Raw genomic sequence first — 272,079 nt, 5'->3', positions numbered from 1 at the left:
CTGGCTTGAGATCTGGCTTGAGATGGACATGATCGACAGCAATACTCAGGTAGGATGAGGTGTTTAAAAGATGCTCTGTTTGTACCAAGAATCCCAAAGTTTGCTAAGGAAATACCGCCTACACTGGCCTAAACCACTGACACACGATGGAGCCATGCCTTCACGCCAAAATTTCACCATACCATAACAATGTTGCAGCAGAAATTGAGATTCATCAGACCAGTAGTAGCCTGCACAAAATGCACCCTCAATTTCCTGTTCTTAGCTGCATGCCTTGGTTGTCATGAGTGTTTTGGTTTTCTTGAGTTACTGTTGCCTTCCTATCAGCTCAAAGACACCTGGACATTGTCATCTGACCTCTGACATTAGCAGGGTGTTTTCTCCCAGAAAAATGCCACTCAGTGAATATTTTCTGTAAACCCTAGAAATGCTTGTGTGAAAAAAATCAGAGTAGCCAAGCGCTTTCTGAAGTGCTCAGATCAGCCCATGTGGCACAAACAACCATGCCACGTTTAAAGTCTGACCTTCAACAGGTCATCTGCATGGAGTTGCTGCCATGTAATCCGCTGATATTTGTGATAATGAGGAGTTGAACGACTGTACCTGATAAAGTGTAAATTAGTTCAAAAGAAATAAAAGAAATAAAATCATAATTCTGACTATAATGGTCTTGACTGAATATTGGACTGATTCTCCCAAAATGTTTTCTTTGGAAACCTGATTACTTCCACTGGAATTGTATGAAATGTGTTGTCTTTTAAAAGTGTTTAGCATAGAGTACCCTATTTTGTTAAAACTGACCATCAACAGGACTGCTGATTACTACCACGGATATAAAAATGTGCTCTGTTTATCAGCCCTTTCTGTGATGTGCCTTAGATAGTATTCCAGCCATCCTAGACTCCTCTGTCATTGCCTTTTCGCTTCAGCTCAGAAACCTCGCACTGACAGAGAAGCCCTAACTTCCTTTCTGAGCAAACCATTAATGTTTAAAGAAAGCAGTAAATGTGGGGCATGCTGAATAAAAACAATATTCTGGGGAAATTCCAGAGAGGCGCTTGGGTTGACTGCAGAAACTACACAGCAAAATAACCTTTCATCTAAAGGTAATGGCTTCAGCTCTTTTTCTGTCTTGTTCCTTCTTTGTTAACCCGTTGATATTTTCATACAAGCACTGCAATGTGGAAAAAACAACAAATGCACAGATGCATATTATTGTATGTGCTTTAAATTGAGGGAACACCAGTGTTCAGTCATGGGGTTAAAGTAAAGTATTAAATGGTGCAATTATAATTAGATGTAATGTGCCAAATGCATCCAGAGAAAAACATATCAAGAAAAAACAAAAACTAGTCAACAGTAGTTGTTGTAATTAATTTCAAAAGAAAAAAAGTAGCACCACAACTTACATGTAAGCTAACACGACCTCTGTCTGTGATTACACTTATCTTTTCTTTACTTACTGCCAAAACACACCCCAGCTTTCTTCTTGCCGTCACCCTTCTACTAAAGTAGTCCAGCCAAGCATGAGATGGTTGTAAAAATGTTATCTCACACACGGGGTAACCTTTTAGGGGCATCATGCCAGGAAAACACTCCTACTGAAAGCCCTGAATGGAACAGTGGTGACCCATGCATGCCCCACCCGAACTGGTCGTCACACTTGGATGAGTGCACAGAAAGAGCTTCTCATTCCAGGCTTTTAATGGGCGCCGCGGGGCAGCCTGAAACAGGAAGTCACATAGATTCAAAAAGGAAAACGCAGCGTTCATTCTAATCATTCGTGACTTAGTGAATATACCTCCTGTCACTGCACATCTGAAATCAATCCTGAGAAGGACAATAACAATGTAGGAGGTTGCAAGTCCCTTGTGACACAATATTGAGTGTTGTCAAGATGTCAAGTCTAATAATTTGATAGAAAAACGTGAATTAAATTACCAGTTCCACAGACTTCTAAAGATAACACATTATAGTTTCTCATCGTCAACAAATTGTTGAAATTAGCTGAAAAAAAATTTGCTTTTTGTGTGCCTAGTACAGCTTATGTCCACTGTGACACACAAGGCAAATACAATTCCAGTCCCGGGTCGGTTGATTTGTCTCTTAAAGAAAGCAGTGGTAAGTCAGTTGCACAGGCGGTCAGGTCTCTTTGTTACCATGAACACTGTAGTTTGTTTTGAATCCAACATACACCCTCTTGGTGTCTAAAACCCACCAAAAGCACATAATTTCCACATAGAAATATTACACAACAGTTGCACTACTGACTTGTGGCTTGTTCAGAATTACTGTGACATTTCCCCGCAGACATGACTGAAAAAGTGACATCATTTCCCCAGTCACAACTGGTTGTGGTGAAAACTGTACCGGAGACAGGCAGATGATGTTTTTAGCTTCATTTTGTTCCAACTGTTAAAAAGGATGATAGAAAATAGAGACATTTCAAGAGGAATGTCCAAGTATTGGACGTTCAAGAAAGACATTCAGCCGAGACTAGATGCTGAGGGAAGACATTCAGCTGGCAGTTATGCTTCAATTCAGTGTTGAAATATTCTGTGTTTCATGTGTTTGTCGTGAGGTGTGGAGTGAAGACCCAAACTTATGACTTGAAGGCAGGAAAAAATAAAAATAAAATAACCTAGGTGGGGAGCAGAAGTCCAACAGTGCAAAAGAAAACCTCAAAGAGAAAAAAAAGCCAAAACTGCCAGGACCACACAAGGAGGGTAAAGAGGGAGCAAAACAGACACTAATACAGGGGACAGAGGATTTATACACACAGGCAGCTAGACACCGTCCTAGACATTAATGACAATCAGACAGTAAGGAGGAAGTAAAACTAAACCTGACACCAGAGACACGTAATTAGCAATAACAATAACTGAAAACAGGAAACACGGAAACATGAATGAACTTAACAGAGGGGGATCACACACAGGAAGCACCCAGGGGACTAATCAAAGTCTATAAATACAAGCAATAAGCAGTCAAGACTAAAGGCTCAGGAAACTGAGGGAACCTACGCAATAAATAAAACTAATAATAAAAAAACAATAATCATAAAGTAACCAAGCACAGCAACTCAAAACTCCAGCCAAATAAAAACCCAGGGATCATGACAGGATTGGCTCAGCACAGCTGCTCACAGTAAATTAAATTACCAGTCTTTATTGTATTAAACGTTATAAAAGTGATATATTAGATATATTAATGTGTTTTAGTTGCATACCTACTTCAAAAAATAGCAGTTTATTGTTTATTAGCATCAACAAATTGTCAGACTCCCCAACGCCCCTATCGGTATGGTTTTTCAAACATTTCCAGATATTGTGCTACATATCAGCATTTTGTGTGGATTTTTGCTTCCCTAGTGACATATTTTGCAAAAGAATTTAGCAGGTGAATTTAGCTAAATAATTTGGAAACTGTAAAAAATTAAAAACGCTCCTCATGCAATGTAAAGTACCTATTCGTGATCAGTTTTTGATGAATCATCATCAGAGCCGAGTGCTCCAGGTTTACTCAGAAGTCTACTAAGACTCCTGCTGCTACGTCTTTGGTCTCGATATGTAAATTTATGTCATTTAAACCTTTGAATATAAACAAAAATGATCAAATACTGTCAGCTCTATCATTTAATTTATTACTGCTCTTGTGGAAAAGCCATAATGTTTAAAACATTAGACATCTCAGCATGGAAAACTAACTTGTCAGGCTAACCATTGTTCAGTACAATTCTGTGTTATAATACAATGGATTATTCATAGTCACTCAGGTATTCAGACTACTTTCTCTTAACGTGCACACACTGTCAAACGATGAGCTGCCCTACATATTCATCCTTCACATTCAAACAACCCAGTAGCCATGTTCATGCAGACATATTAATGAAGATAGTATTATCTTTGCTCATAATTTCTTTATCTTTGCTCATAAATGCTTCTCCTGCTGCTTTCTTGGCTCCTAACATATTACTGCTCAGTCTGCTTTGCCAGCCTAGCCTCCTCCTGTCCTAGTTATTTGTTGTCATACCTCTCTGGATTGTCTTCTGTACATTTCATGCATTCCACTTTAGTGTCAGGAATCTGCTGAGTATTGTTTAGAGGGGTTGTTAGAGAGTCACTGTGCTCCCAGCTGAATCGTCTTTCTGCTGCACTTCACTGCAAAGCTTGACAAAAAAAAATTATAGCCTGAAACAATGCAAGTGTCTAATTTTTGCATGTGTTTTGGAAAAACTCGATCTAATGAAAGACTCTTGCTCTACCTCTCATAAATGACATTTATATCTGGATTTTTTTCCCCTCAAGATGCGTTATTGTGGGATAATTGGAAGGAGAAACTGAGACGTCAGGTGAGCGAGGTGCCTATTAGCTCGTACCTTCTTTTCAAAATGACAAATATTATCCTCCAGCACTTTTATCAGGAGTGAAGTATCCCAGTATGTACTGAAAAAAGTGAACACGAACATTTCCACAAGAATTCAAGGTCACCAGAGTATGAATGTGGCTGGCAGCCATGATCCTCTTGATTTCTTACGAAACGCTACCAGCAGGCCAAATTTCTTGACATATGCTGGTGGAATTGGTGCAGAAATCCATGGCTGGCAGAGAGTGTACTCTGAAGTTGATGTTTTTTATAGTTATTGGATAGGTTTTTGTGAAAACTCAAAATATAGCCCCAACATATCAAATATTCTTGTTAAGTGAAACTTGTGTGATGCTACTTAGCAGACATTAGCATGCTAAACCAAACCGTATTCAACGTCATAAAACCGTGAAACCAACTTCCCCAACACTATAGCTGTACACTTGTTTACACATACAATAACCATGCTTTTTGCAGGCATATATAAATAATGTGTTAGAGAAAATACAGAAAAACTGCCACAGAAAGTTTATGCTAATTAGAATGCAGCAAAGTAGACACTTAGCCGATGTAAATTGTGCCTTCACATGAGCTGAAAGGCATCTTGAGATCTCAACATGCAGTAAGGGTGACTAATGATAGCAGAAGAAGTAGCATGAAATTTGGGAAGAAGCAATATGTCAGTTAATAGTGTTTTTTAATGTCTTTTAAATTTCACCTCCATTTAGCTTGTTCTTCATTGCTCATTACAGACACCATGAACATTTGTTTTTGCACATGGTTAGTTTAGTCTAAAATGGATGAAACAAAATGATATTTTTTGCACAGTAATCTTACAAAGTTGCAGATTTCTCTAGTGATGAACAAAGTTTAAGCTGTCCTAGTATCGCCTTCTGGTATAAATAGATATAATGGAGCTAAAATCTGATTTTACTTCATTCCTGCTCCTGGGCACCACAGCTAAATATACGACTGCCATCCAAACGTGTCCTATTACTGTCTTCCAATCTCTAATTCTGCTGTGCTAAATCAGTCCTTCTGTCTCTTATAGTCGCAGGGAGTCTTACTAATTACCATTTCAAACCTCCACTTTGGCTTCCATGTTCCCTCATTATATCTGATGGGGAGTCTGGCCTGTTTGGGAAAAAGGAAACAAGCCTTCAAAGCCTAAACAGAGCTCAAGTGAAATTACACAGTGCTGCTCAGAACCACACACTGATAAAGCAACAATAGTGGGTTTGGTGGTTAAAGGAAAAAAAACAGACAGGCAGACATGCGCCATCTTGTTGTGTATATACTTCATAATGTTGCATATATGTAGTCAATGCAAAACAAGTCGGCTCACAGCAAAATAATTACGACCACGCTCTCTAGTAAACCACAGAGGGAATGAATTATGTATAACTAACACTGACTACCAATCACGCCGCACATGTCTGCTGCCTACCTGTTGTGCTTTTCAGTGTAACAAGATGAACTCGTGCTGTGAAATTATTCAGGAGGCCAAGGCAATTTCATTTAGTCCTCTGCATCTTAATAGCATTTCACTAGTTTGGTTTGTCAAACAAATCGTGCTTGCCGAAAACTTCTTGATGGCTTAGACAGGCTCTTTTCACTGAGGCTTGCAGCACGTTAGTCTACATAGGTTACCTGTATTATACTATAGCTAAACCTGTAAGAGGATGTGCATAATAGAGAAAAAACAAGGTGTTTACCTTGTGTACAAAAGGGAAGCAGATCAGGAGAGTGAAATGTGTCCTAGAGGAAGCGACATCTTTAGTGGTTAATTTGCATTTAGCAAGTCTACAGTGAGCTAGCATTTGAAAATGATTATATTGCATAAAATGAGGATCTTCTTAGAACTGTGTGGGTTGTGGGAGTCCTGCTCTTCTTGTGAACTACTTACAAAGACATATGGTGTCTCTGACCTGCAGGTGTTGAGCTGCAAACATGCTGGAGTGAAATCACGCTGTCACTGCAGATAATTACAGTTGGCTCAGCTGCAGTCTCCTTTGATGATGCTGTTGTTGTATTTTTTCTTAAGTGAATTGTTATTAGCTCTCCCTTAACAACCTGAGTGGAAAACCAGTGATAGGAACAATATGGGTTTCATGCACTGTGCAGCTAAAGAGGGAGGATATAGGGAAAATAAGTGAGAAATCTCATCCTACTCACCCAGTAATCCTTTAAAGAGGGCTTTACTGCCTCTCACTGCCAAACACTTTGATACATCCCTTTTGAAAATAACTGGAAAAGAGGCCGGAACAGAGTCATTTTAAAGGGATTTTGGAATAGAGATTTGTGGTTATTTCACATCCATTTTCAGCATAAAAAAAACTCAAAATGATCTATATTAGAGGTAATGAAACTTGTTTGGGAAAATGAGATTGCTCAGCAACATCTAATGGCACTTCTTGAAAGTTTCTTTATGCCGTGTTACTGTTTCTTCACTGTGCTCGAACACTTATAATCTGGACATTATCATCAATCTCTTGCACTAATCTAAGTGCTCAGATTTGACTGTATTCAGATTTTTTTAGTTTTAATACTTTATCAATGCTGCATTACGAGTAGAAATGTTGCAAACGTAGTGGAAGCATATATCTTTTAAATAAGACTATTAATAATTAAATGTCTACTCACTAATGCAGAAATATGATGCAGGCTATACCATTATGGGTGATATTATTAAATTATTTTTGGCATTTTTATTAAAGTGGCCCTATTATGTTTTACATAAGTGCAGGCCTTACAGGCATTATTTCAAAAATTGATCTAAGTACCCTAGAAACTATAAGGAAGCCTACAGGCTGAGAATGATGTGCTCCGTTGGGGTGGTTGGGTTATCCTGTTGGAAGACAAACCTTTGCCACAGTCCATGATCTCAAGTGCTCTGGAGCTGTGACTTTGTACATTGCTGTATTCATCTTTCCCTCAATCTTGAGTAGTCTCCTAGTTCCTGTTACCGAAAACATCCCCATGGCACAATGCTGCCACCACCATGGTTCACTGTAGAGATGACATTGGCCAAATGATGAGCAGTGCCTGGTTTCCTCCAGACACGATGTTTCACATTTAAGTTCAATCTTTGCTTCATCAGAGCAGAGTATTTTGGTTCTCATGGTCCTTCAGGTGCCTTTTGGCAAACTCCAGTTGGGCCATCGTGTGCCTTTTCCTGAGGACTGTCTTCTGTTTGACCACTCTACCCCACAGGTCTGATTGGTGGAGTGGTGTAGATGTTGCTGGCCATCTGGAAGGTTCCCTCTCCATAGAGCAACGTTGGAGCTCTGTCAGAGTGACCATCGGGTTCTTTGTCACATAGCTAATTAAAATATGAGCCTTCAACCCTGATTGCCCAGATTGGCCAGGCGACCGGCTCAAAAAGGAGTTTTGGTGGTTTCAAATTTCTTCCATTGACCGATGATAGAGGCTGCTGTGCTCATGGTCGTAGAAACATCTGACAGGTGATCCGGGGAAGCAGGATGCACCTGAGCCCAATTCTGAGTGTCATAGAAAAGGCTGTGGATGCAAATATAAGTGATATTTTTGTTTTTTATTTTTAATAAATTTTCAAGAATTTCAAGCAAACCTTTTCACTTTGTTATTATGGGGTACAAGTGGAATGTGGACTGTGAAGTGCTGTGAATTGTTAGTCCTGTCCTTCTTCATGAATAATGGGTTTCCTCCAAGTGGTTCTGATTTGACTTGTGTCATTTGTCAATTTCACTTTGCTCACCTGTTTTTTGTTTTTTTTGCATGTGGTTTTTTTGTTGTTTTTTTTTTTTACTTCAACAAGAAAAGTCATTAAGGTCGGCCTCTCTACATTTAGGTCCTCTCAACACCCCTCCACTCCTAAATGCTTGGTTTCCAGTGTTTTACCCACTCCTTGGTCTTATTGATGTCAACTGGAGTGGAATTCCTTGAACGGTTAACTCCGGCACAACCACAGCTGAGCACAGCACGCCCACTGCCCTGATCCCTCTGATGGGAACGTTTTTTCCACAGCTGTGCTCAAGTGTACTCTTCAGGTTTTTGGAGGGTCAATAAGAAATGTTCACGTGGTTGTGAAGGAAAGTTCAATTCTAAAGTGCAAGACAACAATACAAGTTTAACCTAGTTCTATAAACATTGTGCTATTACATAAAGAGCAATTGTAAAGAGTCATAACCAAAACCTGGGAGTGATATAATATCACTTAAATGGAATGAATTGCTTATAATTACAGTTTTAGTGTAGGCAATGAGCAACTTTAGTATTTTTTGCTTGACGCTTTCCACTTCAGTCCATTGTTTAGCACATTTCTCTCACATCCACATGTTCCCAGAATCAACATGCTGGAAAAAAAGATCAGACCAGTTTTCTGAGCAATAGTTACAGAATTAACTGATAATTTCAAAGTTGTTTCTAACATCTTTACAGCTACAGATTGTATCTAAAATAATTTAATAGTTTCTTAAAGCATGCCTTCCTCCTTTCCCCCACCTCTATGGTTTCATAGTGTTTAGTTGTAGTTATGTTTATGTCTCTTTCTATTCTGCTTTTTTTTTTTTTTTTTTTACTTGGTCTCATCAAATGTTTTAGTTAGTTAGTTTATCTTTTAACTGTGAAAACAATTTCCCATTCCTGATTATTCTGTTTGTCACCCTCATTTGGTCTTGAAATCTTTTCTTTGGTGCAGTTTGTGCTTATAACACATTTTCATGTTATTCTAACATTTCTGTATTTTGATCTAAAAGCATGGCGATGTGGAAGTTGTAGATCTGGAGAACTGTGCCTTTGACCTCCTCTGGACAGCAATGTAACTTTCACTAGTGCACAATAAAGGCTTTTTATAGTTGGTTTTGGTTAATAATCAGCACCTGGAAACGAAATATCCATCAATAATTCACCAGCCATATATGAGTGTTTACAAAAGGTGTTTATTTGCTGACTGTACTGTGAGTGAAAGAGAATGAAATGTTTTTTCTCTTTAACAATCAGTTAGACCTTCAAAGAGGTGGTGCTTTGTTCGGTTTGTTCCCTGAGTTTACTTTGTCAGATTTGTACAGAAAATGTTTTACAAGCACATGTTTGTCATGGCCTCACAGACTACGTTGGAATCTCCAAGAACGACTTTTTTCTAGGAAGTCTCACTGTTGTCTGGAAGGATCACAAATGAACATCATAAACACACAATACAAGTCTAAAGTCTGGACAAACTTACCCACTGTGTGTCAGAACTATAAACTGTGTATTTAGTCACTTGTCACTTTAAAAGGTACACATTGTCAGTTTTTCTGGGTTGGACCCTTTTTGTTTTCAGAAATATTATAATTCATCATAACAGAGATTCAATATTGGGGTTCCTGCTTACACGAAAATCTGATCCTACCATCTGGATGTTGCAGCAGTAGCTGAAGGTCATCAGACCAAGCAATATTTTTCCACTCTTCTGTTGTCCGGTTTGGACGCTTGTGTGAACTGTAGCCTCAGTTCCCAAGTGTGGTCTTCCACTGCTGTAGCCCATCTGTTTCAAGGTTCAGTATGCTGTGCATCCAGAGATACTCTTTTACAGTATTCTAAAAGACTGGATATTTTGTTTGTGCTTATTTAAATCATCATTTTCCCCCAGAGAACTGCAATTCACTGAGTATTTCCTCGTTCAACCCTAGAGACAGATGTGTCAAAAAGTCTCAATAACAATCATTGGGAAATCCCAGCAGTTCATGAGTTTTCATAAATACTCAACCTACCACATTCAAGTCACTTAAATCAGCTTCCTTCCTCATTCTGATGCTTTGTTCGAGTTTCAGCAGGATGTCATGACATGAGCGCAATCCAGTAGCTGCTTTTAAGCTTTTCCTCATATCACACACAGACGCTTTGATTTATGAATGGAATTACAAGTATTAAAAATCTGCACTGCAGTACAGTACCTGAGTACATGTATTTTTTTCTAGCTACATTCAGCCACTCCGCACAGCTAGTAACTTTAGGTCTACTTAGTTATGTCACCACATATTAAAAGCATTTAAGGTCATGCAAAAGCATAATGTAGGAGGAGAGATAACAGGTTGCAGAGTTTGAATCTGAAAGCTTTGTTTTGTTCATTTTCTGTTTTCTGTGTGATCAAGCAACACTGAGTCGGTACAGAAACCAAATTTCACATGTTGGGCACTCAAATTCTTTTGTGTCTGTATGTACTGTACCGTGGGTGGGAAGGACTGGCAGTAAGAAAATATGATGTGGGCGTTTGTTCCTAAAAGTAGACTTGCTGAGTGCGGGGTGTGAAGGCAACCGTTTGATTCCTACAGCTGGCTGACAGTGAATGCATCACTGTACACAAACACACACAGATATATAACCAAATACACCAAATCCTTATATGCAGATTTTGTGTTATGCACCGAATACATTAACAAGTAGACATGCCAAAACCTTAGCATGCAGCTTGGAAGACAGCAGAGGGTGGAAGCTCACACAGCAGACCGGCCATCATACACAGACCTGTCCATCACATACTTGGTCGTCATGGAAACAACCTAGTTCCAAAGTAGCGCAAGGCGGGTGCTGCAACATAATGGAAGACCATACAGAGCAGTGCCTGCCAGAGGATGTGTCGCTTTAAAAGCGACCACCCTCATCCTTGTCTTTTCCAGTTAGACAGAATGAAACTGGGGAGGGAGAGAGAGAGAGTGTGACACAGTATCTGCCTGTGTACCCAAAATATACACAACTAGAAAACAAGCTGATGGATGCTCAGCTGCGAAAACACTGTAGCTCTGTATGTGGCTGTTTTGTTTTTTTCTTTTTTAATTACTGAAATTCATACTTAGGCCAAAGGCACCTGACCGTTTCTCTGGAGAAGGTTTAGGAAGGATTACACAATCATTTCATAAAGCTCAAGACAACTTATCGTATCAACAATATCTTAATAACAGCAGCAACAACAACAACATGTGATAAATGACCCTTACATCCAGCTTATGCGAGTCAAATAACAGATTGCAAGTGGAGCCAGAAGAACCAGATGTAGGACAGGAGAAAAAGTAAGGAAGTCAGAGATAGAAATAGCGGCTGTTAAAAATGAAACATTTGATGAGGAAGAAGACGACCGGTTTAGGATGTCATGGGATGATGGCGGAGTTTGTGAGGAATTGCAGGGATGCGACATCAAACTAAAATCTCATCAGCAAAGAGATGAGTGTGAGCTCTTCCCTGTAAGACGTGCAAAAAGACGACTAATTGCTATTTCCAAATGTGTGAAGCCTGTGCAAGAAATACTGTGAGGGGGAAATAAATAGCAGAACACGGTCCTGAAGTCCCGGAAACACAAAGAGTATTAAAAGTGACAAAAGGTGAAGTGAAGCAGTCTGCTATTGCCTTATGCTTAGGCTGTGGGAGCAGGGCTGACATCTCCAAGGAAGTGACAGGTACAGTGTGAAGAGATCTCAGAGAAGCCTCATGGGGTCCAACAGTACTGTGAAAACAGCAGTGCAAATGAATATAGCAGCAAGTGAGAGGAAGTGGGAAGGTCCAAATACTCTGTGGATCCACTGCAATAAAAACAGATCTAAAAATATGCCAAGGTTTACAGGCAGAGTTGTTGCCATCACACTGCCATGTTTAAATCTTTGTGGAAAAGTCAAGCAACTTTGAAAATGACATGTAAATGATGGGTGTCCATATTTTCAGGCACCACCTGTAAGGATCTATACCAGTATGGAAACATGTCAACAACAGAAAACATCTGCTTAACTGAAGCGATCAATTAGAAAACATAAATTTAGCTAATTGCTTAATGTTTCATGGCACACGGGGGAAAAACATTACTGGCACTAGATTCTTTCTTCTGCTTGTCTCTTTTGTACTATTTCAGCTCAGCAGCACAGCTATAAAGACTGGAAATGAATTCTCGACGTGAGCAGTCTCTGGTAGCTGCTCCTAAGCTTTTCATCATGGTCCCTTTCAGCTGATGGAGTTTGGCCTGCTCACATGCAATTACAGATCCTTACACTGCTATTTTCAGACCACTTTAAGAACATCTTGCCCATGCGTGTTTAACAGCTGTCTGCCAGAGTCAACAGGCGTGTCAGGTTGTTCCCTCCTGCTTTGTACTGATAACCTGTGCTGTATGAGGAAAGTTTGTAATAATGCCTGCGTTGTGGGAAGTGCTGTCCTTTCACGCAAACATCCTTTTTCTCTTAAAGCTTCTTTTTTTTCTTGGAGTCAAAATACAGAACTTTACCACGAAGTGCCAAAAAAGTGCTTTGTTTTTTAAAATGTAGACCTGTTTGCGTGAATGTCCTCTGAGGTGATTTTCACCCCTCGTGCTTTCTGTTACGACCCGGCTCAAAAGCCGCAACATAAAAAAGGAGACGAATACCAGAGTGTAGGTGAGAAGAGGTTTTTAATCTTAAAATGGAATAGTTTGGCTAAAATGGCTGGTGCCACCAAGGCAAAGACAAGTGAGCTCTCTGGGAAGCTTGCCTCAGGTATGCTTTTATCCACACCTGCCTAGGTGTGGCCAATTAGCACCAGCTGAACACATTGAGATGATTAGGGGCTGCAGAGGGACGTAACACTTTCTAAGATTTTTTGCACATCTTTTACAATCCTTTTGTTACACTTACATGTTTTAGATACAAACCCCGCCCCCAATAAAATTATGAATTATCTTGCATAAATAGGCTGTTGATTTTCTTTACTCATTTCATGTATTACCAGCAAAATAGTTTCATGTTTGATCATCTGGGAATTTACCCAGATTTATTTATTTATTAAGACAGAGATCTCGACCCCCTCCCCCAATGTTCAGCACAAAGTTACACCGATGGACAGAAGATAACCAGAGTAAATAAAAAATGCTGTTTTTAAATTATGATGTTATTTATGAACCCTTTAACCCTTATAATGTCAAGGAAGGAAAAAAGCTATGAAAACCTATGTGTGGAAAATTAATTGCTCCCTAAATTGCAGTTCTTGCATTTGTGATAAGTGGCAATGACTGTTTCACATCACTGTGGAGGAATCTTGGACCCCTCGTCTTCACAGAATTGTTTTGATTCCAACCACAGAAGTGTTTCTCAAACATGAATGGCCTCTTTAAGGTTCACCTTCAACCTTCATTTAGTTCTTTGTTTGTTTTGGTTTTTGGACTCTGGTGTTTTCCTGTTGTAGAACCCAAGTGAAACTGAGCTTCACAAACTGATGGCTGGATATTCTCATTCAGGATTTTCTGGTAGAGAGCAGAATATGTGATTCCATCAATTACAGCAAATCATCATGAAGCAGCAAAGCATCAAGATGTTTTTTGGGAAATGTGCGATGAGCATTTGCAGGGTGTTTTTCTCCTTGAACTCTCCCATGGATGCCATTTTCCCCCAGTCTGTTCCTATTGTTGAATCATGCACTCTGACCTTAACTGAATCAAGTGAGGCCTCCATGTCTTTAAATGTTGTTCTGGGTTTTTTGTGACCTCCTGATGAGTCATTGATTCGCTGTTGGAGTAATTTTGGTAGGCCGCCCAATCCTGGGAAGGTTCATCACTGACTAGATTGATTCACAAACATGTGATCAGCCATTTAGGAAGCTGTTCGCACTTTGTCCTCTCAGCCGTGGGGTGCTGAAAATGTGAGTGTGAAGTGTGTTACTGGGGCAAATGTGATGAAGAGAGCAGACTTCAATTGATGTGTCATACAGTACAAAACCAACTGCCAAGATGAGTTTAAAGGCGCCTGGATATAAAGTATAATTATAAAAGCCTGTTGCGACTTATCATTACTTTGCAGCACTTTCTCAGGTGTGCGGTAAGACAGTGGCTTGAGGATATCATCATACTCCAGTCCAGCATTTTGGAAATGTTCCTTAGTTTCAACTTGAAAACTCAGAGTTTGTTTTAGTGTGGCCGGGCAGAGACTGAGCCTATTACTCATATGCTTCCTGACTGGGCTGAGTCAGTCACTATCCAGCCTTCCCAGCATCTTACATGACCCTTTTTCCAGAAAAGCCCCACACTGCAGCAACTCCCAGTCTATTTTCTGAAACTACAAACACCTCATATGAACACCTCATCTCATATTTTACGATTAAAGTCCCAACTTGTGTTTGTCAGAGCAAATACATTACGTCTTCTATTTTTTGCCAGTGCTGTTTTGGTTTTTTTTGCAGCATTTGCATTCCCAGTGTACATGACTGGTCACAAGATATGCTCCAATCACCACCTTAAATGCCTCTCCTGACCCAGAGGGATTAAGATAATGGTTTGCTGGAGTCCCAAAGCCCTAGAAATGGCTTTGTAAGCCTTTCCAGGCTGATACATGTTAGTGACTCTTTCTCATCTGTTCTTGTTTCTTTGGATCATGGCATGAGGTGCTGCTTTTTGAGATCTTCTCACTTTGTCAGAAAGGTTCTGTTTAAGTGATATCTTGATTAAGCAGGTCTAGCAGTAATCAGGCCTGAGTGTGGCAAGTGAAATTGAGCTAAGCTTTTGAAAAAAATGTGATTAATTGCATCTAATTCATGATTTAACGAGTGACAGGGAGGTAAGCACTTTTTTACATAACACCAAGTAGCTTTGGATAGATATTTTTCCATCTAAAACACGGTTATACTTTAAGCATTGCGTCCCAGCACCTCTCTGATTTGTTAAAATGTGTTAGATTAGTGTTATTTCTGCTCATGCTTTCACAAAATAACCTCTTTTTAAAGAGAAGTAAAAGTGTGAAAATAGCCATTACCACAGCTTCTATTGTGATGTAGTCACATAACTGAGAGGAACTACATTGTAACAACAAGCCACAAACCAATTTACACACAATAAAAAGACAAGAAGTAAATAGTATTAACTATTCAAATACAGTGTAAATATAAATGTGAAGGTTATCTGAGTGACTTGCAGTTTTTCATCTACTGATGATGAAAAAAATGTTTTGCACTATTTCAGTATTATAGTGCGGGTGTAGAGGACTATGTATACTGAAGGTTACATTGGATGTCTGTCTTACTGCACAGATGGAGGTCACGAAGACATCAACGGTTTCTGTTACGATGAGGGCCTGTTTCTACATTTCCCCGTCTTGGGTTGTTGAGTTCGTGCTGTAGCTGTTAGGCACTGGAGAAAATGTGGAAAAAACAGGTGGAACTGGTATTACAACACATCCATCATCTGCTAGTCTTCCTAATGCACATGTAATATTTAGGTGGAACAAAGTAGATGGGGGAATGAAGCAAGCTAAAGGAAGAAAAGAGGGGCGGAAAGCTACTTGCAAACCTCACCTCTGGTTTGAACTAATCCCAAAAAAATAGTTTGTCTTAGTTTGCTCCTGCACGTTTGTTAGTGGCAAGAGCTTTAGCACATAACTATACTCCTACAGTGATATGTTAAGTTAATCTTCTGTGAAAATTTTCTGAAAATAGAAAATAAAAGGAGAATGCAATCATAAACTGCAGCAAATGATTGATTTTTTTTGTTGTTTTTTCGACTTTTGGGGGGTAATTCAGTGCAGTGTCTTTCAGCCATGCTTGGCTCCTCATGGATTTTTCAGCCCTAGACTTTGCTTACTTCATTTTCTGAGACTGCTGAATGTCTTTGTGGAGTTTGGGGCACTTTAAGTGGTTCCTGTGGACTCGTTTGACCGTTATCTCCCTCTGTTTTGTGATTCTTTGATTCACCATCTACGGTGCTCCTGCAGCTCAGCTTTCTTTTCTGTTTGTCTTGAGCTGTAGTTTTGGAAAGAGATCAAAAAAAGGAGCTACTGTAAAATATCACTTGTGTTATTTTACACTTAACCTAGAAAGGCCTGCCCTTGTTCACAAAGATCTTTGCAAGCTTTGTGTTCTCCCAGTTACTTCACAGTGAAAGCAGTTAAATAACAGCAGCACTACCTTAGGGGAACCTCTAGTTTACTTAAGCTAAATATGAGAAATTCTAACAAAGACAATGTAGTAGTCTGTAATTATGACTTTTACACCAAGATAATGTTGTTTTACAAATTCAGAATAAAATAAATAAAAATAAATTAAAGCATTTACTACTTTACGGTTGTTTTTAAAGTAGTAAAGTTTCCCTCTTTCTCAAATACTCCAGGACTTGTACCAGTCAAGTGTTTGGTGGTATTGGTGGTCTTCTGTAAAATGGATAGCCTTACTGGAGTTGGGCAGAAATAAAATGAAAAAAATAAAAATAAATAAATAAAAATGCGTGTGGGGGGTGATCAAAGGGGGATAAAAAATTATCTCCCAAATTTTGTTTCTAGTTTTCTAAGCTAATTACACAAGAAAACAGCTAAAAAAAAAAAGAAGTCTACATTGATTCTCTGTGCAAACGCTGAACTATCAGCAAACTCGTCCCACTAACTAAATGTGTTTTATGACTAGACTAATTACACAGAGTTCACTATTCCCTGAACGGTGGAAGCAAATGAGAGAATTAATAATAAAAAACCCATCACATTACTTGTTGTCACTACTGTCTGACAGTTTATTATTCAAAAGTTCTAAGAAGAAGTCTTTTGCTAAATAAATAATTCCATACTTGTGTTATGTAACACTGATAACTCCCCACTCCCAGTTTAACTTTTACAGCCTCATATGCTAGATAAACATTTGCTATTCTGGCTGTGTGTCCACCTATAACTACACGACCTGTTAAATGCACGTTTCTTTCTATCCTTCTTGTCGCCATCAGATTAGAAATGGGAGTTATAAATTAGTTCCAGATTCCAGATTACCTCCAACTGATTTTAAAATTGCCCCCTCCACCAGAACCATGCAGTATTGTGCAAAAGTCCTGAGTCACCCCTCATGTATTTATATCATTTTAGCAATATTTGAAATAGAATCAGGGATTTTTTAATTCATAATAATTTATGAATTCCAGTCTGGTACTGTGATAGGATGCTACCTGTGCAACAAGTCCAGTAATAAAATTTTATCATGCCTAAATATTCCACTGTTAGTGGTATTATAACAAAGTGGGAAAAGGGAGCTTCATACAATGCATTTCCAATGGCGAGCAGCTATATCCAAGTCTTGCATCAGCAAGCGTGATGCAAAATGTTGGATGCTGCAGTGTAACTGTAGGATTATTTTGTGGGGTTGTTTGTCAGGAGTTGGGCTTAGCCCCTTAGTTACAGTGAAAGGGATTCTTACTAAGACATTATAACAAATTTCATGCTCCCAACTATAGGAACAGCAAGAGCACTATAGGAACAGTTTGGAGATGGCCCATTCCTGTTCATCTGCAAGTTCCATAAAGACATGGATGAGAAAAGTTAGTGTGGAAGAGTTCGACTGGCCTGCACAAAGTCATGACCTCAACCAGACAGACCACCTTTGGGATGAATTAGACTGAGGACTGTGAGCCAGGCCTTTTTGTTCAACATCAGTGTCTGAGCTCACAGATGTGCTTCTGGAAGAATGGTCAAAAAATGTCCATAAACTCCAAACCTGTGGAGCGTGCCGCATTAGTTGCAGTAACGCAGTAGCTATTCTTTATGGGGTCACAGGAAGTAAGGATTAAGAAAAGGATGTCACTCCAGTGCATATGTGTGTGAAGGCAGACGAGCAAATACGTTTGGCAATATAGTGCACATGGAAATACAGAATATTAAGCAAAACAGGGTTTGCACAATTCTAATAACCATTAAAGTCAATATTTGGTACGACCTCCTTTATTCTTCAACACATCCTGAACTCTCTTAAGTAAGCCGTATTGTAATTTATTTAAGGAGTGTTCAGGAATAGTTCTCCAGGGATCTTCAAGGACATTCAAAGCTCTTCTTTGGATGTTGGCTGCTTTTTGTTCTGTTTCTGTCAAGATGATCCCACACTGCTTCAATAATTGCAATGCCAGTTTTAATGTTGAAGTCCAATCACTATCAGTCTATTGTGTTTTTTTCTATCCATGTATGCTTTTACTGCATTGGCTGTGTGCTTGGGTTCATTGTCATGTTGAAAATTAATGCCAATCAGAAATTTACCAGATGATACTGTATGGTGGGTCAAAATCTGACATGCACGTTACATATTTAAAATACAAAATATGTATTCAGAATACAGTTACTTTGTTGAAATAAATGGATTAGACGGTGTTTTCTTCCCGTTTCATATGTTACGCTATGCCCTCTCTATTTTTGGTAGTTCCACGCCGGTGGAAACCCAAACAAAACACGCATTGAGAGGCTCTAATGCCTGTCTCTCAATCTCGCGGCCCATGTCACCTCTACTTGCAGCCGGCTCACATAATGACGTGAGGAAATATTTTTTTTAATTATTATTTAAAATATTATTTAATATGAAGGCAATAGGCAGAGTGTTTCAGCCCTAAAGATTGTAGCCTCATGGGCAGTGTAGTCCGTGCTGCAGGGAGAATGGACTGCCATACTCGTGATGTGTCTGTGAGCGCAAGGGAAGGAGAAAAAGGAGAGTGGAAAAGTATGTGTTGTCACCGATCAGAAACGGGTGATGGAAGCATGTAAATATAATAATAACCACTGCAGCCAAAAAGAGTGCCTGATGAGCCCAGTTGTAAGTACGCTATTAAGACTCGACTGTACACTGTGTTCGTGTTTTCCTCTGAAACAAGAAGTTCCAGCCTTTCAACGCCTCTTTCTGTCTGTCGCTAGCAAAGTTGACCCAGATAACAAAGTAAAGCTAGTTTTTGGCTACGAGCCCGACACGGAACCCGACGTATTAGCCACAGGTCTCTTTACGGTTTTATGTCTTTACGGTTCGGAGCCGCGGACCTGTTTTATATACGCGCTGAATAGTTTTCTATACGAGATCGCTGCAAAAAGTGCAGCCTTACCTAATGTCCACGCTACTGTTACTCATTTTATATTAAGATTTAAAAATCTAGTTGGTATTGGTATGGCGAGTAGCCTTCAGTAACAGTAATAAATCACACAGCAATAGTACATTCATGTAGTTGTAAAAAGCATGATGATATATTAAGTAATCCAAATTATTCAGAATACGTTACTCTCACTGAGTAACGTAACGGAATACTTTACAAAATACATTTTGGGGCATGTATTCTGTAATCTGCAGTGGAATACATTTTAAAAGTAACCTTCCCAACACTGAAATCTGATGTTCATAATTCCATCGATTTTGACAAAATTCCAAACTTCACTGAAATGCAGAACCTTTGCCATGTTTTACAGATGGCTGTAGGCAGTCACTGTTGTAATTCTCTCCTGCATGACCTGTTTCCTATATATTGATGAGAATCCAAAAATCTCACATTTGGATTCATCACTCCATAAGACCTGTTGCCATTGATTTTCAGTCCAGGTTTGGTGTAATTTGGCATGTCAGCCATTTCTCCCAGTTTCCTTAGGAATGGCTTCTTGACAGCTATGCACATACTGAGACCATTTCTGATGAGGCTTCAGTGAACAGCAGATGGATCAACTAAGGCACAGATGCACCTCTTAGGTCTTGTGTCAGGTGTTTGCTTGACTCATTCCATGTTTCTTAAAAACATGACTTTCAGATACCGTCAATGTGCCGTACACAGGTTTTTAGGCCTGATACTTCTTTATTTGTCACAATGCTGAGAAATGCCAAATTTTCAGCTAAAAGGCATTGTGGGAATCACCTTGTTGGTTCAAAAATGCTATTTTCTGCATGTCAGATACTGTTATCTTTGGTATTTTTCATAGATTCAACAAAACAAATGAGAACAAAGTGGCCATAGAAACCATTTAAAATTGGTTCTTTGATAAGTTGTTTCAAATGTGTAGACACAACACTTGTTTATCTCTTATGTTAGCCGCCTTTTTATGTATGAGTAATTCATAGGCCAGTGTTAGGTTGCTTCACAAACAAACAAAAAGAGCATTCCTCTGAAAATGCTTAGGTACAAGGCCTATAGTGAAAACTGAACAAAAAACCACAAATGTCCAAAGCAAAACTTTGATAGACCTCGAGAAAGCCTGGAACACTATTGCTCAAGTCTGCCTCTTTGGAAACGACATAAAAACGTGAAACTTTTCCACGGTATGCCTTCAGCTGATCAATTCATTTCATTCTGAAATGTTTTTTCTAAAATTTCTGCAATACAGTGACATCAGACTCAATGGAGCTCTTGAACACCGGAGTAACAAACACAACTTTTCTTCTGCTGAGTCTACATAGTGCTCAGACCACAGACTGCATATAAAATATGGATGTACCCATCTTGAGTTCACCCACCAGCTTGTGGACTCCTGCTTCAAAGCTTCAAGTCTGGCAATTTTCCCCACTTCGCTATATTTGTAACACTGAGTAGCATGAGGACCTATCAGGTAAGCATAGCCCTGGCAAGCTATTTTATTTGGAAAGGTGAAATTGTATTTCACAATGTTAAACGGGATACTGACTTTGGCTAGATAAAATACAGAACGTGCTTACTGTTCGAGGAACTGCAGCTTTGGCATTTTGTTCTTATGAACAAAGATGATCAGAAATCAACAAGGGAATCAATACAGCCTTTTTCTACTGACTGTTAAGCAGCAAGATATCGACACGTTTTCCACTACTGCTGCTGTTTAGTGATCACTTTGTTGTGTGTGAGGCTTGAATATGAACCTGAGTGTAAAGCTTCCATATGTCTCATCTTCATTCTGTCAACCTCTCATCAAACACCAACAGGCAGCAGTTCGTCGATGCAAGCGAGCCCATAAACTCAGCGAGGCTTTCATGATTTTGTGACGCACATAATTTCCAAATCAGTTGAGATATTTCGATCAGGAGAAACAGATGGCGTGAAATGACCAGGATATGGCAGGCTTGAAACACCCTAGCACATCAGTGTATCACCATGGAAACCGTCACGCTCTTGCAGGTTCCTAATGTCCACAATTAGTTGAAAGGGACAACAAAGTGGGTTAGATTAGAGAGATGGGCAGATGTTCAGATATGAATTTAGCAGCGGCAGGAAGCTTTGACTGCACTCTGATTCATCTTAATCACAGTTATGAGTCCCGGCGATGATTACGCAGGTAGCGAAGATAAGCCTGGTGCTGGTGGCAAATGCATGCACAGAGACGGAAGCTGAAGGGACGGCAGTGCTCACTCTACAAGACTTCATGCATTTATTTTAGTGTTTTAACCTAAAACATTAGATTGAAGAGATAATACCATGTCTTTGTTAGTCTGTTGATTGTCCTTTTAAACACAATCAACAGTGTAATGAATTAAAGGACTGTTTATCTAGTATTAGAATAAGCTTCGACTAACTAGATTGCAACTTACAATACTAACCTTTAAGAATCTTAGTAGCTCTTTTCCTTAATTTAGGGGTTTAGTGGTTATGTCAAAAGATCATCAGTTGCAACACATATGCTGCAAAGGTGATTATAACCAGCATTAATCGACTGCAAACATATTCAGTGCATCACATTATCTTTAGATAAGCATCTTGGAAAGTAGCTTTTTAAGTTTCATGAAGACTTTTCCTGTTGTAAAACCAAAGGGTGGAAAGTCCCAGATATTTAAACCTTAGTGGGGGGTTTGGTAAATACCTGGGAGTCTCCACCATTTGGTTTCAGAACTGAAGAAGCCTCTTGGATGAGAGGGGAAAAGTCTTCCCAAACCTAAACGTGTACAGTTGCTTTCTTTCCAAGCTCCTTCGACTATAATGACCGGGATGACCAGGAACCTATACAGACATTACATTTAAACTACTGCCCCACTACTAACGATCTGTTCGACTGGATCAGAATTTTATATTTAGTCAAAGTTTGCTAATTAGCACTAGTATTGCTTTGACAGTCCAGAAGTACATGCAGTCTGTGGGCTACTTCTGCAAACGCACATTGTAAGGGAAGGTATTCTTCAAAAGACGCTCATTCACATCATTAAGCAGACTTTGTCAACTGCTCATTAATGCAAACCACATGACAGCAACTTAAAGTATTAAAGCATGTGTATATACTAAAGGAACAATTTAGTATAAATTTAACATAGCACCAGAATGCAGCAGAAGACCACACTGGGTGCCACAAACAGGAAATGGGGATACATTTTAAACAGGATCACCAAAATGAGACAATAGAAGATTGGGAAACTGTCACCTGGTCTGATGAGTCTCAACTATTACTGCAACATTCAGATGGTAGGGTGAGAAGTAAAAAGCATGAAAGCATTGATTCATCCTGGCTTGTATCGATGATTCAGGGTGTTGATCGTGGTGTAATGCTGTGGGGGATATTTTGAGCATTTTTAAATGATTGTTGCTGACCCTGTCCATCCCTTTATGCTTACCATCTTCTGATGGTTGCTTCCAGGAGGATAATGCATCATTTCACAAATCTCAAATAATCTCAAACTGGTTTCTTGAACAGTGCACTCAAATGGTCTTCACTGTGACCAGATCTCAGTTTAGTAGAGCACCTTTCCAATGCAGTGGAATGGGAAATTTGCATCATGAATGTACAGCCAGTATTTTGCATCAGCTGTCAGATGTTATCATGTCAATATGGACTAAAGTCTATGAAGAGTGTTTCTAGCACCTTGGTGAAGACAAGTGTTATGAACTTGGGAAGTTGCTGGTGATTGTATAATAAAGCATTGCAGGTGTGAACCTCTAGCAGGAATTTCAGTTTTCACCCCTGAGAAAATTAGCTATAGAGGCCACAACCATGTTTTGTAGTAGACTGCATAGAGGAATATTTCTGATGTCATGTTAGCAGTTTTAACATGAGGGAATTTTGTTTTCAGCACTCCTGGGTTGGCTTTATTTATTTATCTATTTTTAGCCCCTAAAGCTGATGATTGGCTGTTAAGCATCTAAACTAGGTTCTCCTTTAAACTTATAATCTTTTTTCACACTGGGGCAGACTGGGTACTTTTTCTAGTCCCAGTGATTTACACAAATTCTACAAAACTTTTCAACTAGTGGTGATGCTGACTTTGCAGCTGTGCAGAAAATAAACTAAATAAACAGTCATGCTTCTTTGGTCATGACGCAAATACCATCCCAGCTGGTTACTTGCATCCCTCACTCCTTCCTCTCCGGTTCACCACTACAAAGACTGTGGTGTGATGAACTGTTGCTGACTGACACACACCTGGAGGAACATGATAAGCACCTGAGTCAGGTTTCCAACAAAGAGCTGCTTACTGGCTGTGGGACTGTTGAGATGACTGTAGGAGCCATTTCAGCGCAGGGGTCTTAACATATTGCTCCGGGCCATAAACACACTTCCCACAACCCCCTCACATTCTCCATGTTTTGCAGACTGAGTACACCAGTAAGTTCATGTGAGTCATCTGCCTCCAAATAGCCTGTTATTGAGCTTCACTTTGAACAGAACCGCATGTGTGCAATGCAGCCTTTACCTTTGGCTGAAAATTGTAAAGACATTTAACATATCTGTGTTCACTCCCTGATGCATACATAGCCATGTGTTTCTGATTCTTCGTGTACGTGTGTTTGTGGCTGTTTGCGGGGAACATTTAACACCTTTTACACCACTTTATGTGTCCCTCCTCTATTTTACAAGAAGCCATCACAGCACCCTTTCATTGTTAAGGGGATAGAGGAGCATAAACACCATCTACTACTGTGTTTACTTTCCAGTTAGTGTTACGGTTCACCGGCAGCTAGTTAGATTTCTTTGTGCTGTGATTTATTATTCATTGGCACATTTGGCCATGCAGCAGTAATTGCAGCATGCAGCCGGAGCGCCTGCATCTGATGGGACACAAATGAATAAATAAATCTAGATGGTAGAGCCATTTGAACGTTTGACATTTACTGATGAGGCAATTAACAGAGCAGCACACAAAAGCACAACCTGCATTACACTAGCTCATCCCAGTGCTGCACAATGGTGCCAAATACAAACTGTCTCTCTTTTTCTCACACACACACACACAACAGAAAATCATTCACACTTTGGCGAATATCTGTTAGACAGTTTCTCTGCTGAAGCCGAAGACCAATGAAGTGTTTAATCAAACAGTAAAGAGTGGCAGCTCGTCAACAAAAGGCTACTCAAATGAGCTGCACTGTATCTAGCATATTTTGCCCTACCTTGTTTTACCGCTCAGTTGCACACACAAAGCTACGATTCACAAATAAATTAAAGCCTCATCCATCCATTCACTTCCGCTTATCCTTTTCAGGGTTGCTGGAGCCTATCCCAGCCATCTTAGGGCGAGAGGCAGGATCCACCCTGGACAGGTCACCAGTCTGTCGCAGGGCTAACACATAGACACAGACAACCATTCGCACTGGTGGGCAATTTAGTTTCCAATTGACCTATCCACACCAACCTGTTTATATAGATCTTTAGATGGATTAATGCTAGTCCCCTTGATTTCAGTTCAGTTCAGTTCACAACAACAAATCACAACAACAGTCACCGCAAGGTGCTTTTTTATTAACCTCTGTCTCTCTTCCACAGCATGTCTTTCATCCTGTTTTCCTTCTCTCACCCCAACCGGTCGCAGCAGATGGCCCCGCCCCTCCCTGAGCCTGGTTCTGCTGGAGGTTTCTTCCTGTTAAAAGGGAGTTTTCCCTTCCCACTGTCACCAAAGTGCTTGCTCATAGGGGGTCATATGATTGTTGGGTTTTTCTCTGTATCTATGAAATGCCTTGAGGCAACTTTTGTTGTGATTTGGCGCTATATAAATAAAATTGAATTGAATTGAATTGAATTGAATTATAAAGACCCTAAAGTAATACAATATTGTAGGGTCAATACAATACCATAAGTTAACAATATTAACACAGTTGCACAAAGCTTTGCTAAACAAATGTTTCAGAGCTACTGAATTCATGTGCTCATTTGTAAATCATATTAGGGCATTTTTAAGTATAATGCATATCAGGAAATTGACCCTATGCACACACATTATTCTATATGTCTAGCTAATAAATGTTCTGGCGGCTAAATAGTGGCTCAGCAGCGTAGTGGCTTACATGTTTGCCAAACAAGTGAAATATTCACATATTTTGGTCCCAGGACAAGAGACAAACCCCTTTTGAGGTTGCCTGAGGAACAATATGTAGTGTGAACGATCTGTAATCAAACACGTAGAGAACTGTACATGATGAGGTGACCCTTTCTGAATAAGGGAGCAGGGGAAATTAGCATTTTCTGCCAGCTAAACGATGAGATCATGTGGTTTAAAACAGAGGTCCCCAACCTTTTTTGCCTCACGGACCGGTTTATGCCCGACAATATTTTCACGGACCGGCCTTTAAGGTGTCGCAGATAAATACAACAAAATAAAACTAAAAAAGAAGATTTATTCATAACACACGTGAAAAGACCCAGGAAAACCGAGTTAACGATAAAAAAGATAACAAAATAACGCTGAAAACCGATAAAAACCATGAAAACCATACATTTCACACCTGAGCCTCAACTCTCGCGGTCCGGTACCAAACGACTCACGAACCGGTACCGGTCCGAGGCCCGGGGGTTGGGGACCGCTGGTTTAAAACAACATTTAACCACAGCACAGGCACCATATTACCTTGCTGTTCTCTCAGTTAGAGAGCCCATTATCGAAGAAATTTGAAGTTTTTCTGCTTTCATATGATGCTGCAAGAGTCCTGAGATCCTCTGAAAATGGATCACTGTGTGGTGATGCATGGTTTGGTTTTGAACTAGCTGCTGTGGAACTGTTATGCAATGCCCTCCATCTGTTTATTGTTCAGTGAAGTCATTTCACTGATGTCAGAAACAACACTAAAAACACATCTAGCACCAGATTTGTATTAATTTGGTTTAATTGCATGCATGTTGGGAGTGTGACAGTGGGTGTTTTGTGAGTAATGTTTCAGACTCTATTTTTGTTCATCAGTAGAGTCTGGGGAAGTAGTCATTGTTTAAAGCAATAGCTCTTTCCAAAGAAGAAATAAAAGATTCCCTCAAAAGGGTTAATGACTTTATTGTAAAACAACACAGACTTTATATGTATATTTATATATGTATAAACAAACATACAGGAAGAAATGTAATGATTTTGTCTTTAATTCCTCCTCGGATGCACCTACACAGAGTGAAATGGGAGAATCACTGTTTGAATGCATTCAGTTCAAATCAGTTTTATCTATACAGCGCAACAGTCAACTCAAGGTGATTTATGTCATAACGTAGACCCTATGATAATACATACAGAGAAAAAAACCAACAATCACATGAGGAAGCACTTTGATGACAGTGGAAAGAAAAACTCCATTTCAACAGGAAGAAACTTCAAGAACCAGCTGGGGTGAGAGGAGGAAGTTGGGGCTTGCTGTGTAAGAGAGCCAGAGATTAATAACAAGTGTGATTCAGCACAGAGGTCTATTAACACATAGTGAGTGAGAAAGGTGACTGAAGAAGAAATAGTCAATGCATCATGGGAATCCCCCAGCAGCCCACACCTACTGCAGGGAGGATTCGGGGTCACATGATCCAGTCCTAACTTAAATAATCTTAAAAGTAGAGACAGTGTCTGATCAAATTTGATGTTCATATGGCCATAAATTCAATTATCGCTTTATTAGGCACATCTGTTCAACTGCTCTTTAACAAAAATTAGTCAATCATATGGAAGCCACATCCTACCTGAAGACAAAAATACACACTTCTTGGCCACATCAATAGGTATACCTGTTCATTTGCAGGTTACTGCAAATCACTGGGATCAAATCAATGCATTTAGGCATGTAGATGTGGATCTTCTGAAATTCAAGGTTCAAGCATCAGAATGGGGGAAGAAAAAGGTAATTTAGGTGAATTTGAATGTGGCATGGTTGTTGTGACAGATGGGCTGCTCTGAGTACTTCAGAAACTGCTGATCTGCTGGGATTTTCCCACACAACCAGCTTTTGGCTTTGCAGAGAATGGTGTGAAAAAGAGAAAATGGCCAGTGAGGAGTGCCAGAGGTCAGAGGAGAATGGCCAGGCTGCTTCAAGGTGACAGGAAGACAAGCGTAATTCAAATAACACTGTGTTACAGCCAAGGTATACAGAAGAGCATCTCTGAGCACAAAGCCTGTTGATCCTTCAAAGAAAAATCACACCTGGTGCCACTCCCATCAGCTGAAAACAGGAAACCGAGGCTACCATTCACAGAGGATCGCCAAAATCTTAACAACAATTCAGACTGGTGGGGGTGTAATGATGTGGGAGACATTTTCTTTGCAGATGTTGGGCCTCATAGTACTGTCTGTAGGATAGTTCCATCTGAGCATTGTTTAAATGCCACCGCCTACATGAAGAAAAAAACATACGCACTTGCCGGCCACATCATTTGGCATAAGAAGGCCTGCTGAAGTTCAAACTGAGCATCAGACTGAAGCTGCAAACTAATGTGTCTGTCACTCCTGTGGGTTAAGAAACTAAGACTACAAGTTGTACTGGCTCACAAAAGTTTGATAACAGAAGACCGGAAAAATATTGCCTTGTCTCAAAAGTCTGCATTTCTGCTGTGACATTCTGATGATAGGGTCAGAATTTGGCATCATATGACCTCAAAGCATGGGTCCATCCTGCCTTTTATCAGTGGTTTAGGCTGCTGGTGGTGGTGGTAGGGGACAAATACTGGGGACATTTTCTTGTCACACTTTGAGCGCCAACTGACACCCAAGCCACATTATTGCTATTAACCATGCTTATCCTGTTGTGAGCACAGTCTACACATCTAATGATGTCAAACTGGTTTCTTGAACACGACAATGAGTTCTTTGTATTCAACTGGCTGACACAATCACCGGATCTCAATCCAGGATTGAGAAAGTCGAGATGTGGTGGAATATGAGATTGGCATCATGGATGTGCAGTCTGTACTTTGCATCAACTCTGTGATGCTATCATGTCAATATGGATCAAAATCTCTGAGTAATGTTTCCAGCACCTTGTTAAATCTATGCCACAAAGAGTTAAACCTTCATCGGGCAATGAACTTGCAACATAACAATGAAAACAACTTCATATTTTCCAGTAACAGTCTGTTGTTGAAATTTTGAATTTCCAAGCCTCAGTATGAAGGGTTAACCTGACTGCATAGGTTTGGAATCACTGTATCAATATTATCCTAATTGCCTTATTGACATTTTGCACACCATAACCCTTCTTCCAACTCACAGTCAAAATCAAACTTAATTTTAATATCCGTTTCCTTCCTTTATCCCTTCTTTCCTTCCTTCGGGCCAGCAAGTCTTGACCGTGGCGCACTAACAAAGGGAAAAAAAACCCCAACTCCATGGCCCCGCCCCCTTTAAAGACGCAAAAAAAAAAAAAAAAAGGCCAGCAACAATGTGATAGACAACACAGCCGCTCTGCTCTCTCAGCGTAGTAGTGGATATCTTCACAGTGACCAGAGAGCAGAGGCGAGCCAAAGCGAGCCGCATGCTCGCTGTGCAACAAGGGGGACGGGAGCAAAATGAACCACCGGATAGCAGCAGCAGCATCCACTGAGGACCCGTAACAGTATTTAGGTAAGGCTTTGTTCGCTCTCCCTAGGATTTCGATACAGTTCTGCATTTTCTGATTTAGAGCGCTAGATTTTGTGCACGAACGCGGAGCGGAACAAGGGGAGGATGTGTTCGCACGATGTTTGCTTAAAGCGCTGCAATACCGAGAATTTGAAATGGGAAAAAACCCGTAAAAATAAAATAGAAAAAACACGCGGATGAGAATGTAGCCGACAGCGCTTTGTCTTCGCTACTTCTCCGGAGCAGCATAACCATCACAGGAAGCTCATTTTAACAGCGGCTCATTTTTATTAGTGTCTGCGCTTCTGTGTGTGGTTAGATTGTTCAGTAAAAACAGAGGCATTGTTGACACAGGCAGCAGAGTTCACGGTTTCTGACGCGCTCCTGTTACCCAGCGCTGTTTAGTGTTTTTCGTTTTTTTTTTTTTTGCTTCGCCCCACAATGGATTGATTTCATTCACAGCTCACTGTGAAGCCAGGCCCCCACTCCGCTCTACAACTTGGGAAGAACATGCAGAGGTTTCTCGGTGTCTTAGCGCTCCGTTATTGATGCACACATAGCACTTATTTGACGCAAACAGAAATTAGTGCCTCTTTAGTTAAGGTGGAAATAACCTGATTTGTTACATTTAGCAGTTATGATTTAGTGCTCACATGCTCCTTATTGAAATGTCTTTTTCCTTCATAGACACTGCTGCTGCCCTTCACGACTCAACTCAGTTCACTTCAGTTCAATTCAGTTTTATTTATGTAGCGCCAAATCACAACAGTTGCCTCAAGGCTCTTTATTGTAAGGTAAAGAGCTTACAATAAAACAGAGAATTCCCATTAATCAGACCACCACCTATGAGGAAGCGCTTGGGGAAAGTGGGGAGGAAGAACTCCCTTGTAACAGGAAGAAACCGCAGAACAACCAGGCTCAGGGAGGGGGAGACATCTGCCACGACGACTGGGGGTGATGGGAGGAAAAGAGGACAGAACACACTGAGAGCCAGAGATTAATAATAACTAATGATTAAATGCAAGTGGTGTTTAAACACATTGTGACACAGTTGTAGGTTTGTTTTTTGTTTTGTTTTTTTTTAAATTAGAAGCTAACCTATTCTACTTTACATAGCCATTCACTCACAGACTAACACCAGGTGACTGAAAGCAGTGAAAAACAACAACAACAGGACCAACAACACACAGACACACACACTGGTGTCAAGAGCAATTAGGCCTTTACTTTTTTGTGCGGTCGGGGGTTTTTTAGAATGCGACGCCTTTTGAAGTACTGCGAGTTGTCTTGATGTCAGCAACAGGAAGTTTTATCACTGAGCTGTTGCCACTTTTAGCTGAATGTCACCGTAACACATTAAACCTGCCAAAGAAACGCACACAGCCTTCAAGAACCGCGGCGGAGTTTGGGAGTCGACTGAAACTCATTACAGTGAGAACACACGCACAACCTCGCTCTTCCCCGTAGTCCGCCGGAATCAAAGGCACCGGTCTGTTCTTTTGTATTTTCCTTCTCTGTGCAGCATAAACAGCTCAGGGAAGGAAATTCAAAGCTCCTCTCCAGGTTATAGTGACATTGCATCAGAAAAGTGTTATTATGTGTGCGCGTGTGTAGAGCTGCTGAATAATTATGTGCGCTATGGTTTTCAAAGCTTCACGGAGTTTACAAGGACAAGGACAAAAGTTGAATGTAATGGTCACTGTCTTAATTGCAAAGGTAGAGTTATTTTTGTTAAATTATTCATTTATACGTGATAAAATAAACCAGAGCGAAAACGCAGGATCGTTTTCTGTTCTACTTCTCAAACCATAGATGTTCTTACCCCCTCTCACAGTGCATTATAAATGTGCAAATGAATGCCTGATACACACAGATTTACACCCGCGCTGTGTGAAAGCGTTGTGACTGTCACACAACTTCTGCATTACTGCTATTACACACAACCAGCTAATCGCATCCACGCGTTGGCTGGCACCTCTTTGTGTCTGCAGCTGGATGTTTATTGTCTCAAATGGGGCTCCCTCCCTCTGCGTGTGCAGAAAAGGCAAAGGTGTTAAGGAGAGCTCCTTTCTTTGCACACACTTTAACACTAATGCACCACATTTACTCCACCACAGCAAATACGTCAAGCCGTTTTTACACACGGACTCTTTATTTCTTTACCGAACTGATAGATCTTGACCAGCATGTAGTTCTTTGACAAGCTGAGTGCAGTTTTTCTTCAGTCGTCATCGGAAAAATGTGTGTAAATATAAATCAGCAAGTCGCTGAAACTGCAGCATAGTAAGCATGTGGGTCAGTATCGTGTGTTCACTATTCTCGGTTCATCTCTTTCCATTTCAACTTTTCTGGTCATGTGACCCAAAGCTGCATTCTGCCATGAAAGTGGTAAACATGTTAAATGATAAGGGTGTAGCAGTTCTGTAAAACTAGTGAGAATTTACATTCATACTGCAAACAAACACGTTAGGTTGAAAGGAACACACACACACACACGTATATATATTTATATATTAATTCGCAAAAGGGAGTGACTGGTGTGTGTGTGTGTGTGTGTGTGTGTGCGCGCGCGCGCATATTCATGAATATGACTCTAAAAATACTAGCAGGTGAAAAAAATACTAACAGATGAAATGCATAATTGAAGTCGGCTATGACCCAGTAACAGTGTTGGAGTCAAAGACTGACTGTTCTTATTAGCATCAGATGAGAGGATGTCTGAGAGGGGAAGTGATTCATACTGGAGAGAGAAGTTTTCATTCAAATGCTGACAAGTTATTTTAATGGACGTCCTGTGTTCATGTTTATTACTTAAACTGATATTAAACAAAACCACAGGTCATTGCGGTAACGTTCAGGTGGTAAAGTGAAGGCGGAGGTGGATAGATGGCAGAAGGGATTCATCGTCATAGATGCCCTCCTTTAGTCTGGATTAGGCTGTAAAGAGAGCACCAGATAGATGTGCAGCAGTCGATCTGCTCACAAGCAGCGCTGTGAAGTGGATATTGCTCCGCTGCAGCCTCGAAGGTGCTCGGAACAGTTGCATTGATTAAAGTATAAGATGGTACTGCTGATATTATGAGTGAGGACAGGTTTTCAGATTTTTTTTTTTTTCAAAACTAGTTTATATTGATTTAATTTTTTAATTGCATTAAACCTGCAGTAGCATGTTTTTCATCACCTGAGGGCTATACTATGAACAAAGTTCAACAGAGCTTTCTTTGCGTTAGCTGGCTCGACAAAACCCAAAGCCCCAGTTGGAGGTAATGGGCAATCATGACAGTGTTCATCAGCTTTTTCTGTCAAGATGGACTTTCTGCTTCAAGCTCTCCAAACTCACATAAAAATGGGCATTTTTGTAGGTAATGTGACTCTTCTTTCGCCAAAAAATGATCCCTGTGAGTGCCACCTAGTCTAGCCAGAGACGTTATCAGATGGTGATAATAAATAGTGACTAAAAATCTCCAAAGAACAGAAAAAGTATCAGAGTAAAATGCAACACAGTTGCAAATAAGATAAAATTAATGCGGCAGAAAATTAATAATCTGGTGATTTAACACGCAGAGCGGTAAAATAAATATTTTAATTCAAGTTAATTATTTTATGCTGAGTGCACTTTCTGCGCTCTGGTTTTTTTCTAAGGTAACGGCTGCAGATTAGAAGCCCTGAAACTTTAAACTGGGTTCATTGAACACTAAAGGTTTATTGTCCCAATAAATGAGATCGCTGAAAGTGTTTTAGTTTGTTGGCAGATCAACTCAAATTAATGTTACTGAGTAAACAGGTGTTTTCTGTGTTCTAGTAGCTGCCAGCATCAAAGACATTTCTTCGGTTTAGTACAAATTAATTCCAGTGAAGCACGGCCTCTGATTTTTGCTGTGGCTTTGGTAAGGTCTGGTCTGACCTGCTTCACATATAAAACATTTTCCCAGCAGAGATTTTAAAAGATTAGCACTTTAAACTTGCTGTAAATGATAGATTTAAATCAGATTTTAGATTTTAAACCAAAACTCTCAAACTGTCCTCAGGTTATATGCTCAACATATAACCCGTTACCATGGGGATTTAGGGAACTTGAAGCTCAAAGCTCACTAAACCATTAATCTCGCTGAGCAGCACACACCCCAAGTGAAAACAAGTAACCCAAACTTTTTAACTTAACATGCCAACCTTTGTATGTATCCTTAATTTGCACTCGCGCTTCTATCTAGCAGATAGATTTATCACAGTTTTTCAACAATAAAAGGAAGAAGACTGTGCAACTAGTTGCACAACTTGTAACTGTCAGAAAAGTTTATTTCAAAACGTGTTTGCTTTCACAGAATCTTTTAATGTAGACTCAAAAATTGCAGCACGTAAGAAATGTTAGGCTAATTTGTTTGTTTCATGTGTATGATAGAAAAAATATATATGTCAGTGGAGTTTTAAAAAACCAAATATCAGTACCCGCCCTAAAAACAAAATCCGGCATTGTTCGAGCTCTACTAGTGAATGTCTTGATGCATGCTTAATCATCCAGGTAAGTAAATGCTGAAAATTCTACATCCAGATGAACAGAATCAACCTGGTGAATTTTTCAATGCTTTCATCTGTATGTGTACTAGACTGTAAAAACAACCTTTGTAAGTCTCATGTCACACAACGTGAGACAGGTCTTGGCATCAGTCTGTGGCATTTTGTACTATCAGATTGTGTGATTAAAGCTCAGCATAAAGCTGCTGAATATGAGGGCAGAGACAAATCATCTGCTTGCGTCATCTGGTTTGTGCTGCTCTTATCTGTGGAAATTACAGTATCACAAAAAAGTACGCAAAACGTTTTGAAATATATGTTTTTTCTTTTCTGTTGCTTGTGCATGTGTTGGTCCACATATGGAGTCACCTCGAAGGGGAATCTGCATCATTTTATTTTATTTTTTTGGATGTTGGTGGGAGCGTGAGTCACACAGTCAGAACCTGGTTATAAATTAGTGATGGTGTGAATTTTGCCACAGGGCAGCTGTCTTTGATTGGTGCATATGAGCGACGGCCACAGATTTTTGCCATCTTTTCTAAAGGTGTCCAAATCAAACAGTGTAAAGAGACCTTTAGTCTCTGATTGTGTCCGTCTGCTGTGTGGTGTTCAATAGGTTTTCGAAGGTGACTTTTGAAAGCTTTTTTTTTTTCTTTTTTTTGTGAGTAAAAGCAACCACAACAGTAACGTCACAGGCTGAAAAGCCCTGCAAAGCTGAGGGGAGCTGCAGAGTCAGGTAATAATTCTCCAGGTTTTGCTTTGAGTCGATACCCGAGCTCCTTTGTAATTGTTCCTAACATGCTTGCAATTTTACTGTTGACCATGGCTAGAGGTAGGGTTTCAATTTTATCCACACCAGACTGTAAATGTTGAGATACAGTGCAAAGGAGTGGAGGGAGGCCACTCTGGGAAGGTGGAGGTGTAATTTCAGATGCCCACTAACTGACCAGACCAGCAGTTATCTGAGCTCAGGCTTCAAAAGCAGGAGCGCTGGAGTGCGCAAGGATTCGGAGGATGACCGCTCTGAACACAGCGGCATCTTTGGTAATTAGCTGTCTTCACAGGATTGTAAAATTCCAGAGGAGGCGTTATTCAAACCTAGCTCGTGTGCATCTCGATGTGCTTATGGTGTGTCTTCTTAAAAAGGGACACGGGATATTCAAGCAGCTTATTATGGCGTCCCAGTCTTAGTTTTACTCTTAAGTCTCTAATCTCAGTTCGTGAGGGAAGGCAAGTGTCCGGAGTTCAGACAGATTATAAAAAGGTTAAGCTCTCTGAAAATGGTTCTTGAGCTGTAGATTAGTGGGTTTGGTGTCTGCACAGTTAAGTAAATAATATATATTTATATAGAACACTTTAAGAAAAGAATCTATTACAAAGTGCTTTACAGGGAATTTAAAAATATATCACACAAAAACAACATAATACACAAGAACATCATTCAAATGCCTGTCTAAATAGGTTAGTTTTCAACTGTTTTTTAAAAGAAGCCAAAGAGTCAATGGTGGGTAGAGGGGGAGGTAAACTGTTCCAGTTTTGGCGCCAAGTTTGGCCCCTTTGTTTTCAAAAGGGCCCATCGAATATCCAGAAGACCACTATCGGTGGATCTAAGGATCCGATTTGGAGAGGAAGGGTGAAGAAGCTTGATGATATAAGTTGGGGCCTCTTCTCGTAAGGTTGTAAAAGTAAGAGTGAGGATTTTAAGCTGATATCTGTACCTAGTGCAAAGACTTTAACAATGGGGTGATATGTGAGAATTTAGGAGTGTGAGTTAAAAGCCTTGCTGCGGCATTTTGGACAACTTGAAGGTGATTTAAAGAAGCCTTTGACAGACATTACAGAGCATTACAATAATCTAGTTAGGAGGATGTGAAGGCGTGAACAAGCATCTCCAATTCACAAAAGCAAGACCGAGTCACAGACTTAATATGAGCATCAAAAGACAAAGATTGTTAAAAAATGAACCCAAGATTCTGAGCAGTAGCTTTTACCGTGGATGAGAAAGAACCCAGATGTTGTCTAATTTGGGGCTTAATGCTCTCTGGACCAACATTTAAACACTTACGACAGTGCATTAGAACAAATAGTTTACCCAATTCACAAGGTTTAAAAGAGAGATACAATTGGATATTGTCTGCATACAGATGATATGACATGATTTTAAAACTACTAATAATAAGGCCTAATGGCAGGATATATAATAAGAATAACAAGGGGCTTAAAACTGATCCTTGCGGGACACCGCGTGAAAATTCAGCTACTTCTGACCGAAGGTTTCCCACTGAGACCAAAAGTTTTCTATTTTCCATAAATGAAGTGAACCATTCCAAGACAGATCCGTCCCTTTTTTGTTTGTCGAACAGAAATGTCGATACTGGCAGCCGTTTTCTGAGCCTGTTTGTCTCGTTTCCTAATCACTGTCATTAGTAAGTGCGCAAGGTGATACGGTCTGGTACTACAAACATCGCCATGTACTTTCAGCCTCCACAAGAAGGGCAACAGACAGTGAAAGAGGCTTTAAGTGGACTATCTCTACTTTTTTTTTTCTCTCCATGTCAAACGCCTGCCCGCTGTGGGCGTCAGCACTCCCAGCTGTATTTATGGGCCATAATGTGAGGTGTGGAACTGCATTTCCTTCATAGGACCTTGCCACTGGCAGACTGTATTCAAGCGAGCGCTATGCACCGTGAAAGCCTGTCATCCAGAAGCACTGCTCTGTGTGATTTATCAGAAGAGGATGTGGTTGGAAGGTCACAATGAGTCAACCCTTTCCAGCCATATAATTTCATCAGATTTGCCATTTTCTTGCAGTGAAGAGAACTTTGTAAACTAAGCACTAGTTTCATTTCTCTTCCCCCCCCACTTTTTTGGAACCATGAATTGCCAAGTCCTCTAAGTATAGTGTAATTTTTAAACTTTTTAAGTCTTCCACCTATTTAGACTCTAAACAGCCAGTGGGTGGCTGATGAATGATGATTTTTCTCTTGTCCGATGTCTGCTTTGAATAAGTCACAGGCTTGTTTTTTCTCATTGGCTGTGTCAGTAGCGCTAGTCTCAAATAAAACACGTCCTCTTCTCTGGTAATTACAAGGTGCACAAACAGCTCTCCCAGAGTTCTGATAGAAAGGGGCTAATTGCTAGTGCAGTGACCTTGTCCACATACGTGTGTGTCCAGGTGTTGTCTCAGTATTATGGTTTCTTCTCTCCTTTCTGCAGAGTGCGGACTCTGTTGTTTCCTCTGTGCTAAAAATCAGGTGTGGGTTTTCTGTAACAGATGGACTGTGACAGGTGTGCTTGTGTCTGTGTGTGTGTTTTGTGTGTGAGAGACTTCCGCTTCCCTGCACCTCTTAGCCATTATTAGGTGTAGCTGCTTCTTCGAAGCAAGATTAATGAGTTTCTGAGCATGCCTTTGCAAAAATAGACATTTTTGCTCAAGTGATGTAATCAGCGCTGTAGTTGAAGGAGGATAGAAGGGGACAGGACAGACCTAATCTCCCTCAGTGGGATCGGTCTTTAATGGAGTTGGTACTTTCTGCTCTGACCTTGCTGGACCTGATATTACAGCAGCATGAAGCCATCTCTCATGAGTCTGATCCTGTTACCACCAAATGGGAATCTGGATGAAAGACGTCTCTTTCTCAGTTTTTGCTATAATTGATGAGCCTGTCAGTAACTTATTTGTTTTGTGGGCTGTGTCGTTGTATCAACACAAAAAACCGGACGTGTTTTTACATGTAACTCATGATTACATTTTCTTTTCACGGGAAAGTGGTGGTGCCAGGCAACATAAGAAAACAAAGCAAACCACACTCTTGTTCTGGTTAAACCTGTCAGCATTCTTTTGAGACTGGCATGACACTTCAGATTATTAGAAATTTACAATAGTTCTGTTAACCAGTCACATGTTACTGACAGTGGTCAAAACAGTTGCCCATAATCTAGAGTTTGTCAGTGCTGACGGATATTTGTTTGCGCTGAGACAGATATTTACTTCAGGAAGTGAATGAAAATGTTGAATATTGTGTGAACTAATAATGTGAAAGTCTGGTGGGACATTATCGTGAGAGGCCCTTTTATGATCCAATAGTTTTTGGAACTTGCCTCAACTGACCAATTATTTGAAGATATGTATGTTTCTAGCAAATTATGTCTGAAATATTTAGAAACTGCTTTTTTGGGGTTTTTTTAAAATGTGTTGTGCACCACAAAGCCCTGCTAAGTACTCATTGCAGTTTTGGATCATGGTTTTTGAAAAGTTATGAGTTTTTTTAATTGTTTTTAATTGTGTGCATTTAAAAGATAAAGACTACTAGGCAACATTCGGGGCTGTCTGGATTGTTTCACTTGTTCTTGCATAAACTAGCCCTCTATATACATAAAGGCCTGAGCAATGCAAGTCAAGTAGTGCACCATAACTAGTAAGTGTTAATGAATCTGGTGTTTACTTTCTTAATGAATGGCTGCCAGCAAACTGACATTAAAGCAGTGACTCGCAATTGGTGTCTTTTTTAATTTTTGTCAGTTCAAAACCCAAAGCTGTTCACTTTTTAATTACTAGGAAGAAAAAGAAGACCAAAAACAAATCAAGATTTGAGAATCTGAATTTCATTTGCCGTTTTATTATCGGTTAATGTGCTGACTAAAAAATACCAGGAAGAAATGGATACTCGAGGTGAAAATAAAGTGAAACAAAGAGGACTTAGACTCTAGTGTCCAAACAATACTCGTGCTGATTACAGCCGAGTACCTGCATGTTGTAGTTAGCCTTTTGTGTATCTGATTCCTTATTTAGCTTCTGAGATTTAAATCATTTCATTGTTTGGTTAGCTGCTTGAAATGTGTTTTTAACAGTACTTAGCTGTACAACTGTATGTGAGCAGTCATGTGATTACACGGGGTATGTGACTGGCAGGCAGTTGATTGGCTGGTACTAGCTGTATTGTCCATGCGATAGGTGTCATTTGTGCGGAGCCGGTTTCTCTAATGCCAGTACAAATTCACATTTGCACAAAAAGACTGGCAGTCAAAACAAGATTACAATAACTACATGCAAGCAACTAGGAATATTTCGTCATTTCTCTGTATGTGTACAGTGCAATATTAAAATGACCGACTTCAGAGCAAAGCCACGCAGATGTGATCACAGCCAGCGAAGCGGTGTCTCCGCTTACATCTGCATGCACAGCACCACAACTGAATGTAGGTCACAGATGAAGGCATTGGTAGTGGTGGTGGGGGTGGGCATTGGAAGTGGAAATGAAGGGAAGAGGAAGCCCTTCATTATGTCATTGTGTTGGAGTTTCAGTGACAGGACTAGAGTAGGATGTACGGGGAGGTTTTAAGAATTAAAGTAATAATTCTTCCACCTGTCCCCCAAAACAAAGATGCAATATGTCAACAGGCCCGTCTTGTTCCTCTCTGACAGGGTCAGAAAACAACTACCTGCATTGGATAAATGACTTCTGCTCACTTCTTTTGCTGTTTCTTTGGAGGTTTTTTCCCAGCACAAGAAAACGTTTCAGCTTTGACATTATCCTGTCTACACGTTCTCATTTATGCAGGCTTCAGTCTGTTTGCTATTCTTATCAGCTGCTCTTTGGAGTTTCAAGATGTGATGAAGTGTAGCAGGCCCTTTGGAGAGCTCAGATACTGCCAGTGTAATTACATAGGATGAAGTGTGCTGTACCACGTGGTAATAACTCCATCGCCTCCTGAGGCTAAAAGTACGGTGGACTTTGTAGCAGGGCATTTATGGAGCGAGGAAGGAGAGACACTCTTCATTTAATCTTTGCATGCGCTTCATCTTTATGTTCAATTTCTCACTTCAGCTCACATATTCAAGTGACCTCTGACGTCTTGCTTCTCATTTTCGGTGCCTCATTTGTTCCTTGTCAGATCCAGAGCCACCAAAGTTTCCCCAGATTAAATGAGGAAGTGCAGCATGTACAGTACGGTGAAATGTTATACACTGGATGGGCTAAGTTTGAACAATATCCATTAACTTGTCTGTCTTAATGACACTTACAGCTTGAATCGTGTCTGCAGACAAATGTTGGATGCATTGGTTTTGATTTCCAGAGTCTGTATTTGGTATGTTGCTAACATGGCTAATTTCCATCTCTGTCTCATATAGAGCAGTTTAATTGGTGAGATCAAACGCTGTGTAGCTGTTTCATCACTTTTACACTTTATTCTTTTGCCTCTTGGAGTAATTTATTCAATCCCGTCTTTTGGAAAAGTTCTGCTCATGTGAAGGGGAGTGAAGCGTGAAATCTGAAATGCAGATTAGTTTGTGGAATTGCACCAAAACAACATTCTCCTTGACTTTGAACTAGGTGATGTGAATAAGCAATGAATAGGAAAGGGCTCCGTTCCAACAAGCTCTGACTTTAGCCATAAACATCTCAGAGTTGATTAACTTAGAGATGTTCAACTCTGAGCTTTTAGTTCCATGAAGGCTGGTCAGAAAAAGTTCAGTCTGCTCTGAGTGCATTCACCCCGAGTTAACTGTGTGCATGAGTAAAGGGAAAAAAAGCGATCATCAGCAGAGCTGCGGGATGCACCATGGCAACGGGTAAATAAAGAGCAAAGCTTCCATTTGAATCCAGTCGGCCGAGGAATATGAATGTGTGTCACTGGACCGTGAGGTTGATCTCAAAGAACAGAACAGAGTCAGTTTAGTTAGCTTGAACCACGCTACCGGTATAATAAACAGCGTTACATTTTTAAATAAAGGATTTTTTTTGTAGTGTCTTTTTTCGCGTTTTCCCAGTTTGAATTTTCAACATCACAGGTAGAATCCACATCCTTTGTCATGTGACTGATTCAGGCGGTTAAGGCTCAAAACATGAATTTTCAGACATTTTACCTACAGCTGAGCAATATGGGGGGAGAAAAGTCAATCGATATAGATGTATATTGCTGTCAAGCTTAAAGGTTCATCTTTATTCCAAAGTGAAGAGATAAGGCTAACTTCGGTTGAAATATTTCTTTTCTGTCAGAAGCTTATAAAAATGTATTTTAAATAAATAACAAAGGTGTAGAAAATCCTAGTTCTAATCAGTCAAAAGCTACTAGTCTTAGAGAATAACACCATCAAAATGAAAAAGTTAATTCATTAGTCAGTTCCAAATAAGTAATGTACACAATAATACAAAACACAGTCTCAGATTATATTATATCACTTCTTCTGTATAGACCTAGTGTTAAAAAAACAAAACAAAAAAACCTGTATATGAAATTCAAGAAAAGAGGAACAAGCAAAAAACAAAAACAAAACCAAAACCACTCACTTCTTCTTGTCTGCAAAAAAAAAAAAAAAAATATCAAAAATTCATCTGACATTTTCACCTGTGCCCATTAATGTTGTGCTGCTTGTTTGTTGGACTTAACCAAAATAACTTCACACTATCCACACAATCCTTCATATATTACATCTATTTAATTTGTCTTTAAATAACAAAGGAACATGGGCATAAAACTGCTTTTCAGTCAACTGGCAAAGTTAATTTTAAATTTTTAAAAAATGCGAGACTGTGTATAAAAATGGCAGTAATTTTTCATGCAAAGTTCATGCACAGCTTTTGTAAAATCTCTTGAATAAAAGCAGAAAGTCTGCACTTCAATCAAACGTAGCTTGTTTGATTTGCGATCCACTATGGTGGTGTGCAAAGCAAAACTACAAGAATTGTGTCTTCACCCCAAACATTGCAGCACAATCTGCATCTTCTTTTCATCAGAAGGCTTGTTAACATTTTCCATTGTCATTTTGTCTTTTTGTCTCACTCACACTCCTAAAACTTCTATGTACACCTGCAGTAGCCCAAACATTAGCACTAGAGGTGGGCAGGTATAGGCAAATATTGAGAGTATCATTACCAACGCTGGTATTTGTATTGGATTGATACTAGCACAGTAGCAGTACTGTTTCTATCTGTCACAGCTGTGTTCAGGCTGGCAGGAAAAGGACCTAATATGCTGACTCACATAGGCGGAACTTAAATTTAAAAAAACCACAGCTTCTTTGCTGGCAAAAGAGGAAACAAAACCCAAACTGGGACTAGGGCTGCCACAAACGATTATTTTGATAGTCGACTAGTCACCGATTATTTTTGCGATCAGTCGACTAATCAGATCAAGCATCCATTGGACGTAAAACGTACAGCTTATTGCACCAGCATGCATCTGCTCTTATATAACTATCATTAGCTTACAGCTTGAAGTGTTTAAGGTATGTGCTAACTAAAAATAAAGACAAAATGATAGTTTATTAAACTTTTAATGAAATTTGCAGATTGTCTCGGTGGGGTTTAATCACTTCAGCCATCTGCTCTTTGCTCCCTCAAATATAACAGGACACTGGAGTAAATTCGTGACCATCTCACACTTCTGTTTAATCAGTTTTCTGTTTGACTTTTATTCAGCTGTGTAAAAACTATAACTTTAATCTCAGCCAAACCGATTTACTCAGAAACAAATAAAATGCTGACAAAAAAGCCAAACAATAACATTTTTAAGTTGTCCAAGTGACTTATATATCATGTTTAACCTGAGTAGCGAAAGACCGCGCAGGGGTTTGAAAACGATGTGCCGGGAGTTCGCCGTTCTTGCCGGTTCTGGTGAGCCTTGACCACCCGGTCACCTATCGTGCTCTGTCGTCTCCGAAAACGTTGGAGCACTTTTGCAAATATGTGAAGTCTTGATAAACCTAGCAGATATTTGAAGTTTACACAGCTACATTCTCGCCTGAAAATATTTTAAAAGTTTATTATGTGACCCAGAAAGAGTAATATTAAAACTAAGTAGCTGCCGCTATTGTTGGAAACTGGAATTGGCTGAGCCACGCTGTAATTTCTGGGATAGGTTGGGAAATCTATGATACCGGGGACTAATTCTTCTTCTTCGGCGTTTAACGATAGCTGGCATCCTTGTGGATGAAATGCTGCCATCTTCTGTTTCAGTCTGTTATTACACTCTTAAATCCTACTTATTACTGCGTCTTTCAGGATCCTCAAGCGACGCATCGACTATTAAATTAGTTGTTGACGATTTTGATAGTCAACGTAATCGTGACTAGTTGACTAATCATGGCAGCCCCAACTGGGACAGCTAGAAACAGTGCATGAAAACAGAACACAGGTCAGAATGAGGGACGACGCGACAACGAACTGGAACACACACAGACACTAAATACAGGTGGGGAACAGGGCAGAGAGCAAACACATGGGAAACACGGCTGACACTAATGACAAAGACGAGATTAGGAGGAAGCAAAACAGAATACGTTGACCTTCAAAGTAAAACAGGAAGCAGACTGGGCACACAACAAAACCTCAAAACTAGAATACAAAAACAGGACTCATAGAATAACAACAATAATAATAATAATGATAATAATAATAATAATAATAATAATAATAATACACAAAACACTGGGTTACCTACTCTATCGACACTGCTTCTGTGTGTAACCCACTGAATTGTGTTAAATAAATTTTATTTTAAAATTTTATTAATTTTTTTTCCTGTAACATGCACTGTGACAAATGTCTGAATGTTTTTGTGTTTGACTGTCATGTTTTATTTATAGGCTATAGCACATTTAAACAACAGAAGTTGACCCAAAGAGCTTTAGAGACGGGCAATTTACACTCCAGGTCTCCAAAAAACCCAGTTTCAAAATGGAAAAGCTGAAATGTGTGTTTGATGGTGTTTATTGGTCATTAAAATGTTTTCAAAATTTGCATATTGATGATGATTTATCTCATAAATCATGATGCTCTCCTGTATATAAGCTTTATATGGTAAAAGTATCGGTATATTGTATCGGCAGTACAGGCCCTGTATTTATTTTGTATCCGTTCTATACCGAAATCTATGAGCTGCTGCTCCTATGCTGTGTGCGTTTACCTAATCTGACGTGACTGTAACTCACCATGATACTGGTTCGACGCTGTGCTTTCTTGTCGTCTGCCTGTTAATTTTATTGACTTTACGTGACCATGTCTCATATATCTGCCTTTGTATTTTTATTGCCAAACCCCAACTGTAAATATAGTTAGGCGTCATTTAATTGTATATGTGTCAACATATTTGAAAAGGTCATACTGTCTCCAGCCAGCTTTTAAAAACGTAGTTTAAACATTAAGTCATCTCAGGCTAATCATCATTGGTATTACTTGCTTCATCTTCAGCCTCTCAACTGTCACAGCCATTTTTCCCTCAGTGTGACTGACTGCAACGTGACAAATGATTGATCGTTGATGTGCTGTGTGTCTAAAGCTTTATGCAGATCAATTATATGTAAACAGCGATTGCAGTCATGTTACCAAAAAAAAAATTAACTAATGTCTAACTGTGATTTCAGTATTGGGGTGGCTGTAGCTCAGGTGGTAGAGCAGGTCAGCTACTAACTGGAAGTGTAACGCAAAGTTATTTAAGGGCTAGTTTTATTGCAATGGATGAGTTTACTGACTGACGCGCAGAAGAAATAGTTCTTTATGGAGCCTAGATGGTGTGAATGACGAGACCAAAGACTGCAATATCTTGCACGAAAAATATATTGAATAAATGGGGGAAAGGGGAAATGGAGCAAAATAATTAATACAACACACAACATAAATAAATGCCCACAATTAAAGAATAAATCAATTGCTGTGATTTTCTGTGCAAGAGTCCTTTTGTTAAGAGTCCTTTTTGGTCCTTTTCTTTTTAAAGTTCACTTTTAAGGTATTCCTCCTTAGGGTCCAGCTTCATACAATGGGGAAATATGTCCGTAATCCAAAGACGGCAAAGTGGGGGGAAAGAGGGGGGAAAAAAAAAAAAAAAAAAAAAAAAAAAAAAAAGGTCCTACCGGCTCGCCACTTCAATATGAGGAAGATCAATTCAAAGGGGGGGAAAAAAAACCTGACCTGTAGGTCAGAAAAATGTCCATTAGCACATCAAGTTCGATTCAGTTTACCGGTAAACAAATACATTTTTCTGCAAGTCTATGCAACAATGCGAATCATGAATCATCATCATCATCATCATCATCATCAACAAATGTACAACAGTTAAATTAATAATCATCTTGGCATTCCAGTAGCGTTCGCTACAAACAAATGCAAAAACAACAATAAAGAAAAACAACTGTCTAACAGACAGCATAGCCGAATTCAAGGCAACACATAACAATAATCATTCAATTGCACTTTGTTTCAAAGTAAGCCCATTAAAGTGCTTAAGTAAATAAAAGTGTTCAAACACAGCGGTTTTTGAACCGGAGTTCTGCTCGCGGTGGGAACGCCGCCGAACAAAATCGTTTTTTTAATCGCGGAAATGATCGACTCATTACTGACAACTAACAGGTTGTTTTTTGTAGATGTTAAGGACACTTACCGCTGAGGTGAAATGAGTTTATAGATGAACTGAGGGGAGAAAACGCTTTGTTTTCCAACGCCGTTCTAAACGCCATAAGCTTACAGCCACAGCAGGAGTCGAACCCGGAAGTGTCCCTCCACAGCCGGTTTTCATAGTTGCCGCGACGTGGAAGGAGCAAATCAGGAGAGGGACCTCAAATCAGCTGACGTGGGTCATGTGACAGGGTGTAGTTGATATGGGTTACAGAAGGTTCGTGGTTCGATCCCAGGCTCCTCTAGTCTGCATGCCAAATATCCTTGGGCAAGATACTAACCCCATGTTGCTCTCCGATGCATCCATCGGAGTGTGAATGTGAATGAATGATAGATAGTAAGCACTTAACAACTTAGAAAACGTGCTTGTGTGAATGGGTGTGATTGGATGAATGAATTAGTTGTATAAAGCGCTTTGAGTGCTCAGAGTAGAAAAGCGCTATATAAGAACCATTTACCATTTATTTGTAAAAACATAAACTCCTGGAACCTGATTTGCTCCACTGTGTATGATTGAAGAAGTGAAAGTGAGTGAAAGAAAGCTGATTCAGATGCTGTGGGAAGTAACGAGTTGGAGAGTTTGCTGCACTAATTTAAACCTGACTTCCCAAACGGGGTCTGGGGCAGCAGCAGTGTCTTCACCGCTTTCTGTTTTGCCTCAAGCTGCTGCACATTACGGAGCTATTAAGGCTTCATTGTGGTTGAGCTTCATATCAGCTGGATGTGTCTAAAGATGTTTGTACCCGTTAGAATGGTCTAAGCTGGAGGCAGATTAAAATGCCCTCCATTCTTGCACACCACTTCGTGCAGCTCTCATCTGCCTCCAGAAAGACATTTGGTTACATCCCAATGGACACAAATTACTGGGATAAGACACGCTGCCATTTATTATGAATAAACGCTATTTATTTATAATAAATGGCAGTTCCAAATGCACAGTTTTTGAACTCTGGAAAATGTGTATATGGGGCAGACTTGGAAGCTCCCAGGCACGCTGACAGGCACTTCAGTGTTAGGGGCCAGTGCGTAGTTTCTCTGAACTAGCTCTTCACATATGCTGTCCAACCAAGTCAGACATCAAATGCGTTCATAGCCATCCCCATTGGCCACACTCGGATTGGAATGCCTCCCATCATCTTACACAGGCTTGTGTATGTGAAAAGGTCCACAGGAGAGGAGTACAATACCTCTCTGCTCACTCACCTGCGTAGGGCCGGCCATTCACATGGTCAAGTGGGTGTGAATGTCAGATCTATTTTAAAAGTCACAGATTATGGTTGGTGTTGGCATCAGATGTGGGGTGAGCAGCCTTGGGACCAGCTAAAAAAAAATTTGGATGGAGCATAAATCCAAAGCATGCTTGAGATCAAAATACAATTTGGGTGTGAAAACCTCTCCAAAAAACCCAAAATACACTCTTTAAGTTCAAGTTCATAAATAACTCTGGGTCCCAGCAGTGAGGGTGCATACACCCATCCAGCAGCCCCTCCTGCTTCAGCCTATTTCTAACAGTCTCCCTCATGTAATACATCACTGGAAAATCTATTTCCCACACTATGTGGAGCACATACTGCATTTGCATTTATACTACAGTATGCTCTCTTCCCATAATCCTGGGAGACTTGGACTGGAAAATTCTAACCTGTTCATAAATGAATTCGAGTATCTACAATGGCTGACCACACGGTTCAGTCTTCGATTTGTTGGTCCACAAATTCTTAGTGAACCTCATCTTGTTGCCTTTTCCTTTTTGTTTTTTGCTTTTTACCTCACGGTGATGTATTAGTTTACAGCTACTAGAGGCAGTTTGAACTATTGCAAGGCGAATATTAAAGGAATTCAGCGTTATTTATTTTTTTTAAACTCTTTCACATGGAGAAGAACTCCGCTTTTGAGTGCTCAATATTTTATGAGGAACAAGTCCTTTGGTTCGTGTAGTAGTTCAGAAAATGTGCAGCCGTCTATTGTAATGCAGTGCGGAAAATGGAGACCGAAAGGAAGCCCTGCTTCAGAGCAAGCCTGCAATAATTACTGTGTGTTTCGGTTCAACCGGCTCTTTTATAGGACTCTTTTATTGCTTCTCTTTTGTTTTCTGATGATGTGTTAAACATCGCTTATTAATCTTTGTCTGCCCACTCACTGAATAACTCTTCTAAAATACAACGAGCCACGCAAACATGTTCCTATGATCCATCTTCAGCATTTCCATTTTTATTTTCGGTAAATGCTATGTGGCTCTTGCTTTTTAAGCCAAAGCCAGAACCTCTTCAGAGACTTATATTAACTTGCATGAGAAATTTTTCAAGGCGTCCATGATAAAAGTATTCGTATCGTGGCTGCCCCTCACCAGTTCCTCAGCAGGGTGCAGTAAAGTGGATTCTCTGAGATGGTGTGCAGCTGGATCCCCCCGAGGGCTCTACTTACCTGGCAGCCAGATACTGGCTGGAGTTCAGCGTGGTGAGAATATTACAGCAGGGAGCTGCAAGGCATGCTCAAGGAATGTGGTTATGTAAAAGAAATGGAAAAGAAATGTAACTATAAATATATTCTCTATATTGTACTCTTTCTTTCCTCTCTTGTGGAGTCACATTGCAGTTTTATGGCTCGACTGTGGTTCAGTGTTGGTGCTATGCAGAGCTTTGCAAAGCTGTCATTAGCCACCCGGGTGACAGTTTTAATAATATGTATAACAACTGGACATGTCTGCTACTGTTGTTCATGCTTTGCCCCTGCCTTGGAAAAAATATGGTGCATGCGTGAGCAATGTGCTGCTGGCTTGCTGGAGGTATACATGCAACCATAGCCTCCAGTTGGCAGAATTTCCATAATCTTATCCACTTTGGCGAAGAGCTACTCAAATCAACACCATCATCAGACCATATACAGGTATTTCAACTGCTGTAGAGTCCCAGAGCAAGTACGTCATATTGATGTCAGCAGGTTTAAATGCAATTCATGCAGAAAGAGGAAATAACGTCGGCCCCGCTGTTTGAAACGTCATCTGACTTTGTTTTTTAACTAAGTGAAGATAAAAGATGGGTATATGGAAAACAGCCCAGTGCCTCTATCAGTGTTTCCACCTACATGCATGAGACCACAAACCAGGAACTCTTTGTCAAGGGAGACGTCAGGTGGCTAAACAGTGCTGCATTATGCTGATAACGCAGTTGTAGCATAGTCATCGTTTGCTTTTTTTAAAGCAATCAGTGTGAATTAAAAAAAAACACCTCACTTCTTCAATAATTGTAAAACTTAACCATGGGTGCGTGCAGCTTTAATAACACTATAAGCAATTTTCAGTCTCTTCAGGAACAATTACACCTATAACACTTTGTCTGAACCACTGTGAGTTTACAACTTTAGTCATATAAGTACCTTCTTGAACACTAATTTTCTCACAGTTCAACAATTCAGCTACTTTTGGGGGGGACTTCTTAAAGGTAGAATACTGCCACTGTTTTGTGCACTTTGCTGCTTTTCAGTGTCATAGAGTATGTCATAAACTTTATATAATAACGTGTAGTATAAAGAAAACGTTAACCTTTTACATAATATACCGACGACTGCTGATATTAACGTTAAATGCCCAACGGTGTCATGGTCCTGGGTCATGCGACCCAGTGTTTTGAGTTTTAGTTTATTTGGATGTTTATTGTTTGTTTGGGTTCATTAAGTTATTCCAGCTCATTTGTAATTATATTACCCTTGTGTTTAGTCTCTCTTGCCCTTCATGTGTGTTATGTCTGTGTGTCTTATGTTGTCAAGTTCTTGTAGTTATTTCTGCCATCTTCCCCTGTACTCAGTCTCCCTGGTTCTGCGTCTACGTGTCATGTTTCATGTCTATGCAGTTATGTTAAGTTCATGCCATGTTTCATTTCCATGTCTATGTCTGCGTGTTTCCTGTTTTATTTTGGAAGAGTCTGGTGTTCTTTGTTCATTGTAGTTAGTGTTACTCTCCCCTGTATTGTCATTATGTTTCATTCTAGTCAGCTGTGTTCTCATGTGTCTCCACTTCCCCTGATCCCCTCATGTGTGTATTTAGCCCTCGGTCTTGCTGTGTTCAGTGTCGCGTCGTCTGTGTTCCCACCCTCCATGTTCTCGCAGCCAGTCTGTACAATCATCGCCATGGTTTTCTGAGTCTCCTTAGTTTATCAGTATCTGTTTCCCAGTTTAGTTTAGGTTCAGTTTAGTCACGCTGTTTCTGCTTTGTTGTGAGACCTGTCATCAGCCACAATAAAGGCTCGCTTTCAGTTTAAGTTTGCTCCGGTCTGCTCACTTGTGTTCGCACCTGGGTCCACCACACACACCACCACACGGTCTGTCCCCTCAGATCGTGACAAACCTAACCTAACACTGTCACAACATAAGTGAATACTAAAAAAACAACCTTCTTGTGCTGATGTCATTATTTTATGGTAATTTGCATCAAAAAGCAAAACATGGAATCATAGCATAAGCAAAAAGATCAGATTGAGTTTTTCCAGAGAGTAGAGGTACCAAAGGTAACTATCTGGACCCCCTGCTAAATGTCAGTCACTATCTTCTTTTCCTTATCATAGATCATATAAAATTCAGTTTGCAGTTTTTATATTGTTTGTTGAATCACTGAGTGCAGAGTAGTAAAACTTTTTTTTTTTTAATCATTTATATAGCACTTTTTTTTTTAAAGCGCTATATAAATACAGGCCATTTACCATTTACCATTTAATAAAAATGCTATATATTTTTTTGATATTCTCTGTCAAGAAGACTTGAAAGATTGACGTGGATGCTGGGTGCCAAAGCGGGTATAGCATTCAGGAAAGCAGGTTCAGAAAAAGTGACCTTTTTGGAAAGTAAAGCCTCACCTGCCATGCAAAATAAACAAGACTCTCGTGGAATACAGAATATTCAGAAAGTGCCACATAAAATGTCAGAATAAAATCCAGGTCCTGGTGCTCATGTGTCCCCCATACCAGGATGCTCAGATGTACAAGAATGTGAGTTTGGATAGCAACGAAAACGACACTTAAAAGAACGATACTAAGATTATAGAGCCGAGGTGGGTACAGACAGTGACTTACTTTCATCATATTATTTTGATTTTAAAATGTTAAACAGAATATTAAGAACATAAGAGAAAAATATTACACTGGTAATAAACTGAATTCAGTGGTGATTTTTGTGAATAGTTGGAGGTTATGAGTAAGAGAAGATGGAGTGTTTACTCTTGGTTGCTGTGGAAGTGTTGGGACTTGATACCAAATGTTGACATATGCATTTAATATCCCGTTGTTAGATGTCTCAAATGTGAATGTTTCACATGAATATGGCACTTACTTGTGCTGGTTCGGGCATTGTTTCTCACTCAAACTCTCCTACACAGTTAAATAACATTTCATTATAATATTTTATTAACTATCAAGTCAACAGGCCAGTTTGACTGCAGTTATGTGATGGGAGTTACTTGTCAAACCATTATTTATGCCATAGTGTACTGCATTTACACACCCTGTTGCACGTCTTGATCTGATAAGTAGCTGAAGTTCAAGCTAATGGAAGATATATATATAAACAGTTTTGTAAACTAAGAAGAAAACAACACAAGGGCTTTCTCTGACTGCTTGAGGACAATCAATCACTCCTTCCAGAAAATTTAAACAAGAACGCCTGGCAGAGGACCGGCAGACAAGCTGCAAAAATACTTTTTTACTCCCTTACCTGCAAAAGCTGAACGCATCAGCTTTTGAGCTCATCTTTCATCCAGCGGTGCTTCAGAAAATCTCAGGGGGGTACATGGGTAGAACAAAATAAAGTAAAAAAATAAAACTAAGAAGTGGTTGATTCATTTTTATCTTATTGCATTTAGAACTGTTTATAACTACGGGCGATATCTTTAACTGAGAAGCTGTGTATAACACTGAAACCGAAAATAGGATGTGATGATTTGCAGATGTCGTAAACTCATATTGTATTCACAGTAGAGCAAAGCACACATATAAAATATTTAAAGCAAGAAAACATAACATTTTAAGATGGGGGGGAAAAAAGGTCATTTTGAGAGTGATGGCAGCAACACATTTTAAAAAAGTCGGGGCAGGGTCATGCTTACCTCTGTGTGGCATCCCCTCTTCTTTAAATAAGAGTCTGTAAATATCTGGGAAATAAGGAGACCGGTTTTTGGTGTCCCATTCCTGATATGAGATTCTGGCTGCTCAACAGTCCTACGTCTTTTTGTGCTTTTCATTTCATGATGCTCCAGATGTTTTCAAGGAGGCTTCAGCCACCAGACTCGTCTTCTGTGACGCCATGCTCCTTTGATAGATGCAGTATGCCGTTTATCATTGTCTGGATAGGTGCATGTGTTGCTCTAAAGCCCATGTATATCTTTCACCAATGGTGGTGCTTTTCCAGCTGTGCAAGATGCCAATCCCATAGGTGCTAATGCACCCCGATACCATCACCGATAACGAGTTAGATGGTCCCTCTCCTGTTTTTTTAAAAATGTTATTCTAAAGCTTTACTCAATACAAGACAGTCATATCTCACTCTGTTTACATTGCAGTTGATCCATGGCATCTGTCTCACGGGTGCGTGATGACAGCTACCTATAGGGTGGTGTGGACACGCAAGTTTTGAGAATGAGGCAAAGTAGGAGTTTAAAGTTGATACAGCAGGTGTGTCCACTAAATATCTTGGCACACGTTCAAAACTCAGTGACCTTGACTTCGAGTTTAAGGTCAGAATAAGTTAGAACAAAGCAATGTAGGATTTTTAAACTGATACTATGTGGTTCTGAGGGCAAATGTCCAGTAAAAACACATTGAGGAAAAGGCCGTGGCTAAACACAGAAACATCGCACATATCTGCAATAATATATAAACCACAGAATGTTAAAGAACTAAAAACATATTTTAGCTCATTTAATGGCTGTTTGACAGCAATCTGACTCAGTTAACTTAAGTCAAACTGTAGCAACAGTGACAAGCCCTTTTCAGCGTCCCCTAGGAGACCTCTTATCTGCTGTTGTCTGTGTTGCTTGGACGTTTGTTGTTTTCGTATTTGACTGTGTTGCATCTCTTACGGACATGCAGGTGTTTTCCAGTTTCTGAACATGTTTGCTTTGTTATTTGCATGCCAGACCATTAAAGCAGTTAACCGCTCTCCTCTTTCCTGCTGCACAAGCTTCAGTTGCTTCACTTTCATACACCCACTTTCGATTTTGGTCTTATTCTTTACAAGATCCGCGCTTTATATTCTGTTTGCCTCCTTTGTCCATCACAGCCTCCTGCCAAGTCATTTCGTCTTCCTTTGCTGTCTGGCAACGTCTCTCTTACATGTTTCCCGTTTTGTTGTTTCTTTGTGTATCCCTCAGAAGATAGCTCTCTACTCCGCCCCCGCCTCTCCATCTGTGCCACACACTTGTGTTGTTTCACAGTTACTGAAGCACACATCCTGCTACCAGGTGAGGCAAACTACAAATGCACACACATGCTTGCATGACATGCGCTGGAGCACACACATACAGTCTGCAGTGGTTTCAGTGGTGCATTTAGATGACATTTGCTTGGCGATAACATTGCCACTGGCTAGGTTTGTGTTTTGCACTTTGTTTGTCTTTGCTTTTTGTGTGTCGGGCATGCTGCAGCTGTTGTTTTCAGGTGTTAAATGGCGCATTTTCCATTTATGAACATTTGACCTCCAGTGTGGTAGACATGTCAAAACTCCTACACTGAACATCCCAGCTGACTGTGACTTTAAGTGTTCTCAGAGGAATCAGATGTGTGTTTCCACAGTGTATTTTCTTTCTCCCATACTGTCCCTGCTCCCTCCAGCCTAGTTTCTCCCCGCTGCTTTCCTCCTGCTTGACTGGGGTCAGCAGATGAGCTTTGACCGCCTGTGTGGCCCCCGAGCGAACGGCTTGGAAGCTGCGTGAACGCAAAGGGGCAGAAGGCCACAGGGGCACCCGAGATCAGTTGTGCCGTACTCTGCAGGACCCAGCAGCTGCAGAGACAGGAAGCTGTAATTAGGACTAGAAGAGGCTTAATACTCTGAGCATTTTTTTTCCTTCCTGCCAGTCTTCCACTCTTGCTCTCTTTCTCTCTCTAGAGAGAGAAATGCTTCCACATTAGGAGACCAAAACTCGTAATTACATGTGATTGTGGTTCTCTGATGTGAGGCAATTTAATGCTTCATTTATTCACCTTCATTGCTGTATATTTCATGCCTTAATCCATCAGTGAGCCCAACGTTTTGTACACCAGAGTATTATCAAAGCTGTAGTAAAAATAATTCAGGCTTATAATCACGATGTTATTTATTGTGGGGGGTTTTTTTTGTCTCTTTGTTTTGTTGTTGTTGTTGGGGGGTACAGAAAAGTGAAGTAAACAAAGGTGCTCTGTTGTCAGATTTGTACAGTAATGTAACAACGAATGCTTTTGAGTGGTGTGCTAGAACAGTGGGTGTTCCACTGGCTAGCCAAGTACTGATGACTCATTTAAGGGGTGTGTGTGTGTGTATATACATGTTAGGACATCATTGTGAGGACGGACAATTTGCAATGCTTGTGGGGACCAACAGTCACCTATGGGGACAAATTGCCCGACCCCATGAGTTTGAAGGCATTTTTGAGGCTCAAAATGTGATTGTAGTCTCAGGGTTATGATGAGGTCATGGTTACGTTTAGGCTGAGGGTTAGGTATTCATTTGTGATTGTTAGGGTAAGTGGCTAGGGAAAGCATTATGTTAATTAGATGTCCTCACTAAGATCTGAAAGTATGTGTGTGTGTCATAAATAACAAGACCATAACCCAATTCTTCTTTTTTTTGAAAAAGAAAAAAATTAATCAAAATTAAAATATCATTTTGAATAAATAGCAGGATACTGGTGAATTAATGATTATGGTAACCATTGTTTCATCAGTGTTCAGGTACAAGAACTGGACTTAATAAGGAATGAAAAAATAGCCAATGCACAAAGACAAATTTGAAAGAACTTCAAAAAGCCTGCTCAAGACCAGTTTAGAACAAAATGCAAAAGTGTAGCTCCTTTGAAGCGAAAATATAAAGAATTGAGGGTCACTCAAGACTTGTGCACATGAAAGTATTAATCTATTCCACTTCTAAAAAATGCCTCAGTAAGTTGCTACACATTTTTTTATGAATGAACATAAAGAGTAAAAGCCATCATAATATGAAACAGATGCAAACTTCTTTAGAGGCAGAGTCATAAACTTTTAAAATGTCCTCATGCCTCCTTATGGGTTATATCATCTCATGAATCTGTCTGTGAAGGTTCTCAGTCATCCAGGTCATCGTAGTCAAAGGAGTTTGCAAAGAAAAGCGTCTGGACTTCTTTGAGTTGCTTGAAGACGTTTCACCTCTCATCCGAGAAGCTTCTTCAGTTCTAAGGTCAAATGGCCGAGTCCCAGATTTAAACCCAGTGGGAGTATCCCCCAGAAGGAGGACAAAAGGACCCCTGGTGATCCTCTAATCACATGCGCCAAGGTGTGGCGGGTGTGGGACCTAATCAGCCAGGGTTTGGGTGAGCCCATTGTGAAACCTGGCCCCACCCTATCATGTGATTTCCTGAGGTCAGATGGCCCAGGATGTGAGTGGGCGTTAAGGCGTCTGGGAGGAACTCAAAACTGGATTATAGATGGCAGACAGTTGGTGTCGTAAACCACCGCCTCTGTTCAAAGATGGTCGCTCACAGTGGACATAGATGGCCTCTTTCACTCCTCTTTCAAACCATCTGTCTCTCTGTCCAATATGTGAACATTGGCATCCTCGAAAGAGTGACCTTTATCCTTAAGATGCAGATGGACTGCTGAGTCTTGTCCCGTGGAGGTGGCTCTTCTATGTTGTGCCATGCGCTTGTGAGTGGCTGCTTGGTCTCTCAATGTAGAGGTCCGGGCATTCCTCACTGCACTGTACAGCATACACCACATTGTTCAGTCTGTGTTTTGGAGTTTTGTCTTTCGTGGTTTTGTCTTTTGTGGTTCACCCGAAGACAAAACCCAAAACACAGACTGAACAATGGTGGTGTATGCTGTACAGTGCAGTGAGGAATGCCCGGACCTCACATTGAGAGACCAAGCAGCCACTTCACAAGCGCATGGCACAACATAGAAGAGCCACCTCCACGGACAAGACTCAGCAGTCCACCTGCATCTTAAGGATAAAGGTCACTTTTTCGAGGATGCCAATGTTCACATATTGGACAGAGAGGACAGATGGTTTGAAAGAGGAGTGAAAGAGGCCATCTATGTCCACTGTGAGCGACCATCTTTGAACAGAGGCGGTGGTTTACTTACACCAACTGTCTGCCATCTATAATCCAGTTTTGAGTTCCCTCCCCAGACGCCTTAACGCCCACTCACATCCTGGGCCATCTGACCTCAGGAAATCACATGATAGGGTGGGGCCAGGTTTCACAATGGGCTCACCCAAACCCTGGCTGGCTGATTAGGTCCCACACCCGCCACACCTTGGCGCATGTGATTAGAGGATCACCAGGGGTCCTTTGTCCTCCTTGGGGATACTCCCACTGGGTTTAAATCTGGGACTCTCGCCATTTGACCTTAGAACTGAAGAAGCTTCTCGGATGAGAGGTGAAACGTCTTCAAGCAACTCAAAGAAGTCCAGACGCTTTTCTTTGCAAACTCCTTTGACCATCTCATGAATCAATTAAATGTTCATTTAGCAGTAGCAGCAGGTAGCAGTGACGTAAAGCATTACTAATTGATTAGCCATTTGTTTCATCACTGTGTACGTCTTGGGGAAAGTACTTTAAAGACAAAATCAGCGTATTCAACTGCCGATCTGTGACACAGCAACAGAAAACCCCCCACAACATTGTGGTTGTCGTTAAAGTCATTTTGAAAACTACTATTTAAACAAAGCTTCCACCTGAAAGGCCTCACTTGAAGCTTTCATTAAATTTCCTTCAAACCTCACATTAACAAGCTTCCGTGGGAAAACTTGGGTTGTTTTTGTTTATTAAATTGAGGAATTCATCCAATGATCCAAATTGTATTTCATCTTTGTCTGATGTTGCATTTAAACACAGCAGCTTTAGTTTTAAAGTTGCGTCTGGAGCGTTCAATCTTACATGAGGGAAGTTTGATTACCGCTAATAAACGGGGCCAGTCTTTAAAAATTCTCTTTAGTTACAAATGGAAAGCGGCCAAGTTCTTATGTGCAGACAGTGGTTTCCTGTGTGAGCAGCGTGGTTACACGCTCACATCATCTCATGCATTCATGTACACGCTGCCTCAACTAATTAGTACCTCTTTTTTTCGCAGGGTCCTGTTATATCCTGGCAGACACATGGACAGGAAGAAATAAAAGCGTCAGTTCAGGTAAGCATTTCAAACCTCCCGTTGCAAAGTACAAAATTTTTTGGGCTTCCTATCGGAGTTTAACTGTACTTCTTTTACAGGCCCTCCACCTGACCTGTAGGGTAAGTCCTAGCTGTGGGACTTGTTGTTGGTGGGCCCACAGAGCTGGCGTACATGTGAGAAAGAGGTAATGAAGTCCAGTATGAGGCACTGGGGGAGGCTGATGCTGGTGGGAATGCTGGCCTGGGCTTTTGTCTTTCTCGCCCTCCTGTCATATTTCCTGGATGCTCGCGTGGATGAGCCCCTGACCTCTGCTGGCGCTTTACTCTCCCAGCACCCGGACACACGCCGTCTGGCCTCCATACAGGCCTCCCATCAACAGCATGCCATGGTAAAGCTGTCTTTACCGTTAACTACAACGTATCCCAGAGATAAGCCAGAGCTGGAGCCTCCCGCCAAGTCCGGGACCCCAGAGACCAGCCTGGAGATGAGCCAGGAAGCAAGTCGCCAGGACTATCTTGACCCACAGAGCCTGGCAGCCTGGTCCTCCTTTGGTACAGAGAATGTGGGTTCTCACTCAGACCCTGTAGTCCAGAGTCGTGAGCGACAGTCACAGACTGCAGACTATCAGAACGACTTCAGCACCATTCGATACCAAGGTGGCAAGGAGGAAGATGATGAGAAAGAAAATGAAGATGAAAATCTGGGAAACAGAAGGAAGAACAGAGCACAGAGTATGGCCGGTGGTGACTTCTCTGATCTGGAGGAATTCTATTTCTCCAAGTCCGTCTCTCTAGTGCAGCGGCTCTGGAAGGGTCGAGTGTCCGCGGGCATGCTGAGTCTTCGACTGCAGCGTGCCATGAAGGAATACGTCAACTCCAACAAACACCATGTTTCCTACAAGGGGAATCGTAAGCACGCTCAGAGTGCCAAGGAGCTGCTTTGTGAATTGAAGAATCAGGCCCGGCTGAGGACAGTAGACGGGTTGGAGCAACCCTTCTCTTCACTTGGCTGGGCTCGTCTGGTGCCATCCCTTTCTCTGGAGCAGCTGTACAAAAAGGAGAACAAGAGAAGCTTCAAGACCTGTGCTGTGGTCACCTCTGCTGGGGCCATCCTTCGCTCACGATTAGGCAAAGAGATTGGTAAGCACCAAATAAGTCACTTTCTGGCATTTTCCAGAAAAAGTCTACTGCAAACATGTATTCTATTGAAACTTGTGCAATTACAGATACTTTTTCCTGAATGTCTTAAATGCAGCAGTATAATAATTATATAATCTAAACAATTACCATGAAATTCTTTATAATAAATTATGAGACAAAGTGGAGCCGGTGCTGTAGTTAGAAGACTTTGTGTGTCTCTGACAGTAAAGGCTAAAGTGGAATTCAATCCTATTCAACAGTGGGAAATTTCACAGAAATTAGTCTGTGAAGAAGTCTTAGTGACTTCTTAGTCTTAGTCTCAGTTGACTGCAGGTGAGTGCAGCTGACTGAAACTAGCATCAAGTCACAGGATGTAGAATTTCACTGAAGTGTTTTATGGAGAAACAGCAATACTCGGAATTAAGTAGGAACAATAACAGGTTGGACATGTTACTGCTGACAAAAAAAGGTGTTCCCCGTACCTATTAATAAATTACCATGAAATGATTTATTAGATTGTTTGATTGCTGCATAAAAGACTTGCTTATTCTCTAAGTGTCCCACTCAGGAGTTGTAGTCTGAAGGTCAGCACATTTCCACTTTGTGCTTGCAGAGATTAGCATTTGCTCAGGTTTTTGTGTGGCTTTTGCTGATTAACTTGTCAAGCTGATTGTGCGCAGCGTTGAGTGCGTGCCTAGTAGGCTAGATATCTTTGCATTTGAATGTGTGCGTTCTTGGTTTAGAGACTTTTGGCAGCTCTCTGGTAAGTGGGGAGAGTGTGAATTCAGTGACAGATGGCTCCGCAGAAAAAACAGAACCCCCTCTGGTAACCAATCAGGCCTCTTCACATCACATATAGCTTCCGTGCATTTCTCTCTGAATTCAGCTGTTCAGGGCAAGCGCTAGAATTAATGACAAGGTCTTCAGCTTTGTGGCTTAATCTGCCACAGAACCCACTTTACAAAAAAGACAAGAAAGTGCACCACACAGATAAATGCGTACATGCGGGCAATGGAAACAGACTTCTGCAGGTTACCGTTTGGTTATCAGTGAAAACATCAATGCCACAAGTTATCAGTCTTTAGTGCGCTACTCTGTTTTGCACTACTTGGAAATCAGCAGTGACATCATTTCCTACAATTCGAAAAAATATACAAGGCGCCTCCCATTGTTAGTGCATGAACACCCTTACACCTGACTTTTGGTATGCGAGAAACATTTGACTGACATGGGAATGAGTTTTCAGTTTCAGGCACTAAATCTAAATCTTTCTGTATCATCTTCTCCCATGATTGATTTTGATGTCTGGCCAGTGGTGTGTCCCATATGCATGTGGTTGTATAAAAAAGATAATAATAATAAATTCTACCACTGTTACACAGTACTTTAGTCATGAATGCTTTGCATTAAAAAAAGAGCTGTTCTAAACGGGCTCCTGAGTTGGCATGATTACACACAAACCTTCTTATAGAAAGTGCTGTTGTTGATGATTTCTCTGAGGTCACCCAGTGTAAAAACAGCTGCAGGATACCGGGTCAGTGTGTAATCATCTAAGTATTCAGTTAATGGATGTTTAACTGATGTGATGTAGTGTCTTGATAAATGGGACCGTTGTGATGAAGCTGATTATTTATTGAACAGCGTCACGGTGCTTTAAAAGAAACAGCATGAATTTGCTACATTAATTCTCAGGCTTAGCTTCAGCAGGAAATCAGATGGCATTGATCTCACTCTGTCTACTCATTCTCACCCTGTTGTACCTCCTGAAAGGCTTCTCTGTGCCAGAACCTGTATTTTGCAGGTATGAACAGTGACTCATTCATTCGTTCGGTTAACCTGTCTGGACTTGAATATGACTACCACATCGCTCTGATTTTTGTGAATAGAAGTGGCAGGTTGACTGACTTTTGGATTGTAATGTTCCTAAGTCTCTATACACCACTGAGGCCATGCTGTGAGAGTTTGTTGGTCAGAACTCGGTTCAAAGTAAGTGTGGTGATGTGTGCCTGCCATCATGTGGTGAACACGGCAAACTGCATCCTCATTCCAAACACAGTATGGAGAAGATTAGTCTTTGGCAGGGTTATTCAGTTTGATGCAAACATGCTGCAGTAAAACACTCAATTCAAAGGCTTGTTTTATTTATCAGTGTTTAGACACAACTCTAATGTCATTTGAATTTCAAATTTACCATGCCAGATAAGTAAATATGCTTGAATATCAATGCTCTCTAGAAACTGTCTCATTTTTCTTGGAACTTTAAGCATGGGCTGTCTTGATGCATGCTCTATCATCCAGGTGAGTTATGAGAGAGAAATGAGAGTCATGAGAACTTGCATATTAAGAATCAAGGAACTGACCTCCCAGCCCATTGTTCTTTCAGTGGGGCTAGTTTCAGTCAATATGCAAATGGACTTTTTAAAAGATTGGGGAAACCTGCAGTCAGCTGCGAAAGAAGTCACTCCCACTGAAAATGCTATGTCGAGATGAACAGAATCAACTTCTAGGGAAGTCTTTTTTTCTTAGAATTCTGAGTGAGTCAGGAGTGAGCAATGAATTCTTTTCAAGGAACCCTATGAGAAACTGGGCCACACCATTTAGCTAGACTCAGTTCTGCTCTCATTAATTTTATTATTATGTGCTACGCCTTTACTAAGCAATCCTTTTTTGATCCTTTTTTTTCTTCTGAAGGTGTTAAATAGACGTTTGGTCTCCATCAAGATAGAGGCTGATCTCTGCTTGAAGGACTCTTCTTTAAAGCCATCATTCTACTTGAGCTCTATAGAGAACGGACATGTTTACTGTGTTTTATTAGAGCCTTGTTTGCTGTTGTGAAGCTGCTCTGAGTTGTAAACCTGCTGGTGGCAGTGATGAAGGGGTATCAGATCACAAGCTGAGGGATCATCCATTTTGGTGTTAGTTCAATGCAGGAGGAGGATGCCTGAAACTGACAGATCGATCAGCAGACAGGCAGGAATTAATTTGTAATTGTTACAGCCGCCATCCATCAAGGTGAGGATTTCATGTTGTTGAGGACCGTGAAGGACATGTGAACAAAAAAACCAGTAAACTCCTTATGTGAGCCATGGCTCTTTGTTTACCTGAGCCAACCACCGGTTACATCCTCGAGCCTGTCAGATATTGTTGTCAACAATTAGTGCAAGTGTGATTTTCATCCCTGTAGTCAGTGTGTCGTCACTGACTTTGGTGCTTGGTTATTGAGAGGTTTGTGTGTATTTTCTCCTCTAAATAGATTAGGACTAAGTAGAAATTCTGAAAGATGACGGTAATTGCTTTAAGACCTTGACAATTTCTGAGTTTGCAGAGAAAACATGAGCTGTTAACAATTGGAAGAGATATTTGATATTTGTTTGTAAATCTTCAAAGCCTGGCTTCACCTTTTAAGTTTTTTTTAAATGTTGCTATGTCTAATTTATATACACTTTCTGAAGAAGACTTTTTATGGAGGGAGATTTTCTGTATATTTCCATGATAACAGATGCAACTCAAGGCCAGTTTGTTACCTTGCTTTGAGAGACTCCATGGTTTCCCTTTCAGACGCTCATGATGCAGTTTTACGTTTCAATGCTGCACCTACAGAGGGCTATGAGAGAGACGTGGGAAACAAAACCACTATCCGCATCATCAACTCGCAGGTGAGTTAGGGTGAGGCCTTGAATGTAAATGACGGTGAATCCTTAAAAGAAACAGATGTAAAAAATACAGTCATTTATATTTTCAACTCACTATTTATGTAGCAAAGTAATGCCTTTAGAAGTGTATAAAGTGTATAAATGGTCAAGTGTTTCATCCAAATGACGATGAGTTCATTGTACTCAAATAATCTGAACTGAATGGTATGAACTGTTATTAGCAGATAGGCTAGTTCTTTGGAGGGAAAAAAACACCAACAGCTTCTTTAGTCTTTGTTTTGTGAAGTCTGTCTGGAGATGTTTAAACGTTTGCTTTGCCTGGCCAAAAATGACAGCTACTGGTTTTCACAGGCAGCAACTGGCTAGTTTGGTGTAATCATATTTACTAGACAGGTTTTATGTTGGTATCCGCCTCCTAGTCTAATTTACAGTAGGCACATGAAGAGGTTCTCTCTCTGTGTTTTTATTTGTATTTTGGCAAAATAGTGACCATGCATCTGAATGATTGTGCTTTACATTTGAAAGTCAGACTTACATTTCATGTGCTGTGTTACAGATTTTGGCAAATCCTAGGCATCGGTTCAATACAAGCTCTATCTACAAGAATATAACTCTGGTGGCCTGGGACCCCGCACCTTATGCTGTCAACTTACACAAGGTATATGTGTTTTCACTTTAGCAGTTTCAGTAGATCATTGTCACACTAAGGTCACAGTGAACCGACAGAAAAGGAGTATAGGATTATTAAAGTGGGTCGTCTTAGGAAGGTAAACACAGTTATTGTTGTGTATGTAGTCACAAACACATATAGGAAAAGAAGCTTGTTAAACATCCCTCCACTAGTTGCCATGATGTCATCTCATCTATCTCTGACTTCCACCTGCCCTTTAAAAGCTCTGATTCATGCTAGCAAATGTGTCCAAAACAAGATTTTATTCCGAGGCTCCTTTGCCCTTATCCTCTTCTCCATGCTTCCCGGTAATTGTTATTCAGTGAATGGCCTGATTGTTTGCAGTTTAAATATATTTGCATGCTGCGGGCAGCCTCTGCTTTCAGTGATTTCATTTATCTGGTGAATTACATGAAATTTCTTTTTTTCATCATTATTATTATTATTTTTTGTTTGTTTTTTAACGTTTTAATTAATTTTCTGAAGGACATCACCAAAACAAACAAGATCAATTCTATTCAGGCATTAACCTTTAGTCCTTTTAATCAGTGCTGTGCTGCTAGATTAGGTCTTTACGTCAGAATATATCAGATTAAGTAAAGATTAGAAAAAATGTCTGATTTGTTAGTTTATTACTGTCCATGCAAATAGAGCCAGAGTTCAAGCATGCGTGCAGTGCATTGTTATATAGCTGCAGTATTTGCCATACTGCTCACGCAACTGCTCACATAACCAGTAGACAGCACGGTAAAGAACAGGATTCCTGGATGTGGACTGATGGGATTTTAATAAAGAACACGATGCTACACTGACACTTGACCTTTGTCTCTACATCCGTGTTTTCAATTCTGTCCTCACTTGATGTCAGTAGTTAACCTTTGGAAATACTAACTGGAAGGTGTTGTTGCTGCTGTGTAGTCTCCTGTAGCTTTTAGCACCTCACAGTGTGTCTGTCATGTAGCTTTCCTTCTCGTAAGTTTGTTCAGTTTATTTTTACTTTGTATTCCATGACACTTGCCAAATGATTAAATGTGTTATGATTCTTAACTTTATTTAACTTGGATATAAGTAAAGATAAGATAAGATAAGATAAGATAACCTTTATTAGTCCCACACGTGGGAAATTTGTTTTGTCACAGCAGGAAGTGGACAGTGCAAAAATTAGAATAAAATAAAATAAGAATAAATACAGTACACAACTGTACAGAATAGAATAAAATAAAATACTATATACAGTAGAATAAAATATACAATAAGATAAAAATAGAATACAAATGCTTTATACAAGTGAGTAAAAATACAACGATGCCAGAAAAGATTATTGCACATTAGTGTTATTGCACATTTGTGGATGTGTGTGTTTGATCATTTGAAGTCTTTGTTGTGGAGTCTGACAGCAGTGGGGAGGAAAGACCTGCGAAATCTCTCCGTCCCACACCGTGGGTGCCGCAGTCTCCCACTGAAGGAGCTGCTCAGTGCTGTCACAGTCTCATGCATGGGGTGGGAGATGTTGTCCAACAGGGATGACAGCTTAGCCGCCATTCTCCTGTCACTCACCACCAGTGTTGGGACTAACGCGTTATTAAGTAACGCGTTACAGTAACTACGTTATTATTGTGGTAACGAGCACGGTAACTAGTTATTATGCCAAAACCAGGAACGCGTTACTCGTTACTGGGATTTAGATAGGCTCGTTACTCGTTACTTCGTGTGGTGGATATCGCGGAGCTTCCGCAGATTCAATAACATTAGCAAGTGGTGGAAGCCAGCAGGTGGATGAAGGAAAAGGGAGGCAAGAGGAGAGACCCGAAGCGGCCGCCGGTCCGCGTGTCAGGTGAACTGAACTTCAGGTAAGAAGTTATGACCTGCAGTCTATCGGAGTCAGATATAAACCAAGTTTAGGTGGAGTTTATTTTCGGTATGCTGACATTTTCGTACTGCGTGCTAGCTAGCATGACGGAGTTTCTATACAGCTGTGTGGGTGCTATGTTACTGATGTTGAACTTTATTTTGTTCATAGGTTAATTATTAGAGTTTCCAACCGTCCCCTAAAAAACAGAATCGTCTTGTATTCAGAGAAAATATTACGCGTTTCGTACTGAGGTGAAAAGGAACACAGTTGGTCCCGGACTTCAGCTACAATGAAAAAGACACAAAGCTGAAGCTGCACAGCTGCCTCTTCTTCTCTCATTCTCTCCCGTTTCTACTTCAATCACGAAACTGATCAATGATCAGCTGATCGGCTTTTCTCTCTTGTTTATTTATCGCCCACTTTGCGCCAGAAAGAGGAAACCAGCGGATGTCGCGTTAAACAACAGCAGCACGTTTAAGCTTGATCAGCTGTTGTTAGAATTTATTTAATATTAATTTCTAGTATCAGCTGATGTTTGCTGGAGCCACGGCTGTAAAGCTGCTGGTCATGATATCAGTTTGGTTATCTGGTGAGAGGGAAACATGCAGATGAGACCAGGAGATGTCCTTACTGAATCATCAGAGCGTGATGGAGAAACAGGTTTACCTTTTAGGTGACATGGATGAGTTGAAGGGAAGTTATAAACTGTTTCTGAGAGACAAATAACACCAGGATCCTTTTCTAAGTAGCTGACAGCTGGTAACTGTGCAGGGGCGGATCTAGCAAAGTGTTGCCAGGGGGCCAGGTAGGGCATTAACAGGAAAGGGGGACAAGGAAATACTTTTCTTTATTATTCTCATTTAAAATGTCTCGCTTTTAAAAAAAATAATTATCTGAGTCTTACAACAAACAATTGATAGATTGATATATACCATCAGAACAGTGTACATCACTGTCACAACAGTGTTTATTTTCATTCAAAGGCTTTATGATTTTTCCTATAATGGCGGGCGGGTCTCTAGTCAAAATGCCCGTGACGATTGTTTTGTCCCAGTCCAGCTCTGTATGCAGCTCATCTGCAGTCTGGTGTTACCTACATCTTCCTATTCAGAAGGCAGAATTTCCAAGTTCTGAGTACAATCAAAAGCACCACGACTGCAGTTTTTGTGTTGGATGTAAAAAGCAGGCTAGAATCATGGCGGCGGTCAACGACGGTCCAGGCGTGGGATTTCTCTCGTGGAAATATGCACATTATTTTTTCCTTTCTATTGGTAGGTGGCACAGTGCACTTGTGGCAAGTAAGCAAGATAGAACACTGACAATCTTGCTGGGTATCCAGTTACGGAAGCAACACATTAACAAGAGAACTCTGAGTAAAACCAAAGTTACTTTCCCTAGTAACTAGTTACTTTGAAAGTAACGAGTAACTTGAAGTAACTGAGTTACTTTTTTAGAGAAGTAACTAGTAATGTAACTAAGTTACTAATTTAAAGTAACTTACCCAACACTGCTCACCACCTCCACTGGGTCCAGAGGGCATCCTAGAACAGAGCTGGCCCTGTGGATCAGCCTGTTCAGTCTCTTCCTGTCCCCAGCAGAGATGTTGCCACCCCAGCAGACCACACCATAAAAGATGGCTGAGGCCACCACAGAGTCATAGAAGGTCTTCAGGAGTGGGCCCTCCACTCCAAAAGACCTGAGTCTCCGCAGCAGGTACAGTCTGCTCTGCCCTTTCCTGTAGAGGGTTAGAGTTATGAGTCCAGTCCAGTTTGCTGTTCAGATGAACACCAAGGTACCTGTAGCTGTCCACAGCCTCAATGTCCATACCTTGGATGTTCAGTGGTTCCAGTGGAGGATGCTTGTGCCTGCGGAAGTCTACCACCAGCTCCTTGGTTTTACTGGCATTGATCTGGAGGTAGTTCAGCTGGCACCAGTCCACAAAGTCCTGAGTCAGTCCTCTGTACTCCTTGTCGTCCCCATCAGTGATGAGGCCGACTATTGCAGAGTCATTAGAGAACTTCTGCAGGAAGCACTGGGTGGAGTTGTGGGAGAAGTCTGCAGTGTAGATGGTGAAGAGGAACAGAGCCAGAACCGTTCCCTGTGGGGCCCCCGTACTGCAGACGACCCTGTCCGACACACAGCCCTGAGTCCTCACATACTGTGGTCGGTCGGTGAGGTAGTCCAAAATCCAGGTAGTGAGGTGATGGTCCACTCCCGAGTTCTCCAGCTTGTCCTTCAGAACCGAGGGAAGAATAGTGTTGAAGGCACTGGAGAAATCAAAGAACATGATTCTCACAGTGCTCCCAGCGGTCTCCAGGTGAGCAAGGGAACGATGTAGGAGGTGAATGACGGCATCATCCGCTCCAATGCCAGGCTGGTAGGCAAACTGAAGTGGGTCCAGTGATGAGCTCACAAGGTGCCGAAGCTGAGCCAGGACCAACCGCTCCAGGGTCTTCATCAGGTGGGATGTCAGAGCCACCGGCCTGTAGCTGTTGAGGTCCTTGGGGCGTGAAGTCTTTGGCACTGGTACAACACAGGAGGTTTTCCAGAGCTGTGGGACTCGTCCCAGCCTCAGGCTGAGGTTGAAGAGGTGCTCCATCACCCCACACAGTTGGTCCGCGCAGGACCTGACGACCCTCGAGCTGATGCCATCTGGGCCCGCTGCCTTCTTGCCATTAATCCTCCTCAGTTCCCTCCTAACCTGGGTGATTGAGAGAGACAAGCTGGAGCCTTGTGTTGAGTGTGTATTGGATGCTGTTGTTGGGGGTGGGGAGGGGTGAGCAGGGTGAATAGAGGAGGTGTGAAACTGCTTGTTAATGCAAATATCTAATCAGCAGGTCAGCGCATTTATGCATGTAGATACGACCTACTTGAAGTTCAAACTTAGTGTCAAAATGAGGAAGAAAGCTGGGGTTTTGAATATGTGGCGTAGTTGTTGGTGGCAGATGGTCTGGTCTGACTATTTCAGAAATTGCTGAGCTACTGGGATTTCCCACACAACCATCTCTAGGGTTTGCAGAGAATGGTCAGGAAAAGAGCAAATATCCAGTTTGGCAGTTCTCTGGGTGAAAATGCCTTCAAATAGAGACTGTTTATAATCAAGGTATGCAGAAGAACACACAACATGTCAAGCCTTGCCCAGATGGGCTACATCTGGTTTTGTGAATGTGACAGTGAGTATATTAGGGGTGGTAGTGGTGATATATATTTTCAGTGATATAGCAGGAAATTAACTAGGCATGTAATTGTTTTCTTTCTCTTTTCCCCCCTTATTTTTCAACTAACCTATAGTTCACAAGAGCATAATAAACCTGGACATTCTGTTTTTGGTGTGCCACCCCAATATTTTTAGTGGCCACCATATGGCCACCCCTATGAAAAAAATCTGGAGGCGCCCCTGATAGTATACCAAAAAACAGCATTATATTTACATATATGATAAGCTGAACTGCTTACTTAACATAACATGCCAGTGCAGTTACTGCAATCCATTCATTGGATAATAATTAGTAACTTGCATTGTGTGTTATATAGTTTCTTAAAATATACATTCCCAGTAGTTGGGTCTTTATTTTAAAGCCTTTACAAACATTTACATTAAAAGCCATTAATTCATAATATTCAGCTTTCATGAATTAGTGGAACAACTGTTATTTAATTTGGCTTTTAATGATAAACTGCAAATTACGAACAATGATTTCAGGCTCTCCTTTATTTCTGCTGTCAAACTGGAGATGGTACAACTGATGAAAATGGACATGCACACTTTTCCTCGAATCCATTATGAGTGACTTGGCACACCGATTACATCTGTTTTCTTATGATTTCATTTGTCCAACTGTGATGTATCCCTACAGTGCACTTGCTGTCTTCAATCACAGTATTGTTCTGTATACAGCTGTGCTGCACCGTGCGTCCAAGACACTTAACATTTTCTGGGATGTTTTGACAGCTTTAAATTTCAGTCAAACCACCTGATTGACTCCAGAGCCCTTCAATTTCCTGACAGGAAATAGTTTCAATGACTCTAAAGTTTTAAGCATAACAGTCATGCTACTATAAGACAGCAGCTCACTGACTTTTCTGTTGAGAGGCTGACTTGTTGGTGGGAAATTATCAGTATGCACTAGGCTTACATCTGCAAAAGGTCCTCACCTAAACCAGGATTTATTCTGCACATGCACACACTTCCTGTCCGAGCATTTAGTGCAGCTACATCGATTTGTTCTGGCGCTATGATGTTATTTCAGGAAATTACATTTAATATGCTTTAGTTCTATTTTGTTAAATGCATACCCTGTAAGCCATACATTATTTATGTCCCTGGGTAACAACACAAAGCTCACATGAATAAAACATAATCATCTAAACTGTGAAAGAAAGCATAAATACAATTCAAATGTATTCCAGAGCCACTCAACATGACACAGCATAAAACAGCAGTGACGGACGTTTTATCTTTACGGGCATTTTATGTTTTTTGCAATGTTCGCAGTCTGAAGATACATTTGACTAAACTTCAGCATCCAGCAGATGTTTGCAAAGGACTGCACTCTATCTTTAAACATCTTTTCCTTCTTATCTTTTGCTTGGGGGGGTTTAGCCTTTGAGGTAGTGGAAAGAAGACAGGAAACACACAGTCATGAGTCGATTCAAACCCGGGCATCTGCAATAGCTTTATGGCATTTGGGCCACCTGCTCAACCCAGTGAGCGATACTACTGTTGCTATTTTTGTATTGACCGCAGTCTTTGTTGCTTTGAATAGTAGAAAAAATCCTCTAAATATCAGAAATTGTTTTAATTACTGGAAAAAAAACATGTTGTCTTATTCTTATTGGACTCGTGATTTGAGATTAAATCTGTCTGCTGTGTTATATCTCGTCAGTGGTACGCTAGTCCAGACTACAACCTGTTTGGTCCGTACATGGAGCACCGCAAGCTGCATCCTGACCAGCCCTTCTATATCCTTCACCCTAGCTATGTGTGGCAACTCTGGGACGTGATTCAGGGCAACACCGAGGAGGACATCCAACCCAATCCCCCATCGTCTGGTTTCATAGGTGAGTGCACACTCTGTCTTGCATGCATGCAGTGGGTGCACATGTGATGCACGTCTGTCCCTTCAGCTGCTTCTTTGTTCTTATCTTTGCAGATTGTTGTCTGCTCCTATAGCAGATATATATGCACACACACACACACGCGCACACACACACACACACGGTTGCTGATAGTGTGCAGGGTTATGTTAAACACCAACACACTCGAAACCAGTATATTTAAACAGCTAGGAATGTAGATATGCACTTCACCTTCCTGTCCTGTTGCACTGTGCAAAAGTCTTGACTCACTCCTCATTCCTATACATGTTGCTAGGAAAATGGGAAATTGGTGCTGAATATTTAGTGAAATGCAGAACGACCACCTTCACACATCCTGAACTCGCTTGCAAAAGCTTTGAAACCACTGTAGCAGGACACTTATATTATCAAACATTAGCCAAAAGAAAGCTTGGATGGACATTTTTTATTGTTTAAAATACATATTACATCACATATATATTTATTACACATTAAATTAAATATTATATGTTACCCTGTAGCTAACCACAGTCAGGTTCCTCTTTTAGTCTGACCAGTTTTGCCTCCTATTTAGTATGGATATTTAGTATGTCATGCCTCAGTAGTTAATAATGTGCCTATCAGAACATAAATCCTTGTTTTAAATAAAGCATCAGTTATAAAATATCTTAACAGAATAAACAGCATATTAAAAAAATAAGTCAATTCAAATACAGCTTTTTCAGCTTATTCTAGCAGCTCTGCTGCATCACAACCCAGGAATCCGCGCTTTGGTTTGCCGTGCATCGGGCGACCCACGCTACAGCTGGTTTTCATTGTGATTGCACTTGGTGATAATCTGTAAATCAGTAGCTGATTACACAGCTTAAATGCAAGGCAAAAGAGCTTTACACTGGGGAAACGAAACCCTGCTGAAATGTTAGGCTTGACTGCCTGTATTTAAAATGTCACAATGTTCCTTGGAGGACTCCGTTGTTTATACTCGTCATGTTACTTTAAATTAGACTGTTTTCCACTCAGCTGAGATTTGACCTTCAGGGGGAAATAAAAAGCCGTCACCCATCTGTTGCTGTTACAGGATGTGTTTCCATGATTTGACTCCTTTTTGGTTTTAGACATTGGCGTTTTGTCAAAAGTGATTAAGAAAAACTTATTCTTTTCTGTTTTGTCCTCATTTGCAGGGCTATTAAGAAAACGTTCCTTTTGCTTTTTATAATATTCACAATGTCACACCATCCTCCAGCCTAAATTACAATGCATGATGCACTTTCTTTTTCAGCAGCAGACATATTTATTAAATCAATTGAATCCAGCAATAAAATACAATGAAACTGGTGACGATAATGTTATTTGTAATAACCAGCATTTCTGAACAGACTACTATTAAAATGAATTTCATCTGAGCCACAATTACAAACACAATTTGACTAAACTAGTAACACAGTGCTTTTCTTGCTTTTATTGAACACACTGAGCAGTCAGCTGCATTGCAAGCTGGAAAAAGTAAGCAAAGCTTCAGAATTTTGTTGCTTGCAGCCTCTTTAAGAAGCACCAACCTCAATCACACATTTTCTGAAAGTGCTGAATGACAGTTGCACAAAAGCGAGGAGATATCTTAAGACCATTTATCCAAGAAAATGACTTCACTTCATCAATATTTTCTGCAACTCTATGTCAGTGGGTTGAGGTCTGAGCACTCTGACCTCACTTATAACTTCCTTAATCTTGAGCAGGTCCTGGTCCGTTATAGTTTTAGATCTACAAAAGCAGTAAAATACCGATATCTGCTTTATGTCTTGCTGTTGTCATTTAAGTAAGGCCGGCTAAATGTAATCAGTTTCAATAAATTTGTGCATTGTGTTTCCCAGATATGCCCTTAATTTCCATCAGTCATCAGATCGGAATCATTTTTCTGTTGCTGGTCATACTGGAATATCATTTTGAAACATTGGCCCTTTTATTGTGGAAAGAAGGGGAGATCGTACCTACAAAAACACCTGAGAAGAAACAACTAAATCATAACCAAAGAAGGCAGAGCACAAACACAAAAACGAACACAATTCAATTAAACGCCTTCATGCAGAAAAAAACTGAAGTACACACACGATAAAAGTTGTAATAAGGATAAGGTTCTGGGGCCTTAACCTTTTGTATTCTTTAATATTTACAGCCAAAGCAGCAGGAGGAAACTAGGAAAAGCAGAGTTAAATGATGATTACGTCAGTCTGCTTGCTGATCAAATGACAAGTCTGCGCAGTAACCCCCCATTTACAGTGACACAGCGACTGAAAAGCACCAAGGAACGGGAGCGTTTTTTGTTTTTTTAACTCTTTGTCTAAAATATAAATTTAAAAAAGATCCTGTAGTTCAAAAAAGCAATTCGGCCTTTTTAAATTGCAAGATGAAAACTAAGAATATGTATATATTACACACATTTCAGTATATATAATATATACTGAAATTAATGCAATGCATAATCATCAGTTCAGAAACAGACTAAAACCTTGAACCCACCACAGTGACTATGTGCCCTTTATTAAAAAATATATATATTTTTAATAGACACAAAAACTTGGAAATAAATTTGAATGAAGTTCTTACCTTTTTTGCATGTACTGAACAGGAGAAGGTGCGTGGTGGATGATAAAACTGACTGATACCAACATGTCTGGTTGCATCACACATGGGTGTACATGTATGTGTGCCTTTGCATACTTTACATGCATTTCTGTGGTCGTTTAGCACTTTTGTGTTATGTATAGTAAAAAAAAAGTTTTAAAAGGGCACATTTATGGTCTACAAATACAAGTTTACACATAACACGAAAAAGCACATCTACTTTCTGAAAGCTCTTGTCCACAGTCCACTGGAGTTCACATTCTGGGTTATTCGTGCTTCATTGTGATCGCGGTGATTCCTGTCTGATTAATGCTGATCAGGGGGTGACCTCTGGAGGGTTTGTGTGCTTGGTGTCTGCGGTGCTGTAGCACTGGTTGAGAGCTTCGGTGGAGATCTGGGCGGTGCAGGCCACGGTGTTGCTGTAGACACGGCGGTTAAGGTGGATTACCGTAGTCTTGGAGGGCATCGATGTGTCGCCTTTTTCCTTTGACCAGCGATCGCAGTGAAACAGAATCAGGAAACACCTGTAAAACTTAGAGGGAGAGGAAAGTAGTGGAATCACTGCACACCCACAAGCAGGTGAAGGTGTTTTACAAACAGTAAACTGAACTGAAGCATTTCTAACATGTAGTAAAGAAAAAAATATTTGCATAGGGAAATGGTACTGTCTGGCTAAGTATGCAGGGGAGTATACACATAAGTTCACTTGTTGGCTGTAAATTTATTGGCCACAGTATTCTGACAGGGGTGAAATCGAACATCAGACTTTTTTCTGCTTTGCACTCTAAGTCGGTGGCAGGTTAAAGAGCATTCAGCGTTTGCTCTCAGGCTGTTAGATATCCGTGTTCTCCATTGTTTTAAGGTCTTGAACAGTTTAGGACTGAAGTGTATATGTAAATGAAAATAGCCTAATGGTGTGTTCAGACTGACCGAAATAGTTGGTTTGCTTTTTGGAAACCACAAATATTTTTTAGCCAAAAGCAGAAGCAAAACTGCGAGTAGACGAAGGCACTTTTGGCTGCTCTCATATTTCCCAGAGGATCTCCATGGCGACTGGATCTGCATATTTTGATTTGGCAGAGATTTTATACCCTTTCATACTCTTCCTGACAACAACCGCCTTATTTATCCAGGCAGGGGACAGGCAGCAGGAGTACACTAGTTGTGACCCCCTTTGGACTTTGTCTAAAACACTATACCACAGAGCCGCTAGAAGGAGAACTTCACTATGGTTGAAAACTCATTTATGATTTTGCCAAATTTTCTCCATTCATGCTTTTTTTTTTGCTGCACACATATGCCTTTACATAAACTCTATGTGTAATCTGGCTGTAAATAATTCCTTTAATGTTCCCAAATTGAGCAGGAAGTGATGGTTGGAAAAAGAAAAGGATCTGTTGTCATGGTAAAGCAGATTACCTCCGGCATGTGGCGCTTGATTTCTTTGGAGGTCTATAGCACAGAACTTGGTAAGGTCTTATGACATCCTTAGGATCTTGTGGAAGTGACTCATCCATCCAAATTACAACTCTGTCATCAGTAACTTAGCCCTCAATCATGATGGCAGCTCATCTGTCGGTACCTTACTGTTGGAGGTCTTGCTGCAGCTCTCCCCACTTCAGGTTTTGCACAATGGGGGAGTGGAGAGGTCTCAGAACATATCGTCAGCCATACCACCAAATATAATTACGGCAGAAGGAATAATTATTCTCTCTGACTGAGGAGTCCTTGCTAAAATATACGTGTGAGGTCACTGTTCTTTGTTTTAGTTGCATTTCACAGCGTAAGAAAAATCCAGAACTTGCTGAAGCAGGCAAAGTCGGAGTCTTCATATATTATTCACAGTGTTATAGTTTTCTCCTCCCCTCTTTCAGCACAGTTGAGCTTCACATTCACCTTGCCCATAGTCTCTGCTTGTCCTTTGCACATTTTCAGATCTAATAGAAATTTGTCAAGTTTGTGCTAAATTCTTTTTCCGAAGACGTATCGGATGCCCAAAAGGCTCGCACACCTTTGATAATCAGATTTTTCCCACCAGGCCGTGTATTTATTATCAGCCCACGCTGATAACGACCTTTACGAAAACTGAAAGTATTTACCTTATCTCCTGGCTTTAAGAGTTTCTGTTTTGTGAATGTCACGACGGGTTTGTAACGTCTCTCCTTCGATCCCCGGAGCAGATGAAATAAAACGGATGTCATTAACGTCTCTGTGGCCATAAGATTAGATTTTGGTTTTACCAGATTGCTTCCAGGTGTCAATGTGTGTTTTGACAGTGGTCCTGGGGGACTATTGCCTTAAACAAACTGAGAATAAAAGACAGGAACAGAAGCTTTTAGCATTGTATTTTTCTTTTTTATAATTATATATGTTATTTTTATGTTCTAATAATTTAGTAATGTTTGGACCTCAAATGTTTGGCTAAAAAGTTGAACTCTAATTTAGTTGGCACGTGTTGTGTGAAAATATTTATTTTCTCCTGTATGCTGACATTGCAGGTATCCTCCTGATGATGACGCTGTGCGAGCAGGTGCACGTGTACGAGTACATTCCCTCCATGAGGCAGACGGACCTGTGCCACTACCACGAGACCTACTATGACGCTGCGTGCACACTGGGTGCCTACCATCCTCTCCTCTATGAGAAAAGCCTGATCCAGCGGATCAACATGGGCCCCGTGAGTGACCTCGAGAGGAAAGGACGCGTCACTCTTCCAGGCTTCAGCACCGTGAACTGTGACATCTGATATATGAAGCCTGGCCTCATGAGCCCGGACGTCACACATGCACACACGCAAACACTTCTGGCCTTTTCAGGCTGACCATGGGAGAGGTGCAATAATGCCCCTATAGACAAGGAGGTTGAAGCTTGCAAGTTTCAAATAAGACCCGTGAAGAGCATAAGCCATAGCCCTCCAGGGACGGATAAACATAGAGGTTTCTGAAAGACCTTGTCTTTATCACGATGGTTTACTTGACCAGAGGCTGGAAATTAGAGTCTCCAAGGTGGAGCTGAAAAAAACAAAACTAAAAAATAATATCAAATTTCTCTCTGCTTTAGCTGAGCCACGTTAGCTGTGGAGCTGACTAGGGTAGCAACTGATCTTGTTTTAGGTAGGCAAGTGAGTTTTTAATAACTGGGTGTGTTTCCAGTGGTGTAAAATCTGTGTTTCTCAGTACTATGGATGGTTTTCCACTTTAAGGAACTGTCACTCTTTATAACGGCGAATTGTATAATGATTTTTTTTAATATATACTGGTCCCAAAGGGTTGTGAATAAACAAATCATCCATGTTGAATGTCATAGGTACACAAACTCGACGCAAAAGTACATGCAGAAGAATGCAAACTAAAAGAAAGATGAGAGGAGCTGTCAAAGCTGTCACATTACTGTACATATTCCTGCAAAATCAGCAATTTTGCTTCATAATGAGGGTTGATTTCATACTACTGAGCTTATTACTGAATTATTGTTCTGTGCACGCTGACTGATAACCACCAGTTTGTCACGTTTTGTTTGGGGGTGGGGGGTGGGGTGGGGAGGGGGCAAATTGTGTACTTAAATCAGAGTAAACGGGGCCAAAACAGAACAAACAGGTACTCAGAACAGCCATGACCCTGTGCCTAGCAGTCAGCTGAACACTTTCCTCGGGTTGCCTTGGGACTGTTCAGATACATGCAGTACACACTCTAGCAGGACTGCAGTACCAATCAGTTCGATGTGTGGAGCAGTAGACTTTCCGAAGTGATGAACATCAGGGGATCCTCCGCTCTGCCTCAGCAATCACCAGCCCCTGTTTGTGCCGGTCAGTTCACTCTCTATTGAATGTAATTTTAACACTGCGTGTTGTGGCCAAACCCTTGCTGGAGCTCACCTCTGCGGGGTTATTTCTTTATTGCGTAACAGCATGAAGTGCATTCCCTACTACTATAAATGTCTCATATTTTCTGAATCCTCTGATATTAGTCTGTACCTAGCTGCAGCTCAGAGTAGAGACAATTACGAAAGAGGAATTTGGACCTGTACTAACCTCGGATTTACTTTGTCTCCAAGGTAGGGTGGATTTTATGTTTACAGAGTGCCGTGTCTTCAGCGAGCTCGGGGTATTCGGTCTGTGGGAATGAGGGCATCTTTTTTTCTTTGTAACAGATTGCACATGTGCCATTCGTTGAGGTTTGTTGAAAGATATGTAAAACATAAAAGAAATGTTGCTTTAAATAGTATGATGTCGCTCTTCAGTAGAAACACTAGAGCGTAGTATCACGTAGATAATAGTTGGTGTTGGCAGGAGCTGGATAATATCTGGAATTTGTCAGTATTTACCAAAGGACATACACTTTTTTTATCCCCCCCCCCCAAAAAAAAAAATCTCTTTTACGACTTGGACGGCTAAAGAGCTAAAGACATAAGCATGAATCCTTATTTTAACCATGTTTAAGATATTATGCATTTATATTTACTAGATTTAATAATCAGATGGCAGTTCAGTAAATTACATAGATGACAAAAGTACTACTTCATATAAAGGGAATTTCTCTAAATGAAGCATTTGCTCATGATCACAAGAGCTTTTTCTTGCACTCGTGTAGCTGGCTCAGTAGAAGTTTTATAGGAATATTTTGCAGTTTTGTTGTGGACATATTTCATTAGATTCATTAGATTTTTTGATTAATTAAATTGGTAGCTGTAGCAGGTGTATGACAAGTGTTTGGGTCATTTTGCAAAAATGTTATGTATTACTTTTATTTTTTTTCAAATCTCACACTTTACTTTTGTGTTGATGCACAATATTCCCCTAATTTCTAGTTAACAATGTAACATAAAACCTTATGCCCACATACCTAACAGCTACACGCGATTACTGTATGGAGGACATGATCTTTCTCTTGGAGCCCCAAAAGCTGACAGCAGAGTTGGTGAATATCAATCGATAGAGCACAAATAAATGAGGTGCCAGTGATTGTTGTGTAGAAACGAGCAACATTTCTTCTTTGTGCGATGCTACGAGTGTGTTCATCTGTGCCTGCTAGAAATCGAGCCTTAGTTGCTCCGTCCGGGTCGCCGTTTACACTCCGGAAGCACCGTTCACTGTTATCTCTGTGTTAGCATGTTTGCCTTTGCAGGTGCTTGTTGGGGTTTGATTTCGTGTTTGCAGCAGTGGATATCGGTCTCTAGCCTGGCCACAGTTTGCACTTTACCATCACATCCATGTCCCTTTGTGCAATAATTTGGGAAATCTGCGCACACCTCTACACTCTGGCGATTTTGTTCCCACACACGAGCATACGTGAAAAGGCACTTTTGTCGTTTTTGTTGGGTTTTTCCCCCTATTTGCTCAAAAAATGAAGAACGTTTGTAATGTGATTAACAACTTGTTGTTTTATTTGTAATGTTATTATTGAATTAGCTCAGTAATGCCACACATTACAGCAATAGTGACAAATGTAATGCGATTGCAGTAACGCATAACTTTGTACTCTGCAGTACACCCAATCCTGACTGTAACAGAGATTTTAAGGTATAGAGGAGGTAGTTTAGATGCTTAATAAAGGACTTGGGATTCTTTTTAAACAATGCAGGTTTTTTCGCTCTGCTGTATGTCTTATAATTGCGATAAACGATAAAATGTGCTTGTGATTGTAGCACACTGAAGGTGTGAAAGCCCTGAACGTATTGTACATGTGCATTGTAGTAACAAGTTACTTTCCAGTGCACAGAGCATGCAATTCAGGAGCAGGGCTAGGTCTTAAACTGTCTGTGCTGTACTGTGATGCAAGTAGGCACCATTGTCTTTAATGTTGTGAAAGGCATTCGTGCTTGCAAGGTTTTCTTTTACTGAAGTGATGTTTTGCAGATTTTATTGCATGCTTGTGGATCACATTCATCTGCAGTGCGGCTATCAGCCGCTCCATGGAAGTGCTTGATCAGGTGCAATGCCTTCTGGCTACTTCATCTTTGCATCTTTAATATTGTGCCAAATCCCATCTTTAATTGTGTTCCAGTTTGGGTGGGTTATTCATGGGATGAGGACTCAGAGTAACAGTAGGACTTCTTAGGTGCTTCTTTCTGCAAAAGTCGAGCTTAACTGAATTTTCTATTCTTTTTAAGACGGGACATTGTAGTCAAACTTGACATTAATGTTCTTTGGTAGTGAAGTAGTGAGTTGAAAAATATGTTTGAAGACATGCGTGTAACATTTACCACTTCGAGCCTCTTTCTGTCTGCTCTTTACTCTCGAGGCCTATTTTTCATGTCGAGTTTTTAACGAGTGTTGTGGGGATTTCTGCACCACACTGCCTCTGAAGAATTGTTCAACATTTATTCTTTCTATAGCTACCTTTTTGCAGATGGGGAAGAGGAAAAGGAGTGAGTACTGAGAGTGATTGTTCTGTTTCCCTTTTAAGAGCCCTAGGGCGTTCTTCTTGATTTTTTTTATTTCTCTTTGGTCAGTGAAATCTCTTGATAATTACACTTGAATTGATATTTAAATCAAGCAGTTCTATGATTTCAGCTGTTGTTTGTCTTTTTCTACCGTGTAAATAAAGCTGTTGTACATGTTCAAGTCTCGATTTTTCAGAATTATAACTATTGATTGTAGGTAAGACACGCACATGCACATAATAGCGACTTACCTGTTTGTTCATAAGTATATAGATGAGGGGGTTGATGACGGTGCTGCTCTTGGCCAGCAGTGAGGGAACCACGCTGGCCACAGGGCTAATGATGTTGGGCGGGCCAAATGTTGCCATCATTGCCACAACACCATAAGGCATCCAGCACAGCAGGTAGCAGGCTGCAGTGGTCAGGACCATGAACAGAATGTGGTACTCTCTCCTCCGGGCTGCAGTCTTTCGGATCTTTCCTACCTGTGAATAACGGAAGAGGAGAGAAAAAAAGGTATTTGGAAAATTTCGATTTGGATTTCCTGAAGTGTGTCTTGTGTCTAAGAAACTTTAAAATCACTTCTTTTTCACTGTGCTATCATGCAGTAATCACAAACAAAATGCAGCAGTAGCTCACCTGGCTCATCATTCATCACAAATCTTAGGTTATTGTTTTGTGTCATGTATAAAATTTAAAATGATAACTTTCCATGTCACTAGATGATTGCATCCCACAAACTAATTGGACTTAAAATTCTCTGAGAAGTCAGGCAGGCTCCAACAGCCAGGATAAAACCCCCCAACCATCAGTCAATCCCCTATGAGCAAAAACTTGGTGATAGTGGGAAGGAAAAACTCCCTTTTAACATGAAGAAACCGCCAGGAGAACTGGGCTCTGGGACCGTTTGGGGGTGAGGGGAAGTTCTTTCTAATTGTTTTTTGTTTTTTTGTGGGGGGGTTTTGTGCAGCAACACCATGGCACCATGGAGATGTGAAAATGGAAAAAACACAAATGTTACCTTGACCTTTTTTTCAATTTGGATGAAGACCCTTAAAGTGATGTAAGTTTGGTTAAATTCTGACTGATAGGAGCAGTAATAATTGTTCAATTTGTGCATGTACTAACAATTGAACCTTCCCCATGGCATGAGCTAATGGGTCCTTCAGTGAGGGCTAAAAAGGTTATTTTCTGGAAAATTTACAAACCTCCAAAGTACAGTTCACACAGGCCCAAAACCCACCAGTACTCAGGCCAGAGTAATTCCACCTGGCTCCAGGTTTTTTGAGTTAATTAAAACAAATTAATGTGACTTTTCTTTTTGGAATGTGCAGTATGTGAGCAATTTGCAGTACAACAAAAATAATATTAAAAGTAGATCTGGCATAACTATCCTGTGGAAGATTAATAAAAAATATTTTTTCAAAATCCATTAAGAGCTAAAAGTCAAATTTTACTTTAAGTCATTCTGTACCAAACTAGACAGCAATCAAATGATCAAATCCAATTTCCACGCAGGGAACCAAACACACACTAAAAGGTATCAGAGTTTAAATAAACTCCTTTTATGTGCTTTTGCACCAGCGAAAAAATTAAACCTCTCTGCTGTGTCTGGTTGTGCCTTGAATCAAACAAAATTTTTCTCAAGCTTCAATTTAAATGCAATTTAAAGTTCTCTTAACGGCGCTTTTTGGATCTCTTCGCGCACAGATGGTGCTGCTTTAATCTCAGCCCTTCATTCTCTCATCTGTTACGTGGATATATAAAGATGAGATGATGTGAAGCCTTCTCAGCTAAGATCCTCAGACACTCCACAAAGCTCATAAGCCCGATGCTTTCTCACAAATTTGTATGAGCCTCCCAGACACTTAATGCAAATAATCTACAGTTTTTAAAAACCTCCAGGGATTTTTATGGACCCCAGCACAGAGAATAATGACATAAAGAGCAACATCAAGAACTGTGGTTACTTGTGCAGCAGGATGTCCAGTGCACTCTTACTCAAGAACCAAGCTGAAAGTGAATTGTCACTTTGTTGCAATTTTAATACATATATAAATGTTGTAATTTCCCAGAAGCTTGCTATTGATTTGTGTTTATTCACAAGGTAGAGAAGGGAAGCTGTTGCAGTGCGCCATTCACATATATAAATCAAGCACTGTCAGCTTTATGTGATGCAAAGATGCAATAAAATCATGATATATTGCTCACAGTTGCAGATTCTATAATACTTGATACACTGCATGGCAGTCATTCACAATACAATACCTGTCTAACTGAGAAATATAAATGACCCTAAAATTACAAAAAGCTGAATATTTATTTATTTGTGGTGCCTGTGTGTTACCATAAAAGTATTCACTCGCCCATGGCCACAGGTGTATAAAATCAAGCACCTAGGCACATAGACTGCTTCTCCAAAAGTTTATGACACAATGGGTCGCTCTCAGGAGCTCAGTGAACTCCAGCATGGTACCGTCACAGGATGCAACCTGTGCAACAAGTCCAGTCGCGAAATTTCCTCACTACTAAATATTGCACAGTCAACTGTTAGTGGTATTATAACAAAGTGGATAGACAGCAACTCAGCCACAGAGTAGTAGGCCACTTAAAAATCAGAGCGTGGGGTCAGCAAGATTCATTAAGGCATTGATCAGCGAGTTTGGTGTGAAAAATTTTACAGAATCCTAACCCAACAGAACACCTTTAGGATGAATTACAGCACAGACTGCGAGCCAGGCCTGCTCGTCCAACATCAGGGTGGGCTGACAACACATGAAACTCTACGGATTAAGTACGGGATGTCACTCAAGTTCTTGTCCATGTGAGCAAAAACTTTTAGCAGTATAGTGTATGTTAATTCTCTTCATTTGTGCACTGATTTGCTTTCACTGTCAGTCCTATCAGGCAATTTTCCACCCGTACGTTTCAGCTTCACAGCACTTTAGGCTATGAACAGCAGAATTAAAATGATCAACTTTTGCAGAAATCTCCATCCTGTGCCATCTGGGAATCCTTATGCTGCATGGGAGGTGAGCAATCAGCCGAAACGGCCAAAAGTCACATGCAGTGTTTACATCACTTTTTGTCACCTTGCACCATTAACACAGCAGCGAGTACAACGTGCCTGTAAAACTTGTATGTATGTAATGTAATAATTCACAGTTTTCAGGCAAAGATATGTAAATAAACTGCAGTGTCTGGGATTATGTAATCTGCATGCAGATTACTTATGTAATCTAAGTAAGTGAAAAAGCCATATATCTCCTTATCACTCTAACGCTGCTGCTCGATTGTTAAAGGTGTAATGAAAAATATTCTAATTTGAATTCGTGATTATGTGACTAGATTTATATGTGCTGAAATGTAGCTTCTCTTTGCAGGAAGTTAGCTAGAGCAAAGGGAGTGATGCACATGGTGTTTTTTTTTAACACCTGTGACTTGGACACATTTGTCAGTAAATAGTTCATTTATCATTTCTGTCTAGTTTTAAGTGTATTTCATAGTGTTTGGCAGTTTTCTGATGTTTTTATTTTTGGCTAATTTAACAAAGCTAATTTGAAGGTGCTATCCTTGGTAAGCCTGTTAACTGTTACTGAAAAAGTAGAGCGCTCACAAGTTTTTATTAGTATCATTAACATTCTATTACAGTGTACATATAGTAATATGTGTTTTTTTTCTGTATTCAGTTTTATTTTTGTGGTAATTCTTCATTAAACATTGTAAAGTTTATAGTTTTATTGAAATATCAAAGTGTTAGCTAACTTTCTACCGCTGCCAGAAACCTGCTGTGAGGATTGCATACCAAACAGTTAACACAGTGAGGAAACTGTGTACTACTGAAGCAGCAACTTTAGAAGACAACATAGTTGGTATTGCCAAACTGCTTGGCCACCCCACTGTACACCATATGATGACTACTAGTTAGGAACATTTAGGATATGTTTGTGGGGTTTTTTCCTCCTATATTGAGAAACAGCTCTGGGGTCTGTCTAGTTTGACTGATCCGCTGTTAAAATCTGGCTTCTTGATGCGATTAGGAAATTACATCAAGAAGGAGCCAGAGTGTCTTGTGCTTCCGCTTGATGCCCATCCGCTTTCCCCTCAGTGTCTTTCAACTTTTAACTCATTCCTTTGTCCAATATGTGTCTTTTTAGCTTTGTGTTTTTTGCATGAAATCTTTAATATGTTAATGAGCAACACAGAAAAAATACAACATAGACTTTTCAACATCTTGAAACTTTGGCAGGACATAAGGACGATAAAAGCCTGGAGCATAGCCTGAGTCGGTATAAGCACAAGAGGATAAATGCATCCTGCTTCAGGGACAAACATATATACTGTTGTGCTCTTTCCTACTTTAGGCAAAGTGTTTGAGAAAATGGAGGAAAAGCTAAAAATTGTGACAGCATGACGAGTAAGTTTTATGACAGTACACATGCCTGACCTCCTTTTTTGACAACACTGTATAAACAAGTGAGTATTGATGTTTTTCCATTTAAAAAAAAATCACATTTTAATTCACCCGACCGCAGCTTTCCTCTGAATTCTTTAAATGAGCTTCTTTTTTTTCTTTTTTTTTGCATGGCAAAGCTTTAGTTTGCATTTTTAGATGCAGTGTTGAACTGTGTTCAATAACAATAGATTTCTGAAGTCTTCCTGAGCCTCTGTAGTTATTTATAGTAGTTTGTTCTGTTTGTAATACAGTGTTGCCTGCAGGCCTGAAGATAACAGCAATTTAATATTCCTTTTGTTGTTTGTTTGTTTTTAATGGACTTGATTCTCTGAATTGTTATTCTTAATTTGCTGAAATATTTGCCTACATTATCTCAGAGCGGTGAACCTCTGAGCGGTCACTCTCACATTTTTTAATTTGAAAGATTCTGTCTCTCTGAGATTTGCTTTCTACAGCAAGTCGTGGGAATGTCGATGGGCATTGAAAAGAATTTAGCGATTCCAATTCCATTACCAATATCACTTATGGATTAGATTCCTTGTCGATTCTCAGCGAGTTCTCATTGGCTCCACTTTGAGACATTACTTTTGTGCAAATGAATTGCATGCTCTGTACTCAAATATTTGTGCATGTTGGAATTTTTTCCCCTCTTTGTTGTGATCAGTGTTGGGTCATTACTCAAAAAAGTAATTTATTACACATGTTACACAGAATACTTTTCATAAAGTAATGCAGTATGTTTTATGTTTTAATGCAGTTAGTTACTGCCAGGAGAAAGTAATATGCTATAGTTAATAGTTATACTACTCATTGCATTACTTTTCTCTGTAAAATGACCTGAAACAGACTGTCTCATAATTACCATTTAACAATATAATCCTGAGATGGAGGCTGCAGCCAAGTTCACAGTCTGGTCGCTGGGCTGAAAAAGCTCACACAACTTTAATATCACTCAGCTATCAATTGGCTAGCTTAGCGTGCTGTCTGTGCTTGCCTGTCTTCAATGCGGTTTCCACTTTACCGTTGCACTTTCATCCTTTTGTTCAATAAAATCTAAATAAAATGTCCATATCCACACTGCAGACTGCGGCACTATGTTCCTACTCTGGCACACAAACTGAAATCAGCTGATCATACTACTGCTAGGGAGGAGAGTATGTCCAGTCATCAAACCTCACTCCAAGAGGAGCATTGGAGATTTGTCTCGAACACATAAACACTAGCTAACTGTGTTTTCTGAACTTGGGGAACTCATTTGATCAAGTCCCGTGGGAGTGCTTTGGGAGTATGGGGTATCAGATGATGCTGTGGGCCATCCAATCCCTGTTCATCATACTCTGAGCTTGGCTTGCACGGGTGGTTATAAGTCAAAATTGCTGTCTGTGGGTGTTTGACTTTTTCATAGATTTTATCTGTATTTATGTACAGAATTTCGAGGTGCAGTCAAGGGACTTGGGGTGTCAGGTTGGTTTCAGGATCTCGTCTCTGCTTTTTGCAGATGATGTAGTTCTATTAGCTTTACTGAGTGGGGACCTACAGCTTGCACTGGGCTGGTTTGCAGTGCAAGTGGCTGGAATGAGATCACTATTGATTTACCTGTCAATCTACATCCCTACCTTCACCTACTACCACAAGCTGTAAGTAGTGACAGAGAGAGTGAGGTTGTGGGTATAAGCGATGGAAATAAGGTTGCTCAGCTTTCGAGATAAAGTGAACAGCTTGTTCATTCAGGAGGGCACAGAGTAGAGCTGCCGCTCCTCCACAACAGAAGAAGCTAAGTGAGGTGTTTGGGACATCCGACTAGGAGGCCTTCTGCTGGTGAGGTATGTCAGGAGCAGCCTCGGGGGCAGACAGAAAAAATGGAAAGTTTACATCTCTTAGCTTAGATGGATACACAGAGGGGAGGTCTGGGCATCTCTTCTTAGACTGCTGCTCTCATTACACAAACTCAGATAAGTGGCAGAAAATGAAGGGATGGATATGTAAAATGTCACAACTTTTTATGTGTATGTATTGTAAAACTACATAATTTTCTTTTTTAACCATATACATATGCAGGGAGATCCATTGCAACACCTTATCAGCACCAACACAGAATTGTCTGCTTTAGTTAAGCAGTGAAGCATCAGCCAAATTGTATAAAGTTAGATACACACTTTGATTTAATGCAACCTGAACTTATTAGGCTGGAAACTGGTGTCCTGACAAAGGAAGGTCAGTGTAAAATGTTATGAACTTAACAGCTCGTTTAAAGTTAAACAAAACAAAAGTAATGAATTTGAAATGAAACCAGTTTATCTCATATGATCCAAACAGAGTTTTATAGTTGGAGGGGATTTGGAAAAAAAGCTGCTTATTGATACCAGGGGGTCAGTCTGAGTTCCTGAAGTGCTTTAAAACCATTATATTAAAGCAACCTAAAACAAACCCAAGAAGATGGTTGAGTGGCTTAGGCTTTGTCTGAGTCATAATACTGTGATAATCCTTTGCCCTGCTACCCTCCTGTTGCTCTCAGGAATAAATCTAAAGCAACGGGAGTGGAACAGCTTTTATTTATTTACACAAGACAAGTGAAGTCACTCACTTAAAAATAGAAAAAAAATACCCATGAACCAGTCACCACCTTATACGCTTTATATGATGGATGAGGGTGGTTGTTGAAAACACATCAGCACTAAAGGCTCAGCTCTATAATCTTTTGCTCTCCTTGAAGCAGAATCGAGAATAACAGTTTTCTCTATTTAAAAGGTGTTTACTGCATCAATTTCCATTATAAAGTGCTCGCCCTCCTGTATCGTGACTGATGGAAGCAGCAGCCGCTTTTGCAGCATTTCCACACCAGTTCACTCACCATATTTCCAAAAAAGTGCACAGCACGAGTGCAGCAGTTATTGTAGTGTCCTACCACTGCTCTTTTTTATGTCTACTGCTGTTCTGCATTAAAATCAGCTTGGCTTTAAGAACTTTTCCGTGTTCAGCCTCGCCAAAGAAAGTGTGATTGGTTGACTGATTCCCCACAAACCATGTGTTAAGTTTCTTTGCTTTTATTTTTATTTAAATGAGCAGGAGGCATGAATATATTGCAGCTCATCAGTAAGCTCATCATAAACATCTGTGTTTTTCTATGAATATGACTGTGGTGGAAACATATCTTCTAGCAGCACTGCTCTGTTCCATTAGCTGAGTGGAGTAGCCTTAACTTTCATGGGATGGATATCTCCTTGATTTATAGACTGTCAACCAAATCTGACATTTACTGTTGATGTATTTAGCCAGAAAATTCTTCAATCAAACTTCATTGTGGCTTTGCAGAAAATCTCATTGATGTCAGATCATGTCATCTGTCAGATTTTATAACTTGTGTCTGTGAGATGTCTCAGATGGATGTGGAACGTCTCAGGATTTTAAATAGGACTGACAGAAAGACGTTTACCTTTCCAATGCGATACCACGTGACTAGAACAAATGGAAAAGGCTAAATGTTTTCAGGTGTATTCTAGATTTTCAGCAAGTTTCAAGTAAATAGATCAGTGCGCAGTAAAAATCAGATGAGTTTTGTTTGCAGTGCTGCTCTATCTTAAATTTACTAGGAATTTATACTGTTCAGAAAAACTAAACAGTTTTGTTGATGGGTAAAAACATCAGCTAGCTTTTATTTTCCTTCTTTTTTTAAGTCAGCAAAATAAAAGAATTGGCAGATTTGAATATTTGATGGTTGATTACAACAACTTTATTGACCTTACATGTATTTCAAGCTTGGGACATTTATTTCTGAAAATAGCCCTGCTGGGACACGACAGATTAGGTGACCCACATCGTCATATTTCCTTAGAGAAAAGTTGATAACCCTACAAAGGCTTATGATAATTCAGTCATAGCTAAAAGTTCAAAATCTATCCAGTTGTCCAGTGCACAAAACCTACCCCTTCCTTTCTCTTACATGTTGAGAGATCTGTTCATATGAAGCTCTGAAGCTTTGTCACCTTTGTCAGTTATTAAAAAGCAAAGAAGCTCTTTTCGACCATGTTCGACGTCTGCAGTCTTTGGTGTTTAAAGGTGCAAAATCACTCTAAGCAATTTGTAGCTTTATTTTTGACACCTGATTCCTAAAAGAAAAAACAGCATAGACATTCACATGTAAGCGGTTAATGTGTGACTAAGTGTCAGTGTCTGACAGCTAGTGTGTGTACCTGTTTGACTGCCCAAAGCAATCTGCTGTAGCAGTAGATCATCACTATGACAGGCAGACCCAAGCAGAAAATGAAGAGGCAGATGATGTAGGCGTGCGATTGGGCACTGTTAGCAGTCCAGGACACAGAACAGCTTGTTCCTGCCCCCTCTATGCCATAGCTGCTCCAGCCCAGTAGGGGGGGCACTGTCCAGAACAAGGAGTACAGCCAAGAGCCCCCAACAGCTATTAGGGGCTTACGGTAGCCTGGCCCACGCTTGTTGTAAACAGTAAGGGTGCTGTAGCGGTCATAGGAGAGGATCACCAGAGAGATCAGCGAAACTATACCTGAGAAAGACAGAGATGTGGAGGTGTGAGGCAGTGGGGGTAGGATGTAACTGGCTCAAGAGCACAATAAACATTTATACAGTTTATAATGAAATACATTGTAACAACAGACAATCATAAAAGTACAGAAAACAATATTATATGATCTTGTGGAACAGCTTACTTTAAAATGCTGATTGTTCTTGAAAAAACACTTCTTAAAAGTGAGGAAAGTGATTGCAAGGTACATGAATTTTTTTAGCCAATAAACTTCAACCATAATCATAAAAGCCAACAGCCTGGTACTCGTGGGAAATTTAGGAGAGTACCAAATCAATAGCTTTAATCGATTTGGGATCAGGTCTTTACAAAATATTGTATAAAAGAAAAGAAGATTGGAAGATTTAATTAAAAACAAACATAATGTTCACTACAATCAGTGAGAAACACTTGTTCACCTTTTTTTCTGAACCGTTTTGCTTCAAAACTCACCTCAGTGAAACTGAAATATAGAAATCTGTGAGAATGAATCTCAATCACAGTGACTCATCGTGTCTGATCTTACCTGCACTCAGTCGGGATTTAGACACTGTGCTAATGGATTGTCACAACAAGTGATTCAACTAACAGCCACCTTCATTGTGCTAATTAATTAAAAACACTTCTTTGAGGTGTACCAAACACTGTGCACCTCTTCATTTAATATCATTCACGGAGTAATTAATTACATTTGGATAATCACTGTTAAATATAAAGCCTGACCTTGTGTTCTTCTAAACCTTGCCATTTTATAATAATCGTAATAATTATAATAATTTTTGTGACCACGCTGACTTGTCTGTAGAGACAGCAGAATTTTAAGAAGTGACTGCTTGGCCACTGATTCTTCAGCTGTCCATGTCCACAGCACAGTATAATCAATGCTTAATTACTAAATTACTTTTGTTTCCCATGTATTATCTGCTTAGAATGGTGGTACCAGAAAGAGAGAGGGTAGCCTGAGGCTATGACTATTGATACTGTGTACAAGTCCTGCCTCTGCCCTACACATGACCAGCACCCAGTGCTTCCCAGACATAAGAAAAAAACCCTCAAGAATCCATCAGAAATGCTACCAGGTCATTTAATTTGACCTTTATGAGAAAAAAGCATAACCGAGCACACAAGCGGATCCAAAGCTGTCTGCAGCCACAGAGGACAAAATATTTCATGTAGCGCTTGGTGGTAAAATTGGTGTCTTTCCTAAAAAGCTAAGGGATGACCCTCTGTCTAAAGTGTAATGCTTTCCAGCATCATGATATTTTTTCTGTGTAGCAATGTCACCATCCCATAAATATTAAATTCAGTTCAATCTATCAGTGCTTTTGTGGTGCAGTATTTTTCCTCTAAACTAATGCATCTACCGCCTTTATCTATGGCTGATTGGATTTACCATCCCACATACTGCACTTCACTGCTTTACACACAGTGCACACATGAAGCATCAGACATGAAAGAACTAGATATTTGGATGGGATGTGTGATGTGTTTGTGACAGGGGATTTCTTTAAATCACCCTGCCGTTCTTCAGCTGAGACGTCTGAGTTAGAAAACACTAACACACTGCAGTTCTTTTCTTTTACTCGCGAGGACGAGGAAGGAATACATTTCATAGAGCTGATCACATATATGTTCAATAATCTTCTAACAGTTTGTAAATTACAAAGTAGTTAGATTAAGTGAATGTTAACACATTTTGCAGAGCATCTATACACCTTCAAACAGCCCTGACCATCAAATTGCCTCATTTTTCAAATCCAGCCCTAAGACACATCACCCACAGTATTTTTTTTCTCTGCAGTTCATTACCTTTCTCATTTTCACAGATTGCACAGTGTTACTATGTTATTAACACATGCCAAATTAAAGATATATCACATGGCAGCAGTCAGAAGTGTATCATGGATGAGATTTCCCATGTTATTTCTCTAAACATACCGGTGATCCTAGATAGCCGATGGCAAAAATACAACAATAGAACAAACCAACTGTACTCAAAGTGCACAGCTAATACATCTAATCTAATAACTCCTATTATATGCCAGCCACAGACTGTATTAGGTAATGCTTCTACTAAACCAAATTTAGCTTTATTAAAGGTCCAGTCTGGCTGGCAAGCTCATCCTGTTTAATGATTTTATTACCAAATAAAATAAAAATTATCTTGATTTTATGTTCCTAACTAAAACCTGGTGAAACAAAAACAACAGCACTATGGTTATTGTTGAAACAGCCCCTCAAAACTTCAGTTTTATAAGTGAGATTAAGAGGAGAAACCGGCATTTTATACACAAATGACCACCACTGCAAAGAGCTGCCATATGGAACATTTAGATTATTTTGAATATGTTGCACTTCTCAGCCTGAGGGCTGAGCATAAACATCTGTAGGCCCTCAAAATAAAATGCAAAGAATTGACCAGATTACCATTAGGTATGACCTTAACATTGTTCATTGGGTGTTTTTAATATGCATATTCATTATGCCAAAGAACGTTTGTGTATTCTGGATCATTTGGGACTCATATCATATCCTAGACCTAGTTATTTCCAAAGGCCTGTGGTCTCTTTGACCATAAGGTTTCTTTTTTTTAATGACCATCTCTGCAAACAGTAGAATCAGAACTGAAGTAATCAAAAATTGCTTTCTTCATAAAAATTCCATTACATTGTCTACCTGTTGTTTAATGAGTGACATTCTTTTTAATACCTTTCCCAATAAACATTGGGCGACGTGCAGATCATGTCTATATTGGGTCTGTCAGTCCATGAGCTATTCTGGACATCTATACGACATTCATGGTTGGACCAAATTGTGGACCTATTTTGACTGTCGACATGTAGACATCTATGACAGGTACAGGAAATTTATATGAGTAATATATGTAATATTATAAATTTTGGAATTTATACTACAATGTGTTTAATAAGCTTCAAAGAGCATTTGCATTATATATGGTTCATTTTGTAAGTATCCTGTTTTATTGTAAAGAGCTGATTGTAAGAGCAAATAAATGTGGTTGTGATCGGTAGCTGGACTGAGAGAAGTTGCAACAGAAAGTACGAGAAGTTTTGTGGGAGTGTGCATTTATCTGCTCGACAGTCTTTGTCGATGCACACATTTTGCAAACTACCTGTGAGAAGCTGGGGACATTTTTGCTCCAAATATACCGTGCAGCTGCTTGCTTTTATTTTAGTATCCACTGATCACTCAGCATTCCCTCACGCATAACTGTTTCTGTACAGAAAACATGCCCTCCAGCCTCTTGAAAAATGGGACTACAGAGCCTACAGAAGCAGTATAAAATTGATTTCTAAAACAAGTAAGTTTGACATTGAAAAGACGTCCACAACGACCACATTGGACTATAAATAGCCCGTACACAGAGGTCCAATGGATATCAACACTAAGCTGATCATATGATACTGTTGGGTAGACGAGAAACTCTGACATGTCTCTACAAGACATATAATTCCTTTCACTTGGTCAAGAGGAATTTCATCGAATCTGAACTTACCTGAAGAGTTCAACAAGGGACCATTCTTAGACCTCTCATATTTATTATATACACGCCCCATTTTGCTTACTAATATAACATTTCCTATCCTAACATCCCATGACACACAACTATACATATCAGTGCCACCTCAGGACTATGGTCCCCTACACTTTCACAAAAGTTGCAGTAAACAAATTATTGAATAGATATGCCAAAAATTCCTGCAAATGAACTCAGAAAAGACTGAAATTGTTTTTAATGAAAAAGAAAAAAGAAAAAAAAAAACGAATGAAAGTGTCTGCCTGCCTATAAAAGATGCTTAAGTCTTCAACCCAGGCCAGAAATCTTAGCATAATTGTGGACTATGGCCTAAATTTTGACAGCTACATAAAGATAATTACAAAATTTAAAAAAAAAAGGATGCATGTTTGAATAGATACAGATTAGAATATTATAACAGTATCTTTATTGATCTTGAGCACATTACTCTATTTTCAAATCTCTGCATTGCTTTCTTGTGTCTCAAAGGATAGATTCTAAAATACTTTTACTAGTTTACGAAGCATTTAATCTACTCATGCCTTAGAAAACACCCAGAGCTCTCAGGTTAAAGGGAACATACCATTTATGTACAGTTTTTATGGTACTCACCTGTGGAACAAGCTTCCTGAACAGCTGTTCCAAGATCAGATAAATCTGTTATTTCCTTTAAATTAAAGTGCCTAAAACTTGTTATTATCATTTGAAGTGGCTTATCAACAAATAATGTCTGCAGCATCCTCTTAACCTTATGTTTAATTTATATTTCTGGTGGGTTGTTCCCTGTTTTAACATATTGTCTAAAGATTAGTCATTGCAGAACAGAATCAAAGAGTTCACTCCCACAGTTTTACCACTGTTTTTACATCGCTTTTACCGACATTGTAGCAGAAAGAACCTGGATTCGTGCGCCAGATATATATAACAAGACAGCTGTGAACATGGGAAACAACTCTTCTCTTGTTTTTGTTTCGCTTCCAATTGTTGTTTGTTCTATTTCCATTATAATTATGTGCAAATGCTTTATATTATGACATGTATTGATACATTTTACTTGTTCTCTCTCTTTCTATCCCTCTGCATAGCCTTGGCTTGCATATCAATAGTGCTATACAAAACACACTTTTGACTTTTGAAACCAAGCAACATCAGGGAAGTAACGCAACTACATCCACTTAATAAACTGTATGTAGCTAGCTGAATAAAGCTACCATGCAAGACCTCATTGGTCAAACAAACCTGGCATTTAAGAAATGAACTGTTAGGAGACATACTCTCTTGAAATTCCAGAGACACAAAATATGCAGCACTGAAACTAGGAAGACATACCAGTTGATAAATCAAATATTTGAAACTTTTTTTTCAGTCAAACCACTCCAGTTTTGAGTGAATGGTGCAGATGCTTATCAATCTACCAGTACAGATTTAAACGTGGTCAAACAAAGCTTTAGTCTGGCAGATTTATTTATCACATACTATGATTTTCTTGAGTTTCTCAACTGCCACTTTATCTCAGTACCTTCTACTGTAAACTTCTAGCGTTGTGTGTGTAAAATATTATAGAGTGGCAGGTTTGTGGAAATTCCTTTTAAAGTATAATATGTTAATATCTTCTATTCACATCAGTCCCATAATGAAGCTGCAAGTTACAGGACTGCTACTGAAGTCTCTAGACCCAGTTCCAACATTCACCCCAAGGCTGTGTTTATGTCATGTCAGAGATAATGTAATTATAAGTGTCTGGTATAATTAGCATTCATGTCAGCCTCTTACTTGTATATTGAACATGACACTTAATATTACCAAGTGCCCAAAAACTGAACAAATTAGGAGATGCCATCTCATCCTCTGCCTGGGCAAACCATTCTCTATAATTACACTCATAAACCCATATTAAATGCATGTGTTATATCTTCAGTACACGGTATTTTAATCCTAACACATCCAAATTTATACTTATGACACTGCAACACTTGCAAGTCGGTAACGTGGGACTGTTGCTTTTCTGACTGGTTTTTTTTCGCCAGTTTTTGCAATTGTGAAAGAGCACATGTGAAAGATGTCAAAGGGTCTAGAAGAACCGTGGAGAACATTATGCTGCCTGTAAAATCATTCAACATGACCTGTTTGGCGGCAAACCATAGGGGCGTATCCATGGACGGACCTCTACAGGCTAGGCAACGACACCCTGACTGCCATTAGGTAAGGGGATAAGATCCTTGCCAGACCTTATGCTTAAAAACCAGTGAAGTCCTACTTCTACCATCTCCACTTATTAGTACCAGACTGACAAAATGAGCATCTGTAATCTCATTTAAAGAAACAGGATGGGACTTTACATTGCTTGCACAGAAACACAATTAGTTCCAATTTCTTTAGCTGAATGTATGAAAAATGCCAAAGATAACATGGCTTCAAAGGCATAAAATAGCATTTCTGCAACAACAAGGCGATTTTCAGGGAGTATAGCTCAGCATTTTGTGCAGCGTACCGTTCAAAAACGGAGGAAACTGAACAAGTGGAGGACAAAATAAGTGTAAGGCCTGCAAATCTACAGCAGTTGAACAATATCTGAAAGTCGTGTCCTTAAACAGGAAAACAACTAGCAAAGACCTGACATAAGACCTGAGAGATGCATATGGCTTTTCAGTTATTCACTAAAGCCTCAACAGATATGTTCTGGTCGAAGGGGTCTTGTGGAATGATGAATCCAAATCATTAGCGTGTTTGGAGGAACAGTGAACATGTATAGACATGTGTAAAACACGGTGGAGGCTCTTCCTGATTTGGGACGTCACTTCAGCCAGTGATGTTTGGGATCTTGTCAAAATTAAGGGAATTGTGAACACAGAAAAGTACTGTAAGATTTTGATTATTATCCTTTATTCATCTATTGAGATTTAAATCTCATTTCCCAGAGAGACCAATTATCTGTCATAGACTCACCTCTCCACACCCCAGCAGTGTCGGATCATCTTGGCAGAAAACAGAACAAAAGGCAGTCAAAATCTAAAGAAGAGCTTTGATACTTGTCCTTGGATAAACTCTCTCTGAAGGCTACATAAAGAAGTTAGAAGTCAGCTTTCCTAAGAGGGTTCAGGTTGTGTTGAAGAATAAATGTCATACCAAATAATGACATCCAAGCTTGTACAACTGGATTCAGTTTGATTAACATAGTGCCAAATCACAATTAGAGTTGCCTCAAGGCGCGTAAGGTACTGACCCTACAATAATACAGTTGCACTCTTTCTGCCTTATATACTGTATTTCCATGTATATTTGGATGCCTCATTTTCCTGGGAAAATACAAATAAACGAGTGCTGATTTTTCGATGTATTGTACATTACTGAACAATATGTGAACTTTTAACTGCCTAATTTGAAGAAGCAGCTATTTTCAGTAATCTGTCGTATTAGTATTAGTACACCTATTTAAAATCAAAATAGCTAGGTTACCTTAGAAATCTTTAAATTTCAATGACCTTTAACATTAAGCCTTATTTAGAGGCTGGAATGGCTGATAACTGTTATAAACACTGTCAGTTCCTTTTCCATCTTTCTTTCTGCAAGTGCAATTAAAACAACGTTGAGACATCCATTAAGCAACCCCTCATTCTATTGTGTTGTTTTTAGCTTTTTTTGTGGCCAAACCATCACCTTCAGATGAAAAACCCAAATATAACAGATGCACTGCCACCGTCCAACATTCAACAGTGGCTTTTTTCTCTGCCTTTTTGTGTCATTCTCGCTAAGGCTAAGTAAAAAAGAAATACAACAGACATGCAATCAATCTGTTGTTCTGACCTCAACCTCACTGATATCTTCTGTTATTAAGGTTCTGCAGCTTACAGGCTTCAGCTACTATAAAGTATAAGACAGCCATAGCCCTTCTGTTATGAGGACATCAAATCATGTTTGGGTCAGTGTCAGTCCCTGTAAAACTTGCTAACATCCACAAAAGTAACACAGAAAGACAGTGCAGTGGTGGTTAAGTGTCTCCTTTAGGCATAGTAGATGTTTGCAAAAAAATAAATACCATATTTAATGATTAATATTTCAGGTTTATTTGATTATTTTGGAATAAAAATTATGTGTGGTGGCAGATTTCTTTTCTCGTGTATTAATCACGTTTTAATCATATCACATAGTAATAGTAATATCACTTTCTCACTTTAGTATAGTAAGAGCACTTCTGTCACCAGTTTGCATGCATGTAGAATGTTATCACAAGTCGGCCCCAAGTTTTATTGCACCTTCAAAGTGGACCCATTGTAGACTGGAAGATCTCCAGACATCTTGCTTTAAGGGAGGTGATGGGTGGTCGTAACTTTTCTTAGGGTGGGAGTGGGTTAAGGATGAGCTGGACTGAAGCTATAGGGATACGTGATGTGCTGTGGAATGTTCTTTGGTTGAGGGTGTCTGTGATGGTGTATATAAGACGTGAGGGCGACGGCCAGATTTCAGAGTTTCCATATTGCAATATGTTATTAAACCATTTCAAATTGCTCACTGGGTGTGTTGCAGGTTACTGCTAAAATTTCCATAAGATATATCAACTTAGTTCCTGCCAGTCACTGTTTTGAATGTGAATGTTAATCAAACATATACAGAAAAATAATAGAACCAAATCAGTGGTACAGTGTTTGTACATTTTAGCATTTTAGAGTTTCAACAGTTTGCAGGGTAATTAATCAAATCTGATATTCAGATATTCAAAAGCACATATTGCTCTTAGGTATTAACATTCATTTTCAAATGAATTATTTTTAGTACTTCTTGAATATTAACAGTGCAATGTGTTATTGCTGGAATCCAAGAAAACACTTTTAAACTGAAAAAATGTACTTAAGCTGTTAAATATTTCAGTAGACAATGCAAGTGAGGCATAACTTTTTCAAGTATGGAGTTTCATGAAGTGCAGTTGTTGGCTTTTGTTTAATTAAAAAGGATTTCAAAGGTGAACGATAAATTGTGAGTTTTGCTAAACTGAAAATGTGATTTTGTTGTAAGTTATATCAGTTTATTCCCAAGGAAGACATAATTGGAAACTCTTAAGTAACAGAGAATGTTTTCATTTGAGTATCAGACATGTTGGTTTTATTGCAGGAAAAAGTTTAATATCAAATATAATCAGAATATTAAAGTTCTAATAAACTTTTAAGTTCGGCTAACTTTTATGTGTTTACTGTGATTAGTACGGTGGCCCTGAGAGGCCAAACAGACTGCAACTTAAGAAAACACCAGCAATAAGAAAAATGCTGCAAAAGCACACAAAATACAATGGAAATAGGGGGAAAAAACAGATTTCCAAAAGCACAAGGGAAGTGTTTCTGGGGAGACAATAACTCAACGGACCAGTTGCAGGAACCCAAAATATGCTAAGCTGGGAGACACTTAAAAGAAGTGGAGGATCTATCGGTTTTGTGAGGAAAGAGAAGATGAGAGGTAAGTGTGTTAGCCTGACTATTAGCCTAAAATCCTTCATCAGTATTAAATGAATCATGATAAAACACACCTACCATGTTTTGGGTTCCTGCAACTGGTCCGTCGGGTTATTGTCTCCCCAGAAACACTCCCCTTGTGCTTTAGGAAATCTGTTTTTTCCTATTTCTGTTTTCGTTTTTCCTCTTTCCGTTGTGTGCTTTTGCAGCGTTTTTCTTATTGCTGGTGTTTTCTTAAGTTGCAGTCCGTTTACCCTCTCAGGGCCACCGTAGATTAGAGTTACAATTATATCATTAGCTGTGTTACACGCCTTCTTCAATTCCTCACCAGTGGGAGGAGAGAGTCATATCATCAAATTTGCCTTCTTCTCTGCACATTTGCTACAGTCAGCTGACTTAAAATGACAGACAGCAGTATTAAAGCTGAAGTGTATGCCGACCGCAGCCAATCAGTCATAGTCCGAACAGGTAACAAAATCTTTTATGAGCATTCAGCCTTGTAGCGTTTTGGCACTGCAGGGATGGCTGAGAAGTACTCTTTGGGATTATTTTCAACTTCTCTGTCAGCTTTGTGTTTGTACTTAAAAAAAGATTTTGTGCATGCCCTCATCAACATAGGGATTTGTGTGTGCTTGGCAGCTTAAGGCAATTATATGACAAGTCATTTCAGGCCATGACAAATGTAAGAGTAATGAGAGTAACAGCAAGCATAATGAATTTCTTTCTTTATTAAAAAATAAACAATAAGTAATTGCAATCATTTTTCCTTTTTTACTCTCAATAGACTACTTACTCACACTGACACACTGGTATTAACTGGCTCCTAAAGAGGATATTTGTTTGTGTACCGGATCAGACTATGAGGAGAGACTTGTGAGCTGTAAAAGGAAGGAAACAGCTGTGAAGTGGTTCCCTCAAGCAGCATGTCGACGAAAACACTGACATGCTCTAGGTGAGGTCGAGCTTTAGTGTCCCCCACCCCCTCCCTGGCATCTACAAGGATATCTACCACCAGGTTTTTGAGATAATAGTCTCGTTTTAAAAAGAATCTTCCTTTCATTAGTCATGAAAAAAAGCTCTTGCAATTAATAGAGCTACTTTCTGCTGCTCTCTTATTGACAGCGGGTCACCACATGTTTAATTTGGCTGATTTTTACACTGGATGCTCTTCCCGAAAGGGATTTGCGTCTGCTCTTTATATCGGAGCAGGGATCTTTCACTTGTTAAACAAATATGTAAATCCCTACACTCTGGAGACACATACTGTGGCCTACAATTAATAATTCATTAATAGTCATCCCAAACGTGCTGTTTTCTGTCATAAATGTATTTTTTTTTTTCAGAAAATTCTGTTCACATGTGATTAAAATCAAAGAAAATGCAGTCGTTTTGAGGTAAAACCGTTAGTAAGTTATATGACTTTGTTAGCTACTTCACAATGTGTAGAGAGAAGGAAACACCAATCCACACTTACAAACTGCTTTTAAGCTAAAAAGAAAACAATGATAACAAAAAGCAAAACTCCTTTAACTCTTGATTTAACTCTAAAACTCAGAGTACTCGGAATAAAACTCAGAATAAAACTTTTATTCTCCGGCTTTTAAATCCAAATTAGTTTTGATTATTTTTCTTAGTGTTACTTCTTCTTCAGGTTTTCTCATTTTATGTTTCCTTTATTAAATTCTGTCATCTTGTCCTACATTTTTGTATCATTTGATTATTTTATATATAGAGCTCTTTGGTCAACAGCTGTTGTCTTTAAATGTGCCATAGAAATAAATTTGACTTTGACTATCAAAATGTTTATGTTGTCTTTTGACTCAAGTTGCTTTATCTTCATTCTGGGATGTAGATCGTTGATCTTCATTACAGCCATTGTTTTCTTAAACCTACATTGCCTCATTTACTCCCATGTAATGCACTTGCACACACACACACATGCAGTATATACCTAATCATGATATACAGCACATACAGCTTGCAACAAAAACAACAGTAACATCATTATTCTTACAAGGTTCTTACTCAGTGGTGTAAGCCAGTGATTTGTAGGGTCGCTTAAAAGCTTTAAGAAGTCAGGTTAAGTGAATGTCAGGCCCTTGAACAATAAACAGACTACACCCTGTGTATTGTCCTTTCTTCCTATCAGCTGTTTACTTGAGTGTGTGCAGATCACCGGACTTTTAAAAGTAAAACATTCTTCCTGCTCTTTGTTGTCACCCACCTTCCCACTCGTGCAGCATAAGTACAAGACAGGAGGCAGAACACCAAAATAGCTATACTTCATAAGTCTTTAGGAATACTGTAAGTTCTTGTAATGTGGCCATAATGCTGCTTTGGAAAAAATAATAAAATGTATTATTTCAACATTTCTGTTATCTTTATACTTTCTGTACAAAAAGACAGCATGACTGTCTATGTCTTTATTTTTTCTCTATCTGTATATGATCGTTTGTCTAGCCCTGTTTTTAATTTTACCCGTGTTTGAAACTAGCCTGAGGCCAAGAAAAACTGGTGATCTGTTATGATGTGCGACTCTCTGGCAGTTATATATATTGAATCGGCCCTTATGCTGTCTCATCTGAAGGATGAATAACAGGGAGATGATAATGGCAACGATAGATATATATATGTAGAAAGAGAGAAATGAACAGTCAGAGTCAGGTATTATGGTTGCTGACACTTCATCTTCAAGCGCACACTATGTGACACTGACTGTAATGTTCTTTTAACAAAACAGCTCCTTGGGAGAACAGGATGTATTGGATGAGGTAAGAGTGCTTGATTTTATATATACGTACAAACATATTAACATCCTGCACACACGTCATATAAGTATAGGAACAATGTATGCTGTGAAAGAGCATACAGGTTGCTTGTGAATACGATTTCTTACAACAACATATTAAGAAATGTTTGACAAAGAAGCATAAGACCCACATCAGAGGCTTTATTAGGTACAACTTGTACCAGGTTGGACCTAATTTTGCCTTCACAACTACCCAATTTATTTATGGCATTATAGATTTTAACAAGGTGCTGGAAACATTCCTGAGATGTTGGTTCATGGTGACATGATTACATCACACAGTTGCTGCAGATTTGTTGGCTGCACCTTCATGATATGAATCCTCTGTTACACCTCATCCCAGAGGGGCTCTATTGGATTGGGATCTGATGACTGTGGAGGCCATTTGAGTACAATGAACTCACTGTCATGTTCAAGAAACCTGTTTGAGATAACTTGAACTTTGTGACATGGTGCATTAACCTGCTGGAAGCAGCCATCAGAAGACTTTAGTCATAAAGGGATGACCACGGTCAGCAACAATACTCAGGCAGACTGTGGGGTTTAAAGGATCAGTTGGTATTAAGGGACCCAAGTGTGCTAAGAAAATAGCATTACCCTACCAGCCTAAACCACCGATAGACGTCAGGATGGATCCATGCTTTCATATTGTTTATACAAATGTCTGACCCCGCTATCTGAACGCTGCAGCAGAAATGATTAGAACAGGCAATGTTTTTCAATCATCTATTGCCCCCTTTTGCTGAATCCATGTGAACTGTAGCCTCAGTTTCCTGTTCTTAGCTGACAGGAGTGAGACATGTGTTTTTCTGCTATAGCCCACCTGCTTCAAAGTTTGATGTGTTCTGCATTCTTTGGTTGCAACAAGTGGTTATTTGATTTAATGGTGCCTTCCTGACAGCTCACAGCAGTCAGTAAGTTCTCGTCTGACCTCTGGGTTCAACATTGCATTTTCACTGAATATCTTCTTTGTTTCAGTTCATCTCTGCATAGAAATGGTTTTGTGGGAAACTCCCAGTAGATCAGACATACTCGGAGACATCTGGAACCAACAACCATGCCATATTTAATTTTTTAAATATTTTTTAATTTTCATAATTTTCTCTATGCTCCCCGTGTTAAAATGTGTTTACAAAATTGTGCGTGCTCGTATGCATGCATGTGTCTGTGTAGAGATGACTGGATGGGTGGGGTGGGGGGGTACTGGGAGTGTAATGTTTGACTAACAGTATGGTTGCTCTTTGCATTCATATCGGCAAATTTTATGTGGCAAAGATTTTGTATCTACCGACTTCTGTCAGCTTTCCAGCATCTTCTCTCTTGACACCAGTAAGATAAGCAGTGAGCTGTTACCATGCTGGTTCAAGTTTTATAAATGCAACAACCGCGAGAAGCCCAGGGGAGAATAAAGTCAAAGCATGCTGCTGACTTTAAAACATAGCGTGAAGGAAAATGAAAATTCACCGCCTCAACATATCCTGCTGACATATCTGGTGTTACAATACACAGAAGGTAAATGAACAGATGCAAACCAGCACACAAGCGCCGACAGAAGGAAAACACCGCAGTCAGAGGATATGGAAACAGAGATAAGTTAAAATAATACATATTTCTGTATTCATGATAAGAGTTTAAATATCATTTGTGAGGTCAGATGAAAATCTGTAAAAGTATAATAAAAAAAATGCAACTGAAATGAAAAATAATTTTACTAGCATGAGAACAACTCAGTGTATATAATTTAATCCATTCAACTACTGCTTGACTGTGTAATGACAAAAGTTTGAATATCAAAAGCATAAAGTAAACGCATAAAAGCACTAGATCATCTAAAAAGGCACAACAAGAATGAAAATGAGACCTACACTATATAAGGTTTCGGTAGTAGCTACTGAGTGTGTACTGAAGTCTGATCATTTCTTTTTTCCTAAACACAACTATAATAGCAAGAGAGTGCAGTGACATTTATAGGCTTTGTGTTTCCATTGTGATAAACAGGAAATGAATCATATACAATGTATAATGCTTATTTAACAATGTGACGTGGATTTGTAAGGTAATGCATTCTCATAGCACAAGCAGTTTGCACTTTAATTTGAGTTTATTAACCACACTATAAAAGACTAAAGTGGGTGAGTTAAGTTCCAGCAAATGTGTCAGAATTAACTTTCCTTACCAAACTTTGGCAAAGACAGGAGCCTGCTGACCCCAAAAAGCAATCAACTCTGAGCAAGCCAAATGTAGGAAAAACGTTTCACCTCCTAACATGAAAGCACGAGATTGCCCTAAATCTGTCAGACAGAAATAAATAGAAATGGCTACAGTTCCAGAGTTCATATCCTCTGATAAATGCGATGAGGGTCAGTGCATCCAGGTTGTGACACTACCACCTCCTGGTGGATGAACTACACAGTAAAAGTTCAAAAAATAAAATAAGATACAAATAAAAGCACGGACTTATACCCCATTAAATAAATCAGTATGATATACATTGTGTGACAAACTGTAATATACAAACTCATTTTTTCACTCTTCCTTGAGCTCAAACCAGCCAGATGTTAAGAAACGCTGGAAAGCTCATGTTTTAGTTTAATAAGAGAGGGGATGGAGGGCTCATGAACAATGTGGTACAATAATACTCAAATCTGACTGCAATCCCCGTTCCCTCTGGAGGCAGAGGAAGAGAAGGTCAGAGTGCAGAGCTGGACCAACTGGCCAGTGTAATTGCAGATACGGAGCGGGCAGTGTCTGTCGATAAGCAGACTTAAAAAGAAACGCGATGGGCTGTACAGACATGAAACCTGCAGGTCTGAGGTCAGAACCAGTGTCGCCGTTACATAATTTGTTTACCGAAAGACATCCATATGATCAAACTGTCAAATGTACTTCTCTTTGTGCAGGGAACATACTTTGGGTCACAATTCTTTGGAAAAAAAAAAAAAGAAGAATCCGGATCCATCCAAAGAGCGCTTGTTTGATTATCTGTCAGGCTCAGCTATCATTATATGTACAGATTATTATTATTATTCATTATTATTGTGAAAGCTGCTACTTGGAATAATGACAAAAACTAACCATTGTGCAAACAACCCAAGTTAATGAATACCAATGGCTTCAATAAAGCGAAGTAATTTAAAGAGGGAGTCTCGTGGTCTACTGAAAACACTATTAATCCATCCAATCCCCATCAGTCCCGATGACTCTTACGCAGACAAACACAACGGAACGGACTAATATCTAATTACATTTGACGATGTGAAATGTAGCATATTTGCCACAGCTTTGACTTCAGTGTTTCAGTGACTTATTATAGTAAATTTTGCAAAAACAGCAGATATTTCGCCGCACTGATTTCATTTCCATAAATATAAAACGGTGCATGAGTTGCCCCCCCCCCCAATGTGATATCCCGAAATCAACAGTATGGGCTCCAAATCATAATTTCTTTTTTCTTTATGCTTTTTTTCATATGGTGTCCTCTCTCTGACAAATACTGCAATATCCCAAACTTTGAGCTGTTAAGAAAAGCAGAACTTACCAAAGCAAGAGTTGATGAAGCCGTACCAGCTGCAGCCGCTGCGCCCCAGCAGCCACTTTCCACGGATGCTGGAGGCGAAGCTGAGAGTGGTGCCGAACAAACACACCAGCATGTCGCTCACGCTGATGTTCAGCAGCAGCATGTTCACCGGTGTCCGCAGCTTTTTGAATTTGCAAAACAGCAGCAACACAATGAAGTTGTTCAGGAAGCCGAAAGTCATGATGAAGCCCAGCACCACGGACAGCACCACAAAGCCCGCCGGGGAGAGCTTCGCCGAGCCCGCCGGCGCGTCCAGCAACTCTCGGTCATCGCTCAGGTTGAAGCTGTAATTCAGACCAGCCTGGCCAGAAAACATGCCGCCGTCCATTCAGTCCATCAGTTTCTCTTCACTCTGGAGCTTGCTTCACTCGGCAGCGCTGGTCACATCGCGCAACTGGAAAGTTTGCGCGTGTAGCTTCCATCTTACTCCATCCTCATGTGCAAAAAACGCGCATTCCTCTTCTGATCCTGAGAGCGATCGCCTGGCTGCTGACTCTTAGAGAACTGGCAGGAATGTTAAAAAATGCATTGCAACCAGAAAGTGCCACCTTAACGTTATCTTAACGCAACGCGTCCTCCGCTTTCATCGCATCTCTCCGCGAACCAGCTTGACAGGACGCGCTATGTAATTTGGGCAATCTAACAAAATTCATCCCAGTTATCAAATTTGCTTTCCACAGCAGTTTATTTTATTGCGTGGGAGACGCCTGTCGTCTTCAAGTTATCACTTTTAGACTGGCTGTAATCCGCGCTCGTAGTGGACACTCGTGTCACCAGTGGTGTTATGTGATTTGGGCTCGGCGCCAGCGTCTTTTAAAAGGCAGGGCGACTCTTACATCACAGGGTAGTGGGATGCTTGGGTCCGTGGGGGGGAATTGGGTGCCTTTATATGTGTGTTTCTTTGTAAATATATCTTTCTGAGGACCTGTTTAAGTTTAAATAGGGTGTGAGAAAATGTTTGGAAATTTAGCAAAGCTGCTGCTTTTCTGCTGTGGGGCTTAATGTTGACATTAGGTCTGGGGGTAGTGTAAGGCTTTCTGTTATATATCTGTCTGTGATGGTCACGCTGAGGGTAAGGGTCTTGGGCAGGGATGTCAAACTCATTTTACATCGTGTGACACATACAGCCCACTTTGATCTTGAGTGGCCCTGGCTTGTGGAAGACCCCTTGCTGCACATTTTACCTCTGAGATATCTCAATATTAGAAGTGCAATTTCAATATTACATCTCAGTTTTCCTACATGATAAAGATGTTGCTGTAGTAAATGAGCGACAGCTGTCAGTGTGATTCTTTGGGTTTAAATGATAAGAAATGTGTAAACTTACAGAAAAAGATCTGGTAGCTCATTGACTTTAGATTAGACTGTAGTTATAAAGTGGAATATTTGTGTTAATTCACAGAAAATTCCCCTTTTTATTCATTAAGTTTTTAATTTATTTTTACCCTGGACATTTTGTAAACAGAAAAACACATTTATATAGTAGATAGTGGGGAAAACAGGAACCATTCTGTCATTTAATTGTTTATCTTTGACTTTATTACTATAGTATGAATGACTGTGGGGGAAGTGTTTATCAGTAGGACAAGGGGCCTTGTGTTTGACACCCCTGATCTAGGGAATTCTTTATTTTATTTTATCTATTTTCTTTTATTTTACAATTTAATGTCATCTTTGGATGGACAGCAACTAAGATGTTGCCCTTCATAATTAGGGCAGCAGGCTATTTAAGGCTAAAATATGTCCTATATTTTAGGGTTCCCAGCCAAAGAGCCTGAGACCACTGCCAAATGAAGTGCTGTAAATGTTTGAGTTTGATTTTATGAGGGGCATTTGATGGTTGTGTTGACAAAGAAAAGAAAAAATGCAGCAAAATTTCAGTTTGGTTCTCACAGGTTGTCTCACAGAATGAAATGCACAGAGTCAGGCGGCAGTTTGTGTGTGATGAACATCTGTATTTTAGAACTTGAATACATTTATTTAAAGGGGGCAGAGCATATTAATGAACATATATCAATTGTAAATATCACAGATTTAGCCAGAAGGCTACTTTTCATCTGAAGTCCCTGACAGGTCAGACAAAAACGATAAATAAGCAATTTAGCACACCATCAGACAATGTACAACGATGTAGTCCAAAGAACAAATACACAAAATTACAACACAAAGTAATACAATAAAAAACGACAACATTACACATTAATAATAATATTCCTGCAAGCCTATGTACAGTGTTTAATCCCAGGATGATGTGTTGATGATCAATGCTAACGGGAGAGCTAGAAACTAAATGCTGTAACTCCTTTTCTACAGAATCCTTGTAGATTTGCTGATTTGGACCCAGAATAAGGTTTTAAAAAGCTGTTCCCCCCATAAGTTAGACTTGCATCATCATCTTTGCTCATGTGGAACTCTCCCATAACTCTCAATTCAGATATATTAATTCGTAGTGCCATGGCTGTCTGAAGTACTGGTATAATTTATAAGACAAGAACAAAAAATGGGGAAAAAAACATCAAAGGTAGAAAAAGTTGCATTTTTGCTTTTTTCTTTTGCTTCTTTTACACTCAAAAAGGCCAAAAGGAAAACTTTATTTTTCATTCAATGTTTTCCCAAAAAGAGTTTCAAGTGGGTTGGTAAGGCTTAGCTCAAACGTCCACCTACAGGCACATTCGGCCATTTTTTCAGCCAAATGTTTAGATCTTTTTGATCCTTTAATTCAGTCGTGTCTCGAAACTTTGATGCTGCGTTCTATGCCACAATGCAAGTAGGCACAGAGTCTGAAGAATGAAGTATGTATAACTGTAAAAAATGTCTAGAATCTCATTGCAATCAAAATCTGTGTATGTCAAACTAATGTGAATATGTGTACACTGTTATAAGTCTGTCCGCTGTTACATTTTTCAATTTTAGAAAAAGAGCTAAAAAAACCCAGCCCTTAATTAAATTCCTGGGGAAAAAAATGTAATGAATCAGTTTTATGCTTAAATAAATAAAGCAAAAACTACATGACCTTGTCTACATTGTGCTCTCAATTTTATATTTGAGAGCTAAGTTAAATGTATTATTTCACTTTGTTACATAACATAAAGATTTTGGCACAGTTTTGTAAAGAAAAGTTGTAGAAAAGTTTTTCCAACAATTTGAAATAACTTTATATTCACATTTTTGTTTCAGGACCTTTACAATAAAGTTAGGAAAACAGCCTCTTGATGAAAACAGGTTACAGTGACCGCCTATTGGTGTTTGGTATGTGCCTTTTTAGTTTTGCACAAAGCTCAATGCCACACATTTATTTTAGCCAACTAGTTTTCAGGAGTTGTTAGGAAACAAACTTTACCAATAGAGCCGCACATTACAAGACAGATGTGTCAAAACATTTTCTTTTACAATACAATAAAAAATATTTAATGAATAACCAGCATTTCTTTACCTTTGTCAAAAGGATGGTGTTTGATAATAGCACTTTGTGAGGACACCAGAAGAATTAGTATAAAACTGGTTCTTTTACATTGCTGTTATAATCGTGTACTACAAAAAATCAATTTTTAAAATCCTTTCAAATAATTGTGCCTTAATAGCCTCTGATTTTCCAATTTAATTTAGTTCATCTGCCTTTGATTTATACTATACTGCATTTTGTTACCAACATTTTTTGATCTTGACCTAAACAGTCAGCTGGATGCGTTTCATCACCCACTTCCATGCTAACATAATTCTGCTTTCTGTAAGCTCAGTGACTTAAAGAGGACGGCTGCTTGCCAAAAGACAATGATCAATGACTTGTTCAATTCAGGATCTGAGCAAACAGATAAGCTGAGTGCCCATATTCTACCCAGTATTCAAGCACGATCAGGATATAATCTGTTTTGATCGCAGTGGGACTCCCATCAGTCTATATTTATTAAAGCTTCCTCCTCCAGCAGCCCTACATCCAGCTTTCATAAGTGGATCTAGATTGCCTACAAGTTAATATATAGTTAAATCAGCCATCAAGATCAAAGATCTGATCCTCAGTACGTCTTAAAGTACAACCTCGGGTGAATGACATGTCCTATCATTTATTTGACAAAACTTAAGCCAAAATGCAGGAGCATGTAAAAAATTAAGCTATTACCTTTGCTGTTTCTATTAAGAGGTTAAGTAGCAGCAAGATGTTGCCAACAAAATGCACTTGATATACCTGTATGAAAGCAGATGTTTTGACAGTTTGCAGGTCTGGAGAATTCAGGTGTGTGTGAACACGATGCCGAGGAAGAAACACATCAGCAGTAATCTTAAAATAGCAACAGTTTTTTTCCTCATCAGTCTGGGAAGGGTTATAAGGTCATTTCCAAACAATTTGAAGACAGTTTTTACAGCAAGAAAGAGAATTCACAAGAAAATGTTCAAGACAATGTTGCAATCGTGCTATGATTGGACCTTTCAGCAAATTTACCCTAAGGTCAGACCATGCACAGAAACTGCAAAAAACTCAAAAGCTAGGTCTGAGAGTCATGAAAGCGCAAGCAAGACAAGAGCAAACCACAAGACTTGTAGAACAATGTCTGTTGGATAAACAAGGCCAAAGTGGAGCTGTTTGGCCACAAAGCACAACACCTCATGCCCTGTGTGAAGCGGTGATGATTTGAGCTAAAGTCAAACATGAGACTATCTATCTGACAGCTAAAGCTTTGTTGAAACTTGTTCATGCATCAGGACAATGAACCCAAGAACAGCAGCAATTTTACAACAGAATAGCTGGAAAACAAAATTCATCAAGGTGTTGCCATAACCCAGCCAAAGTCCAGAATTCAACTTGACTGAAATGCTGTGCTGGGAGAGCTGTGGATAAATGAAAGCCTACAAACCACAAAGAACTGAAGGAACACCGCAAAGAAGAGTGAGACAAAATTCATCATGTGAGAGACCGATGAAGCCACACAGAAAAAGCTACTGAATCATGGGGAGCATTTTGGCTTAATTTTCATTAAATAAGTAATGACAGTGTCATATGTCCTGTTTTGTTGTTCATAATGAGACATTTCATCTGAAACAGCAAATATCAGCTTCGTTGTGGTGGCAATGGAAATCAATATAATAACTGTTGGGATATGAAGATATATCACAGACTAGACAATTTATGCCATTATTGCCACTTTAATTACCTGCAGCTTCTTTCTGGAAAAAACATGTGACCTGTAATTTTGATTGTGTGCTACACAGCCTTGTGCTTACATTCTCACTAAAATTAAGACAATATTTCCAGTCGCTTTAAGAACCTGAATATATATTTCAAGAGAGTGAATTGATAAAGTGACTCTCTCATCACTAGCTCTGTTTACCCTCTTGTTACAAGGTTTCCTGTGTCGATCATGAGTTATGTCTGAAGAACGCATGTAAATGTCACAGTAGATTGTAGGGCTATGCAGTGTTTGTGTCGAACAAATGATAATAATAATAATAATAATAATAATAATAATAATAATAAACTTTATTTATAAAGCACACTAAAAAACCAAGGGTATACCGAGGTGCTTGACAAAATAAGATAGGAAAAAGAAGATGTGAGAGGGAAAAGAGAAAGAGAAAGGACCCGGAATGTATTAAATATAAAACTATGACAACCATAATTCATAAAAGTACTTATGATAGATAAAAATGTATCAACACACTCCAAATATTAGCTAAATGGAAAAGTAAGATTAAATAAATAAGTCTTTAACTGTGATTTAAACAATGGAATAGATGAAACATGTTGGATGAAACAGGAAAAGCCAAAAAATGAAATCTTTATTTTTTTATTCTAATTTCTAATAATGTTCATAATGTACAAATCATGTACTACATGCAGCAGGCAAGCTATAACCATACATTTATTATTTAAAAAAATGAAATATAAAAATAAATCACACAAACAAACTAAGGGAAATTGCTAAAGGTATTTAAAACCCAACCTTTGCCTGTTACTAGGTTATTTATGAGCCATTTGAATGGTCAATCCCCATGACAAATAAAAGATAATCATCTGGGAGGCTCGGCGTGATCAAATGAAAACCACATGTCGATACTGGATTGTATAACCAGTTACAAGAAAAAAAAATCAATTTGGTAACCTCTTCCCTGTGTGTCTTTCAGTCAGAGGTTCAGACGGAAGAAGTATTTCTGATGAGCTCTGTTTAGGTTTACCCACAGTGAATGTTCAGAGGGTGGTTGCAGACAAAATAATAACCTAAAAGATCAATTACAGATACGAAAGCAACAGCAAGCTTAGCCTTTTAATGACTAGATGACCAACTCACTCACTGGTCTGATTAGAGGTACACAAATCAGGCATAACACTATGACCACTGACAGGTGAAGTAAATAACACTGATTATCTCTTTATTATGGCATCTGTTGGTGGGTGGGATAGATTACAGAGCAGGTGAACATTTTATCCTCAAAGTTGGCGTGTTAGAACCAAAACAAAAGAGCAAGCATACGGATTTGAATGAGTCTGACGTGGGCCAAACTGTGATGGCTAGACAAGACTGCAGCAACTGCAGCACAAGAGCTGCACTAACTCACAAGAGCTGCACTAACTGCAGCACAAGAGCTGCAGTTTTGGAAATGCTCTTGCCTCAACAGGTCAGAGTTGTTCTGGCAACAAAAGGGTTAATAACACATTATTAGGCAAGTGGTCATAATGTTATGAATGATCAACAATAAGTCTTTGTATCAAGGTTGACTAAGAAGCTTGGAAAGAAAAGCGTCTGGACTTCTTGAGTTGCTTGAAGACGTTTCACCTCTCATCCGAGAAGCTTCTTCAGTTCTAAGGATCAGTGGTGGAGAGTCCCAGATTTAAACCTAGTGGGAGTTTCCCCAAAGGGGACAAAGGACCCCTGATGATCCTCTACCTAATCACATGAGCCAAGGTGTAAAAGCGGGTGTGGGTCCTAATCAGCCAGGGTTTCGGGTGAGCTCATTGTGAAACCTGGCCCCACCCTATCATGTGATTTCCTGAGGTCAGATGGCCCAGGATGTGAGTGGGCGTTAAGGCGTCTGGGAAGGGATCTCAAAACTGGATTATAGATGGCAGACAGTTGGTGTCGTAAACCACCGCCTCTGTTCAAAGATGGTCGCTCACAGTGGACGTAAATGGCTTCTTTCACTCCTCTTTCAAACCATCTGTCCTCTCTGTCCAAAATGTGAACGTTGGCATCCTCGAAAGAGTGACCTTTATCCTTAAGATGCAGATGAACTGCTGAGTCTTGTCCCGTAACTCAAGAAGTCCAGACGCTTTTCTTTCCAAGCTCCTTAGTCTACGATGACCTGGATGACTGAGAACCTTCACAGACATATTGTATCAAGGTTATTTGAACTAACTACCACAAAACACAAGTATTTTTTTAAATTGTATATATATATATATATATATATATATATATATATTAAAAAATGTCTTTTTCATTAGGATTTGTAGCCATCCATCACTCATCATCAATTTAAATCCAACTGTTTGATGCAAGGTGGTCATTTGATCTGTTTATTTATTTATTAGCGTTCCATATGAAGGTTTGTAGTAGATCTCCAGTACAACAGTATATTAATTAGGACTATATCACTCTATATATCTTTTTTTTTTAAAATCCTACAGTCTAGGTATACAGTCTAGTACAAGTACAAGTAAGTGGAAAATGGGCTACAGTGGTTTAAATGGGAAACTCAACAAGGTTCACTTCACACTGGAAAGTAGTGCAATGAATGAGCCATTGTGTGTTATGGAAATACATGATTTTGGAACTTGAAAGTTACCCCTTCTTAAAGAATGGAAATTTAAAAAAAAAAAAAACAATAAAAAATTATTACTACAAATAACAACAATTTGGGTAACATATGCCTAAAATTAAAATATATATATATATATATATACAAACTCGCAACATCTCACGAACGTCACACAGGCTGCAAGAAAAATCAGGCTGCTTAATCGAGCACCGACCGGTCGCTCATCTGTTATTCTTTGGCCCGGGCGAGAGGAGCAAACTTCGACATTTCCGTGCTGTTAAAATTAGCGACTTATTTATTCTCCCGGTGCTTATTCGAATATGAACATTAGCCACGACTTATTTCTGCTGTTGTTTCAGTGGCAGTTATGTTTAGTTTAGCAGCTTACAGGCGTAGCTTAATGTGAAGCTAACGGCTAACCGTCCGTAGTGTTACCAATGCGTTACAGTAGTTTGTAGCTGTGTGATAGTCACATCCGCGTGCGAAAGAAGTAGCCATGTACTGTAGTTAATATGACCGCCTTCTCGGTGTGGGTGTAAATGGGGTCAGCGGATAAGTTTAGGCGTAGTTGTGAACGTTGACACTCCACAGTTTAGATTGCCACCTTTACACCGTGTGCTACCTGTGCGTGCGCTGCTAGCCACGTAAACTGCTCCCGCTCGGTGTTGACGTAGCAGGAGCATCTGTCCCTTGCCTGCCCCGTCAGGCTACACTTTCTGTGAATTTGTGGTGCCATCGCCAGCCTGTCCGCCCAGTAAAACTGAGACACGCAGAAGACCGGACACCGAGGACATGAACCGCTGTAAAACAAAATGCTATAGCTGGACCTGAACGTGTGGTTCGCTTGTTTCCTGGTCCTGCTGCATTGAGCGGATGATGAAGCGGATCATCTGGATGATATCAAGCTTAAACAGAAGAATCATGAAGCTGCTTTTTGCCCTCGCTTTGATCGCCTATATTGCCTGTAAGCGCATGATGTGTTTTTTTAAAAAAAATCTTTGATTCTTGTCCCCAAGTAATCATCTCTACTGTTTATTTTCCCTCATGAAAAACTGCACTCGTGTGATAACAACCAAATGTTGGGTGGCCAAGCCCCCCAGTCCTCCAGAGTGCACCTTTAAAAGGGTAGACGATCTACAAGTCGCCCCTCTGGATGTTTTTGATTTCATATAATTGTTTCTAATGCCTTTGGGAATTTTAAAGGATATTTTAGGAATTAATCTGATTAATTGACAAAGTGCTCAATGTGACACTGCTCTGTTGATTTGCATTGCATTCATGATGATGCCATTATTATGTGTTCTCTTTCTCTCTTCTAGCTGTTTGGGGAACATACACCAACATGAGGTATAGTAATTCATTTGTCTTCTGCTTGAAATCATATGTAATCATATCACATAATCATATAAAAGAGTTTTCACAGAACTGTGCATTCCTGTGGGAGAACTAAGTACACACCCCATGATTCAGTAGCTTGTAAAACCAGCTTTAACAGCAATATTTGAAGTAATGGCTTTCTGTGTGACTTTATCAGTCTCACATCAATGTGAAGGAATTGTGGTCCCACTCTTCTTTACGACATTGCTTCAGTTCATTCACGGCTGGGGGCATTTGTTTATGCAAAGCTCTCTTAAGGTTGCAATAAAGCATTTCACTCAGGTTTAGGTCTGGACTTTGACTGGGCCGTTGGAACACAACACCCCCTGCCCCACCCTAATGTCCAAGTTATTCTGCTGTCGATTTGCTGCTGTGATTGGGATCATTGACCAACTGCTTGACCCAGTTTCAGCAAGGCTTTATCTATCAGACAGATGGTCTCATATTTGACTTTAAAATACTTTGGCGTACAGAGGAGTTCATGGTTGACTCAGTAACTGCAAGGTGCTCAGGTCCTGTGCAAACCCTAATCATCACCCCTCCACCAACATGCCTGATTGTTGGTTTTAAATGTTTGTGCTGATATGCTGTGTTTGGTTTTCTCCAAATGTGGGCTGTGTATTATGTGCAAACATCTCCACTTTCTTCTTGTTTGTCCAAAGGATGTTGGATTTTTTTTTTAATGTCTCTGAGTATTAAATGATCTGACCTCGGGGTGAATTTGCTGGTATGTTCACTCCCAGGAAGATCATAGCATTGTGTTAATACACACCTGACTCCTCCAGATCAGTGTACGGCTTCTACTTACTCTCTTAATTCCTAGAAGTAAAGGTGTACTTTGTTTTGCAGAGGACTGCGCAGAGTCCTGTGGATTTTCTTTTCAATATGACTGTATGATTGATGATAGTCTAATAGTTTAAAAATATGTGTTTTATTTCCTTTGTTTTACTTCTGATTCTGACACAAACTGCTCTGCCTGCTTGTAATGCTTGTAGGTCCAAAACTTTGGGGGAAAATATTGATACATTTATTTCTGTGTTGTAGAATAATAGGTAAAATATTAGAACTGTAAAATAACACAATTCTAAAGGGGGAAAAAAGAAATGCCCCTGATTTTTGTCTTCATAACAGGTTTGGAAGCTCTTGGTTTCTCAGCCATTTGGCAGCTTTTGTAGATACTTGTCTTACAAGTTTTTCCACCAGTTTTGCAAGATCTAAAACATTCTGAACTGCTTTTCCTTTACTCTATTACCAGGGTCAATAAAAGTTAAATAATCTCAAATGCATTTAGGTTAGGTGACTGAGAAGGCAAAGACACTTTGTGCAGCATTCCACATTAATTGTTGGCCAAAGAGTTTGTTGATATATGCAGGACCTAAAGTTCTCAGTTACTGCTGCCCAACTTGTCTAACATGTAAACCTGGTTTGAGGCTGGGAAAAGACACAAACTCAGCCTTTAGGGGATCACAAGCTGGTTTACTCATAGTGCTGGTCCTAAGCCTACATAATGGGAATGGCAGCTGATTAACCCATGACCAATTTGCCTGTGTGCTATGTGTGAAACTAGTATTGTACTTAATGCGTCACTGCTATACTGGCCAGGACAACTCTGTGTCTGTCTCATAATGGTAATGCAGTAGTTGGTAGTCTGAGAGGGTAACAGTCAGCATGTTTCCTTTATTTGTGCATTTATGTAATTTCAGAGAGAAACTATACTGAGATACTGAACTGTTGTTCAGTCCTCATTAGCTCCAACATGACCTGCTCAGCTCTGTCAGCATTATTTAAAGTGCTCAAAGAACCTGAGACAGAGACATAGTAGCATTATTGCCTTTAAAATTGTTTTGGATGTGTCACTACAGTGTCACAAACATGTAAAACATGTAAGATGAGTTGGAACATTCTGCATTTCATTTTTAGTTAGATTATATTTGTACAAAAGTACAATAACTTTAAGCATTTACGTTGAGATTTGAGGTAGAGTGAATAATAGTATCTGTAACCTGTTGCTTTTGCAGCAGGTGTAGAGCCATTAAAAGGTCAGTGTTTTTTATACATATACAAAATGAAATTTCCATTAATGAAAAGATAAACAAATAATTGTGTGTACTGTTAATTATAGTTATTAGAGCAAAAAACATTAGCCAAGTAAAATTGAAATTTGTTGTTCTCCCATATTCACACAGCCATAGGAGCCTTATATTCTGTATTAATAAAGTAGAACTGCTTTATTAATTGAAACCTTTGTTTACACCATAGCTTATTACTGACTGTGAAAAAGTGCACAACAGTCACTGCAGTGATTGGTATTTTGTTTATTAATGTCATCATTGCAGTGTTTTAGACTAAATTAACAGCTGTTTGAGAGCAGTGGGGTTTTTCTACTGCATACACGGTTTAGCAAACAGCAAATGAATGAGCACTGAAAAGTATGATAGACATTCGTAAAAGTTATGCTTGGTCTTAGTTAATTGCCAGACTTGGGCGATACAGTGGTTAGCACTGTCGCCTTACAGGAAAAATCTCCTTGTTGGCTGAGGCCTTTCTGTGGAGTTTGCATGCTCTCCTTGTGGGTGCTCCAACTTCCACCCACAGTCCAGAGACATTAGTGATTCTGGTTGTAGTTGTGGATGCAATGAATATAAAGTATTCAAGTCCACAGAATGAAGTACTCAATGAATGTGTATAAAAACACACACACACTTTCAGTTTGAGTAACTAATGTGGGGAAAAGGTCAATACTAATACTTTTCTTCCATTTGGATCAAATTAAAATGAGGAGAATTCACCTTTAGACACAATTAGATTTTTGTCCTTGTCTCAGCCGATGTCAGCAGTGCTCCCTCAGTTATGGGAAGTTGTATAGCTAGCCCTCTTTTGCAGTGTTTTAGAAAATTAATGGGTGAATGTAAACTGAGTCAGAGTAAACCAGCATGTAACCACTCGATGGGACTGATGTGTAAACACATGCTGCACAGCTGTGTGGAAATTAACCTTCAGGGATAGAAGACTGCTGTCAGTAGCACTGTTAGCCTCACTCGGCAAAGTAATCTGATTATCTGTACAATGTTTTGCATGGTTTGCCACACAAGAATTCAACATTTTAAATGTGATTTGGCTATTGACAGATGTGATTGATTTCAACTGGACTCTATGAAGGGCTTGAAGCATAAAATGCAGAAAATCTGCAAAACATCAAGACATTACTTTATGTAGATGCGTTTAATAAACTCCTAAACATAAATACCAGCTTTTTTCTGTTTCAAATTGTGAACATGCCGAGGAACCTTTTGTATTAGTAGTTGTGGCCAAATTGTTGTACTTCAAATGGGTGAAAAAAAATAGCCGATTTAAGTCTCCAACAATGCACTTAACACTAATCAGAATTCATAGCATTCCCCGAGTGCTGGCACAATGTTTACTCATCTCTATAATGTCTCATTTTTTGTCTGAAGTAGGGTGTCTCATGAAGACGACCATTCTGCTCCTCGGTGTTGTGCTGTTTTATCTGTTTAATTAACCAGTCCTGACAAGTGTCTGTGGAGCTTGGTCTACAATGTGTCATTACTCCATAATGACAGATGCTTATTGTTGCACAACAATAGGAATTTATGGTTATGAACTTACAGCCTTGTATGATATGGAATAAAAGGAGTAATATAAAAAAGGCAAACTACTCCTGTTCTGGTGTTCTGAGAAGACTTAGCTGTCAGGAGTAGATTGAATTGTAATGAGACACCTGCATTGTGGTAGCGATGGTGAAAAAGCAGCTAGTAGTAAGATGTGTTAATCCTGTTCAAAGATGATGGGTATGCTGGCTGACTTTAAAGTCAGCTATGCTCGCTTCCAGCTCTGTATTTTATTCCTGGATTGTGCTTTAGGTGCTTTGCATGATTTTGCTGTTCAGAAAAAAAATATTTATGCTCCTGTTAAAAGACATCTGAGGGAAATGGGCTGAAATGCAAACAGAAGTGGAAACCTTTCTCCTTAGAAAGTATAGAAGTGCATAAAATAGTGACTGTGTTGCCTGTCTCCAATAGTTGCTTTTAACTGCTTTTACACACATACTTTTTTTTAGCTGTTGTAAAACAGCTTAAACGACTTAGTGGGATTACAGAGAGCAGCTTTATAGCAGACTATAGTCATAAGCCGTTTGATCTGATTATCCATACAAGACAAACATTTCATTGATATAATGTTATTTACATCTAGAGGTTCTGACTCTTCAGCAGTGTAATTTACAGATGGGACTCCCCCCTCCGAGAGCTTTAGCCTAGCCCAAAATCCAGCTTCACATTTGGCTGTGTTGTTGAGTCATCTGTGATGTTGTGAGAACAAACATTTTGCCTTTTGGCTCTTATTGTGGTGTCAACCAAAACAGAAAATACTTGCATGAAACTTCCCTTCAGTTGACATCAGCATAGAGCTGGGCGATATAAGATTTTTTCATATCACGATATGTTTTTTTCATTTCAGGCGATAACGATATATATCACGATATAAGCCAAATAACTATATTTGTAAGATTTAAATGTGCCGTTGCTCACAAGTAAAATGTGAAATAATTAGCAGCTTGTTTTAATTAAAATATTTATTTCCCATAATAAGTTCAACAGGGTAGATGTACTTAAGGAACATGAGACTTCAGTTTCAGATAAAGGCAAATATTGTAAACTACACAAAAGGCAGCCGCTAAAGCGTTTAAGTTTCAAAATAGAACAAACAAAACAGACCACTAAATTGTCAATTCCACTTAGAAACAAAATTTTAATTCTAAAAATAAATCTTAGGTCGTTTTACAGAAGAACAGACAAAATTTACTAACTTTTTGTCAATATCAAATAAACTGAGAACTAAAAGGAAATTCTCAGGCTACGCCCACACGTACGGGTATTTTTGAAACGGAGATTTTCCGTTTTCGTTTTAAAAATAATCCCCGCCCACACGTAAACGCAGACATGAAGGAAAACGCTGCTAGGAACATGCCAAAGCAACAGGTGGCGATATATTCCTAACCGTGTAGAAATGTTGGCCAATCAGAAGTCTAGAAGCCTCGGTAGGAAATAGTAAACAAAGATGGGGCATAGAAACAGAACCGAGTCGTATGTGTGGAGGGACAGTAACTGTGTGTGTATATGTAAGCATTTAAACACTGCAGAGAGTACAATTAACAGTAACAGTATTGTAGAAATTCATTTCACCGAAACAATAACGTGGCGCACAGTGTGTGACGTCAAAAAGGCGCACACCTTTGACGCTGCGTTTTCTCCGTTTTCTTGTCCACACGTAAATGCAAAAACGGAGTTTTCGAAAATATCCACCCTGGCAGGCGTTTTTAGAAATCTCCGTTTTCAGTGACTGAAACGCGCCGTTTACGTGTGGACGAAAGGTGCAAACGCACAGAAAAATCTGCGTTTTCAAAAATACCGGTGCGTGTGGACGTAGCATCAATCTCTCCTTGTTGTATAGCTTAGCTTTTCAAACAGTTTTAACAGTTACTTTAGTCTGACAAAAGCCGAATGACTAATTAGCGCTTTCAGTCAGAGATTGAGCATGCACCGCTTTATTCTATTTCCAGACTTGCTTTCGGCACAATTTACAGTGCGGCGCTACTCTGTTTTTGTCAGACTTGAAATAGCGAAATACCTTCACACTACGGAACTTCTGTGGCCCTTCCGTTTGACAATCTCTCCAGCATTGGAACCATCATCTGTTTTTCTTGGTAACCTTCGCTCACGCTCTCGGTTGATTTCTCTCTAGTCGGCAAACTCATTTCCTTCATTACCTGGGCGGCCCGGCTGCAAAACAATACACACATGCGCCTTGGCGCTTGTGCTGTACGTAACAAGTCATGTGACGTGACGCCTGCGGCTGTGATTGGTTCGGCTCTGCGCTACTTAATTTGGATTGGCTGTTCTTTTTTTTTTTTTTTAAGAGGACAAGAGAGATGAGGTCTATCGCAATAGTTTAATTTTTCTATCGAGAAAAAGTTATTTCGCAATACATATCGTTATCGTTTTATCGCCCAGCTCTACATCAGCACAACCCAAAAGTTAAAAAAAATGTTTGAAACTGAGCTTTTAGAGCAGTCTGAAGCCTGAGCTTTTGGCTCACTGGAATTATTTATGCATCGATTTGCAATATTTGAAATCAATATTTGAATGTTTGTTGTGTCTGTCTGTAAATGTGAAGGGTAAAACATGCCATGTCAGTACTAGAGATGCAAATAAATTCAAATTAAGTTTAGAATATAATTAATAAACAACATTAAGCTACTTAGGTGCCTGTAATGAAATAAAGCCATACAAAATATTTACTGTGAGTTGGGTAAAGCATGCAAGACATGCCTTTCAACATCTCTGTGTTATATTAATCAGTTGCATTTAGCAGGATTTTTCCTTTCCTTTTAATCATTATTATAATTGATTACCTTCTTGAGCTAACCCAAAACACTCGTCCCTGTTCTGCTTCACTGTCAATCTACAGTAAGCAGAAAAAATGAATGTAGAGGGTTGAATGAACAGACAGGTGATGGTGGTGGACTATGTGTTGCTACCTATAGGTCACAGCATGCTTAAACTTGTGGTTATATCCTTGTCCTTGATTAAGTCCTTTGGCCTTTTCTTTGTATCTCTTTCTCTTCATAGATCAATACAAGAAATCGGAGAAATGAAGATCAAGCAACAAATTGAAGACGTGAGTTTGAAACAAAAAAACATTTCTCACCACACTGATCTGTTTTATATTCACAGGTCCAAGGAGCTCTGCTCTGTGTTATCAGCTACTGTTTCACTTTCTCACAGACTCATAGACATATTTGACATTTATATTAATGATTTACTAGAATATGCCCTCACAAAGGCATACAATCCCCACTTTTAATGCTTTCCTTATTAATCTGACCTAGATTTGTGTTTTTGTTGACTCACGAAAAACATACCACCACCCCAAAGCTGGTCACCATTTTGTTCAATAATCTTCAGACTCTGCTTTTAATATGGTTGGAGTCACTTTTCTGATTATTTGTTTATATACTTTTCATTGACCAGTGACTTTTAAATCTATTGTAGTTTTTTCTGTTACCCAAACTGTAAGTTTAAAAAAATTCTATTTAGTTTGGAAGACCTATAACATAATTAGTTTCTTTTCAATGTAGTCTTTAGATTTGTTTTGTTTGTTTTTTGTTTAAAGGACACTTTTTTCTTGACTCACTGAATACCATGAATTTAAGAGTATAGTGGATAGTTTGTTTGTTTGTTTGTTTGTTTTTTAACCTCAAGGATTACATTTCTTTGTTTTAAGCTTATTAATACTCTGCTAAAAACTGAACAACTGTTGACTGAATAATATATTGATGCATACTTTCCAGCCTTTTTGTACTGCTTGCTGTCAAATTATTGTCAGAAAGTTGCTATTGGAAACCAGCTGTTCCCAGTTCAGAGATTGTATTGTTTATGTTTCTTGCTCTAGTGTTTTCTCTGACCTGGTTTTATATTAGACCAAGTGATAAAGTTATATAAATGAGAGTGCCTTCTGTCAGCAAGGATCATCAAAGTTTTCAATATAACTCTATATAAAGTGTGATAATGATCTCGTCAAGCAGCACTGAGAGCACTTGCAGAGAGCTGCAGTTGAAATATTCAGCGTTATCTTTCGAGGACAGTTTTTCTATAAGGCTGTAAGGGTCACCCAAGCAATGTAAATGATGGGGAGCAGAGCATGTAACTGCAGTCTTTGTTGAATGTAATTTAGTACATTGGTAAAGAGCAAATAGCAGTAAATTTTCATGCACACCTTTATCTGCCCTCTTGTGACTTGGGTGAAACTATCGTTAGACGTAAACCTGGATGTGAGATATAATTCAAATCTTTTAAGGCATTAAACATCAAAACACACAAAGAGCAAATTCTGTGACAAGACTGTTGCTGATAGTATCAAAAGCTTTGGACAGATCTACAAATAGTGCACAGCAGGGCTGCTTCTTATTGAGTGAATTAACAGTGTCGTCATCAGTAACAGCTGCAGCAGTTACTGCGCAATAAGCTCTGTAGCCGAGGGAAATTATTATTCTCAGGCGAGTGGCAAATTGTGAGCTGACTCCTAATTCTAGGATTTTGAACAGGCAGCACAGGTGGATAGTTAAGTGTGACCAACTGCAGGGGATTTTTCCTGAAGTGAAAATGGATTTAAATATTTGTACAAGTAGTGACGAATAGGATCGTAGATGCGTGGAGTCAGGTCTGCAGACCAAAAAAACAAACAAACAAAAAAACCACTCACCAGCTAATTTTTGCTGTTTACATTTGTCTAAGCCTCATCATTCTGTGACAAGTCTGAAAAAAATGTTAACAAAGACTAGAAGCAGAAAGTTTTTTTCATTGTGTTGTTGGTTTTGACTTTGGTCTTAAATATACAGCACTAACTTATAACCCCCCGTCAAAATAATAATTAAACACTTGCCATGTCACCTTAGTAGTTATTGAGTGCAGTGTGTTTCTTTACTATTTCAGTCTAAAAAAGACAGATAGATGCTCTTTGTTTCTTGTAAAAGTAATGAAACATTTCCTCTGAGTTTTGCCTCTTAGAAAAAAGTTTTGTTTTTTTTGTTTGTTTTGTTTTTTTTGTTACATTTACGTTAAGGTTTAATGTGAGTATTCACTTTTGTGACACAGTTTAGTAGACAATAGTTACTTAGATCAGGACAAGAGGTAGCATAATTGTTGTTTGGTTGATAGACTGCAAATCTGCTGTAACACATCTGTTAATGAACATTTGTCGATTTACATTAATCTATCCATTATCCTCCCTTTATACATAGTGAGGTCATGATGGCAGTAGGATAAGCCATGTATTTGAGTCCTCCTCCCCAGCAAAACTTTCCAGTTGTTTCAGATGATGAGATATATAACCTTCCGAGCAGGTCTACTGTCCAGGAGGCATCCTAACCAGATACTCAAACTACCTCAAGTGGGCTTTTGACATGAAGGTGAAGCAGTTCTGCTCAAAGCTCCTTCCAAATTTCTGAGCACCTCAGCCTGCCTCTATAGCTGAGCCGGGGCCCCTGCAGACAAATCTCAGTTCATCTGCTTGTATTCGTAACCTTTTGGTCATTACACAGATGTGTTGACCATAGGTGAGGGTCATAGCATAGGTGGACTGGTAAATCAAATGCTTCGCATTTTTGGCTCAGCTCTCTCTTCACCACAGCACTCCAGTATAGCACCCTGCTGATCTACCACCTTTCTATCAGTAGTGAATGGGATACCAAGTTACTTTTCTAAGAACATAATCTGCTTTGTATCTCAGCTGAAACAATATTTAAATCAGTGAAGATCAATCACTAAAGTACTAGAAGCTTTTTACTGCATCAACAATGACTGGTGTGCAGGCTATACAAGTACTAATCATATGGAGTCACATGATAAAGCTGGTGTAGGATTGCATGCATTGAACTTTTCAGTTGCTGTGTATCACTCAGAGTTTTTGAATGTAAATCTGTGCTTTTATTCAGGAAACAGTTATTTGGAGTTCCTTTTTGTTGGCTCCATCCGGCAAATTGAACTGAAACTGAATTTGATGCACACGAGGACACATGGTTGTAAAGTCAGCTTCGTAAAACCAATTATAATTCCCTTAACATTGAATCAAAGTAAGTGCTTATCACAGATTGCAGATGTTCACTGAAATAATTGCAGTCTGTTATCTGACCTTAGAGTTTTCTACCCTGTAAAAGCCATCATATTACTGGTAACCTTAATGTTTTTTTTAATCAATTGGAAGTATAAACTAAGTAAATCCACACTGTGATTATAACATGAGGTGTTTGCAAGCAGACTTGTTATTTATACACTGAACCTGGGAAATGACTGACTGCCATAAAACACTTAAATGAATTCAATAAAAGGTTGTGAGGAGATTTTACTCCTGTCAGCTAAAAATAAGATTGTTGCACTTTGTTCATCCTGAAACCTCTTCAGTCCTGTTTATGCCTGAGTGCCACGACAGCTGTGCCCAGAGGTGCTGCGTTTTCTGGCTTGTGTCTGTACCTTTGTCCAACCGTCACACTCTCATTAACATGACTCCTCCTGAAAGCAGGGGATTTTTTTTCATAGCTGAAGTCAAAAGTGAATCATTTTTATTTGGTGATCAGATGTCACTGTGAGCTCATGTTTGGCCCATTCGTGGGAATGATATCGCAGGAACATATGGAGGGAAATTGATTACATTTGGTGCAGCTGATTAGATTTCTTTTTTTGCCACTGGCCAAGGTCACTGTGATCACACAACACATGGTTTTGTTCATGACTTGAGGATTTATTTGCTATTATGGTAAAATTCCAAGCCTGTGTTTAATAGGATAAAACAATGAAGTGAGGATATTTTATATATGGGCTGTTGCATATTAGACTACAAGGCATTTTGCCCGACCACATAAGCACACGTATTCATGCAGTGCTGTGTTCTATCTTTTAAGCAGATTCTAACTATCACACACACAAGCTCCTGTGATTCATCAGGGACAGTTTGGGGTTTAGTATTTTGCTCAGGGACACTTTAACATGCTGTCTGGAAGGGCTGGGAATTGAACCACTGACCTTCCAATTGGTAAAAGCCCCCAAAATATCTTTTGACCTTTTGGATAATTTACATTTAAAAGGTCTTTGGTTCCCAACTATTAAATACTTTGAAAGTCTTTACTCCATTTATTTCTTTACACACAAATGGATGCAAACCACAGGTTGAGTGGTTGGCATAGAAATGCAAGATTCTAGTTCAGTCATACAGTTATACCTGTAGAAAACACTGTCACTGCAGGTAATGCAATGATACTATAAATTAGTTCTGGCTTCTGACATAAAGGAGTTCGATGCATGCAGTGAAGTTGTCATTGCTGGTTCAGAGTGTTGGTCAGACAAAACAGGCAGTGTTAATATAGTCATGTTGGTTTTCTGTTCCTTTAAAATTGTTAAATATAAAGTAAAATAGAAAATCTATTTCTGAGATTTGACAGGTCAAGTTGTTTGAGAAGAATCCTGCAGTGAAATAGGCAGTTATATTTAAAAAAAAAAAGATGAATAGCTGCAGCATTTAAAGTAATTAATTATCTGTAAATCTGTGTCTTGCTGCTTATCTGGCTTCAATCTGCAGTGAGCCTGTTTATATCGTTTTGTTATTATAGATCATTGGATATACTAGAGCTGGGCGATAGAACGATAACGATATGTGTTGCGAAATAACCTTTTCTCGATAGAAAAATTAAACTATTGCGATAGGCCTCATCTCTCTTGTCCTCTTAAAAGAAAAAAAAGAACAGCCAATCCAAATTAAGTAGCGCAGAGCTGAACCAATCACAGCCGCAGCGTCACGTCCCGTGACTTGTTACGTACAGCACAAGCGCCAAGGCGCACATGTGTATTTGTTTGGGAAGCAGCCAGCCATGCAGCCCGGGTAATGGAGGAAATGAGTTTGCCGACTAGAGAAAAATCAACCGAGAGCGTGAGCGAAGGTTACCAAAAAAACCGATGATGGTTCCAATGCCGGAGAGATTGTCGAGCGGAAGGGCCACAGAAGTTCCGTGAGTGTGAAGGTATTTCGGCTATTTCAAGTCTGACATAAAACAGAGTAGCGGCGCACTGTAAATTGTGCGAAAGCAAGTCTGGATATACAATAAAGCGGTGCATGCTCAATCTCTGACTGAAAGCGCTAATTCGTCATTCGGCTTTTGTCAGACTAAAGTAACTGTTAAAACTGTTTGAAAAGCTAAGCTATACAACAAGGAGAGATTGAGAATTTCCTTTTAGTTCTCAGTTTATTTGATATTGACAAAAGTTAGTCAATTTTGTCTGTTCTTCTGTAAAACGACCTAAGATTTATTTTTAGAATTAACATTTTGTTTCTAAGTGGAATTGACAATTTAGTGGTCTGTTTTGTTTGTTCTATTTTGAAACTTAAACGCTTTAGCGGCTGCGTTTTGTGTAGTTTGCAGTATTTGCCTTTATTTATCTGAAACTGAAGTCTCATGTTCCTTAAGTACATCTACCCTGTTGAACTTATTATGGGAAATAAATATTTAAATCAAAACAAGCTGCTGATTATTTCACATTTTACTTGTGAGCAACGGCACATTTAAATCTTACAAATATAGTTATTTGGCTTATATCGTGATATATATCGTTATCGCCTGAAATGAAAAAAACATCGTGATATGAAAAAATCTTATATCGCCCAGCTCTAGGATATACTATACAGGAGTGCTTGTACACTTGATTATAGGCTTATCAAGTACTTGACAAAGTTGCTGTCTGTGAAGTTCATCCTTTTCCCATCCTTTTTATCTTGAAATTTGTCTCACATTTCTCTTTAACTACAGTGAAATGTTTCCATCAGCCCTGACTCGATTCTCTCTGGGATAATCTGTCATTTCTTGCTGCTTTAATCTATAATTCTCTAAAGTGTAAGTTTGTGAACTAATCAGATGTTTATTTGTGTATTTTTTTTAATTGTCTGTAAAGGAAAAATATTTTCAAATGTCCATAGGGATCACTATGCTTTTTGAATTGTTTGTATTCTATAGGCTAGTTTGGGTCTAAAGGACATGAATATTCAGTAAACATAAAGATTTGCAAATGGTAAAAAACACACAGGATGTTGGACTACAGTGGCTTCAGTGTCTTCACACACCGCTTATCTTTATGGGGATCTTTTGGCCAAGCAATACACATGATTTCATCTCTTGACTAAATCAATGTTATGAAAATAACATGAATTTAATGATAAACTTACATTAACAAGCTGCGGTGGTAAAATTGAACCACTGGAGGATTAATTTATTATTTACTTAAGGGCATTGCTAATTCAGCTCATGCATTTCTCCCTTTTTATCTCACTTTAGGTTGTGGCTCCTCTTAAAGAAAAGATTCGTGACCTGGAACAAAGGTTTGTATCTGGGTTTTTTTCTCCCATCGAGATGTTAAAGTATTTGCTCATAGCTCGGTGTGAAGGAAAGCTTAATGGACTAATAAGTAGGTTTAAGGGTCAGCGATATATATGCCTTTATTACCTACTTTAAACTGTTGAATTTTCATTTGAAAGGGCACTTATAGAGTGAGAATGCAGCATCTGAATAACTTGCACATGGATTAACATTCTGTGCTTATTTGAAAGGTTTATCTCTCTTTAACAGATGTTGAAGACAGAATGCATGCAAAAGCAGCTAATTAATTGCATCTGATGGTGTGTGTTACATGTGATAAGCAGATTTCTACATCACAGGCTATCAATTAATTAACCTAATTTTGCATTGTTTCTATGGTAGCATCTCTGGGTACAGTAATCCAGCTTGAAGGTGTTAATTATACATATTTGTCTTTAGTGCCTTTAATGCTAATAACACTGACATACAAAGGTACCTGTTTAAATGAGCCCGTTATCCCTAGTTTAACAAGTGTTAGGGCAACAAGAACGTCTAAATGGAGCACGTTTTATATCACCTTATGCTCCTGAAGAGCGACTGTGGATCATTGAAAGCTACAGCCCCGTGAAAATTTAAGAGTGGAAATATCAATTAGGTGTCGCCCATCAAATGGTCTTAATTATTTGATCATCAGCCAGTGTGAGCACCTCTATAAAGTAGAAGATCTCACGGTTTGCTGGTATGGAGGATTCAGGTGTGTGTTACTAAAAGGCCGCAGTGTTCCTAAGAGTGGACGTTCAAAGTGGAGACGTTAGCCCGTAAGGCACAGCACCACATTTGACAAAACCCAAACACAGCACATCAGCACAAACACTTTACAATAGCTGTCAAGCCAAAAAAAGGGGCTGCTTTTCACAGTGTTTCCATGTGAGTGAAGAATATTAAAAGAAAATAATTAAATCAATGAATAAAAGCTTGAGCTAAAATAATGGCGGTAGTGAATATTGTTTCCCCTACCTACTTTTTTTATTTTTATCTAATGGTAATTCTAAACAGGCAGCACGGTGGTTAGCACTGTTGCCGCAGACTGTGACAGACTGGCGACCTGTCCAGGGTGTACCCCGCCTCTCGCCCTATGACAGCTGGGATAGGCTCCAGCGCCCCCCGCGACCCTGAAAAGGATAAGCGGAAGCGAATGGATGGATGGATGGTAATTCTAAACATTCTTTGGTTCTTTATATTTTGGAAAACCATAAATGACCAAAAGGCAATAATAAAAATTATTATGAGTAGTAGCATTATCCTTCATTTGTTCATATGTTTGGTCAGAGGTGCTACAAAATCTGTTTGTAAAACACATTCCAGTCTGAAAATATTGATAAAACACTGATTTTTGCATGAAACGCTCGTACACACAATTTATGCGCAGACTTGTTTTTACACAGATACTAAAGTGATCCCAAGCACAGCAGCAAATCTACAACAGAAAGGCTAAAATGAAAAAATAGAAGAATCAAGGTGCTACAATTGCCAAGTCCAGAACTCAGCCTGACTGAAATGTTTTGCTGCAACCTTCAAAGAGTTGAGCATTAATGAATGCCAGCAAACCTCAATAAACTTAAGCATTGTTGAAAGAGAAGATGGGCCAAAATTCTTCCACAAAAATGTGAATGTTCTGTGAAAAATGTTCGTTTTTCATCATGCATACAGCACAGGCTTAGTGGTGCAGCGTTGTGGTTATTTAAAGGCCAGTTTTAATGATAAAGTTGAGATTATTTTTGATACAGTGTTGTATTCCCGTAAGTAATCTTGAAATAAATACACTTCTCTAAATGATTAACCAGTTCATATCTTTGTTTTTAATTGTAGCCATAACCATAACCATAAAATATAATTTATTGATGTTTATTAATAAGAGTACAGGAACTGGATTGAGATGTTCTGTTTTGCTTTGGGCTTATGTGATTGTTTCTCCAGATGTTCTCTACAAAAGGTTTTTGTGTTCTCTCTTACAGTTTTTCTCAGAAATACCCACCGGTGAAATTCCTGTCAGAAAAGGATCGTAAGAGAATTTTGGTATGTCACACATCCAAGTGCAAATTGTATTTTCAGTAACCATGACACGACATAACCCTGAGCTTTCATAAACAGAAAGGCCAACAGAAACACAATCTTTCCTCTAATCCTGACTTATCTCCATATTAACAGTAAACTGAGGGAAGTTCTATTCTTATTTCTGTTAATGATAAGAGACAATAATGATTTGGGGCATCAAAAACACCCTGGCAGACCTGGAACAAAGGCCATCAGTGCTTCCTATAAAACACTTGCTTTATAGCAGTTTTACAGCAGCTATCGCCCACCCTAATTTTTCAAGTGGTGCTCACTTTTGGGCCAAATGGGTGGAGCTGGACTTAGTGCTGAAGTAGAAGGTCAGTAGTGTTGTGTGACATGGTGCGAACTGAATACAGCTTATTCAGTTCGCAGTTACTCAACATCAGACAGAAAACCATTGAAACATACAGATATCACACAAGGAATTATGAAAAATTTACTTTAAGCTAATTCAAAGTGTTCATTTTTACATTACGCTTAATTTTATGTTCTTTATATGCTGAAAAAGGGTAAGCTCTAGTGTTAATGTTGGCAGTGTACCACAGAAACGTCTCGAGATATTCTCAAAAGAAGTCTGAGCTTAATTATCTAGGTCTTTAGCCCTCCTTTGAGTCAGACTGTGAGTAGTAATGTAGCAACCAAGGAAGTGATACCAGCTTCTGAATTACTCACCATCCTGCAGTGGAGCAAACAGGAAGTTGTGACATGGACACAGTTTTTTGGGGGGTTTAGTGAAGAGTTCTGTTACAGTCAGTGCAAACCATTTGGTAACTATAGGACTGTACATCAAAGATGTTAACAACGGTGGCCTCAAAATACTTGGATTTGACATACACACATAAAAATAAATGAGTCAGACAAAAATGATTTAACAAAACTATAAAAAAAAAAAAAAATGTTTATATTGTGACCAACACTTAAACTGAATCCATGTCGGTCACATGCACTATGCTCCAAAGACCAGTGAAGCACATTTCATGCTGTTTATGCGGGGTCATAAACAGACTGATTATGTTGGCTGCCACTAAAGCAGCAGTCCCTGTCCTGCAATTTCAGCCTTGGTTACCATGTGAAACAAAAACCTTGCTAATGGCTGATAGTATTAAGAGTGTGCTGGAATTGAGAAGCAGTATTCAGATAAAGCAAAAAACACATGATAAAGGTGCTTCTATCATGTCCCGTTCTTAATTGCTAATTTGAGTTAGAATAGTTCCACTTTTTGACCATTTTCTTTTGCCTCTGCTCCAGTGACATATGTCTCCAGAGTCACTGTGGAAGAACCGGTTTTCGGTATTTGCCACTGAGGATCAGTGCAGTCAAAGGGATGAATGAATCAATCCAAATTTCCATTTGACAGATAGGAAAAGATCCACTCCAGAAATACCCACCCAGTCCTTGAGTCTCTTTCCGTTAATTAACTTTGGGTGATTGATGGTGTCCGGAGCTGCACTGAGGTCAAGCAGCACCAGGACGTAGATGTGTCTGTCCTGGTCTGAAGTCTGAAGACATCAATAAGTCATTTGTAAGCTTTAGAAAAGCAGTTTCGGTGCTGTGTAGCTTGCTGTTGTAACTAAACACTGCTAGCAGTTGTTCTAAAACCAGTTTCTCAAAATTGAGGCCAATTTTGAGATTGGTTTAATTATTAAATGAATATGTACGAATACAAAGCATTGTCTACTGCTGTGGCTACATGGCATTGTTACTTCAAATTTAAAAATGTTGATATTATTAATGCAAAATAAACATTTTAAGGGAATATGTGAGCCTACTGTTAATGAGCAAATGAAACAAAACATGGGTCTTAGCTGCAACTATTGATTGATTGCACAGCGATGGATGCAAACGACTTGGTTTGAAAGTTAACATCTAATAGTGGAAGGTAAAGCAACGAAATATTAGCCTATTATATTATGATACAATATCACAATAATCTGTGAAAGAATGGCACAAAAGCTCTCCACAGATTTGTGTAAGACTGGTAATGTTCATTTAATGGGAGAAAATGAATCCTGCTGGCTTATGTAGCATATTTAATTGTATTTTAAAACAGTGGAGCACTTGCAATTCGTGTAATACAGCTTTGGATTTGCTTGCATGCTGTGTTGAAGGTACTGTTTGCTCAGAGGCTGCATTTCATTGCTTTGTAACGTAATATACACTTAAGAAGACTCAGCATACCCTGACATTGCAAAAATATCCATCATTGTGTGTTTGTCATTAGATAACCGGTGGAGCTGGTTTTGTGGGTTCTCATCTAACCGACAAATTGATGATGGATGGCCATGAAGTGACTGTGGTGGACAACTTCTTCACAGGAAGAAAGAGGAATGTGGAGCACTGGATTGGTCATGAAAACTTTGAACTCATCAATCACGATGTGGTAGAGCCTCTCTACATCGAAGGTGAGTGAAAAAGTGAAAGTGGTTGGTTAATTCTACCATCTGCCTGTTGGTAGAAACAAGTAGTATGATCCACGGTGCTGCTATCTCAAGTTAGTTTCCATGGAGTCAAATGTGTTTGATTCCAATCAGTGTATCTGAAATAAGAAAATACGCGCTGTTTAGTACAGCCATGTTAAATAACACCCATTTGAAAACGAATGTTACATCACTGCCTTGTGAACAGCTCACTGAGATATAAGTGCTGTATGTCTTCAGGATAAAGTAACACAGTGCTTGATGAAGCCAGGCATTCAAATGATGATGCAGGCTTATGTACACATGTTTAACACAGTCATCCACCTGCTCATGCCCACTTTGACTTGGACATCATCAGCATGCTTATTAAAACTCTGCACACTTTGCTGGTTGATCACAAAATGCTTTTTCTGTTATTCAGTAAAGTTGTTTATTTTTTAAGAAAGTCAGCTAATGCTAAAAGTTAGGGTTCTACCCTCAGGGGGAAAGAGTATTGAAGTGACTGTGTTTACATCAAAATATGACATTTTATAATGAGGAACATTTTTTAAATTAGTTTTTTAGTTAGATGTTTCTCACTAACATTTGATTGTTCTTGCTGAAGTCCGACCTGAGTGAGCCAGAAATAAGAAAGTAAGCTTGCATGGAGGAGGGCAAAAGAGACCGGGGGGCTAAAAGGGCTTGTTTCAGATGGAGCATAAACTGATGGTGTTGCACAGAGGGCCAGCATATCAGACTTTTTTTTATTTTTTTTGAACAGTTGACATGCAAAACTACTCTACTGGAGTCCCAGAATAAGAATGTAGAGCTAGAAGCTACAATAATAGGTCATCTTTAATGCTGTTCTGAGTAGAGGTTACACCACTCCAACCCCCAAAAGGATCAGAAAAAGAGTAATTTTAAGAAACATACAGTACTTTGGTGTCCACAGTGATGACTTATCACAGGGTCGTCTGACAGTGTTGTAATTCTAACTGCATTTACATTTTAAAAGTTTAATGCTGGACAAGCTCAATTAAATCTATGTAGCTCAAAATATTCATGCTTTGTAGTGTTATACAAAAATATGCAAACTGTCAGGTTAGCATTTCCGGGATGTGGTTATTTTTAAGAATGGCATTTTAGGGGTTATGAGAATTGAAAATGGGATACAAAAACGAAAGCATCCATCAATAGTTAATCTATCTGCACAGATCGGAGTGATCAGTAGCGGTATGGCATGTTTGATGCACTTTGTATCACGGTCTGACACCTCAGAGTGGTCAAGATCTGTAGGTGCCTGTCAGGATGGAAAGAGCTTTGGTATTCTGTTTTGATGCCAGAGTATTTGAGTTTCTCTGTTTATCAGTTTTTCTTCCAGTCTACCTTTAACTTTGCAGTGCATGCTTAGAATTGTTCCAGGGTGCTGAGTGCCTTGATGTTCTCAGTCAATCCAAGTGTGTTGTTTGACATTGTTTGTTTGCGTTGGTATACCATCTGTCAAAAGCAGCCTAACACTCTGTTAGACTTGGTGTCTACATAGGTGGACGAGAGAGGGCAGAGGTGGGATTGTTAACGGCAGGGGGATTGACAGCTGAGGTAATAGCAGCCAACATGTCTGCTGCAGAAAGTACATACTTAGTATTTTGTTGCAGCGTAGCAATTGGTTTTTCTGCCTGATAATGTCTTAAAGACATCACTGCAGTTTGGTGTAAAAAAATTTCCCCATTAAAGTACCGTATGCATGGAGAGTGTTAATGATGAACACATTTATGGAAGAGGTCAAACAAACATGTCTGATTTACATTTAATGTTATTGCTAATATACAGTCTTGAAAATGTATTTTAAAAATAAATGTGCACAGCAAAAGAGGTCTCCTGTTGCTTGCAATAGTTTGATCTGACGTCAATGTCTTTGGAATTTTTGAGAGGAACATAAGGTACTACAGTGGACTTAAAAATACTGAGTGATGGGATGGAATAAGCCTTCAAAGTAAGGCATTGAAGAGGAGGTCACGCTTTCAGTGGCTGATAGGCTTTGCCTTGAAAAGAAACGATTTGAGTGGCTTACAAAACAGGAAAATGCTGTAGAGTGCTAGAGACCGGGAACGAGACAGATAAGTACCTGTTCAAGACTTATAGGGCAGTAAGGACTACTTACAAGGATAACCACAAAGATCAGATTAAGCACACATAATGCATTTCAAGTTTTTTCATTGCTTATTAAATAACTTTGAGGATCATTGTAATTTTATGAAATACTTAAGTTTTAATTTGACACATTTGAATTAGTTTAATCAAAAAAAAGGATATGGAGAACAAGGTGTTGCTCCTCTCCAGACAAATGATGTATCCAAAGGAGGAAAAGGTTGCTACAGTTTGGTGCCAGTCAGGTTACAGGAGTTTCCGTTTAAAAACGATGTACAGCTCCTAGGACTCTGACTCTGGGGTTTATTCTCAAAGCCTTTGTCTAATCAAAGATTCCTGGGAAGGCCGCGGGGGACTCAGTGAATATCCCACATATTGATTTACCCTTTGGCCGTTTGCAATTTGGGGTAAAAATAATAGAAATAACTTAAATAACATGACCGACTAATTTCTGATTACATATGTTATTTATATTCAGGGGTGCACATAAGTGGTCCGCAGGTGCGCATTCGCTGTCAAAATAAAAGACGCGCATCAGATAAGAAGTTGCAACGCACGTTTGCGTACATAAGGGGTATTGTAGTCACCCACAGACATCCAAGTTTGTGAATGCGATAACTCGAGGACGAGGTGATGTAGGAGTTTCAAATTGATACCACAGACGTATCTACTAAAATACTACTAAAGACGAGTTCAAATCTCTGTGACCTTGGCTTCAAGGTCAAGGGTCAGAGGTGTGAATATGATTCTTGTGATTGCAATTAGTAGAGAAGGAAGTCACCTAGGATTTTGAAGTTCACACCATAGATGCATCCACTAGGAGCCTGAGGGGTGCTGCTGGCTGCTCTGCTATTGTTTGCTTTTTGGGTTTAGTCTCCTCTCCGGCTCTTTTAAAGCATAGGCTTCCTAAATTGATTATTAATAATGGCTTTAAAACTAAGGAAAAAATCCTCATATACAGATTTTCGAAAACAGGATTGATTTATTGATTATTGTTTCCTCTGCTCTTCACAGTGGACCAGATCTATCACCTGGCATCTCCAGCCTCTCCTCCTAACTACATGTACAATCCCATCAAAACACTGAAGACCAACACCATCGGCACACTTAACATGCTTGGTAAGTAAACTCAGTACTCAAGGATAACTCAAGGATAGGGTTAAAAAGACTCCATCGTCTGTAAATCAGAATTGATGCAGTCTTTTTTTAAATTTCTCCATCAGTTTAACAATAAAATATTGTAAATAATTCTTCAGTCTTCAGTTAAGCCTGTATAAGAAATGTCTTTGTCGTCAAGTGAGACTGAAGAAGTAAAGGGAAAGAAATAGGGTCCATTAGTCTCGCTCATTAAATTGTCAGCTTTTTATCCAGCTGCTGCTGCTGCAAAAGTGCCTGTCATATTATTTTGTCTGGGTGCTGTCAGAATATTCAAACTTAGATTCATTACTTAAGGATATATGATTCTGCGACCTATTCAGTCCTTCATGAGAAGTCTAGTAAGGCTTTTTTTTGTGTGCTAACAATAGTGATTAAGCTTTCAAATGGAAAACGCATTTCGAAACTCCATCAGTGGTACAGCCTGTCAGAGAAGCAAAGAACTTTTCTTTTTAATTTTCCTGCTGGTCAGATAATAAGTAGTGAGTCAGAATAGCAGGTATATCCTTAATGGTCCTGTCATTTTTGAAGGAGCCACCATGACACATATATATAATAGAAACCATTGTTGAACAAGTCAAGAGTCGTCTTTGTTATTGTTATGGAAATCTATTCTATTATTTTTTTAAAAAGGCTAAGAAACTTTGTCATCCCCAAACTCAGAAAATTAAATGATACGTAGATACCAATATAACAAAAAGGACCAATGTACTGCTCTGTGAGAATGATTCCAGACACTCTCGAGTTGTACCGTCATTGTTTGAAGACAGGTTGCCTCCCACCAGATCACTTGTGCAGCCACCTCACGATCTAAAGTGGTTGCCCAGAGGTTCAGAGTGTTACCCGCTCAACTTACCATAACACTGTTGTTTTGTTTGTGTCCTAGGCCTGGCCAAGCGTGTGGGCGCAAGACTCCTGCTGGCTTCTACCTCTGAGGTTTACGGAGGTAAGAAAGATCTCTGAAGCTGGTTTCGTTTTCCACTGCCATTGTGAGCCTTTCGCACACCTGATGTTATTTACTGCACATTCCTATGATCCATCCTGCATCCATGGTGTTATCTTATGTGTATGTGTGTGCTGTTATATTCATTCACACACGGCAACTACAGTTAATCTGATTTTGAGGGTCATAATTGATGAAGAGGTTTAAAAAATTCAAATGATTTCTTAAAATTTGTGCTTATTGTGAGGCTGAAATATTGTATCGTGTTAACTGTGAGATTCAGAAATGGCAAATGAGAGCTTTACCCTGAATGCTAATGAAGGTATGTCATTCAGCCTGTTCTCACAGGCCTTAATTATTTATTGCAAATGTTTCATCTTATCTGCTAAGTGGTAAAATGCAGCTGTATCTTCTAGGCAGACATGGACGTGTCTGTGTGTGCACCAGTGAACAAGCAACTTTTTTTTCAGATTGTATTTCATGTATTTCTTCTGTGTGGAGAAAGCTGAGCTGAAACTATGTGAAAGCTGCTTTTTCCTGAAATCATTTTGTTTCAGATCCAGAGGTGCACCCCCAAAATGAGGATTACTGGGGTCACGTGAACCCAATCGGCCCTAGAGCGTGCTACGATGAGGGGAAACGTGTAGCGGAGACTATGTGTTACGCCTACATGAAGCAGGTATCCTCATCATTTAACATTTACTATACAATAACATCGTCTATTCCAGATAATTATTATAGAATAAACCCTACAATTAAATCAAATCAAATCAAATCACCTTTATTGTCACATCACATGTGCAGGTACACTGGTACAGTACATGCGAGTGAAATTCTTGTGTGCAAGCTTCACAAGCAACAGAGTTGTGCAAAATACAATAACGTGCAACAAGCAAAATATAAAAATGGTTAATCTAAAAAGTAATAAATATATGTACCATATATAAAGGTATATACATTACTGAATGTGTGTACTAAATATGTTTTCTCGTGTGTGTGTGTGTGTGTGTGTGTGTGTGTGTGTGTGTGTGAGTGTGTATATACATGTTTTACAAATGAAATAGAGTAAACAATAAAATAAGATATATAAAATATAAAATATACAGAGGTAGGTATGTGCAAAACAGTGGCATTAATGTACAGTATGGAGTGCATAATGTTGAAGTTCCAGTAGTGAGGGTGAGGTGTCTATGACGTGTTCAGCAGTCTGATGGCCTGGTGGAAAAAGCTGTCTCTCAGTCTGCTGGTACGGGACCGGATGCTGCAGAACCTCCTTCCTGATGGAAGTAGTCTGAAGAGTTTATGGCTGGGGTGACTGGAGTCCTTGATGATCCTCCCCGCTTTCCTCAGGCACCGCTTCCTGTAGATGTCTTGGAGGGAGGGAAGCTCACCTCCAATTATCCGTTCAGCACACCGCACTACTCTCTGGAGAGCTTTGCGGTTGTAAGCGGTGGTGTTGCCATACCAGGTGGTGATGCATCCAGTGAGGATGCTCTCAATGGCACAGCGATAGAAGGTCCTGAGGATGCGGGGGCTCATGCCGAATCTTTTCAGTCTCCTGAGAAAGAAGAGGCGCTGCTGCGCCTTCTTCACTGTCTTGTTTATGTGTACTGACCACGTAAGATCCTCAGCCAGATGTACACCAAGGAAGCGGAAGCTGCTCACTCTCTCCACAGCGGCGCCGTTGATGGTGATGGGGGTGTGTACTCCTCTGCACCTCCGGAAGTCCACTATCAGCTCCTTTGTCTTTGCGACGTTGAGGGTGATTACCTAAAAACATTTAAATACAATTAAAAATCTCTACAATAATTGAATGTTCCTACTTAAACAGACACTTTACAATACTTTCTGGATGAGAGGACTAGAAATAAACTGTCCATGCAAGTGGTGTAAGGGTTTCTAAGATAAACAGGTCTCTAGCAATATTTTAAAAAAAGATTAGGCTGTTTTTAAGGTGATAGCTTCCCATCAGGCAGGTGGAACTTGTGTTGAGACTTGTGTTTTATGATGAAAAATTCATCAAAGCTCTTCACAATTTCAGTTACGTTAAGACGGATTGGTATTGACTTGATTGACAACAGCCTTTGATGATCAGATATGATTGACTTCTCTTGCCTTTCCCTCAGGCAGCTGATATTTATTTATCTGCCTCGTCACCCGCGCCCCCCTCAGAGCCTCATTATTTTTTTTTCACAGTTACTGAGAGAATTCTTGGAAATGGCTGGCTTTCAAAATCAAATGTCAGCTGTTTGTGCTGTGGGACGAGAATATCGCTCATAACATCTATTGCCCGGTCATGTAATCAAAATTCATTAACATTTAAAAAGTGATGAGTGTGGGTTATGGAGCAGATGAAAAGGCATGTCTTACCTGCCTGTCACCATAAAGAAACATTAAAGGATGGCTGTGTGTACAAATATTACAGAACAGATTTTTGCAATCAAGTTATTTGATTGGACAATATGAAATTATGCTTACAATGTCTCTTTACTTGTTTGTTACATAAATGATCATATGCATAACATGCCACAGACAGAGGAAAAAATAGAGCGTGTGCATTTGTGTTACAAAAAAACCCTCTGATCATTCTCTTGAAAAATACCTGCGAGGAACAAAAGAAGTAAAAGTGTCATCACAGATTTTCAACAGCAGGGAGTACACGTTTCTCACAGAGAGCCACTTCCTTATGGAAAGTGCCTGATGTGGTGTAAGTGTTTTACATAAAGACAGCACTGTGCAAGTCTTGAACTACTTCTCATTTCTTTGTATTTTGTCAGGAAAATTGGGAAATAGTTTATTGAAACATGTGCAACCATACATGGAAATATATGAGGCAAAAACAGTTTGTACACTTGTACAAACTTGAAAGTCAGTATTTGGTGTGACCACATTTATTCTTTAAAACACCAATCTTAGGCAGATTTTCTTATGATTTCTTTAAGTAGTCTTCAGGAATAGTTTGAATGTTCTAGAAGAATGTTGTTTTTTTTTTTTAAGGACATTCAAAGTGCTCTTTGTATGTTGGCTGTCTTTGGTTCAGATCTCTGCCAAAATGATCCCACGCTACTTCAATAATGTTGGAGTCTGGGCTCTGTGGAGGTCAGTGTGTGATTGATTGTGCTCCACTGGCTGATTTTTCTATCCAACTATGTTTTTACTCCAGCAGCAGGGTGTTTGGGATCGTTGTGATGCTTTAAAAAAACATCCTCTGCCAGTCAGACGCTTTCCAGATGATATTGGATTAAAATGTGATGGTACTTTCCTGCATTCATAGTTCCACCAGGTGTGATAAGAACTTAAACTCCACTGACTGAATTGCAGCATGACAGAATCTCCACCATGTTAGATACTCACTGTTGGAAGTGTAAGGAAGTCTCATTGTTGTACCTCCTCCTCTTGACCTCTGCTACATATTGACAATGATTTAAACCAAAACTTAAAAATCTGGATTCATCACAGAAACACAGAGTTTTAGTCCAGTTCTTGCATAATCTCAGCATTTTCTCTCCATCTTCCTTGAGAATGGTGTCTTTACAGTCATCCTTCCTCCCAGACCATTTCTGATGAGAGTTCAGTAAACAGCAGATGGATTAACTGAATGGTCAGATGCATCTCTTAGGTCCTGTGTCAGGTCTTTGCTGAATTTTGTTTTTATAAAGGACATGACTTTCAGATTCTTTTGATCCGTTGCAGCTATATTTGGGTCGTGTAACTTCTTCGTTTGTCCTCAATATTTTAAGGGCAGACTAAATACCATGTTGAGATAGGCCAAGTTTGAAGCTAATAGCTCTTTAGGAAACACCTTTTGTGATTTACGCAACAGGATGCTAGTAACAAAGTGGCTAAACATACAATTTGAATTCTCTAATGTATAGACAACACTGCTTCATGCCTTGGTTATGGGTTAACAGACAATATTCCTCTGAAAATGGTCAGGTACAAGAACTGGACTGAAAATAAGTGAAAAAGTAGCCAGTGTCCAAAGAAAAACTTTGCAAGACCTCAAAACCAGTTAAAAAAAATTAAACAAAACTCTGACTTCCTGGAAGCAAAATATAAAAAATTAGGTGTGACTCCAGACTTTTGCACAGTACCGTATACTACTGTACAGCATGTAGTGGAGCACAACTTCCTGTTTCTTCATGAGTATCTGAAATCTTGCTGAAAAGTTGGAGACCATTAAAAATGATAGAGTGCAAAATGTCTAATAGAGCAGCATTTCTAAGCCCCCCTCCACAAGATTATCAGATTGTTTTAGGTTCATGTTTCAACATATGAAAGTGAATAAAATTATTCATAATTGGAGCTTAACTTGAAATATTTTTGAAGGTAGAAACCTGCCAGTTTTGAGTGACTGTTCAGCATAAAATATGAAATGTAAATGAAACATGAGGAGTGGGGGATTAAAAAGTCCTAGAAATGGACCTTTTAAACATGGAAAACCGTGCAGAATTTAAATTCGGCAGCTTTCCTGTTCAGCGTCATGTTGTCATGCACCTCAGGCTGTTTTCAGTGCAGCTGTTTTTTTTCTTTCTTCTTTTTTTGTGTATGGTCTCTCTAAAAATTTAGCTGTGTCCCCTGAAGCTGGGTCTCCTGTGGTGCGTAAAAATGGCAATCCCTTAATCAAATTTTCTTTTTTCATGAAGAGGGCAAATTTGCGGTTTCATCTGGATCGGTCCAGGTTGAGAGAGAAAATTGTGTTGGTGTGCCAAAAACAGTCTCCAGGCTCACTGGCACTCAGCACAGTTCTGTGAATTTTCTTACTCTGATACCTCAGGGGGCCAAAACAAAACTCTGCATTAACAGCCTGACCCTGGGTTCGAACCGCCTTCAGGTTTGAACATTGTGACCTCTTCAAGTGTTTTATTTTTTGGGGGGTTGTTTTAGCTTGGAGATCCAGCTCTTAACACCAGTCAGGATCCTTTACTAAATGTAGGTCAGTTTGAAACTCAAGTTGATGTTTTCTTTCATCTGCAGAGATTAAGCAAATTTAAATTGGGTGTTTTTCATTTTTTCTAGGCCTCATTCCCAGAACTTTTTGATCACCCTCTCCTATTTATGCGTTATATAGTTGTAGCTTACATGCATACAGATGCTTACATTAAGACTTTGTGTGTTCACTGGTTAAGTGATCTTTCTATATTTGCACTTATGCAGTCACAGTGTGTCTAAGACCGCATTAGCTTGATGTTAATTTGCAGGTTTGGTAACGTCAGAGTTTAGAGATTCCAGGTATTTTGTCTGAACTTGTCAGTCTTCTTCCTCTGCGCACTAGAGTAATTTTTCAGTCTGTTTAATGCTGGAACAGCCTCATCCTGGCACTAATGATTTATCCTACGGGCCGAGTATTCAGTGTTTAATCTGCAATTCGGCACGTATTGGTACATATTTATAAATCTCTGTGCTGTTTGGGTTCAGAAGTCTAATTTTTACATTTTTAGAATGGCATCCTGTGCTTGGAGTCATATTTATTTATTCATGTTTATTTTTTTCTTCTTTTTATCCAAGAAGTTAGATTATGGGTGGGCTGTGTTCCTAAAGGTATCCCACAGGTAATGTAGTCAATCTGACTCATGATCAGAACATAGAATCACAGATCTTTATACCCGGGGTTACTGTTTCTTAAAAATGGCATATTCCTCAGAGTCCTGTGAACTCTGTTCATGGCTCTTATTTATTATCTGTTGTTGTAAGTGTACTGATTTCTCTTAGAAGACTGTTTTCACCAACATCTTCGGTGAGGTGTATAGACTGAGATTAGTGGAGGAAAAGTAACCCTGCTGAGTGTGTAGAGGTATACCATTATTTACGGGACGGGGTTACATGAGCACACACGCACAGCCCTTTCGAGACCTCTCCATCATGTTGTCCTCATTGTGTCCTTGATCCTCACCACACTGAATATATTTGCAGGATGTGTCTGTTGAATTTCATGTTCCACATTTTCAAGAGCAATTTCCATAATTTTCATGTTTTTATTCATATTACACGACCAAAGACGATTCCACGTAGCATCTGAAGTAGCTTGCAGTGGTGCATGAGAGTGACTTAAGAAGGTCCGTGGATTTAAAATAAGGAAGAACTTTCTCCATCTGGGATCAGGGGGAGTATCTATCATCTACTTGGCCTCGTTTATTTACTGATTTTTGACGAGTGGAGGTGATTATGTATGTGTCGGGACGGTGTCCTGGAAAATATTCTGGCTAAAGGGATGGGTTTAATTTCCTCTGAATTCTCAGATACTGCTTGAGTAGAAAACATGTTTAGCGAGCAATGCAGGAAATTCTTTCTAGATAATCAACAACATATGCAAGAGAGTCCTGATGCTGTGAAGAGCAGTTGTAGCTCTGTAGGGTCCATGGAGTTGATCAGGAGGAAATTATCCTTTAATTGGTATCAGGTTAAAGAATCAACCTCAATAAAGTGGGAGATGGTTTCCCCAAAAACAGAGCAAAGAAAAATGTCTGGTTAAACTAAATTATTTTTTTTTATATAGAGCTGATTTGCTGTGGGAGCAGTTGCCCAGTTCAAAGCTTTGCCTCCACTGATTGGCTACAGATGAAAATTAGCATTTATCTGTAAGAGGTTCATTATATCTATTGTCCATATCTAAATAAAGTGTTTGTCAGACATTCAAATGTTGTTTATCTAAACAGGCTGCTGATGCTTAAAAACAGAAAATCTAAAGCAAATGATTAAAACAAGGACACAGCTGTGTTATTCTAACAGCTGGAATTGCATCAGAGATTGGTAACATGTGATTGTGAGCCCCACATAAACACATTTGTGGCTTCCGACTCTGTTGGCATCAGCTGAGTTGTTACAGTTAACAAAGGCTAATCTACTGGCCTTGTCCTCCCTTTATTACCTGCCGTGTTGGAAAGGAACTAATTGATTTGTGTGTGTGCCTTAATTGTATGAGCCAATGCTGAGTTTCCATTTTTTAACTAAGCCCAGCCAGACAGTGTAGAGTCAGTGTTGTGTATAAAAACATATATTTGTAAAAACAGCAGGAGGCTCGAGGATTGAGTATTGAATTCCTTAAAAAGTTCTCGGTTCTCCTTTTCTTACAGGAAGGTGTAGAGGTGAGAGTGGCAAGAATCTTCAACACGTTCGGCTCCCGTATGCACATGAACGACGGACGTGTTGTCAGTAACTTCATCCTTCAGGCTCTTCAAGGAGAACCTCTCACTGTATGCATTTTAAGCTTTTTACTTGCTCGGCTTTCGCCTCATTTGTATGTGCTGCAAGCATCTACACACATCGGGATCATTTTAAGCACATTGGGTTAGTCCCACGTGGAAGATGGTTTGATATTCATATTACATATAATTTTCTAAAATTTAAATGATGGGATTTTATTGTTTCAAATCTAATCCAGACCTGTTTAACATTTATTTTTTTTACATTTTAAAAGTGGTTTAAAAACATTTGATTGAAACCAAATATGGGTGCAGTAGAGAGAAATGTGAGGAATAGATGCAGAGGAATAACATGCATGCAAAGGTCCAAAGGGGAATCTGCTTCTGAGGGTATTTACACAGGATAACACATGTTAACCTTGGCCTTGACTTTGACATTTTACAATGTCAGCTTGCTCATCACACAAGAATAGCCTGTTTATTTTATTTCTTCTTCTAGGTTTACGGTACCGGCTCCCAGACAAGAGCCTTTCAGTACGTAAGGTAAGTTTACTCAATTAAACTCATTATATTTATCACTGAAATGCACAATTTTTCTCTTCGATCTCCATTGTCTTATTATCTTAAACAAGTCTTGAGTCACACCCCATTTTATATTTTTTTCTTCCAAGCAGCCAGCCTTTCTTCTCATTTTTGAAGTAGTCCTGAGCAATAGTTCTCCAGGCTTTCTGAAGATCTTTCAAAGTTTTTTATTTAGACATTGTCCTGTATTGTAGACATTAGTCCAGTTCTTGTACCTGACTATTTTCAGAGGAATGCTTTATTTAGTAAGACCCTCAGCACTGACCTATGAATCATTCAAGAATAAAACGGCCCCTGATTCAAAGGATGATCCTGTGTCTTAGCAGAAAAACAATCTTAAATTGCATATTAAGGCACTTTGTTATGAGCAGCTGGTCACATAATTTGCATTTCTTTAGTTGAGTCTACAAAAAATAATAATAAAGATAACATAGTTTGACATTCATAAAATAGTATTTTTACATTATAATTTTCAAAGAGCTTTTAGCTGAAAGCTTATTCGTTTTCCTCAAATGTATTACGAACAGTTTTGGTCAAGTTACTTGAGAAAAGTAATCAGTAACTAATTACTGATTACTTCCCCCCAAAAGTAATCCCGTTACTTTACTGATTACTTATTTTCAAAAGTAATTAATTACTTAGTTCCTTTTTAAAAACACGATTTACAACCTGAATAGGTGATAAAGCGATAGATCTTTCAGCCCAGTTCTACTTTTTCTGCATAATCCATCATACAAAATGTAATCAAATGGAAAAGTCTCTTTTTAAAACTTGGTTTTATTAGTTTTAATCTTTTAACTTTATGCATCAAGCAAAAATTAAATTATATGCAACATTCTCTGACTGGAAGAAATTTGTTTAATATGTAAACCTATTTTCTGCACATTCCAGCACATAAAATATTTTTTTGTGTTTACACTCACTCTTTCAAATAAATGCAAGTAAAACACAGCAGAAAATAAATAAAATCAAAGACTCGGCGGCCCTGTTGCTCTATTTTCACCTGTATAGCAGGCGGATGTTTGCCCTGGTGCAGGTGTGCCGCAGCGGTCAGTGGAAGAATCCGCGAGTTTCTCTGTGAATTTCCCATTCCGTGGTAGCGCACTCGGTGCTTGCTCGGAAGTTAAGGGTTTTTTCGCTGTAAAAAGAAATTTTCTTCCCACGCAGTGAAGAGCGGAAAGTAACAGTAATCTAATTACCTTTTTTGCAATAGTAATCCCTTACATTACTCGTTACTTGAAAAAGTAATCAGATTACAGTAACGCGTTACTGTCCATCTCTGTTTACGACACACTGCTTGTCGAAATATCTACAACAGACGAACAGTATCTGAAAGTCATGTTTTAAGAGACCAGAAAAAGTCCAGCAGAGGCCTGACACACGATTGTTGCCGCTGTAAATATTCTGTATGTTTGGAGGAGGTCAGGAGAGGGAACAACAGTGAGTGTGTACAGCCATCTGTACTACACGGTGGAGACTCTGTCATGGTTTGGGGCTGAATTTCAGCCAGTGTTGTTTGAGGTCTTGTACAGTCAGATTTTAAGACAGCATTCATACCATCTGAAAAGGTTCTGATTGCCAACACCTTCTTCTTTCAGCATGACAATGACTCCAAACACACTGATAATGCAGTAAAAGCAAACCTGGATAGAAGAACTCACAGTGTAAGGCTGTCAGTCATGGATTAGCCTCCCCAGAGATCAAAACTCAACATTATTGAAGCAGAGAACAGAACAAAAGGCAGCCAACATTCAAAAAAAAGCCATCAAAGAGAGTTTAGACTATGATAAATTAATTAGTTAATAACAAATATTATCACTTGTTATAATATTTGTAATGTAAAAACCCTGTTTTGTTTTGTTTTTTACCTTATAGACTGTATTTCCATGTATGTTTGGTTATTCTTTCCTGAAGATTTCTTTATAAATGAAATGAGGTATGGCTCAAGACTTTTGCACAGTATTGTGTGTCACCTATTTCAAATACTATAACAAAAAATACTAATAATGACAAATAAGTTTTAATATGAAATATTAGGCCGTCTCTGTACTCACACATATGCCACTGTAAACCAGAGTGGGGCTTTTTTTCATGTGGCATTAAATTGGATGAAAGATGAGTTTATGGGTAGTTTTACTCTTTTTTTAGATTTTAATATAAAGTAAAGAGTTGGACCCATGAAAGAAGCATGGTGTAAGTTCAAAGAGTATTTATTGGTTTCATTTTGTCAGACTGAGCAACAGGGATCAGAGGCACAGAGCATTTGAAGCTCTTGTATCTGATCGTAGCATTTACCTGATGTCCTGTATGACTTTAGTGTTGTGTAAACAGTCCTTGGGTAGCTTTTCTTGAAGTTGAACCTCCAGAAAAAAAATGTATTTCATAACTAACACATAAAGCTAATCAGATCTAAACTTTCACACCAAGGAATTAAAGATGCACACTGATGAATTTCATGATTTCAGTTCTAAAGTGTTTTATTAAAAGTTTTTACAGAATTTACAAACAGCATTCATTCATGCATTCAGTTTTGCATTGAAGTTTCTTTGTGAGTGATCAAAAGAAAAACAAATAGTTGGACAGCAAATGTACCAAAAGTGTTGATGTAAATAGTAGCTGTGTCAATAAATAAAGTAATATGATGAGATAAAAGGAATGAACTTAAGATTTTGATTTTTCAAAGGAAGAAACATTGGGTGAAAAGCTGTAATAAATATGGTTGAAGTTATAAAGAAAATTTGCAGAATTATTTATAAATAATGTAATAAATAATGAATAATTGGGGGAACAGCACTAAAAGATTCATTGATGTGAAGAAACCAGAGTTTCTGCCTACGGAGGTCCAGGACTCCTCATTGGCTGTTGGTATGAATTGTGTCTTAGTTCGGGAAGTGGACAAATAAACTTTGTGTTTCTCGTTAGAATAAGTTGAGATCTGGGGTGAGGTTCAAACATGCTGCTCTGTCTATTTCATCGTCCAATTTCTTAACTGCTTATTCAACTCCACTGTTTGAGAGGCAGGGTACATCCTGAATACGGCCATCACACGGCTGTTTCATCAGGGTTAATTAAATATAAAACAATATTAAATGTAATAGAAACAAAAATCACAATTAAGTTCCCTTAATTGTCCCTGTGTTTGTTTTTGATATCAGAATGTTAACCTGCTAAATTCTAAATTAACTTTTCCAGAGTTAGACAGTCTTATCTCAGTGTGCACTTGCCTGCCAGTGTTAAGGTCTAATTATGTTAACTAAGTGTGTGTGTGTGTGTGTGTGTGTGTGTGTGTGTGTGTGTGTGTGTTAGGGAGAGAGAGAGAAACAAATGGTCCATATTTGATTTGCCCTTTAGGTTAGAATCATAAATTGTTCCGTACACTCATCCGACACTTCATTAGATACACCCTGTTAGTATCATGTTGGACCTTTTCTTTCAGAACAATCTTTAATTCTTTGTGGAATCGGTATTGGATGGAAATTTGTTGGCTGCACATCCATGATTGGAATCACCCATTCCACCACATCCCAAAGGTGCTCTGTTGCACTGGGATCTGGTAACTGTGGGGGCGATTTGAGTACAGTAAACTGGCTTGTTTTAAAAGCCAGTTTGACAAACCATTTCTTGTGACCCGGTGCATTACCCTGCTGCAACCTGGCATTAGGTGATGGGTTCACCATAAAGAGATGAACGTGGTCAGCAATGATACTCGGCTAGGCTGTGGAGTTTAAACAATGGCCAGATGGTACTAAGGGGTTCAAAGTGTGTAAACACCTTTACACCAGCAACAAACTCAAGGCAGGAGAAATCCATACTTTCATCCAAATATTACAAAAATGGAGACTCTGATCAGGAAACATTTTTCCAGGCCTCCATTGTCCAATTTTGGTGGAAGTGTGAAAACTTTATCCTCAGCTGACAGACGTGGCACAGTTGATGTGGTCTGTACTCATAGATGTTCATTTGTACACCTTGGTTTTAACAAGTGGTTATTTGAGTTACTGTTGCCTTCCTGTCTGCTCAAAGCAGTCAGTCTGTAAACATGTGTGAGGTGAAATCCCAGCAGATTGGCAGTTTCTGAAATAATGGATTCTGGTATCTGAACGCTACTCCAACAGAGGTCGATTATCTTGTTAATAATTTTACCTCCTCACTACGTACGACTCTGGATACTGTAGCTCCTGTGAAAACTAAGGCCTCAAATCCAAAGTCCCTGACTCCGTGGTATAATTCTCAAACACGTAGCCTAAAGCAGATAACTCGTAAGCTGGAGAGGAAATGGCGTGTCACAAATTTAGAGGATCATCATTTAGCCTGGAGAAATAGTTTGCTGCTTTATAAGAAAGCCCTCCGCAAAGCCAGAACATCTTACTATTCGTCACTGATTGAAGAAAATAAGAACAACCCCAGGTTTCTCTTCAGCACTGTAGCCAGGCTGACAAAAAGTCAGAGCTCTACTGAGCCAACCATCCCTTTAACGTTAACTAGTAATGACTTCATGAACTTCTTCAGAAATAAAATTTTATCATTAGAGAAAAAATTACCAATAATCATCCCACAGATGTAATATTATCTACAGCTACTCTTAGTACCATCAATGTTAAGTTAGACTCTTTTCTCCAATTGATCTTTCTGAGTTAACTTCAATAATTAATTCCTCCAAACCATCAACGTGTCTTTTAGACCCCATTCCTACAAAACTGCTCAAAGAAGTCCTGCCATTAATTAATTCTTCGATCTTAAATATGATCAACCTATCTCTAATAATTGGCTATGTACCACAGGCCTTCAAGCTGGCTGTAGTTAAACCTTTACTTAAAAAGCCATCTCTAGACCCAGCTGTCTTAGCTAATTATAGGCCAATCTCCAACCTTCCTTTCATATCAAAAATCCTTGAAAGAGTAGTTGTCAAACAGCTAACTGATCATCTGCAGAGGAATGGCTTATTTGAAGCGTTTCAGTCAGGTTTCAGAGCTCATCACAGCACAGAAACAGCTTTAGTGAAGGTTACAAATGATCTTCTTATGGCCTCTGACAGTGGACTCATCTCTGTGCTTGTCCTGCTAGACCTCAGTGCTGCGTTCGATACTGTTGACCATAATATCCTATTAGAGCGATTAGAACATGCTGTAGGTATTACAGGTACTGCACTGCAGTGGTTTGTATCATATCTATCTAATAGACTCCAGTTTGTACATGTAAATGGAGAGTCCTCTTCAGACACTAAGGTCAATTATGGTGTTCCACAGGGTTCAGTGCTAGGACCAATTCTATTTACATTATACATGCTTCCCTAGGCAGCATCATTAGAAGACATAGCATAAATTTTCACTGCTATGCAGATGACACGCAGCTCTATCTATCCATGAAGCCAGGTAACACACACCAATTAGTTAAACTGCAGGAATGTCTTAAAGACATAAAGACCTGGATGGCCGCTAACTTTCTGCTTCTTAATTCAGATAAAACTGAGGTTATTGTACTCGGCCCTGAAAATCTTAGAAATATGGTATCTAAGCAGATTCTTACTCTGGATGGCATTACCTTGGCCTCCAGTAACACTGTGAGAAACCTTGAGTCATTTTTGACCAGGACATGTCCTTCAATGCACATATTAAACAAATATGTAAGACTGCTTTCTTCCATTTTGCGCAACATCTCTAAAATTAGAAATATCCTGTCTCAGAGTGATGCTGAAAAACTAGTTCATGCATTTATTACTTCCAGGCTGGACTACTGTAATTCACTATTATCAGGAAGTCCTAAAACTCGCTGAGAAGCCTTCAGCTAATCCAAAATGCTGCAGCAAGAGTACTGACAGGGACTAGAAAGAGAGAGCATATTTCTCCTGTTTTGGCTTCCTTCATTGGCTTCCTGTTAAATCCAGAATTGATTTCAAAATCCTGCTCCTCACATACAAGGTCTTAAATAATCAGGCCCCATCTTATCTTAATGACCTTGTAGTACCATATCACCCTATTAGAGCACTTCGCTCTTGCACTGCAGGCTTACTTGTTGTTCCTAGAGTATTTAAAAGTAGAATGGGAGGCAGAGCCTTCAGTTTTCAGGCCCCTCTTCTGTGGAACCAACTTCCAGTTTGGATTCGGGAGACAGACACTATCTCTACTTTCAAGATTAGGCTTAAAACTTTCCTTTTGCTAAAGCATATAGTTAGGGCTGGACCAGGTGACCCTGAATCCTCCCTTAGTTATGCTGCAATAGACGTAGGCTGCCGGGATTCCCATGATGCATTGAGTTTTTCCTTCCAGTCACCTTTCTCACTCACTATGTGCTAATAGACCCTCTGCATCGAATCATATCTGTTATTAATCTCTGTCTCTCTTCCACAGCATGTCTTTCATCCTGTTTTCCTTCTTTCACCCCAACCGGTCGCAGCAGATGGCCGCCCCTCCTGAGCCTGGTTCTGCCGGAGGTTTCTTCCTGTTAAAGGGAGTTTTTCCTTCCCACTGTCGCCAAAGTGCTTGCTCATAGGGGTCATATGATTGTTGGGTTTTCTCTGTATTTATTATTGTGCTATCTACTGTACAATATAAAGCGCCTTGAGGCGACTTTTGTTGTGATTTGGCGCTATATAAATAAAATTGAATTGAATTGAATTGGTACATCTGGTACCAATGTCAGTGCTATGTTCAGTCATCTTTCTTTCTCGTTTTCATTAACAATTTCAACTTCAGCAGGTCATGTTGATCATGTCTGCATATCCAAATCCATCTAGTTGCTGCCATGTGATTGGCTGATTATACATTTGCATTAATGTGCCATTTAAGATTTGTCCATAAGGAAGTGACTGGTGAGTGTGTGCGCGTGCAGTGAGTAATTTAATTGATGGTTAAAATAAAAAATGGTATGAATTGGTTTTCTTTGAGCCATGCTACTAGCATAAATCTGGAGATGTTCAGTGTAGCAGATACTGAGCTTGGTACATTTTGTTTGTGGTCTGTGCAAGCGTAGGGGAAATAGCTTGCCTATTAATACCTTTAAGAATGACATTGTTTTAAAAATAAATATAGAACAACAGAAAAAAAAATCAAACTTCTGTTCGTGTTTTTTAATTAGCATCCCTGAAAAGGAGCCTTTAACCAACCTCAATGTCCAGTATATTCTGAGAAATTTAATTCTCTGAAAGTGGACGTGCCTTATCTGTCCTGAAAAGTATTTATAGCCCTGTGTACTAAACTAAAACAAGTGTCAGTCAGGGTATGCTGATAAACTTGCATAGATATCACGTGGAGTATACAGGGTGTTCTGATTAAAGAAATCTATGCAGGAAAAGTTCATGTTCATAAAGTGTCCTTCATATTAAAAATAGAGAGTGCTCCTGTCTGTGTTTTCCAGTGATCTGGTGAATGGCCTTGTCTTGCTGATGAACAGTAACATCAGCAGTCCAGTCAATCTGGTGAGTTCATAATATGTGTCTGCGTCTCATAAATTGAAAGGCAAATTGATTCTGTGCATCTGACACTTGCTGACTCTGATGTAATGGAAGTTTATTAATTTGTTTTTCAGGGAAACCCAGAAGAGCACACTATATTGGAGTTTGCTCGCCTCATTAAAAGTCTTGTTGGTAAGTCTTGTGCAGCCTGTGCCAGCTCATGCCTCGTCATCTTTTTATCCTGGTGGTTTCAGGTCGCCCTCACAGGGAGGAAGTTGACAGGACATTTGAAAGCAGGATCACTTTCTTGTTTGGAGCAAATCACAGCTAACCATAAATGCAACCAAAATAGCGTCAGCTGCAATGGGGATGTCAGCGGGCCTCAGCATGAAGTATGCTAATGGCAAACATGCCTGAGGCAGAGAACCATGAAAGATTGCTCGGTCGTAACCAGAATCCGAGAATGTCTGATAAGCTGATGGATGTAAGGTGTATTCTAGTGGATTGGTGACAGGTGAAGGTTCACAAGCTTTAAATGGGCTGTTAAATGTGACCTCGTATGACAAAATAACCAAAAGAAGTGACGATATGTCAGATGACACAGTGTTGCGTATTTCATGTGTTTATCAGTGTTACTTATTTGTGGTAATAGAGGCTCCAGTCTGCAGAGCAGTTCTAATCAAGACAACGATAAGTCTAACTGAGTGACATGAGAATTATACCTGCTGATTTCTTTTCTTTTTTTTTTTTTTAAAGGTGTGTATACGTGCAGTGAAGGTTTGTTTAAAAGTGTGTCTTGGGAAGTCTGGCAACATCTTGGTTATGCTATCAAGGCCAAGCTGTTGTTTATATTAATAATGATTAATAGGGAGACAGAACTGCAATTTCAGTGCACACAGGGGTATAAAAACTGTCACCAGCCAAATATTTTGAGGGTTTGTTTTTTTGTTTTTTTTAAAGGCATAGTTTGGTGTGTTAAAATGGGGTTTTTTTTAAGTTTTTCCTACATCTTAGACTTGTGCTACACATGCTTAAAGTTTAATGATATCACAGCCTTATTTATGGCTCAATGGAGCAGATACAGATACATGCCAACTCATGCCCATGATAAAAGATGAACTTTTTTGGGGTCTGAATAGTGAAGTGGAAGTGCCTTAAACCTGCACTCTTTCCTGTGGCCAACAGGGGGCATTTCCTTTGTTGGCACCAAAAAAACTATCTATATTTTAAAAATAAATAAATAATAGTTAAAAGAAAAAATAGATAAATTAAAAAAATGTGAAAATGAGTGTTGATGTCTGCTTTATGACCTCAGTAAACTGTTTATGGATTTTGATTTTGTAAGTTGTGGGGCCCAGGAGAGTGAAAAAGACGTTTGTGTTATTGAGTTCTCACATAGGAGGAGGGATGACTGCTTAAGTACACACTTTAAATTTAAGTTCTGCACTGCAGAAACACCGAGAAGGTGTTTCAGTGATTTGCATTGGTAAACAAATAAGTCTAGACATTTCATTTTAGTTTTTTGATGCTATTGGAAAAGTGTAAACCCAGTTGCAGCCACCAAATGTGTGACAAATCTCTGAGTGATGGAAAAATGTAAACACAAGACAGATCACAGTGTAAAATGTTAGTCATCATGTGAAACGCACTCTGTACTAAATGAACAGTTGTGATTGGCCCAGCGCTATTGAAACCAGGCATAACCTCAGGGGTGTCAAGGGTTATTTAAGGTGGAATTACTTTTTTTGTCTTTGTGGTCTCTGCAATGAGATGTATGGGTTTTTTTTGTTTTAATGTTTTACTGGTATAGTGTCTTACATTATCAATCACTATAGTGTGACATCATGTTTACCGTCTCTGACTTACTTTCATAGTAAACAGCCAGGGCCAAACCTGGCACTGAATGTAGTTCCCTAAAGGTAAAACAGTCCCTTCAGTTGGCTCTGTGAAGAATAATAACATCCTCCTCCCTGCTGTCCCTTAACACACTTCCATGTCCACACACGCAGTGAGTCGAAGCCAGATCCAGTTTCTTCCTGAGGCCCAGGACGACCCACAGAGGAGAAGACCCGACATCCGCAAAGCCAAGATGATGCTCGGCTGGGAACCGGTGGTACGTGTGACGCACGACAGATGCCGAGATTATTCTGAGATATTTGTAGTGCACACATGCTGTCTTCCACCATCAGTATACTAGATGTCCTGAAGTTTTTAATAGTGACTAAGCTGAGCTGAGTGTTAAAAAATGTTACATAATTTTAAGTTTATTTAGACATGAGACTTTGTTATAGTGTAGTTATAAACCAGAAATTTAACTTATACATAACTAGACTTGCCGGTAAGTGAAAATGAGACTCTTTGCAGTCCTGTGAAAACAAAGTACTGCGTCCATAGGAATTAGGAGGGTAAATACCAGCTGGGTGCTGGTAAGGTTTATAAAAGCAGAAGTTTTGGGAGTTATGCCACGGGGGAAAAGATCAGCCATGAGCTTAGACAAGCAGCTATTCCTACCATCAGTTTGGCACATTTCAGACTCTAAAGTTAACAGGTCTCAGTTAGCATGTTCAGTTCAATTCAGTTTTATTTATATAGCGCCAAAATACAACAACAGTTACCTCAAGGTGCTTGATATTGTTGATATTGTAAGGTAAAGAGCCTACAATAATACCTAGAAATCAGAGAAAACCCTCTTGAGCACACGCTTAGGTGACCATGAGAAGGAAAAACTCCCTTTTAACAGGAAGAAACCTCCAGCAGAATTGGGCTCAGGGAGGGGCAGCCATCTGTTGCGACCGTTTGGGGGTGAGGGAAGGGAATATTAAAGTTAAAGGCAACACAGTTAGAAACAGGGGAAAAAATAGCTTATAGATGATAGCTATATCCAATATTTCCCTCATTCAGTATCATTCTCACTGTTACTTCTTTAACATCTTGAGGGAAAAATAAATGAATTTATCCAAAACGTCAAAGTCCAGTCACACCATGACTTCATAATGTTTGCAATTATTCCTATGAATTCAACACCTTAACTCGGGAAGAGAAGGGCAGGCTGTGAACATATATGACAGGGGGCTGTATTAGCTGGACTGTCAGTGATGTAAGATGCTAATAGATTGGTTAAGGGAAGGTATTCGACTCCGAGGTGTCGAACACCTCCTGTTCCTCCTGGTAGTATGTCAGCGTTTGATGTGTTGTCTTGTGTTGACAGGTGCCCCTGGAGGAAGGCTTAAACAAAACAATTCAGTACTTCAGCAGAGAGCTGGAGCACCAGGCTAACAACCAGTACATCCCCAAACCTAAAGCTGCCCGCATGAAGAAAGGAAGACCCAGACACAACTGAGCCTTACTGTTCAACCACAACACAAAGATGTTAAGACTCCTTAAAGTGCAGCTCTGTGAAATACACTGCTGATTACTGCACTCTGGGAAATGGAGTCTTGTTTTTGTTTTTTTTGACAAGCAGAAACATCCTACTCTTAAAACTCATTTTACAAAGACTGTTGCCCTGCACTGGACATACAATTGCAGTGCCAGTAAGGCCGCCTTACTGCAGCTTGTGTGACAGACGAGCCTGAATCAGAGGCAACAAACTGAAGGCAAGAAACTTGCCTCAATCTACTTTCTTTTGTGAATTTATGCTTTTGCTATTTAAATCGCCGACATGAGAATTCTGCAAACAGCTTGCACTGCGCATCTGTGCTTTGTGTTTACTTTGTGTTTTGTCTGTAGAAACAAGCTATCTGAATTTGTTTTTTTCCACTGGATGTTTTGTCCTTCGATCAGTGGCGTGCCGGCACCCTGTTGGCTGTCCATGCAGCGCACCGCAGGGCTGGGATAAAACTTCTAGAAAGACTGTTACAGCATCATTTGCTTTTCACAACATCATCCGTGTTTGTGGATTAATTATTTCGGGTGAAGATGCTATTTTAATAAAATATTTCCAATACTTTGCGTATGATGTCGATGGTAAAACACACTCACTCATTGTTGAGTTGGATTTAAGAAAAAAAAACATGGGAGAGCCAAAGAAGTACAGAAGCTATATCTTTATTTACAGCTAAAGGCAGAGAGGAAACCAGCTGCAGTTGTCGGGCAGGTGGATGTCTATGAATAAAAATAGTTTTTATTTTATAATTGGTATGTAGAAAGAGAGAAAATTATAATGAGAAATATATAAAGATGGGGATGAAAGGATGATTTTCAAGGGGCTACACTACAGAAAAGACAGATTACCTGTGAAGTACTTGAACAGGTGTGAGACTAAAGAGATAGAAGGCGACTAACTGAGAGATCCAAACCCTTTGGTGTGTGTGTACTTGTATTCTCAATGCAGTGAGTGCATAAATCTGCTCATAATCCAAATGATTCATTTTAGTACACCTAATTTAAAGTTGGAGTAAGGGTGTGTCTCCTGGGAATGAATGCTGCTTAATGTAACACACTCTGATGGGATGATCTGCACCCAGACGTGAGCGTGTCTGGGGTTAATAGTAGTCGTAGTTAACATTAGCACCGTGTCTGTAAGAAGAAGGATCTTGCGGGGCAATGGGAGCGTTTTCATCATAATGGTGCTGACGGCCGGGGTCGTTGGCACGCATGTGGTCCCTCCAGTACGCCATGTCGGCCTCCAGCCTCTGGTGAGACAAAAACACCACGGACGCCACTTGTTAATAAACTCAGTAGAAGTCTGAAGCCAGCAGACACAGGGTGCTGATAAGATGACCACCAAGACTGTCAGCAGGCATAGCCGTGGCAAATAGACCTGCATGAAAGGCAAACACTGAAAAGGCCAATGCTATGACAGCTTTGGCCTTTTAAGGGAAGCAACAGCAAATGGTATTAGCACAAGGTGTCAACATGGCGCTGTTGGAGAAATACTGCTGTAGCAGGGTGAAACACATGCTGTCAGCTGTCAGAAATGGCAGCGGGGAGCTACTTTGTGCACTCCTGCCCTTGTTCTGCGTTCCCTCCGCTCCTTAAGGTCCCCGGTGAGTTCTACACGAGAGCCGCTGACCTGGAAGAAGGCTGAATCTGGCGCTGTAAGTGGGTTTCTGTTTGTGCGTGAGAGAGAGGAAATTCATGTTGTCGCGTGTTCAGCCCTGCACCTGTACTTATCTGTTCATGATTTGGCCTTTTGAGGAATGTTTCAAGCATCTTTCAGCCATCAGAAGGGTGTTTAATTTAAAATGTTTTTCTTAAAAACAGATGAGATGTATAGATAGAAAGATCCACAACTTTTTGTACTCTCAGTGTACGTGTTTGTGTTACTCTTATACATTTATTTTTAAGTGTTCCTCTTGGTTTTACTCACCTAAACCAACATTACTAAATAGTTGTAATGGTATTTTACGATAACATACAAGTCTTAAAGAAACATAACTCACCTGCTCGTCAAATCCCATGTACATAAACTGCATAATCCACTGCTGTACGTCTGGTCTGCTGCGATCCCAAAGGTTCCTCTTGGTTCTGCTCAGTTTTGCCAGGAACTCTTTGGCTCTGGAAGAAGGAACTGCAACTGATGACCGTGATGGGGCAGTACCAGTTCCTGCCACTGGATGGAGGCAGAACAAGGCAGGGGGGGGGGAAGAAAGGCGTGGTATTTTTTAAAAAATACTTAATGTGGTTGAGTTTTCTATCAGCAGGACAAAGACAATATTAGGTATGTGTTTAAGGACGTTACCATCTCTCTTCCTCAAGATCTTGTGTAAGTGGCCGTCACTGGATACTGGAAAGAAGAGTCAACAGAGACATAATGAGCGGCAGTATAAATTCTGTTCTTCATGGCAGGTATGTTAGACCGGTGATAAATAATAAAAACAACTAACTCAGATATAATTAATCTTTAAAACAGCCACACATTTTAACAATCAGTTTAAGGTGTCTGTTTCTTTCTGATGCCATCTTCACAAAATTCTAAATACTATTCATTTATACACATTCACCGGATGCTTTGTTAGCTACACCAGACCAAACCCCTCTTTGCCTTTATAACTGCCTTTATTCTTCATAACACAGATTCATGTTGACGTGTCACACAGTTGCTGCAGATTTGTTGGCCAGATTAGCCATGATCCCATCCTACCACATCCCAAAGATTCTCTATTAATCTGAGATCTGGTGAGTGTAGAGGCCATTTGAGTGCAGTGAACTCATTGTCATGTTCAAAAAACCCGTTTGAGGTTGACAGTGAGGTCTTCTGCTGCTGTAGCCCATCTGTTTCAAGGTTCCATATGTTGTGTGTTAAGAGATGCTCTTCTGTATATAGCGGGGGTTTTTTGAGTGGTTACTTGAGTTACTGTTGCTTTCCTATTCGCTTGAAGCAGTCTGGCCATTCTCTGAACGCTGACCTCAACGAGACATTTTCATACTGAAAACTTTTGGTAACTAGATCATTTATCTTTTCTCTGATCATTCTCTGTAAATCATACAGATGGAGATCAGCAGTAATACTTAGACCAGACTATCTGTCACTAACAACTGCTCCACATTCAAAGTCACTCAAATCATTTTCTTCCACATTGTGATGCACAGTTTGAACTTCAGCAGGTCCTCTTGACTGTGTCTACCTGTCTAAATTGCTGCAATGTGATTGGCTGATTAGATATTTGAGCTAGCAAGCAGTTGAACATGCATGCGGAAGAGGTTTAGGGCCACTGGACAAAAAAGAAAGTGTCCATGTCTTTTTTTCTTCTTTTCCAGAATTCTGAGAAAAAAGTCAGATTAAAGTCAGAATTCCGAGAAAAAAGTCAGAATTCTAACTTTTTCCTCGGAATTCTGACTTTTTTCTCAGAATTCTGACTTTTTTTTACTTTTTTTCCTCAGAATTCTGAGATGAAATTCAGAAAAGTCAGAATTCTGACTTTTTTCTCGGAATTCTGGAAAGAAGAAAAAAAAAAAAGACGTGCCCACTTTTTTTTTTTTTTTCCCTTTCCCCAGTGGCCCAATCCTCTTCTGTAGCATCTGTCCACAGTTCTTTATGTTGTTTGCGGTGCAGCAGTTTTTCTGGTTAGCATCAGTAGTTTTACACCCTTCAGTTGTGCTTACTCAGCCGGCATCATGGGTGAGTTTGTTTTCAGCTCTAATTATAGATGTAAATGTCAAAGTGGAGCAGTGAGCGTGGTTAAAACTGATGTTGCCAACTCGCATCCAAAGAAAGCAGCTTCTGGCAAATTTGCATGTAAATAAATGTGCTGCGGTCACTTCCTAGAGCTCTTCTGGCACACTGTTGACCCAATGTTTGGAGCGCTCATGTCCAAAAGTTTACCAAACCAATCTAGTCAGATGACCTTTTATTCCACTTACACTTGAGCTCTGTGCGTGTGGGCGATGTTTCTGTAACTTAGTCTTTTGTTTGTTTCGTAACATTTAAACAGAAAACTGAGCTCAACACCGGAAGATGCACGGAGATACAGCCGTACAGACATTTCAGCAGCATAATTAGAGATACAGTTGGAGAGAAGTAGATTTCTTCAGAATGTTCTCAGTACAGCAGCAGTTTGGCCTTCATAATGTACTATTAGTCATTATTAGCCATTCTTTCCACAGCTCTGCAGTGGTGTAGGTAATTATTCTTATTCTTTTCTCTAATCATCATCATTAGAAATGTGTCAACTTCCTGACATCTGTAATAATGCATCAATCTGCTGATATTTGAACCTTCTAGAAGACAAATTTAAACTATGAAAATATGTAAGTGTTTTTCTGAGAGATTTTTTTTCCGTGATGGTGTCATTTCATCACAAAACATGAAAACATTTCATCAACTGTCGGTCTTGCTGCTCTGACATTTTACACAAAGGTTCAAGGTCCCTAGATGATTTATCCTGCTGGCTTTGCTCATTTATTGAGCTACCCTGCAGTTCTAACAAATAATCAAATAATCAAAATCCAGCTTTGGTTGTTTGAGTCCCTACAAGAGTCCTGACAGCAACTTCAGCCTTGGTTTAACCTTTTTGCCTTGCAAATGTTCTCATGCTAACATGATAAACTGTGATTCATTCTCAGAGAAGAATGGGCAAACTGGTTCAACTTGGTAGGAATATCATGGGCACTAAAATAACTACTAATTCAGGCATGACTGAGAGCGTCTCTGAATGCACAACATGTTGAACCTTGAAGCAGATGGTGTACAGCAGTAGAAGTTTACTTGAAATACCACTCCTGTCAACTAAGAACAGGAAACTGAGGCTACAGTTTGTACAGGCTCATCAAAACCATCAAAACCAGACAACGGAAAACTGAAAAAATGTTTCCTGGTCTCACGAGTCTCTATTTCTGCTGTGACACTGGGGTGGTCGGATCAAAATATGCCTTGCTGACAATGTCCATGTGTGTGACCACAGTTTACCATCTTATGATGGCTATGGAATAACACACCATGTCACAAATCATCTCAAACTGGTTTCTTGAACATAATAACGAGTTCACTGTACTCAATGACCTCCACAGTCACCAGACCTCAATCCAACAGAGCACCTTTGGGGTGTGCTGGAACAGGTGATTCCCGTCATGGATGCACACCTGACAAATCTGCAGCAACCGTGTGATTTGTGAATGAAGTGGCTGGTCAGTGTGTTTTAGCATGCTAAAAATAGCATTTCACTGTAACTGGGAACCTCACAGAGCTGCTTGCACGAGCCTCTGTAAGCAAAGCTATCTGTTGAATATTTTAATCAATTCAGATAATTCTGATATCAAGTCTAATAGTGCGATACCAGGGCTGGTGGCTGTACAGCAGGATGCTAAAACCCATCAGTCCTAAAACTATGCGTGAGGCATGTCCGGAAACGTCGTTTGCTGTAGAAACCACATGGTTTGCAGGCTGGAGCTGGTTTTGGTTTTGCTACAGACCATGAAGTTTGAAGGAAACCATAAATAAGCGTTCCCCTTTTTTCAGAATGACTTTAATTGTGTTTTTCTCAGCTAATTACCTTCTCATGTCTGTTGCATATTTATCCTCAAGTTAGGGCCATTTAAGTGTTGGATATCTTGTTAGATCACTGTGTATTAGTCGACTTTGTCTTATTCTTCATACTTGAACAAACTTTAATTTTCAAACAGATCCTTTGGAAAAGCTTTCATATTCCAACATGCAGGGATTGTTTTACTCTTATTTTCTTTAAAGAAAAGCTCTTTATGAGGCATGTGTTGTGCTTGTGTTGTGCAGGCGTTTCAACAGAAGAATACTGAAGCAGATGTGAAGCAGATGTGACTTTGCTCAGATGGATTTTTCATTTAAAGTGAGTTTAAATTCTTACAATTCTTCTAAATTCTTCTTACAAAATAGAATGAAAACAAAGGCTACTTTGCAGGTTTCTAAAATTCATTTCAGAAGGGATGAATTGCACTTTACGTTTGTGGAATGTAGTAAAACGTCCAAGTCTGATCCTTTTTTCTTAACAAATGTAAAGAAATGCATATTTGTAACTAGTGCCAGTGCAGTTAAAAAGAAAAAAAAAAAAAAAGCAGCTGCAGAAATAAGACCTAATGCTTATGGAAAGACTCAAGTCGATAAAAGGTGTAAACTTATAAAAAGCCAAAGAAAAACAAAAGATTGTGCTTACCTCTAAGAGCTAATAATGTCAGCAGTACAGCCAGCCCCATTACCCTCAAATAGAAATGCTGGGATGCCATGTTGTACCCACTCACTCTTTCCAGATCTCCTTAAAGGCAGCAACTGTGCAAAAGCTGCTGCACAACCCGAAGAATGGGCGGAAACCCCGACTTTCCAAGTGGAAACTGGCCTGTGGCACTGGAATGGTTTCACCTCCTTGCCTTCAGAAACACGACTGCACCTGGGAGGTTTTTTCTCCCCCTTAAGTGAATTTTCATGTGTGCACCAGATACTTTTCCATCTCCAGCTCGTACAGTGTGTGAGCAGCGGGGTTTGTTTGTCATGTGGGTTTATTCCGTGGAAAAAAGACTTTTAGCCTTTGCAAAGTGAAGTTGGTTAACCTCACTTTGCACACTAACTGCACAAATGTGTTTTTATTTAACAGGAAATGTTGCTACACTTTCTAAAGGGATTCAAACTATGCAGCTTCAAATCTTTCTGCATTTTTATGCATATTTTAACAGCAGTTTCCCTCCAAAAATGCACTAAAATACCTGAGCAGGAACCCAGAAAGTGGAGAGAGCTCTGTGAGTTTTATTTCAGCAACAAGTCTGTGACCAGCAGTGAGAATCTCTTTGCTCTTATTTAAACCTTTACATCTTTTGCAACTGCCTGAAGGACTGAGTGATGCTGCGAGTCTCAAGAATGTATAAAAAGCAATATTCAGTCGAGGAGAAGGTGAAACGACTGAGTGGCTGCAGCTTGAATTATCTTCCCTCTTCCATATTTTAAATTCACCAGATGAAAGTGGAGACTTTCTCTACAGCAACATTACATCTAATCAGTTTAACCATATCTTGGCACTTTTCAGCCAAGAGGCATCTTACTCTATAAAACCTGTAGTTAATATTTTTGATGTGAAATGTATTTGCATATTAATGAATTCTATTTAATATAATAAATTCTGGATTTCTCTACTTAAAGAAGTTGTAGTTCTGCCTTTCAGACAGTTTTTCCGCACTTTGATGTGGGAGTAATCTCTGATACAGAAGTCCCGCCCACCTGATATTCAAAACTTCAGTTTGAAAAAGGTAGCCAATCAGAAGAAGGTTGCCTAAAGCTAACATTGGCTGTGCCAAGCCTCAGTATAAGGCATATGTGATTGATTTGTAGTCTGGATCACACAAAGCTTCTCTGTAAAGTCCAAGAATAAAAATATGGAGTCTTTAAAAACCTTCAGCTGCTGGAGTCACTGTTGTTATTCTTCTACCTCAGGTGCTTTATTTCATCTGTTGTAGTGTGTATTACCTGCAGTGGTAGCTTTTTGAGTTTGTTTTTCACGTGGCTGACCGAACATGCACATTACTGTTTTTGCTGCTGCTTCTGCCTCCGTGCTCCACACAGCAGATTTACAGTGGTGGTCAGATGTTTGTGTCAACTCACTACTGACAAGAATGTCATGGTAGTTTTGGGCCTTTTGATTACTTCTTTGAACGGTTCATTTTCCAGGCTGGAATGATTGTACAGCAGACATCTTTAATGACTTTAAGAAATAAGAACTGAGTGAGCACGTTATTTGGGATATTTTTCTAATTAACACAGGGTCAAGGCTCGTGTATACGTGAGCTCAAATCTTTTAATAAATGGTGCTGAGGGTTCTCCAGGTTCAAGGCCTATTAACTTCTTGTTTGTGGTCATGACTGACTACAACTGGTAGCTTCATTTTGCCAGCATAAAAAAAGACTCATTGACCAAACCTCAAAAAACAGGAAAGTCCAAAGAACTCGGTGCAAATGTAAGAAGGAGAATTGAAGCTTTACACAAGGTAGAAGGTCTCAAGGAACAGATGTGTTACCACTTTGCGAAGGTCTGGAAGAAACTCAATTTAGTTCTCTTATCCTGTCTTCCTCCTCTCTCCCCAACCGGTCGCAGCAGATGGCCCCGCCCCTCCCTGAGCCTGGTTCTGCCGGAGGTTTCTTCCTGTTAAAAGGGAGTTTTTCCTTCCCACTGTCGCCAAAGTGCTTCCTCATAGGGGGTCATATGATTGTTGGGTTTTTCTCTGTGTGTATTATTGTAGGGTCTACCTTACCATATAAAGCGTTTTGAGGTGACTGTTGAATTGAATAGCCCCAAAAATTGTATAATACACTAAAAAGCTGGGACCATGCCAGGAAACCAAACAATCTAAATCGACTCACACAAGAAGAGAGTTCAAACATCCAGCTAGGATTATGTCCGAAGCTTGTTGATGGATACATCTGGTCAAGGTGCTAAAGGAAATTTAACCAAATATTAGTGGGTGTGTGTGAATTATAGAAAATCGAAACTTGTGCACCATTTTTTTTTTCTTTTTAGTCATTGAAGATGCTGTACAATAATTTCACAGTGGAAAAAGCTTGAAAACGGTACAAAGGCATCATTTAAAGTCTGAAATTGACACGATATCCATGACCATGAGTGTGTGTAAACTGTATATTGTGAGGATGTGCAGTCCAGAAAACTGCATGCAGTAAATGTCATTAAAGCTTGTTTGCAGTAGGAGGTGACCTTCCAGCCTGTTCACAGAGAGCAGTAACCCTGAATGGCAGCACAGTGTGCAGGTAATGATTAACACCTATTTACTAATAGAAGTCGGTGATAGTCATTACAGCAGTTAGAATAAGTGTTTACAATGGAGCAGTTCATCTCCTATGAATTCAAACTTTCATGTGTAAGGAGTGTGATTAATAGAAATTAAAAAGTCTCAGATGAGTAACTCGTGGCAGTTGTCACTGTGTTTGTCACCAGAATGAAAACAAACACACTTTTAGAAGACTCATTTAGAAATTCAAATTTGACTTGGCTTCGGTTTGTCATATAATGAACGTGCGTGGGACTGTGTTTGGTTTGGAACAACAAACAGCCTTCGCGTCTCTCAGGGGTAGAGCTGGAATGCAGGAAACCAGAAGCTGGCTGACGACTGTGCAGCTTTCGCCGTGAGGTTTGAAAAGAACGGATAAGACACGAGTAAACAAAAGACAGAAAGAGGCGAGATACGGAAGGTTTCAAAAACATTATTAAAACGGAGGAAAAGCGTGAGTATGAATATGTTCAGAGAGGGCTTTTTTGTATTTTCTTCACTCAAGCTCTTTCAGAAATGGCTTTATAAAACCAGCACTGCTGCAGCTGTGTGCTCTTCACACACAGACAGAATTCAGCTCCTTGCTGATCAGACCAACAAAAAAAGAAGTTCCTTCTGATCTCAACAGGCTGGGTGAGTCACTGGACGCTGTGAACCTCAGTGAAATAGAAATGCCTCCACTCTCAATTGAGGCTTGTCTATAGAAATTGCAGAGGAGTCTGGCTTAATCACTTCATGCACTGAGTCCTTGGGCAGGATGGTAAACAAAACCAAATAAAGATGCTTGTGAAGTTCTTTCTGTACCTGAGCTTCAAAAATGTTTTGTCTGAAAGCACCTCGGTCTCTGAGAAAAATGTGAAACAGTTACAGTTTTAAACTCTGCACATAAAGTTTACAGTAAAGGCAGTAAGTCTGTGAGATATGAAGGGCTGAGAGGGAGAGAATCCTGCAGAAAATGTTTGCATAGTTGTTGCACAGGCTGTCCTGTAATTATGAAAGTGTTTTTTGTTAACTGTAGATTTACTAATCGTGCAATCTGTCATTTAATTGTTAATTTGTTAGTTAATTACAATAGGAAAAGCTCTAAAACCTATGACAATGCACAAAAAGTTCTAAATCTATGCACTCCTTCACAAGTGCAGTGGACCGGATTCGGCTTGATTCAGGTCCTCGGGCCTTATGTTTGAAAGCTGTTTTAGAGCCTTTGTGAAATTGTTATATTTTCTCTGTGGACCACTGTAACTCTGACACACTGGAACAAGGGAGGAGAATGGGGGAAAAAACAGAAAAGTGGAAAAAGATGAAGGGCTGAAATTATGTTTCTGACAGAATGAAGAACTTCACAGCCACGAAACCTTCATCTGGCATCTGTTTGATCCTGCCCAGTTAAATGTACCACACGCTGAGCTGGAAAGAACAGCAAAGGTTTGGGATATGACTGGCACAGGGACTCCAATTCAAGCACAAAGCTTTCCTTGCATTTGCTCACAGAACCTTGAAATGAGCATCTCTGCATCAGAGCATAACTGGGAAAGGATAAAGTCAAAAAGGTAATCCTCTCATACTGTATATGCCAAAGTGCGCGCTTGTAGTTCAGGAAATTAGGAGCAGAAGCATCATAAGATCTGAAAAATACACTGAACTTTGGACTGAAACACAATTTCCTCTTGTCGTTCCTTCACTCTTGCCCTCCGCACTTGTCTTTGCTCCCTCCTCACCCCTTCTCACACTAGATTTGACAGTCTGTGTGTTATGACCTGAGGCTGACACAGACATCCAAAATGTCTCTCAAAGCTAACACAAACCGGTCACTGAAAAAAAAGAGGTGCCAAAGTAAATATCAGACTAAACTGAAAGCCCTTTTTATACAAAACACACCTTATTTTAGAGAAGAAAGCTTTACCTTTACTTGACCCTCTGAAAGTGGATGCTATGATGCTTTTCCTTATTTTTTAATTTTATATATGCATTCGTAAGATTCTCTCTCTAGATACAACCTCAGATCAACTACAAAGCGTGCCATATTACATCACATCAATATTTATCTAAAAAAAAAACCCTAAGCTAAAATGAAGATTCGCTGTTGAAAAAATTAAGTAAATCCTACCTATTTCCATGGGAATTATGAGTGGTAAATATCAGCCAGGTGCTGCCTGTCAAATGCACTTGATTCATGTATCATCAGTGAGTGTGAGTGCCTCTGTAAAAGCAGAGGTTTTGGCAGTTTGTTGGTTGGGAGCCTTCAGGTGTGCATTAGCACAACACCAAAGAGGAAAAACATGAGCAATGATCTTAAAGAAGAGAAGAGAGAGCGACGTGTCAGACAGAGTGTTACAAGTTAAAGTTCAGACGGTGCAATTAGAAACAGATTGAACACGTATGGCTTGTTTGGAAGAGCAAATGCAACCGGCTGCTGAATTTGGTACCACCGTGGTGCAGGCGTGGTGATTGTTACATGTTTTGCAGGCACAGGACCTGGGCACCTTGCAGTCATTGAGTCAACCATGAATTCCTCTGTATTCAAAGTATTCTAGAGTCAAATGTGAATGAATTTGTTTAACAGCTAAAGCTTGGCTGAAACAGGTTCATGCAACAGGAAAATGATCCCAGGCACAGGAGCAAATCGACAAAAGAATGGCAGAAAAAGAAAAGGATCAAGATGTTTCAATGGTCAAGTCAAAGCACAGACCTCTACATGACTGAGGTGCTGCGGTAGGACTTAGCAGAGCTGTGTATAAATGAATGCCTGCAAACCTCAATGAACCTTTTAAAGAAAACTGGGCCAAAATTCCTCGGAAATGTGAGAGACTGATAAAGTCACACAGGAAACAGTTACTTCAAATTACTGTTGCTAAAGCTGGTTCTGCAAGCTACTGAATCATAGAGTATATTTAAGTTTTCGCAGGACTTGCATCCATTTTGCCTTCATGATTCTTCATGGTACAGATTCAAAACACGGAGCAAGGTGCTGCAAACATTCCTCGGAGACTTTGATCTCATGACAGAGTCGCATCGTTACACTTCCACAGTGTGAGTCTCCTGTTCCACAACATCCCAGAGGTGCTCTATTGGATTGAAGCAACTGCCCAGTCAGCAGTCTCCACCTTTCACTGTGTTTTTGCATTTACTGAGCTAAACTGTCAGCATGTACAAAATTTACTCAAACCAGCAAAAAGTAAAAGTGCTCATTTAGCACTAAAATAGTTCCTGTGACTGATAATGTGACATTATTGGAGTGATTTGGTTTTCAGGTACTTTACATACAGTCATGCAGTTTGAGTGATTTACTCCATGGCACAAATGGGAAGAGAAGGAAGCACAAACAAAGCTGTGCTGCTGCAATCTGCTCTAAATTTATTTTTCTCTTTGTGCTTTTTTAAAAAAAAGACTGCAGTGTATCCCAGCTGTCAGTGAGCAAGAAGTGAAATAACCTCGACCATGTGCCAGTGTAATACAGACAGAGTAAAGAAGCTAAAGTAAGATGCCCCAAGTTTGTATCTAATTATATAATCCCACATTATATCTCCCTGCTGTAAACATGTTTAGATAAAATGCATAGTGACATTGTTTTTGGGGTTTTTTTTGCAAGTTTAAAGCATGTAAAAAACATTCTTTCTTCATGCACTTTAATAACAATGATTTATCATCACATGTGATGACTTTTTCCTGTAAACATCTAAACAGGTAACTTCTTCCTGTACTAAGATCTTTCAGTTTTCCATCTGTACCCTTCATCTCACTCCTCAGTCTCAGGCTCGGGCTCGGGGCTGTCATAGCCCAGCTCGCTGCTGATGGGGAAGTGAGCCCAGAAGGTGCGAGCCAGGTCCAGCATCCCATTATCGGCCGCCTGGGCTCGCAACTCCTCCAACCATCCGAAAAAGTCAGATGACCACAGGCCCCAGTACGGCACGCTTCGCTTCTCCCTCTCCTCCCTCCTGCCAGCCGCCTCGCTCCCCTCTGAAAGCAGAGACAGACGGCAGTGTGAGCGCACATTTCACACCTTGTCTCTCATCTCAGAATAAGTACGAGTCACAATAGCACGTCCACTGATGTGTAATGCATTATACGAGCTGCAGACACACCTGCAGGAGGCAGGAAGCTCAGCAGCAGAAGAAAGAGCAGCGCTGACACGTACGGAGCATGCATGCTGAGAGACGGAGAGACAAAACACAAACGGTTTGACAGTGAGAAACATCTCATGAATGCCATCTCAAAAGCAGGTACAATTTCCACGGGATTATTGCATATTGTTTAAAAAATATTCACATCACAGCCGACTGCGCGTGTCTATAAAGAAGAGGAATGTTATCATGTGTGGATCCATGTCTGTCTTACCTGACCAGCAGAGAATTCAGCTTTAGTCGTATCCTCTGTCCTTCTTCCTCAGACTGATCTGAGCACGGTGATTGCATCTCGGTTTAAAGGTGAGAAGAAGGCGGACATGTTTGTTTTTCACATTTTGCCTCCCTTCATACCTCTCATGGTCCTTTGCCAAAATCCTCTAATGTCAGATGGGTAAAAGATTCCTGTGTATACGGGAATGTCAAGAAAACATTAGTAATTATAGATTTAGATGAGGATGTTCTAATATCTGATGGAGCAGATTAAAGAATGAATGACTGTAACATAACCAGACTGTCACAACCATAAGCAGTTAAGTGTGACGCTTGTGGCCTTGATTTTCTTTCAAGTCGAAAAGAAGTGAGAAAAGCAGCGAGAGGAGAGAAATGTAAGCACATTAAAAAATGACACACACACACATACCAGGCGGTTTTCACACCTGCTATTCAGACAGACTGTACCAACATTCAGCCAAAGGGCATAAAGTCAGTTGGCAGGTTTTGCACCCTCAAGTCTTCTTCTCCCCTGTGAAAGTCTGCTTCATTCATTTGTGACTGAATCCACGCCGTGGATCAGAGGAGCAGCGCTCTGATAGAGAAGACGCTGCACAAAACTTCAAGTGATCTTTAAAGGATGAGCAAATGTTATCGACTTACTGAAAGCAAATCCGGTGAAAAGACCAAAACAAACAATAGCTCTCGAAACTTTCTGACTTCCCTGCACCTCTCCGTTAGGCCCCCGGCTCCAGCTGAAGACTTAAATCTTTAATTAAAGGTACCTCAGACATGTAGTTTTACTTTTTAAACAGGCTCAGTTAATCCCCAAAGGATGAAAGCCTGAATAAATAATGGTTTTATCTAACCTCTGTTTAACCCCAGAAACACCACTAAATTAAAAAAAAAATAATAATAAAAAGGCCTTTAAAGAGCATCCTGGACAAGAGAGGAGGGACTGACAGCGAGCAGAGCAGTAAATTGTAATTACCACAAGCTTAATTAAATTTCTGTTAGAAACTGAAGGTTTATTATAAGCAACCTTTAATAAAGCTTTTTTCTACAGTCACACTTGGGAAAAACAGTAGTTGGATTATAAAATTATTGTGAACACGTCCAACGAGTTTGCAGCCTCATTGCCTTTAAAATAAATGCTTGGAAGACAAAGACGAGTTTGAAGACTTGAGGTCAGTCGGCATCTTTAAAGCGACTTCGGTGAATCAAGATGAGACAAAATCAACGATAGGAGCTGAATGAAGTCAAGCTGGCAATTGCATGTAATCTGATTGTGATGCTTTGTGGATTAACTGTGATAAAAGAGAGAAACTGTGAACCTGTTGCCATCTATCCATCACTCCAGCTTCCACAAGGGTGGGGTATACCCTCTCACCAATTAACCTAACCTCGCTAACTGCATGTCTTTGGACTGTGGGGGGAAGCCGGAGTTCCTAGAGAAAGCACGCAGACACCAGACCAACATGCAAACTCCACACAGAAACAACACGGCTAGATGGTGGCTTGTAACCCAGGACCTTCCTGCTGTAACGCAACAGTGCCATCCACCGTACTGCAGTGCTGTCTTGTTGCCATCCACTTACACAGAGATTTACATGGACTAATTATATTGAGAGTAACAACAAAATCAAAGATTTTTAAACAGAAATAGTGACATAGTTGCTGTAGGATGACATAGGTGCTCAGCAACTTTTATATGGCAATATAATCAGAATCCAACCAGATTCAATTCAATTACTTTAGCACCAAATCACAACAACAGTCACCTCAAGGTGCTTTATATGGTAAAGACCCTACAAAAGTACAGAGGGAAAAAACAGATGAGTCATGTCGCATGTTTTTATCCACTGTTTCTGTTACAGTGGAGGCATGGACAATGATTTTAGCAACTCGTAGAGATTTCTGCAGGTGTTTTGTGCCCTTGGGTTCTTTCTCACCTCTGACAGTCTCAGCTCTTGGTGTGATCTTTGCCCACTACTTTGTTTGTTTTGTTGTGAACACACACGTCTATAAAAATGATTTTGTAACCTTTTCCTTTAGTACACAGGAAAAGCTGTAAGTTGAACATATATGTATAATTTTTCATTCCTGAATTGTAAAAATGGACTAAGCAGGTTTTTAATTTTGAAACTCTGACGGTATCATGCATCCTCTTTTCAAATATTTGTTGCACTTATTATTATTTTTAACAGTGGATGAATCTGTTTTCCTACCTGCAACATCTGTGCTTCCAAAAGTATAAAAGAACAGTTTTTTCTCTCACAGCCGTCTCATTTGTCTTTTTGTATTACCCAGCATTCATTACTCCACACTATCATTCCATAGTATAAGCACTGCAAACTTTTACCGCGCCAACATACCCTTGTGTCACTTTTCATTTTTGTTTCCAGTTTTTAACCAGGTGGTAACAACTGTGGGGCTTATCCGGGATCGAAAACAAAGCAAACATTTTGAGCTCTAGTTTTTGATAAGAGAAATCTTTCTCCTTGTTGGAATCTGGACAGATTAAGTTGGTTCACACTGCCTGCTCTCGTGGCAAAACATCATAGCTTATCTCTTTAAAAAAAACTTTTTGTTATACTGCGAAGTATTTTAGGGTCTCTGTTTACGTGAAAACGTTTTGACATTTTGGGGGTTTAAGTAGGCTGAATTTGATTGGAAGGAATAGTGTTTATAATTGTAGTTATGTGCAGGGCTGATGAGCCAATGAATCATCGTTAAACTGCAAATTCTCAACACATTTTAATGCTAAATCACTGGAATTTTTACTTTCCTCAATAATGAGTCATTAGAAAACGCACCTTTTAGTTTTTCATGTATTTTGAGACTGGGTTTTTATGTTTTTTTGGAGAGCTGGAATATAAATGTCCCCAGCTTTAAAGCACTGTGGGTCAGCTTCTGTTGTTTAAATGTGCTAAAGGTTGTAAAAAAATTCGAATGTGACAGTCAACACAAAAAAGTTATTTTTAATAATACATGCCTGAGGTATATTTTAATTTAACACAATTGTTTGGGCTAAATACTGAACTTAGACGAAAGTATTGATCTGATATTAATACTTAGTTGTTCACCAACTATATTTACATACGAGGCCAGATAATACAGTCAGCTAAGTTAACCTACCTGTATGTCTTTATGATAATAAATGCATTGATTATCTGTAATTTTAAACTAATATATTCTCTACATACTCTACATGACATTATCTTGACCTCCAGTAACACTGTGAGAAGTCTTGGTTGGTTTTGACCAGGATGTGTCCTTCACTGTGAATAATAAACACATACATGAGATTACCTTCATTAACATGCACAATATCTTTAAAAACTGTAAATATCCCATCTTGGATTGATGTTGAAAAACTAGTTAAAGCATTTTCACTGAAAAGCCTTCAGCTGATCCAAACCTCTGCAGTGAGCGCACTGACAGGGACTAGAAAGAGAGAGCATATTTCTCCCACACTGGCTTCTCTTCATTGGCTCCCTGTTAAATCCAGAATTGAATTTAAAATCCTTCTCCTCACATAAAAAATCTTGAATAATCAGACCCTGTCATATCTTAAAGATCTCATAGTGACATATTATCCCAATAGAGTACTTCTTTCTCTGCTAAACAGACACCCTCTACTTTTACGATTTGATAAATCTTCTTTCATTACACTGATATACTCTGACTGCTTTGAGGCTTTCCATAATGAATGGACGGTTTCTTCTTGACTCATCTCTTTTCCCTCTCTCTGTGTTTATGCATCACCACTCTCCACATCTGGTCATGGCGGGCGGCCACACCGTCCTGAGCCTGGTTCTGCTGAAGGTTTCTTCCTGTTAAAAGGGAGTTTTTACTTCCCGCTGTCGCCAAGTGCTTGCTCATGGGTGTCATGTGTTTATGGAGGTTTCTTTCTATATTCTAGTGTATTTACTTCACAGTATAAAACGCCTTGAGGTGACCGACCATCTGCTGTTTTGGTTTCCTCCCCCAGCATGTTGACAGCACTATGTGGGAAAGCAGATCGCTGGATCATTTGTCTACGGATGTTAAATTAAACTTCAACTTCATCTTGAAGAGGTAGACCAGGTGGCCAGTGAAGCCCTGCAGGACTATTTTGAAACAACAGATTTAGTTGTGCAGGCCACACGGGGGTGATATAAATAACATTATTCAGTGCATGACAGTTTTAAGAGGATAACACCATCCCAACCAGGATGGCTGTTTTTCTAATAATGACCTACAGACAAGTATCTGCTGATGGATAAATAAATAAATAAGAGGAGAGGTTTGGTGACAAGAACAAGATGAAAAGGGTACAGTTTGACCTTAAGGTGAGACAGGGGGAGTGCAAGGACTCCCACAGACATGAGCTGGCAAATAAATTAAAGCAAAACAACATCAAGAGAGGTGTGGATGAGCGTGAGGCAGATTATAGACTTTGACATCAAAGATCATGAGGAAGGGGAGGGCAGAGTAGATGGGCTTGGTGTGAACACAGCGCTGTGAAAAGGCATTTGTGTCCTTCCGGATTGCTCAGATTTTTGCGCCTGTGTCAAAGATAACCCGAGTAAATACAAAATGCAGTTTTTAAATGATGATTTCAGTTCTTAAAGGAGAAAAGCTTTCATACCTATCTCGCCTGTGTGAAAAAGTAATTACCACTTGTAAAATCATGAATTGATTGATGTGATTGACCTGATTAACCACATTTTTCACAAAGCTGAGTTCAGTTTCACTGCCACAAGATATCACTTAAAGAAACCCTGACAAAGTGAATCAGTCATACCATACAATCAAAGTGAAACACATCATACCACAATCTAAAGAAACAGCTGTCAGACAAAGTCAGTGACACCTATTAATCTGGAAAGCATTACACAGTCTTTGAGGCTTTGAGAGCCACAGTAAGAGCCATTATCTACAAATGGGGGAAACTGGGAACAGTGGTGAACCTTCCCACGAGGGAATGGTCTACCAAAATGACTCCAAGAGCACATAAATGACTCATCTGGGAGGTCACAAAAGACCCCAAAACAACAGCAGGCCTCACATGTCACAGTTAAGACCAGATTTCATGATTCAACAATAAGAAAGAGAACGGGCAAAAATGTCATCCATGGGAGAGTTTAAGGAGAAAACCACTGCTGGCCTAAAGGAACACAAAGGCTCGTCTCGCATTTGCCAAAAAAACATCTTGATGATCCCCAGGACTTTTAGGAAAATACTTTGTGGACTGACGATACAGAAGTAGAACTTTTCGGAAGGTTTGAGTCTCATTACATTTGCTGTAAAACTAACATAGCAAATCATAAAAGATCACGCCAGCAATCAAGCATGATGGTGGTTGTGTGATGGCCTGGGGCTGCGTTGCTGGACTTGGGTTCTACATCGGGACGATGATCCAAAACACACCACCAAGTCCACTTCTGAATGGCTCAAAACACAAAATAAAGTTTTTGCAGAGGCCTAGTCAAAGTCTGGATTTACATTGAGATGCTTTGGGATGACGTTATACAGGACGTGCTTCAAAACCCTCCAGCATAGCTGAATTCAAACAATTCTGCAAAGAAGAGTGGGCCAAAATTCCTCAACAGTGACAGGAAAGACTGTCCAGTTATCAAAAATGCTTGCAGCCAAGGGTGGCACAATCAGTTAGGTTTAGGAGGCAATTACTTTTTCACAGCGCCAGGTAAGTTTGGATAATCATTTCCCCTTAATAATAAATGACATCATGATCTAAAAACTGCATTTTGTATCTTCTCAGGGTATCTTTGTCAAATATTAGAGTTGGTTTGATGATCTGAAACATGTGAGACAAATAAGAAAACAATCGATCAGGAAGTGGAGAAATTCATTTGTGCTCTCTGCTGGATAAGCCCTACGTCTTCATTTAAATGTTGTTTAATCACATATTTAGTGTCAACACTGACATCAGTATCCCCGTTTGTGTTGTGGCCCCTTCTCTCAGTGTGCCGCACACTGGTGGCCACAACTCTGCTTTCAAACAACACCTCTGATTGTGTTTGTGTTTGTGCCAGTGGGGTATAAACATGCTGAGGAGGTAAGAAGCACAAACCTCTTCATTAATTTAATGTTTCTGTTTTTCCACTAGAGACGGGGAGTCGACTGAGCTGCTACGAACACTACAGAATAAGAATAATACCAAAATAAGTGACTGTGATAATTTGCAAACTGAAAGCGGATTTGAATTACTCTAAACTAGAGCAGTCAGTCAGTAATTATCCCTGTCCCCGCTGAGCCTTTGGTTGCTTTGAGCTCACTTTCCTTTTCAATCAAGTACACTAATTTTAGATAACCATTCACCTGTGCTCCCCTGTTCACCAGTTTATTCTTTGGCCAGGTAACCCTGCATTTTTATTGAAGCAGAATTTGGAAACAGGCTGAATGAAAATCAATGGAATTGCTTCATTCAGCTTTATACGAGTTTAATTAATTCAGATTAAATTTGCCAAAGACTCCCGGCAGTGTGAGTTGCCAGAACAACCAAACACATAATCCTGCTGCTCAGGTGAACAGTTCTCAGGTGACAATCGAAGGAGCCCAATACTGCCACCATGTGGGGAATTCTGCGTACTGTAGTCCACATTTTCTCCTCTAACATTTTCAGTCACCATTAAAAATAATAATAATAATAAAACGAACTTTTACAGCTCTGTCTCATCTTTCCACGTGGACACCGCTTTGTAAATAACATCTGGCCCAAAAGACGGTGTACTCGATCTCCATTGAAAAGGCGAGACTAGAGAGCCATTTCAGATAAACCCCGGTGCAGTTTAAGGTATGTTGACATGCTGCAGTCATCACTCTCACATAAAGATATGAAATCCCAACTGGCAGCTTGGTCCTGTCAAAGCTGAGGCAGATGGCGGTTTAATTGTGACTGACTCAGACACAGACACCCTGCGAGGGTGACCTCAATCATCAGAACGATTCTGGTTACACCAGCTGACGTCTGTAGGGGTTAGCTATTTGCCAGACAGGATTCAAGTGGCCTGGAGGGACTTTAAATGGCTGAATGGGCTTGTATACAGTAGTAAACCCTGTCAAATTCCCTTAAATAAATGTGTGAAATAAAAAAAAGGAAACGCTCCTTATTTTATTTTATTTTTTTTACACTAAATTTAGAATTAATAATCCTGAAGTGATTTTCATAAAATGTTGTTCGACTTTCATCTAATACAAAACTTTGTATAAATAAAAACAATATCATGCAAACGGCTGTACTTCTGATGACATTACTGAATAAATCGAGTAAACATTTATAGCCCAAGCTGGTAAATAAATGCAACCCTCCGAGTTAGCGACTTCTATTTAAGAGTCAGGTGTTCCAAACAGGAAGATGAGATTTTAGGTACACCTGTTCAACTGTCTGTTAGGGCAAATATCTAATCAGCCAATCACAGCGCAGCAGCTCAATTAGGTCAAGGCGACTTACTGAAACCTCAGAATTGGAGAAGAAAAAAAGAAAGGAGATTTAATTAATTCTAAATGGTTCCTTTGTGTCATACGGGGCTGATCTAAGTATTTCAAACTGCTGATCTACTTTGATTTTCCCACACAAGTATCTTTAGGGTTTACAGAGAATGGTACAAAAAGTGACGTGCAGTTTTCTGGGAGCAAATGCCTTGTTGATTGTGCAAATAATCTGAAGCTGGTTTCTTGAGTGTCAAACACCGTTTACAATGTGAACATGGTCAGCAGATCTGTCCAAAATGTCACCGGTGGGATGTGATGGATCGGGATATTCACATCATGTGAAGCCGACAAATTGATTGATATCTGACATGATGGCAACTGATGCCATCATATCAATATGGACCAAAGTCTGAGGAATGTTTCTCCTTGTTGAATCTATGCTGTAGCATAAATTCAGCTCTGAAGGCAAAAGGGGTTCAGTGTGTCTTGTTCCTGTCAGTCTCGTTTTCCCGAGGAGTGATTTGGGGTGAACTCTTCAAAAATGTTGACAGGAAAGTTCAAAGTTGTTCATCAAACCACAATAAGAAGAAAAAAAAAATACAGACAGGTGTAGTCAGGTTTATTAAAAGCAGATGTGCTAAAAAGAACACAGAGGAGCATAAAGTACAATCCTGAAAGTGGTTTTAAGACCCAAGGATGATAGAAAAACATCTTTAAAATCTTCATCTTCTCCACATCTTGCTTAAAGCTGCTTTTCAGTTTAAACACCAAAACAATTCCAGGGCAATACTGAGACAAAAGTTGAACTGAGCCAAGCTATGAAGCACGGTGGGGAAATTATTTGCAAATGCTCTGAAACCTCAGGGCCTTGGTACTTTGATAATTAATCAGACAGCAATGAAATCAGCAGACAAGGAATTTAACAGGAGTCTCGTATCACCGTTAATTTGATCACATCGCATTAGAAAATGAGAAAGTCTCTCTCAGAGCAGAAGGGCTACACCATGCTGGCATCAACCTTTCAAAGTAATCACTGAGACAGTAACCAATCACACGTAACTTAGTATTCTTCAAAAAATTTTATTGAACAAAAGTATCTCAATTCTCATCACGTTGTCGGTGATACAGTACCATAGTTGGATCTTAATGATTCATATATGCACCTCTTCTTATTTTGAATATATACATACAGTGGAGACAAGAATTAAATAACAATGCTCAATAACATTCAGATATATCATATAAAAGCTGAGGACCCCATGATCAACACTTCCATTGGTAAACAAATGCACATAGCGAACGAAAATAAGAGGAAAATGCGTGGCGGGACTAAAGTTATAACTTTCAGCTAAGATGAAAATGTATTTGGTTTCTTGACAGTGAAAGATGAATTTTTTTTTATATATATGTATATATAAAGAGACAGAAACCTAAGCCCTGCTCCACTCTGTTACTGTTCCTACACCTGTTAGACATGCACAACACATATCAAGGGTACAACGGCAACTCCATATTTACCCGGAAACAATTATCTTTGATTTCACTTCTACCTGAAGTGTCAAACTGTTTAGCTGGCCATGCCAAAGGCAGCCAATCCCGTTTTCAGGGTGGATTACTATTCATTTTACTTTTATAAAGACAAGTTTGTTTAATTTTTCTTTTTTGCTAGATTCAAAGAGGCCAGGCTTCAGACCTGTCATATGTTCAGTAAAACTGGACTACTCCAAGTCGTTTCATGATTCATTTGTTAATAAAAGAAAGATTTTGTGATTTGTAAAGGTAGTATATCATTTCCTAAATACCCTCAAACAGGGTCTCAGGTAATAACTTTACCATTTTTCCTTTTTTAAGACTTTTTTGGTATAATATCCCTTCCAAAGTTCTCATCAGTCAGATGTGAGAAGGTATTTTCTTTCCATGGGCAGGCACTGGAGCAGATCAAGTGTAATTACTCAGGTTTTAGCAGAAAAAGCTTTTTATTATTCTTCAGTCAGTATCGTGAAATACTGGAGAACAGTAACATGTCCAACGTGACACTATATAAAGCATGAGCACAGAGTTATGAACGGACTGGCGTACTATGACGAGTGCAGTGCAGCCCTGGAGCCAGTAGTAATGGGTACAAGGTGGCACATTTGGTTACACAAATAAAACATTCAAACTCTACAGGAAATCAGAAGTCTCCACTATTGCATTAGTGCGCCCACCTAGACTGCGTTTAGGAAGTGCTGTATCCAGATTTTAAGTACTACAAACTAACGATGGGGTCTGTGAAGACGGAAACAAGGAGGGATTTAAGCAAACAAAAAAGAAAGAAATTTAAATGGGGAGAAATTGAGGAATGGTGAAAACTCTGAGACAAAGGGCAAAAGGCAAGAGAGTGATTCTGGTCACTTTGTGAAGTCACTGAATGAAGAAGCGACAGTTTAAACCTCCAGAGAGGAAATTAATTTAACTATTTTAAAAAAAGAGACAAAAAAAGCATCAACTCTGTAACAAGCATTTCTTAAAAAGAAAAAAAGAAAAAGAAAAAAAAAAGTGAAGAAAAATAAAACAATGGCCAGCGATTCGACAGGACAACACCAGAGTAGGTCCCACAGAGGTCTGAGTTCTCTCTGAACTCTTAAATGTCTGTTCTCCTGTGTGGATTAAGAGCAATGGTGTAACTTACAATGTGCGTGCTAGTAAATGGACATTATGTATGACATCAGAAGGAGAGCTCAACACCCAACAAGGCTTCAGGCGTTCTGTTAGCAGCAGATTTGGTCACTGCAGTTTGCACATCCTAGATTGAGAGGCTGTTTAGTTTTTTTCTTTTTTCTTGTATTTAATTCTTTTGGCATGATGTTGTATATGAATGATGCAGATATTTGCTGACACAGTGCTTGCTGTCTTCAGGTTAACGGCTCGGTCAGAGAGCTAGAGAAAGTTTCACCTGCTCACTGCTAGGACAGATAAGACGCGGAGGTGCGAGAGAGGATCTAGACGTGGTACAGACGCCACAGCAAAAGGGTCCAGAGCTAAGGCTTGAGTTAAGACAGTCGGGGAGTGGCATTAGTGTTTGGTGTATGAGAGCGCGCATGTGTGTGTGTATGAGTATCCAGTGTAGGTGTGAGGGTGTGTGAATCACAGCAGCGCTTTGACCAGGTACAGCTTCTCCCCATGTTCGCTGGTGAAGATGGGCGCTTTCTTGTAATGCTCCACAAGTTCATCCATGGAGTTAAACCTGCGCTGGCCAATACAGTACACTCCGTCTGACAGCTGCACTTTAAAGTGCTTATTCTTACCCACCGCCTTCAGAGACACAGAGAAGTCACTGGGCTGAAAAACAAAAAGGCAGACAGTTGTTACGGTTAGAAATGTGAGAGAATGACTGGGGGAAAAAAATGTGGCGTTAAATTCAAAGGCAGATTGTATTACAACCAGCAGGTGGCAGCATACGCCTAAACTTAAAGAGCTTGAACTACATTCATCCAACTGCAACATGTGAAATTCTGGTGTTCCGTGAGAAAAAAAAAAAGTAAAATGAATAATCCCATATACCATCCAACCCCACGTAGAAAGGTGTCTTAATGCATGTCATTTCTCTTCTTAGATGTTCAGTCTGTGCAGAGTTGTACTCTTAACGCTTCAATTTCCACTGCTGTAAGTGGGACGTTTTCTCTGAGGTCACCAAAAAACAGAGTTTAAGGTGTGACTGCATGTAAACCGTATTTATGACATCAAAAATGTGCTGAAGAAATCTGAAACCCTGCAGTGCACCAAGACAGAACCTAATCTTTGCCAAGATGCACTTAAAACGGAAAAAAAGGAAAAACTTCCCTTCATTACAGCTGACATCAGATGGCTGCAGTGCAATGACAGAGGTGATCTACAGCAACAAATAATTACAGCTCAGTTTAATGGTCACTGTGAAATGTTCTTTTCTTTTAAAAGATTTTTTTTTTTTTTTTTTTAAATCTAATAAACTCCAACCTGCTTGGAATCACCTTTATTCCTTATAACAAAAAGATGCATTTCAAAGTTGTTGGGTTTTTTAAAACCATTTTGAGCCAGTAATGAAGCCACAAAGGCTTTTGCTCCAAACCCTTAACCAGATTTATTGCCTCCTTAATCAGCAGCTTTTTAGCTGTGCTTGCATAACTGAAGATATTTCAAGACTATCTTGCTAACATTATTATGTGCTGTAGGTACTGTATTAGGTAAGACAATGTCTCATTGGAGCATAAAAACAATGGTGGTTACAGAGACAGCACTGTGCAGGCTATGCCAGCATACACTCACTGGCTAATTCATGTTCAGGTGGTCGTCAATAAAAATATCTAATCAACCAGTCATATCGCAGCAATTTAATGCATTCAGGCACGTAGACGTGGTCAAGAAGACCTTCTGAAGTTCAAACTGAGAACCAGAATGGGAAAAAAAAAGGTGACTGAATATGTGACTGAAAGTGGCACTGTCAGTGGTACCAGACAGGCTGGTCTGAGTATTTCAGAAACTGATGATCTACTGGGATTTTCCTATACAGCCATCTCTGAGGTTTACAGAGAATGGACCGAATAAGAAAATATCTACCAAGTGGCTGTTCTCTGTGTGAAAATGTCTTGTTGATTTCAGAGGTCAGAGGAGAAGTGTCAGACTGCTTGGAGCTGATAACTTAACTTCTTGTTACAACTTAGGTGTACAGAAGAGCATTTCTGTATCCAGCAGCAGAAGACCATATCTGGTGCCACTTCTGTCAACTAAGAACAGGAAACTGAGGCTGCCACTCACATGGGCTCACCAGAATTGGACAACAAAACACTGTAAACACTGGAATTGTTGCCTGGTCTTATAACTCCCTATTTGTGCTGCGACAATCAGACGGTAGAGTTTAACTCAGAATCCATTCTGCCTTGTATCAATGATTCAGGCTGGTGGTGTAACTGTGTGGGATACTTTCTTGGCACACTTTGTACTCCTTAGTACCAAATAAGGATCATTTAACACAGCCAAGCTGAGCATTGTTGCTGACAATGTCCATCCCTTGAAGAGCCCAGTGTACTGATCTTCAGATGTGGTTACATGATAATGCACCATGTCTCAAAGCTCAAATCATCACAACATGATAGTGAGCTCACTGTACTCAAATGGCCTCCACATCCAACAGATCTCAATCTGATAAACCAACTTTAGTATGTGGATGAAGAGTTTCACATCATATGCAGCTAGCAAATCTGCAGTAGCTGTGTGACACCATCACTTCAACCAAAATCTCTGAAGAATGGTTCAACACCTTGTTGAATCTGTGCCAAGAAGATATGAGATAGCTCTGAAGGCAAAAGGGCATCCAATGTGGTGTAACTAATGAAATGGCATGTACTGGAGTGCAATTATTATGACCTTCAGCAGCAACACATCACTGAAAAAACTTGAGGATTTCACCAGAAACCTTTTGTAGTTATTAGTGTAAGCTAAAGCAAAGGGTATATTCTGTATAGATTTAACACAGTTCTACAAATTAAGCTACTAAGTAGTTAAAAAGATGGATGAAGAAAAAAACAACACAAAAATAGTGTAATTACTGTAGGAGATTCAGATTAAATATTTCTCCAACCAGCTGCTTCTGCTCTAAGCATGTGAATGTGAATAATCATGTGATTGCTTATCAGCTGCTCCAAAAGGTTGTGTCTAATGTTTATGTTAAATAGGACTGATTACTAAAAATGTCAAGGTTTCATATACATCCTGTCTTTAAGCTTTTAAAATACTTAAATGCAGGTCCTGACATGGAGACACATGCGGACTACATTTCCAAACTCTGAGGATGAATCCTGGTAGAAAAAAAAAAGAGCAGTTTTTCCCAGTATCCAAAATGCTACTCTATCATGACTTCACCCAAGTGACTCACCGATGATTCGCTGTCTCGTATGAGGAAGTCACCCTCTTCGCCTTTCTCGTTGAGTATACACTCAGCCTGGTGTCTGGTGATGTTGCCGTAGTACCAGTCCCTGCCAGCGAACCTCCCTGAGCGTGCCGGTGTCAGGAGGCGGTTCTGTGGGGAGCTCGACGTAGAGGAGGGCGGGCCAGGCCGCTCGTCCAGCACCGTCACATAGTTTTTAGGTACCAGGCCCACCATGCCACGTGAGTTCTTACACCTCCACCACTCTGGGTCGTTCTCGGGCTTCTCCACCACTTCCATGACTTCTCCCTTCTCAAAGTTTAGCTCCTCCTCTGTCACAGAGCTGAAGGGGTAGAGAGTTTGAACCAGGTGAAGAACTCCCCCACGGCCACCTGCGCGCCCGTTTGCCAACAAAGTTCCTTGAGAACCCTCCAGGTATCCCCGCGAGGAATCGCCCTCCCCTCTATCATCCGCCCCTCCGAGCTCCTCTTGGACATAATTGGAGGGAAACCAGCCTACCCGCCCCGCCTGATTGCCCCGCCACCAGCCGTCACTGCACTTCTCCATCACGATCACTCTGGAGCCTTTCACCAGGGTCAGCTCATCATCCCGCTCTGCTGTGTAGGCAAACTTAACTATAGCGGGGATATTGAGGTCGTAGATTCTCTCTGCTGCTCCTACCCCAACTCCTCCACCCCCACTGCCATTGGAGGGGTACTCTGTGTCTGAGCTTGGTGTTGGGGAAGCATCTCGAGCACTCGTCTTCCTCTTAGTTTTTCCTAAACCTGTGCACATAAACAGAAACAAGAGTAACGTTACACAGATGGTAGCAAACACTTAATTTTTTCCCCCACATTTCTACCAGATGAGTTATATCATAATTTGGTCTCCACAATACCCCACTTTTCTTACCAGGCCGACACCAACTGTGTCTGTCTGGTGCTAGCTAACAAGTCTCACATGTCCCCATAGCTTGTCTTATACATGTCAGTTCAAATAACTGGATAGATCACTCGTTCTACTCTGCATGTACTTTCCTGGTCAGACTTGTTCCAAATTGTTGACTATGCCACTTTCCAGTGAAGAGCCAACATGGCAGACTTCTCTCACTCGCGTCACACTTTCACTTCATTTGTACAAATGGTCCTCTCACATACACCTAGTTGGTTTAGTGTGTTTAACCAGGTCTGCCCAGCTTAATAACCTACTTAATCTGCGAAGGTGCAGAAGTCATTCTGCATCCAAACTTGCATTCAGAGATAAAGATGTGATCATTTTTAGGATGAAAAGGCTTTTGTGAAAAAAATGCCACATTTTGGAAAAGCATTGAATAGTTTAGTTTTCAGGTGAAAAGTAGAAACTTTTTCAATTAGTCATGGACATTACTTTACTACCAACATCTAATGTTGCAGGTTGTTGGAGAAAGGCTATGCCCCACAGCTCTCTGATATATTTCTACACTACCCTTATTAAGAGACCCTTCAGCAGCTGCATGAGTGATTCTACATGAAGCTGCACTCATCGTAGAGCAGGTTGGTGCAGGGGACTAACTAACAAATTGGGTCAGCCAGTACTATCTATGGCGAGTGGCAGAGAGGAGCAGCACATTCAGCTGATCAAACAATAGATAAAGATGCATAGCAGAGTATGGAGGGGAGGAAAAAAAATCACTACAGTCTAGCTTTCACTCATTGTGATCTTTTTATATGAATAGTGCTGTGAAAAAGTTTTTTTTTAATTAATTAATTTATTTTTTTTACAATTTTAAACAGCTTGAAAGTCCGTTTATTACATTCTCTGTCGAGATGATCCCATACTGCTTCAATAGTGTTGAGGTCCAGGCTCTGAGGAGGCTTGGTACATTTTTACTCCACCAGCAGCATGTTTGGGATCACTGTCATGCTGAAAAATGAAGCTGTTGCTAATCAGAAACTTTATAGATGATATTGCACGGGGATCAAAATCTGATGGTACTTTTCTGAATCCATAAATCATCAATTTTGACAAGATCCTGAAAACCACTGGCTGAAATGCAGCCCCAAACCATGACAGAGTCATGCCTGTAAAAACTATTGTACGTCTCTCCTGAACTCCTCTGTATACACGGATGATCATTTAAACCAAAAATTTCAGATTCTTTCCAGTTCTTGTGAAATTTTGCAGTAGCAGTTTCAATTTATCTCAGTCTTTTGTAGTTTCCAGCTGCCATTTCTTTTGTCCTGCACTTGTCCAGTTTAAAAAAAACAAAAACAAAACAAACAACATTTAAGTACACTGTGGAGATATGCCTAGTTTTCTGCTAATAGCTCTTTCAATTCAATTTTATTTATACAGCTTCAAATCACACAACAGTCGCCTCAAGGTGCTTTGTAAGACTGCCGTCTTTGGCATTTTTCATATATTCAACTACAGAAATAGGAACACATTATGTGTTTTTGTGACAGGGTGCTATTAACAGAGCGCCTAAGGTAAAAATTAGTTCTTTGCTGTACTATTATGACACAACAATGGTTCATCCCTTGAGGCGGGTGCCTTTTTCTGCTTGACTGACTCATAGGTGAGTGTTAAGTTGCTTAACAAAAACAGCAGCAAACTACAAAACAGCAACAAAAAAACATTCCTGTGAAAATGGTCAGGTACTAGGATTGGACTGAAAACGAACTAAAAAGCAGCCACTGTCCAAAAAACATTGAAAGACCTTCAGAAAGCCCAGAGAAGTATTCCTAAAGACTGCATTTAATAGTAGAATAAAATCTGGTTGCTTGGAAGCCACATAAAGAAATGAGGGGAGCTCAAGACTTCTGCACAGTAATGTAAACACGGCTGGAATGACAGCAGCTGTTGTCGTTAACATGTGGGTATGGTGATTTTGTCAAAGAGTGGCTAAAAAATGTATTTTTACAGAGCAGAGCAGCACCTTGGAAACAGCTGTTTTGACTGCTGGTTAACATGGGCCGCACTTCTGTTATTTAAAACTCCTTCAGCTATATGATAATACAAACATGGGTAAATGAGAACGGCTTTTCTGGGATTTCTCCTGTTGTAAAATAAAATGTATATGAAATTAGATAGTAGCAGATGAGCCAACAGATGCAAATAACTGACAAAAAGCCAGATAATAAATTGCACTGAATCACAAAATTCACATAAATGTGTATTAAATCAGTCCTCAAGTCTTTCACTGAATTACAGTTTAGTAGTTCTGATGTATGGGCATACATATGGGCCCCATATTGTACCAACACTAAACATATAGAGATATTTCTGTTGTTGTGGGGAAATGGCATCAAAAATGAGCCAAAATTGCCGGAAGGATGAAGCTTCTTGATCATCTCACATTTTGTGGGTCTTCAGACTAACTGGAGGGATGTTCATAAGCAATCAAGAACTGAATTTTGCATAATATGTTCTCTTATTCTTGTAAGAAATAACTAAACACTAATCAGTTCTTGTATATGAGCAGTAATGAAAGCTGCAATAACCTGAAGTAGATAACTGGAAGTAAGCAATAGTAAGAATGGCCTCGGCTGCTGGGGGAAAGGAGGCAGTTACAGTCACAAGAAAACTAATTGAGGCTGCAAGTTGTACTCATGGGCTGTTTGAGGCATTACAAGTGCAAAAAGTACTTTAGATACAGGATATGCTATGAGAAACCTCAGAGGTGAAGGACAGAGTGATACTCGCGATATTAGAATTAACAAAGAGCTACTCCCCCACTCACACCGAGCACCCCTGCTACTCATAAGGATTGAAATGAAAGCTCATTATCTGCTTGGTATTCTGTCGACATCATCTACAGGCCGTGCACACATCTATTTAAATCAAAAGGCTGAAAATAGTTGGTGCTGACAGGGAACGAAAACTGGAGCAGCCACCATGGGCTTGATAATGACAGGCATATCTAGGATCAAAGTCAACTCCTGTCTTACCTGTCTCTGACTTTTTCATTCATGTACTTTCAAAGAGAAGTCTTTAAAAACGCGCGTGCACTTCAGTGAGACCTCAAGTTAAAGTCTCTGAGCTGAACATAACCAAGGAGGTCTCCTCTTTTTTTAAATTCATGTTAAAATAATAATGATATGCCACACAGCTGACAACACTTACACCGTTTACTTGACAGTTGAGGCTTGTGTCATATGCTCATGTGTGCCACTAATGAGTGAAGTGAGCATCTTGACAGCTAATCACCCATTTGTGCCACAGAGCAAGCTGAAATGTCACTGCTGAATAGAACATTTACATTGTTTTGAAAATTGCAGGGTTCACACAGAGTACCATGAAACTTGTTGGCAGAGAGAGGGAGGAGAGAAGATGTGGAGTGAAGAGAGACGAGGGGTCCCTTGGCAGCTGTTACACACACACACACACACACACACCATGCAGGAGACCAGGCACATCAGAGGCCACAGCTGACAAAAATGCAAAGAAGAGGGATGAGATGGGAATAACAAACAGATCATGTTTATGGATAGCAGTGTGTATCCTACATATCTGATAGCTGTATGTGTGTATGAGGGAATATCGGAATATTCTGTATCCAGTGACTGCAATCCAACTACTAGACTTTTGGGCCCATTTCAAGTGAACCTTTACGGAAACTTAGACACACACACACACACACACACCCCAAGTAAAAACACCTGACTGCACGGGGGGTGGGGAGATATCATACATATATGGACCGAAACCAAAACAGCTCAGCTGTTCAGTCTGTACCTCACTAGTGTAGCGCCCAGTCAAAGATGCCAGGGTTAATTTCTTTCCTAGCAGAAATGTTGCTTTTATGTTAAAAGCTGTGGTGGCAATCTTACTAGAGTCTCATTCACACATGCACTGCACCACCGTATTTCTATAGGCATTAGCTGGGGGAGCTGTGTATGGGAAAATAAATGTCAGACTCATAGAACTGGACATCAAATGGTCTTTAACCTCACAGATCTCTAGTACAATCCCCGAGTAATCACTAACTGTGCCCATGTAAGAACATCAGCAACAATCGTCGAATTCAGAGCAAACGAGTGGGCATCATGTGTCCTCCCTCCTGCATGCTCTAACCAGGCAGCTTCTTCATCTAAACCAGAGTACTTCCAGTACTAAGAACATGCCCGACTATGCCCTGCTGAGCACCATGTGCGAGAGAGGCCAGTTGTGAACAATGTCTATCGACACTGTATAGATTTTTCTCTGTGTGTTTAGTAATAACAGCTCAGTGAACTAAAAAGTTGATCCTGTCAATGCCTGTTGCCACACACCTAGAACTCTTGAGCACATGCGTGAAAAACCTGATCACTGTCAGGGGTCTCTATTAAGTCATTAGGAACATTAATGTACAAGTGACCCATAACTGAATGATAGAAAGCAATGGTACCTATCCTAGATAGGTACACATACCTCTGAGGCGCACATTTCCCCCCCCCTACTCATTTCCACTTCAAGGCACTGGCCTACTGGTTTGAGCAGCAGCAGGCTTTATTCTCTCCTCCCACACATTCACTCCCAACCTTCACCTACCTCTTCATCTTCTGAAAGGAGACTCGATTTTCAAGCCCAGAGGACTTCAACTCAGAGGGAAGTGAGTTGATGAAAGCCTCAGTGTCTGCATGTTGCAGCATATTGCTTCACTCTATAACTTAGAGTGGAGGACAGTTGAGGGGAAAGTTACTGTAATAAATAAGTCCACAAAATCCCACATTGCCCAGCAGCAAGTCTGTGCAACAATCAAAAAGCAATACCTGGTCCTGGAGGAAAGTATTGGCACTGACTCATCGAGTGGTGTGATTTAGGAGTAGTTGAAGTGAATCACGTGTGAGCAATGTGTGTGTTTTTTTTTTCCTTTTTAAGTAGCAGTGTTGCTCTGTTGATATGAGTGCCATGGGAAGCAGCTATGGGCACCAGTATACCACTAGTGGGCCATGGGGATCTTAATGCATTACTGTGTGTTAACACCAGCATAACCTGCCAAAAGGCTCAAGGAGACAAATGAAGTTGGATAAGCTGTAGACCCCCCTTTTATCATATACTTGTTTACATTTTGTATGTGGTATTGCCCAATTGGCCATAAGCAGTTTATATTCGTACTGTACCCATAAATCTATTAGCATACAAACATAAGTGGATTACTTTCATATTTTAAAAAAAGATTTATCTGCTTTTTGTTCTGCTGAAAGTCTACTTCTATTACAGATCATATAAAACATATTCAGTATAGTTGCTGGTAATCTGACTCTGTTGTGTTAAAAAAGATGGGTGATCAGAAGTTGCTAGAACCCAAGACCTAGAGGACTAAAATAAAGTGTGCTTGAAATGGCTGCACATTCTTTTGAAGCTTGTATTGCTTAAGCAGGACACAGGTCTATTTAACCTAGCACTGACAATGACCATGTTTATTAAAAAGTGCTAAGTGAAATGGACCGTGGGTATACCGCTTTTTAACCTGAGACAGGAAGAAGTGCTTTGCACAGCTTCATATTCACCCACGCACCATCACTCACTGATAGCAGCAGACATGCTGTTTAAAAAAAAAAAAAAAAAACTCAGGTGGATGGAACTCTAACTTTCCAATATGTTGTACAGTGAGTACTGGCCCAGTTTCAGGATTAAGTAGGACTTAAGCTGAATTCTTTCAGCCATTACTGTTTTTATTTCCTGGGAGAGCAAAGTGGGGCACAAGGCAGCATGCAGCCATTTAGAGTTCAATTTTGCCTCGAGTGATGTTGATGATACAGCCACATTAAAGCACAGAAAATGAAAATGAAAAGCTGAAGATAACAATAATTATAGACTACCAACAGGCTGCATAAACACAATGGACTGACTGAAGAGATGAAAAATAGAAGAAAAAGGCCAGACTACTGAGAGGATGAAATAATCAAGCTCCCAGCCAATCAGATTCTCCATTTAAGTGTGTAAGTTCCATTAGCGGCCGACCTCACCTATTGCTCATCACCTCATCATGACAGCGTGCTCGCCTATTGAATTTTCTCTGGCTTTTAACACTAAAGAGCTACTAGCTGGAAGCACGCTACTTAGACTGAAATGGAACTAGGCCATAATGATGTAGTCGATATGTAACTTAGGGGACAGAGAGGTAATCCATCATTCTCGCACAACCATTAGGCGGTTGATTTCTCCACTGATTAAACCACTGATCATAGAAAAGCAGAGACCTACAGTGACGGAGAAAAGAGCTGATGGGAACAATACTGAGGTGGGGGAGTGAGTGAGGGGATGCTATTGTCTCTGTACACAGTGAACTCTTATGAGGGTGACAGTGGCAGGCTGTGCCACGCTAGCCCACATGAGGCTACATAGTTTCCCCGAGGGCTGGTAGCCACAGAGCTGAGAGTAATCAGAGCATTAGACTAGACTCCTTTCAGCTCTTTCTCTATTCTCCACTTCACTGTCCTCCCCTCAAATCTAAATATGGCTGCCTTTCAGGGCCACACAGTTACTATTTTTATTCCAGTTGCGCATCTTGATCATTTTTTCCCCCACTGTTAAAATTTAACAGCAGGCGTTTCTATTTTTTCCCTTCTCACCATATCAGTCTCTCTCTCCTTCACAAAAAAGGTATGTCACACTAAAAATGTCAAAACAGATGAATTTCAGCGTTGCTCTGCCTCTGGCTCTTTTCCTGCTACAAAAAAAACAAGAGCAGGCTTATTTCTTGATGTCGGCTGTTTACCAGGACACACCACAAATCTGTAAGTGATCGGCCATCTCATTTGTGAGGGGTATTTTTCTCGGTGGTCATTTCTGTGGCATTTGTACTCCAGGGCAACTTCTCCCCAATCATTTTGTCACCCTACTCCTAAATTCCCCCCCCAAAAAATATGTAAAAATAACTTAGAACACGCGCCATTGGAATACTTGATATCTAACAGGACCCCATTGTGAGACTATTTGTCTTGCTACGAGTCATAATAAATTAAACAAATACCAGGATGCCTGACAGCCATCACGGATCATATTTTGGAACCGCAGCCGAAAGCTTAGAAATAGATTCCACTGTGCAGCCGCACTAAAGAGCAAACCATTAATTTAGGAATGTCTCAAAAATACCAACATCCGCTACAGTACAAAAAAAGTTAAAGTCAATGCTCACCGACATGTGTGAAAGCTCTGTGTGCCACCTATTCAGTCTATGCCACTATAAGCTGCTGTATTATGCATAAGGTCACATATAAAATCTCCTATATCTCTGTTGATGTCTTGATTGCAAGACAGGCAAGCACATAAAAGAATTACACTTATTTTTCTTTTAAAAAAAGTTTGTCATACTCGATGCTAACAGACAAACTTTGTTGTCTTTCATCCATAATATTTTTAGAACTGGCTATTACAACGACAGCCTCCATTTTTGATCAGGTTGCTTAAATGGTGAATGGTAAATGTGTTCAATGCATTTAGTCATACTATATATTCTCTGCAATCCCTGTCACAGGCTGACAGCTATGCCAACATATAATTTCTAATATATTCAAGTCACGAATGGGGACTGAGAGACAAGAGTGCTGACAGCTGAGAGCAATGGGCAACTCAACAAGATCCCTGCAGGGCACAGTAACAGCTCCCAGCAAGGGGGTAGACATGGTGAAGGAATCATTTTACTTTTTTTGAGAGAGAGAATTCAAGCAAACACAAGTGCACACACACAGACAACTGTTTAACACCGCATCTTATCTCCCCCACCACAGCGCACAGAGTATTGAAAAGAGGATGCAGAGATTTTCTGCTTTTACTGAGAATAATCTCCTGGCAGTAGCAACTTGTACACACAAGGCAACCTTTGACTTCTAAGCAGCGTGTGACTGAATTCCTCTTACCCAGAGTGTCTTTGATGTTCTTCACAAGCGAGCCTTTCTTCAGGCTGTTCTTGCGCTCGACGTAGTTTGATGGCACATATCCCGTTTGATTGGAGGCGTTGCGGACACGCCACCAGGTCTTCGAGTCGTCCAGGAGGAAGAGACGCTCATTTTTACGGATGTCAAGTTCCTGGTCCTGCTGGGCCGTGTAGTCCCACTTGGCTACAACAATCACCTCCTCTGTCATCTTTCATGGAGTCCTCCTGTTGGGGGGGAAAGGGACCTGGAGTGAGCCAAGGACTAAAACTCTTTGCAAACTGCCATACAAATGGTGTACATCAGTATGCACATTCACTTATGTGCTATTAGTAAGCATATAAGTTAATTATTATAAGGAAATACTGCTTCTGACTGATCACCTGACTCCAGCCATTAAGCAAGTTATATTTAATCTATAAATCACAACCATAAAGTTGTTCTTTTGTTACTTATTAACCAGATTTGCTGTCCAACATTATAAACAATGACAAATACAAAGACTGCAAAAACATCTTTTACAAAATGTCAAAATACATATTCATTTTTTCCCCTAATGCAAAGGATAATTTAGAGGTGAGTTTGTGTGAGGCTCTGCACTGCTGTGACACATAAGAAGTCATTACAAAAATAATCCATACTCATCCCTGCACACAGTTACTAAACCGCTTATCCCAGCTCACACTGGGCATTATTCTGCATACACCCTGTACGGGGGTTCCAGTCTATCAGAAGGCTAGATTACATAAGGAAGCTAAATATGACAATCTCATGTTTGTGAGTCATATTTAATCAAAATTTAAATAGATAATTCATTGGATGGAGACTAGAACAACTCAAACTGCTGATAAAATTCTTACTGGCAAACTATTTCTTTTTCAGGATAACGGCGCTAAAAACAACCCCTCAAAAAAATAAATATAAATTGTCAAAGGACTTCTTTGGTAGAAAACAACACAAACACACAAAATCAATTTGTGTGCTCATTTTGCATTCACCCTCTCTAGCACGCACATTACTTTGCCTATTAGATTTTTCTGACAGACAGTGAGCAATTACATGCTCTACTTCACCAAGCTTTAGGTAAGGTCATTCGACGTGATGCTGCTAGACCACCTTAACCACCTTAACTGCTTCAGGAATCACTTATGATGCAACCAAATTTGGGGGAATCTGCACAGAGATATAAGGAATGTTTGATGGAATCTTTTACTCCAGTTTGTGAAAATCCGCTCTGTGATAAAAGCCACCTTGTGGTATGAGAACCATCTTAACAATCCAGTTTATATTTAGCTCTCTGCCAAGTTAGGAGTCTACAAGTGGAAGCGCGATTACTTCAAGACGTGACTGACGAGAAATTAGTGGAGATTATAAGGAGCCTTTTGAAAATAAGGATAAGTTAAATAATTGACAGTTGAAAGGGGTGTTATAAAGCTTTTGTGCCATCTATTGCCAACCAACGTAATGGAATAAAACTGCCCGTTTGATATCTACGGTCTAATCTAATGTAAGGCTATCAGGAAGCTATTGTGAGGCACCGAATTACAGCAGTAACAAAGTTCAGGGTTCAAAACAGACATCAATATCTACAGCACAATCATGGGGAGCATGTGTGTGCATTTTACAATATAAGCACAACAGTACATGGACTGGACACAAGGGAAACAATCAGCAGCACAGATTTATAATGCAGGGGGATTGTATATTCCCTTACGCCTATAATCATTTACATTTTAGTCTTTAATGAGAGGGCATAGCACAGATAAAGAACAACCACAAAAGAGATTTATGACTCATGAGAAGAGGAGCTGCACAAATTAGACCATATAAAAAGATTCCATTACTGGTGGAACGATTGATATCTTCTGGGTAGGCTACATTTTATGAAATGCAAATGGAAGCACTCTAAAGCTCCGGCTGTTTTTTCAACCGGAGAGATTCAATTCTGCTTCAATTAGGCCACGACCGCAGAGACAGTGCAGCCGATACAGAATACATTCTTACAGTTACAGCCGAAAGCAGGGTTGTGTGTCACTGCACGACAGCGTCTAATAGCTGCTTTCTGTCTCTGCAACAGAACAATAAAAACTGAAATGCAACAGTTTGAGCAGATGAAATCTGCACTCATGAATGTGTCTCTGCTTGCCGTCACTAAGGCTGTCAAACTGGATTTCTTCACGGGCTTGAGCACGGACAACAGAAGAAAGCAAAGGAGGAAGGTTGTGCAATGCTGTCATAGCTTAAGTTCAACCTAAGTTAAATTACTCAACTTTCCAGGAGGTGACAACTTTAAGTGCAGTACAAAGAATTCAGTAGGAAAAAAAGAGACAGAAGGGACAGTTTGATACTCAGGAAAACACGAAAAGCAGCAGCTGTGTTTCTTTGGAGAGGGCAGGAAATTGAAGTGAAAAGGCAGATTTATGACAAGATGAGGGACAGTGACGTCAACTCTTCTAGGAGACAGGAGGTATGTGAACGTGCTGTGGCCTTTATCTGCCCCAGGCTACAGCTTCTAGGCCGAGCTACTTCAGTTGCACGATTACGCTAAACCTGAAGAAGTCTGATTGGTTATATGCTGCATAATATTTTACAGTTGTCACTTTTAAGATGTTGTATAAAGCACATAAGAAATGTTCAACAGAAATAAATCTGGCCGCACTTCTACACAAGAGTGGTTGTTACACTCACTCAGACCTTCGAGCTGAAAGTTGTTTTCACGCTTGTAGCGCAACTAAATTTGAACAAATCAAGTAAAAAGCAATTACACTGATGCCTAGATCTGAGCTCATTCGTGGTTATACTTTTGACAAACAAATTAGCAGCTGCGAACATGCAACCAACTCATTCCCTCAACCGATTTGCTGTCATCACAAAATGTCAGTGCCACATATAATCCATTGTATAAACTCTAGAGTGTAACAGCAGGTCTTGCTGCACTTAACTGAACTTTATGTGCTTACTTTTTTCCACCCCACTGGTGTCACCCCAGCGAGTACTCATTAAGGAACAACTGATGATTATTAGATGAGACTGCAGTGACAAACAGGTAGAAAACACATGAAAAAAAAGCCACAGTACCGTCATGTTATGGGGGAGTGCAAAATGAGTCAGCCTTGTGTATCTGTTGATATCAGCTTACTACAGAGAGTATTTGAGCAAAAACATATATGAGTAGTAAGGCTAACCTAAATAACAAAACTAATCCAAACTAAGACCGTCTTAAATGTCAGTATAAACTCCGTAACAATGGCACACTGTCCTGATTAATACATTAAAGATCCATTTGAAACTGTTAACCATATTCTTCATTAATCAAACCAGGTTTTAAATTGTAGGTATAACGTTGCACAGACATGATGCAATAGTGTGGAGATTGTGACTAAAGTTAGCAGTGCTAACAGCTACAGCCTTCCTGCCTTGCAAGCTACCATCCAGATGTCTGTGCAGACACTGCTTAGGTCGACCTGTTTTTTTTTTCCTCAAGTTGTTGTAAAATACTAAACATACAAAGCAAAACTGCTGAACAGCAGCAAAACAAAGTGGTTACACATTGCACAAGAGTAACTGAATAATATGTGACTGTTTTTCCCCACCATCCTATCATGAGCACTGCACCACCTATCAACCATGAGGCCAATTTCTGTCTCTTTGCCATCCTTGCATCAGGCAGAGTGATGGCAATGCTGCTTCAAATAAAATCCGTCGTCCTCTGTCAGCTATCATGTATGACACAGTGGCAGATGTATCACAGCTCACTGTGATACCCACATTGCTCTTGCTGTTGCAATGAAATCCATCAAGGCAGTTGATACAGAAATCAGTCTGAATGCCTATTTTTGATACAGCTCAGCTTAAAAACAGGATCTGCTAAAGAAAGAAAATTAGATAGAATTGCCATTTAATAGGAGCAAATGACTTCCTTGGTATTGTTAACAGACAAGACAGGTGGCTAAACAAAAAGGTCTCTTTCTGCATGAATGCACACAAATATACAGGAAAAGAAAATAAACCAATTTAGGCCAGTGTGAAACTGGAAAGAGATGGTGGGGTGGAAAAAAAAAAAAAAAACACTCAAGAGTGTCTCTCATAACCCCCCGTTATTCAGCTAAGAGAGTTATGAGGGAAAAGATGAGCGGCAGACTGCTGAGCTGGGCTTCACCAGCACTTCACAACTCCCTTCAATGAAGGGGGGGTGGCGTTTAGAGGCCTTTCAAATGTGCACAAAGAGAGGGAGAAAGTAAAAGAGGATTATGAAAAAAGAGGGGATGTTTAAAGGGGGAAAAAAAAAACGTCTGGCAGAGCTTTCCGTGTTTGGCATTCAGGTCAAAGCTAGCCAAAATTCAGCCAATGGGAGAACACTTCCACCTCCCCCCTCCACTCCACACTGTTTGCAATAGTTGCTTCTCACAGGAAGGAGGACTGCTTTACTCCCTGCTGGCGATCAGTGTCGGAAGCATTTGGAGTGCACTGAACAGACTGAAACATGAGGAAGCCAGATTCACTGCTACAGCCACTCTGGACAAGGCTCTGCAATTTAACGAGGCCTAATGGTCCTCTTCACAGAATGATTCGTCTCCAGCAACATAACCATGCCAGAGCAGCATTCAATGCCTTTCACATACAGTCACTGTTGACAACATTTTCCACATGCATGCCTGCTGCTGTCTCATTTACCCCAGTTTTGCAGGCTGAAAAAGTGTGGCAGCTACATTGTTAAACAGCAATATGTTACATCCTCTCGATAGGCTTTCAGTGCATCACCCCCTCACACACAAAGTACATTTTCTGTCTTTTCAACAGAGGGTGTGGTATATGACATGAGCTCATCTGCCTCCGTGTTGAGGTTGGTGAGTGCTCTTCAGTTTCACGAAAATAAATGGGTGCTATACACATGGATGCCATCAAAATAATAAAAAGAAGAAAAAAAAGCCCCAAACTCAAACCACTCGAGGACAGCTCAAATACAACACCAAAAGCACTTCTTGCTGTCTTCTCAAAATAGGACTGAGAAGAAGGCACACTCAGACCACGCAAATAGAACCCGGCCTGCTATCACCACACCATATGACTGAACATCTGAAGACAGAGGAGGCTTTATCAAATTCAACTTTTCCAAAGCTGCAAAGCACAATCTAAACCAGAGAACCAACAGCCATCTCTAGTTATAACATCCCTAAAAATTCAGCCCTGTTTTATGATGATTCCATTGAGTCTGAGCACCAGACCCCGAAAGAAACATAAACAGAAGTATCCAAAAGTAAAGCCAAATAAATGTTAGAGTATGAGGTTTTAAAGTGATACTACACTATCCAGCACTGTGCTTTTAAGTTTGGGATTTGTGGATGAGATTACACAAAATCAAAGGCAGGCTAAGGCATTCTACTATCATTACGTACTTCAATTGCCTTATATTGGGGCATTTAGCATTCAGTAACTTTTCAGTAACATCTTTTAAAGTTTTTTTTTCCTCTATATAAGATCAGTTTATGTACTACATAGCCTGTGATTAAAGTTCCAAATCCTCTGTGCCTGTAGAGTGAATCTATTTAAACTATAATTACAAATGCACACAGCCCCAAAATACTAAAATTATGCTTTTTTCTTGCTGTGTTGAACAAACAAAATATGATTACATGCACACAAGCCACAAGTTAATATGCTGAGCTTGTGCAATTCAGGTGCACGCAGCCACCTGAAAACAGAGTTTAGAAAGTTTTCTGTTTAACCCTCTGAATGCAATATACTAAAATTCCTGCTGCTCTAGCAGAAAAGCAACCGACTGTTCCCATGAGCCGAGCTGGAGCGCGAGCATTCAGCACACAGATGGCAATCGTCTTCACAAAAGCACCAAATTATATCCAGCATGTCAACTCGTATTAAAAGCTTTGGGTGTTTGTATTAATGAGAGTATTAACTGCTTCTCATGGGGGAAAAAAAAAAAAAATCACTTGACATAAGGCCAAACAAACAAGCAGGGGCTTGCTTTTGGGGCCTGCTAGTTTAAAAGCACTGGAAGTGCTAGTAAGGGCTTTTGATACCTTTTGAGTATACACAGAATGCGCCAGTGGTAACAAGTAAAAGCACCCCCAGAGAACAAAAACAAACAATATAAACAAACAAAACAAAACAAAAAACACATCATGGAAGTTTTAGGGTATGTATTAAAGCACCAAAAGACTAACTGAAAAACGAAAAAAAAAAAAAAAAAATAGAGACACTGAAATTTTTAGTTGCCATAGCATACTGTGCATTTTTATATAATCAATAAGAATCACTCCAGTTCACTTCAACCACTGATGCAGCAATCCTGCAGTGTCACATACAACACAACCATAAATCTTAAGCTGCCTAAAAACCAATGAAAGAAACTTTCTTTTTTAACAGGACCTTCCTCTCTACAGGCAATTTTTCCCATGTCACTTTTATTTTCTGTCATGACTTCAGCTTTTCTCTCCTATCCAGAGCAAAAATTGTTAAATCGATCTCCATGGCAATAATCATGGGTGGTCCCTTTTTCACTCACAGGGGTTAAAAAAAAAAGAAAAGAAAAAAAGGGAAGACCAGAAGAGTGTTTCCAAATGTCTTATGAAGACACCATTAAAGAATAAGGTGGGTGTTAACATATTTTATGATAACTTATGTATTTCATGTTAAATTTACATAAAAATATATATTTAACACTTAATGTCAATAGTGAATCTGTTCTGAATGCGAAGTGTTATTTAATCTTTTGATGTTAAGATACAGCTGTACAATATCCACTAATCAACAAATCAGTGATCACTACAGTAGTACATAACGTGCCTTACCAATCCCTGCATCACACATGATCTCTGCAGACAAATGGTAGGTGGCGTTTTTCCTACTTAAACTTTTTTTTTAATGATTGCACTATGCGAGTTGCTGTTTTAATTAGCATTTTCTTAATTTAGCAACACAGCAGTGAAATTGGGTTAATTTTATATCATTATTCTATCGTAATGATTGCAGCGAACAATGATAAACAACACCGAATCCCTACTGCACCCAGTTCCTGCTAAATTCCTTATTTTCTCTCTTCACGCTTAAATAGCTGACTTCTAACTTAGGTTGTTTTCTCTACTCCTTGATGCCTACTTTAACTCCCTTCAATAACAGTGCAGAGCCTGTTCCCTTTGCACACCTCCCTGCACTCCAAACACATGACACTGCTCTACTGTGCACCTTGTTTTCTGTAAATTTCATAACCCAAACCTCTGTACACAACCTCTCCCCGCTCCAAAGCATCACCTATTAGCATTGTTTTTCTTGTATCCGTTTTATCCAGTTTTGTAGCCCTGGTTCACATAAGGAATAGACAGTCTCTATTTTTAACAGTGTGATACTCTAGTATTCATCTCCCTTGCCAGGACAACAAAAGGCAAGCATTGTAAAGCACAGTGGGGCGAGTGTAGTGAACACAGCTTTGATGTACAATGGCAATGTTTTCTCTCGATTGGAGGGGAGACAGAAAGCACCTGAGGTGATGCTGTGTTTGTGTCTGTGACAAAGCTCGAGAGAGAGCAATAAACGCGGGGGGGGGAGATACGGGAGTGTGAAAAGGGTCACTTCCAAGCCAAACACCAAAGATGGTGCAGTGGCTTTAAGCTACAGACATGTTTAATTAAGTGTACCAGACTATTTTTCTAATCCCTCACCATAAACCATGCCTCCAAGGATCTGCTCTCTGCACATCAAGACTAAAGAGGTGCCCAAACACTAAGCTTTTTCAAAAAACAAGTCTTTATATTGGTTAATTGTATTGCAGTCTGGAAAGGGCTTTGGAGTATGCTGATACAGGTATGCAGGACACATGATGACCACTTGCTACCTGCAACTACTATTATTATTCCCTTCCCTGTCTCATACAATCACAAATTTACTTAATCTCACACCAGACTGACTTACATCACACTAGAGAGTTGCTACGACTGATCTGACTGGGTTGCATATTTGTATTCTCAAACGCATCTCCGTCAAGTAATGTCTAGAAAAGCTCAGGGATGGAGTCCCTGTGTGAAAACTGCTTAATTCTGTGTTCATGTCTGCTGCATTATGTGTGTGGATTGCAGTAGACCAAACCAAAACAGAGGACAGATGGCTGACTTGGGCAACAGTGGGAAGGAAGAATGCTCAGTGCATCATGAGAAGCCCACAGTATCCTAAGCCTAGCAGCATAACTAAAGAAGGGTTCAGGGTCACCTGATCTAGTCGTAACTATAAGCTTTATCAAAGTCTTAAGTGTGATCCTAAAAGTAGAGAGTGTCTTTTTCTGAATCCAAACTGGGAGCAGTTCAGGGGCCTGAAAGCTGAAGGCTCTTTCTCCCATTCTACTTTTAAATACCCAAGGAACCAGAAGATCACAGACTTGATTGTTTTGAATGAATTGTTTGGGGCGATATGGTACTATGAGGTCTTTAAATTAAAATGGGGCTTGATTACTAAGGACAATGTCCTGTATTTGAGGAGAAGGATTTTAAAGTAAATTCTGGATTTAACGTGGAGCCAATGAAGAGTAGCCAATATAAGAGAAATATGCTCTTTCTAGACTGTTTCAGTATTGTAAAATCACTCAAACAAGTGTTAATTCATTCAAAACAATCAAGTCTGTGGGACACAGACCATCAGTGGATTACTTTGACACTGAAATCTTAAAACTGGACATGTCTCAGGCAAGTTCAGAAGAATTTCCCACTCTTGTCCCAGAAGTCTTTTGCCACTATCTTATAAGATAAGATAAGAGAAGACTTTATTGATCCCACGGCGGGGAGATTTTTGCGTTACCTGAGCTCAGGTACAGATATCAGAAGGAAAATACAAAAAATACAAATAAAATACAAACATATAAAATAAGTAAGATAATACACTATATACAATGGTAGCATACCCAGTATGTGATTATGGATATGGTTGTGGAAATATGCAAGACATAAACTATAAACTATATAGTTATAACATAACTAGTCTAACACTACTATTCCTATGTATAATCGAGATCAGAAACTAGAGTGTCTATCTGGCTCTCATAATTAAGACTGTTAAGTGTTACTCACTAAAATAGCATATTCAAGGTTTCAAAATATGTGACTCTCTTTCTGACTACTTGTGCACCTCAATTATATGGCCTTGGACCAGACCATTATTGTAATATGGTAAGGTTCTGACCTGCGATGCATACCAGTTTATCAAAATATGCCAGCACACAGCAAATCCTAGTATTTTCTGGCCACCACCAACCAGATTTAACAAGTACTTTGTCCACTTTCCTGAAAATTAAATTCGAGTTGAACAGTTGTAATAGTTGTTTTGGCACACAGGACATAAGCACTGCTGAGACACAATTGCAAGTGTTAATAACATGATTTCCAAGGAGCAGTCAAAAAATAGCAGCAGCACTCAAATCAGTCCAGACATGCACAAGGATGGATGAGATATATATATATATATATATATATATATATATATATATATATATATATATATATATATATATATATATATATACACACACACACACACACACACACACACACACACACACACACACATATTTTACAGAGGATGTTAACAAAGTGGACTTAAAATTTAATATCCTTTTGTTCAGAAATTTGCCAAAAATAAAAACCACTTGTTTAATATTTTTTGTAGGTACTCCTGGTTTCAAAATAAAAAGTTAAAAGGATACAGATATAGGATTGCTGGGTTGTAGGGTGGAGTTTCGCCCGCTCGTACTTCTTCATGATGCATCCCGTAAAGGCATAATTGGATTGGGATCTTGGGGGTTTGAATGCTGGTTCATCACCTTGGGCTCTATACAATATTCATCAAGAAAAAATATTCCTGACAATAATTGTCTTTTTTTTTTTTGGGGGTTTGTTTTAGATTTTCCTTTTTTTGAGGGGGCAGCGGCCTTGCACTTGCGGTGTGTGTTTTGTCTGTAACTACGTTTATGTCCACAACAATGTCAAGTCCCAAGGTTTCCCAGGAGAACACCGTAACAGTGATTAATCTTTCTCTCTTCACCTGTCAGCAATCAGTGTATCAAAATGCAAGCTGTGGCATCTTCATAAATGAATAAATGACGCACCAGATACAGATCAGATACAGCTGCCTCAGTACAGCTGTCCAAATCATTTCTATGAAGTTGGCTACAGCTGGACCCCTCAATTCCCCCCAACAATTTCTTCTTAATATGAACTGTTCTTCCAGAGGATACTTAATTGTAAGGCAAACCGTCACTAACTATGGTCATTTTAATGGCATTGCATACAAAAAGCTATGACATCCACGTTGCTTACTATGGCATGAAATGTTGATAATTCAGAATAATAATACAGAATTCATTTTATTTAACGTTTATTGTTTATTCACTTTACTTTTACCTTCTACTTTTATCTAGGATATTATCTGGTCCTAGCCCTAAATACAGAATTTAACACAACCACAGTATTATCAACGATATGCTGGCAAAAGGTCAAAACCCCTGTCTGATTATGTGTATTTATTATTCATTAAAGTAACTTGGAAATGATATACACATACTCTGCAAAAACAATACTTTCCCCAAGAGTTAAATCACTATCAACATTCTTCACTATCAACTGCATCACAATGTTCCCACACTACAGGAAACAAAGACTGGTTTCTTATCTTTTTGAGATTGCTGCGTCCCATTCATGACTCACAAAAATGTTGGATATTTTAAAAAGACCTGATCTGCAATGCTGATGTAAAGTAAGGCATCAGAAAATGAATCACAGAACAACAGCTCACAACTAAGCAAGTAACTGCTACTATTACTCACAATACAACACCCTCCAGGAAGTTATTATAATAAAGCATGTTTGACCACTGCAAGCTCAGGTTCAACAAGCCCTTACTTCTAATGCACTCCTTTACCTTAACTGGAAAATATGACGTCTATTTTACTGCGAACTGCAGATTCCTGTCAGAGAAACATTAGATCTTGAGTACACTTTATAGCAGTAGCACAAACATGTCATGTGTGTGCATTTTTACTAATATTTTTTACTCTCAAATAGCTAACTTGACAAGTGTACAGTGACCATAAGCATGCACAATTGGACTGTAGTTTAATACATTAACATGGAAGATAAACAATTCAAAATGACCGCTGTGTGTATAAATTGCTTCTTCGACTTAAAGCATTACATTATTTAAAAGGGGTAAGATTGCATGCCGTGCACTAGCAATGGTCCAACGCTGTATGAGGAAATAACCACCCAATGAACCAATACACTCATTTCATGTTAACACTTCACACTCTCAGAATATGTTGTGAAAGACTACGTTAGAAAGTGAGGAAACAAGAACACTGAGTCTTCTGAAACTATTCTACACCCATTCTTTTTTTGTGTAACACAAACCACTGCTGACTATTAACCATCCCAAGTTTTACCTTCTCTCTGTGCCTTCAACTCCATTTGGTTTTCATTCTACTCCTCCCTCGGCTATGGACCTGAATTATTCTCTTTGATCAGATCCTACATTGAAGCTCCCAACAGAGAACAGACTGATGTAGTAATAGCAATGCAGAGAGAGTGGTGCAATTCAATGCAGACCTGTTGAACAACTTCTATACCCCTGTGCAGATGTGGATAATTTACAGCATTTATTCTTTATTCATAGTCATCCTTTGACAGTGGCTTGTTTTTAAAATAGTATGTGCCTAAGTCTTCAATAAGCAGATCTCCCAAGTAATATCGCTGTAAATATGACCGTGTCATATCCGACTTTGAGTGCATACATTTGTTTCCTTTACTCAGGGGGCTCATTTCTTTTCCTCCGACCTCACAACAATCAAAAGCAATCCTGCAAAAAGGTCTCACAGTTAACAGACCACAAAGCCTCTCTTTCTCCGGAAAGCATGGGAGAATAAATGGAATTTATTAAAAAATATCTTCCGTAAAACATCATGTAGTGAAATTATTTTAGGCTTCTGAAATTGTGATTGTAGCATTAGTATCAGAATCTGTTTTTGTTTTTTGGGGGGTTTTTTTTGTCTTTTTCTTTTTTAAATCTGAGCCTTTTCAGACATCTTAGTTGACCACTTTGCTTAATGATCAGCATATAAAAACAAAAACAAAGATTTTGCATACTCCATCTACATTCCCATGCGTCTGCTCTGTGCACTAATGCTCACCGCATCTGAAGGAAACATTTTCCAGGACAGTTTGCATGTTATTCATTTTCCCTGACCAAGGATGTTCCATGATCTATATTTATCTACATTTTCCAAGACACTTGGGAACTCTTTAACAAGCTTCAAAAGAAAGTTGTTAAAGCTTCTCTGCTTCTCTTTCTTTCACATGTTTATTTGTCTGTATTACATAACTGTTTTGGCGTCATACCCACGGAAAAAACCAGAACAGTGTGGTGAAAATGAAAGTGTCAATACCTCAAAGCTACAAAGCCTTTTAATGCAGCAGTCCCCAACCTTTTTTGCCTCACGGACCAGTTTATGCCCGACAATATTTTCACGGACCGGCCTTTAAGGTGTCGCGGATAAATACAACAAAATAAAACTAGTACCGGTACCAAAAAAAGATTTATTCATAACACACGTGAAAAGACCCAGGAAAACCGAGTTAACGATAAAAATGATTAAAAAAAAAATAACGCTAAAAACCGATAAAAACCCTGAAAACCATACATTTCACACCTCAACCTCAACTCTCACGGACCGGTACCAAACGACTCACGGACCGGTACTGGTCCGAGGCCCGGGGGTTGGGGACCGCTGTTTTAATGAATATACAGACAAGGTCCATTTGAGTTCTTAGCAGCCATGTTTTAAAATCAGCCAACTAAGTTACGGTGGTGCTGTATATTCTCTATGATTTGAGGGTAGATAAAGCTGGAAATGTGCCATTTCGTGCCATCAGTGTGTTCTCCTTGCTGGCCACTGCTTTTGCTGATAATGTAAACAGTTTAAATACATCTTACCATCTGAGCTCTCCTGCTCATATTATATGGTTTTCTGCACCACAGGCTTCCATAGCTTGACATTTTACGCTACACTTCAGTGCCGATTTAGTGTGGCCTGAGCACCGGATGCCATTTCTGCATCCCCGACATGCAGATGATATCATTTCTTCCACATAAAACAGTGAAGCGCCGTACTCGCATCTGCCAGCAGCTCTTTCTGCCCTCCCAAGGTCGCGTTCTAACAACTGTAGCTCTGCCAAGCCAAAAAACAGCAGATTGGGTGAATAGATGTCCTGTAGCAAGTGTATATGACTGTGTGCATGTGAAAGCAACAAAGAGACACTCAACAGCAGAAAAACAGAATGTGTGCAGTATTTAATTCTCAGGAGACCCCTGTGGCATTCTGAGCCTTACATCTCATAAACAAAGAAGGATTTCCTTCAGCTGCAGCCATGTGTGTGAGAGAGGCTAAGAGAGAGAGAGGGAGAGAAAGAAGGGCACAAATGGATTAGGGGATGCCTATCATATTGCTCCCAACAACTGAATCAACTCCCAAGCACGCAACAGTATATTTGAAGACAAATACAAGACGACATAATATCTTTAAAGCCTAGATTTTACCAAGTACATGATCTGGTGATTTCACACGATAACCTTCCTTAAAAGCAAAAATATCCAACTTGAGTTATTCCAACGCATTAGTCTGTCCTTGAACAGATTTCATCGGCTCCAAGTTATGTCTTGTTGAGCCAAACTGTCACACAGACGGTAGCTGTGCCTGCTTTTGACTGAAGTTCAGAGAGGGCTGTCTTTGCAGCTCTTACATCACACGGAACTGTGATACAAGCCTGGGAAAATACAAGTCAAATAAAGTTAGTAGGCCACTAAACAAAAGTTGTAATCCAATTACTGCATAGATCATAAATATTCAGTAGCAGCAGCACGATCGGTCTATTAAATATTTCATACAAATCAAGATAAAACTGGGTCATTTGACTAATGGCGTTGATTAATCAATTTATACGATTAATGGAGCAGCCCATGTTCAGAGGCACATCAAATACTGCTCAGCAGTTTGTAATAATTGAGGTTTTCAGGCAAGGCTAATGCTGGTGTATAACAATTGATGATAAGATCTCTAATGCTAATGGAACTAAAGGGCTGCCAGTTTGGGCTACATAACATTTTCAGATTTGTAGCTAAAACCTGCAGCTGCATATAGATGTTCTGTGTTATGTCTTGTTTTCTTCACCGTGTAACCGTGACAACAATTTTTAGCTTCTGTATTGTATAAGCCGTGGAGCAGGTGGCACGTTTTCACAAGAGTTGAATTCCATCCATATAATCCATCCCATAATGCATGCCCCAGCAAATGCACACTGTCTGCTCTTACTTTCTTTTTCTCCATGCAGTGTGGGGATTTCCTTTAATCTCAAGGACTTCTGAATCATCTTGTGGGAAATTACTTAGAATCACATACCCGGTTCTCTGCAGACTAAAGTCACAAGGTATTGAATAAACTTCCTCTCAAAGTCATATTGATGAGAATTCAATAAAACCCTTCAAGATAAGCAGCTAGGCAGTGGGGCAAGCTACAGTGCATGCCCTTGGTGCACAGTTGGCTACGAGTGCATTATTTTAAATCTAATAAATTGTGAAATAGACTGGTTTTGCGGATCTAGGTTTGCATCTATGCTTATCTTAGAGACATGTAATCTGGAAAAACTGCAGTCCCAAACACAGACAGAACAGTCTCCAATCAGTTAGGCTCATCTCAAGACCCTTAACTTCCAGTTTGTCCTCCGTTACACAGTTCAGAGCTAAAGATGCTGAACTTGTGTATCCGTATTGCAAGGACTTAAGGGCTGCATGGCTTCACTATGCAAGGCTGGTACACCCACACACATCACAGACCACTGCTTCCTGTGTATGTTATTGGTAAATGATGCCAAATAAAATTTGCAATCATATTTTTCTGAAGAGAACTACTAGATGAGATCGGAACTAAATTGGAGAGATGTATTGATAGCTGATTCCATCATCCATACTTATATACCTGCATAGTAAATTGTGTGTAAAGCAGTCCCTCTGTGGTATGAGGAGGTTGATGCTTCCTTACAAAGAAAAATCAGTGTTTTTTTGTTGTTGTTGTTTTGTTTTTAAATACATGCAAACTAATCTAACCCTATAACATGCCACTGTATGTACTAGGGCTGCCACGATTAGTCGACTAGTCACGATTACGTCGACTATCAAAATCGTCGACGACTGATTTAATAGTCGACGCGTCGTTTGAAGCTTTGTAAGATCACAAAAGACGCAGGAATAAGTAGTAGGATTTAAGAGTGTAATAACGGACTGAAACAGAAGATGGCAGCACTGCATGTACAAGGATGCCAGCTGCCGTTACACTCCGAAGAAGAAGAAGAAGCAGTGTCCCAGAATTCATAGCGCGGCCCTGCTCAGTTTTCAACAATGGCGGCAGCTAGTTAGTTTTAATATTACTCTTATTAATCTTTCTGGGTCACAAAATAAACGTTCAACATATTTTCAGGCGAGAATGTAGCTGTGTAAACCTTAAATATCTGATCAGTTTATCAAGACACTGCATATTTTCAAAAGCGCTCCGACGTTTTCGGAGACGTCTGTTACCCACTAGCTCGATAGCTAGCCGGGGGCAAGGCTCACTAGAGCCCGTGAGAACACCGGACTCCCGGCAAATCGTTTTCAAACCCACCACCGTCTTTTCGCTACTCAGGTTAAACATATATAAGTCACTTAGATAACTTAAAAATGTTATTGTTTGGCCTTTTTTTTTAGTATTTTATTTGTTCCTGAGTAAATCGGTTTGGCTGAGATTAAAGTTATAGTTTATACACGGCCGAATAAACGTCAAGCAGACAACTGATTATCAGAAGTGTGAGATGTTCGAGAATATACTCCGGTGTCCCGTTATATTTTAGATATCAAGGAGTTTATTAAACTTTACCGAAACAATCTGTAAATCTCATTAAATTTAATAAACTATCATCTTGTCTTTATTTTTAGTTAGCACATACCCTAAACACTTAAAACTGTAAGCTAATGTTATATAAGAGCAGATGCTGCTGGTGCAATAAGCTGCACGTTTACGTCCAATGGATGCATGATCCGATTAGTCGACTAATCGCAAAAATAATCGGTGACTAGTCGACTATCAAAATAATCGTTTGTGGCAGCCCTAGTATGTACTAGACAAAGTAAACTGACACAGGCTATGTCCACACGTACCCGGGTATTTTTGAAAACGCAGATTTTTCTATGCGTTTGCACCTTTCGTCCACACGTAAACGGCGTTTTCGGTCAGTGAAAACGGAGATTTCTAAAAACTCCGCCAGGGTGGATATTTTCTAAAACTCCGTTTTGCATTTACGTGTGGACGAGAAAAACGGAGAAAACGCAGCGTCAAAGGTGTGCGCCTTTTTTTTGACGTCACAGTGTGCGCCACGTTGTTGTTTCGATGAAATGAATTTCTACAATACTGTTACTGTTAATTGTCCTCTCTGCAGTGTTTAAATGCTTACATATACACACACAGTTACTGTCCCTCCACACATACGACTCGGTTCTGCTTCTATGCCCCAGCTTTGTTTACTATTTCCCACCGAGGCTTCTAGACTTCTGATTGGCCAACATTTCTACACGGTTAGGAATATAGCGCCACCTGCTGCTTTGGCATGTTCCTAGCAGCGTTTTCCTTCATTTCTGCCTTTACGTGTGGACGGGATTATTTTTTAAAACGAAAACGGAAAATCTCCGTTTTCAAAAATACCCGTGTACGTGTGGACATAGCCACAGTTATCTACATTTGCACTCAGAGGTACTGTGTGCCCCTAATAATCAGAAATATTTGGCTTATAAACTCTGAAAGATGAGTGAAAGCTTAACTGACTCACAGAACGGAGGCAAAGCAAACAGCTAGATTGTTTGTACTGGTAGGGCAGTGGATCTTTTGGGAATGTTAGGTGAATTTTCATGAGTCAGAAAAAAAAATAAAAACAATTTCCTATTTTCCAATTCAAATCATCCCGTTTGTAAGAGGAAATATTTTCATTTCATTTGCAGCCTACAACTGAAAACACAGTCATGTTTTTAGCTGAATATAAGGGCTACAGCCTGCAGCCTATTACCTCTGGAAGATTGGAACAGGGGAAAGCAGCTCGTATATGTATCAGCAGAAATAACAAAATCTGACTACCAGCAACTCCAAGGTTAATACTATTAACAATGCATATCAATGTTCAATTGTTAGAATTAACTCTATGGTTTAATGAGAGAATTACTTCTTTACCTTGGTTTAAGTCATAAACCAGTGACTTCCTCAAGCCTTCACTGGCTTGCAAGAAAAAAATTTTCCCTAAATTGTAAAAACATTGAAGGTCATGTTGTAAGTATTTTTTTTCTAAATAAGATTATTCCCATTTTTTAAATTAATCTTACTAGGTTTTGATGAGTACAGCCAATTAGCGAAATTACTGGACACGTCATTCCAACCTGTAACAGTGAGAGGTGTGTAATTTAGGAATCAAAGAACGCAGCAGCTGCAGTGGCATGAATGGCAGGTCAAGAAGCCTTCACACTGAGGTTAGAGCCAGGGCAGATCGAGTGAAGAATCTATATGTTAGTGCTGGCTGAAGTTCATCACTAGCAGGAATAAAGAACAGCTGGAAAAAGATCATTCGGCATTTGAGGTAGTACATGTCTGTGTGTATGTTCCTCGGGCCAACATTAGAGTTAACGATGCTTGAGTAATTTTGAGTAAACAAGGGGGTAAATCAGTAATAAAGAAAAGTAAACATCATCCCAAATGTTTCATAGGGCTATTATCTTTTTTAAAAGATTATTTAGCTTGTTTAATTTTATATTTAACATTTTTAAAAACAAAATCACCAAATCCCAAGTGACAAGTGACAAGATTATCTCATAAAAACATAGCCAATGTCTCTTCATTGCAGAATGTGTGCAGAATAACTCATCCATTCAGAAAAACTAATCACAAATATGAATCATAATGTTTACTAGAGTGCGAGTGCCTTTCACAGTGTCCATAGGAATGGTGAGAGCTTGTTAATGAGGCTGAACCACAGAGGGATGGGAGTAACGTGGGCTGCGATGCTCGGAGGGGAACTTGGATTTTTCTGTGAAATACAGATAAGCAAAGCCCTCATGCTCTGTCTGCACGCCGCCTGTTTCTGCATCAGTACAGCCAAAGGGGAAAACGTTCACTTAATTAAATCAATTAGAGCATGAAGGGCCTGTCGAAGCCTCCGCAGAAAAACAACAGGATGGATAAACTCACAGAAAGTTCAAGTTTTTCCATGAGGCATATAAATTTCTCTTCATTTCACGACTTTTAGATGTTGAAGTCATGCAAATGGTCTGGATAAGATGATGCTGTGGCCTTTAGTCTTTTAAGTTCTTTCTAATCAGAGACATGAAGGGTAAAGAGCGCATCAGTATTTGATCACTAATATTTTTACAGTTATTTTCACTTTTGATCAATCTAATGACATTTTAGAGATGCACAAATTTTGATACAAAACATAAAATGTGACTTTTTATTTATGTCATTATTTGCACCCAAAGTAAACTGAGATGTCAAACTTTTGTCCAAAATTTTAAACTCTTAAAGAAAAGTGTTAGGTTTCACCCTCACTCAGGTTCTCTCTCCACAGGCCAAGTAGCAATTTTCTGCTATGCAATCTGAACCCCACACCTGCTTAAGGAACATGTGGGACAGCGGTGGAGTCTTGATTACTGTTTAATGAGCAGTTCACCAGAAGGTTTATAAATTTAAAGTCATGTTTCTCCATAGAGTGAAGCGAAGCTGAAATCATAATCTGCACGGTAATCTCCCTGAAGACCTCAGAAGCTTTACATCTCCCAATCCTCAAATCTCCATCTAGCCATCATTTCAGTAAGAACCTGCCAACGTATTGCCTCAAACTTGATAGCTGTCTTCAGAAATATGCCGTCTTCTCTTTAAAATACAACACAATGTCCCTAACTTGCACTCAAACTCGCATCTCAGGTCTCAACCTCAAACTGCAGATTAAAAACTGTGTAGTTTTGACTCTGTGGATAAGAGAATGCAAGACTGAGAAACTGTGCAATTGTACTCTAACCAGCTTTACTCTCTCACAGCCTCCCTCCCTCCAGCACTCACCCCTGCCACCTCCCTTTCATCACAGAGCAGGATTAGGCCTGATGCCCAGTGGTGACACAAGGACACTGAAGCCAACAGACTGTTAGATCCGTTGTTGGGCATGAATTAGGAACTCGAACCGGATGGAAGGGGATGGAGCTGGGAGGTGATGATAGAAATGAAGGACAAGAAGGAGAGACTAGACAAACTCAAGGAACAAAAGAGCACAGGAAAGACAACTGAAACTCTAAACTACTGATAAGAAGCGAAAAGTAAAGTCGTCGAAAAAAAGAAGCCAAAAGTGACAGCCTGGGGTGTGGTGTAAACTAGATACTAAATCTTTAGATGCTGATGTTTCAACAGGTGATGTTTCTCATGCCTTTGTTAGCCCATCATAAAGTAATATAAATAAAGATGTAGTGCTACCGGAATAAAGGCATGAAAGTCTCTGATGTTGTAGTTATAAAGGACTCTGGGCAAAATTTAAACAGCATAAAGCAAAAACCAGACTTCAGATAATACTATTCACTGGTAAATCTCATTACCTGAGCCATCTTCATTACAGTAAAGACTTTAAGTCTTATCTATATAGACTAGGACCCAATGCATCAAATGTACTCAGTTAACAATTTATCAGAACAAACAACATGAAAGGTGTTTGTTGATTTTGGAGGGGTCTGTGTGAGCATTTAAGACATGCAAACTCTCTTGCACTCTGACGTTTATGGACCTGGGCTGGTGGTGAAATGTGGAAAAAGCCTGATGTTCCCACACAGTCCTCTGTGCAGAATGAACTAGTCTGTTTGTCACTCCAAAGGGCTTTTTGTTTTTGTTTTTTTAATCCTCTCCAGGAAGTTAAAAATTAAATCATCTCTTCCAGCAGACATTTAAAAAAAAAAAATTCTCCCTGTAAAGTCTTGTGTGATTTGGCGCATCTCAAATAAATAAACGAATAATCCAAAAAGGAGCTATATCAATGCTGAAACAAACAAGAAAAGAAGGTCAAATATTCCCTCCAAACAAAACTTATAAATTCTAAACACGCAAATCAGTCCGTGCATGATTACATTACTCTGCCCATCAAAAAGTCACCTTAGCAAATATATTGCCCATCGTCGGTTATTGGACTTTCTACTGTCAGTTGGAAAATTTTTACATATTGCCCAACCTTAGTAGGTACACACCTACCTGTTAACAAAGAATCATTCTGTCTTGATGATGAGATATAAATCTTACTAGATCTGATAGAATAAAGCCTCGTGCCTAGATTATACTGTTACAGACACTTACAGCTGGTGGCCTGACGGCCAATCACTCATTCTGTTATACTTTTTTGAAGTCCACTGGCTGGGGGCGCATGAGCCTTGGAAAATACAAGTCAAATAAAGTTAGTAGGCCACTACACAACAGTTGTAATCCAATTACTGCATAGATCATAAATATTCAGTGAATGAAGCAGCCTGGACAACGGGTAATGATTAACCTCATATCCAATCTGATCATAAAGCTACTTTTTAAACTGGGCACTGTAATGTAAATTCTCTAAACAAATTTGCATGGTTATGCATGGTTCTGCATGCAGACATCCATGTAGACCCTTGTGCTCACTGCTTGATGGCGAAATTTACATCAGGTAGACCCAAAACATAGCGGATTTGCAGATATGGAAAATATTAGTGGTGCAACGGATCACGGTTGATCCGTAATCCGAACCCATCCCACTCCACGGTTCGGCACGCACGTGATCCGAAGATTCGAAAAAGAAGAAGAAAAAAAAAGTATGCGTATGGTGTGCGTGGTCAGTCTGTCAATCGATAGTTATGGCCAGCGCTAGCGGTCCAAGTGGAGGAGCAGAGGAGTTTGCGGTATTTAAGCAGCCCTTTGCTGCCCAGTCTGACCGGGCTAAAGCTATTACAAAAGCTATTGGGGTGTTTAGCTGCAGACGGGAGGCCATATTCCGTTGTGCAAAACAAGGGGTTTAAACTATGATGAACGTGCTTGAGCCCCGCTATGATATCCCGTTGCACGTCCACTTTAGTGGCAAGATCGCTCCAAGCATGTATGAGCAGGAAAAGTTTAAAGTTATGGCTGAACTGTCCCAGGCATCTTCTGTTGCCCTAACTACAAATGGGTAGACCTCCAAGGACAAGCTACGTGACTGTGACAGCTCATTATGTCACAGCAGAGTGGAATATAATGAGCAGTATGTATTATTGTAGGGTCTACCTTACAATATAAAGCACCTTGAGGTGACTGTTGTTGTGATTTGACGCTTTATAAATAAAACTGAATTGAATTGCGTGGTAGATACAAAGCCCTATATTGTACCATAATTTGTTTTTATATAATTGCGTGGAATGAGTCTTGAGTTGAATGTTTTTAACAGGCAAAAAATACTTCAATAAGTAAATGTTAAATTTTTTTCTTTTTTCACTGATCCGAAAATTGATCCGATCTGTGACTTAAAACCGTGATCCGATCCGAACCGTGAGATTTTTGATCCGTTGCACCACTAGAAAATATAATCAAGGCTTCAGTCAAACAGGCCTAGAAACCAGTTGATAATCCCCTGGCAATCGACCCCCTGATCGTTAGGGAAACAAATGTATTCCTAATTGGCAAGTGGCTGCTGGAGACATCTGGCCAACCAACAGGTAAAATTAGTTGCAAAGAGCGTGACGCACCAACAAACTCTGTTTTGGTGGCTAGCTGATTGTCACAGTCAACCGTAGCTTGCATGGACGACATTGACTTGTCTGCAAACACTCGTCAACTACTTCCCAAGTGGTAGTAAGAGATAAAGTGAAAAAAGAGAATGTTCGCCTTCAAAGTAATATCTATGCTTTACCATTACAACTCCAATAGCCAGCAACGTTCAACAACCAGTGACCAGTGGTTGCCATTATCTCTGGCTAGCTTCTAGGCTCGTGTAACTGGAGTCTTAAATAGCCAATGGGATTGAAGCGGACACGTTCAGATGCCATCAGATTAACAGAAAGAGAGGAATGAATGTCTAAATTTTTGCTTCCAAAGAGAAGAAATAATAATCATGATAGATCAATACATTTTTTCCATTCAGTTTAGCTATAAAACTCAAAGTTGAAACTCTCACATTTTTTTTCCAGGTGCAGCTAAGATTACTAAAGAAGAGTTTTAATCAGTAAGATACATATACACTTTACTTGGTGTAGATGTATCTTGTGTCACAAAGTTTATAAAGTTGAACCTGTTAAAGAAACTTTAACAGTTGCCTTTGCTTAGGATCTCTCACATGGTTCACCATCATCTGCATGCAACATTAACCGTCAAGTGCAGGATCTCTATTGTTTGCATAATGGTCACCATGTAGGTCTTCCAAGGCCCAGCCTACCGCAGCCATAAACAGTATAAAACAGACACAGCTTTCATGTTGGTTAAATAAACCCAATGCAGAAGTCCCTAACAATCTGCATCTATCTGGAAGACACCAGATGGTGATAGCTCCAGTTGCAAAGAGATTTATGGTTCTATTAAAGTCTATGGGAAAGGGTTTTTCATTCCTGACCTCTGTAAAAGCTTTTCTACAGAGTTTATGGGCTCAGTCACTAATTTTAGGTTATACTGAATAAATATTAAGTCGGTTTTGAAAAGAAAAGCTACTTTTCAGCAGCTCCCTTAGTGACAAGCGGTCACCTCAGCGGATCTCTCCATGTATTTGATTTGGCAGATTTTTATGCTGGATGCCCTTCCCGATGAAACCCCCAAGGGATTTGTGTCTCCCCCCGGCATCAAATCAGGGATCTTTTGCTTGTTAGGCAAATGTGCAAATCACTACACTGTGAAAAATCATGTTAAAAAAAAAAAAAATCATTGCACAGAATAAGCAACACCTTGGACCAGATGTAGCACACTAGGATAAGGAAGGGGAAATTCTTATGATGATCACTTTATACACTAACAATATCTGTGCATAACTTATCTTTCCATTTGTCTATATTTGTTAAAATAAACCACAGTGCGCTAAAGTGACCGACTGACACTTCCATCCCAGAGCCATGTTTATCATAACATTAAAAAAAAAAAAAAAAGAAAAAAAAAAAAAAACATTGATGGGCTGGAGTGACGTGGTTTGAAGGAAATAACACCAACTTTAAAAACAAACAAAACCCAAATGAAGAAAGATTATATTTAACCAACAAGACCACACACACACACACACACACACGGTAACCTTCCTGAGCCAGTTTAAACAGCAGCATGAATCAACTTTCTTCTCTTACATTACAGAGTCACAGAAAGGGGGCCCACTGTCATAACTGCATGTACTGTCAGTTTAATGGATAACTATTCCCCAGATTACAGATGATTACAATGACAATGAGATGGCCTTCATCTTGCTTCCATCATGATTCTCTTCAGAAGCATTGCTCAGTGTCTTCTTGCAGCATTTATTAATTCTTTCTTCATTCCTACTAAGCCTTTTCCCTGAGTGACATGAAATGTTATGCTTTCCACGTGAAAAAAATAAATAAATCCTTTTCCATGGACGTTTCCCCCCTGCTGTAGGCTCCTGAAAATATTGCTGGAAATAAATTTCTATTATTTTGTTTGGGAGGTCTACACAAAAACCTACGTTTTACACTTTCTTCACATCGTTCTAGACAATGTGAAGAAAGTGTAAATAAAATTACCCTCACTCTCCAAGAGACAGCCCATGTAATATAGGTCATAAAATAAAAGAGGATGACGCAATAGGCTTTAAAACCCTTTTCTCACAGCAGGCATAAAAATAAAGATATATTTCGCCTGCACTTGAAATCTTAAATCATTTAACTACCACTTATGTTATTAGACTATAAATGATTCATTGCTACATTACAGACAATTTAAGATCGCATATGATCGACTCAGCGCCTTCTTCACATTTAAAAAAAGAGAGAGAGAGAGAAAAAAAAGACCACTTCAAGTACAAATCACATAAATCAGCAAAATAAGAAAGAAGCAAAGCATCACTTGCTCGGAACAAAGTCATTTTCCACTGGCTTCCACTCAAAACAACAGAGGAAAAAAATATTGTGCGGGCACAGCGCGGCAGTATGCAAGGGATATTTTTTTTTTTTTTTTTTTTTTAAGGCCCATTAGGCATACACAAGAAAGACGAGCAGAGTAATTAGTTGCAGCTCATAAAAGTGCAATCAAATACACAGAAGAAAGAGGATTTGGATTACTATCTCATCTGTAAGAAGAAAAAAAATGCAGCTCAAATGACAAACGTGCACATGTTCCAAGTTTGATAGGGGAAGTTAAGACAAAAAATAGCAATTTGTCACTAAATGCGAGGGCGATCTACACGCTCGTATTTATATCAACGTCACATATACTAAGAAATATTCATATTACATTATTTTCTCTAAATCGGCACCAAATGTTTATGCAATCATCTGACGTCCAGAGTATTCTGTTCAACATTTGCTACGAGCTGCCTTCATATCAACTTAAAGTGACAAAGCTCATGCAAGGTGGAAACAAACAAAGTCATATATTAACACCAGTGTTTGTTCTTTCTATCAGATTGGATATGAGGTTAATCATTACCTGTTGTCCAGGCTGCTTCATTCACTTAGGCACATTATGGTAGGAAAAACCATGCATGTTTTAATATCCAAATGCTGAATCACACACTGGTTAAAAAAAAAAAAAAAAAAAAAGCTTCAGTTCATCTCCAGCATTTAACACTTGGCAGACTATTAAAGGGGAAGTTCCCACAGATTGACTCTTAAAATTTTTGACTTTATTAATTGATGATGGCTGCCTGAACGCACCATTGGTTTCAGTCTCCGCAGCACATGGAGGCAATTTAATGTGTGTCATTTTGAAAAGGGCTCTTCTATAAGTCCAGCTTATAATGAAACATGTCAATTATAAATTCTTGAAAGGAGAGGTAATGAAAGACTCCTTTAAATGATGCAATTGGAGCAACCAGCAGTTAGAAAAAGCCCCAAATAATTGGTTTACAAAGATTTTAAAGAGGGAAAAAAGCAGCATCTGCAAAATTGACTTAATCAGCTTTAGATTAAAATGACAAAATTGCTTAACATGTGCACACACTTGGTAATCAATGATTCCTTCAAAATGTACCTACAAAATATGCCTTAGATCAAAACCTCATTTAAAAACATACATGCAACAGGATACAGCAGGTTTGCAACAATTATCTGACTCACTTCTACATTACTTTCTCAGTTATAACTGTTTATAAGTCGTAAAATAAAATTCTAAAAAAAGGCACGGCGTGAGTTATTTTAATACCGCTTTTTTTGATTGCCAATCAAAAATGCAATAATATTCAGCTTACAATCATAGAGGATCAAGAAATGCAGCAAATATTCACTGAGAGGTGGAATCAGACCCAAATTACCCGATCACCGTAATTCCCATAACTAATAGTTTCAGGTCAAATTTAGGGTTTAACTGAACCACCACATAATCTACAACACTCATACTAAATGTTACTTGAGTGTGAAGTCAGCCCGAAAAGCTCACATTTCCACTGAGTACATGCAGTTACTGCACTTCTCGGTATCATTAGCAGTCTTTCTAGTTTTAGTTTCTGATATGCTGGAAATGCAAAGCACTGAAACTCGCGTTCTCTCTTTGCTTTGTGATGTAATGGACGTTTATGCAATTCACACTTTATCGCTCCATTATTGCACATGCCTACACGGCATACCTGTCACTTCTGAGTGAACCTTGTCCTAGACTCAGAGCTAACATGGTGCTCTTGTCAGAGGGTGTGTCGGCAGAATAGGTGTGCCACGCAAGTGTACCTGCATGTTGAAAAAAAGAAAAAAGAGAAACTGTGCTTTCTTATAACCTCAGTCCTTGCATTTGCATGCAAGTGCAAATTTCCCCCCGTCTTCTAGAATAAAAGGGACTTTAGTTATGGACAATAACTGCCACAGCAAGACAGACAATGCATGCTATTCTCTGCTGCTATTGATGAGGAGGACGCACGGTGTAGTTACCATGAAAAGCCACTAGACATTCAACATTGACAATCTCGGCATGTGGCACCAGTCGCCAGTCTATGGTGTTTTGGCAAATGTGGTTCATTGTGTAAGCCACTGCGTTTTTAAACAGGCCTGCTGACAAACGCAGTGCATTGTAAATGTAAAAAAAATAACATGAATTTATGTGTGGATTTCTATTAATTTGAGATATAAATGCGAGAAATTACTCAAACAAGAGCAGCTGCCTGAGAAAACAGTCTAAAGGACCTGCCTGAGGATTGCTTGAGTAGCTTGCGCTTACAGGCCTTTAAGAAGTGGCCCCGCACAAAAATTGCTAAATGGTAAAGTTGATAAATTGAAAACCATTTAGTCTGGCTCTAAAAATGAAAAAAGAAAAATATCACTGTTTGTGTGGCTAGTTAACAGCAACCACTCAAACGCAAGGAAAAACCGAGGCTGTAGCACACAGCGTCCAGTGAAACCACCTCTGAGTGGACAAAGACCCAGCGTCAAACCTACAAAGTGGCACGAGCAAGCTGCCGTTTTTCTTTACCCCAACTTTTACTTCAGCTTGTAATGACATTTTTCGCGGGCAAATTTAACTAAAAACGGTTGTTTAAGCAGCACTGAAATGGCCAAAGCGACCGGTCCAAGTGCACCAACTTAACACAGTTCATTTGCGGTTACAAGGCTTACCTTAGTGTTCACTCCAGTGAGAATGGGCAAACAGCGACACGCTCAACAACAAACCCCGAACCAGAACCCGCCAATCAAATTGTAAGTTAGGGAGCCCGCGCGAAAGCCGCAAAGATAACCCCCTACATCCACATATCCACGGGTTTCTCTATTTTTTCTTTCTTTTAAAACAAGAATCGAGCATGAAGTGTCCGACCTATTATCGCTTGTTTTTTCCGTCGCAGGCTGACTGCCTCCACCTCAATCACTCGTTTCAAGCTTGGTCTATGGGGCTGCCAACTTCCGCTCTTTGCTTTCAAAATAAATTCTTCTGGGCGTACAGACGTTGCAGTCAAACGAGCTGAATTTGAAATCCGGAGGAAATGGTGATAGAAGTTTAACTTCCAGGTGGGAAAAATAGATTTTTAATAAATGTGTTTAGATTTTTAAAGTTTTTAAGTTTTTAAGTCAGATATGTCTTGTGTTTCGGTTTATGCCTTTTTTTTTTTAAAATCTCCAAGTAACCAGTATTTTATTTAATAAGTTAATTCAGATGATTCGTCAAAATATCTGCCCTTAAAGGTGTCTAGAAGCTTCACAAAGACTTGTTTCCAGAAGGATTCTGGGTCTTCTCCTTCATCTGACTGCTCCTTTTAGGGGGTCACCACATCAGATGCTCTGGCTCCATCTCACCCTATTCCTGACATCCTCCTCTGTCACACAACCAACTTCATTACATCCACGAATCTTCTCTGTCATCATCCTCTTTTCCCCCTGCCTGGCAGCTTCATATCCAATATCCTTTGTTCAACCTACGACCTATCTCCCTCTCCAAATGTCCAAACTCTCTCTAATTCTATCTCCAAACTTACCTGGTCACTCACAATGAAAAATTTAGCATCTTCAACTCCCTGTCCTTTTTGTTCATCTCCAAACCCCACATAACAGCAGGTCTCACTACCCTCCCAAGGTGGCTGTGGCTAGGTGTGAAAAGAAATGTTAAGCAGGATGCAAACAGAGATTATGAATTTAAAAATATTTTATTTTCTATTTTAATTTTTATTCAGTTTTCTGTTATTCATGTTTGCGCCTACAATTTTCAATGAAATTTTGCTTCTGTGTTATCCAAGTGATCTAAGACGACTAATGCTTTTATTTCGAAGACACCTTCTTTGATTTCCGGTTTGATTTCGTTGAGTGCGCTCAGCTTGATCGCCGGTCCCCTTGGTGACGTCACCCACACCGGGACTCGTACAGGACAACGCCGAGAGAAAGGGAGAAAATGTGAGGTACTGTGTCGCCCCTTGGCGACCACACTGGGAAAACGGATGTATTTTATTTTATTTTTACATGCAAAGTGGTTTTTTTTTTCAATAGCCTGCAAGTGATTATCTTGAGTAAACTCATAAACAAAAACTTAGTATTGATGAGTTCATCAAAAAGTCCCTGCTCGCCCGTCAACTATGTAATTAATCATACCAAAGTATTCGTCGTATATTACACAGTAAACTCCATTGTTCACACACTAAATTTAGACTTTGTGCGGTTGTTTTCTCATCTGTGTGTTCCTTCTCACGGTTTTCATCACTCAGATGGTGTGCTATTTACAGAAATAAATCATCCTACACACTTGAAACTGTTAAAAATAACACGAGGCGGAAAAGACGTTGCATTTAGCTCATGTTAGAGTGAAAAAAAGAGTTAAAAACAGTCAAACACCTTGACACGCTAGAGGTTCAATGAGCAGGTCTGATATTTACCAGTACTAAGGTTTAGTAATCAAAGAGCAATCAGATTAAAAGCAATCAGAGCAAAATCCCCCCCGTTGTATTTTATGTTTGTTAGACACACCTAACATACAGTATATGATCTCATGAGTACTGACAAGGCCGCATTTTCATGAATAAACCTTGAGCACGAGTAACCGGTTGCATAATAACAGGTTGGTTTTTACATCCAATCAAAACAAGTCAGTCCTAAGATGGTAATAAAAGAAAGCTGCACTGAGTCGATGCCGATCTGATTTAGGAATGGAGTCCCTACTGAAGTGTCCAAAGTGTCCCGTTTTTCCTTGCTCAGTATCCCACGGTGATTTGCTTTTATGGGCACCATTCGAAATCAAATAATGTTCTAGATCTAATTTTGAGAAATTAGAGCCGTGGCAAAAGGCCAGAATTTAGTCAATATCTCTAAAGACTTTTTCTCAACTATATATTACATGTCAGTTTTATGACAGTTTGTCTGTCATGTAAGAAAAAAATAAAATAATATCGCTGTTTTGAATGCTGTAAAAGTGCAGTCTCACATTAAGACTACATCCTGTGTCTCTGACTACTACACATTTGTAATTTATGACTGGATTTGGATCCTACTCAACACACAGTTTTCATAGCCAAAACCTTCTGTTCCCACTAATCTCTTATGTGCAATATCCATCTGTTTTAACAGTTCAGTTGGCCCAAATCCACCGATGCTGATTCATTTATGCGTACCGTGTTACACTGCGCCTTCACACGTCCCTATTCATTCCTGCAATGTAAAGCAAAGCAGTTACCTGTAAACGCCCTTTGACACTCAACTCAGCAGGCCTGAGCGACACTTTTTTGTCTTTATTTCAAAGTGTGCAGTGAGAGTGAAAATAACACTGCACGTGTATAGAGAGGCTCTTGTAGCATTGGATTTGCTGTCACAAGGGGGCAGAACATCCTTGGAAGAAATGCATATCCATTACTGGTATGCCAAAAGCTTTAATGTGCCCTAAATGCTGCAGCAGGTCAGATGTAGTGCACCAAAAGTATCAGGATGTCTGCCTGCATTGTTCCCCTTCTGCAACACAAAAGCTAAAATGCTTTTTGTCCCTTCTAATCCACCAAACTCTGCACCACCAATACAAAGTCGCAGTATCACGACTCAGTGTGTCCCATTTGCATGCATATTGTAAGAAACAGTGCTAAAAAGATAAAGTATGTGACCTGGATCACGGGCGCTGTCCCCGTAATCATGTGCGAATGCCTAACATACCAACCTTCATCACCATAGCGTCAGGATTTGACAAATAAATGACCATCTGCTGACCTTTTCACCCACACTCCACTCCTCCACCCCTCACCCCAACCACCCTGTCTTATTCATCATACACAATTTTGTTTTCTACCTCAACAAACTAATTTAATTAGAGGACAGTTGGATGAATAACTGTAAGCACGTGCTTATTTTTAACCATCCACGTTAAAAGTTAAATCCGTTTTAATGCTGCGGACTCACGGGTAATTGGAAAGAGCTGATGTGCGTGTTCACACTGCTACACTTGGTATTATTAGATTTCCCGATTGGATATCATTCAGCATAAAGTTCATTATATAACTTTCAAAAACAACATTACATGTCTAAGGGGGGAGGAGGCGGTGTTTAATGTTGCTGAAGAAGTGCAAAATTATTGGAATGGTTTGTCTTTCATACCCCACTCCTCCTAATCCCGAGGCAAACTTGATTTATTAATCGAGACTGAGTCACACATGTCACCACTCTATCTGCTGCTGCTATAACCAGGATGTCTTCCATTTTAGAGCCACGCCCCTCATATTGTCACCAGTGACACTGTATCGTCGACTGGTGAGGGGCCTGCAGCTGAGCGGAGCTATAGTTACCATGCTGATGAAACTGGATGTTTATTTTGGCAGAAAGGCGCCCCGTGTTTAAGTATATCTGACCGGAGGTGGTGATGTACGTGATGAACCAGCGGCTCCTGTGCTATGTTTGCAATTCACTGACCTCAAGGCCAAGTGAGACTTTTAGCCTTCTGAAACATAGATTACGTATGATGGAAATGAGCATCTTTGATCCTTCAAAGAGAGGATGTATTCATCAAAATGCAGAAATGTATTATCTTGGTGTCACAGATGTAGATATGGTGCTTTCCCCCCGCTGTTAAAACATCCACTTTGGAAAAGGCTGGTTTGAAGAGGGTATGAGAGTTGGTTAGTGGTTTGTAGAGACAGAGTTACAGAGAGTTAATGGGTGGATATTAAAATTAGCTCTCACATGTGTTTCTGGAATAAAAAGCAGAATCAGAATAGTTTAATAATCCTCTATGGTTGCAAAACCAGCCCTATTCATCACCACTCTACCACCGTGCTTAACAGCGTTGTATGAGGTGTTTGTGCTGATATGCTGTGTTTGGGTTTTCTCTAAATGCAGTGCTATGCAATATAGCCAAATAGTTCCACTCTGGTCTCATGTATCCCAAGGACACTGTTCCAGAAGTCTTGTGGTTTATTCAGGTGCAACTTTGCAAACCTAAGCCGCGCTGCCATGTTCTTTTTAAAGAGAAAAGAGGCTTCCATCCAGAATAGTCATACAGTACTTGTTGAATGTGTTTCTAATTGCACTGTCATGAACTTTAACATTTAGCATGCTAACAGAGTCAGAGATGTAGCTCTTGAGTTAATTGCAGTTTCTCTGAGCACTGCACAATCTGACCTTGAGGTGAATTTGTTGGGACGTCCAATCCTGGAAAGTTTGGCAACTGTCTTGAATGTTTTCCATTTGTGAACAATCTTTCCCTCCACAGGATGACAGCCCTCTCTGGCAGAAGGAAGCCTTTCTGTCAGAAAAGTCTTCCAAAACAAACTCCTTGCATTCTGAAAAAAGAAATGTTGTGAAGGGAAACATCTACCACAACCACATGAGATGTTTTGTATCTGGTATCGGAAAGCTATATACATCACAGTGACATGGCTGATCAGCTGGAATGATGGTGTTAGAGCCACATTAATATGATTCATTAGGGGGAAAAAAACACCAATACAGCAATGTCTTTACATACACACCAAACCAGCTCCCATCTGCAGTTTCTTATTTATCATGCAGACATGAAAGAGGTACCAGTCCTGTCATCTCCCAGGAACAACAAGGCTGACTGTTTTAGTAATCACAAGTTAAATTTACACTGTATAACATTCTACACCTGGATAAATTCATTCTTACACAAACATTGAATTTTGACCAACATTTTGCAGAATTAAATGTTTAACTGCACCTCTAATGTGTCATGGTGTCAGGTTTGTTTCGCTTACCTGGTGTATCTCTCTGATGAATTTCCTGTCTTTGTTTGCTTCCCACCTTTTGTGTTTGCTCCATCCATCCTGGGTTCCTTGAATTGAATTTTTGCTTTCTTTCATTGATTCCTTTTCCTGTTACAGGATTGAAAAAAAATGTCTTGTGTTAGATTACCTTCCCATTGTTTTCAACAGCTTCCTGTTTTCTTTTTGTTTGTCTCCTGGGTCAAGTGCTGTCAAAGGTTTGCTGCTTTTTTTGAAACAGAACATTTAAAAGCTCCAGTGATTCTTTGAAGACTGCAGAAATGTAACTGTAGTCGAGCAAGAAAAAGCAAACAAAAAGAAATGAATAAAGTTCATGTCATAATACATGACTATAGACACTGCCAATACAAAAAAAGAAAACCAGCAGGTTAGTAAGATTACTGAGAATCAAAAGAACATGTTACAGAGTTTCTCAGAAGATGAGCAGAGGTTTGCCTATAGTATCTGCAAAAAACAGTGAATTATGTCCTCATAAAATTGTTACCACCTTGTCATCTACAGTACATAACATCATCCAAAGTTACAGTGAAACTAGAGTAATCTCTGTGTCATCACAGGCAAAAGGCTGAAAATCAGCATGGATTCCTGTGATGACACTGCATGATTCTGTCATGGAAACCAGATCTTTGTTGATGGACTGTTATTACGTTTTATTATTTTATTATTAAAATATTCCATTTTGCATTTTAAAATGAAAAGAAATTAAACATTTTATGTTTTCTATGTTCCACTGTGAATAAAATTTGGGCTTATAAGATTTGCAAATTATTCAATTTGGTTTTGTTTGTATTTTACGTAATGGCCCGACTTTTTTGGAATTGGTTGTAAAAGGCTTTTATCGGAATACGAGAACTGTTCAGTTGAAGTATTGTTTTCATTCGTGTTAATGTAATTATACAAAAGAACACTCAATTATATGTTTGTTTGCTTCCTTTTTTAAACATTCATCTCATTTAAAAGAATTGACCTCACATAGCCTACAAACAAAACAGGGTTATACAACGTCATTGTACAACGCCTCAAACATAAACTACTGTGTAAGAAAAATCGCTAAAAAGACCCAGATAACAAAGCAATGGCAACAGAATCAACCCGTGTTTAGATTATTTGTAGCATGAAAAATTAAACATTTTATTTGGTTCTTTGGCTCATGATTAGGTTTTTCAGTTTGTGAAGAACAAGCCAAAGTGCTCCTAGTGCCAGTCCTACGCCCGGATAAATCAGGTGGTTGCATCAGGAAGGGCATAAAATCTTTCCCAAATCAGACCTGAGGATCATTTGTAAAGTTTCTGTGTTGGATTGTTCGAAGCCTGGGATAACAACAACTGCTGTTCAAAAAAAGGGGAAAAGAAACGGTCACAGTACTAGAATTTCAAACTCAATACCCAGTAAAATATTCAACTCTCAATAGTATTTTCAATATGGCTGTCAGGCAGGAGGAAAAGAGGAAGAACACAGATAGGATTCATGGATGCAGTGAAGGTGGACATGCAGAGGGTTGGTGTGACAGAGGTGGATGCTAGAGACAGGGTGAGATGGAGGCAGATCCATTGTGGCAACCCCTAAAGGGAGGTCAAAAAGGAAAAAAGAAGGAGAGGAGCCTGCATTCCTTGTTTAAATTACATAAGCAATAGTCAGTAGTTTGTAGGTTTCTGAGTCAGCAGATCCTTTAAACAAACTGTTTTTAATTCAGGTAATGTTCCTTGTTTGTAACAGCTAATGAGATCAGAGCCAATAATGGTAAATGTCAACTTTTAATTCTACCTCTGATTTGTCTCAGTTGATATCAATTCAGTCTTCAATAAAAGAATAGACACTAATATTTTTATATTTATATCATCTCAGACATAAACCATATAACAGACAGAGTCCTTAACAATTTGCCATAACACCAGATTTAATTACGCTCTCAGGAGTCAGAATTACACAGAATAATCATTTCACAGTGGCTTTCCACTTTTTTCAGTTACCAAAATAGAATTCGTTGAAGCAAAAAGATGCCGATAGATTATTTCCAAAAGTTATTTGTTATCATAAAAACAAATTTTAAAAAGGGACATCGATGATTCAGTTGTCTCTGTATTAGGCATGATCCCAGAAATATGATTTGTGGAAACTAGAGATGCAGTTATCTTGGGATGTTCCATTTTCTGATTTCTATCTAAGTGTGACTGGCAGGTTTTCTTTCTAAGAACTATAGATGACAGCATCATCGGTCCTTCAGTGCAAAATTTAAAGGTTCTTCTTTCACTTAAACGTCAGAAAAGAAAGTGCTCTGCTGCTGGAATGAGGTAAAAATAATTAAGTGAAAATGAGCTGCTGCACACCCACCTTTCCTTGACATAGCTTACCTTACCAGACAAAAGCAGGTGTAGCAGATATAAAGCAAAACAAATTTCGGGTACTTACATTATTTTCCTGTACATTTAAAACTTCGCCCAGATAACAGCACATCAACACTTATGTCTTTTTCACTGGTCTCCATAAGTTTTCTTGTCAGTGCTTTGATTCTTTGCTCATACCGAGGCTGCTGGCTTGTGGTTGGCTGCAAAGCTTCACCTTTAGCTGCTTTTCCTTTGTTGGCTTTGTTAAAAAAATGTCCATGTTCAGCTGGGTGGGGGTGATTTAAGTGTGTGATTAGGTTTGTTGATACAAAGAAACCTTATCAGACCTAAATTGTTGTTAACGACTGGCTGTGAATGTGTGTGACTATTTGCTTGCACTGCTGTGTATGTTGCGCATGCATGAAAGAGCCCATCTTATAATCCAGTATACATGAGGCTGACCGTCACCATTCGGGGACGGGAATGCTGGACTGCGGTTCCTGGGCGGTCAATCGGTGCATCTCTAATAGAAGCATCTAAACTGTATAATTCCCTTAGCATGATCTATTACAGCTAAATTCAGTTTTCAATCACTAATGCATTTGCTTAAGTCCTAAACAAGACGTAAACTCTGTGCTGTTTACCACCACATTTCTTCAATAATTTAGCAATAGGAAGGTTCTCAGACTGCTGTGCCACACAGGATAATGTGCATAACTTGTTTAAAGAAAACCGTGAAATTTCTCAAAACCTGTCTGCATTCTGTGTTTTTTAGATCTTTGAAAGAGATCCTTTCAGAGACGAGAAAATTACTCAGAGGACTTTCACATGACTGGACTGGCACCACTAGGTCATTAGAGGCAGCTGATCTCACTTCACTGAAAGCTCCCTGAGAAGAAAAATCATCAAAATTTAGTTTCAATCATTTAATTTTTAAATATTAGGAACCTTAAAATATATTGAAGATTAAAAAGAATTCAAGTTAAAGTGAGAGTGTACTCTCTTTTCTCCATTCACAGCTGAGCAGGTCAGTCGGTGAGTCTGTGTCCTAATCAAATATATCAAATAAAAACCAAAAACAGCTCAACCAGAAATAATTTATTTGGTTGGTTGGACCTTATCATTAGAAAATACTCAACTAAAACAAAACAAACAAATAAAAAAATTACTCATTTTATTCCCCTAACCCACTGGAGCATTATTAAAAGGCCAATATTAGATAGCAGAATACAAAAATTGCTGTCCTCGCTGTGCTCACTGATAACTGGAGTGTAAACTGTGAAATCCCCAAGATGTAAATATATATGTATATATATATATATATATATATACAATATAATATTTGTATTGTACGAACATGATAATTATGTATATTGTAATAACGTGATATTATGTTGTACAAACATGAAAAGTATCTTGTTAGAACAATAAACTTTTCACGTTATAATGTGATATACTTCTATTTTTCTTTTGCCTGGGTGGCAGCTCTACGCTTCCGTACTGTGATGCTTCACTTCCTCTTGAGTCATTGTGTTAGTTGCCCTCACCTGTATGCCCATCTGCTTTCCTTCCGCTCATTATATTGTGAGTATATATATTGTCTGTGTCTCTCCTTGTCCTTTGTTACGCTGCCTTTCATGGTTGTGTGTCTCTCGTTTCCCTGCAACTATGTTGGACTTTGTATTCTGTTAAGAAGCAGGATTGAAGCGGATGTTGTCTTAGTTCATTCCTGTCTCCCAAGTCTAGCATCTGGGTTCACATTCAGCCTGTCACACAGCTGACAAAGTGTCCATATCGAACACACAAAGGCTTCCGTTGTGGAAGATTGTAATCTGAAGAAATATTCTCGCTGTGCAGCTACGTGAAGTACTCTGTCTGTGATAGCACCTGCACAGGCCAACACACATGACGCCCACTCACTGGTGATGAATGCATCTTACAGTTACCTGTGCTCTATGTTATTTCTGCAGTTTAACAGTAACCAGAGAGCTGGTTTTATAAAGACAGGCTAATGTGTTCTCACATGACACGTCTGTCAGCTATTGTCTAGAAAAGCTCGGGGCTGTAGTGCATGTGTCGAAATGGCTCATGACAGTGTGACAGGGAGCCAGTACCCGGGTGAACAGTTTAAAATGAATTCAACCATCATTGTTTTTATTTACAGCTGTGCATTTTTACTGAGTGGTCAAGATGCCTTCTTTGAAAAAGATCTGTCGTCATGGTGTTGAAACAATTCTATCGGAAGAATAAAATTACTTATTTAAGAAAAAAATACCCAGGGACAATCACACCAACAACCTGTAAAATAAAAATCAACAGCAGAAACAAGTGGAGACTTTTAGGCACAGCTGGCCCTCAGCTGCTGCCACCACACCACCAATCCCAATCTTCTTCTTTTTTTTCCACCCACAGATTTGATCTATATTCAAGGCAGGGAGGGCTTAGCACTGCATGCCAGAGTGCCAACATATCAGCTGCCTGCAAGAGACAGAATTAGTAAGAAAAATGCAGAGACGGGAGTCCAGCTTTTTACTCCGTGAGTCTGCAGCAAGCTCATTGAGTAACATGACAGAAAAACAGAAAAAAGTCAGTTATTAAGACTTGGGCTCTTTTTTTTTTTTTTTGACTAAAAGCCTTTAGAAGGGTGAACTTTAGAGTAAGCATTATCAGTGTGAGAATATAATAATTAATTAAACTTTAGGACAACTAACGGATATCCAAGGTCCCAGTTCATAAAGTAGATGACTGCCAAAATATGCTTACTGCAGGAAGAAAATCAAATTACCTCACTGATGGCTACTTGGGACACATTTTGGGTTGTTGGGATTTTTTTCTACAATACAGTTACGTCACATAATTACAAAAAATGTGTCTTTGTCCATAAAATTTGTTGGACAAAGACAATTTTTAACTGGACAGGATTTATTGAAATATAGAGTCTGAGCAATAAGCTATTAGACTCTGATGAACTAGAGTAGAGAAGGTAGAGGAGAGGAACTACAACCCCCCACCACCCCCTGTTTAGACATTACTGTTGGCAGAGATGAAGCAGGTGTAGACTTGGATGAGGATCTCTATCAGTCCGGGATGAGGTGGAGATGGGGAGGAGGTGGGTTGCACATATGAGAGTCTGAAAGATAGGGTGACAGAAGTGCAGTAAGAGTTAAAGCACACAGACCAGAGGCTGATTGGTGGGAGAGAAAATTACCAAGCTGAGCGATAAAGACAGAATTAAGTTTGACAGCGTGGGAAAATTGAAGTGATTTAAAGAATGAATTAGCAGCCCCAACACCCAAGAATGCAGGCAGATGAGTGAATACAGCTCTTCCTTCTTGAATATATCATTTTTAAGCTTCATGTTATTGAAGTGCAGACTTTCAGCTTTAATGCAAGGGCTTTTGCAAAAACCAAATACATGCATCTTTTTAGAAATTATAGACATTTTAAACAAGTAGTAGTGATTCACAGTGCAAATAGATAAAAATCCAAAGCATACTGCAAAAGCGACTCCAGAGATTCTCATGGCAAACAAACAGGATATTCTTCATTGGCCAAGTTAATCACCTGATCTTAATCCAACTGGGCATGCTGATCAGTGATTAGATGCAACATGAATGCAGAGACCCACAAAGAAGTGGCAACAAGTGAGGAATTACAGAATTTTATATTCTGAGTCTTTGATTTCAGATAGTCATTTACTGGAAGGAATTTTCATCCATAAAAATAGTCATTATATTTAGAAATAAAATTATCTTAGTTAGTCCAGTTATTTCTGAGTCTCTGAAAATGTCTTGATAGTTTTGATTGTTTGTACAGAGGCAAAACTACAAAAATTGTGTCTTTGTTGAACAACTTATGGGCCTAACTGTATTCATCCTTTCCTTACAAAATGCTTGATATCAAATACAGTTGGGCAAGAAACCTGTGCCCCAAACATGTTACAGGAACAGCCAGCAAATTACAGAGGAAAGCAGATGATCATAGAAATCTGTCCATGTCATTTCACACAGTAGAACTACGAAAGGAAGACAAAACATGAGCATGCAAATAAGGTGTCAGGTCGCTGCTGGGGTTGAAACATCCCACCAATCCCGACTGATATTTACCCGTCTGGGAACATAACGCCAGGCTAAATGACTGAGGATTTGCTGTGTCATATATATAGAAGCACGTCAGTACAATGGCACAGAATGAAGAAAGAGTGAAAACAAGTGCAGAAGGCTTTTAATCAGCGTTTCAAACTGAGTGTCTGATGACAGAGAAAGGTGCTCAGGAGGCAGGTGTCCAAGTTATACTATAGTTTCCTAGCTTAAAATCATAAAACTGTAATATATATACCGTGATAACAGTGATTCAGCCTCATGTGAGCATTAATCCTGTTATTCACTTTTAAAAACATAAGAATAAATTCTTCACCTAATTTTGTTTACTTAATTTCATAAAAAAACGCCCATGCTGTCATTTGACCATCATTATTAGACCTTATTCTTAGAAGACACAAGATACAAAGTACCTATTCAGCCAAAACAGTGTGCTAGTGACAAAATTGCCCTTTTGACAATTCTATTATTATCTATTATTATCTGTTATTGTCTATTTATTCTGGTATTTAGCAATAGGAGAAAATGAGAGAATTACAAAGCTAAAATAAATAAATAAATATCCTTTGCAGGACTTAAAGGACCAGGTGGTACAAATAATGCAACATCAGATAAACAATAAATACTGCAGTGTGTACATAAATAAATAAATAAGTTCACCCTTACTGTTTCCCTCCTTAAGAGGGGAAAAAATAGCAGCTAGGTACTGATAATCAAATTCACTTGAATAACTAGTCATCAGGACATGTGAGCTCCTCTGTAAAAGCAGAAGTTTTGTTAGTTTGCTGGACTGGAGCATTCATGTGGCCATTAACACATGTGTCCATCAATCTGGGAAGAGCTTTAAGGCCATTTCAAAACATTTTAAAGTCCATCATTCTAGAGTGAGAAGGTGGCAAACATTCAAGAGAGCTTCCAATCCTCCCAGGAGTGGACATCACAATAAATTCACCCCGAGGTCAGACTGTGCAAGGCTTACAGAAACTCCACCCAAGAGCTACATCTCAGACTCTACAGGGCTCAGTTAGTATGTTAAATGTTAACGTTTATGACGGTACAAAAAAGACTGCACAGCTAGTGACTATGTTAACTGTAAACAATAGCAAAGGAAAAGATGCTGTTATAGAGCTGCAAGTCTGTGTACTGCGGATGTGGGAGTGGATGAATGGGTCAATAAAACACTGGACAAAAGAAGACTTTTTTTTTTTCTAACATGTATACCAGAATGAAGTGTTTATATCTGACACATCTCTTGCTGCTAGTTTGCCCCTATGGTTAATATCAGATTGTTGGGATATTTAGGATAGAGGACTTGATTAAATGCGTTTTACATTTAGTTTGGTGTAAAGTCTCTAACGAGATAAAATGAGTTAATAAGTCAGCTTTAGCAGTGGATTTGTTTATATTCTCAGACTATAAGCTCATTGTGTCCTCCGTTTCCTGCCTTCATGCTAAACTAAGCCAGCTGGTTGGCTTTATCACACTTGTCATCTAAAATCAAATGAACACTATCATCATCTTAAGCAAACAGTTGCTACCCTATTCCCACAGCGGGAGCCCAAAATGAATCCATCCGTCTTTATCAGTTCTACCTGCCCATCTGAGACCTTCGTTGTGACGCTACTATAAAGTCGGTTGCTGGGATCCATTTCATCACAGGGAGTGCAGTGAAGTTCTTCCAAGGGATCATATTGGATCTTGGATGACCCAGAGAAATTCCAGTCCAGTTGGTTGCGCTGGCACTAATGATTAACGGTCCACTAGTGACGATGGGGAGTGCCTGGTTTGACCTTTCCACATGGCTGTATTTGCAGCAGAAGTAAGTACCAGGCTTTACCATCACGATAGCCTTGCTGTGCCCAGACAGCTGCACCTTTATCCCCTTGGCCTCAGCAGCTGAGATGGAGGCCTCAGTTCAGAGAGTGCAGAGAGAGGGAGGTTTCAGCTAAATGCTGGGAAGAAGGAGCAAATACTGAGGGCACGTTAGGGCGGTCTTGGGCATCCTTTCAACTGGTCATATTTAGTAAATGCACAGTTAATATTTAATTAGACCTCATGTCTCCAATTAAGTGAAATAAACTGAATTAATTGTTTCCCATGCTCAAATTCTAAAACATTATTCAATATAATCAGTTTAATTTACACACGAGCAACAAAGAACACATCATTTTTAGTTATGCTCACATTTCATGGTTAAATCCCTTTAGCCCCCTCCCCACCCTCCACCTTTTTTTTTAATAAAAGCAGACTACACACAAAAAGATGCCACATGTCTATTACAGTGACAATAATCAGATTTTTCCCAGTCTTTCTTCAGATATAGTACAATATGATCTTCTGTCTGACAAACTGCCTTCTGACTTCAATTTAACAGTACTAGTCCAAATAACACAACCTCCTGTTTGTCTCTGCTTCCCATTTCAAACATGTCTAGCATACATAAAAACACTGCTACTGTTCTGAATTCTGAAAAATTACTGCTAATATTTTAAATAATTGGTGGGAGAAACAGAAATTTGCACAAACATATCTAGAACATGTAAACTCAGGTTAAAGCTCTCAGGATGCATCGATGCTAACTCCAGAGCCATCGCGCTTACTACATTATTAATCTGCATTTAATAGGTCTGGGGGCTCGATTCCTTGTTGTGTCACTGGAGCTGTTCTTAACCAGTTTTTAGGGTGTGGCAGGTTGGGGTTTGCCAGCACCATGAGGTGGGTGCTCTGTTTGCAAATGTTTAGGTAGGTGGCAACGTGACTTCCACATGAATGCCAGAGGGATTCCTGTTTCTTTAAAAATGGGTCATTTTTAGCCAGTTGCTGGTACATTTCTGGGGATGTATAATACAATTTTTATTTAATTATTGAAATATTAATAAAATGTTGGTGTCATGAAATTAAAACAATAGCATGCTTTCTTAAGGTGCTGTAGTTGCACAAAGGTTAAAAACAGGTCATTTTAGCCAATTGCTAGGCAGCTGCAAAGCAACATGGTCACGTCTTAATATCTGATATTGACAAGACCCTTCAGTATTATTCAGGTCACCTCTGAGTGACTGAAATAGTATGGCTGATCACTTTCTATAAGTAGTAAAAAGACAAACATGACATAAACCAGGTTGTTGTTTATAGTTGAACTGGTTGCCACAGCTGTAAGAAATCAGTATTTGCACCCAAACTTTGAGCTAAATGCTAAATGTACTGGTACTTATATAATGCTTTTCTACTCAATTAGAGGACTCAAAGATCTTTCCTCCTACAAACTCAGTTCACCCATTCATTCATGCTTAAGCACCTTTAACCGATTGTTCACAAAAACACACACATTCTCTGTTGGATGCATCAGACGTAAGTTGGGGTTCCATATCTTGCCTTCCAACCTTCCAATTAGTAAACAATCCACTCTACCTCCTGATCCTAATGCTAAGACACAAACTTCACAATGACAATGTTAGCCTGTTTCACCTTGGTTTTAATACACTGGTATACTAAAATCTACCAATTACTGGTCAGCACTAAAGTAAAAGTACCGATGAGGCAGAAGTGGTGAGCATGATTTCAATGAAAAATCTGTGAATCCCATGGCTTACATGAGTGCCAAATTTAATGGGAAACCCTCCAATAGTTGTTGACATAACCACAAAAGTTATCCCCCTGGTGGTGCAAAGGAAGCAACAACAAAGTCAAAGTTTTCACAAAGTCATTACAGCAAATCATTAATGTTGTTTTAAAAGATTATCTCCTGAGACAAATCCCTGTTAGCTGAAGTGATGGGATAGCCAGCGATATGGCTGAACCAAACGGCAATAAACATGATGGCTATAACCATAGAGACAACACCCTCATAAACTGATTTAACACTTTGTTAAGCACCAAAGTCTTTATGGCGTGCTACAAATAGAACACTTGAATCTTAGTGGAGCATTGCTGACGCATTTTCTCACTGGAGAGTGTCCAGGGACCACAGGGTCAGGAAAACCTGCCTCAGAGAGAAAGGGAGACGTTGAATGACAGAAGAAAGAGTGGGGAAGCGCCTAGGGGGTGAGGGTGGAGGGTGGCGGGGGGCTGCCGTGTGGATTAGACAGCATCAGAAAATAGTGCTACAATTTTCTGAGAAAACAAGTGGGTGTCTGTCATTAGCAAGTCTGGATATTGTAGCCAACACATGGGAGGGCTGGGAATAAATGTGGAGTCCCCCTGTGAGAGTAAATATGGGGAGGCAGGAACAGATGAGACATTTGAGTAGCCACAAATCTCACAGGACAAAAAGCTTTGACATTTGACCCTTGGCATCTTTTCTATCGTATATAGAAGGCCGCAGGAATATTGTGTCATTACTCAATAGTATGCATATGCGTTAGAGTGCAATGTTGTGGTACTGATGGATAACTGCGATGGAAAGAAAACAAACAATAGCGGGGAAAGAGGAATAACTCTCTCTAAGGACTGGAAAAGGGAGGAATGATATGATAAGACTGTTCTGGGGAGAAGCAAAAATAATGAAAAAAGATAGAGTGAAGCGCAAGTGAGTGAATACATGAATCACACGGAGAGGATGTGAGCAAGTGAACAACTTCTGAGTGACCTTAAAAGGCCACATGGTTGTGCTGGGGACAAAATGAGCGAGTGAAATGGGGCCTCGGGTTTATCTCTGTGAAGCTCTGCTGTATTTATAGATCATCTCAAAAAAGAATCCCTGCCCCCTTGTAACCCCCCCACCCCTCCCCCCACATCTATCATCCCTCCCCCATTTTCAATTAGCCCCTGATGGGTGGAGTAAAGCAATCAGGAGTAAGTACAGCTCACCCGGAGCCTGCTCCCTCAGTCTGCCACAGACTCCACACAGGCACACACTCCTCAGACAGGAAGGTAAGAACCAACTCTGTTCAACTGCTCCACTCTCCATGCATTCACTCGTCCATTCTTCCACCTATCCATTCTCCTCACTGGTCTTCATTCACCATGTCTTCCATTCTCCACCACACTGGCATCCTCCCATCTGCCTCCCCACCCACCTACTCGTGCTCTCCCTTCTTCCACCTGCAGAGCATTGTGACTATTTAACTACCTCTTCCATCGCCTCACTTTCCTTTCGGCCTGTTTCATGTAGACTTGATTCCTTATTTAGTGAAAACCTTCATTGTCTCTTCCTTAAAAGATCCAGTGATGGGTAGGTTAGCTATCTTGAACCTTTTCTGCTCCCTTCTCTTCAAAACATAAACCTAACTTTTCTATTATTAAACCAGCCACTTCCTAATAACTTCTGTTGCTTTTTATGGCTTTACAGTATTTTGGTGTTTTTAGATTACACTTTTTCTAAACTGTACAAAAACTGTGGTCTCTCTCATAGAAGTGCAAATGATTGATGGGGGTTCAGATTTTTTTATTGAGTTTGCTTGAAGGGGGATCAGCAAATCAGATTAGATCAAGTTAAGATCAAATTAATGTTTAATTCTGTGTAACACTTAATTCCATTGTCCACTTACAAGGTTGTTATGTGACTGAAAAGGAATTCCTTCAAGACTGTTAGGTCAGGAGAGTAGAACACTAAAGTAGGCTAGCATCTGTAAAGATGAATAAAAGGCTGCGATTTTAAGCTTTTCTCCACTTTTTCTGGCGTTATGATGCGATCACACAATTCCTTTTTGCAGTTTGATTCTAACTAAACTTTCTTAGACCCAAATATAAATGATCCAGCGCATGCCATACATGCACAGATCTTATGAAAACACTGTAAAATAAGCAGTTCTCTACAAGGCACCCTGTGTTTAGACACAAGAACCTTTTAACAATTCACTTTTCTGTAAACTCGCGGTAGCTCAGGTTGACTCCCAGATGGGGAGCATCAAAGAGACCCCAGAAGCTGGGAAACAGCTGCATGGCATGTCTGAATGGCTGGAGCTTTCATTTGCGGCAGTTCAGATTAGCCTTTTTTTATTTTTAGGAGTCAGATAAATCCTTATATAAGCTAGGTGAGTCATGGTGGGAGTGATAAACAATGAGGGAATGTGGGAGTGGTCTGAGAATGCTTAGAGCAGAAAGGACGGGCAGATTAAACGTCTCAGCTTCAGCTAGATAAAAGATACTAACCTTTTGAATGTGGGGAGCATCGCAAATCACTCACGGATCTCGTTTTGGACCACTTAGGTGGAAATCCACGGTGATCAAAAATAGATCAAAGGGAAGAGCAATAAGATTATGGGGATGACAACAGAGAGCAGCTCAATTCAAAGCAGAAATATGAATTTAAGCTTATGGTTTCTGGAGGGGTTTTTTGTCTTGATCCGCTTTACTTGGTGAGATCTTAGGTGGTATTTAATTCTGTCTTGGAGAATGGAACTTCATCGCCCCTTTTTTTGCCATGCATCTTCTCTCTTACCCACAAAGAAATACTCAAATAAATAGCTTATATCATCCTCGTTTAACCAAGAGTAGCTGTATAGGCACAGGTGGGATAGCCGAGAGCTCAACAGGCAGACCACAAACAGCTGCAGATTGTGAACAGTCATTATTACGAGCGTCGTTTAAACCCACTTATGCACGGACGCGCACACACAGTGACAAGGGATACTGTGATCTGGCGCTGACAGCTGGAGGTGAGGTGATAAATGGGTCGGCGTATAGTGGCGTAGTGTGTGTTGGTATGCAACGGGGCAAGAGTTGACTGTCTCTAAGCAGGACTGATAGGAGTTATTTATATCCGCCTCATCGCTCACCTTCTCATCTGTCACAAAATGAAGGACGCCTGAGAGATGGGAGAGGAAGATGAAAGAGGGAAATGCATGGAAAAACTCTGCAACTTGTAAAGTGACAGGTCTACTAATGCGTCCTAGAAAACGCTATTAGTCGGAAGTTCGATTTCTAAGAAATAGCTCTCTGATGATTCCCAGCATCGCTCCAAGGATTAATTGGAGCAGGGAAGCAAAATGGCAAAAGTTTCTATGGTACTTGATATAAGCGTTCATATCCTGTATATATAATGTTACCCTTTGGCTCTTTTGTTTCTTTCTCTCTCAGCTGAGCAATCCTAGGTCAAAATGACAGAACGCTACGACTGCCACTACTGCAAAGAGTCCCTGTTTGGGAAGAAGTATGTTCTGCGAGAGGAAAATCCCTACTGTGTGAAATGTTATGAAAGCCTGTACTCCAACACCTGTGAGGAGTGCAAGAAGCCTATTGGCTGTAACACCAGGGTAAGAGATATAAAATGAAGAAATGCATACATACAAGAACAAGTAGAGAACAAGAACAAGAGTGCTGCTCTTTCTGCAGGATCTTTCCTACAAGGACCGTCACTGGCATGAGGAATGCTTTAAGTGCTTCCAGTGCAAGCGCTCCCTGGTGGACAAGCCCTTCTCTACCAAGGATGAGCAGCTCCTTTGCACCGAGTGCTACTCCAACGAGTATTCCTCCAAGTGCCATGAGTGCAAGAAAACCATCATGCCAGGTAGGAAGAAAACTGAAAAAGATCAGCAGAGTAGCTAGAAAAATAACGTTAATTTGTCACTCAATTTTAAATTGGATCATTGCATAAATAAAAAGTCTCCCATCTCACTATATAGACTGGTTTTAAAGAAATTACAACAAAGGTGAGAAGATTATGCAGATTATATTATATCAAAGTTGTGATGAGAATAAAATCCACTATTGTAGGCTGAGTTATGGCTGACCTTCTATGCTGGAAAAACAGAGCTGTAGCCCGGAGGGTAGGAAAGCACCTCAGAGGTCTAGAGGTTGCCTGTTTAGTGCAGGATCTCTACAAAAATAAGGATAATGTGGAGTAATTTAACTAAAGCTAAAATGCAATTAAACCTACTAATATAACTAGACTGAGAAGTTCGAAACAGTACTGATATTGTTTGTGCTATTTTCCCATTGGATGAACAAGAAGATTTCCTTTTTTTTTCCTTTTGATTAGCTGGGCACGATACATGTCCATTAGTCCTGTTGGGCTCGTTATATATTTTGTCCAGATTGCTCTAGTACAGTTATAATAATATAGGGTATAAACACATTAATTTTATCATTACATTTACAGAAACCTGTTTTCTTTTCACTTTAATAGGTACAAAAAAGTAACAACTAATTACTAAGTATTTGTGTCCTATTCCTATACACTTAACCCTGAGCAGTGGTCAGTATGGAGCAACATGCGGTACATACTATAGAATAAAACCATACCTTGTTAGGCCTTTGGAGTACTAGAACATGTATACTGTGTTGACTCAAAATTGAATTTAATCATTAGTTGTAAACTTACTATTTTCTGAAGGCTCCAGGAAGATGGAGCACAAGGGGAACAGCTGGCACGAGACCTGTTTCACCTGCAAGCGATGCCAGCAGCCTATTGGCACCAAGAGCTTCATCCCCAAGGACAACCAGAACTTCTGCGTGCCCTGCTATGAGAAGCAGTTTGCCATGCATTGTGTGCACTGCAAGAAGGTAGCACATCCACTGCTACATCCAATGATATCGAGTAAAATGTACTTTCAAAGTAGCTCACCATTAGTCTCCATTTTCACACTACATGTTATTGTTGCATGTGTAACGGCACTAAAGTGTGGCAGTAACCCGGCTCCCTCTAAATAGCCCATCACCACTGGCGGGGTGACCTACCGTGACCAGCCCTGGCACAAGGACTGCTTCCTTTGCACTAGCTGCAAGCAGCAGCTGTCTGGACAGAGGTTTACCTCCAGAGACGACTTTGCCTACTGCCTCAACTGCTTCTGCAACCTTTATGCTAAGAAATGTGCCTCGTGCACCACCCCCATTAGCGGTAATCTTTCATCACTGTGTCAACTGAACCTAATAAGGCTCATTTATAACAGGTTTGTCAATTGTATTGACTTCAACTTGATATTCTCAGGTCTTGGTGGCAGCAAGTACATCTCCTTTGAGGAGCGCCAGTGGCACAATGACTGCTTCAACTGTAAGAAGTGCTCCGTGTCCCTGGTTGGCCGTGGCTTTCTCACCGAACGCGACGACATCCTGTGCCCAGAGTGCGGCAAAGATATCTAATTCAGCCTGAGTGATGACCGTTACATCTGACGGGATGACTGCTTTATGATCAGGGAATGATGCAGAGTTGATAAATTCTATTTGAGCACAGTGCATAACATCTATAACATCGTTACTACAAAGCATTACTATGAATGTACATGAAATACAAGCTACTAACAGTGTTGTTTGAGATTAGAGAGTTAATTTAAGTTAAATGTTCACTCTTTGAGGAAAAAAAAGTAATTACTAATCAATAAATGTAGGCATGAATCTACTGTAATGTGCTCATGAAGAGAAAATGTTTCCAAGTAGATACTGTATGAAGGATTCTGAAGAAAATCTACAATATTACTGCACAATATCAGCTTTGCAGAATAATAGTAATTACTGCTTTGTGCATGTAATTAGAGGTTTTGTGACGTTTAACCACTTAAATATAAAAATTGCATATTTATTCTTATAACGGAATAAATATGAATAAATTGCATGAAAGATGAAAAATATAAATAAATACATTCTGCATGAAATAAGATGATTTCAGGATTTCTAAACATAACACAAAAACAAAAAAACAAACAAAAAAAAAATTAAAAATGGCCAAGTCAAAATGAGAAAAGATTAAAACTGTTCTAGAGAAGCACTACAGATTGCTCGGTGGAAGATTTTTATCATTTCATTCAGTTTTACCCCAATGTTCAGTTGAACATCATGTCAAACATGACACATAAAGCCTGTGAAGTTTCTAACATAATTAAATCAATAAACATCCTTAATTTTTTTATTGAATTCATTTTTTATAACAAACACTGATTCAAAGCACATTTTCCGGTGTCTTTTAATGAACTCCACATCAGTAACTGCAACATCAATTCGCCTTTTCTCCAGTAAATAGACTTCAAAAGTTCTGCATTCTTGGTTTTGCCCAAGCTCGTTTCGTGTGTCTGAATTATTAAAAACTGGTATTCAAATGCAGCCCAGTTTCTGAAAAGTTTGAAAACTGTAAAATGTTAATACAATTTGCAAGTCATATCAACTATTGAAAAAAATGGTTGTTGTGTTTTTAAGTGGTATGTTTAACACTGTGTTGCTCATCACAGTACCAGTGTTTGGAAAATGAGGAGGTAAATTCTTGTAGTTCTCAAAGTCGTCCTTGGGTTGGGATTTCAGGGCTTCTTTGGTCATATTTTTGGGCGTTTTTCCTACTAAGCTACACTGTTGGCTCAGCAATGTTGGCTAAAATAAGCAAGAGGCCTCCACGGAAAGTCTTCTGGATGCAAGTATGTGACGCTGTATTGTTTAACATTATTGATGCCTTCACAGATGTTGCTCAGTCTATGTTCACTAACGTAAACGTAAGCACAGATGCTGCCTTTGCTCTTTAGTGTCAGCAAGGCAGGCCGTCCCCCTACCGCACGATTTTCAAATACCGTATGACTTCAAATTTACATTTTTCTGATCACAGGAGAGCGTTTCATTTCACTTTAATCCACTGTTTTCACACTTACTTGTTTTTTAAAACTTTGCATAGTGTTGTTTAACTTGTATTTTTGGTTTAAATAATTTGTGTTAATTTGTTCATATAGAGAAGATTAGCTTTAGATTTTTTTTAATAAAAACACCCCCAATTCCCAAAAATATAAAAACAGACTGCAATGATTTGCAAATTTTATGAAATTTAATGAAACCATATTTTATTCACAACGAAATATAGAAAACGTCAAATGTTTAAACTGAGACATTCTTTTATTTCATAAAAAATACTTGCTTAATTCAAATTTAATGGCAGCGACATGTGATGGAACTAGTTTGCAGCTAGTTAGGTTAATTGGTAACAGATCGTAACATAAGCTGGTATACAAAAAGGAGCATCTTAGAGAGGCAGAACTTCTCAGAAGTAAAGCTGTGCACAGGTTCACCAATCTGCAAATAACTGTGTTCACAAATTTTGCATCAGTCTATTTAGAGTAATGTTCTTCAATGTAAAATTGTGAAGAGTTTCTCATTATCTCAGTACATAATATCAGCAGAATATTCAGAGAATCTCTGTGCACACCAACAAGGTGAAAACTCAGTATTGGATGCCTGTGATCTTCGCGACCTCGGGCAGCACTGCATTGAAAACAGGCAGGATTCTGTCACAGATCACTGCACGGGCTCAGGAAGACTTTCAGAAATCACTGTCTGTAAACACAGTTCCCTATGGCATCCACAAGAGCAGGTTAAAGCTTAATCATTCCAACAAAAAAAAAGCTATATGTGAACATGATCCAGAGACACAGCTCTTATCTCTGGGCCAAGGCTCATTTATAATTGCCGAGACAAAGTGGAAACTGTTCGCCAGTCAGATGAGCTGAAATTTGAATTTTTGGGGGTGGAAAACATGGATGCTATATCATCTGGACTAAAGAGAGGGACCATCCAGCTTCTTATCCATGTGCTCAAAGGTCTGCATCTTTGATGTTATGAAAACAAGAAGGGAAAATGTGGCATATCATAAAACGAAAAATACGACAAAGCTGACTCAAGACTGTTGAACAGCTAGAATCTTCTATCAGACACGAACAGGACAGTCCGCTCCCAAAAAGTCCAGCAGCTGGTCTCCTCAGTTTCCAGATGTTCACGGACTGTTGTTACAAGAAGAGGTGATGCTACACATTGGTAAATGTGGCCCTGCCCCAACTTTTTGAGATGTGTTAAGGCCATCCAATTCATAATGACTTTATTTTCTTCTTAAAGTGGCACGCTGCCAGGTCAAACATGTGATATGTTTTCTATATTTTATTGTGAATAAAATATGGGTTTATGAGATTTTCAAATCATTGCATTCTGTTTTTATTTACATTTTTGCACAACATCCCTTAATGTTTGGAACAGTATTTACAAAAGTGGTCCTTTTGAAAAACTCTGTCTCTCTGCGATGCTCTTTTTATATCCAAGTAATTACTGGTCTATTAATAATACAGTTCAATATCATTTTTATTTATCCCATCGTTATGTGCAGCATATGTAAAATCTCACACCAGAGTGACATTTCAAAATCCTGGAAAACTTGTGTAGTGCTCAACAAATGCAAATCTCAGTTGAATTCATAACAGAAATGATAAAAAGTCACTGATCACACAACTTCTAAAACATGATGCTCACCATGATCTGTCTATATTCATTTACAATACACCAAAGAAACAGAAGTGTCTCATAACACGTCTGCATTGCCTCTTGCTTACTTCCATTGTTATCACATTATAAGATCCTTTAGCCTCCAATTGAACACACAGCCATCATTCATCACCCCGGGGCCTTTTAACCTAAACCAGCAACAGAATAAAAAGAGCAATAATTCACCTCACTCATTTTGGAAAGGACTTAATGCAAGTTGCTGATTAATGCTGGTAAGGGCACTTGAGGTTTTGGAAAACATCAAGGAAGCTCATGACTTTATCCCAGTTCGTAAGCTCTTATAACTGAATGGCAACAGTTAAGCAGCTTTGACCCACAGCTAGAAGGGTTTCCACCTCTTTCTGTGGATAAATGAGTTGGGAAAATTGTGATGGGACACCTAAGATAGTGGGCAACCACAGGTTACAGACAGGGAAAGGAGTGGTCTGTCTGCTGGACCTTGAGGTCCCATCAGGTCTGTATGAAAAAGAGGCCAAAGATCAGGGCCAAGTCACATGCTGGATCTTGTTCTTCACTTCCGGAGACTTCAGTGCCCCCTAAAACGATGGAGGATAATACATAAACAGGCATTACGAACTGCATATCTTTCTTTTTTCTTTTTAAATAAAATGCTTTTTTATTATAAATGTCCTTACAGATTCTTTAGAATATCTCCAAACATACAAACAGTATGAACACTTGTGGATTACTTTCTTTGTGCATGAATAACTGAGGAGAGAAGTTCCTACCAACGTATTTGCTTCTCGTTTGAGGTTTGTTGTGTCACTGCTGCGCTGACTGGATGGAGAGGAAGATGTGTTGCCTGAGAGTTTGCGGATGGGGTTGGAAAGATTTGCTGCTGGTGGAGGTTTTAATCTGTCGTTGCTTCCTATTGGCACTATACTTCCCTCTGGTTTCTTCACTTTCAGTGGGCCAGAGTGAGAGGAGCTCCCATCGTACACAATCAGAGGCCTCTTTCTACTGTGGTCACTGCTGGAGCTGAAAAACCATAATAATCAGTTTCTCAAATGCCTTAATCTTATTTTAACATTACAGGCTTCAACTTTCTTTTGTTTTGCCACATTTACACCTGGACTGTGTCTGTACGTGTTTTCCAGATACTGATATATATATTCCATGGATGAAAGTTCTCATTTCTGTTTTACAAACTTTTGAATATGTTTTATTTTCATGCATTTTTATTCCTATACCTTGCTGAAAGACTTTCAACCAGAACAGAAACTATTATAGCTGAAAAAAGTGCACCAACATCATATTAAAACCAATGATTTAAGAATGGGATGTCACTTAAGTTCATATATGTGTGAAGCCAGATGAGCAAGTACTTTTAGCAATATAGTGCATCTGTCCTGGAGCCTGTCACAGAGTTGTTACGTCTGTGGACTGATCAGTGAAATAATAGTTATAACACATTCGTTTCGCCTTTCATAGAACAGGGCAAATTATTTGGTCCAAATTCTAACATCATAGTCAAATTATCTATATGCAGACAGCTTAAAACTGCACATGAAATTACTAAATATCTGAAGCTGTGGACCCATACTTGTCTGCCCGGTGAGCTGCCGGCGTTTGCCTCCCTCGGCTCTTCTCCATCCTCCGTCCCCAGCGGGTGTTGGGTAAAGTCCTCTGCGGCAGAGGGATGACATGCCGCAGGTAGAGCTCTGTGAGCTGGTCCCTGCTCCCACAGTCTCTGGTACTCACGTTTTTCTAATTCAGAGAAAAATACCTCCACTTTAAAAATCACAAGCAGCGCCTCGAGTTGAGTGTACTTAAAGAGTAACCAGAGAGGTGTCTCGCTTCTTAGCTTGCATGCTAACATTTCCGCATTCTTCATTTATTCTCGCATCAAATGACATTTCTAGAGCTCATTTTAAGACACCGACTTACCTCATTTAAAATTAGCCTCATAAAGTCCTGAGACAACAACTCAGGGTGAAGCAAGAGATCCGCATCAGAAGTACCAGCAGCCTTTCCATTTTGCCCCGTGGAAGTCGCCATGTTTGATTTTCTTCTTCGCTGTTGGAGGTATACGACAGTTTGCATCCTTGAGATTACAGTAATATTACTGCCTCCTACTGGTTTTAGACACTTAAAACCGTTTAAATATTTGGCATGTATTTATTAGTAGTGGTTATTTACCTCTAATTTTATTTTATTTCAGTTAATTTTATTACTTTCAAAAGTCTATTTCTTATTTTTATTTTAGTTAACTAACTTTTTTTCATATCTAGTTTTAGTCTAGTGTTACTTAACAATAATAACCTTGATGAGCATCATTATTTTTTTGGTTTGTTTGGTTCTATTTTTGTTTTTTCACTCTGTGGTGTTCACGTGTAATTCAGACTAAACCCAGCAACATTAGCAAGCGACAATTTAGCCATCAATAATAAATGCAATAATAAAAAGTAATAGAAAAGTAATAGAAAAATAAACGTTTTGGACTTTTTGGTTTGGTATTGTGAGTTATTTCCTCACATTTTTATATACCAAGATGAATGTTTAAAAAATGTTGTTTTGGCTCATGTGGATCTTATTTTTAATTCTTAGATGAAAATACTTTTTTGCATTTCATAATCCTAAAGCATGCTCTGGTAGGTTGAGATCAGTTGACTGACTTGAAGAATATCCTATTTTTTTGCCATGGGAAACATTTGGTTTGCAGTATGCTTTGGTTCATTATGCATTTGATCTGTACGATCAGTTCTGCAGCAGAGAGTATAGCCCTGTTTACTTCACAATTGATCCTGCTACCTCCATCAGCAGTCAAGCTGAAAGTCTGCACTTGACTTGTTTAATCCTCTGGGGTGGTACACGGGGGTGACATTAAAAAAACTATGTCACTGTCATGGCCCTTTACAAATAATGCCCTTGTGCAGGGCTTGCTCTTTTAATGTAATGAGCTTACTCGTTCTACATGCTTTATCGTTAGAGAGGAAGAGAGTCAAAGAAACTTTAATCCAAAACTATATTTATTTACATATCTTATGTGACATGATAATGCAGTTAACACTCATTCCTCTATAACAGAAACATTAAGACTCATGAATCAGCTGACAGAGGGCTGTGTTTCTACACAAATTTCATCAAATACTTTTTAACAGCGGTCTGACTTTCATCTGAGAACACCACCAAACATCAATACTGTAATTTGTTTTTGTTTTTCTGAATCTTAGCACATAACTGACAACATAATTATTATCAACGGTACAGCTTCAGACTAATGAAACAACAAAATAACAGCTCAGGGACAGCACAGGAAACAGAAAAATAAAGCAAAAATGGAAGATAAAAAACTGTTGGTTTTTTTTTTAATGTCAGTATGTTTCAGAAGCTTACGTGGCCATGAAGCTGAGTGAACACTTTGACTTTATTTATTAAAACAGCAGACAAATGATTGTCACCACCAGATCAGTTCAGTTGTCAGCAATTGTGATTTTCACATGACCTTCCCCAACAGGAGGGAGTCATGGGACTGTAAATGCTCCAGTTTCAATAAAGTTAAAACCAATTTGCTCTCGTGGTAACATTTTTTTGTTCACAAGAACTTTATTACTTTAAAGGGAACTTCAGTAACATCCCATTGCTTATCAAAAAGTTAAAAACAATAGACTGCACTGGGGTTCGTCCCTGTGTCACACAGCTGACTGTGTCTCACTGCAAACATAGATATTGCTGGGCCTCACTCTTCTGTGGCTCCTGCCCGGCACTCTGGGACACAGTCTGCAGCTTTTCGGAATGAACTCCTGACAGGCCTCCCTGAACTTCCTGATCCTCCAGCAGTAGATGACGGGGTTGAAGACTGTCTTCAGGTAGCTGAGCCACAGAGCGCCTATGCTGATGGGGTAGAAGACTGAGCTGTAGTAGAACTGCCGGCTGAACACGGCCAGCAGGCTGACGATGGTGTGAGGGAGCCAGCACACTGAGAAACCAACAAAGAGGATGAGGATGGTGGTGAAGGCTCGGGTTTTGAAGCTCATATCCACCTTGACCTGAGGCGGCCGCTGCAGCCCGGTAAGTCTCATTTTGCTGACTTGGTTTAGGGCTGGCAGACAGGAATGCTCGGTGGTATGGTTGTGGATGCGCAGGGTGTTGCGGCGCACCGTGTTGAGGATGCACATGTAAGAGTACAGCATGACAGTAAATGGCACAAAGAAAACCGCTACAGCCAACAGTACTGTGTATCCACGGTCTGCCAGGGACTCGCTGTATCCCAGCACACACTGTGGCGCCCAGGCGCCCCCGATACCTGCCGCACCCGCCCTCCACCCAACCACAGACGGCAGGGACACACACAGGCTCAGCACCCAAGAACCTGCGATCAACAGTTTAGCTCTGTGCGGGGTCAGTTTGTCCTGCCGCTGCACAATGATCAGGAAACGGTCCACACTGATAATGAGGAGGATGGACACCCCCTCCAGGACGAACAGCCAGTACAGCATGATGGAGGCGCGGCAGAAACCGCTCCCAAAGCTCCAGTCTGCAGTGGCCACGGTGACTGCAGTGAAGGGCATGCAGAGCACAGAGAGCATGATGTCTGAAAAGGCCAGAGTGGCAAGCAGGAGATTGATAGCAGAACGCATGGCAGGTTTCTGGTAAACAATCAGACACACGATCGCATTGCCGAGGAAACCGATAGTAATCATAAAGATCATTATGGCTGCCAGGGTCACACGGAGAGTGACTGATATGAGAGGAGTCGTAGCTTCTGAAGGGAGGCTTTCTGACGTTTCCTCTACGCTGTTCGGGTCCATGCAGTTACACTCCTCCATGAAGCTTTCATTACAAAAAGCCATAGCAGCGATTATTCAGGGATATGAGACCAGAAAAGATGAACATTTCTGGCTATGCCCGTGGTTCAGAGGTAAAGCTGTCCTCCAGCACTTGAGATTCCATTGGAATACCTATGATTAAAAAAAAAGACAAAAAAACATTCACATAAGGCATTTGTGAATAAAAAAGAAAAACAGTCAAACACATTAGTAGGATGAATCAGAGATTTTAATGGATGGTCTCTTTAGAAGCTGTGATAAATGTGCCAAAAAACAATAGAAAAAAAGGGAGTCTAATAACTGATCTATTAGTCAGTGATAACTGTAAACATGAAATAGTGAGAGGAGGAATGACGTTCACTAAATGTGATCAACCCAGAAACACACCACACTAAGAGTTAAAGCCACACGGGACAGAGATGTGTCGTTCACCGGCCTCGCTGAGGTTGATGATTAACAGCCAAGCTGCTTCACACATGAATAGAAATACACACATTTACACATCACCCAGGGTGTAGTCAACTGTCAGCTTAGCAGAATCTCGCTCTTGGTTAATGCTACAGATGGTGACACATTTGTGATGAAACAGAACTTTCTTCAAGAGGGCCGCAGTTTTTACTTCCTGCTGCCGATCGAGGGACCAGAGTGTAGAGACTTAGAGTTAAGGCTGTTTTGAGGTCACTATGGCATTCACAGCCCCCATGCAGCCCTCCAGTCTGGACAGGTATCTAGCACCTGGGCCTAGGGGTCCACTACCCCATGCTTTGTTGCCTTACTTACCTACTCTGATTTCAGCATCCTATCAGCAAAATGTAACCAAGCTAACATTCATTCGAGTATTTACCTCTCAGGATATCTTTGATGAAAAAAGATGTGTGGCTTCAGTTGTGTCTCGAGTCCCTGTAACACATCAAAATTGTAAATATGCTGCATAGTTGATAAAATAACCTAAAATAAAAGAGGAGCCACGTGATTTCAGATCGTGGGCCCATCCAGACAGGAAAAGTGAAAATATGCCTTTTTAGTGACTGTAGCTACATTCTGGCACACGCACAAACACACAAGTCATGGCATAGTGTTGCCGGCTGTTGCCACGGCAACAAGGTCAGCGGCTCCATGGCAACAAGCAGCCCTTACTCTCATCTCTTGTACAAGAGTCTATGACAAAATATTTTCTGGATCTCATGATTCGCCGAAAGACTTTTTTTTTTTCCCAAGACGCAACCTCACAGTCAGAGAAGACTCCCTGACCGCTCGCCTCTGTCTTAAAACCAGATCACAGCTGTTTGGTTTCAGCAGTGAAGAAAGTCACATGTGGAAAACAAACCAGCCTGTCTACTAAGACAATAATAATTTCAATCCTTTACTTGTACTGAATACCAGCGATCTTAATTATGCTGCTGTGCTGACTGCTAGCTGCAGATCTGCAGGGTGGCCTAATCTTAAGCATCTAAATACTCTAAAAACTCTTATGAAGTACATATGATTTACAGCTGCTCTGATCATAGCTGATATTTACTGCTTTGCACCATGCCATCATCTCCATGTGCTGATTCTCCCTTTCTTCATTTCTTTCTTTTTCTCTTGTCATGGCTCCTGCACCCAGCCTGTACAGCCTGTTCTTGCCTTAACATGTAACAGCTTTCACACACTGGCCCGTCGCAACAGGCTAAATTTTGCATATATTACACGCCAAAGACACAACGCCCTGTTTTTCTCTGCGCACTGCCCGACACAATGAACCATAAATGAACATCTGCAGGCGCTGACGGGACTTACCTTGACTATTACCGGGTTGTATACTTGTCTCTGGTCGAGCCAGTCAGCTCGGTGACGGTGTCTCTCCTCCGGTGCCTGCTGAGGTTTTCCAAAAATATCCCACTTTGAACATTTCACTGCCGATCGATCCCCACCGTGCCGCCTGCGGATGATGCTGACGCCAGAGGAGCAGGTGGTCTCACATTTAAAGGAGCAATGTGTCAAAATTGACCATCCTTATAATCCTAATCCTTATTATTGTTACGATTAGCGCGGTCAACTGTAAGTATAGTGTGGATCGAGCAGTTGCTGATGTGCAGAATATCCGAAAAAAATGAACGAATTTTTTTAAAACACACGAAGCATATCACGGTAATAGTTTTTTATTTACTTCCAAGGGTTACATTAGTAGGACATACATTAATGTTCAAAAGTATCGATCTACACCTGTTCATCTTTAGATTTATTGTTATCAGTCCCATTGGCACAGGCGTTTCCTATAGAGTCAGGCCCTGAGCCATGTAGTTTGCCTTAAATATTTGTGAAAGAATGGGTCGTTTTAAAAAGCTCACTGCTATCCGGTTGTTCAGTGATGACGCGACGAATCCTACTTCCGGGCCTAAAGTAGCCTGCGTTTAATATGGCTTTTGTGTTGTTAACATGTTTAATGCTTTGTATTTTCTTCTATTTAATCTCAAAAAGCTCATTAAACAGTCAGTGATCACCGTTGACCTCCCTCGGCTTTTATTACCGCTAATCATTTATTTAAGCTCAGTTTTTAAAACCTTACGATGTAACTACAGCACAGCCCATGCAGCAGTATATGAATAACTAACCTCGTATTGTGGATGGATTATCTCAGTTGTTCTCCTGGCTGAAGTTTGGTCCGTTTACAGCATCCTGCCATGCGATTACATTTGTTCCTGACCACTGAGAACACTCACGTTAACTTTTATCGAGTGGAAAAAAAGTTAGCTTGTTTATATTATGCTAACATAGCTGTGTCGCTAGCGGTCACGTAGCACATCATTATATACCAGCTAGCCAAACTTCAGTAACCCTACAAACGTCACTGCTGTTTAGTTTTCTGTCTTCATTTATGTTGGAAGAGATAGCAGAGCTGTACGTTTGAATTTGTTTCTAAACCCCTGCAGTCAGGACATGCTATATTGTATTTAGATGGAAGCTAGCGAGCTAACTTCCTGCTAACTTCTAACTCCGTTAAATGTCATAAATTCCGTTTTCATGGATGCCTGGATGTTAAACTCAATTGTTACACCTGGTAGAGAAGAACGCTGATCATTTTATTAAAGATGAAAGACTTTAGACAGTGTTTTAACTCTCAGTAATGCCACAGTGGTCATTTGATATATGGACCTGCAGCAGAGTTTAGGCCCAGACACGGCTAGTGACGTCAGACTGAACAGGAAACAGGAAAGGGCTTTTACAAAATTTCTAAACCTCGTAGATCACCTAAAATGTCCAATTGTAACTTGATATACAATGAAAAATCACCGAACATGTCTTTGAATTATATATTTATTTCAGCAAATAAAAAATAATTTGAAAATATCATGTGGTGAAATTTTTATTAACCATTCTGGTTTAAGAACAACATTTACAATTTAAATTAATAGTTTATTCCATTTAAATATGCAGCTGTGTCAGAGATTAGTTTAAACCCCGCCCCCAAACCTTTGAAGGTTCAACTTCAAAGAAAAGTGGATGACGTCGGAGTGGCTGCAGCCGATCGTGGGCGGGGCTTAAACCCACATATAGGGGCCGTCCAGAATCCCATGCATTTAGTTTACAAAGAGCACACATGCCTAGTACAACTCCAACCAGCTAACAATTTATTTCCACTTCTACATTTCAGTCAGAAAAATAGTAATGACAACTCCACACAGTTACACCTCAGTAGAAACATGGAAGTCCTTAAGTGACCACTTTTTTGGTACAATTGTACCACAGTGGCAGTCTCTGCAGTTCAACCCAGAGTACTGCAACACTGAGCTGCCTTCCACTTTGCTGAAAGACATGTTGAAACTTTGTTCCATGTTAGTGGATGCAATGGACACAACCGTGGAGAAGGGAGATCCAGTGTGCACGCAGACTGATGAGGTCTGTCTTCACTCAGTGAACACAGAGTCCCATGAGAAAACAGAAACTCCAGGACTGGAGGACTCTTCAGACTCAATAAACCTCAAGCTGCATTTGACTGCAGAGGAGAGCAGTCTTGATAAAACATCCACAGATGACAGTGAAAATAGAGAAATTCTAACACTGGATCGTGTACCTGCACCACCCAACATATGTCCAGATATTTTTATAAGTTTCAGTGAGTCATCTGAGGAAGAAGCATCTGTGTCGTCCCAGATGTTTCCTCCTCAAACCCAAACCACAGCCACAGTAGAACCGAAGAAAAAGTACTCAGCTGATACAAAAGACTTGGATAACATAGAAGCTTGCCCCCTGGAAAAGCCTGTGAAGAAAAAACAACATAGGTCAGTCCGTAAGTCTGATTCAGATTTTGGTTCTTATGACATCACTCTGGCATCTGATTATCTGTCTGAAGAAAAGATGTGTGTTTACAAAGTTATTCAGTTGGTAGTTTCAGAGGCCACAAGCAAAGCCTCCTCTAAATACAAGGACTTCACACGGCGTATGACTCCGGACTCCATCAGCGATCGTCTGCTTGAAAAAATCTGGCCTCAGATTGACGAGAGAGATTTGGATCTATCTCCAAAAAGGCTGACCAATATCAACAAGGACATTTTCACCAACCTTTGCAAAGCGCATAACTGCAAGGAGAAATATTTGATTATGTGTCTGAGAGAACAGCTTGACGATCTTACTGTCCCAACGTTTACAGAACTCCTGTTGGCTTTACCAAAAAGAGTACTCACTATATCTGAAAACAGAGAAGAGTACAGAAAAGTTGTTGAAAGCTTCACTAAAGATTTGGTTCTGCACGCTATAAGCAACACAAATGAGGCATGGAAATTGCCTCCAGGGGCAGATAAAGCCATTATGAACAGGTTTACCCACAGGATTTGGGCTAAAATTAAGTCCCAAAACCTTAAAATGTCCTTAGAGAACACTGAAGAAGTCAGTGTGAAAGTCTACAATGAACTCCGGGAAAAGTGGAAAAGTCCAAACACTGTCCTGGAGTTAATGTTTAATGGCCAAGACAATATTGACAACGTGATTGTCAAAAGTTTCAAAAGAAATGCCCCATTGAAGAGACCAAGTTTTTTCTCTAGGATTTTCTCACGAGCACTCTAAAGTTTACCTGACACCTGCATCAAAAAAGCTATGTTTTCAAAAATACCTGGGTACATGTGGACGTAACCTAAATGCATTACATTTTTAATTACAATTCCTAATTGTAAATGTTAAAACCAGACTGGTTTAAAATAATTGTCTCATGAACCACCTGGTTGATAATAATTTCACCACATTAAATTATAACATTATTCTGTCCTTTATCCCGTCTTCCTTCTCTCACCCCAACCGGTCGCAGCAGATGGCCGCCCCTCCCTGAGCCTGGTTCTGCCGGAGGTTTCTTCCTGTTAAAAGGGAGTTTTTCCTTCCCACTGTCGCCAAAGTGCTTGCTCATAGGGGGTCATATGATTGTTGGGTTCTGTATTATTGTAGGGTCTACCTTACAATATAAAGCGCCTTGACGCAACTGTTGTTGTCATTAGGCGCTATATAAATAAAATTGAATTGAATTCAAATAAAAATGTATTTAAAAAATAAGTTTTACAAGTGTACTTAGATTTATTTGCTGTCAATTTCTTGAGAATGGGATATCAGATTAGAACAGTCTCTAAAATATAATATTTAATGTATTAAATAAATCCAATGATTTACAGAAAATAATAATAAGTTTCTTTCGATAAATCTGAGAAAGTCATTTTGGGTCGATACTCATATTTTTCCACAACAATCTTGGTGACGAGGATGAGATTTCTTGAGTGATTTTTGTTCTCTGCTTTCATTTTGATTCCAGGAAACCTGAAGGTAGACTCAATGAGTCTGAAAGAGCGCTCATGTCCCAGCAAAGTATGGAGAAGGCGAGTGCAGGCAACTGAGATCAGACTGAGTCACCACTGAAATCTCAATTATTTCTGATTTTATTGAGGGTTTTTAAGGGGCAAGTATGATTTAAGAAATGTAAACTTACTCGGTGTTTGGTAAGGGCGTCAGCCATTCAGGGAAAAATTCTGTAAACCGACGAGCACCTGATTAAACTACAAGGGTGCGCCTTGAGAGGTTCAGAAGTTTATTTTTATTCTTTTCATTGTTGGTTGTTCAGTGTGTTGTTTATACAGTTAAGATGTCCTTTTGCAATAATTACAGTTGGACCAGAATCACCTCACAAAATGCTATAAGAAAGAAATGTTTTCATAAAATTATAAAGTGTGGTAAGTGATAGTACAGTAATGAAATATATAAGAAACTCAAATGTGTAAAATTATAAAATAATATTGCAAAACCTAGTATGAACCATAACTAAGGTTAAATTACTATGACGTCCGCTCCAAATTTGTCAACAGATGCTGGGATCAGCAAAAATGGTGCCAGGAGTTTCATACAGATGTGGTGAGAAGTTTAGAGGCTCTTATCATGAATATGAATGTTATGGTAATTTGGGGCTTTTAGTGATTTCTCTAACTTTACAGTTTACATTTTAATGACTTTAAAAAGGAAGATTTGGGTGCAGAAGTTTGAACTTAGTTTTAGATTCTCTCTTATCCATACAGGGTGAAAATTATACATACAGGCTCAAGTTTATGCATGCACCCCACCTTGAGCTTATATTCAATCAATCAATCTTTATTTATAAAGCACTTTTCATACAAAAAAAACTGTAGCACAAAGTGCTTTACATGGTTAAAAGCAGCCCACCTCACCCTCCCACTCACTCCCCACACTCTCATTAACAGAAACGATCATGAATACACACATTCTCCTCTCTTAACAATGAATTAATATCAGTAGATAGGAATACAAACTTCAGTCTAAGTTAAAAAAAACAAACACACTTCTAATCATACTCAGCTTGAATCTGAATAAAAACAAGCAGAATAAAAAAATATCCATTTCCTGATGCCTACATTAAAGTGTAGGGAACACCTAAAATGTCCAATTGTAACTTGATATACAATGAAAAATCACCTAACTTGTCTTTGAATTATGTATTTATTTAAGCAAATAAAAAATAATTTGATAATGTCATGTGGTGAAATTTTTATTAACCAGTCTGGTTTAAGAACTACTTGCACTAGGGCGTGTGACGTATTTCCGTTTCCAAATACTACCGCTTGGACGTTTCCGGTATGTTTGTTTATCTATCGGTAGCTATGCTAATGTCACTTCAGAATGAGTATTAAAAGGAAAGTACTTAAAACAGAACATTTTCAAAAACAGGAGAAGAAATACTCCGAGCATTGCTGTGTCCCACTTTGTTCGGCTTCAGCCAAATTTAACGGCATACCAGGTTTTCATGCCTTTCCGACCCATTCCGACTTGAGAAGACAACGGCTGGTAAATATACACCGGGATCATTTCACGATTACCTCTCACACCAGGGTCTGCAGCAGACACTTTGCCAGTGATCAACTCATAGAGCCAACAACCCTTGATGGTCGAAGGCGGCTTATTAAAGGTGCTGTACCAACACTTTTTGAGTGGAATGGCTATAAAGTTGAACCACGCGGCGTAGTGTTTGGGAGAGAACGGAGCGACGCCCTGAACTATTTCCTCCTGACGATCAAGAAGAGCACAGTATTACAGTAGATCATGACTACTGCTCAGTCCCTGAGCCGTCTGCATTAGACATATCTGCATCAGCTGCAGAAGACCTGTCCAAAGACGTGGAGACTCTGAGGAAGGAAATGCAGGAGTTACGTGTCCAGCGAGAATTTGGGTTACAGCGCTTTGCTGGCTCCGACACTGACATCCGATTCTACACCAGGTATACCTAAGCTCTATTCAAGCTAACTGTTTAAAATATACCAAAGTCACCATCAGTTAAATTTCGAAAGTGTTTCCAGTCTTAATGAAAACAAAATAGATATTTACTTTTTCTCTGCTGATTGTATGTTTCATGTAGATGCTTTAGTATTTAAACAATATGCTACAGGTAAAATACAACACCAAATAGACTCTTAATCAGACTATGTTATGTAGCATACCATTAGCATATTTGTCACAGTTTACATTATTTTTACGTCAGTGTGTAATGTTAATTAATGATTGACACGATGTATGTCTCTCTCTCATGAATAGATTTCCAAGCTATGATCATTTGATGGCATTTTGGTTTTTGATTGAGCCTTGCATCTATAAAATGATCCGGGTTTCAAGCGCCAAGTCAGCTGCCAATAGGAACGAAGAAGTGTTGACACCTGCACGCACATCAACGGTAGGTTATGGGTTTGTTGGTATTTAGAACTAGAGGTGTAATGTTAATGTATTTATGTACAATAACATTATATAATGTACAATAGCATACTAGACTCAGTATCCTTTACATACATACACCTGTGTACTACAGCACCTCATTGTTTACCCCATGGTACAGTATGGTATGCATAACCATTACAAAACATTTAGCCAAGAAAATCATAATTTTACTAGTTCATAGCTTAAGGAGTAACATTTTCCCTTTTGTTTTCACCTTCCAGAGGCAGCTGCTACAGCCAGTTGACGAGTTCTTTCTTGTCCTGGTTTTCCTGTCAGTTGGTTTGAAGGAGAGGGACCTGGCACACCGATTTAACATACACCAGTCCACAGTGAGCCGCATTATTGCAACATGAACAAATTTTCTTGCCACTGCACTGGGGTCTCAATGCATTTGTCTTACACGTGAAGACGTGCAAGCTTACCTCCCTGAGGAATTCAAAGATTTCTCAGACACCCAGATGATCCTTGACTGTACAGAGCTGAGGTGTCAGACACCATCCTCAACACTTCTCCAAAGTGAAATGTACTCTTTGTACAAATCCCACTGTACGATGAAAGCCCTGGTTGGCATAGCTCCACAAGTCCACATGGTCCAGTGACATTCATCTCTAATCTGTATGCTGGTTCGGTTAGTGACAAGGAACTATTCAAACAATCAGGCATTGCTGAGCAGTTTACTGAAGACATGGCAGTGATGGTAGATAAGGGCTTCCTAATCACCGATTGTTGTAAATGCAAAGTGTACTGCCCACCTTTTCTGTCTAAGCAGAAGCAGATGCCAGCATACCAGGTTAAGGAGACGCAGGCCATAGCCAGACTCAGGGTACATGTGGAGCGAGTCATTAGGAGGATAAAACAGAACAAACTTTTTGATAGCATTCATTGCCATGTCACATGTTTACAATATCAACCAACTGTTTGCAGTAGCATGTATGTTGTCAAATTACCAGAACACAGCATTAGTTAAAAAAATGGGTTAAGTGAGACAAGATGGCTTTTCCCCCAATACACCAGTGCCAGTACAAGTAACTTGTGGAAAATGACCTGCAGCTGAGGCCACTACAGTTGCATTTCTTCCTTCTCAGCTGACAATACTTGATTACAGAACTGGTACTTGAGTGCTGATAGTTGAGTTCCAGTTATTGATTATTCTAATTCATTGCAAATGTTGAATGTTAATAATACTGTTTAATTATAATACTATATTACTATTCAGATTCAACAAAATTGTTTATCAAAATTATAAAGTAAATCACTAAATCGTTTTAAAATCATAAGTGACATTGTGCTTTTGGAACATCCAAAATACCATTTGTCATTTTCTTCCCTCAGTTGTGTTATTGTCTAAATGTATATCAGTATGCTAGGCATGGAGTGTTAAATACTTACCATGTAAATAAGTTCTACAGAAATTCAATCTTTAAATGTGTGTTTTAAAAAAAATGAAATTGATGCCATTGCTTAAATAACAGTTTATTGATTTCACATAAAAGTAACAAGTAACAACAAAATAATTCATGAAATACTTTGCAAATAAAACATCAGTTATTTTGTTCCAGCCAGCCTGAAGGATCTGTTTTCCTTTTTGCTATGTTTTCACTGTTCATTTTTCCAAACACAGGTATCTTGGCATATATATGTAAAAAAAAGAAGTAGTCAGCCTTTTCTCTGATTGCATTGTGCACATCTGTATCCATGTATATTCTTTGCACTAGGTAGTCCTCTTGTGCCCACACAACAAAGTCACACCACTGCATCCCACTGATGAGCAGTTGTCCTTGCACTTGCCAGTAATATGCGTGGCTCTTTTTTAGTTTAGGGGTACCACATTCCATCTGCACATATTTGCAGTCAATAAAGTTTTGTACATTGGGACATTTGAATTCGACAAGGCCAAACTGGGGGTATTCATTGGGGTCAAAAACAACACCATCAGGAGATGCGGCAAGCCAGGGGGCAATGGGGTGAATGACCAGACCACAGGGTGAGTAGTTAACATTCATTAGCCTACTATACTCTGCTGCTATTGCAGGCTCCATCTCAGTTCCTCTCCTCATGTCTGCTGTCTGCCTTGTTCCCTTCAATATACGCTCTGCTAGTGAATCTGCCGAGCTCTGGCCTCTGACGTGACACCTCCCGAAACCTAGAGGCAGTCACTCTGGGCCTGCGGAGCTGATGCCACTCAGACGAAGAGCTTTGCTCACGTGTAGCTTCCTCTATTTTGTGAGCCATTTCCAGAGTTACAGACAAGCTTTTCAGATGCAGAAGCTCTTCTTCTGAACACACAAACACACAATCTGATGGCAAGATGTCATACCCCTCCAGAGGCAAGTGCGGTGTTGGTGGTCCATCACGGTGTAGTGTGATGTACCGGGTTGTCAAAACCGGCTGCTGATATGACAGAACACTGCCCTCCTGCACCAGCCCAAAAGCACTTTCCACAAGGGGCTTGTCAGGTCTCATGTTCATTGTGGTCACAAGTGGTCTGTCCTCAATATTAAATTTTGCATATGCCTCCATTATTCTGAACAAGCAGGGATCTGGTAACGAACCCACCATGCCTCTGTAGAAGCCACTCCTGAAGAAAACATCAATGACAATAATGTAAGGAAGAAGGTTATTATACTGAACAACAACTAAACTAAAAACTAAAAGGTGTAAAACAGTGGTGCATAAGTTAGAGACTGGGATGTATATGTACATGACTGAGTTAGCTGTCTTCAGAAACTGTAATGTTGTATGTAAATTAATACCTATTCTGACACATGTATGTATGTATGTATGAACAAATAGCAACATGCATTTGTAACACAGGAAACCAAATTTTAAAATCGAATTACCGTACTCCAGTCTGGGCCATCCTATTTGGTACCGGCTTAGTGAAGATCATGGAGTTGATGGGTCCTGGCTTCACACCCTAACAGAAGACACATTTACTATGGATGGTGTTGCTGTTCATATGTAAACATGGACTAATTCAAAAACTTTAATCTCATTTAAATTACCACTGTCCGTGGCTTGTGCCATTGCTGTTCAGATTCCGTGCAGCTATGCACAGGGGGGGACAACTGGCACTCTGAGTTGTGAGTAGTGTGCTGTTTGGAAGAGCAGTGCCACTGTGTGATTGCACATAACAGCGCCTGCCACACAGGAGCACTGGCTATGTGTCAGTACCACCGGCGATGAATCCAGAAGCTTAATCTACGAAGAAAGAACCAAAATTAAAAATGTAACATCATCTTAATGGAAGAGCTGAACAGGAACATAGTTCAGTTTTATGGTTACGAACCCTCCTGAATGCTTAGTGTTTCCTTCTCTCCCTATTAAAACAACTTAACCATCCTTGATAACTGTAATAATTTAGATTGTGTATATTTGCAGTATTAACTTGGTGTCAAATGTTTCTGATCACCCAAACACATGCTGATTTAACTATCTGACTAGTCAAATTAGGTGTGATAAAGCAGGGAGACAAGGAAAACATTCAAGTTGATGGGCCTTTAGGAATGAACTTAACTAATGCTTAAATGAACTGAACCCCACTGAACGGGGATTAACAACTTTACACAGCTTCCTGCCTACACTTAGTCTGTGTGGTGCCTCACTCTTCCTCATTGACCTGTAGCACAAGGCTCTCACACCGACCTCCCCTGACAACCTGTCTTTATTGGACACTGAATAAAGATACAAGTACCATTAGCATCATTTCTGTATGTCAGCACGTCTTAAACATATATGCTTTACACTTAGCAAGAGTAGCATTACGTAGTTAACTACCTCCTTAGTTAGCCAACTACCTAACGCTATTATAACAGTGTCTAACAACAAAAGTGACATTAGTTAAGAAAACCTCAACTATAGTTTCGGACGACATAAAACACCGTTTAAGAAAACATGTAATGTAGAGAATTGACATCAAATGAAGGACATAGCGGAGTAACGTAGTGTTTGCATTTGACGTTAGCTAACGTTTCTTTGTCAGTTAATTTATGTTTTCTGACCTTCGTAGTTGTGTATATATGATGCAGCATATAAATTAAATCTTTTATCTAATTTGCTGGCGGGGGGTAGTCGTCACTCTGCAAATCCGATGAACATCAATGATGTTCAATTTTGGGAGCTCTTGTAGGCAGCGAGTGTAGAACGTCGCCATTGTTTAACCACACCGGCAGCACTGGGGCAGGACTATATGGAACGCGGAAGTGATTGTGCAAGTAGTCCATTTAAATTAATAGTTTATGCCATTTAAATGTCATGCAGCTGTGTCAGAGATTAGCTTAAACCCCGTTTGGGGAAACCTGCTGTCAGCTCAGACTGAAGAAGTCACTTGGATGAGTGACGAAACGTTTCTCCCACAAAACGCTACGTCCAGATGAACAGATTCAACTTTTGGAGAGGCCCCGCCCCCAAACCTTTGAAGGTTCAACTTCAAAGAAAAGTGGATGACGTCGGAGTGGCTGCAGCCGATCGTGGGCGGGGCTTAAACCCACATATAGGGGCCGTCCAGAATCCCATGCATTTGGTTTACAAAGAGCACACATGCTTACCACAACTCCAACCACCCAACCATTTATTTCCACTTCTACATTTCAGTCAGAGAAATAGTAATGACAACTCCACACAGTTACACCTCAGTAGAAACATGGAAGTCCTTAAGTGACCACTTTTTTGGTACAATTGTACCACAGTGGCAGTCTCTGCAGTTCAACCCAGAGTACTGCAACACTGAGCTGCCTTCCACTTTGCTGAAAGACATGTTGAAACTTTGTTCCATGTTAGTGGATGCAATGGACACAACCGTGGAGAAGGGAGATCCAGTGTCTACGCAGACTGATGAGGTCTGTCTTCACTCAGTGGACACAGAGTCCCATGAGAAAACAGAAGAAACAGGAGCAAAGGACAGCATCCTGAAAGAAATTTCTGTAGATGACCACGGTAATAATGAAGAAACAGAAACTCCAGGACTGGAGGACTCTTCAGACTCAAAAAACCTCAAGCTGCATTTGACTGCAGAGGAGAGCAGTCTTGATAAAACATCCACAGATGACAGTGAAAATAGAGAAATTCTAACACTGCATCGTGCACCTACACCACCCAACATATATCTAAATGTTTTTATTGGTTTCAGTGAGTCATCTGAGGAAGAAGCGTCTGTGTCGTCCCAGATGATTCCTCCTCAAACCCAAACCGCAGCCACAGTAGAACCGAAGAAGAGCTGTTGGAAGAAAAACTACTCAAAAAACTTGGACAACATAGAAGCTTGCCCCCTGGAAAAGTCTGTGAAGAAAGCTGTGCATGTGTCAGTCGGTAATGGTGATTCAGATTTTGGTTCTTATAACATCACTCTGGCATCTGATTATCTGTCTGAAGAAAAGATGTGTGTTTACAAAGTTATTCAGTTGGTAGTTTCAGAGGCCACAAGCAAAGCCTCCTCTAAATACAAGGACTTCACACGGCGTATGACTCGGACTCCATCAGCAATCGCCTGCTTGAAAAAAATCTGGCCTCAGATTGTTTAGAGAGAGATTTGGATCTATCTCAAAAAGGCTGACCAATATCAACAAGGACATTTTCACCAACCTTTGCAAAGCACATAACTGCAAGGAGAAATATTTGATTATGTGTCTGAGAGAACAACTTGACGATATTACTGTCCCAACGTTTACAGAACTCCTGTTGGCTTTACCAAAAAGAGTACTCACTATATCTGAAAACAGAGAAGAGTACAGAAAAGTTGTTGAAAGCTTCACTAAAGATTTGGTTCTGCACGCTATAAGCAACACAAATGAGGCATGGAAATTGCCTCCAGGGGCAGATAAAGCCATTATGAACAGGTTTACCCACAGGATTTGGGCTAAAATTAAGTCCCAAAACCTTAAAATGTCCTTAGAGAACACTGAAGAAGTCAGTGTGAAAGTCTACAATGAACTCCGGGAAAAGTGGAAAAGTCCAAACACTGTCCTGGAGTTAATGTTTAATGGCCAAGACAATATTGACAACGTGATTGTCAAAAGTTTCAAAAGAAATGCCCCATTGAAGAGACCAAGTTTTTTCTCTAGGATTTTCTCACGAGCACTCTAAAGTTTACCTGACACCTGCATCAAAAAAGCTATGTTTTCAAAAATACCTGGGTACATGTGGACGTAATGCATTACATTTTTAATTACAATTCCTAATTGTAAATGTTAAAACCAGACTGGTTTAAAATAATTGTCTCATGAACCACCTGGTTGATAATAATTTCACCACATTAAATTATAACATTATTCTGTCCTTTATCCCCACCCCAACCGGTCGCAGCAGATGGCCGCCCCTCCCTGAGCCTGGTTCTGCCGGAGGTTTCTTCCTGTTAAAAGGGAGTTTTTCCTTCCCACTGTCGCCAAAGTGCTTGCTCATAGGGGGTCATATGATTGTTGGGTTCTGTATTATTGTAGGGTCTACCTTACAATATAAAGTGCCTTGACGCAACTGTTGTTGTCATTAGGCGCTATATAAATAAAATTGAATTGAATTCAAATAAAAATGTATTTAAAAAATAAGTTTTACAAGTGTACTTAGATTTATTTGCTGTCAATTTCTTGAGAATGGGATATCAGATTAGAACAGTCTCTAAAATATAATATTTAATGTATTAAATAAATCCAATGATTTACAGAAAATAATAAGTTTCTTTCGATAAATCTGAGAAAGTCATTTTGGGTCGATACTCATGATATTTTTCCACAACAATCTTGGTGACGAGGATGAGATTTCTTGAGTGATTTTTGTTCTCTGCTTTCATTTTGATTCCAGGAAACCTGCAGGTACACTCAATGAGTCTGAAAGAGCACTCATGTCCCAGCAAAGTATGGAGAAGGCGAGTGCAGGCAACTGAGATCAGACTGAGTCACCACTGAAATCTCAATTATTTCTGATTTTATTGAGGGTTTTTAAGGGGCAAGTATGATTTAAGAAATGTAAACTTACTCGGTGTTTGGTAAGGGCGTCAGCCATTCAGGGAAAAATTCTGTAAACCGACGAGCACCTGATCAAACTACAAGGGTGCGCCTTGAGAGGTTCAGAAGTTTTATTTATTCTTTTCATTGTTGGTTGTTCAGTGTGTTGTTTATACAGTTAAGATGTCCTTTTGTAATAATTACAGTTGGACCAGAATCACCTCACAAAATGCTATAAGAAAGAAATGTTTTCATAAAATTATAAAGTGTGGTAAGTGATAGTACAGTAATGAAATATATAAGAAACTCAAATGTGTAAAATTATAAAATAATATTGCAAAACCTAGTATGAACCATAACTAAGGTTAAATTACTATGACGTCCGCTCCAAATTTGTCAACAGATGCTGGGATCAGCAAAAATGGTGCCAGGAGTTTCATACAGATGTGGTGAGAAGTTTAGAGGCTCTTATCATGAATATGAATGTTATGGTAATTTGGGGCTTTTAATGATTTCTCTAACTTTACAGTTTACATTTTAATGACTTTAAAAAGGAAGATTTGGGTGCAGAAGTTTGAATTTAGTTTTAGATTTTTTTCTTATCCATACAGGGTGAAAAGTATACATACAAGCTCAAGTATATGCATGCACCCCACCTTGAGCTATATTAAGATAACAATGAATTAATATCAGTAGATATCAGTAGATAGAAACTTCAGTCTAAGTTAAAAAAAACCTTCTAATCATACTCAGCTTGAATCTGCATAAAAAGAAGCAAAATAAAGAATATCTATTTCCTGATGCCTACATTAAAGTGTAGGGATCACCCAGGGGCGATTCTAGGATCAGAGCTTTGGGGGTGCTGAGCATCCAGAGAGCTGCCCATCCAGGCAAGGTAAACTTTAGTCGTCACGATGAGACGTCTTCCCTGTCTCTGTCAGTCCCTGCATCCTTAAATGTCTCCAGTTGTCCCGAGTTCCCTCTGACTGTCTCCTTGGTGCATTTAAACCCCTGTTCCTCCCTGTCCTCGTCATCTGTTGTCTTAGTCTCCATTATCAGTCATCATAATTGTAGCCTCTCTGTGCAAGTCTGCAAATTTCTTTATTAAATCATAAGATTCTTAAATTCACCAAGTCTCTCTGTCCCTGGGTCCTCGTCACAAAACATGACATCACTGTTTTGTACATTTTAACACAATTTAATCCCCACATTTGTGAAAGAAAAGCAAAACACTTTTTTTGAAAAGTTTGTAACAAAACCATCTGATAAAGGTTATTTAAATGCTGCTAAAGAAGAATGAATTAGAATTTTAAAAATTACATATTCTACCTTTAATTACTGTGGGAGAATAATGAATGATGCTCACAGTGAGTAAAAAATAAACTGAGCACATTTTTGGGACAGAGATTCACTTTTAATGTGTATGTATAATATAATACAGATACATAAAAATACACTTGAAATGTACAAAATATTATTAAAAAATTAGAAAAATGGAGACACCTTGGCCTATGGTACAATATATACAATGTATGAAAAGATCTTTACTGCAGATTCTACTATGGCTCTGCAGATTTTTTCTTTTCTTTTATCCTATGTCGCCTCACCTTGAGGTTGGCAAATCTGTCTATCACATTTTGGTGGTCAAGTCTCTCAAGCATCTTTCTCAACTGACATCACAGCCAGGTGCTGGAGTCTGCTTTGACCCATGGTCCTTCTCAGCCAGTTATGGAGCTGACTCAAGACACTAAAAGACCTTTCACAGCTACAGCTGCTAACTGGGTTTGTTAGGGCAACCTGAATAACAGTTTTCAGTGTGGGGAAGATCCGATTATCCAGAAGACTTCCTTTGACTGAAGCTCAATATGGTAATGCAGTGCCAGGGCTGACCACCCAGTTTGTTTTGCAGATTCTGTACAGCAGCTTTAATATAGGGAGAACACAACTTCCAGATTGTATGAGTAAAATTAGGTGGGGGGTTCTTTGCCAGTTTAACAGTTTCTGTTTTGCCTGTTAGTATTCCCTGTCTGTTTTCTTACCTGGTTCTTCCTGATCTTGTACTTTCTCCTCATGTTCTCCTCTTTCCTCTCTCCCTCTTTGGACTGACAATCACACACAAATAGATTGTATTCAATTAGATTTAAAAAAATATTATTAAGATCACTAATAAAAAAAAGTCCTCTCTCAGTGTACTTTCAAAGGGCAAATAACCAAACCACATGTACATCTAATAAAGGATATAAATATTGAAACACTGATCCAACATTATCCTTTATTGATGGATCATTTGATCTTACACTTTTACCTGAATGTGGCTCCTGTTTTCGAAAAAACTTCCTCATATCCAATATGAACCTGGCTGTCTCTCTGTACACACAGACACACACACACAACAGGAGTTATAAGGTTAATGCGCATCCAGTCAGTTAGCTAGTTAGTACCTTGGGTTCAATATGCACATATGATAAAATAACCAGTTTCTCTCATTACATTTCAAACAGGACAGTGGTAACAGCAGCAGGCTACGGATAATGTTAAGTTTTACATTTTAAATAGGTTATATAAATTTCAATGGGAGCAACAGGACGGTCAAATATCTACTACAGAGTAGGACGGATTGTAGGGTAGCAAACATAGTCGGGAAACACGTTTTCAACACAGCAGGTTACCTGGTGTAATGTTTTTCAGCTAAAAACAAACATGGTCTGACTCCTACCTAACTATATAAAGAGTAACTGAAGGTTAAATGCAGCTAATATGTTTTAAGGCAGGTACTTATGCCTCCGCTCCGCTGCGTCTCAGCCACTCTGGCAGCAACGGCGCAAGAGCCAGAGCAGGGGGGAGGCGAGCTGGAACAAACCATTTTGGGAGGGGGAAGGGGTTATCTATACTTTTGTTGTTAAAATGTTCCATCTCAATTAAGTACTGTATGCTTTTTATAATTTTAGTATTGTGTCACGCAAACAGCAAATATTGTCAAAAAAAAGTAAGAAATCTTTGGCTAAAATCGCCCCTGGATTTTCCACAATCAACTGTGAGTGATATTACTGCAAAGTGGAAGCTTCTCGGTCACAAAGTGGTAGACCATACATTGTAAAAAAAAAAAAGGTAATATAAAAGTATTTTACTGGGTATTTTACAGTTTTGTAGTGTTTTTCTAGAATATCATTAAATTTACATTAATAGACTGTGATTTTACATTTCAAATGTAAAATAACATAAAATCACTGTAAATGTAATAAAACATAATTTTCTTGTTTATTAAATATTGTGGCACGCAGGGAAATCTTACAAAGAATCTCACAGGAAGAGATTTAGCTTGTTATTCAACCCCAAGTCGGTAGGAACTCTTTATTAAACACACTTGTTTATGCTACAATGTGCTTCAAGCCTCAATAACAGCATAACAGAACTCACTTATGGTACTGCATTCTTCCTATAAAACAATAACTGTCAGTGACTTTGTACCGTAGTATAAACACAACATTCAAGATAACAGTTAAAAGTAACATAACCATAAACAATAAAACAAGAACATCTAAACAGCAGCACATGTCCCAAGGCATGATGGGAGAGAACTAGCTGTTCCCCCAACACGCCACAATATGTATTTGTCTGTACATTTAGATTGTTAAAATACATTCACAAATGTATCATAATTTCACAAATATTTGTCCGTTATTTGAAAGATTGAACTGTTAAATTCAAATGTAATACTATGGAAAAATATATAAAATGATTCTTATAAACTTTTTTTTCATCAAATACTTAGGGCGATCGTGGCTCGTTGTGTCCTTGGGCAAGACACTTCACCTACCACCTACTGGTGATCAGTGTTGGTCAAGTTACTTGAAAAAAGTAATCAGTTACTAATTACTGATTACTTCCCCAAAAAAAGTAATCCCGTTACTTTACTGATTACTTATTTTCAAAAGTAATCAATTACTTAGTTACTTAGTTACTTTTTAAAAACACGATTTACAACCTGAATAGGTGATAAAGCGATAGATCTTTCAGCCCAATTCTACTTTTTCTGCATAATTCATCATACAAAATGTAATCAAATGGAAAAGTCTCTTTTTAAAACTTGTTTTATTAGTTTTAATCTTTTAACTTTATGCATCAAGCAAAAATCAAATTATATGCAACATTCTCTGACTGGAAGAAATTTGTTTAACATTTAAACCTATTTTCTGCACATTCCAGCACATAAAATAAAATATTTTTTATGTTTACACTCACTCTTTCAAATAGATGCAAGTAAAACACAGCAGAAAATAAATAAAATCAAAGACTAGCGGTCCTGTTGCTCTATTTTCACCTGTAAAGCAGGACTGGGGTAGGCGGAGGAGGTTTACCCTGGTGCAGGTGTGCCGCAGCGGTCAGTGGAAGAATCCGCGAGTTTCTCTGTGAATTTCACATTACGTCGTAGTACACTCGGTGCTTGCTTGGAAGTTTAGGGTTTTTTCGCTGTAAAAAGAAGTTTTCTCCCACGCACAACGGACACTAATGTTTTGTCACTTTTATGGAATCAAACTCAAAATAAGGTCAGTACTTCCACGCTTTAAACGCTGCATGCTACACTCTGTCCCGCACTCGATATATTATGATCTGCAGACAGCTGGGCCGTTTATCAATGCCCAAGTACGCGAGTACGTACTCGCGTTCTCGGTGAGTACGTACTCGCCGAGAAGGCACGGAGTACGTACCGCCGAGAACGCGAGCACGGACTCGTGGGCCGTCTCTCAATTCTCAAGCACGCGAGCACGGACTCGTGATTTGTACCAGCGCACGTGATGATGTCACAGGTCCGGAGTTTTACTGCCGGCCCTCCTAATTTAACTGTGAGTAACATGTTATGAAGCTTAACTTTAATCACAGCCAAACCGGTTTACTCAGGAACAAATAACACACTGAAATAAACCAAACATTAACATTTAGAAGTGATCTAAGTGACTTATATATCATTTTAACCTCAGTAGTGAAACCTCTATTAATAAAAATAGTGTACATGTACATATGTGTACATACCTTAATAAAAACAAGCAGGTGAGATGTTAGAACGCTTTTATTTCTATTCTAGTGGACACTCAATACTATAGACAGCTGCTGGGGTTTCTTTAACCTGAGTAGTGAGAAGACCGCGAGCGGGCGGGAGGGAGGGAGGGGGGACGATGTGCCGGGAGTCCGCTGTTGAGTTTTGGACGAAATGCATTCTGGGATATATAGCTGTCCCAAGTCTACACCGATGCATGCTCGATAAAATGGGCGGATCGAGAACACATCCGGGACTTTTTCGCGTTCTCGGCGTGATGCGTTTCGAATTGGAACAGTACTTGGTCTCCGACTGATGACGTATCACGAGTACACGAGAACGCAAGTACGCACAAGTACGCATATTGATAAACGCCCCTGTTGTCACGAACGTCGCACTCGCTTACGTCACTGTCATGAGACGTTCTTGCAAAAAATCACGGTTTTAGTAACGCAGTAACGCAGCGTTCCTACGTGAAAGTAACGGTAATCTAATTACCGTTTTTGCAATAGTAATCCCTTACATTACTCGTTACTTGAAAAAAGTAATCAGATTACAGTAACGCGTTACAAGTAACGCGTTACTGCCCATCTCTGCTGGTGATGGCCAGAGGGGCCGATGGTGCGATATGGCAGCCTCGCCTCTGTCAGTCTGTCTCAGGGCAGCTGTGGCTACAACTGTAGCTTGGCTCCACCAGTGTGTTAATGTGAGAGTGAATGAATAGTGGAATCGTAAAGCGCATTGAGGGTCTCGAAAAGCGCTATATAAATGCAGTCCATTATTATTTAGACCAACTTTTAACTGTATATTTCTGCACATTTAAGTATTATTATTCATATTGCCGCATTCATTGACCTTGTTTATAGGTAATTTCATTGTTTAATCACATTAAAATGTTCCTAATTTAATGTTTAAAAGCACTTGAAAAAGGCAAAATCCCATGTAAAATTAGGGCAACAAACTGTATTGTCTTTACTGAAACTAACTGTATTTTTATGAGAAAGTTATTTTCTGTTATTTTCTGGTATTATTTTGGCGCCCCAGCTGCCGGAATATTACTTTTTTTTTAGGATTTTTTTTCAGTAACAGCCAAGGTTACTGAAGAAATTCTAAACCTCTGCTGGCATTAACATCAGCACAGAAACTGTGTGATGGGAGCTTCATGCATCCCCTGCAGGTGTAATGTGTGGGTGGCCCAGTACATTTGATTGTATGTACCAATATATTATATATATTTGTTTTAGGCATGATAAATGTTACCAGCCACAAACATAGACTATTTGCAGCATTTTGGTTTTAAAGGAAATTTTCACTTCATAGGCTTTTAAATCTGAATTATTGTTAATCTTATTTTAAAAACATTTTTTTTTAAAACTTATTTTCTTTTCCTAAACCCATTCAGTCAGCAAAATGATAGGTTATTAATACCTTGCAAAATTTATAAAACTATACAATAAATGAAAGTAAAGAAAATTAATTTAAACATTTGGAAATTCGTAGAATAAAAAAGTTATTTAGTTTAACCCTGGTTTTTTCCAGGCTTTGTGATCCCTCATGGAGCATATTCACCTCTCTTCTTAACCCTTTCAGTTCATTTCATTCCAGTTGTATTTATTTAGCATTAATTCACGACAACAGTCACCTGAAGGTGCTTTGCATGTTAGGATAAACAGTCTTTAATGTTTGAAAGAAAACCCCCAAATAAGATGATTCCTATGAGCAAGCACTTGGCAACAGTGGGACGGAAAAACTCCCTTTTACCAGGAAGAAACCTCCAGTCGGAAGAACCAGATTCAAGGAGAGGCAGGATGAGGGGAGAGAGAAGAGAGCAGCGAGAGACAGGACAAAAGGCACACTAGGGTGAGAGAACAGTATTTTATAACCGCTATTGATTAAATTCAAAGTGTTGTGTAAAACAAGGACAGTGAAGACGAAGCTCCCAGTTTAGGCCTGCTGAAGCATGGCTAAGCTAATCAGCGAAATGCTCTCTTTGGATAATATCATGCTACTGTTTAAGATAATAAACACTTTTTCTAACCCTGGTAGATCATTTATTGATATCATGTTTTTTTCTGAGTTGTATTTAGTTTTTATGCTTGAATTTTTTTTTCGTAGTTGCTTTAAACTTGCTCATGATGTTCTTTTAAGATGCCATTTGAATTTTATAGCAGTTGCTTGCAGTGAATCAGTATCCATAACATCTCTTGACTTAAATCAGTTTTCTGCAGAATTCTTATCAAATAATCTGTAATGTACATAATAAAATTTATACATGAACTGTATTCGGTTGTGTTGTTCAGTTTGACTAGTTTGCATCAGTATTCAAGTCTGAAAGATCTGAGCATGCATTATTTATTTTGTCCAGCAGATGGCAGCATTGCACTCCAGTGGGCTTTAGTTGATGAAAGAATTTTGTGTTGGATGTGTGGGTATTTATGATTTAGTTTGGGCATTTACTTCACATGTATTTAAGGTTGTACAACAATAGGAACATTAATAGCAATAATGTAAGCATGTATGACTTTATGGTAACAATCTCATATGTTATTTTGATGCAGCATCGATGGTGCCCTGACAGAAGTGCAAAATAGCACCCACAGAGCCAATAATTCAAACGTTAATCCATTCAAATGTTTGTTTTTTTTAATTATAAACCTGGTAAAATTACATACACACATACTTACATTCACACACTCAGCATGGAGGTTGAGACTCTTTTCCTGGGCATGCTTGTCTAAATTGGCATCATGCCCATGTGTTGAACATGCCCATCAAACAAGTTCCACTCCACCGATCTGGCACATGCATGCTCGTCACGTTCAGTGGCACCCACACAACACAGAGCTCGCTAGTGAGCGAATTCATTTCCCTGTCCGTTATTCCACAGATGTTTGCTTTAATTTCTTCCTGATTGAGAGACTTCGGTACTCCATCAATCACACACAGGCAAAAAAAAGAAAAAAAGAAAACACAGGCAAAGTGAAAAATGTCCAAATCTGAATATTCAGTGGGGAGGTGGAGAAACCCACACGAGTAACAATATTGACAGAGCCATGTTGAGCCATTTAGAGGGGAGGCAGTCAGACTTTTAATACACTCTCGTGCAAACAAAACACCTAAAATGTGCTTCTTTTATTTTGCCGCCTCTCATTCAGGCACGCTGCTGCTTCTGATTCCAGGAAAGCATTATACGTGTTTCACCAGTTACATGTTAATCAGTGTTAGACTTTAATCAGTAACTGATCGCTGCATTGTGAAAATAGTTAACACTAAGCACTGGGAGACTGAGAATGTGCAGACCACTGTAAAATGGTTGAAACTTTGTTGGATATGAGCAGGTGTGTGCATTCTGTATGTGACTGTGCTCAAACTGTGAGCCACAAACAACAGCCATTAAAGGAGGGGATTATCTCATGGTAATTGCTTCATGTAAAGCACCTCCGACAAGGCTTTAAGAGCAATTATGAGCAATTATATTACTTGTTATTATTGGAGGGAGGTAATAACATCTTTGGCGTGCAACTGCACACAGCCCATGGCTCAGAGATGCAGGAAACAATGCTATAATGATGAATAATGCCCTCACAAATGCAGGTAAATGATGCACTTTTGTGTGAGCTGAGCTGTGTCTGTGGATTCAGGAGTTTGGGGTTCTGTCAGGTTACTGTAACATCATCAGCATGTACCTTCAGATCCAAGCATTGATATTCAGTGTAGACACCTAGCACTGTGTGATGACAAACCCTTTAAAGGGCTTTTTATCCCCCAATTCCAGCCTTATCTCCCATCTTTACATCGCTAAGCTTTGAGGGGATCACGCTGCAATCCTGGAAGCTTATATTCTACCTCCATTTTCATCTGAGAACTTAGGCTTGCAGCTCAGTAGGGATACATCATGTTAAAAACCATACGAAGAGTAAGCAGGGTACCACCTGCCCACCTTTATGTGTGGCTTTTGTGATATTACTGTGGCAGCTGAAAGGATACAGAGCACTTCCTTGGTGTAATTGGTTTTCGTAGCAGAATAGTATGCATATTTTAAACTGTTGTATTCTAGTGATATGATGCTGACAAACAGTCCATAGGAAATAATTATAATTTAATGCAACAAATAATGATAGTTCACTAGTTTTAAATGTTACAAAAAGCTGTGTATACAGTGAAAATACACAAAAATACAGCAGTTGTGGTGATGCATAAAAGTATGTTTTCTGTATTTCTGTAAAAATATCAACTAATACGTTATCTGATATCTATCAAGTTATATAAAGGAGATACATTTAAAGGTACTTTTTGGGATTGCCCACTGCCAAATAAAAAAAACTATTTTCACCACAAAGGGGGAGGCATTTTGACAGTTGGGGTGTTGTTTCCGAAGACACGTTTCCTTTTTTGATATTTCTTTTTCGGCCTAATCCTGATTTTATCAACACGCTTTGCCTTTTACTGGGTAACTACTGCAAAAAGAGTGTTTTCTTGGATAACCTGCCTGGTTCAATAAATGCTACTTTTATCCATTACACCACCTTCTGATAAAAATAGGTATTGCATTAAATAGGGAAAATGTTTAGAAATGTTGTTTGAAGGTTTTAGACTTCTTTGAAATGCGAGATTTCAAGCAAATGTGGCACTAATATGACACTTTCATGGACCTTGAGTGGAAACTTTGTGATGTTTTAGGTTTTATTTGTGCTGAATTATAGAAAAACTTCACAAGGTTTCACAAACTTTCACGCACTGCTGTAAAAACAGAACGGTTCATGTGTGTTTATAAAAACTTTCTCAGAAAGTGAAACAGCCAAAATATCCCATTCATCGCTTATTATTTTCCTTAAGTCTCTTTAAAGTTTGAAAATTAACGTAGTTTGACAATCGCTGTATAGGCGGACCTGGAAAAAGTTATTCAAACCACTCATTTCTAGTTCTTGTTATTTCAAACAGCAAAGTCAAAGTGTGCCTTAAATCCTGCCAAATAAGCAGTGAGGACACAAAGAGTCGTGCAGAGTGACAAAGGTCCCAAAAATGTGTTTGTACATGCTCTCTTAAGACAGGGTGTCCAGTGTGGAGGGGACCAGAGCAAACGTTCACATTATAATAACTGTAACATTCATAGTAATCCATTAACTCCTGGGTTTGTATTTATTTCTCACAGTTCTGCCTGGTTTATCAACAGCTACTGCAGCAGCTGACCTTTGACCTCCCTCCAAGTTTCACTGCAACTGCACTTCTCGGTCACTTTTTCTAGGAGTACCTATTATCTTTATTACTGATGTAACATCAGCTTGTGTGTGAGTGTGTGTGTGTGTACTGTGTGTCATTCTTATGTGGATCAGAAGCAGACAGAAGAGACACAGATTGCTTTTCACAGCCAGCGTACTGCGCTTCTTGCTGCCTATCTGCCAAACCCATCATCTGTGGCAAAAGATCCACTGCCTTGTGTCACTCCATCTCGCTGTCACCTTGGCAACCGCTGCCGAGGTGAACTGCCAGCTGGGGTAGTCGACCTCCATTGGCTGCGTTCCATCGAGCTGCAGTCCACAGCCCTGCAACAGGATGTTTGTGGCTGGACTGATATGCAGAAAATCACACGTAAATGTAGAAACCAGGCTTATGTGATCGGTTCAGCAGGTATTCGCAGGATCAGCATCACTTTAACAAAAACAGGAGGCATATGACTGAGATGATGTGGACTAGTGGTAGATTTTTGGGGGTTTTATGCTCAATGTAAGAATTAATTAAATAACAACAGAATAATTAAGCTGCTATGGTGCAATGTGTGGTTATTTTTCACTATCAGTCCATCAGCTAAATAATTTCTTAGTGAACCAGTTAAGCCACTTTTCTATCGATTGTCATAAACAGAGAAAAATGGCAGAAGTTTGCACAGATGATTTACCAAACAGACATGAAAACAATGATAACAAGAAGCCTGAGCAAAATGGATTGACTATGTAGCATTTTTTTTTTTTTGCCTTTATGACTTCTTTGTATCTCTTACAGGATATATTGTATATTATATCAAGTTCAAATGACTCTGATGAAGAGATGCTGTGTGTTTATATATATATGCATGTCTCTCTTTGTGCGTGTGTGTCCACATCGCCCTTAAGAATAACGCTCTGGTATCTAATACAAGTTTTATGTCAAATTTATTAAATAATTGGTCTATTCCATGAAAATAAACACAGTGGCAAAAAATAAATAAATAGTCCATATCACCACAATACACAGCAAACTTGTACATAACCTTAAGGGACCGTTTGCTAAATGGAAAAGGATTAAAGGAAAGTACAAATATTGGAATAACTGTAAATCGCTTGTTGAAACCTTAAACTGTGCCACAAAAAAAAAAATCCACCGACACACAACACAAAGTGAGAAACAGGTTTGAATGAAGAGAAATTATTGCTCATTAGAAACAACTCAACACTGGATAAAGCGGTGTATTTGATTAAAAACGTAGGTTATAGTTCAGTCTAGCATGTGGGACATCAGTTTCTGCAGCATCACAAGGGAACTATTATTTTTACAGTACAAAGATATGGAAATAACTTGTTTCTGCTCGAATATTTCGGGTTTTGGTGACCAAACATTTCCTTTAAATAACTTTCAATTGTTTTTTGTTCAGATTTCATTTAGACCGAAATATATATATTTTTGTCCCAGAGGCTGTTTCAGGGAGCAGAAAAAGGCGAAATAACGATGCATAAAGGGCGGTTGTGATGTGCCCAGTCCTGATATGAACATTGGATAACAATTCTATTTTTTGGATCAATGGTGGCGAATAAAAAGGTAATCAAAGGTTTCATTGAGACAAATGTCTATAAAACAGAGGATGTTGTTCGTGTTTCATGTCCGTTATTTTGGGGCACTTTCACGTATCGCTGAACAACCTCTTGCACTCTATGGAGGGAGACGGTGTGTCAGGTCCAATGCTACCCACTTGTGAATATGCGTCCTCCGGAGTGCGCGGAAGTCCCGGCGGCGTCATGCGCTTCTCTTTCTGCCTGCGGTTGCAGAACCAAACCCTGACCACCTCTTTCTCCAGCTGCAGAGTGTCCGCCAAAGAGTTGATCTCCTGTGCCGAAGGTTTGGGACACTTGAGGAAGTGGCTCTCCAGTGCGCCTTTTACGCTCACCTCGATGGAAGTGCGCTTTTTCCTCTTCCTGCCCTGGGTGGCGATCTTATCGATGCTGGTCGGGCTCCCAGTGGTGGAATCAGCCTCTTCCAGCCATTTGTTCAGCAGAGGTTTCAGCTTGCACATGTTCTTAAAGCTCAGCTGAAGCGCCTCAAACCTGCAGATGGTGGTCTGTGAGAACACGTTGCCGTACAGAGTGCCCAGAGCTAAGCCCACGTCTGCCTGGGTGAAACCAAGCTTGATCCGCCGCTGTTTGAACTGTTTGGCGAAATGCTCCAAGTCATCGGACGTAGGGGTGTCCTCGTCTGAATGCGATTCGTGGCCCAGACCGTGATGCTGGTGATGGTGCGTGTGATGATTATGATGGTGGTGGTGGTGATGGTGGCTGCCGTGGTCCAGTCGAGGGGATTCTCCGCGCACCAGCCCCGAGTGCATGAGGCTTTGCCCGGTGTGTGAGCTCAGCATCCCGTTGACTGTAAATCCGCCTGGCTGGGAGTAAATGAGGGACTGTTGCTGCTGCTGCTCCCCCTCAGTGATGCTGATGTGCGCAGTGGAGGTGCCCCCCCAACTTCCCGTGTGCGCCTGGTGAGGTCCTAGATGCGGAGACCTGTGGTGAAGGGCTGAGCCCGAGTGGAGGTCATCCCTGCCGGCGTTTCTCTTTACTTCCTGCGGCTGGGAACTCGGGGGCCACGGAGAGCCGGTCTCCGCTGCTGCCGCTGCAGCGGCGGCCGCTGCGGCTGCTGCATGAGGCAACGATGTCACCCACTGGTGGGCATGGCTTAGCATGTGCCCCCCGTTGCTTGCTACCATGGCTCCGTGCATGAAGTCGCTCTGCACCATCTTCACTGAAGGGTCCCCTCTGTATCCACTAGACACCGTGGTCACAGCGGTGCCGCCCGACTGCATACCACCACCCCTCCGGTCAGAGTGAAGGACCGGGCTGGATAAAATCCTGCTGCTGGCTAGGTATGGGCTTGAGGTGGCAGTTGCCATTCCCCAAATCATATATCTCTTATTTCTCTTTTCTTGTGTTTGAGTTAAAAAAAATTTTTTTTAAATAGTCTTTGCTCTAATCCATGAATAAATTATGTCAATTTCACTCTAAGCGAGTTTTCTTTTCTTTTTCTCTTTTTGCCCAATTAGTGGGGGAAAAGTGCCAAATCACTCCATTGAGACGTAGATTATATTTTCAGTTAAGCAGCATGCGTTTGCTGTAAGCAGTGTGGCAGAACATGCTTTCTTACGTATTCCTGTGCGCCAAAACGATAGTTTCACAACTTTTCTCTGTCCCGGGAGCTCCGGCGTGCGTAATCCACAGACTTAATGATCGCCTATGAAAAAAACAGCCTTCTTTGCTCCGTGAAAACTGAAGAGTTGATACACAAACTTGCCTATTCACGTCTGATATAAACGCTTCGAGTTAGACTAAACGACTAAAAAACAAAAACATTTAAAGCGTCTGCTGTCCTCTCGGTTGTTTCGTTCACTGCATCTGCTCTACCCGGTGCGTCCTCTACAGAGCGAAGGAGACGAGCGTGTGTTTACGTTGTGCCAAGCCTGCGTATTCCTCTCCATTTCCATCCAATTACAACAGAAAGGCTCTGCAGAGCTCCCGCTGATTGGACGCACAGGCAGAGAGGAGTTGGTGTGTCTCACAGTTGAGCCTCGGGTGCACAGAGTTCTTGCTGAGGGAGAAAAAAAGCAACAATTTGCTAGAAAATTACAATCAAGCCGAAAAAAATAGACCCAACATGGTTTGACTGCGCGTTAAAGTATAGCCTGTGAAGCATGAGAAGAAAAACAGGCAAGTTGGGAAGTCATCCAACAAAACAAACCTCTTCCTAAATCTAACAAAATTATGCTTTACGCTATCATTATTATTATTATTATTATTATTATTATTATTATTGCACATATTTAAGCAGCTCTGAGTCACTTAAGTTGACAAAATAATATCCGTCACGTTTATCTCCGAGTATCACACAGAGCAGTCGAGGCTTGAATCAAGGATACTCAAGTCGGCTTTGGGAACACAGGGGGGGTTGGACGCCTCTTGCATCTTAATGCGTTCTCCCTTTCACATGGTAAAGGGAAGGCCACAGTGGCGTGACGCTCCGCACTGGCGAGCGCTGAAGCTGCACAAAACCTGCCAGCAGTTTAAATTTTTTTTAACCCCCCCCCAAAACAGGAACACAAAAAAACAATCCGGTTTTAGTGGGACGTTTCCATGCGGGGTCAGTTTATGGATGGGCTGTTAAATGAAGGTGTCGTTGGGGATTTTCTACCACGGGCTTCCTTCTTCGCATTTACGGGCCCTGAGAGAGAAAGCCATCGACTGAGACACATGGTGGTTTGTGACTGGTGGAAAGAGCCAGGTGCGGGCCAGTGAACCTCCGGCTAATTTGTGTTTTTCAGCAGATTTATCTTGGATTTTGTCCAAAAGGTAAACGACAAGTAGTCACAGGACCCATTCCCAAAGCAGCAACATAAACTGAGTTACAATATTTAAATTCGCCTTATGTTCAGCAGTCATGTGCCAAACTTTTCTGATTTCAGGATGTACTAAATCGTTAAAAAAAAATCACGCATAGCAGTATAAAAAGGATAATAAAAACTTTATCAGCTAAAGTAAATATGGGTAGAAGATTATATACTGATTCGGCTTTTGTGCACAGAAGTTCTGAAAGGAGAATTAAAATAAGGCAGAGCACTTTCTGCTTATAATAAACTGACTGAGTGATGCACATACAGAATCATTCTATAAACATTTGAGAAAAATTTAATTACTTTGTTAAATTGTGCATCATTTCACAAAATTAGCACCAAAACTGGTAAAAGAGTGTAGGTGGGCAACAAGCCTTCAAGACTCCAGTAACCTCCCATTTAGGGGCAGAGAAAGCACAATAACACACTTATTCAGGCAATAACCCAACTTTCAATATCAGAGCAATTTTCTTAACAAAATATTTTCAAGACCATAAATAATCAGATGTATTTGAATGCCAGATTGAGAAGTTTTTCTCTTAAACCCGTGTGTTTTTGTTGATATATTAATAAAGTAGCTAGTTTGAATCACAGCATTCAAGAATAATCAGGGTACAGTTTTGTAATTATCTATCTATCCG

At 39.6% G+C, this 272,079-nt stretch overlaps 10 protein-coding genes and 1 long non-coding RNA gene across 14 annotated transcripts; 4 read left to right on the top strand and 7 right to left on the bottom strand.

Moving 5' to 3' along the window:
• The first annotated feature begins 28,569 nt into the window (after nt 1-28,569).
• On the top strand, nt 28,570-74,533 carry st6gal2a (ST6 beta-galactosamide alpha-2,6-sialyltranferase 2a). Of its 3 annotated transcripts, none has more exons than XM_039599887.1 (8): nt 28,570-28,773; nt 52,033-52,119; nt 55,961-56,017; nt 56,098-57,138; nt 60,697-60,794; nt 61,348-61,449; nt 68,200-68,374; nt 73,510-74,533. In XM_039599887.1, the coding sequence occupies exons 4-8, from the start codon at nt 56,187-56,189 to the stop codon at nt 73,755-73,757; spliced, it is 1,575 nt and encodes a 524-aa protein (XP_039455821.1). In that variant the 5' UTR covers nt 28,570-28,773; nt 52,033-52,119; nt 55,961-56,017; nt 56,098-56,186; the 3' UTR covers nt 73,758-74,533. The 3 variants fall into 3 exon arrangements, with proteins under 3 accessions (XP_039455821.1, XP_039455820.1, XP_031590390.2); XM_039599886.1 differs by having other exon boundaries at nt 52,030-52,119; XM_031734530.2 differs by lacking the exon at nt 52,033-52,119.
• Nucleotides 68,911-102,075, bottom strand: tmtops2b (teleost multiple tissue opsin 2b). The gene is made up of 4 exons (XM_031734533.2): nt 101,709-102,075; nt 86,039-86,364; nt 77,644-77,877; nt 68,911-71,543 (listed from the first exon to the last, which is right to left on the bottom strand). Exons 1-4 carry the CDS (start codon nt 102,073-102,075, stop codon nt 71,328-71,330), a joined length of 1,143 nt encoding a protein of 380 aa, XP_031590393.1. The 3' UTR covers nt 68,911-71,327.
• A 7,608-nt stretch (nt 102,076-109,683) lies between these two features.
• On the top strand, nt 109,684-151,603 carry uxs1 (UDP-glucuronate decarboxylase 1). The gene is made up of 15 exons (XM_031734595.2): nt 109,684-110,460; nt 110,816-110,843; nt 117,521-117,569; nt 123,766-123,809; nt 125,802-125,862; nt 128,123-128,303; nt 131,460-131,564; nt 132,487-132,546; nt 133,101-133,222; nt 139,617-139,736; nt 140,185-140,228; nt 147,621-147,681; nt 147,792-147,849; nt 149,667-149,770; nt 150,866-151,603. Exons 1-15 carry the CDS (start codon nt 110,370-110,372, stop codon nt 150,995-150,997), a joined length of 1,260 nt encoding a protein of 419 aa, XP_031590455.2. The 5' UTR covers nt 109,684-110,369; the 3' UTR covers nt 150,998-151,603.
• Nucleotides 151,604-151,688: 85 nt separating this feature from the next.
• On the bottom strand, nt 151,689-157,360 carry ecrg4a (ECRG4 augurin precursor a). The gene is made up of 4 exons (XM_031734614.2): nt 157,224-157,360; nt 153,341-153,385; nt 153,042-153,211; nt 151,689-152,291 (listed from the first exon to the last, which is right to left on the bottom strand). Exons 1-4 carry the CDS (start codon nt 157,291-157,293, stop codon nt 152,142-152,144), a joined length of 435 nt encoding a protein of 144 aa, XP_031590474.2. The 5' UTR covers nt 157,294-157,360; the 3' UTR covers nt 151,689-152,141.
• Nucleotides 152,299-153,430, top strand: LOC120433627. Its single transcript, XR_005608675.1, has 3 exons — nt 152,299-152,696; nt 153,135-153,256; nt 153,358-153,430. It is a non-coding gene; the product is annotated as an uncharacterized LOC120433627 (long non-coding RNA).
• A 6,201-nt stretch (nt 157,361-163,561) lies between the features above and the next one.
• otos2 (otospiralin 2) lies at nt 163,562-164,245 on the bottom strand. The gene is made up of 3 exons (XM_039600365.1): nt 164,169-164,245; nt 163,916-163,980; nt 163,562-163,790 (listed from the first exon to the last, which is right to left on the bottom strand). Exons 1-3 carry the CDS (start codon nt 164,243-164,245, stop codon nt 163,570-163,572), a joined length of 363 nt encoding a protein of 120 aa, XP_039456299.1. The 3' UTR covers nt 163,562-163,569.
• An 8,426-nt stretch (nt 164,246-172,671) lies between these two features.
• nck2a (NCK adaptor protein 2a) lies at nt 172,672-213,438 on the bottom strand. 2 transcript variants are annotated; one of them, XM_031734534.2, is made up of 4 exons: nt 213,164-213,438; nt 186,314-186,555; nt 177,498-178,273; nt 172,672-174,928 (listed from the first exon to the last, which is right to left on the bottom strand). In XM_031734534.2, exons 2-4 carry the CDS (start codon nt 186,537-186,539, stop codon nt 174,734-174,736), a joined length of 1,197 nt encoding a protein of 398 aa, XP_031590394.2. In that variant the 5' UTR covers nt 186,540-186,555; nt 213,164-213,438; the 3' UTR covers nt 172,672-174,733. The 2 variants fall into 2 exon arrangements, with proteins under 2 accessions (XP_031590394.2, XP_039456167.1); XM_039600233.1 differs by having other exon boundaries at nt 213,360-213,414.
• Nucleotides 213,439-229,429: 15,991 nt separating this feature from the next.
• On the top strand, nt 229,430-234,447 carry fhl2a (four and a half LIM domains 2a). Its single transcript, XM_031734668.2, has 6 exons — nt 229,430-229,537; nt 231,686-231,861; nt 231,941-232,115; nt 232,941-233,110; nt 233,258-233,444; nt 233,535-234,447. The coding sequence occupies exons 2-6, from the start codon at nt 231,706-231,708 to the stop codon at nt 233,684-233,686; spliced, it is 840 nt and encodes a 279-aa protein (XP_031590528.1). The 5' UTR covers nt 229,430-229,537; nt 231,686-231,705; the 3' UTR covers nt 233,687-234,447.
• A 2,029-nt stretch (nt 234,448-236,476) lies between these two features.
• Nucleotides 236,477-238,875, bottom strand: c16h2orf49 (chromosome 16 C2orf49 homolog). Its single transcript, XM_031734684.2, has 4 exons — nt 238,733-238,875; nt 238,389-238,552; nt 237,574-237,823; nt 236,477-237,381 (listed from the first exon to the last, which is right to left on the bottom strand). The coding sequence occupies exons 1-4, from the start codon at nt 238,841-238,843 to the stop codon at nt 237,325-237,327; spliced, it is 582 nt and encodes a 193-aa protein (XP_031590544.2). The 5' UTR covers nt 238,844-238,875; the 3' UTR covers nt 236,477-237,324.
• Nucleotides 238,876-240,155: 1,280 nt separating this feature from the next.
• On the bottom strand, nt 240,156-243,967 carry gpr45 (G protein-coupled receptor 45). The gene is made up of 3 exons (XM_031734687.2): nt 243,394-243,967; nt 242,459-242,514; nt 240,156-241,746 (listed from the first exon to the last, which is right to left on the bottom strand). The coding sequence occupies exon 3, from the start codon at nt 241,636-241,638 to the stop codon at nt 240,478-240,480; it is 1,161 nt and encodes a 386-aa protein (XP_031590547.2). The 5' UTR covers nt 241,639-241,746; nt 242,459-242,514; nt 243,394-243,967; the 3' UTR covers nt 240,156-240,477.
• A 24,030-nt stretch (nt 243,968-267,997) lies between these two features.
• Nucleotides 267,998-270,472, bottom strand: pou3f3a (POU class 3 homeobox 3a). The gene has a single exon (XM_031734667.2). The coding sequence runs from the start codon at nt 269,957-269,959 to the stop codon at nt 268,691-268,693; it is 1,269 nt and encodes a 422-aa protein (XP_031590527.2). The 5' UTR covers nt 269,960-270,472; the 3' UTR covers nt 267,998-268,690.
• Nucleotides 270,473-272,079: the final 1,607 nt, after the last annotated feature.

The sequence above is a fragment of the Oreochromis aureus genome, linkage group 16 (assembly GCF_013358895.1).
Source record: "Oreochromis aureus strain Israel breed Guangdong linkage group 16, ZZ_aureus, whole genome shotgun sequence".
In the NCBI taxonomy this organism is placed as follows: domain Eukaryota; kingdom Metazoa; phylum Chordata; class Actinopteri; order Cichliformes; family Cichlidae; genus Oreochromis; species Oreochromis aureus.
The sequence above is the reverse complement of the archived record's forward strand: the minus strand, read 5'-3'. Positions and strand labels throughout refer to the sequence as shown.

Excerpts from the sequence above, each read along its gene's own strand:
- otos2 (XM_039600365.1), bottom strand. The coding sequence starts at position 164,245 with ATGCAATCACCGTGCTCAGATCAGTCTGAGGAAGAAGGACAGAGGATA. Across the intron at positions 163,981-164,168 it reads CTGAATTCTCTGCTGGTCAG|CATGCATGCTCCGTACGTGT; the intron begins GTAAGACAGACA and ends TCCGTCTCTCAG. Across the intron at positions 163,791-163,915 it reads GAGCTTCCTGCCTCCTGCAG|AGGGGAGCGAGGCGGCTGGC; the intron begins GTGTGTCTGCAG and ends CTCTGCTTTCAG.
- c16h2orf49 (XM_031734684.2), bottom strand. The coding sequence starts at position 238,843 with ATGGCGACTTCCACGGGGCAAAATGGAAAGGCTGCTGGTACTTCTGAT. Across the intron at positions 237,824-238,388 it reads GCAGCTCACCGGGCAGACAA|CTCCAGCAGTGACCACAGTA; the intron begins GTATGGGTCCAC and ends ATGGTTTTTCAG. Across the intron at positions 237,382-237,573 it reads AACGAGAAGCAAATACGTTG|GGGGCACTGAAGTCTCCGGA; the intron begins GTAGGAACTTCT and ends CCATCGTTTTAG.
- tmtops2b (XM_031734533.2), bottom strand. The coding sequence starts at position 102,075 with ATGGACGGCGGCATGTTTTCTGGCCAGGCTGGTCTGAATTACAGCTTC. Across the intron at positions 86,365-101,708 it reads CTTCATCAACTCTTGCTTTG|GTATAGTTTCGCTGATCTCT; the intron begins GTAAGTTCTGCT and ends TGTCTTTCTCAG. Across the intron at positions 71,544-77,643 it reads ATATACTTATGAACAAACAG|TTTTACAGGTGTTTCCTGAT; the intron begins GTAAGTCGCTAT and ends TCTCCCTCTAAG.
- fhl2a (XM_031734668.2), top strand. The coding sequence starts at position 231,706 with ATGACAGAACGCTACGACTGCCACTACTGCAAAGAGTCCCTGTTTGGG. Across the intron at positions 233,111-233,257 it reads ATTGTGTGCACTGCAAGAAG|CCCATCACCACTGGCGGGGT; the intron begins GTAGCACATCCA and ends CCCTCTAAATAG. Across the intron at positions 233,445-233,534 it reads GTGCACCACCCCCATTAGCG|GTCTTGGTGGCAGCAAGTAC; the intron begins GTAATCTTTCAT and ends TGATATTCTCAG.
- pou3f3a (XM_031734667.2), bottom strand. The coding sequence starts at position 269,959 with ATGATTTGGGGAATGGCAACTGCCACCTCAAGCCCATACCTAGCCAGC.
- uxs1 (XM_031734595.2), top strand. The coding sequence starts at position 110,370 with ATGATGAAGCGGATCATCTGGATGATATCAAGCTTAAACAGAAGAATC. Across the intron at positions 110,844-117,520 it reads GGAACATACACCAACATGAG|ATCAATACAAGAAATCGGAG; the intron begins GTATAGTAATTC and ends TTCTCTTCATAG. Across the intron at positions 123,810-125,801 it reads ATTCGTGACCTGGAACAAAG|TTTTTCTCAGAAATACCCAC; the intron begins GTTTGTATCTGG and ends TCTCTCTTACAG.
- nck2a (XM_031734534.2), bottom strand. The coding sequence starts at position 186,539 with ATGACAGAGGAGGTGATTGTTGTAGCCAAGTGGGACTACACGGCCCAG. Across the intron at positions 178,274-186,313 it reads GAACATCAAAGACACTCTGG|GTTTAGGAAAAACTAAGAGG; the intron begins GTAAGAGGAATT and ends TTATGTGCACAG. Across the intron at positions 174,929-177,497 it reads TACGAGACAGCGAATCATCG|CCCAGTGACTTCTCTGTGTC; the intron begins GTGAGTCACTTG and ends TTTGTTTTTCAG.
- st6gal2a (XM_031734530.2), top strand. The coding sequence starts at position 56,187 with ATGAAGTCCAGTATGAGGCACTGGGGGAGGCTGATGCTGGTGGGAATG. Across the intron at positions 60,795-61,347 it reads TCCGCATCATCAACTCGCAG|ATTTTGGCAAATCCTAGGCA; the intron begins GTGAGTTAGGGT and ends GCTGTGTTACAG. Across the intron at positions 61,450-68,199 it reads ATGCTGTCAACTTACACAAG|TGGTACGCTAGTCCAGACTA; the intron begins GTATATGTGTTT and ends ATATCTCGTCAG.
- gpr45 (XM_031734687.2), bottom strand. The coding sequence starts at position 241,638 with ATGGCTTTTTGTAATGAAAGCTTCATGGAGGAGTGTAACTGCATGGAC.
- ecrg4a (XM_031734614.2), bottom strand. The coding sequence starts at position 157,293 with ATGGCATCCCAGCATTTCTATTTGAGGGTAATGGGGCTGGCTGTACTG. Across the intron at positions 153,386-157,223 it reads GACATTATTAGCTCTTAGAG|TATCCAGTGACGGCCACTTA; the intron begins GTAAGCACAATC and ends TCTTCTTTCCAG. Across the intron at positions 153,212-153,340 it reads GATCTTGAGGAAGAGAGATG|TGGCAGGAACTGGTACTGCC; the intron begins GTAACGTCCTTA and ends GCCTCCATCCAG.